Genomic DNA, 288,358 nt, shown 5'->3' with positions numbered 1-288,358 from the left:
TCATGTGTTGGCCAATTTCCGGGTGTTATTGAGTATTTGAAGCACAGGAATTCATTTGGAACCGGCGTTTGCCAACACATGATGTTTATCGACATTGTAAACACAAAAGTAAACCATAGGTTTTAATGTCTGCACTCATTGACATTGAGTACGGGTACAGCAGTGAAGTGTCATCAGCTGTCCGTTTCAGCTGGTTCCCATGGTAGCATCTGGAACTGCTCAATTGTGACGTCATTCCGACTTTATGTCACAATATGATTTGAAGGATGTCACCACTACTGACGACGCAACAATACAATTGTGTGTGACATTTGTACGTGTCAATACGCAGTGAATAGTCTTGCAATTTCCGGGAATTGAATACCATTCGATCATGTTTTTCAACCAATCAGATTAAAGAACACGATGGCTTTCGGCTTACAATTGGTATTCAGCAACATTGGTTGGGAATCACGTTGGGTGATCATGTTTGGCAGTTTGACTAATGAAAGTTTTTATGGTTGAGTCCTCCCCCAAACTGAAGCACATGTAGCACATTTGGTGTCTGAAGAGGCTAGCAGCTTTGTTAAAAAAATGCCTCTGTTCACCCAGCAGTCAATGGGTACCAGGTAGATTGAGATGGTGATGTTAGCCTTCTAGCACCTGACAAGCAGCTTGGGTTGTATACTCCCCAGGAAGCTGAGAATGGAAATTGAGAGCAAACTGCTTCCACAGCTGAGAAATTATCACAGCACTTTGAGTATAGTTATAGTTGAATTTGTTACTCCTCAAATTATCATCATCATCATTGGTTAGGACTGTAGTTTGTGTGTTTGTTTAGTGTACGTATGGTCTTTGGTTGATTCCTTGTGTAGGCCTGTTTTGTGGGAACTGCTGTTTTCTGCCACTGTCACTGTGATGCTTGATTTATAACATGTCAACCAATCTACAATGTTTTGGCCATCATGGGTAGCTCAGTGGAATGTGTGTTTGCTCAGCTTACTGTTGTTTACGGGATGGAGAGTTGATCATGTAGATGGATCTACAGCACAATCGAGTGACCCAAAACCTGTGGAGCGAGTGAAGGATGGCTGCTTTAATTTGCTGTGAGTAGTATCACTGTTGTCCTGGAATCAGGGAGACAACCTTGGTAAAGGGTAGACTAATACTTAGTCTCTGATTACTAGTATATATGATTTTGATTATAACCAAATAAACCCATTTAAATTTAAAAGGTGCCCAAGGGAGACCAGAGATTCAGGCACCCTGAACCTGAGGAAATATAGACTTGCTTCATTTAGGACATGCAGGGAGAGCTAGAGCTAGGGAAAATAATATGGTTCTGGGACTGTGAGACAGACTAGTTAAGCAGGTTCAGTAATCTTCCCTTGAATCCTTGGGTGGATATTCATGGGGTAGTTTGGGCCAGTTCTGCCTATGACCTCAACGTCAGATGGTCATCAAGATGTGGGACCTATACTTCCCTGGGAATTCCATGAGAAGACAGGCATGGGTTAGTGGGGAACTGTTATTTGAATTAATGTCTTTGCCTCTCCTGACCCATGATGTCCTCCCAGTGACTTGGAATATCAAAGTAGTCTCATCATGAAACAAAGGAATATTGTTAATCTATTTTCTGACAGTCTATTTTATTTATAACACTTCCCTGGCAGTGTAATGTTTTCAGGACACGCTCCCCACAGTCCTCTTGTCCCTTGGTGTTCCTTCCCCCATCTTCTGTTCTCCCACAGTAAATAATGTCTGGTTCTAATAGAGTCAGTGTCATCCATCTAACATCCATCTGTCTTTCAATCCATCTGTCTGTCCATATGTCTATTAAAAATATGGCATTGTAAATGTCATTTTTGTCTTCTCATAAGTCAATTTTCACAGGATGCGTATATTCTATTTAGCACAATGTCGTCTTCTTGGCTCTTTCCATTTCCGTGTTCGAAATAGACATAAATAGACCTAAAAATTGTTGTTTCTGCTGAACTGTAGGCTGGTTCGACAGACAGAAGACATGTTAGAAGTACTTACTGAACACATCCAGATAACACCAGTGCAGTTCCCTTAATCTGGATCATTTCAATCCAAAATTCTTCATTTCAAGGTTTATAATTAACGATTTTTTCCCTAGTTTCATACAGCCCCAAACCTTCCCATACAAATGATATGGACAGGACTGACACGTCCATAATAATCAGGTTCATCTGTACATGCTTGAGGAGTGCAACTCATCCGCACCTAGATCAATAGTGACCCAGACGAAGAAAAAGTATCCCTGACATAAATGCTCAGCCCCCAGTGGACATGGGAATTAAACTGATAACAGAAGACGGATAGGGTGAGAACAGCGTTACGTGTAATGTCTTAATGACGTGACCACAGGGACCAAATCTCGTCCAAGTCTTGGTCAAAACAAGCAAATGCTCTTGCATGAGCAAATTGCGTTTTCCTGTGTAGCTAAATTTCATGGAGCAAAAAGCGCCAAGAGAGGTCCTAGTAATTGAGTATGTGGCAAAGTTTGGGAAAAGGCGCTTAACTTGATTTTGTGTTCATATTTGGGCTCAGCTGGCATTGCGGGAGTGATGAATACTAATGAAGGCAAGGGATTGCGATGCCAGACCCTTGAAACATTTGTGTTAGAGAAAAGTGACAGGGTTTCAAGGGTTGAGGCAATTACTTTGCAAACACTGTATATCAATACTGGCTCAACTACCAGTAACAGGGACAATACTAAACTTGGACAATTTTACTTGACCTCAAATTTATCGGGGGGAAAAGTCATTGCTTGATAGTGGTTTCTAGGCAGAGTTCAAAGTCACATTTGTATGACATCAGGTTGTATTACTTAAAAACTGAGAACATGTGTCTTTGAAAAAGATGTCTTACTTATTAATTTCAACAATTATTTTCAACAGCAGTGGATTTCAACTGGCCTATGAATCTCTGAACCTTAAAAAAATATTTCGCAGTTGAAATTTGTATTATACTATTTTTTCAAAATTGAGTAAATTGCCGAATTCAGTAAATCTTTCACAATATTTAACAAGTAGAGTTGTTTGTAAGTTTTAAGTTATATCTACACACTTCGGGTTGAAAAGAGTAATTTTCACTGTATCTTATTTCTTTATTAAGCAATTGTATTACCTAGTTTTCATGGGCTTTTATGACAGTACATATACAATTAGCATAATGACCATTTTATATTCACTGGGATTAAAACTGAATGCATCTTCTTTAAAATCTTATTCTGCTCATTTGTTGAAATAATGTTTTAACTATACTCTGTCAGAGATCACCTTAAACAGGTTTCTGGTTTTGTGAAATACTTAACCATTCCCTGTCAGGGATCACCTTAAACTGGTTCCTGGTTTTGTTAAATACTTAACCATACCCTGTCAGAGATCACCTTCAACTGGTTCTTGGTTTTGTTAAATACTTACCGGTAACTATACTCTGTCAGAGATCACCTTAAACAGGTTTCTGGTTTTGTGAAATGCTTAACCATACCCTATAGAACAAACTTTATGGATAACAACTTCTTATATTTGTGAGTGTGACGTTTTGGTACAGATTCTTGTATCATTGTCAAGCAGGAATGTGAAGAGCCCCGTATCCATGTAGACGACAGATAACTTCTTTGAGTGGCAATTTAGCAGCTGTGAAGTGCAATATAGAACAAACTTTATGGATAACGACTTCTTTTATTCATGAGTGCAACATTTCGATACAGATTCTTGTACCATTGTCAAGCAGGAATGACTTCCCAACTTCTAAAATGCCACTCAAAAAAGTTAACCATACCCTGTCAGTGATCACATAAACTGGTTCCTGGTTTTGTGAAATACTTATCCATTTTCTGTCAGATATCACCCTAATTGATTCCTGCTTTTGTGAAATACAAAACGATTGTCTTCAAGGGGTAATTATAACTATACATGTTATAAACAGATCTTATCCCACTACCATCATTCATGTATTTTCATACTGAGAGCTGTTCTGTTTGACCAAAAGCATCTTCTTTAAGTACTGACTTTACAGTATGGCTTTACAATATTGCAATTTGATGTGGTGATAGATGTCACAATAGTTTGACCTTAATGATTCTATTCATGGAAGTATTTACATTGTCATCTTCACTGCAATATATCATGCAAGAAGATTAGTATTGAATAGCAGCTTTTAGATAAATGTCAAATAGCTTCTCCTTAAAAACCTTTGTATTAAAAAATCTAGAGCAATATATTTTTCTACCAATGTTATTGCAGTAGGGATCACCTCACTTTAACCTAACAATGATATAACACCTTATCAGTATATTTTTATACCAATGTTATTGCAGTAGGGATCACCTCACTTTAACCTAACAATGATATAACACCTTATCAGTATATTTTTATACCAATGTTATTGCAGTAGGGATCACCTCACTTTAACCTAACAATGATATAACACCTTATCAGTATATTTTTATACCAATGTTATTGCAGTAGGGATCACACTACTTTTACATAACAATGACATAACACCTTCACCACTTGTAGGACTAAATGACTAAATAATGTCGGGTAAATTGTAGAGATAGCCCGTGGCATCATGTAGAACCACACAGCTTGTACTGATGTAAACAAGATTTACATGTGCACTTACCCTGCCAATATCATATTTCCTGTATTCCTGGTAATTCTCAAGATTTATGAACTGGGTATAATTGTTTGCTCAAGTTGTTAGTCTGTCTTCCGCCATTACTTCTTCTTTATCGTGGTCGTAGATCATATCAAGAATATTAAGGAAACGTGCAGAAATCTTTTTCAAGCAATTGGCGTGATGATTTATGAGGAAATGGTTTTACGGAAGTCTTCAAGGTGAAGGCCCAGAATTGGTGAAGATTTTTAATTTAGCAAAATTATGGCTGAGCTAAAACATTCTAGAAGTTAATTTGATGTACTGTTTAACTGGCCACATGTTTAATTAAATCTAGTTTGTCTCATAAACAAGACTTTCTTAAAAAAGAAGGTAAAGCAGAAACATCTAAAGTTTTTGTTTAAGAGAATAAAAATCTAGCAGTTTGCTCAATTTGATCTGGATGTGATATGAAGAAATTCTTGAAGAAAACTAAATCAGTACTGTGGGATGATAGATGTAGCTCTTGAAAAATACTAAAGGAGCACTTGGTGACAGCTTACATAGTCTCTGAAGAAGACTAAGTAGCACTTGGTGACAGCTTACATAGTCCTTGATGAAAACTAAGTAGCACTTGCATGTTACATTGTGATTGAAGAAGACTAAGTAGCACTTGATGACAGCTTACATAGTCATTGATGAAAACTAAGTAGCATTTGCATGTTACATTGTGATTGAAGAAGACTAAGTAGCACTTGATGACAGCTTACATAGTCCTTGATGAAAACTAAGTAGCACTTGCATGTTACATTGTGATTGAAGAAGACTAAGTAGCACTTGATGACAGCTTACATAGTCATTGATGAAAACTAAGTAGCACTTGCATGTTACATTGTGATTGAAGAAGACTAAGTAGCACTTGATGACAGCTTACATAGTCATTGATGAAAACTAAGTAGCATTTGCATGTTACATTGTGATTGAAGAAGACTAAGTAGCACTTGATGACAGCTTACATAGTCATTGATGAAAACTAAGTAGCATTTGCATGTTACATTGTGATTGAAGAAGACTAAGTAGCACTTGGTGACAGCTTATATAGTCCTTGAAGAAGAGTAAGTAACACTTAGTGACAACTTATATAGTCCTTGAAGAAGACTAAAGTAGCACTTGGTGACAGCTTACATAGTCTCTGAAGAAGACTAAGTAGCACTTGGTGACAGCTTACATAGCCTTTAAAAAGACTAAGTAGTCATAGTGACAGCTTATACATCCCTTGATGAAAACTAAGTAGCACTTGGTGACAGCTTATATATTCCTTGATGAAAACTAAGTAGCACTTGTCGACAGCTTATATAGTCTTTGAATAGGACTAAGTGGTTCTTGGTGACAGCTTATATAGTCCTTGATGAAGACTAAGTAACACTTGATGACAGCTTGTATAGTCCTTGAAGAAGAGTAAAGTAGCGCTTGGTGACAGCTTATATAGTCCTTGATGAAATCCAAAGAAGCACTTGGTGACAGCTTACATAGTCTCTGAAGAAGACTAAGTAGCACTTGGCGACAGCTTACATAGCCTCTGAAGAAGAGTAAGTAAGACTTGGTGACAGCTAACATAGTCCTTGAAAAAGGCTAAGTAGCACTTGGTGATAGCTTATATTGTATTTGAAAAATACAAAGTGGCTCTTGGTGACAGCTTACATAGACTCTGAAGAAGACCAAGAAGCACTTGGTGACAGCTTATATAGTCCTTGAAGAAGACTAAGAAGTACTTGGTGACATCCATATTGTCCTTGAAGAAGACTAAGAAGCACTTGGTGACAACTTATATAGTTCCTGATGAAGACTAAATAGCACTTGGTGACAGCTTATATAGTCCTTGAAGAAGACCAAGAAGCACTTGGTGACATCCATATTGTCCTTGAAGAAGACTAAGAAGCACTTGGTGACAGCTGATATAGTCCTTGAAGAAACTTAAGAAGTACTTGGTGACAGCTTATATATTCCTTGAAGAAGACTAAGAAGTACTTGGTGACAGCCATATTGTCCTTGAAGAAGACTAAGAAGCACTTGGTGACAACTTATATAGTTCTTGATGAAGACTAAATAGCACTTGGTGACAACTTATATAGTCCTTGAAGAAGACTAAGAAGCATTTGGTGACAGCTTATATAGTCCTTGAAGAAGACTAAGAAGCATTTGGTGACAACTTATATAGTTCCTGATGAAGACTAAATAGCACTTGGTGACAACTTATATAGTCCTTGAAGAAGACTAAGAAGCACTTGGTGACAACTTATATAGTTCCTGATGAAGACTAAATAGCACTTGGTGACAACTTATATAGTCCTTGAAGAAGACTAAGAAGCATTTGGTGACAATTTATATAGTCCTTGAAGAAGACTAAGAAGCATTTGGTGACATCCATATTGTCCTTGAAGAAGACTAAGAAGCTCTTGGTGACAACTTATATAGTCTCTGAAGAAGACTAAATAGCACTTGGTGACATCTTATATAGTCCTTGAAGAAGACCAAGAAGCACTTGGTGACAACTTATATAGTTCCTCATGAAGACTAAATAGCACTTGGTGACATCTTACATAGCCTCTGAAGAAGAGTAAGTAAGACTTGGTGACAGCTAACATAGTCCTTGAAAAAGACTAAGTAGCACTTGGTGATAGCTTATATTGTATTTAAAAAATACTAAGTGGCTCTTGGTGACAGCTTACATAGTCTCTGAAGAAGACTAAGAAGCACTTGGTGACAGCTTACATAGTCTCTGAAGAAGACTAAGAAGTACTTGGTGACAGCTTATATAGTCCTTGAAGAAGACTAAGAAGCATTTGGTGACAGCTTATATAGTCCTTGAAGAAGACTAAGAAGTACTTGGTGACAGCTTATATAGTCCTTGAAGAAGACTAAGAAGTACTTGGTGACAGCTTATATATTCCTTGAAGAAGACTAAGAACTACTTGGTGACATCCATATTGTCCTTGAAGAAGACTAAGAAGCACTTGGTGACAACTTATATAGTTCCTGATGAAGACTAAATAGCACTTGGTGACAACTTATATAGTCCTTGAAGAAGACTAAGAAGCATTTGGTGACATCCATATTGTCCTTGAAGAAGACTAAGAAGCTCTTGGTGACAGCTTACATAGTCTCTGAAGAAGACTAAGAAGTACTTGGTGACAGCTTATATAGTCCTTGAAGAAGACTAAGAAGCATTTGGTGACAGCTTATATAGTCCTTGAAGAAGACTAAGAAGTACTTGGTGTCAGCTTATATGTTCCTTGAAGAAGACTTAGAAGTACTTGGTGACATCCATATTGTCCTTGAAGAAGACTAAGAAGCACTTGGTGACAACTTATATAGTTCCTGATGAAGACTAAATAGCACTTGGTGACAACTTATATAGTCCTTGAAGAAGACTAAGAAGCATTTGGTGACATCCATATTGTCCTTGAAGACTACTAAGAAGCTCTTGGTGACAACTTATATAGTCTCTGAAGAAGACTAAATAGCACTTGTTGACATCTTATATATTCCTTGAAGAAGACTAAGAAGTACTTGGTGACAGCTGATATAGTCCTTGAAGAAGACTAAGAAGTACTTGGTGACAGCTTATATAGTCCTTGAAGGAGACTAAGAAGTACTTGGTGACAGCTTTTATATTCCTTGAAGAAGACTAAGAAGTACTTGGTGACAGCTTATATAGTCCTTGAAGAAGACTAAGAAGTACTTGGTGACATCCATATTGTCCTTGAAGAAGACTAAGAAGCACTTGGTGACAACTTATATTGTTCCTGATGAAGACTAAATAGCACTTGGTGACATCTTATACAGTCCTTAAAGAAGACCAAGAAGCACTTGGTGACATCCATATTGTCCTTGAAGAAGACTAAGAAGCACTTGGTGACAGCTGATATAATCCTTGAAGAAGACTAAGAAGTACTTGGTGACAGCTTATATAGTCCTTGAAGAAGACTAAGAAGTACTTGGTGACAGCTTATATAGTCCTTGAAGAAGACTAAGAAGTACTTGGTGAGAACTGATATAGTCCTTGAAGAAGACTAAGAAGTACTTTGTGACAGCTTATATAGTCCTTGAAGAAGACTAAGAAATACTTGGTGACAGCTTATATAGTCCTTGAAGAAGACTAAGAAGTACTTGGTGACAGCTTATATAGTCCTTGAAGAAGACTAAGAAGTACTTGGTGACAGCTTATATAGTCCTTGAAGAAGACTAAGAAGTACTTGGTGACAGCTTATATATTCCTTGAAGAAGACTAAGAAGCACTTGGTGACAACTTATATAGTCCTTGAAGAAGACTAAGAAGTACTTGGTGACAGCTTATATAGTTCTTGATGAAAACTAAGGAGCACTTGGTGACATCCATATTGTCCTTGAAGAAGACTAAGAAGCACTTGGTGACAACTTATATAGTTCCTGATGAAGACTAAATAGCACTTGGTGACAACTTATATAGTCCTTGAAGAAGACTAAGAAGCATTTGGTGACATCCATATTGTCCTTGAAGAAGACTAAGAAGCTCTGGTGACAGCTTACATAGTCTCTGAAGAAGACTAAGAAGTACTTGGTGACAGCTTATATAGTCCTTGAAGAAGACTAAGAAGCATTTGATGACAGCTTATATAGTCCTTGAAGAAGACTAAGAAGCACTTGGTGACATCCATATTGTCCTTGAAGAAGACTAAGAAGCACTTGGTGACATCTTATATAGTCCTTGATGAAGACTAAGAAGCACTTGGTGTCAGCTTATGTGTTCCTTGAAGAAGACTAAGAAGCACTTGGTGACAACTTATATAATCCTTGAAGAAGACTAAGAAGTACTTGGTGACAGCTTATATAATCCCTTGAAGAAGACTAAGAAGCACTTGGTGACATCCATATTGTCCTTGAAGAAGACTAAGAAGCACTTGGTGACATCTTATATAGTCCTTGATGAAGACTAAGAAGCACTTGGGGACATCCATATTGTCCTTGAAGAAGACTAAGAAGCACTTGGTGACAACTTATATAGTCCTTGAAGAAGACTAAGAAGCACTTGGTGACAACTTATATAGTCCTTGAAGAAGACTAAGTATCATTTGGTGACAGCTTATATAGTTCTTGATGAAGACTAAGAAGCACTTGGTGACAGCTTATTTAGTCCTTGAAGAAGACTAAGAAGTACTTGGTGACAGCTTATATATTCCTTGAAGAAGACTAAGAAGTACTTGGTTACAGCTTATATAGTCCTTGAAGAAGACTAAGAAGCACTTTGTGACATCCATATTGTCCTTGAAGAAGACTAAGAAGCACTTGGTGACAGCTTATATAGTCCTTGATGAAGACTAAGAAGTACTTGGTGACAGCTTATATGTTCCTTGAAGAAGACTAAGAAGCACTTGGTGACAACTTATATAGTCCTTGAAGAAGACTAAGAAGCACTTGGTGACATCCATATTGTCCTTGAAGAAGACTAAGAAGCACTTGGTGACATCTTATATAGTCCTTGAAGAAGACTAAGAAGCACTTGGTGACATCCATATTGTCCTTGAAGAAGACTAAGAAGCACTTGGTGACAGCTTATATAGTCCTTGAAGAAGACTAAGAAGCACTTGGTGACAACTTATATAGTCCTTGAAGAAGACTAAGTATGAAGCTTATATAGACACTTGGTGACAGCTTATATAGTCCTTGAAGAAGACTAAGTATCATTTGGTGACAGCTTATATAGTTCTTGATGAAGACTAAGAAGCACTTGGTGACAGCTTATTTAGTCCTTGAAGAAGACTAAGAAGTAGTTGGTGACAGCTTATATATTCCTTGGAAAAGACTAAGAAGTACTTGGTTACAGCTTATATAGTCCTTGAAGAAGACTAAGAAGCACTTTGTGACATCCATATTGTCCTTGAAGAAGACTAAGAAGTACTTGGTGACAGCTTATATAGTCCTTGAAGAAGACTAAGAAGTACTTGGTGACAGCTTATATATTCCTTGAAGAAGACTAAGAAGTACTTGGTGACAGCTTATATAGTCCTTGAAGAAGACTAAGAAGTACTTGGTGACATCCATATTGTCCTTGAAGAAGACTAAGAAGTACTTGGTGACAACTTATATAGTCCTTGAAGAAGACTAAGAAGTACTTGGTGACAGCTTATATAGTCCTTGAAGAAGACCAAGAAGTACTTGGTGACAGCTTATATAGTCCTTGAAGAAGACTAAGAAGCACTTAGTGACAACTTATATAATCCTTGAAGAAGACTAAGTATCATTTGGTGACAGCTTATATAGTCCTTGAAGAAGACTAAGAAGCACTTGGTGACAGCTTATATAGTCCTTGAAGAAGACTAAGAAACACTTGGTGACATCCATATTGTCCTTGAAGAAGACTAAGAAGTACCTGGTGACAACTTATATAGTTCCTGATGAAGACTAAATAGCACTTGGTGACATCTTATATAGTCCTTGAAGAAGACTAAGAAGCACTTGGTGACATCCATATTGTCCTTGAAGAAGACTAAGAAGTACTTGGTGACAGCTTATATAGTCCTTGAAGAAGACTAAGAAGTACTTGGTGATAGCTTATATATTCCTTGAAGAAGACTAAGTATCATTTGGTGACAGCCATATTGTCCTTGAAGAAGACTAAAGTAGCACTGGTAGCAGCTGTTGTAATTCTTTAAGGAAACTAAATTTGGGGTATACATCATTTCATGGAAGTGTCATTGAAGACTGGCCAGACAATCACCTATCATCCTGTCTCAAACAAATAGTTAAAAACTCTGACTACAAACAGCTGACACCATGAGCGCAAGCTTTACCTCAAACTGAAACTAGTAAACATCCCTTGGTTGTAAACAGACTAGACTTTTCACCACTTATTAAATCTGACCGCACCACATTAGGCCATTATTGTATGTGCTTTGCACTTCCTCACTCCTGGGACGCATGTTGTTGTGTTATGTTTGTTTACATCAAAGCCAATGTTCCCATGTTGTGTCAACATGTAATTTAGCTATGAAATAATCCACTGCTACCCACATGCTTGCTGCAGTGAGTGGCCTCTGATCAGGGAAATCTCCATACCGTGGTGTGGTCCTCATTTGTCACCCAGAGCTGATAAATCCTCAACAAGGACTTATGGGAATTCTCAATATCAAATCTTCTAGAAATAAATATTCAGATTGCCTGGCCATGAATACTATGAAAGTTGATAAGTTGGCAGAACATGACTCATTTTGTGAGCAGTTTCACTCGTTTTCTTCTTATAAAGTACTTTCACTCAAAGACAGAGATGTCAGGGTCGTATTTCTTGCTAAATAACTAGTCTGTTCCTTATATCACATGTTGCTTTTTACTTCAGGTTTGAGTTTTTCAAAGTATTAGAATTTAGCATTTCTACATTTTTCTTGTATGAACACATCCTGATGATGTGGATCACACTGTCAGCACAGCCTGAATGTGTGGATCACATTGTCAACACACCCTGAATGTGTGGATCACATTGTCAACACACCCTGAATGTGTGGATGACAATGTCAACACACCCCGATGGTGTGGATCACATTGTCAACACGCCCTGAATGTGTGGATCACATTGTCAACACACCCTGAATGTGTGGATGACAATGTCAACACACCCCGATGGTGTGGATCACACTGTCAACACACCCTGGTGATGTGGATCACATTGTCAGCACATCCTGATGGTGTGGATCACAGTGTCAACACACCCTGATGGTGTGGATCACACTGTCAACACACCCTGATGTTGTTGATCACATTGTCAGCACATCCTGATGGTGTGGATCACAGTGTCAACACAGCACGTTGGTTGTGGATCACAGTCTCAACACAGCCTGATGGTGTGGATCACATTGTAAACACAGCCTGTTGGTGTTGATCACACTGTCAACACAGCCTGATGGTGTGGATCACATTGTCAACACACCCTGTTGGTGTTGATCACACTGTCTACACACCCTGATGTTGTTGATCACATTGTCAACACACCCTGATGGTGTGGATCATATTGTCAACACACCCTGATGTTGTGGATCACACTGTCAACACGGCCTGATGGTGTTGATCACACTGTCAACACACCCTGTTGGTGTTGATCACACTGTCAACACGGCCTGATGGTGTTGATCACACTGTCAACACACCCTGTTGGTGTAGATCACAGTGTCAACACACCCTGTTGGTGTAGATCACACTGTCAACACACCCTGTTGGTGTAGATCACAGTGTCAACACAGCCTGATGATGTAGATCACACTGTCAACACACCCTGTTGGTGTAGATCACACTGTCAACACAGCCTGGTGGTGTGGATCACACTGTCAACACAGCCTGATGGTGTGGATCACACTGTCAACACACCCTGTTGGTGTTGATCACACTGTCAACACGGCCTGTTGGTGCTGATCACACTGTCAACACACCATGTTGGTGTAGATCACAGTGTCAACACACCCTGATGGTGTGGATCACATTGTCAACACAGCCCGTTGGTGTGGATCACATTGTCAGCACAGCCTGGTGGTGTGGATCACAGTGTCAACACACCCTGATGGTGTGGATCACATTGTCAGCACAGCCTGGTGGTGTGGATCACAGTGTCAACACAGCCTGTTGGTGTGGATCACATTGTCAACACAGCCTGGTGGTGTGGATCACACTGTCAACACGGCCTGATGGTGTTGATCACACTGTCAACACACCCTGTTGGTGTTGATCACACTGTCAACACGGCCTGATGATGTTGATCACACTGTCAACACACCCTGTTGGTGTAGATCACAGTGTCAACACACCATGTTGGTGTAGATCACACTGTCAACACACCATGTTGGTGTAGATCACAGTGTCAACACACCCTGATGGTGTGGATCACACTGTCAACACACCCTGATGGTGTGGATCACATTGTCAACACAGCCTGTTGGTGTGGATCACACTGTCAACACAGCCTGGTGGTGTGGATCACAGTGTCAACACACCCTGATGGTGTGGATCACATTGTCAGCACAGCCTGGTGGTGTGGATCACAGTGTCAACACACCCTGGTGGTGTGGATCACAGTGTCAACACACCCTGATGGTGTGGATCACAGTGTCAACACAGCCCGTTGGTGTGGATCACAGTCACACACCCTGATGGTGTGGATCACATTGTCAGCACAGCCTGGTGGTGTGGATCACAGTGTCAACACACCCTGATGGTGTGGATCACATTGTCAGCACAGCCCGTTGGTGTGGATCACAGTGTCAACACATCCCTTTGAAATTATTACCTGCCACATGCTTTCATTGTATTTTCTGGCTGATATTTGAACATTGTTAATGAGTAAAAGAGAAGAAGAGCTTTATGCCAAGGTAAATATTAATGGGAACCTTAAACAAAGTCTATGAATACTATATAGTGCCTTTACCACTTGACAGTGTACATGGAAGAAAGTGTTATGTATCTCTGAGAAGTCTCAAATCCCTTTAAAGTTCATCAGTGCCACATACAAATAAACTTATACAATGGATTTCTGAAATAAGCATTGAAAGTGGGAAGGCAAGTATTAAGGCCAGTGCTGCGTGATTCGTGGATGCATCGCAATGTTCCTCATTCACTCCATCAACATGTCAGCAACATCTGCTGGTGACATATGTTGCAACCTGGCTCAACTCAATATTACTTAGCCAGACCCTGGCCCCTACTGATCAAACATGAGGCCGTAGTATGCTCAGCGTGCTGTCCTGTAGTTGTACACTGTCACACTCACAGACATTTACATCTCTACCAAAATGTCCTGAACATTTTGGTTTGAAATTATCTGTTGGTTTGGGAGATTATCGTAATGTAGGTGTGGAAGAATGGTGTTATTTGTAGGAAGTATTTTTTTTTTAAACATTCAGAGTGGTCTTAGAGTAGGTTGTGGAAACTGTGGTAATGATATAGTACAATTGTGTTAAAGCAGATAGAAACAGTAAAGAGATAGTAGAGTTGTGTTAAAGCACATGATAGTGGTAGAGAGATGGTAGAGTTTCGTTATAGCAGATGATATGGTAAAGAGATTGTAGAGTTGTGTTAAAGCAGATGGTAGTGGTAGAGAGATGGTATATTTGTGTTAAAGCAGATGACATGGTAGAGAGATGGTAGAGTTGTGTTAAAGCAGATGATATGGTAGATAGATGGTAGGGTTGTGTTAAAGCAGATGGTAGTGGTAGAGATGGTAGAGTTGTGTTAAAGCAGATGGTAGAGAGATGGTAGAGTTGTGTTAAAGTAGATGATATGGTAGAGAGATGGTAGATTTGTGTTAAAGCAGATGATATGGTAGAGAGATGGTAGGGTGTGTTAATACAGATGGTAGTGGTAGAGAGATGGTAGAGTTGTGTTAAAGCAGATAGTAGTGGTAGAGAGATGGTAGAAATGTAGAATCAGAGGTATAGTGGATGTAGAGTTGTTGGTAGAGGGTGGCAGAATCAGTGGTAGATATGATATAGAAATGTTGGTAGAATCAGTGGTAGATGTGATGTAGAATTGTTGTAGAGGATGGTAGAATTAGTCATATGATATATAAGATAAGTAGAATTGGTTTTAGATATGATGTAGAATTGTTGGTAGAGAACGGTAGAAACTGGTAGATATGATGTAGAATTGTTGGTAGAGAATGGTAGAAACAGTGGTAGATATGTAGAATTTTTGGTAGAGAACAGTAGAAACAGTGGTAGATATGTAGAATTGTTGGTAGAGAATGGTAGAAACAGAGGAAGATATAATGTAGAAATGGTAGAGTCAGTGGTCATATTTCCCATCAAACACTGGAATGTAGGATCAAGGGGTGTTAGTGGCCAGGGACTCCTTTCACTAAGCGCTAAGGTGATTGTAAGTCACTAAGGTAACCTTAGTGCAATGTTAAAGAATGGGAGTTAACTTTAGTAAAGGTTGCTTCGTGACAGGAGCCCCTGTTCTACCTTGTGCTCACCTCCGGCACCCAGTAGATCAGCAGGATAATCAGTGTTATCACCATTGTAATGCCTGTAAATATGGGTAATAAGACTTCTTTGATACTGTTTTTTTAATCAATATCTTGTTACTGGTCTGGAATTGATGATCAATTACTATCCCAATTTGAATTTTTTCACAATTTAAAATTTCACAGATTTGGTTAAATTTGAAATTTGGTTAAGCTCAAGTGACTTAGAAAGTGTCACTTGCTGCACCAAGAGAATCCATGAATAGTCATAGAGAAAAGAATCGCACGAAAAAATGGAGCATGAATTTAATTGAAAACCTGTTTCTCGCATATATGAATATGTTAAAATATTTTTTACTCTGCAGGAGGCTTACTCAAGAAGCGTTAGGTCAGAATGTAGATAAAATGTTTTAAGTCATGGCTGATGATTGCTTGCAAGTCACATAATGCAGGTATAATAGTTTATATTTTTATATTCAGATTGATGATTTGAGCCCTCCTACATGGAAGAGTTGTTACATGCAGGAGCAGGCTGAGAAGCAGTGACCAATGTAGTAGCGTTATGTATGATCATGCCATTGTAAAGTTTAGTAACGAGCTCGTTTGATAAATCGACATGGCCTGGAGAATGTACAATCGTTTTTCGTGTCTCTTGGGAAAAGCGTAAAACCAGATAGAAATGAAATTTACGATCACCATTGTTATCATTAGAATTTACAAACTCAATTTCCAAAATATGAATCAAATTTTGAAAATCATGTTATTATTGAGAGACGCCAGGTGCAGAATAATTCCCCATTGTTCCTGGGTGCTAGATTAAGCTGCGAGGAAAATGTCTGCTTGGCACAGATCTGTGCAGTGATCCCCATTCGCAGAAACAGCTGGGATGTGTGGCAGCATCAGAACTCTCACTCTGAAACTTTGGTTCATAGCCTAGTGTCATCAAATCTGGTGGATTAACTTTCCCATAGGCCCACTAGTGAAATGAAATTCGTAAAATAATTGTTTCAAAGAATTGTTTTCTGCAAATGATGATGGAAGTGTGAAGATTTTAGGGTCAAGCCCCTTTGGGAAGTAATTTATCACACAATCAAATATGCCAGAAGTCTTTCAATGGTTCTACTAATATTTCAGTATTACCAGTTTGAAGAAGTGCTTTGAAGTTACGAGAGGTAATCAGTTTCTTCAATTGGTTGCAAGAAATGAAGTTTTTGTACACTTAAAAGTAATATAAATCTTCTCACTATCATGTATTGTTATCTTAATATCAAAATAAATGTAGCTTTTAGAATGTTTGTTTGGATTCTTGTTTAACGTCACATCTCCAAATGTTGAAACTGAAGAGAGAATCTAAGATTTGAAATTCATTTTGTGATCCAAAATAATTTCCTGTTTTGTTATGTGCATGAACCACTTAGAAGATATTTACCAGCCCACAATGGCACCAATATGCAAATTTAGCTTCTAGTCCAAAACTGGAGTCTAGTAAAATTCTGTTTGGTCTAGGAAGCTCTGGTTATTATCTTAAGAGTAATTATATATTGATGCTTATAGCCAAGATTTGGGTTTGTAAACTCGAAGGTTTTTGTGACAGACCATGTAAGAGCCCTATATGTTTACCCCTTTGGTGAACCAAAAAGAGTTAGTGGTAACATGCCAAGACTTGAGTAAATCCATGATCTCTGGTTTGCATACTCCTGCTGATGCTCAGGGACACTACTCTGCACATTGAATTACATCTCTTTATGTTCCACAGTTGTCTTACAGGATTTGCAAGGACTGTGAATCAAAAGATTCCATGGTGATAAAACTGATATTGTGAAAACTTTAAACTGTTCATACAAATATCATTACAATATTTAAATTTGGTGTTATTCAACACAAATTCAAGAGTGTCTTACTCAAGATTTCAAATGAATAGATTATCGAACTGCCTAGAAATTGTCATGAAATTTCATTTTGTAATTCTAAGATATACAGCATATAAGTATATGTCTATTATGAATATTTTGATGTAATTATCTTAAATGGCAGTACTACAAATTGTCATGAAAGTTCATCTTGTGATTCTAAAATATACAACATATTATAAATATATGTCTGTTATGAATATTTTGATGTAATTATCTTAAGTGCCAGTACAAAAGTGTTTTGTAAATAATGATATCTCAAATAATATCTCATCAAACTGCCTACTTGCATGAGTTTATACTCTTTTATCTTCTGAAATATCATTTGCAATTCGGTATTTTAATGATACCAGTATTTTTATTAAATTATATATTGTATGTAAACTGCCTATAACCATGAGGTTACATCTTATTAACCCTAAGATTCTCTTTAGCTAAGATTGCTTTCAGCTGGAGGAGTTAAAATGTTCAATTCTGACAATAGCTCATCTTAAGCTGGACACCACGATCGCTGCCTAGTGCCTGTTCTTGGGAGTTTGAGAGGGGTGCTGTTGTGGAGATTATAATCAATTATCATGCGGTCGATAACACCTGGTGCCAGTGGGCCTTCCTCACACAACTGGAGGAAATAGGCACGTGTACATAGTCTGCTGCCAATTACTGCTGGCACAATTTGCCTTTGTAATTGTAGGATTAATATATAAACATTCATATGATTTATCTTTATCAGAAAACATACAACCAAATAATATTCACAAAGAATATACATTTGTCTTTGAGCTGTGCATTTGGGAGAGCTGTTGAGTGTAAACAGGTTTTTGTTTAGGTAATTGGATTTGTGACTGTTCTTTCGTTGGACTATTTATGGACCATCAAATGTCTTTGCTGGAATGTGCTTGTTGCTCCTGCTTTTGTAATGGAGGAAATTTTGTATATCTGGCTAACATTTAGTTATAAGCTTATGTTTGTTTGTTTTCTGGTTGTTTAACACTGCACTCAACAATATACCAGCTACATGGCAGCAGTCTGTAAATAATGGGGTCTGGACCAGACAATCCGGTGATCAACATCATGAGCATCGTCTGTGTGATTGGGATACAATGACATGTGTCAACCAAGTCAGCGAGCCTGACCACCCGATCTCATTAGTTGCCTCTCATGACAAGCATGGGTTACTGAAGACCAATTCTGACCCGGATCTTCATGGGTATGGTTATAAGTAGAATGCCTGAGAGCATTGGTATGTATGGAGGTGGAGAATATAGTATTGCAGTCCCAAGATTCTTATGGTTTTGGTTGAACTTTTAATTAAGTCTTAGTCCTGAGGACAAGGTGTTTACCTGATAGATTCATGGTTGAATGCCAGCATGGGACTGAGGTAAAGGTGTGTGTCTGACAGATTCATGGTTGAATCCCTCCATGGGACTGAGGACAAGGTGTTGGTTAGACTTATTCATTGTTGAATCCCAGCATGGGCCTGAGGACAAGGTGTTTTTTTTACTTATTTATTGTTGAATCCCAGCATGGGCCTGAGGACAATGTGTTTGTCTGATAGATTCATGGTTGAATCTGTATTGGACTGAGGACAATGTGTTTGACTGATAGATTCATGGTTGAATCTGTATTGGACTGAGGACAAGGTGTTTGACTGATATATTCATGGTTGAATCTGTATTGGACTGAGGACAATGTGTTTGACTGATATATTCATGGTTGAATCTGTATTGGACTGAGGACAATGTGTTTGACTGATAGATTCATGGTTGAATCTGTATTGGACTGAGGACAAGGTGTTTGACTGATAGATTCATGGTTGAATCTGTATTGGACTGAGGACAAGGTGTTTGACTGATAGATTCATGGTTGAATCCCGGCATGGGACTGAGGACAAGGTGTTCATCTCAAAGATTCATGGTTGAATTTTCATGGAACTGAGGACAAGGTATTTGACTGATAGATTCATGGTTAAATCCCTGACCAAGGACAAGGTATTTGAATGATTACACATCATTATCAGAGCACAACATTTGCCACATTTTAATGCACTAATTCCTTATCACCATATAGACAAATCACTTTGCAAATGTCCTTTGTCAGCCAAAACATAATCATCAAGGCATGGGGTCTCTACATACATGTAGTTGACAGCGTTCAACCAGAGGAAAACAGGTTTCTTCAGATTGTATAAAGACATTGTCACATTGTGACCTCCGCCACACTCAGAAATGACCTGTGGAATACAAGTATCATTAATGTATCAGTGTGTAATGGTCTCCTTGAGGCTAGTGTCAGGAGGTTATGCATGTGCTTCCATCTGACCCAGCATCACCGGGCAGGCACCTTTGGATTCAGCTGAGATCTCTCTCATTGGACAGACTATCACTGGGCTCTAGTACTTTTCACTGCTGAATCGAGATACTGTCTAGATGTCATGGATCATTGTGCCTTTGTGTGATGGAGGCAAGGAAAGATTTCAGTCATCCAGTGTCTCCAACATGACCACTTTGGAGTTGGCTTGATCCTGATTTGGAATGGGATCAGTAGAGCTGGAACAATGATATTTGTGCATGAACGGAATTACTTTCTGGATGAGGACATGAAACCTCTGATGCAGCAGGATTTGTCCTCATGGATGATAATGCATGACCTCATCATGCCAGGGTCACTGGTGCCTGCATAAAACAGGAGTACATTGTCAACATGGAGTGACCAGTGGTTCAACCGACCTCAACCCTATGGGACATGTATGGAATGAGCTGCCCACTGTCCTCCTGGCAACTTGGCAATGCTCTTATTGAAGAGTGGAACAGTCTGACCTTGGCAGCCATCCAGAAACATATATAGAGCATGAGATGATGGTAACTGACTCTGAGCACATCATATTGAACACATAGGAACTTTTGAACATTGAATTTTGTGGACAATAAGTGCATTTTTTTAATGTTTCAGGTTTGGTCAGATTGATTCAATTTGACAGGTGATCTGACTTATTATTGGTCCATGTTTGTTATCTTTTTTTACACATGATAATGGACTTTTTTTCAATCAATATGTCTTCATACAGTATTGTCTTCAGCTATTTATCTTTTAATAATTGTAATATCTTTTTCAGAGGTCATTCTCAACAAACTTTGAGTAAAATACTAAAAAGCCTGTGGTATCACAGGTAATTTATGTAAAGACAAATCCTGATATAACCATAGTACATTAACAATACAGAAATAGATCATATTAATACATTTCTGCAGTTAGGATGGCTTAACAGATTTCCTGGCTAAACAACACTTGACTTGTGTTAGATTTGGTCAGACCTCTGTCAGTATAAACCTCACTCTATGCAATCTGATAGCCCATAGTGCCAGGCCAGCAGCATCTCTTGGCTGCAGGAATGAGCCTGATTTATCTCTGAGTGGATAGCTTTTCTATATTTCCATTGTTTTGAGAAGGAAATGTTCAAAGAAACTGACTTTTTCAAAGATAACAGATATTATCCATATTATTGTTGATAATATGTGACTGAAACACCCTTGACAATAAAACATCATGTGATCCTGTGTTTTGAATTTTACCTTTTACAATTAATATAAGAGTTTACTTTTGCCAAATATTATTTATGTTTATGTAACTATGAACTTGAAAACTGTGTGCACACTTTGTAAACCTGTTTTTACATTTATATTATAAACTCTGTAAATGCTAAAACATTCAAATCAATCTTGTTAATACTCTCCACTAAAATAACTAAACAGCTTATATAACTATGAACACACAAGAAAGTGTTGGCATTAGCATCGTTGCACAATGACCTTGGTCAGAAACTCATGAAGACCGGATTAGAATTGGTCTTCGGCAACTCATGCTTGTCGTAAGAGGCGAGTAATGATATTGGGTGATGCCATTTATCTTTACATTTTGCTGATGTGTATCTTGTAAAAATAAAATTTTAAAAAATGCTAGAAGGCAGGCTAAAATGTTCAGTTTTGTTCTCTTCTTTACTAGTTTTGTTGATGTCATTTGGTTGGATCTGGTTGGAAAAATATCAAATCTAAAATAAATAATTGATATTCTGAATTTAACCCAAGGCTTCTTAAAGCCGGCTGAGAAAATGCCATCTATGCTCTACACAGTGGTGTTATGCAAAAATATATATGTTTACATGTCATAATGGATATCAACAAAGACAGATTTGTCATCATCTCTTGTGGTTCAATGAAGGATATCAGACTGATGAACAGATCCCCACAGAGGTTAGGATACACAAGGATACCAATGAAGTCTCTGGAAGATAGAGAGAATCTGTTAATTTTTAGTATGTCAAATGTTTTCAAATGTCATACATCAATAATTTGCCTAATTTGAACTTTTCATGAAATAATCATGAATGCTGTCAGCGTTCTAGGAGGAAAAATTCAAAACGTCCAGGAAGTGTTCACTTGGGATCACCAGTCACTGTTTCAATGAATAAATGTTTGGCTAATTACTCGCTGTATTCAAATAAAACATGCATACAAATTGAAGTTAAGCATGGTGTTATTTGTTAAATGCAATATTAATCTACTTTTCATGTTTCTGACATTTTGAAAGATGAGCTATGTTTACATTGGAGAATCTCTTTAGTCTTTAAGTAGTCACAGAATTTCTGCCAGGCTTATCTGGGGATAAAGTAGAGATTGTATTATGTTTATTTTCTACAAGAATGTTTGTTTGTTTATTTTTAATGGGACACTCCGCAATATCCCAGCTATATGGCAGTTTCTGTAAATAATTCAATCTGGACCTATCAAACAGATGATTGACATCATGAGCATGTTGATGAGATTGTTATTTTGACTAATTTATCCTGGAGCATCAGGTCGGATTTATCAACTAGATCAAGGGCTGTGTTTGTGTGAATGGTGAGTGAATGGTTTGTCTTGTTACATAAAGAATATACACCTGTATCCCATTAGACTAGTTTTATATCCTCTGACTTTGTAGTCCCCTGGGGGGCGGTAGGGTAGCCTGATGGTTAAAGCGTTCGCTCGTCACACCGAATGTACAATGTGTGAAGCTCATTTCTGGTGTCCCCTGCCGTGATATTGCTGGAATATTGCTAAAAGCTGCATAAAACCACACTCACTCACTCACTCACTGTAGTCCCCTGGCTGCTGAGTCATGTCTGTAACAGGGTTTCAGGAATACAATGTAAATCACAAAACCCTAGATGAAGGGCAGATGAAGAAATGATTCTTATTGAATTCATCAAAGTTAAATCCTGCAGCAGTTTATGTCCTTAATAAAGGCACTATATCACACGACACTTCTCTAAAAAAACCATAGAGTAATGTCCCTTGGAGCGCACTTTACGAATATATCACAACTTGTGATTGAAACCAGTAGGTTTCAAATGCTAAAATAATGACACCTGGCAATTTGAAAACACAGATTACATATTCGATTAAAAATATAGAAGTAATTCTACTTGTATTCTGTGACAGCTAGGAACATGAGAAGTCATTATAAGTGAACCAAATAGCTAACATGGCGAAAACAATAAAGTGAATATAACTTTGTCTATGAAATATTAACAATAACTGAATGCAATATTTGGAGAAAAAAAAATCAAATTAAAGTCTAGTTGAAAATGTTTATCCCAAAAAGGAAAAACTGTTCACACGTGGTGGAAAGTTCAATGGACTTCATATTTCTACTTAACAGTATTCAGCCAAAGGCACAGTGCTATCTTTTTATGGATGGTTAAGATCAAGCCTTGAAGTGCCCCGTTTACAAGTCTCAGATTGAAGAGTCCCACTGAAAATATGAATAAAATCGGTCCAATTAACCCAACATATTCTGTTAAAATGATGTGAGAATGATTTATTCAAAATGTTCTTCACATAAAACAATATGCATTATGATATGGTATAAATATACTATAATTAACTAGATTTCAAATCACAATATCCAACAAAGCTTGGAACATAAATTGAGAGCTCTGAAGCATAAATAAATGAGGAATAAAAAACAAAGGAGAATATTTATTAAGTCATTGAGGAAGCTGTCATGTTTTGAATTGGGATTCCAATACCACTCAACACGCATGTGAATCAAGACTGGTTACCAGGTGGCTGGCTAAGTATCCAGACTAGGCCACGATGCTGCCATCTGCTTGCCATTTGCGACACTACAGATATCCCATGATCCCAATGGGCTCGACATCTGGTAACAGATTGCCAATCAAATTAAGACCTTAGAAGATATCGGCCATGGACCCGAAGGTATCCTGCCGATTGGGGTCCCATAGGATCGGCCATCTGGGGTGAGGGTTTTATGGGGGACACTGCGCAGGTACTTTTAGCACCTCATGATCCTTTAGGATTAAAGCTATTACCAGGCAAAAGCTAATTGTAGGGATAATTACTGAAATCAAAGCTGTATTCGTCTTCAAAATTTCATTTCCTTGACAAATTGTATCTTTTTAGCATCTTTCTCCCATTTGGACACATTACCCTTTTTATAGTGTGAGTTGTCTTTTCACTAGAATGAAATGAAAGTCCTTCAAATTGTAATTTGTTAATTTTAAATCCATTGTTCTTCATTTTTATCAGTCTGAAGTAAGGGGGATTTTGAGGGCTCTTGAAATCAGAATTTGATTTGTGTCTTAATAACTGCTTTGTAAATAGTTCTTATGTCTTTGATGATGGTGAAATGAGGTGCCAGAGTGGCTTGGCCGACTGTCTGTCTGTACCCTGGTGACTTGGCCAACTGCCTGTACCCTGGTGACTTAGCCAACTGTCTGTCTGTACCCTGGTGACTTGGTCGACTGTCTGTCTGTACCCTGGTGACTTAGCCAACTGTCTGTCTGTACCCTGGTGACTTGGTCGACTGTCTGTCTGTACCCTGGGTGACTTGTCTGTACCCTAGTGACTGTCTGTCTGTACCCCAGTGACTGGGCCCACTGTCTGTCTGTCTGGTGACTACCTGTACCCTGGTGACTGGGCCCACTGTCTGTACCCTGGTACCCTGGTGACTGACTGGCCCACTGTCTGTCTGTCTGGTGTACCACTGTCTGTCTGTACCCTTGGTGACTAGGCCAACTGTCTGTCTGTACCCTGGTGACTGTCTGTACCTTGGTGACTGGGCCCACTGTCTGTACCTGTACTGGGCCCACTGGTGACTTGGGCCCACTGTCTGTCTGTACCCTGGTGACTGGGCCCACTGTCGACTGTCTGTTGGTGACTGGACCCACTGTCTGTCTGTACCTTGGTGACTGGGCCCACTGTCTGCCTGGTACTTGGGCCCCTGTCTGTGACTGGGCCCACTGTCTGTCTGTCTGTGGTGACTGGGCCCACTGTCTGTCCTTGGTGACTGGGCCCACTGTCTGTCTGTACCCTTGGTGACTGGGCCCACTGTCTGTCTGTACCCTGGTGACTGGACTGTCTGTCTGTACCCTGGTGACTGGTCCACTGTCTGTCTGTACCCTGGTGACTGGGCCCACTGTCTGTCTGTACCTTGGTGACTGGGCCCACTGTCTGTCTGTACCCTGGTGACTTGGCCCACTGTCTGTCTGTACCCTGGTGACTGGGCCCACTGTCTGTCTGTGACACCCTGGTGACTGGGCCCACTGTCTGTCTGTACCCTGACTGGGGCCCCTGTCTGTGACTGTCTGGCCCACTGTCTGTCTGTACCCTGGTGACTTGGCCCACTGTCTGTCTGTACCCTGGTGACTGGGCCCACTGTCTGTCTGTCCTGGTACCACTGTCTGTCTGTACCCCTGGTGACTTGGCCCACTGTCTGTCTGGCCCACTGTCTGTCTGTACCCTGGTGACTGGGCCCACTGTCTGTCTGTGCCCTGGTGACTGGGCCCACTGTCTGTCTGTACCCTGGTGACTGGGCCCACTGTCTGTCTGTACCTTGGTGACTGGGCCCACTGTCTGTCTGTACCCTGGTGACTGGGCCCACTGTCTGTCTGTCTGGTGACTACTGTCTGTCTACCTTGGTGACTGGGCCCACTGTCTGTCTGTACCCTGGTGACTTGGCCCACTGTCTGTCTGTACCCTGGTGACTTGGCCCAGTCTGTGTGTGTCCTGGTGACTGGGCCCACTGCCTGTCTGTACAATGGTGACTTGGCCCACTGTCTGTCTGTATCCTGGTGACTTGGCCCAGTATGTCTGTACCTTGGTGACTGGGCCCACTCTCTGTCTGTACCCTGGTGACTTGGCCCAGTCTGTCTGTACCTGGGCCCACTGGTGACCCTAGTGACTTGGCCCACTGTCTGTCTGTACCCTGTGTGTGACTGGGCCCACTGTCTGTGTCTTTACCATGGTGACTTGGCCCAGTCTGTCTGTACTGTACCTGGTGACTTGGCCCACTGTCTGTCTGTGACTTGGCCCTGGTGACTTGGGCCTGGGTCCTGTCTGTCTGTACCCCCTGGTGACTTGGCCCACTGTCTCTCTGTCTGTCTGTACCTGGTGACTTGGCCCACTGTCTGTCCAGTACCCTGGTCTGGTCAGTACTAGTGACTAGGCCCACTGTCTGTCTGTACCCTGGTGACTTGGCCCAGTCTGTCAGTATCCTAGTGACTGGACCCACTGTCTGTCTGTAACTTGGTGACTGGGCCAACTGTCTGTCTGTACCCTAGTGACTTGGCCCAGTCTGTCAGTATCCTAGTGACTGGACCCACTGTCTGTCTATATCCTGATGACTGGACCCACTGTCTACCCTAGTGACTTGGCCCACTGTCTGTCTGTACCCTAGTGACTTGGCCCAGTCTGTCAGTATCCTAGTTTTGGCCCACTGTCTGTCTGTACCCTAGTGACTTGGCCCACTGTCTGTCTGTACCCTAGTGACTTGGCCCACTGTCTGTCTGTATCCTGATGACTGGACCCACTGTCTGTCTGTACCCTAGTGACTTGGCCCACTGTCTGTCTGTACCCTAGTGACTTGGCCCACTGTCTGTCTGTACCTTGGTGACTTGGCCTACTCTCTGTCTGTACCCTAGTAACTTGGCCCACTGTCTGTCTGTACCTTGGTGACTTGGCCCACTGTCTGTCTGTACCCTGGTGACTGGACCCACTGTCTGTACCTTGGTGACTGGACCCACTGTCTGTACCTTGGTGACTTGGCCAACTGTCTGTCTGTACCCTGGTGACTGGACCCACTCTCTGTCTGTACCTTGGTGACTTGGCCCACTCTGACTCTGCCCAGTCTGTCCCTAGTGACTGGGCCCACTGTCTGTCTGTACCTTGGTGACTTGGCCCACTGTCTGTCTGTACCCTGGTGACTGGACCCACTGTCTGTCTGTACCCTGGTGACTGGACCCACTGTCTGTCTGTACCCTAGTGACTTGGCCCACTGTCTGTCTGTACCTTGGTGACTAGACCCACTGTCTGTCTGTACCGTAGTGACTTGGCCCAGTCTGTCTGTACCTGGTGACTTGGCCCACTGTCTGTCTGTACCTGGTGACTGGGCCCACTGTCTGTCTGTACCCTAGTGACTTGGCCCACTGTGTGTCTGTACCTTGGTGACTTGGCCCAGTCTGTACCTGGTGACTTGGCCCACTGTCTGTCTGTACCTGGTGACTGGGCCCACTGTCTGTCTGTACCTGGTGACTTGGCCCACTGTCTGCCTGTACCTGGTGACTGGGCCCACTGTCTGTCTGTACCTGGTGACTTGGCCCACTGTCTGTCTGTACCCTGGTGACTTGGCCCAGCCTGTCTGTACCCTGGTGACTTGGCCAACTGTCTGTCTGTACCTTGGTGACTTGGCCCACTGTCTGTCTGTACCTGGTGACTGGGCCCACTGTCTGTCTGTACCTGGTGACTTGGCCCACTGTCTGTCTGTACCCTGGTGACTTGGCCCAGCCTGTCTGTACCCTGGTGACTTGGCCCACTGTCTGTCTGTACCTTGGTGACTTGGCCCACTGTCTGTCTGTACCTGGTGACTGGGCCCACTGTCTGTCTGTACCTGGTGACTTGGCCCACTGTCTGTCTGTACCCTGGTGACTTGGCCCACTGTCTGTCTGTACCCTGGTGACTTGGCCCACTGTCTCTCTGTACCTGGTGACTGGGCCCACTGTCTGTCTGTACCTTGGTGACTTGGCCCACTGTCTGTCTGTACCTTTGGTCAGTTGGGAAGTATTGTGGTTAAAGCAGTCTCTAGTCATGCCGAACACCAAGGTTTGATTCCACACATGGGTACAATGTAAAAAGCTTATTGCTGGTGTTCCTCGTGTGATATTGCTGGAATATAACTCACTCACTCACTGCCTGTACCCTGGTGGCTTGGTTCATTGTCCTATAGCAGTGATAAGTCAGGTTCACCTTCTGTTGACAGTCCTCACTATTGCTTTAATATTGCTGATATTCAACATTCAACCACTAGAACTAGAACAACCAACACCTAAGGAGTTCTCTGCACTGGCATGACCTCATGAGTTATAGTTTGCATTTATCGAGAAAGATTACTCCAATATGTTGAGCTTTTTATGCTATGAATTGATGTGTGCTGTAATAAAACAACTTCGGCATCATTGTCCATCTAAATGTAAATATACCTGTATAAAGATATCTTCTCCATTTAAATTGAATAATCTCAAGCCCCTGTTTTCATGCAGGCACTTGAACCGTCACTTATACCAGAGCTTTGCTTGCAAGGTTTTCTTCTCATTCCACAGAGAATTCAATTTTGGCCACAAGTTTAGTAAAAACATTCCATGGTGTGCATATTAAAAATGTTATGATTGGTAAAAAGGCTGAATTTACTGAACTCTGTAAGAAAAGCTGGAAAGTTTGAGGACAACTTGTCAAATGTAGGCTCAACTTTGTCTGACTTTCAGGCCCGGAGATTTCCCCACGCAGCTGCTGGTTCCAGCAAATGTAATTACACCGCTGGTATCTCGGCCCAAATTGATGGCGTTTGACTCGGAACAGGATTTTAAATCCCCATATGGACAATCGGGATGGGGATGAGTTAATTACCTTATGCATGCTTCATTTAACTAGTTGTGTGGGACGTTCTGTGATCATCTTGGAGGCGATCTTTGCTTTCCTTGTGGGTACTGTCTTCAGGAAGATCAATGTAAGGCCTATAAAAATGATAGAATTCACATGATGTCAGTGGGTTTAGTCCAGACCAAGGAATTTCCTATAGTAGACTCACACTCTGAAAATTATCAAGTCGTAACTACCTTTCTGGCACTTTACCCACTATTCTTGTGGGAAACTTTCAACATGAATGTTGGGATGACAATTTCCAATGTGCAATTGAGGCCTTTATAATAAGTGGATGACAATTTACTTGCAATTTTGTGTTGGATGAATGCATTTTTAAGACCGTGATAATAAATTTATGACAACTTACTTGCATTTCTCTGTTGGGTAGACTCACCAATAAGGCGTTTAGGATAATTGCAAACAACTTTCTTGCAATTCCTGATGGATATATGTTTTTCTCCCTGATTTTCTTGATTAATGTGAGAAAATAGAGAAATATATATAATTTAATATGTTGAGTTGAAGTACTTTTTCAAAGCATTCTTGAAATTAGTTTTTGGAAATACAATCCAACTGATGATAAGAATAATATTTTCAATTAAACCCAGCATTTGTAGTATATTTGCCTACTTTCATAGAAATAATGTCGGGCTCATCCCTTAAACAAGCAACCAAATGTTTACTACCTTCACAAAAGGTTTCTATGTTGAAACTAAATTATAGAAGTAATTTGTTAAGTATGTTGATGCCATTGAACAAATCAAAAGTACTGTTCTAAAAGTATAAACCACCATGCCCTATGATGCCATTTTACACGTAAAAACCTTTTACAAAATGATAAACCACCCTATCCTGATAAGACCATCAATGAAAACACATGTTTTAAAAACTGTTTCACTTTCATTAACCTGTTATGAATTTCTTCCAGATGATAGTTTCTGTTGTTTTATAATGATGTCTTTAGCCCTTAACCTTCAGACAGTCTTAGAACTACAGATCAGTCCTATAAACTCAAATCATTAAAAAACATCGCATGCATACCATTAACGCCTTGAGCCAATAGTGCTCTGTTACATATTAAAAAATTGATGCTTGTGAGTTTCCATGTCAGAAATACTGCATATCACTGTCATATCACCTTGAAAATTACCAATTGATTCCAAATTTTGTGTAATTGGCTAGTTACTAAAAGATAAATATTTGGTTTCCCATTAATGAACAGTTTTCAATGTGTAAATTGGCAAGAACTGTTTGAAAAGAATTAAAAATAATTGGAAACTGCTGCACCTTGCTGTCTTAAGTATCAGTTACCATGAATATTTCAAAATGACTGTATGACTTACATACTTCCCTTTATGCTTTGAATGTTATTGGCCAATACAGAAGTGAAGCTGTCTTATCTGTTATCTAATTACCTACGTCAGCCATGTCAGTTTGGCATTTAGTTGACATTTTCTCATTTTATTGGCAGTGGTTGGTACTGTTAAAAACAAATCAGTTTTCTGAACTTTGTTGTGTATGTGTATCATATCTGATTGTGTAATATCATCGTCTCTTGACCGTTTTTATCATGTAGTTTTTTCATGTCACCAAGGGTCATGTGAACTTTAGTCATCAGATTGTCAGTTTTGTCCAGAAACTGTATTTCGCCAGCGGTTTCTTTGCAGTCAGTTTAGCAAAGATAATGAAATTGTATGATTGATCATACTAATTAGTCTGTGGAAAATTGGCTTGGTGAATTGAAGACTGGCTTTCAAGAAGGAAATTTCCAAATTTGATGCATCAGTGACAAAAATGATGTTGTCCGATGCAAATTCCTATTTTGACTTGTACCATACGGTAATGAATTATTTCAGGTGAACGAATGTCTCAACTTAGCATATGTTTATGACGGGTGCCACCGGTGGGGCAGGATATGCTCAACTTTTCGCAGACACCTGGCATCATCACTTTCATAAATACATGCTCTGTCATTATATCGCATGATGACAATCACTGGATTGTCTGGTTCAAACACGATTTGTCTACAAACAACAACATACAGCTGTAATACTGCTGAAACAAGTATCTGCTCATGATATAGTAGCAATCACTGGATTGTCTGGTTCAGACTCGATTTGTTTACAAACAACATACAGCTGTAATACTGTTGAAACAAATATCTGCTCATGATATAGTCACAATTGTACAATCGACTCTGCTTTTGGCAAAGATTTCTTATGAATGTGGAAAGGGTTTTGACCTTGAGTGAACTTTTACAAGGCTGTCGCCCGTGAAGATCTAGGTTAGAATTGATCTTCAGCAACCCATGCTTGTCATAAGAGGCGACTAACAAGATCGGATGGTCAGGCTTGTGAAGTCATCGTATCCCAATTGTGTGGATTGATGCTCATGATGTTGATCACTGGGTTGTCTGGTCACGACTCGATTATTTACAGACCACCGCCATATAGCTTGGATATTGATGAGTGCAGCATTATACAACAATTAAAACACAGGGCTGTCTAAATGAAGGATCGGTGGTGGTTTAGCCAATCAGATGTCAGCTTTCTAAAATGGATTACTTTTGACATTTTTGTCATAACAACTTAAAACAAACTCTGAACACAAATATATTCTTGAAAGTACAACCTTTTAGGTGGCTCTGAGACATATGAACTTTGTAAATGCAAAAACATACTCTATTCAGTCAATTTTGTTAATAAACACTACAAAAATAACTTAACAGACTACCTATATAATCATGAACACACACACAGACAGACAGCAGAAATATTACATTTTTAAGGCCTCAGGCCCATACAACATACATGGAAATTTGGCTATAGATTCATGCATGCATAATAGCAGGTACATTGAAAATATTAATAATGTGGAATTAATTACATAACTTTAAATCTTTCATGAGATATTATCCTATTTGTTTAATAGTCTTTATGTTTTCGGTAGACATGTTTTCAGGTTTATGAACTTGTTGAGAGTCGGTGGATAGCAGTTGTTATCAGGAAAGCACAGTTGTCGTTCTTGGCTGTACTTGTCACAAACCATCATTACATGATGTTCATCCTCTATGAACACAGAAGAAACTGTTGACATTAGCATCATTACACAATGACCTTGGTCAGAAACCCGTGAAGATCTAGGTTTGACACATGCCATCACATCCAAATTTCATAGATCAGTGCTCATCACTGGATTGTCTAGTCCAGACTCGGCTATTTACAGACTGCTGCCATATAGCTGGAATATTGCTGAGTGCGGTGTTAAACAAACAAACCAACTGAAAGGGGGACTTGGCTCTGATTTAAGTTGTTCAAACACCCCATTCTTCCTCTCTTTCCTTGTTATAGCAACTGTTATGATGCAAACAAATTGAACAGTTATTCATAGAAAGTTATTTGCCAAATATAACTCCATATCACTGACCCAATAGGTGTTCCAGGACAGCAAGTTCATATGAGGCAGCTTATGGATTAGGTATGGTGACATTATGTTTTGTTGCTCATTATATCGATCACAGGTTTGTTAGACCCAGAGTTACCATGATATAGCTGGAGTAAAACATCAAACAGAAACACATCTCTAGTTATTTGGCTATTCTATTGCTGCCAGTTTACAAGAAAAGTTGCATCAGTATTGCCACATCCAGATGACTCGCTGCACCACATTGCTGTGCTGGTTGACCTTTTAAGATGGTTTCAGAACTAGCAGCGGCCATGTTTGTTGATGCATGCTATAGAAGCAATGATGACTTTTACATGCTTCTATTTTACATTTTTAAGAGTTTAAGAAAAGATGTCTTGGCAAAGATAAAAGTTTAAACCTCTTGAACATAAATTTTGTTTTATTCAAGACCATATTCCATATTCATTGTCAGTATGTTTGCGAATGATATGTCAAATATTCTCAGGATTGTTTATTCAAATTCTTTCTTCGGAATATTTTCAGACATATTTACTCCAAAAGTTGTTTTTTCTGCTGTAATTCAGCAATAATGTGACACCAAATTTGCATTATGTAGTGAAAAACCTCAGTCCAAATGTCATATAGTAAGGCTAGGATTTAGACATGTCTAAATCCAAATCAAATTAAAGTTGATATTTCTTTGTTTGAAATGCACACCAGGTGAGGCACCTGTCTCAAAAGGCGGTTTTATCTGGTTTTAGCCAGTCGGATCCCGTCTGTGTGGAGCCGAGGGATATGATGGCACGACAGATCCAGCCAAGGAGCCCCAACACATGGCCGCTAATAACATAACGTCACAGTTTCCGTCCCTCTCTGTCTCTGCTTTGGCAAAAATCTTATCTTTTCTTCCTCGTACACAAGCCAGTTGCCTTCTGGGTAATATCACCTACACTGGTCCACGGTGTTTTTGAATTAATTTCTTCGAAATCTGCCCACTTACGCTTGTCACACATCAGATTAAAGGAAGAAATTATGGAAATCTCAAAATGTTTAGGTTTTTAAATTTGCAGGCTTTCTTTTGACATCTTCAGTCAAAATTGCTGCTTTATGGAAGCAAATTCTCTCAGGGATGTTTTTTTAGGGATGTTGATAAATAATGCAAACTCAGCACCAATTTAGTGCATGCATTTTTCATATTTGGTCTGTTTTGGGAGTAAATTGTGAGGACCCGCAAATTGTTGACATTAAGCATGTTGGCACCTTGATTTGACATGTGAAATATTGGTTAAGTGTGCAGGCTACGTTTAACTCCTTGCCATGTATACTAAAAAGAAGGCAACGGTTTATTTGACTGCTGGTGGTGAGCGGAGTTTCGCATCGCGAAAACATGGGATAGTTTCATTTTGTTGTTTTATGTTCTATATATCCATGATAATGTTTCACTTTTTATGTTTTCATATAATTATTATGACTTTTTAATGCTGTGAAAAGTTGCATCATCATCATCATCATCATCATCATTATCATCATCATCACAACATCACCACCACCATCATTGTCATTGTCATCATCATTGTCACCATCTCAAACATCAGTCGAAATCATCATCATCATCATCATCTCCATCACCACCATCATCATTGACATTGTTGTCATCATCAATGTCACCATCACAAACATAAGTCGAGATCATCATCATCATCATCATCATCATCATCATCAATTATCGCCCCTGTGCATTTACTATCCTGATTGCTAAAATAACAGCCATCACCATCATGGTCAGGTTAGAAATCAGGCTAGGCGTCATGATAAACATGGCTACGGACATCCAATCTTTTGATGTTTCTTCTTTGTGCCTGGCAATGAGCACATCATCAACAGACAGCGGCAAGATAAATGGTAGATGTCTTAACAAGTTCCATTCACATTTCCAGCAAATTATCCTAACAAGAAAAATGACACTTTGTTGGAGTCACTTTATTTCCCCGGTCCGTCCCCTAAACCAAACACTGCCATATTGACTTGGTGCCTATTACCCAGTCTTTTCCCCCTACCCTTACCCACAGGTCACCGGGGTTCACATTATAACGAGAGGAAACTATACGATGAGTTTACACACAGGTCCGTAGAGTCCACGGTACACACTGGAAACAAAACTACTGCGGATAAAAGTAATAAAACAGTGGACCTATGAATTTGGTTGAATTGTGTTAAACAGGTGATTGGCAGTGGTTTGTATGAAATAGACAAATTGAGAAATTCTTTGGTCAACGGATCAAGCGTGTTTGTGGTTTGACTTGGGTGTTGTTGTGGAATGGGGTAGGACACACACGTGAGTTGTCACATTCCCCTTTCATTCTTCTAATGATTATAGTGAGCTGGTCCAGTAGGAGTGGTGGTTACTTGAGGACCTCAGTACTGTGAGTTCAAATCTCTGTCTTGTCTGATTGGTCCATAAATGTTGATGTCATGGGGTTTTCTTTAAATTATCTTCTGTGATGCCACTGATCTTAAATCCATTTCTTGAATGATTATTAACTGAAATGTTGATTTTATGTTTTTGAAAGACTTCTGGTTATACACTTGAAATAAAATCTGAAACATGACTGATTATTTTTTAATTTTGGTGCATTGTGTTTAGCCGGTTGCATTATTTGTTATTTTTTAAAAAGATGTCAATCTTATTCTTGAGTTATGTCCAAGACTGAAATTAAAGCGCTTGTCTTGTTAAACTGCTACTTCCATGTATTTATATTGTTTAAAGGGGGCAGTGGGGTAGCCATGTAGTTAAAGCATTGGCTCGTCACACCGAAGACCCGGATTCAATTCCCCACATGGGTACAATGTGTGAAGCCCATTTCTGCTGTCACCCACCGTGATATTGCTGGAATATTGCTAAAAGCAGCATAAAACCAAACTCACTCACAACTGTTTAAAGCAGTGTTATTCTCAATTCACTGATTCACTCAAATGTAAAATCATATTGATTATCACTATAATGCATGATATAATACAATGAATGCATTCTCAAAAGTTGTGATGTAAAAAGATTTTCTACTGGAAGGTAAATTTTCACCTTCATTTCCACATGTCATCACCCTGCATGAATTTAGTTGCCCGATTTCTAATTTTACCCTTTTATATATTCGTAGATATTGAAATAGTGGTAAGAACGACATCATCATAAACAACGAACCAGCTGTTTTTTTTATGGCGAAACTGACCTGCAAAAGCCAGTATTATTAACTTGGCAGCATTATCAGTATGACAAGGTGAATTCTGGGACAGCTTGCAGCGTTCTGATTGGTTGGAAAGTTTGTAGTCTACAACAGCTGGTACAGAAAGTTCGACTGTTTGCACACATGTAGTTTCATATGTTTCAAAACATATTGATATGTAGACAGCTGTTAGGAAGCTATTATCCTGCTGACTCAGTATACTCCTTCTAACGCGGCATCTGACAGAGTGATAAGTACTCGCTGTTCGATGGTCGCAGGTGTCTGACCTATTTGGTCCACGATCAGTTTCAGATATTAATAATTGTAATAAGGTTTGAAATGTGAAAAGTGTCAATTAAAGCATGAAACGATAACTACTGACAGGCTGCAAGGAAGAGGTGTTCCACAACTGTTTATAATCAATAATGAAAATGAAAGAAAAATCAGAATGTTTTGTCAGTCATTTTGTTTGTGAAAAATGACCGTTATACCTATTAGGAAATAATGATTGATGAAATTATGGTAGATAGCTTTAGAGGTGAACAATATCTGAATGACTAGCCTGGGAATAAGCTGTTAGATGTTTGGCATAGAAGAGAATATTATGTTTTGCTTAACTATTCTTAGAACAGTTATGCTTGTTCTTTTATCAAATGCTCAAACATAATTTGCCTAACAACATTCCACAAATAGCATAATATTTGGAGCATTTGCATGAGAGTCTACTTTTTGAACATAAGAATAAGATATAAAAATACAGTTTTGACATATGTTATACTTAATGAACTATATTATTCAATGTATTTCTATTCATTAAGAGCTATAATTAGTTTAACAGTGAAACATCTTTATATGTTGGTATATTTTATCATTTTTATAATTGAATGGAACTCGAATATGATCCTCTTCCTTTTTTATGTGCCACCGAGTAGCCTGATTTTGGAACTTTGTATCACTCAAAGGTATGGCTTTCAATATTGCCACTATCCTGTATTGTTTTTGATTAGATAATTGCAAATGGAACCCAATAATTCAATATTAAGTGGATCTGGCATAGCTGAATTAGGGGGAAATCTGTCAAAACAAAAACTATTAGAAATATCGGGGCCATGTGGCCCCCCAACCTCTGTGATGAACCTTCTTCAGCTGGTGAACATTATTACTTCTACATGTGAAGCCTGTCCCTTGAGCCTTTGTATCATTGGTTTAGGCAAATCTGCAAATATTTAATTTACCTAATGGCAGTAGCAATCGGGCTTGTTCATCCCCAATGTTGTAATATGTTTGAGATGATGTGATTGATCAAGAAGCCGGCTCGGGAAGCGAGAGGAACTAATATAGCTCACCGAGCTGCTCGGTTGCACTTATTGGATTTACTGTGGCAGGTGGCTTCTCCTGATTATTTTGTGTTTTTCTTCCAAATTAATCTGATTAGCCAGTTGTGCCTGATGCGCCCTCTCTGGCTGATACATGGTGGTGGTCACTCCTCTGATTGATGACTTCCAGCATGGCCGATTAAGGACAAAAGCTGAGATGTATGTACTTATATTGCCTCCGTAATGATGGTGATTAATCAATGCTGTGTACTTAACATTAGCAAAATAATTAATTATTTGATTTCTGTGTTGTACAAAACCTTCCTGCTTGTTTAACCTCTGGCGCCAATATATTACTGCAGGATGTAGCCATAACATAGCCAGGATGGATTGGCCTTCTTATTGTAAATTGTTTTTTAGGGAACAGAGAACAAACCTGACAGATAAACAATAAGCAATGTGATATATTCATATATATCCTATGAATCCAAACCATTTAAACTGAAATTGTCAGGATTCCAGATTAATGAAGCATGGTGAAGAATTATGTCCCTTTGCATGTCATATACATGTATGTAGTAATTCCAAATATTGATCATCTCTGAGAGAATGTCTCTGAACTATTCATGTTTGCCTGATTTTCATTACTTTTCAAAGAATCTAGCTATCAGGCTGACCAGTTGCCATGGTGATAAACAGGTACAAACAGGCGCTACTGTACTACTGTCATGTCACATGTCACTGATCCTGAGGACACTTTGAGGTTCCATGTCTGATGGTGGTCACAAGATGTATGTAGTGAGTGAGTGAGTGAGTGATTTTGGTTTAATGCCGCTTTTGTAATATTCCAGCAATATCACGGCAGGGGACACGGAAATGGGCTTCACACATTGTACCCATGTGGGTAATCGAACATGGGTCTTCAGCATGATGAGCGAATGCCTTAACCACAAGGCTACCCCACCACCCAAAAGATGTATGCATAAACTGTCACACAAATATTTCAATGACGTTAAGTCAAGAAACTTGTGAACCATGACGATTTGCTTGTTACTGTGTCACCAGTGAGTTGTACAAGATGTTACTTACTGAAGTTCATCTCTGATGCTTCAGCCTCATTGTAAGCAACCCCATTCAGCTCCACTAGTGACACTGAAAGACACAAACAGAGTTTCATGTTAGATCTCCAGTACAAAATGCTTCTTCAAGAAAGAACTGATACAGGGACCAAGACCTTCATTGAGGAATGTATGTTATTCAAAGAACATGACCTTCATTGGTCACAGAGAGCTCTTGTCTGATCTGCAAAGAACATGAGGTTCATTGATCACAGACATATATGTCCTTCAAAGAACATGAATTTAATTGTTCACAGAAAGGTCTTGTGTTATTTGCAATAAATGTCATATGACCTTCACTGGTAACACAGAGGGCCTTGTGTGATCTTACAAGGAACATGACCTTTATTGGTCACATGCAGAGGGCCTTGTGTGATCTACAAGGAACATGACATTTATTGGTCACAGAGGGCCTTGTGTGATCTACAAGGAACATGACCTTTATTGGTCACAGAGGGCCTTGTTTGATCTACAAGGAACATGACCTTCATTGGTAACACAGTGTGATCTTACAAGAAACATGACCTTCATTGGTCACAGAGGTCCTTGTGTGATCTACAAGGAACATGACCTTCATTGGTCACAGAGGGCCTTGTGTGATCTACAAGGAACATGACATTTATTGGTCACAGAGGGCCTTGTATGATCTACAAGGAACATGACATTTATTGGTCACATGACCTTTATTGGTCACAGAGGGCCTTGTGTGATCTACAAGGAACATGACCTTTATTGGTCACTGAGGGCCTTGTGTGATCTACAAGGAAATGACTTTTATTGGTCACACAGGGCCTTGTGTGATCTACAGGGAACATGACCTTTATTGGTCACAGAGGGCCTTGTGTGATCTACAAGGAACATGACCTTTATTGGTCACATGCAGAGGTCCTTGCGTGATCTACAAGGAACATGACATTTATTGGTCACAGAGGGCCTTGTGTGATCTACAAGGAACATGACCTTTATTGGTCACAGAGGGCCTTGTGTGATCTACAAGGAACATGACATTTATTGGTCACATGCAGAGGTCCTTGTGTGATCTACAAGGAACATGACCTTCATTGATCACAGAGGGCCTTGTGTGATCTACAAGGAACATGACATTTATTGGTAATAGATTTGATTACATGGAACATGACCTTTATTGGTCATGCAGAGGGCCTTGTGTGATCTACAAGGAACATGACATTTATTGGTCACATGAGAGGGCCTTGTGTGATCTACAAGGAACATGACCTTTATTGGTCACAGAGGGCCTTGTGTGATCTACAAGGAACATGACATTTATTGGTCACATGCAGAGGTCCTTGTGTGATCTACAAGGAACATGACCTTCATTGGTCACTGAGGGCCTTGTGTGATCTACAAGGAACATGACCTTCATTGCAGGCACAGATGCTGCATGGATATGCTCTGATTGTCATGCAGATTAACATTTATCACAGTTTTGACAAACAAAACATTGGTATTAGCTTTAGAAATTCATATGTGAAATATATATGGATTGTTATCAATCACTGGGGACTGAAAAATCATTTCCATAGTCTCTGTATCTGTACACCTTCATCGATGAAAATCAACATTTGCGATGTTCTGTTATAAGAGGCAGTTTTAATTTTGTCAAAATCAATATTAGCAATTGTGAATTTTTGTGCATCTGCTGAATTGCAGACAAGCTGTTAGTATGCCAATATTACTTGTGTGACAGAAGGGTTATATTGTCAATTTAAATCGGCTGTTCCCTGAATGTCCTAGTGGCTGCATTGATATATCTGCATCTAAGGAAAGGATTGTTTTATTGTTAAAGTAATGTTTTGCACAGAAAAATGCAGTTTAACTTGAATAACTAAGTCATCTGATTGTGTTCAAACTTTGCCGTGTAGCCTTTTGTTGTGAATTAGAGATACTAAGGTACTATTACATTTTTATAGAAGTTTTAATAACTGCAGCTGAAAAATTTTGAGGTGTCAAGTTTTGGATGCAGGTGGACAATGGATGACTAGGGTGCAAGGTCCCTTTAAATTTGCAAGGTCAAATTTTTAGGAACATTAAAATATCATTTTGTATTTTCAACATACTAAATATGGTAGACAGTGCTGTGAAATGATATGAAGAAATTCCCCAAACAGGTATCACTTATAAATAGATCCATGGGAATATTCCCATCAAAGAAAACCCTGTCTCCATACATGTAATTTTTTACTGTGGGCTCTGAAGCAGGGTGCAGCACACCCACAATACTCTGAATAGGGAGCAAACTATGGCTGTGTGGAGCTTGGAGATAAAAACAATCAGTGGCACTCACTAATGAATGTGGGAGCTGATGACTTTTAAGGGCAAGTGTGCGCTAAAAATTCACTATTTGAAACACAAGTTAATTTGTAATAGAATTAGTTAATATAAATGTTTAGAAATATACATAGTCATTTTTTTTTCACATTGAAAATAGAGAAATCAGTATTAGTCTTGGAATGTTTTGCAATTATAAGGCTTAAGGTTTCCACATTGAAGTGGCCAGAGTGGCCCCTTTAGACAATGACATAACTGCCGCCAATTTACAATTGTCTCCTGTCTAGTCACAGTGCAAAACATGTCCATTGTGCGTAAAAATATAAGAAAGATGTGTAACAATTGTGTTATATTGAAAATGTAGCCCACTGGATAGAGTCATCATGTATGATATAAATCATAGACGTCAACACGAGGGAAAAAACTATGTACAACAGTGTCGACTCTCGACATTACTACCAGTGACCGACTTGCACAAAACAGCTGTTTACTCCCACTCCGGCACAGCGATGACTTAACATAACATCACTGCCACAGGCTAATTTGCATATCACGTGACCAGACTTTTCTCTTGTTTGTAATCAAACGCGCATATTCATAATAAGAAGAGACTGGACTCATGAAAGCTTTTTGGCACTCTCTTCATAATGTTTTACATTGTTACATATATATTCTTCCACAACTTCCACAATATACATTATATTGAATGGACATTGCAGGATGTGACGAATCGTCACATTTTTCTGGCCTGTGGCAGAGGTACTATGCTGGCTTGCCGCATGGAACTCTGGGTAGGAGAGTGCTGTTTACTGACATAAGTATGTCGGTCTCTATGTGCATAAATGTAATATGCAAGTTACCTGAAACAGTCAGACAATCTGCATGTTGTTATTTTCTCTCTTTAGTTTCCACAGTAACCATGTGAAACAGTCAGAAATGCCAATAAGTACCATTGTCATCGTGCATAAGTTTGCATCTATCGTTGCATCACGCTGGACGAAAACTGTGACAATTTCTTTGGAATTTACCAAACCATTCAGATATATCCATGTTTAATTTAATCATTTTTGCTAGGATTGTTTTCCCATACACATATTCTAAAAATGATGAGCTAGTCTCTGCAATGAGTTCATCAAAACAGAAGAAAATGATACTCAGAGTTTTTCTGAACACAGCGTTTGTACTCACACCTGATCTATTTCCCTTGATTTCACTTTGACAGTAGGTATTGGTGACAAGGACAATTTGTCATTTGACTGCAAAATGTACAAGGAATTCAGGGATTCATATATATCAAAGCTGTGTTTGAATAATATATCATGTAATAAGTGAAACATACCCGACATATGTGAAAGGTGATTTTAAAAAACAATGCAATATAACAGAAATTTCATTTCCGTGGTCGAGTTGGGGTATTTTCCAAAACATTCTTAGTGATTCAAGATTCATTGGTGATGTTTCAGAATGATGACTAGCGATTTGACAAAAAAGAGAAAACAATTTCTATGATCACTAAAAGATCTATGCTTTCTTTTTAAATTTCAAGTCTCAAAGTTAATATTTTATATTTTCTACATAATCCCGCAGTTACTGGTCAAAATATTATGAGATGCTTAATTACCTTCTGTTGTAAAAAGAACATTTCTGGTTAATTTGGTGTGGATATTTAGGTTCTTGAGAGGCATATATGTGGATATTTAGGTTCTTGAGAGGCATATATGTGGATATTTAGGTTCTTGAGAGGCATATATGTGGATATCTAGTTTTTAAAATAGCTTCTATGTGGGTTCCACTTCCAATCTCTGGTCACCCAAGAATGTTTTCTCATGCCTTGTTCAGATATGCTATTAAATATTTAGACAAGGGCACATACCTGAGGCATGATAGATTCATTGTCTGCCACAGTCACATTTAGGGCAGGTTTCCCTTGGGATCATTTTTTCTTTGTTCCCGATATTATTCTGACAAGTGTCATGAAACATGTCATGAATCATAAACAGTTTGATAATCATGAGATTCTCTAGCCACACTTACACTGCATTCCTGCACATCAGATACTCCACATTAGCTGCTACAAGGACTCCATTTTGTTAATGTATACTGCCCAGCAAAAGTTTAGACACACTTAAAGCACTCACTATATGTTACGAATATATATATGGTTACATCGAAGATAAATTTCTCCACTAACTTGGGGAAACCAACTGCAAATTTGATGCAGATGAATTTCACGAGTATCATGCATCAAATTGCTGAAAAGCATGTGCAAATATCGTGCATGTGAACAGCTGCATATTGGTGTAAAGTTTTGTTAAGAGTTCGCCAATTTTCACTGAGTTTCATCATTTATTGAACTCATGACAATAATCTTTTCAACGTTACGAATTTGTTTTACAATACACCAGTTCATGTGTAAACAGTGCCTTTAAACAGTATGGAATATTTTGCAAAATCTAGTTGAGAACAGTTGACTGAAGTCAGTGGCTACATTTACACTAGTGAGTCTAAACTTTTGAAGGGGTAGTATATATTAGGTTTTAACAAGGTGTGTGAGGTTGGCTAATGACTAAGGTGATTGGTTCTCAGATCAAGAGTTTGATTCATCACTCATCACAGGAATGGGTGCTGTCAAGGTTAATCCCCCTGCACTTCCTGCTGATATTGATACAAACATACTTGGAAGTGTTTGTGTGGTTGCACAACATCACAGCATTTAAACTAATAATGTATAACATACCCTGTTATACCAAGGAAAACCTTTGTTTTGAACTGTGTTCTGTTTACTTAAGTAGCTCAGATACTTATTACTACCATGGTATTTGGGTATCATCCATAACTGAGATACATTGTGGTACCAAGGTGTCATGCATCACCAAGATATGTAGTGGTACCAAGGTGTCATGCATAACCAGACATGTAGTGGTACCAAGGTGTCATGCATAACCAAAATATCAAGAAGAAATGGCTTTGGACAATGTATTAAAAAACACTTACATGTAATTACTATTTACTTAGTAACTTGCTGAAAGGATTTTTTAAATCAAATTCAATGTTTACTTTTAGGTCATTTCCCACTGATAATTATTTAAAGTCTTTCTGAATGATTTGATGTATCTACTGTCAAATGAAGTATAAAATGTGCATTTATAATTATTGTTATTAAATATGTGTCAGAGTGTATGCTTATAACACTTCTTTTTAAAATATGAAAATCACCTCTCATATTCATGGGGGTCTGAGTAGCCCAGTTGTCTAAGGTTCCGCAATTCCCAGGGTATTAAAATCTCATTAAATTATATGCTATCAAATAACTGGAATGTTGTGAAAAGCATTGTTAAACTCACTCACTCACGCATTTGTTCACTCACTAGTTCACTCAGTTTCTTTCATGGTATCCCAGTGTTTTCTGTTCTTGTTCATTATATATCAGCTGATGAATATTGGTTTTATGACAATAAAGTTTCGTTAGTCTCCTGGTTATCAATTAAAAAGTGTTTTTGTCTTGTAAAAGACATCAGTTAGTCTTTGACTTAAGATATCCATTTCACTTGCAGCTTAGATATTCCAACATATTGATGATTAGTGGTCTGTTTATTACTGTGTTTGTTCATAACACCAAAATCAAAAGACCCAAACTGCTGTTCATAATGTGTTTCAATCAATGCAGGAAATAGATCCACTATGTGAGTGAGTGAGTGAGTGAGTTAATATTTAACGTCACATCGGAATATCGCAGCCATATCGTGACGAAAACAATTTATACAATAAAAAGTGAAATGAGAACATTTGACATTGAAATGGAATATATGTACGTTATAAAAACTGTCGACGAAGGACAGTAAAACAACTAGAATATCACAATTACAAGTAAAACTAGTATAGGTCCACCATGTGACATCACTGACAGTGGAGTAGAAGTCAGCAAATGAAACTAGTACCATTTCATCCATTGACAAGATGTTCATTACATCAGTGACAGTAGACATTGTAATTGACAAGTCTTCTTTCATGTACATTTCATTGCCTGACATCATGTATTATCCTAAGCAGTTAGCTGTGTGTGTGCTGTAGATAATCTCAACACTACAAACCCCATGGGCCTCATTCAAGAAATTAACCAGTCTAGACTGTATTTTTTCCATTTTGACAAAGAGCCTGGTTATGTTAAATAAAGGCTGGTGTAGACTATGGCTGTGCAAATCAATGTTTCAACAAACAGGTGTGTGTACCCTGTACCAGCACACTGTTCAAGCGAGGCTCATTCTCATGACCTAATGGTCCTCAAACAAATTGTCTTGAGGAGACCTCGCCGCATTTGGGAGCATAAATTGCAATGGACAGTCTGTGTTGGGTATAGTGTAGATACTTTTGGCCATTCTGGTGTCTGGGTTTTGACAGATATTGTTTGATAAACCATGATAAATTCCCATTGCATTTTCCCTGTTGAATGGTATGGTCTTTATAAATGTTGCCATTGGCAATGAGGTATACTTTCCGTTACAAACATTCAGATATACTGTAGGGGTATATGCCTGTAAGTTATTATGTAGGGGTCATGGGTGGGCTAGTTGTCTCCGGTGCCACACTTCACTGTGCAGAGTTATGTCCCTTGGGCTTTCCAGGATCCTATGATTAATGGTTTGAATCCTGGCTTGCCTGTGATGTTGGTCGGTAAGCATTATACGCCTGCTTATTAGTTTCACTAAAATTGTACATTTCTGAGAGCTGCATAAGTTTGGGCTAGCTATATAGGCATGTTAAGCTACCATGCTGTATTATAAATGAATGAGTGAGTGAGTGAGTTTAGTTTTACGCTGCACTCAGCAATATTCCAGCTATATGGCGATGGTCTGTAAATAATTGAGTCTGGACTAGACAATCCAGTGATCAACAGCATGAGCATCCATCTTCGCAATTGGGATACGATGACATGTGTCAACCAAGCCAGCGAGCCTAACCACCCGATCCCGTTAGTTGCCTCTTACAACAAGCATGGGTTACTGAAGTTTCATTCTAACCCGGACCTTCACGGGTCGTATTATAAGTGGAATACTGTTCAAAGCAGCAGAATACTACCCTCGTTCATTCACTGTCTACCACTCTGATATTGCTTGAATATTGCTGAAAGCGGCTTAAAACTTATCTCCCTCATTCACACTCACTCATTCACTCACTGTTTGCTATGTAGCATTTGAAACTTGATGCAAATCATTTGTACGTTGTGAATAGATCTTGATTAATTTGGGTTTGAAAAAATGTCGAGTTGTGTCAGACTAAATGTTGAGTACATGAAAGAAGAATGCCTGCTGAATGGGAGAATGGTTGTATTATTCTATACGTGCTGAAGGACATCCCTTGTGGAGCGACATGCAGAGTAACATGACATCACAAGCTATTAATAGTTTGAAAGTGAATTTGGTTAATGTTGCTTTTATGATTATTTCAGTTCCATCCCAAATCCCCCAACCCATGCCAATATATGTCCAACTTGTAATTGTCACTTTATTATTAGTCTTGTTCAGTTGGAACCCTGGAGTTGGGGTAAAACAAATGGGGAAACAGATTGAATGCTTAATGTTGACCAGACAGAACATATTGTGTTCAACAGCCTCTTTTCTTCACAAAATATGAAATGGTTGAAGCTTCCAAACAGTCTGGAATATGTCATATAGGTGAGCTACAGGATTGTGGTAAATCTACTGCTGAACTGTTACCCAGGTGTTTTCTCATATAGGTGAGCTACATGACGATGGTAAATCTAGTGCTAGACTGTTACCAAGGTGTTTGGTCATATAGGTGAGCTACAGGATTGTGGTAAATCTAGTGCTGGACTGTTACCAAGGTGTTTGGTCATATAGGTGAGCTACAGGACGATGGTAAATCTAGTGCTGGACTGTTACCAAGGTGTTAAGTCATATAGGTGAGCTACAGGACGATGGTAAATCTAGTGCTGGACTGTTACCAAGGTGTTTGATCATATAGGTGAGCTACAGGACAATGGTAAATCTAGTGCTGGACTGTTACCAAGGTGTTTGGTCATATAGGTGAGCTACAGGACAATGGTAAATTTATTGCTGGACTGTTACCAAGGTGTTTGGTCATATAGGTGAGCTACAGGACGATGGTAAATCTAGTGCTGGACTGTTACCAAGGTGTTTGGTCATATAGGTGAGCTACAGGACGATGGTAAATCTAGTGCTGGACTGTTACCAAGGTGTTTGGTCATATAGGTGAGCTACAGGACGATAGTAAATCTAGTGCTGGACTGTTACCAAGGTGTTTAGTCATATAGGTGAGCTACAGGACAATGGTAAATCTAGTGCTGGACTGTTACCAATGTGTTTGGTCATATAGGTGAGCTACAGGACGATGGTAAATTTAGTGCTGGACTGTTACCAAGGTGTTTGGTCATATAGGTGAGCTACAGGACAATGGTAAATTTAGTGCTGGACTGTTACCAAGGTGTTTGGTCATATAGGTGAGCTACAGGACAATGGTAAATCTAGTGCTGGACTGTTACCAAGGTGTTTGATCATATAGGTGAGCTACAGGATGATGGTAAATCTAGTGCTGGACTGTTACCAAGGTGTTTGATCATATAGGTGAGCTACAGGACGATGGTAAATTTAGTGCTGGACTGTTACCAAGGTGTTTGGTCATATAGGTGAGCTACAGGATGATGGTAAATCTAGTGCTGGACTGTTACCAAGGTGTTTGGTCATATAGGTGAGCTACAGGATGATGGTAAATCTAGTGCTGGACTGTTACCAAGGTGTTTGGTCATATAGGTGAGCTACAGGATGATGGTAAATCTAGTGCTGGACTGTTACCAAGGTGTTTGATCATATAGGTGAGCTACAGGACAATGGTAAATCTAGTGCTGGACTGTTACCAAGGTGTTTAGTCATATAGGTGAGCTACAGGACAATGGTAAATCTAGTGCTGGACTGTTACCAATGTGTTTGGTCATATAGGTGAGCTACAGGACGATGGTAAATTTAGTGCTGGACTGTTACCAAGGTGTTTGGTCATATAGGTGAGCTACAGGACGATGGTAAATCTAGTGCTGGACTGTTACCAAGGTGTTTGGTCATATAGGTGAGCTACAGGATTGTGGTAAATTTAGTGCTGGACTGTTACCAAGGTGTTTGGTCATATAGGTGAGCTACAGGACGATGGTAAATCTAGTGCTGGACTGTTACCAAGGTGTTTGGTCATATAGGTGAGCTACAGGATGATGGTAAATCTAGTGCTGGACTGTTACCAAGGTGTTTGGTCATATAGGTGAGCTACAGGACAATGGTAAATCTAGTGCTGGACTGTTACCAATGTGTTTGATCATATAGGTGAGCTACAGGACAATGGTAAATCTAGTGCTGGACTGTTACCAAGGTGTTTGGTCATATAGGTGAGCTACAGGATGATGGTAAATCTAGTGCTGGAAAGTTACCAAGGTGTTTGATCATATAGGTGAGCTACAGGACGATGGTAAATCTAGTGCTGGACTGTTACCAAGGTGTTTGGTCATATAGGTGAGCTACAGGACAATGGTAAATCTAGTGCTGGACTGTTACCAATGTGTTTGATCATATAGGTGAGCTACAGGACAATGGTAAATCTAGTGCTGGACTGTTACCAAGGTGTTTGGTCATATAGGTGAGCTACAGGATGATGGTAAATCTAGTGCTGGAAAGTTACCAAGGTGTTTGATCATATAGGTGAGCTACAGGGATGATGGTAAATCTAGTGCTGGACTGTTACCAAGGTGTTTGATCATATAGGTGAGCTACAGGACAATGGTAAATCTAGTGCTGGACTGTTACCAAGGTGTTTGATCATATAGGTGAGCTACAGGATGATGGTAAATCTAGTGCTGGACTGTTACCAAGGTGTTTGGTCATATAGGTGAGCTACAGGATGATGGTAAATCTAGTGCTGGACTGTTACCAAGGTGTTTGGTCATATAGGTGAGCTACAGGATGATGGTAAATCAAGTGCTGGACTGTTACCAAGGTGTTTGGTCATATAGGTGAGCTACAGGATGGTGGTAAATCTAGTGCTGGACTGTTACCAATGTGTTTGGTCATATAGGTGAGCTACAGGATGGTGGTAAATCTAGTGCTGGACTGTTACCAAGGTGTTTGGTCATATAGGTGAGCTACAGGATGGTGGTAAATCTAGTGCTGGACTGTTACCAAGGTGTTTGGTCATATAGGTGAGCTACAGGATGGTGGTAAATCTAGTGCTGGACTGTTGCAGAGACTAACAAATGACATCAAAGGCCCTCAGACAGAAATCACAGCTTTTGAGAGATTACCATGTTTGTAATCTGACGTCTGCCAAAAGACGGATTTTACAGATGGGATTTCTTTACGGATCTTCCACATGCGACAGTAACGAACACAACATGAAAGTCGTCATTATCCCCGCATTACCAAACTAATTTGACCGCTCTATAAAGGGGAATTATGGGAATTAGCTTCTATTTGACGGAATGACAACTAACAAAATTAGACATTGGCCCTCTCCCCACCTGGGCTCGGATAGAAAATTAGGGCCTGCTGAATCCAGCAGCTAAATTGCAGACAAAAAGATATGGATGTTGATCCGTCCCTCGTCATCAGTGTGGCAGTACCACCACAATTGCTGTATGATTGTCTGAGACGGTTCCAGTTCCATATATACCATGGCTGCTACCTCCATATCATCTTCTGACCTTCAGATCAATGTTAGTGCAACAGCTCCAATTTCCTTTCCTCACAGTTGATGTTAGACAGAAACAGAAATTTCAAGTTATATTTTGGTGGTGAATGATTGTTTTATGAATATGTTTAAGCATACAAGGTTTGGAGCTGTATTTTTAAGCATTTAGTTTGAGCATACTAGATTTTTAAATGTTTATCAACATATTTCAGCATACAATATGTTTGTTTTAAGCATTATATTTGAGCATACAAGATATTGTAATGTTTGTTTTAAGTATTAAGGGATTTATTTGGACCGGCTAAGAGGTCGATATTCTGCAGGAAATTTCTTTACTAATCCTGAAATTCAAATCATCAATTTCCAATTCATATGGAGTACAGACTTTACAGCGGTAACCGATACTTTACTGACAAAACTACCGATAAAGAGGTAGAGGTTTTAATGCATAGTTTTCTGTTACTGCATCCAAAGAGAATCTTAAAATATATTGTTTAAACAGTTCTGAATTTAGAAAAAGATATTATTTAAAAAATAAAGATTGAATTAAACAATATCTTTTTTGGATTGCCGGCCAAGGGTTCTTAGTTTAGAGTCCTAAATAAGCCCCCAGCGTTGTAATTGAGCATATAATGATTTAAGATGTTTTGTCATTTTTTTTTTGTCATACTCGTAAGTGATGAATTTGTGACGAGTTTCTGTCGGCATGTTTTCAATGTGTTTGATTGACATCTGGCGTGTGTTTTAATTTTTATTATGTAGAAATGAGCTTTTGTTTGCTTTTTTGTAACATAATTGCATTCTTATTTTCTTATAAACAACGACCACTTTGGTAAGTACAAATTGGTATGCTGAGAGTGGCTTTTCTAAACTGATTGATGCAAATATCTCTCTGTCTTAAATGTAGTCTGTCAATGCAAATATTGTCAAACACCTCACCAAATAGCAATTTAAGGCAGGAGGGCAGTGTTTTAATATCCCTTAGCAGTGCAGCCCTTGTTGCTTTGTTTAGATCTTGTGTTAAGCAGCAATGGATCTGTTTTGGTGTTCCTAACTATAGTCTACCCTTTTTGAGTTTGAAAGCTATGTCAAACAAACAGTGTATGGAATGGGTGATGTTGTGATCGTTAGTTAAAAAAAGCAGTCCAGTATTGATTTATGGGATCCGGAATCAGGGATGAAATTAGAAAAATCATAACTTTGAAGCATTATGAAAAATTGTGTAAATAACAATTAACAGAAATGGTAAAAACTTGGAAACAGAGAAACCTTTTTGTTTAATTCATGTTTTCTCAATTTCTTATCAAATTCATTAAAATATATGCAGCAGGGATTATTTGATTTTATATTTCACGGTGGATTTCATCGCTGGAGACTGGAACCATCACTGAAGAACCTGATTAATTGTACATTCTATAAAAATTGAAAATTGTACAATCTATGCACCCATATTGTTATTATGGAATTAAATGCAAGACTGGACTTACACTTAGAACAAGGTTTAGTCTAATTCTAAACATGCTGGCCTTTATTGATCTGTGGAACAATTGTGATATTTCATTTTTATGTGCACTTAAAACTCCCAAAGCACCAGACAGTGAGTTATTATGTCCTAAAGAGATTGTAACAAATATACCAGGCACTGCAAGGAATACATTCTCAGTTGTGTTGAAACAGCTTAATCTCATATCAGGGGCAGTGGGGGAGCCTAGTATTTAAAGCGTTCGCTCGTCGTCCGCCAAAGGCCTGGGTTCTATTCCCCACATGGGTACAATGTGTGAAGCCCATTTCTGGTGTCCCTCGCCATTATATTGCTGGAATATTGCTAAAAGGGGCATACAACTAAACTTACTCATTCATTATCTAATGTCAAGACAGACTATTCCACAATCCTGTTGAATGGATATTGATGTAGCAGACACCCATGTTGGGAGTGCCCTTTTGTTTAACAACCAGTATGTTCACACAATGTAAGCAAATGAGTGATTTATATTTGAATTTCTTTTCCCATATCAAATAGAATGCAAGAAAAAACATCAAAGCATTTTCAACTCTTTAACCATCTGTGATCAATGAAAGAATTCCTGATATTAAACCAGATATGTGCAGAGTTGCCTGCCTTAGTTGTAGCAGAATCTGGTGTATAAGTCTCAGATTCACTTGGTTCATGATTCTTTACATGTCAGCAACAAATGCTTGAGTTTGTAAATATCTAAGAGTTTCATCACTTTGACTTGCACCTTCATCTTTTACACATGCTTCTGAAACATTACAACTAATTGTAAAAGCAACACTCTTTACTGCATAGGTATACTAATTTATACAGATGGTCTTCACTGAATGGAAATTAATAATAATAATAATATAATAATAATTAATTTCTATAGCGCCTAGTATCCATCTGACTAGTTGCTCACTGGACGCTGTAATCAGAATCTTATTATTATTACCCCGGATAACCAAAGCTGCCTGTGAGGAGCTAGAAGGTTATAGTCACATGACTTATCTCACCGGGTACCCATTTTCTCCTTTTAGAACAGAGGCAATTTTGAACAAACTCACTTGCCTAAGGTGAGACCACATATAGCACAAGTGCTACATTGTGTGGCAGGACAGGACTCTCAGGAGTCAAGCTGCCAAACCCATTCAAGGAATATTTGTATGATAAATCTTTAGCAGAATGGGATACTAGTATGTAGTTTCAGAAATTAAAATATGATTACAGAAAAGCTTAATAAAGTATGTAATAAAATAATGTTATTAGCCCCTCACTTTATTTTCATAAACTGCAGTATTCTAGACTTGCAAATGTTATAGACTTGCATGGTCAGTATTGATGTATTTGTTTTAAGGGTCTGTTTGACTGATGATGCAAACAGCTTTGATAAAGTATGCCAACAATGAGTACGTTAGCTGTGTCATGTATGTCTCATGTGACAGTTCACATAGAGAGACAGAGTTACAGAAAACTGCTGATGAATTGTAGTTTTACGTCAGCTTCCTAACTTATTCTTCCTTCAGGGACAAGTGATGAGTACCCTCTGTAGTGGACTGTATTGCTACATATCCCAAATGTATAAAATCTTGTAGGTCTCCGACTTTCATCTGAACATGCTCAGGTCAATATGTTTGCAGGTGATGACAGTACAAATTCCAAAAATTGAGCCAAAAATTTCAAGTTCAGTAATAACAGATGTAATGGCTCTGTACAGATGACATGTATTTCACTGATAGCAGAACTAACATGATCAAAGTGCCATGAATGCTCAGTTTTACAATATTCCACTGAACATATTGAATGGAAGTTTAAAAAATCTCCTGTTTTAAGAAAATAACTTCAACAAAACATTAAAACTTAAAATAAAATGATGATTTCCTCATCCTGTCAAGGGCACTTTGTTTAGAATCCTAGGTAAACCCTGAATTTACCCTGTTTGTTTCATTACCACCTGCTTGCTGAATTTACTTCAAGGTACAAGTTTGTTACCTTTCACTCACTCATTCACTATCTAGGGTTAGTGATTTTACTAGCATTACCAGCTTTACATTTGTCGAGATCTGAATAATTTATCAAAGAACTTATAGAATAATGAAAGGCCTGATTATGTATACAGAGCAGGTGTCGCATTTTGTTTAAAAAAAAATGCAACTTAGTTTATGGCGTGCATGCATGTTACCAGCTCCCCCTCAGTTCCGCTTTTGTCATATTTCATGATGATCCTATAACTGGGGTTATACACAACATGTACATTTCATAGGGAAACCAGTGCATTTAGAAGTGGGTTGAAACGAGCGATGTCTTTTTCGTGATTTCCTACAGAGACAATGGTGCCATGTCATGCAATGAGTGCATTTTCTGCGTTTCCCATGTGAGATGGATTGCAGATGGAGTGTCAGCTGTTTTATAATTACTCCTGACAAGAGGGTTTCAAACAGGCTGTCAAGCCACTCTTCATCTACTGCTTTCTTATAAAACAAGGAAATAAATTGGACAATTCACCATGGAGCATGAATGTATATTTTTTGTTGTCAATTGGCTGAAATTACTCAAGAAATGGATCTTTTGTTTGAAATGTGATTGGCTGCGAAATAAGTGAAAGGCATTATTTTAAAAAGGGAATTTTTCTGAAACAAGATGATCTGCGAAAACTTAAAGTAATTTCAAGTCCAAGTTAATGCCTAGCAATAAACAGAAGTCCAGTTTCATGCAAATTTGTGAATTCTAGATGTAATTTGTCACCACCCGCCTTTGAGGTGGATCTCGAAATAATTCTTTATCTCTTTATGAAAATTAAATGGTCCAACCACCTGCTCCAGTTCTCAAAGAAGGCCATATGAATAATATACTCGTAATCATATTTGCGCGGGGCCCAGGAGTCTAATTACTAGTGGACCGATGAGTCTCTGGGCATAGTTTGAGGACTGTGTGTTAGGAAATTACTTATTGCTTGCATAGTCCTGTTCACTTGCTGCACCTGGGTCCCAAGCTTAATGCTATTTGTGCATGCAGCTTGTAAAAGTGTGCGTCAGATTTTGTTGGCTGGCTAGGTTTGTGAGATTGAGCCCAACACGAAGGCCGATCCCTTGGGTTGCCAGTCTTGCTGTAGCCTTTGGCAGGCCCTGATTAATGAAAGTGAGGTCTTCCTCCTTCCCATGTTGTGATCTTCTGGAAATTCCTCTGTGGTTTTTGTCTTAATTCACTGTCAGAGCAAATCCTGTGAAAATTGATTAGAAATGTTTCCCTTGTCATTATATCATTGTCGGTTTCCAAAGCAGGTTTTCCTGTTGTGGAGCAACACAGATATATTTCCCGGATATTGTTTCTGTTTATTTGATCAAGATTAGTGTGGAATGACAAAGAAATGTCAAGGTTGGATATAATATAGACAGACGTGTGCTCTGAGTGTTGAGTTCACGCAGAGTGATGTTCGGCATTGTCCATATTGTTGCATAGTTGTTGGTATTCCATCCACTTATGTTCCAATAAGCACAATTTACATCACTCGATAATATCAAAGATAATCAGGATGGGTAATCATGAAATACATAATGATAATTAATTGTTTGCTTGAAGAAACATTTGGTCGACCTACACAAAAAAATTGAAGGAAATGCCTGTCTTCAATAATATTCTGCCATGAATATCATATGTTATATTTGGAATAACACTTTCTCAGTAACCCTTTATCTTGTAAAAATATTGCTGATGCAGCATAAAGTAATAATTATTAATTCATTATCTTGTAAAATGCTTGGTGAAAAAAATGAAGTAATAAAAAGTTGATGAAAACACCTTTCTGAAGGAACTAAATGCCAGACTCATATAATTTTATTTATTTAACAATCTTGATTTATATACCTTTCTGACTTCTGGCAATATTTGATGTAAAAAGTAAATGAAAACTACACAAAATGCAATACCAGGTGAAATGTATAGAACAGTCCCTGGTAACTCCCAACATGACTATCTCTGAGAGAAGTAGAACCTTTGGTTCATAAGTAGTTGATTGGTTGTTGTTTAACGCCGCACTCAGGAGTATTCCTGCAATATGGTGGCGGTCTGTAAATAATCGAATCTGGACCAGACGATCCAATGATCAACAGCATCAGCACCGATCTATGCAATTGGGATACGATGACATGTGTCAACCAAGCCAGCGGGCCTCACGACCCGATCCCGTTAGTCGTCTCTTGCGACGGTTGCTGAGGATCAATTCTAACCTGGATCTTCGCGGGTTGGGTCATTAGTAACATCGCACATGTTTAACAAAGTTGTTAGTTATTGGCCTGTTACAGTTGTTGCTCTATTTATCATACCTGATAAGCTGAACATTATTCTGAGCATGTATACTTGCTATACCATCAAGTTTTTCTACTTCCCCAGGCAGATATTTAGTTAAAAAGTTGTGAACAGTTTGATTGAGCTGCGTAAGACATGCAACAGTGCAAGCTAATGCAACCTGTTACTTACATGTACATGCACCAAGTGCATTTTAAAATGTATTTTTCTATGTGTATATTTTTAATCAGAATTATGTTACATTTATCTTTGAACATTTTCAATGTTCTCAGCACACTTCAGCACTAATTCCAGTGGAATGTTGAGTTTGTTTGTTTTTCTCAGGCTTATAATGTGTATTATGAAAGTATTGGCACATATGGCATGTTCACGTGAATGTATTACTTTTCTCGGCAATGAGTCAATACTTTTATGTAATAGAAACAACTGATTCAAGAACAGGACTCTATACAAGCTCATTTCCTCAGAACAGTTACGGCATCCTCATGCATTTAGAGCTGCACACAGTTTCTAGCTGGTGTTGCAAGCTTTGCACCAGAACATGCACTTTGTGCAAGCAGAGGCCATATATCAGAATATTAATGTTGTGGAAACAGATGCCATATATCAGAATGTGCTCTTTGTGCAAGCAGAGGCCATATATCAGATCGTTCATGTTGTGCAAGCAGGGGGTCTTATATAAGAACATGCACTTAGAGCAAGCATAGACTATATATCAGAAAGTGCACTTAGTGCAAGCACAGACCATATACTGATATATTGTCCCTGCTGCACTTGAATGTCTGTTTATTTAATCAAGCAAGCTGCCAAGCGAGAAACTGTAGCATTGCATATCAACAAACAGGATCAGTTTCCTATATATGTGTGATGAATATGAGATAAGTTTTGTAGGTAGGTGATAAGAGGCTGGAGAGATGCTAATTGCATGTCATGTGCCCAAGTGTGTGGAAGTCACGTGTGCTTGCTGGGAATGATGGTAACAGACTTCATCATCTGTTGTCCCATGGCCTTGTTTTCCATCATCGACTGTATGTTGATTTCACACAAATTGACCAACCGCTGGTCACGACTCTTGTCCGCACACCAAGTCACATGTTACCGCCAATATACCTACAGTCACAGCTGTTGATCATGACTGCGACAGACTTGTGCCGCTCGAAACTAGGACAAGCTGTCGGCTAGGCAAAACTTTTTAAGGAATTCTTAATTGTTTTGTACTAACATTCAACTGTAGTTAATGAAGTTTGATTTGCAGTGGCAGGATTAACAGTTTCAAGCTTTTTGGATGACTTTTCTATTAAGGCACATAAAACACATTGAATGTAATACATGACAATATCAAATTATGACTTAAGTGATTTTTTGGAAAAATGTGTGTTAGTGAGGTTTGTTATTACTTTAAAGATATCAAACTGTTCGCACCATTAAATGAGAAGACTGAAGTGATGAAGGTTTGAAGGTGTTTTGTTGTTTGTTTGCTTGTTAACGCCGCACTTATTCAAGCCATATGGCGGCAGTCTTTAAATAATCGAATCTGGACGAGACAATCCAGTAATCAACATCATGAGCATCAATCTACGCAGTCAGGATACAATGCGATTTTCGTCGAGGCAGTTAAGGGTGGGCATTTGCAGATGAAGTGAGGTCGAGGCAGTTAAGGGTGGGCATTTGCAGATGAAGTGAGGTCGAGGCAGTTAAAGGTGGGCATTTGCAGATGAAGTGAGGTCGAGGCAGTTAAGGGTGGGCATTTGCAGATGAAGTGAGGTCGAGGCAGTTAAAGGTGGGCATTTGCAGATGAAGTGAGGTCGAGGCAGTTAAGGGTGGGCATTTGCAGATGAAGTGAGGTCGAGGCAGTTAAGGGTGGGCATTTGCAGATGAAGTGAGGTCGAGGCAGTTAAGGGTGGGCATTTGCAGATGAAGTGAGGTCGAGGCAGTTAAAGGTGGGCATTTGCAGATGAAGTGAGGTCGAGGCAGTTAAAGGTGGGCATTTGCAGATGAAGTGAGGTCGAGGCAGTTAAGTGTGATGTGGATCTTTGCATATATTGTGTTTGTTTGTTGTTGTTTAATGCTGCACTCAGCAGTATTCCAGCTATATGGTGGCAGTTTGTAAATAATCGAGTCGGGACCAGACAATCCAGTGATCAACATCATGTGCATTTATCTGCGAAATCAGGATACAATGAAATTGTCAACCAAGCCAGCGGGCCTGACCACCTGATCCTGGTGAGTGAGTGAGTGAGTAAGTTCTAGCATAGGTATGGTGCTGAGAAACCTTATTTTAACAAGAGTGTGTTTTATAATATTAATGTAAAGTCAAACAGGGACAAGCATATCTGTCATATGGGGAACTAAAAATAGGCATTTGACGGATGAACTAAAATGGTCAAGCCTCATCATCAAGTTCATGAATTTGAGATTTAATAATTAACAAGAATGGAGAATTTTAAAACTAAAGTCATGAATATCATTTGAAGTTTTAATCCCAGACAGTTAAACAATCATGGATGTTCAGTGAATCAGTAGTTGACATTGCATTATGACTGGAACAAGTGTTGATGATAAATTCCCCTCATTGGGTAATTCCTAATCACTATTGGGAACACTGCATGCCAGCAGAGACACAGCCACCATTCCTGCACACTCATAACGCCAGACTAGCCATTATACTGAATGGGCTGACTGTCATAGCAAGAAGAATCTTGTAATTAATTCATAAATTGAAATGACAGGCGCTTGCCCTCTCCTGAACTAGCAACAGCCAGAGGTCAGAGTTTTCTCCCCTGAAGGGGATTTCCCTCAACGTGTGTCTTCTCCACTGTGGTTTCTTCTGGCTGGAACTGACGGAATAAATTTCCAGAAATTTGTGGGCAAATGTTGCAGACAGCAGTGTAAAACCGCCACAACCCTAGCACCTGTTTGTGATCGGTGGAGAATTCTTCACTCTGGCTATCCAAAATGTTCAATGGTCTGATACAACCGCAATAAAATTATGTTTTCTAACATGCCGTCTGCAGTGGACGTAACCCAGCAGGTTCCAGCTTGGAGGGAGCACGTGGAGCTTTCATAGACAGATTGTTGTGATGGGGAGGGGATAGGGCCCATAAAGGGGGAAGAATTCCACCTCCTCAAGTCTGGACTTGACTCGGCAAGGCATGTAGCTGATAGATATTGAATAAACTTCGGTCCCAGTGGTAGCAGCAATTTTGCTACATTTTATTACTGTCTCCAAGAGGTCTTGCAGACTGAGTTGAGTTTTTCCGTGCAGTGAGTACGTGGTTTAGGAGGTTAATGTGTTTCAGTTTTAGTACCTCAGTCTGGTTTGTGTGGGAGGGAGAGGATGCAGAATCAATGGACTGGCTTGAGAAAAGTGTGTCACATGTTCCTTGTGAAGGCAACAGTTGTTTCTTTAACTGGGTCAATATTAGTTGTTACATCATGCATACCAGTCTTGATCCATTGTTAGAAGAAGACAAAATACAGAACATAGAATTGGCATGTATGAATTTGGAGTGGATAATTTTGGAAGTCAGCATATTATTGTGTATGCGTTTTTCTTCTTGAGTTGGCTGGCTCTGTTCTATAACTGCTGGGTTGAAGGTAAAATAGATTTCCATATCTGATGATCACGGATGATGATGATGATGATCATCATCATCATATTGATAATAGGCAGTCTGTAAAAATGAAGTCTGGACCAGACAATCCAGTGATCCACAACATGAGCATTGATCCACGCAATTGGGATACGATGACATGTGTCAACCAAGTCTGACCACCCAAGCCTGACCACCCGATCCCATTAGTCGCACCTTACGACAAGCATGGGTTACTGAGGATCAGCTCTAACCCAGATCTTCACGGGTCGATGATGATGATGATGATGATGATTGTAGGTGGTGTTGAAGATAGGTGATAATGGTGATGATACTAGATGAAGTGTTTGATACTAATGTGGGAAAGACAGATGATTGTAGATTGAAGATGGTTGTGGCTATAAAAGAACATTAAGTTTACATATTTCCAAAATATTTCTCTTTTAAAGTGAGAATGATTACCTTCTCCAACACCCACTTTATCCTGAGCAATCCATTGTAAAGAAACAGATTTTCCCCCTGCATACACCACAGGAGTAGAGGGTTGTAACTGGGGGTGACTCAGCTGCCAGCGTCCATATGGGTCATCAGTCAGGGGGTGCGAACCAATCGCCAACCCTATGTCATTAGTGCCCATGAGGTTAGCCATCCATCATGGAATTATTCTAATCTCTCATTGCATTCCTTGTGCCTATTATTCTTGTTAGCCATGTAACACTTTGATCAAGTGTATCACTTGGTATCATCCTGTAGTTCGCATTCACAGGATCTCAGTGTGTACCATTATAAACAATAGGTGTGTATGTATACCATTCTGTAGTCCAAGGCCATAGGTGCTCAGTGTGTACCATAATAAACAGTAGGGGTGTACCATTCTGTAGTCAGTCCACAGCCCCTCAGTATGTACCATAATAAACAGTTGGGGTGTACCATTCTGTAGTCAGTCCACAGCCTCTCAGTATGTTCCATTATAAACAGTTGGGGTGTACCATTCTGTAGTCAGTCCACAGCCTCTCAGTATGTTCCATAATAAACAGTAGGGGTGTACCATTCTGTAGTCAGTCCACAGCCTCTCAGTATGTACCATAATAAACAGTTGGGGTGTACCATTCTGTAGTCAGTCCACAGCCTCTCAGTGTGTTCCATTATAAACAGTTGGGGTGTACCATTCTGTAGTCAGTCCACAGCCTCTCAGTATGTTCCATTATAAACAGTTGGGGTGTACCATTCTGTAGTCAGTCCACAGCCTCTCAGTATGTTCAATAATAAACAGTTGGGGTGTACCATTCTGTAGTCAGTCCACAGCCTCTCAGTGTGTAGTCCCACCATAATAAACAGTTGGGGTGTACCATTCTGTAGTCAGTCCACAGCCTCTCAGTATGTTCCATTATAAACAGTTGGGGTGTACCATTCTGTAGTCAGTCCACAGCCTCTCAGTATGTTCCATTATAAACAGTTGGGGTGTACCATTCTGTAGTCAGTCCACAGCCCTCTCAGTATGTTCCATTATAAACAGTCCACACCATGGGTGTACCATTCTGTAGTCAGTCCACAGCCTCTCAGTATGTTCCATTATAAACAGTTGGGGTGTACCATTCTGTAGTCAGTCCACAGCCTCTCAGTATGTTCCATAATAAACAGTTGGGGTGTACCATTCTGTAGTCAGTCCACAGCCTCTCAGTATGTTCCATTATAAACAGTTGGGGTGTACCATTCTGTAGTCAGTCCACAGCCTCTCAGTGTGTTCCATTATAAACAGTTGGGGTGTACCATTCTGTAGTCAGTCCACAGCCTCTCAGTATGTTCCATTATAAACAGTTGGGGTGTACCATTCTGTAGTCAGTCCACAGCCCTCAGTATGTTCCATTATAAACAGTTGGGGTGTACCATTCTGTAGTCAGTCCACAGCCTCTCAGTATGTTCCATTATAAACAGTAGGGGTGTACCATTCTGTAGTCAGTCCACAGCCTCTCAGTGTGTACCATTATAAACAGTTAGGGGTGTACCATTCTGTAGTCAGTCCACAGCCTCTCTCAGTATGTACCATTATAAACAGTTAGTATGTTCCATTATAAACAGGGTGTACCATTCTGTAGTCAGTCCACAGCCCCTCAGTGTGTACCATAATAAACAGTTGGGGTGTACCATTCTGTAGTCAGTCCACAGCCTCTCAGTATGTTCCATTATAAACAGTTGGGGTGTACCATTCTGTAGTCAGTCCACAGCCCCTCAGTATGTACCATAATAAACAGTAGGGGTGTACCATTCTGTAGTCAGTCCACAGCCTCTCAGTATGTTCCATTATAAACAGTTGGGGTGTACCATTCTGTAGTCAGTCCACAGCCTCTCAGTGTGTTCCATTATAAACAGTTGGGGTGTACCATTCTGTAGTCAGTCCACAGCCCCTCAGTATGTTCCATTATAAACAGTTGGGGTGTACCATTCTGTAGTCAGTCCACAGCCTCTCAGTATGTAACCTGTTCAATAAACAGTTGAGCAGTGTACCTGTAGTCAGTCCACAGCCTCTCAGTATGTTCCATTATAAACAGTTGGGGTGTAGGGTGTACCATATAAACTGTACCAGTCAGTCCACAGCCTCTCAGTATGTTCCATTATAAACAGTTGGGGTGTACCATTCTGTAGTCAGTCCACAGCCTCTCAGTATGTTCCATTATAAACAGTTGGGGTGTACCATTCTGTAGTCAGTCCACAGCCTCTCAGTATGTTCCATTATAAACAGTTGGGGTGTACCATTCTGTAGTCAGTCCACAGCCTCTCAGTATGTTCCATTATAAACAGTAGGGGTGTACCATTCTGTAGTCAGTCCACAGCCTCTCAGTATGTTCCATTATAAACAGTTTGGGGTGTACCATTCTGTAGTCAGTCCACAGCCTCTCAGTATGTTCCATTATAAACAGTTGGGGTGTACCATTCTGTAGTCAGTCCACAGCCTCTCAGTATGTTCCATTATAAACAGTTGGGGTGTACCATTCTGTAGTCAGTCCACAGCCTCTCAGTATGTTCCATTATAAACAGTTGGGGTGTACCATTCTGTAGTCAGTCCACAGCCCTCAGTATGTTCCATTATGTAGTCAGTCAGTCCACAGCCCTCAGTATGTTCCATTATAAACAGTTGGGGTGTACCATTCTGTAGTCAGTCCACAGCCTCTCAGTATGTTCCATTATAAACAGTTGGGGTGTACCATTCTGTAGTCAGTCCACAGCCTCTCAGTATGTTCCATTATAAACAGTTGGGGTGTACCATTCTGTAGTCAGTCCACAGCCTCTCAGTATGTTCCATTATAAACAGTTGGGGTGTACCATTCTGTAGTCAGTCCACAGCCCCTCAGTGTGTACCATTATAAACAGTTGGGGTGTACCATTCTGTAGTCAGTCCACAGCCTCTCAGTATGTTCCATTATAAACAGTTGGGGTGTACCATTCTGTAGTCAGTCCACAGCCTCTCAGTATGTTCCATTATAAACAGTTGGGGTGTACCATTCTGTAGTCAGTCCACAGCCTCTCAGTAGTGTTCCATTATAAACAGTTGGGGTGTACCATTCTGTAGTCAGTCCACAGCCCCTCAGTATGTTCCATTATAAACAGTTAGGGGTGTACCATTCTGTAGTCAGTCCACAGCCTCCTCAGTATGTTCCATTATAAACAGTTGGGGTGTACCATTCTGTAGTCAGTCCACAGCCTCTCAGTATGTTCCATTATAAACAGTTGGGGTGTACCATTCTGTAGTCAGTCCACAGCCTCTCAGTATGTTCCATTATAAACAGTTGGGGTGTACCATTCTGTAGTCAGTCCACAGCCCCTCAGTATGTTCCATTATAAACAGTTGGGGTGTACCATTCTGTAGTCAGTCCACAGCCTCTCAGTATGTTCCATTATAAACAGTTGGGGTGTACCATTCTGTAGTCAGTCCACAGCCTCTCAGTATGTTCCATTATAAACAGTTGGGGTGTACCATTCTGTAGTCAGTCCACAGCCTCTCAGTATGTTCCATTATAAACAGTTGGGGTGTACCATTCTGTAGTCAGTCCACAGCCTCTCAGTATGTTCCATAATAAACAGTTGGGGGTGTACCATTCTGTAGTCAGTCCACAGCCTCTCAGTATGTTCCATTATAAACAGTTGGGGTGTACCATTCTGTAGTCAGTCCACAGCCTCTCAGTATGTTCCATTATAAACAGTTGGGGTGTACCATTCTGTAGTCAGTCCACAGCCTCTCAGTGTGTACCATAATAAACAGTTGGGGTGTACCATTCTGTAGTCAGTCCACAGCCTCTCAGTATGTTCCATTATAAACAGTTGGGGTGTACCATTCTGTAGTCAGTCCACAGCCTCTCAGTATGTTCCATTATAAACAGTTGGGGTGTACCATTCTGTAGTCAGTCCACAGCCTCTCAGTATGTTCCATGTAGTATAAACAGTAGGGTGTACCATTCTGTAGTCAGTCCACAGCCTCTCAGTATGTTCCATTATAAACAGTTGGGGTGTACCATTCTGTAGTCAGTCCACAGCCCCTCAGTGTGTACCATAATAAACAGTTGGGGTGTACCATTCTGTAGTCAGTCCACAGCCTCTCAGTATGTTCCATTATAAACAGTTGGGGTGTACCATTCTGTAGTCAGTCCACAGCCTCTCAGTGTGTTCCATTATAAACAGTTGGGGTGTACCATTCTGTAGTCAGTCCACAGCCTCTCAGTGTATGTTCCATTATATAAACAGTTGGGGTGTACCATTCTGTAGTCAGTCCACAGCCTCTCAGTATGTTCCATTATAAACAGTTGGGGTGTACCATTCTGTAGTCAGTCCACAGCCTCTCAGTATGTTCCATTATAAACAGTTGGGGTGTACCATTCTGTAGTCAGTCCACAGCCTCTCAGTATGTTCCATTATAAACAGTAGGGGTGTACCATTCTGTAGTCAGTCCACAGCCTCTCAGTATGTTCCATTATAAACAGTAGGGGTGTACCATTCTGTAGTCAGTCCACAGCCTCTCAGTATGTTCCATTATAAACAGTAGGGGTGTACCATTCTGTAGTCAGTCCACAGCCCTCTCAGTATGTTCCATTATAAACAGTTGGGTGTACCATTCTGTAGTCAGTCCACAGCCTCTCAGTATGTTCCATTATAAACAGTAGGGGGTGTACCATTCTGTAGTCAGTCCACAGCCTCTCAGTATGTTCCATTATAAACAGTTGGGGTGTACCATTCTGTAGTCAGTCCACAGCCTCTCAGTATGTTCCATTATAAACAGTTGGGGTGTACCATTCTGTAGTCAGTCCACAGCCTCTCAGTATGTTCCATTATAAACAGTTGGGGTGTACCATTCTGTAGTCAGTCCACAGCCTCTCAGTATGTTCCATTATAAACAGTTGGGGTGTACCATTCTGTAGTCAGTCCACAGCCTCTCAGTATGTTCAATAATAAACAGTTGGGGTGTACCATTCTGTAGTCAGTCCACAGCCTCTCAGTATGTTCACCATAATAAACAGTTGGGGTGTACCATTCTGTAGTCAGTCCACAGCCTCTCAGTATGTTCCATTATAAACAGTTAATAAACCATTCTGGGGTGTCCACAGCCCCTCTCAGTGTGTACCATAATAAACAGTAGGGGTGTACCATTCTGTAGTCAGTCCACAGCCTCTCAGTATGTTCCATTATAAACAGTTGGGGTGTACCATTCTGTAGTCAGTCCACAGCCTCTCAGTATGTTCCATAATAAACAGTTGGGGTGTACCATTCTGTAGTCAGTCCACAGCCTCTCAGTATGTTCCATTATAAACAGTTGGGGTGTACCATTCTGTAGTCAGTCCACAGCCCTCAGTGTGTACCATAATAAACAGTTGGGGTGTGTACCATTCTGTAGTCAGTCCACAGCCTCTCAGTATGTTCCATTATAAACAGTTGGGGTGTACCATTCTGTAGTCAGTCCACAGCCTCTCAGTGTGTACCATAATAAACAGTTGGGGTGTACCATTCTGTAGTCAGTCCACAGCCTCTCAGTATGTTCCATTATAAACAGTTGGGGTGTACCATTCTGTAGTCAGTCCACAGCCTCTCAGTGTGTTCCATTATAAACAGTTGGGGTGTACCATTCTGTAGTCAGTCCACAGCCTCTCAGTGTGTACCATAATAAACAGTTGGGGTGTACCATTCTGTAGTCAGTCCACAGCCTCTCAGTATGTTCCATTATAAACAGTTGGGGTGTACCATTCTGTAGTCAGTCCACAGCCTCTCAGTGTGTTCCATTATAAACAGTTGGGGTGTACCATTCTGTAGTCAGTCCACAGCCTCTCAGTATGTTCCATTATAAACAGTTGGGGTGTACCATTCTGTAGTCAGTCCACAGCCTCTCAGTATGTTCCATTATAAACAGTAGGGGTGTACCATTCTGTAGTCAGTCCACAGCCTCTCAGTAGTGTGTACCATAATAAACAGTTGGGGTGTACCATTCTGTAGTCAGTCCACAGCCTCTCAGTATGTTCCATTATAAACAGTAGGGGTGTACCATTCTGTAGTCAGTCCACAGCCTCTCAGTATGTTCCATTATAAACAGTTGGGGTGTACCATTCTGTAGTCAGTCCACAGCCTCTCAGTGTGTACCATAATAAACAGTTGGGGTGTACCATTCTGTAGTCAGTCCACAGCCTCTCAGTATGTTCCATTATAAACAGTTAGGGTGTACCATTCTGTAGTCAGTCACAGAGCTCTCAGTATGTTCCATTATAAACAGTTGGGGTGTACCATTCTGTAGTCAGTCCACAGCCTCTCAGTATGTTCCATTATAAACAGTTGGGGTGTACCATTCTGTAGTCAGTCCACAGCCTCTCAGTATGTTCCATTATAAACAGTTGGGGTGTACCATTCTGTAGTCAGTCCACAGCCTCTCAGTATGTTCCATTATAAACAGTTGGGGTGTACCATTCTGTAGTCCAAGCCACAGGCAAACAGTATGTACCATTGTAAACAGAAGGAATGTACCATTCTATTGTCAAAGCCCACAGACACTTAGTATGTACCATTCTGTAGTCACAGCCCACAGGTGCCCAGTGTGTACCATTGTAAACTATAGGGTGTACCATTGTAAACTATAGGGTGTACCATTGTAAACTATAGGGTGTACCATTGTAAACTATAGGGTGTACCATTGTAAACTATAGGGTGTACCATTGTAAACTACAGGGTGTACCATTGTAAACTATAGGGTGTACCATTGTAAACTATAGGGTGTACCATTGTAAACTATAGGGTGTACCATTGTAAACTATAGGGTATACCATTGTAAACTATAGGGTGTACCATTGTAAACTACAGGGTGTACCATTGTAAACTATAGGGTGTACCATTGTAAACTACAGGGTGTACCATTGTAAACTATAGGGTGTACCATTGTAAACTATAGGGTGTACCATTGTAAACTATAGGGTGTACCATTGTAAACTACAGGGTGTACCATTGTAAACTACAGGGTATACCATTCTGTAGTCACAGTCCACAGGTACTCAGTATATATCATTGTAAACTATGTAAAGGTACTATTCAGGGTGTATCATTGTAAACTATATTCTACAGTCACAGCCCACTGGAGGGTGTACCATTCTGTGTCACATTCCATAGTCAGGCCACAGGCACTGAGTATTTAGTACTATCATTCTATAGTCAGGCCACAGGCACTGAGAGTATTTAGTAACTATCATTCTATAGTCAGGGCACAGGCACTTAGTACTATCATTTGTACCAGTGTTTAGTGGTAATTATTCAATAGTCAAGCCACAGGCACTGAGTATTTAGTACTATCATTCTATAGTCAGGGCACAGGCACTGACCATTTAGTGCTATCATTCTATAGTCAGGCCACAGACACTAAGTATTAGTAGTACTATCATTCTAGGCCACAGGCACTGAGTATTTAGTACTATCATTCTATAGTAGGTTAGGCCATTTAGTACCATATAGTCAGGCCACAGGCACTGAGTATTTAGTACTATCATTCTGTAGTCAGGCCACAGGCACTGAGTATTTAGTACTATCATTCTATAGTCAGGACCACATACACTGAGTATTCAGGCCCCAGGCACTACTATCATTCATAGTCAGGGCACAGGCACTGAGTAGGTACTATCATTCATAGTCAGGCCACAGGCACTGAGTATTTAGTACTATCATTCTAGTCAGGTCCAGGCAGTATTTAGTACTATCATTCAGGCACTGAGTATTTAGTACTATCATTCTATAGTCAGGCCACAGGCACTGAGTATTTAGTACTATCATTCTATAGTCAGGCCACAGGCACTGAGTATTTAGTACTATCATTCTATAGTCAGACAACAGGCACTTAGTTTTTAGTACTATCATTCTATAGTCAGGCCACATGGCACTGAGTATTTAGTACTATCATTCTATAGTCAGGCCACAGGCACTGAGTATTTAGTACTATCATTCTATAGTCAGGCCACATGCACTGAGTATTTAGTACTATCATTCTATAGTCAGGGCACAGGCACTGAGTATTTAGTACTATCATTCTATAGTCAGGGCACAGGCACTGAGTATTTAGTACTATCATTCTATAGTCAGGCCACAGGCACTGAGTATTTAGTACTATCATTCTGTAGTCAGGCCACAGGCATTAACCATTATACTCAGTTCAAGATTTTTCATCCCTTTATGTTTTTGTTCGATCATACTATCTAAAATTATTCGTGAAACAAGATATTATTTGGTCTGACCTTACAGTGTACAAACTGATCAATTGCAAGCTGAGCATGTAACAAGGTGTTGTATGTCAATATTCCATGGCCAGTATTTGGTATTTTTTTACACAAAGCATAGCTCGTAGTGTATGAAACTGTTAGGGGTATGTCTGCTGTGTTGAAACATGTGTTTCTAATCAATTTACCTGAAGTTACAGCACAATTAAAAATGTAAATTTGAAAAAGTTGACATGTTATTGTTGATAGAAAAATTATGTTTTTTCTGTCATGATGCATAGTTTGGACAAGGTACATATGAACTCTGATACAATCTGGACAATCTGAACTTTTGTAGAACTAATTTTAAAAGAAACATTAAAATCATGGCTATAGTGAAATGAAAATCGTTTTGTAAAAAAACTACTGTACTTTTTCAGATCTTGGATCCATTGACAAGCAATCAGAACGAAAACATACAGATAATCTTCTCAAGGTAAGATACATTTCATGAATACAAAAGACTGAAATAATATGTCATGAAATTTCATCCTGTTTAAAAATCTAATCTGTCAATACCATTTGATCTGAGGATTGGTTTATTTCTTATCATTCATTGCCAATGATGCCAAGTATTTCAGTGACACCTAACAAGGTATAATACTGGCTGCAATAAATTCTCTGCCGTCGTCATCAAGACATGAGGCCTGAAGTGATTGATGGCCAGGCTGTAGTATAGGCTATATCAGTAGTGCACACGTGTGGTAGCAATGTGGCAGCAACGGCAGGATATAGACCTCTGCTGGCGCCATCGGTCTCTGCAACCAGCTGTACAAACCATGTCGAGAAACACAGCACCGGCTTAATTGATCCAAGACCTAAGCGGTTAACATGTACACTGTTACATTGGGGACAGGTTTCTCTTCCAGGCTTGTTGGCATGAAAGGGGATGACATGGTTGTAGTGGTGGGTGGAGAAGGAAGGAGGTGAAAATGTTACCAACTCTAGAAGCAAACGTCTCCACTATATTAGTTTTTGTAATATTTAGCAGTGGTTAGCATTGCTGTTGATGCAAGGTTGATGAGCCGTTAAGCAATGATCACTCACTCACTCACTCACTCACTCACTCACTCACTCACTCACTCACTCACTCACTCACTCACTCACTCACTCACCTACTCACTCACTCATGTCCACGTCTGTCTGTTTTAGTATCTAGGTGTCATTTCTTTGTAAATTTGACTTAAAGACAAAATAATCTGCAAGAAAAAGAAATGCGAAAGTATAACAAAATTGAACTAACTGGTGTAGTTTTGCTGATATTCATTCAAAATCAATGCCATAGGAGTGATTTGTGCGGGTAGAATAAAGTATGGACAATAACTAGTGAAAAAGGGAGAAATGCACTAAAACGCAACAAGCACTTGGGAGCATGGCAGCCAAACATGCCAATATGACATGAATGTGCAACATGAATTGTTGGGCTATGAAAACATTGGGTTTTTATTACTTTACAATTGTACAGCAAGTGAAATAATGCCACTATTGACAGAAGCTCAACACAACAAGGTCATCAGCCAAGTGCAGGCAGGCAACTTGGCTTGACCGTGGCCAGGTTTTATAGGTATCGCTGAGCCCCATTACAAGACGATTGAATCATTAACAGACACAGGGGTCAGAACGTGACCTACCCAGATCCAGTCAACCATGTGTCACCGCAGGACAGGTTCATACCAGGTTGTCACTTACGAGATAAACTCACTATGGTCACTCATACGTACAGATGCAGCAATACCTGTACTTAAGATAAACTCATTATGGTGACTGCAGCAATACCTGGACTTATGAGATGGTCACGGTACAGCTGCAGCAATACCTGTACTTACGAGATAAACTCATTATGGTCACCCGTACAGCTGCAGCAATACCTGGACTTACGAGATAAACTCACTATGGTCACCCGTACAGCTGCAGCAATACCTGGACTTATGAGATAAACTCACTATGGTCACCCGTACAGCTGCAGCAATACCTGGACTTATGAGATAAACTCATTATGGTCACCTGTACAGCTGCAGCAATACCTGGACTTACGAGAAAAACTCACTATGGTCACCCGTACAGCTGCAGCAATACCTGGATGGATAAACTCATTATGGTCACCCGTACAGCTGCAGCAATACCTGGACTTACGAGATAAACTCATTATGGTCACCCGTACAGCTGCAGCAATACCTGGACTTATGAGATAAACTCACTATGGTCACCCGTACAGCTGCAGCAATACCTGGACTTATGAGATAAACTCACTATGGTCACCTCTACAGCTGCAGCAATACCTGGACTGTGTAGGGTTTAAGGACAGACACTGAGGAACTGTGTATGACCAGTTTCTGGCCTTTATGCCATTATATCAATGGTTTCAGGGACACAGAATATGGCCAAAACTGAGATGGAGGCATGTTTGGTTTAGTGTCAGGTCATGTTGTTTAATCTCCATACAGATAGAAGATGTCATGTCACAATGCTACACAGATGAAATTCGTCAGGCACATATCCTTCAAATATGCAAAAAGCAAACATAATTTTTCAACACATCAACACTTTGAGATTACAGACTGCAATACTGATTATGTCTCCCCCCGAAGGGTCAGGAGACATATTGTCTTTGGTTGAGTTTCAGTCGGCGTTGGAGTTGGCGTCTGTGTTCCCATTGTTTCTCGAGCAATATTCTGAAACTATTTGACCCATCTTCACCAAATTTGCTATACTGCCCCTCCATATCATGTAGATGTGCCTTTTGGGGGTTGGCTCTCTTTTTTTTCGGTTTCAGTGGCAACAAATTTGGACTTTGTGTTCAGAGCATAACTCTAAAACCACTTCACCCATCTTCACCAAATTTTGTATGCTTAATGCCAATACCAATTATTAGTAAGCTTAGAAGCATCAACAATATACATGTACTACTATAAAACATGTATAATATGTATTTTCATACTTAAAGATTTTGAAATTGAAGGAATCAAATGAATTGTTTGAGGTCTCAACGTTGAATTGGGGGAGCGGGGAGACATCTGTTTTTACAAGTAAAAACACTTTCTAGTTCTTTTGAGGAACCACTACATCCAAGTATTGCCATGGCCCTCAAAGTCTCCAAATCTAAACCTCATTGAACATTTATGAGATGCTCTCAATTCAACGGCAACAGCCACTGAACCTTTAACCATTGGCACAAGCACTGCAGGAAGAGGGGTGAAACTTGCCCAGGCCACAATATTCATAATCTGGTTGGTTCCATGTGGTGACCATGTCATGCAGTTCTGGACTGGCCTTCACCTTGGCATTCAATTGTTTCATGTTGCCATGATGAACCTCAGCCAGTGACAATGACTAGTGCCAAGTTCCACAAATGTATTATGCCCTGTTGATTATTTAAATAATGCATAAAGTATACAACCGGAAACCACTTTTGCATTCTTTTTGTATTTGTAGAGTATATATGTATCTTTCTTTCCATTTTGTCTTGGTCAGTTTGCGAAGATGAATGAGGTGAGAACCAAATTCAAAGTATGATTTGAGCTTCATTAACGATTATCAGTTTGGAAATAATATATTTTTAAAAAGTATGTTTTTAATCAAAATTTATTTTGCTAAGCATGTTGACTTGGCTACTGGAATAAGATGATCTATGAAGATTTATCTGTTCATAACTAGTATTATAGTGCTTGGTAATGTCTGCGTGTAAGTTTCCTAAGTTTAAAAACAGACCTATTCCATAACCGTTACTCATTGTGTAATGTTTACTCAATATCTCATGCATTTCAAAGAAATGTCAGGTTAATTCCCTAGTTGATCCCAAGATGGTCCTAAAGTCAGTTTGGTGTCCCTTTTGCTGGAATCTGATCATGCAAGTGACTGCATCAGCCATGTATTGTCTTTCTTCAAAGATCTTTAAATACTTTAGTTTAACGGTATAAGGATGAGGCCTCCACTGACGCTTTTGTAAGACATAATGGTCCTCTTGTCTGGGGAGAAGATTCCTCTGGGAATTATCTGCAGAAAGTTCCTCAATATATAGCATCTTGGCATGAAATCAAAATTTACTGCAGCATAAAGTAACACTAAACAGGTAATGTATTTTTAAATAAATCCTGACTGCTATCAAAGAGTTTTCAATATTGTAGTCAAGTCTTGGGCAAGATGGCACTCTAATCAATGTCTCTCAGATTGACATGTTGGCTGTTGATGCAAGTAGTTAAAATGTATCAAACATTTTGATGAAATCATCTGAGGCAAGGGTACAATACATCTCACCCATGTTATGTCACACACATCTCATCCATATTACATCACACACATCTTCTCATCCATGTTACATCACACACATCTTCTCATCCATGTTATATCACACACATCTCATCCAGATTACTTTAGACACATCTTCTCATCCATATTACATCACACGCATCTTCTCATCCGTGTTATATCATGCACAATGTTCACCCATGTTATATCACACATCTTCTCATCCATGTTATATCACACACATCTTCTCGTTCATGTTATATCACACACATCTTCTCGTTCATGTTATATCACACGCATCTTCTCGTTCATGTTATATCACACGATCTTCTCATCCATGTTATATCACACATCTTCTCATCCATGTTACATCACACTCATCTCATCCATGTTATATCACACACTAGTGCATATGTTATATCACACTTATCTTCTCGCTCATGTTATATCACACACATCTTCTCGTTCATGTTATATCACACACATCTTCTCATCCATGTTATATCACACACATCTTCTCATCCATGTTACGTCACACACATCTCATCCATGTTATATCACACACATCTTCTCGTTCATGTTATATCACACGCATCTTCTCGTTCATGTTATATCACACACATCTCATCCATGTTATATCACACACATCTCATCCAGATTACTTTAGACACATCTTCTCATCCATATTACATCACACGCATCTTCTCATCTATGTTATATCACACACATCTTCTCATCCATGTTATATCACACACATCTACTCATCCATGTTATATAACACACATCTTCTCATCCATGTTACATCACACACATCTTCTCATCCATGTTATATCATGCTCATTGTTCACCCATGTTATATCACACATCTCATCCATGTTATATCATGCACATTGTTCACCCATGTTATATCACACACATCTACTCATCCATGTTATATAACACACATCTTCTCATCCATATTACATCACACGCATCTTCTCATCCATGTTATATCACACACATCTCTTCCATGTTATATCACACACATCTACTCATCCATGTTATATAACACAAATCTTCTCATCCATGTTACATCTCACACATCTTCTCATCCATGTTATATCATGCACATTGTTCACCCATGTTATATCACACATCTCATCCATGTTATATCACACACATCTTCTCGTTCATGTTATATCACACGCATCTTCTCGTTCATGTTATATCACACACATCTTCTCGTTCATGTTATATCACACGCATCTTCTCATCCATGTTATATCACACACATCTTCTCATCCATGTTACATCACACACATCTCATCCATGTTATATCACACATCTCATCCATGTTATATCATGCTCTTCTTCTCATCCATGTTATATCACACACATCTTCTCATCCATGTTATATCATGCACATTGTTCACCCATGTTATATCACACACATCTTCTCGTTCATGTTATATCACACACATCTTCTCGTTCATGTTATATCACATGCATCTTCTCGTCCATGTTATATCACACACATCTTCTCATCCATGTTACATCACACACATCTCATCCATGTTATATCACATCTCATCCATGTTATATCATGCACGTCTTCTCATCCATGTTATATCACACACATCTCTTCCATGTTATATCACACATATCTTCTCATCCATGTTATATCACACACATCTTCTCATCCATGTTACATCACACACATCTCATCCATGTTATATCATGCACATTGTTCAGCCATGTTATATCACACATCTCATCCATGTTATATCACACACATCTTCTCGTTCATGTTATATCACACGCATCTTCTCGTTCATGTTATATCACACACATCTTCTCGTTCATGTTATATCACATGCATCTTCTCATCCATGTTATATCACACACATCTTTCTCATCCATGTTACATCACACACACATCTCATCCATGTTATATCAACACATCTCATCCATGTTATATCATGCACATCTTCTCATCCATGTTATATCACACACATCTCATCCATGTTATATCACACATATCTTCTCATCCATGTTATATCACACACATCTTCTCGTTCATGTTATATCACACACATCTTCTCGTTCATGTTATATCACACGCATCTTCTCATCCATGTTATATCACACACATCTTCTCATCCATGTTACATCACACACATCTCATCCATGTTATATCACACACATCTTCTCGTTCATGTTAATTCACACGCATCTTCTCGTTCATGTTATATCACACACATCTTCTCATCATGTTATATCACACACATCTTCTCATCCATGTTATATCACACACATCTTCTCATCCATGTTACATCACACACATCTCATCCATGTTATATCATGCACATTGTTCACCCATGTTATATCACACATCTCATCCATGTTATATCACATCTCATCCATGTTATATCATGCACGTCTTCTCATCCATGTTATATCACACACATCTCATCCATGTTATATCACACATATCTTCTCATCCATGTTATGTCATCACACATCTTCTCATCCATGTTATGTCATCACACATCTTCTCATCCATATTACATCACACACATCTTCTCACCCATGTTATATCACACACATCTTCTCATCCATGTTATGTCATCACACTTCATCTCACAAAATTATTTCATCTGTAACACAGATATCTCTCACATATCTATATGCCTCCACCCCACTTCATGAGCAAACATCTACCTTTACCTGCCTCCACCCCACTTTGTTTGAAAATATCCACCCTTAACTGCTTCCACCTCACTTTGTTTGGAAACATCCACCCTTTACTGCCTCCATCTCACCTTTTTTTACAAGCATCCACCCTTAACTGCTTCTTCCCCTACTTCATTTGCAAACACCCACCCTTTACTGCCTCCACCCCAATTTGTTTGCGAGCATAATTTACTGCTGCTTTCCCCATTTCATTTGCAACCATCCACCCTTTGTTGCCTCCACCCCACTTCATCTGCAAACATCCACCCCTAACTCCCTCCACCTCGCTTTGTGTGCAAGCATCCACCCTGAACTACTTCTTCCCCACTTCATTTGCAAACATCCACCCTTTGTTGCCTCCACCCCACTTTGTTTACAAACACGCACCCTTAACTGTCTCCACCTCACTTCATTTGCAGTTGCCCACCCTAATTGCCTCCACCACACTTTTATATACAAACATCCACCCTTAACTGTCTCCACCTCACTTCATTTGCAGTTGTCCACCCTTAACTTCCTCCACCCCACTTTGTTTGCAAATACCCACCCTAATTGCCTACACCACACTTTATATACAAACGTCCACTCTTAATTGCCTATTTCCCCACTTTGTTTGCAAAAGTCCACCCTTTATTGCCTCCACCCCACTTTGTTTGCAAACATCCAACCTTAACTGCCTCTTCCCCCATTTCATTTGCAACCATTCATCCTCTACTTGAACCACCCCACTTCATCTGCAAACATCTACCCTTAATTGCTTCCACTTCACTCTAACTGCAAACATCCACCCTTTGTTTGCAAGCATTCACCCTTTGCTGCAACCACCCCAATTCATCTGTAAACATCCACCCTTAACTGCCTCCACCCTACTTCATTTGCAAACATCCACCCTTAACTGCCTCTACCCCATTTTGTTTGCCAACATCAAACCATAACTGCATCCACTCCTCTTTATCTGTAAACATCCATCCTTAACTGCCTCCACCACACTGTATATACAAACATCCACCCTTAACTGCCTCCACTCCACTTTATGTGCAAACATCCACCCTTAAATGCCTCTACTCTTCTTCATCTGCAAACATCCACCCTCAGTTGCCTCCACCACACTTTACATGCAAACATCTACCCTTTACTGCCTCCACCCCACTTTGTTTATATGCAATCACCCACCCTTCAACTGCCTCTACCTCACTTCATGTACAAACATCCACCCTATCCTGCCTGACTGATTGTGTATCAGCGTGCACATGGATTGTTTTTATGATACCAACCACAGACTTGCCGACATTCACTCAGTCCATGTACAGTGACTGATCCCTCCATGTATCCCTGTATCCAGCAGAGCCACCCTAACTCTCTGATGATTGTGTCTCTCCGTCACTCACACTGCATTCTCTCCCCTTCCCCACACCAGCAGCGAGTACTGGCTGCAACGTACGCACTCTGCTATCTGCGCCTGGTCCAACTATTGATGTAGCAGGTTTCCCTTCCTCGTCAGCTGGATGCTGTAATCATACTTCTACTCCACACACAACAACCAGGAGATGCTGTAACATGTGTTCCCGCAGATCACGTGTCAATCATCCAGGTGGGCGGGGTCAGGAACGAGTGAAGGACACAGTGTACACCTGGTGAATTGATCGAGAGATGGACTAAGTGGAGTACTATACTCCCCATGCCATCAGCACTCAATGAATACTCATGACCATAAATCAACGATACTTGCTATGTTGTCTTCTTACTGTTTAAATGGATCATATGTGAAATCAACCAGTGTGAAATATACATGACATTAAACAGCAATTATAAAAGCATTCCTATGGATTCTGTTATTGACCAGTTCCATGGAGGATATAAGAGGGCTTGTGATGCAGCATAACAGAACAGGTGTTATTTGCCCTGAAATGTATTTAATCTGAAAAGTTGATGGATATATCTGAAATTGATGATGAAATATATTTGAAAGATATTTTACTGCTTAAACCACGGAACTGGTAAATATAATCTGTCTCGTGATATGACTGGAAAGGAAGGATCTGATGCAACAGGAAATAGGTTGCCTAGAACAATGGACTTAAGCGTCACTGTCTTATAGTAAAGGATGCATGTGACCCCATGATATTGACATGATATGTACGAGTATATATACAATGGTGGAGGGATGTATACGGAGTCCTATATACACTCAGTAGATATATACATGTGATAGACAGATGGAAACAACATGTCAATCATGTGCTGACAGCCTATCACAAGACAGTTAATACTGGAATTAAAATTGATTTATCCAATCAGTTTGTAACAATTGGGAAGTGATTACATATGAAAAATGGATGGGCAGCTGGACAAACTGTGAAAGTGACGTGACCAATAAGGAAAAAAACACCTGTACATAAATCTGTCCTATCTAATGACACTAATTTCAAGTGAAAAATGTTTTATGGCGTTCTATGATACGTATGTATGTCATTTAGACCCACAGACCCTCCTCGCAGACCCTCTGTTCGGTTTGTCCCTGCGATGGCCAATGAAAGTGATGTATTCCAAGACACCAGTCATGAGACAGACACAAACAACCCACCTTTTTTGGTGTCAAATATAGATGACTTTTTTCAAATATTGATCAGGTGCACAGAGCTAGGCTTCACATGTGCATCTTATCTTTTGTGAGATGTATATAAATGTATTAGTAAAATGTAGTTAATTCAGTTTTTCACCCTGATGTGCTTGTGACAATTGTAGAGCTTCCTTGTTGAGCTTCAGGAAATCAGTTTAACTCACAAGCACAGTTTGTATCGTCGGTTTCATTGGAGAATCGTTGACAGTGTTAGACTGACTGAAATGGGTGAGAGATTGAAACCCATAAGCTTGATGAATCTGGTTAAATCCAACCCCCAGCGATACAACCGGATTACCCCGACGAGGCATCCCAACCAAAGAAGTAGGTGAATTTATAATTTGTCACACTGATTTTTTGTTGTTGTTTCTTCCAAATTAAGGCTGAATGGTAGCATTGCTACAAGGTGAAGAGGTAGCTGCTGATGGTGATGATGATTGTTGATTGTGGTGTGATGTAATGTGATGGTGTTTACCTTGATTGTGATGGTGATGCTGATTACAATGTGATGTGTTGAAGTGATTTAATGCCACACTCCAGCCGTATGCCAGCAGCCTCTAACTAGTCTGGACCATACCATCCTTTGATTGGTGTTGGATGGGATGATGGTAGTGAGTGAGTATGGTATTACGCCGCTTTTAGCAATATCCCAGCAATATCACGGCGGGGGACACCAGAAATGGGCTTCACACATTATACCCAGATGGTGGTGGTGATGATGATGATGATGATGATGATGATGATGATGATGATGATGATGATGATGATGATGATGATGATGATGCATCAAAATAGCATTTGATAGCAAAATATTGAATGGCGTTAAAATGTCAGTAGTTATCATTGATGCCTCAGTACAATGATGAAAGTATCATTTGTATATTTATATATGACAAATATCAGATTTACCTCTCTTAACTCCTTAATACCAAGTCTTGTAAAAGATTGGCAAAGTCAGGTTCTGTCAGTGCAGTGAGGTTGACCGCGGATGGTAGGGATGGTAAAAGAAGCACTAAAACATGTTTCATGCACTCCAAAAACATCCATTACGTAGAGGCAATTACAAGTGCAGTTGTGAGGTTTACAATAGTGTTTCGTGGGATGGCAATAGTATTACAATGGTGTTTCAGTTGTCTCAATACTCATTAAAGATGCAATAGTATTACCAGCACTCAAAATTACATAGTTGTACCTGTAGATGCAATAGTATTACAATGGTGTTTCAGTTGTCTCAATACTATTACATAGTTGTACCTGTAGATGCAATAGTATTACAATGGTGTTTCAGTTGTCTCAAATACTATTACATAGTTGTACCTGTAGATGCAATAGTATTACAATGGTGTTTCAGTTGTCTCAATACTATTACATAGATTGCAATATTACAATGGTGTTTGTTGTCTCCAATTGTCCTGCAATACTATTACAGTTGTCTCCAATACTACCTGTAGATGCAATAGTATTACAATGGTGTTTCAGTTGTCTCAATACTATTACATAGTTGTACCTGTAGATGCAATAGTATTACAATGGTGTTTCAGTTGTCTCAATACTATTACATAGTTGTACCTGTAGATGCAATAGTATTACAATGGTGTTTCAGTGTTTCAGTTGTCTCAATGCACTATTACATGGTGTTTAGTTGTCTGTACATAGTTTGTAGATGCAATAGTATTACAATGGTGTTTCAGTTGTCTCAATACTATTACATAGTTGTACCTGTAGATGCAATAGTATTACAATGGTGTTTCAGTTGTCTCAATACTATTACATAGTTGTACCTGTAGATGCAATAGTATTACAATGGTGTTTCAGTTGTCTCAATACTATTACATAGTTGTACCTGTAGATGCAATAGTATTACAATGGTGTTTCAGTTGTCTCAATACTATTACATAGTTGTACCTGTAGATGCAATAGTATTACAATGGTGTTTCAATTGTCTCAATACTATTACATAGTTGTACCTGTAGATGCAATAGTATTACAATGGTGTTTCAATTGTCTCAATACTATTACAATAGTTCCCGTAGTGCGATAGAATGGCCATGCCCATAGAGCAACAGTCACCTTGGCTTTGCACAAATGTCACATCTGATCAGTATGACTTGTAACATTTCATGTTTATGGATGTTTTGGAGACATATTATCCAGCATCATCCCATAATTCTTGTGAACACAAAACCTAGATTTTATCAGTGACTTAATTATTGTATTTTGTCTGTAATCACGCTATATAATCCACAGTTTTCCAAATAGAAGTCCATTTCACTGTGAGGTAGTAGCTCCTGGGTCTAGATTTTTTAAGCTTTCTTAGGCTAAGATAGTCGTAAGTGCCATACATTAACATTAACTTACGGCTATCTTAGCGTTAAGAGAGCTTCAAAAATCTAGGCCCTGATAGTTAAAGCATCCGCTCGTCACGCTGTAGACGTCCATTTCTGGTGTCCCCCCACTGTGATATTGCTGGGATATCACTAAAAGCGGTGTAAAACCACACTCGCACTCCTTCACCATTTCACTGTTAAATATCCATAACTGGTTAAGATACCAGTACTATTTTCCCACCTGAACTTTGTTCATACAGATACCTCACATCTTCATTGTATGTTCTCTTGTGAGCAGCTCAAAAAGATTAATATGGAAAAACATTTCTGAGTTTGCAAAGATAACTGGTTTGGTCATATGTCATGCTGTACAGAGATTAGATTGTCAAATTACGTTGGTCACCTGGATCATTCTCCAGTTCTATGTTTGCTAATGTAGTTCAAAGATATATATACAGTTTTGGCCGTAACAGCTAATTTATGGTAGTGTTGTGTTACGCAAGATGACTGCACATAGCCTGCTCTAGGTGTTATGGAAACTTCAAGATGTCTGGTAATCCTCACACCTCTTGTTTGAATTGAATTCAAGGATGAGTCCCTATGTTCTGAGTGCTCACCTGTTCTTTACTTTGAGAAGAGAAGTCTTGGCTTGGAGAAAGGAGACAGCTGAGGAGAAAGTGTCCAGTCTGTCACCTGAGATAAGGAGCTGACAGGGAAGGGGAAGAGTTCCAATATTCTGTATCTGACACTCCATCCCAGATTACTTTGCAGATTTCCTTGCCTGAATGAAGCATCAACTGAAGGGGATGACACAATGCTGAAAAAGCGCTTCCAGGTATTCTCAACAGATTATGATTCAAGCAGTGGGTGCCACCCTGGTAGGCAGACGTAGCCACCCCACCCTCATGCTCTGTACTTCTCTGCCAGATGAGTGGGATCTGTCTGCCTGGACTGTGGATTGTGGATGGCTAAGAACCATCACACCATGTGATGTCATCACTGGATTAGGTCACAGACGGTCACGGAACATCTGAACTTGGGATGGAAGTAATAGATCTGAAGATCAAGGACAACTGTCAGCCAATGGACTGTTAGAGGTCAGATTCCACCATAGTGTCTTGGGCAGCAATACTGGTCACTTCAGATGTGGATCCAGACTTTCAACCAACCCAAGACTTGAACCATCTCTTTGATCAAGCTGTTGTTTCATATCAGCTTCCAAGGCAGAACTTAAACCAGTACGGGAGATTGCATACACCAGTGGTAGATTCATACATCACACAGGTTCCATACTGTGGACTGTCAAAGTGGCTTGGAAACTCTACTTATTCCCGTCATCTGTCTTGTTATCAATGAACAACACCAGTATTTCATTATCCTGTTCTATCCCAGGTTTACAGATGTATTGGACATACAGTATTCCATTATACTGTTCTATCCCAGGTTTACAGATGTATTGGACATACAGTATTTCATTATCCTGTTCTACCTCAGGCTTACAGAGAGACAATATTTTGTTGGCAATATCCTAATTCCCCATATTTACAGATGTATTGGAGATACAGTAATTTATATTCCTGTAATAAACCAGGTTTACAGGTGTATTGTACACACAGTATTTCATGAACATCAGACTGGGGCATTAGATGCTGGGCTTCCTATGTTTTTAGGGCGATATCAGGCAGTTTGCAAGACATGTTCCAAGAAATATTTCATGATCTTTATAAAATCTTTAAGGTGAAAGCCATGGAGGTCTAAAAACACTAAGAGATATACTATCATCCAAATCATTTTTGAAAGAATACATTCAGTTTTACACTGTAATATTGATGTGCTGTGAATATTGTGCTAAATGTCAGATGAGTACATGTTTTAGTTTCATATAGTTATTTTATTTTGCAGAAGATAAAGAAATGTAGTATTACTTTACATCTATTATTGCTGAAGAACTAATGACGTGAAGTTGTTTAATTAGTTAAAAAATTGAATGAAGTGTATATATGACATTAACTTTTTAGATTAAATGGGACAAAATATCCAACCTTTGATTATATATCAAGAAGGAATTATTTTGCTGAATGGTCTGTGAACCTGTGATGTTTAACATATCTGATTTACAGTGAATCTGTTTCCTGCACCATTTCATGCTTTCTGCTTACATCAAGCTGGGGTACATTCATGCAGCTAGCTCACTCACTCACTCACTCCATTGAAGTTATGAAAAAGAAATGTACTGATTTGTCATCTCATCTTTGGAATTTCTTCTTTATGTCAGCTGGGGCATACAGTTGGGAAACACACTCCCTCCCTCCCTCCCTCCCTCCCTCCCCCTCCCTCCCTCCCTCACTCACTCACTCACTCCACTGAAGTTATGAAAAGAAATGTACTGATTTGTCATCTCATCTTTGAATTTCTTCTTTATGTCAGCTGGGGCATACATACAGTTCCCTCCCTCACTCACACTGAAGTTATGAAAAAGAAATGTAAATTGATTTGTCATCTCATCTTTGGAATTTCTTCTTTATGTCAGCCTGGGAAACACACTCCCTCCCTCCCCCTCCCTCCCTCACTCACTCACTCACTCCACTGGAAGTTAATGGAAAAGAAATGTACTGATTTGTCATCTCTCTTTGAATTTCTTCTCAGCTGGGGCATACAGTTCACCTCCTCCCTCCCTCCCTCCCTCCTCCCTCACTCACTCACTCACTCACTCTCCACTGAAGTTATGAAAAAGAAATGTACTGATTTGTCATCTCATCTTTGGAATTTCTTCTTTATGTCAGCTGGGGCATACAGTTACTCACACTCCCTCCCTCCCTCACTCACCCACTCACTCACTCACTCACCCTCACTCACTCTCCACTCACTCACTCACTCTCCACTGAAGTTATGAAAAAGAAATGTACTGATTTGTCATCTCATCTTTGGAATTTCAGCTTCAGTTTCCCTCCCTCCTCCTCACTCAGCTCACTGGGCACTCACTCAGTTGGGAAACACATGTACTGATTTGTCATCTCATCCTCTTTATGTCCTCATACAGTTCCTCCCTCACTTCCTCACTCCCTCACTCACTCACTCATCCATTTGTGCTCAAGAACACCTTGCAGTTGTGATCAAGAACACCATGTCTAGGATACGTGTGATCTTTGGAAAAGGAAGTGTGCAGTCACCATCAGCTGTAATGAAACCCTTCTATTTCTGATGTAAAAACACATTCTGACACTTGAGTAGCACACTTTTCCACACTAAGAAATTTTAGAGCCGAATCACTTTTTTATCCCTGTATTGTTGGTAATTTTATATAAACTGAGTTCTATTCATACTTTTTAAATACCAAATGATTACTGGCGTCTTGGTATAGTATGTCAAACCCACAATGTATAGTTTGTTGTATATTATCCTCGGATTCTTTTTTAATGCCATGACCGTGCACAAGTGCATGGACACATGTTCATTGGAGATGTCCTTTATTATTATGTTTTACAGATTAAAATATTTTATGCAGCACAGAGGGTTTGGGTGATCCTGGCACAGTCAGGCTGGTAAGGCTCATCATCAGCTCAGGACCCTTGCCCCCTCTACACCCAGCCCAGACAGCAAATGGGAATTTTTCCCAGGAAACGCTGCCTAGTCGAACCCACCAAGAACCTTCCGGAGAATATGTAGACTCCCCAACACTGCAGCCTTCTGCATTACCCAGAGTGTCAGAAGGGCTGTGCTCCTGGTGGAGAACCAGGGCACTCTCCTGATCTACGCCAAGAGATCAGGAGGAACCAAACCAAGGGCACCAAGAACAATGGGGAGCCTGACCACAGTGTACTTGGGATGCAAGCGAAACATTTCAAATGCGAGGTCCGCATATTTAAAATGCTTTTCCTGAATCTTGCCAATGTCATTGCTGTCATAAGGGACAGAGGATTCAATGATATAAATAAACAGTCTATTATTATTGTTATAATTATTTATGGTCAGATTTAAATTGAGATGTTTGTCAGCTTCTGAGGCTATGAGAGTGACAGTGAGATATTGAGACTTGCTGACTTAGATGATTGCCTGTCCTTTACTGAGTTGACAGGTCATGACATTGGTCACTAGCTTGTCAGGATCAGGCTGGAATATTTACAGGCTGATTGTTCAAAGCTGTTGTCTGACAGATTTAAGATAACATTATGAGTGTCCTCTATGTCTGATAGTCCTGGAAGATGGATGACCCATAGCTTTGACCTGTGTGATTGTGCGCCCCTATACACAGATGACATGGTGAGTGGTCATACTATCAACCACTGGTATATCTGTGTACACAGCTGGCAGGTGCCCCTCCCCCCCACACACACTCACACCTCACACGCAATGCAAATTGATATACCCCATTTGTAAAGCAATGACATTTGTACTATGTTGAAGTTCGGTGATCCAACGAAAGGAGCAAAAGGAGAGGTAATAAGAAGGTAGAGTGAATGAGTGAGTTTAGTTTTACGCCGCTTTTAGCAGCATTTCAACAATATCACGACAGGGAATACACATTGTAGCCATGTGGGGAATTGAACCCGGGTCTTCGGCGTGACGAGCGATCATTTTAACCACTAGGCTACCCCACCGTCCTAACAGGTAAAGAGTGAGTCATGGCATGAGTGAGTGAGGGACCGTGGGTGGTGGTCACATTCAGTCAGACCAAGGCATGTTAACTCCATATGGAAATACTGAAGATATATATATGTTATTGATGACTGAAACCCACAACCAAGGACCTGAACTCTTAATATGAAGATACTGTCAAAGCTAAGGGAAGCAACTCCTGTTTTCTCCAAAGCTAGTGCAGGATATGCCATTGAATTGCACTGATGGACAGAAGAAATGAGATAGACAGACAGGATAAGTGACAGGTGGGAGGACAAGAGCAAAGCAAGAAGTACACAAATATAATTCATTGTTTGTAAAAACTATGTGATTGGCAGGCTTGGAATCAGCTGCTCACTGCTGATTAAGTGATATCCAAGAAATGTGACATTTCTGCTCGCTTAATCCATTTCTTCCACCTTGTAACATAGAAAACAATTATGAATGGTTTGGGAGAGCGGCAGTGGGCTTGCCAGGAAGCATCCAGTACATCAGGCCTTACAGTAGACTAACATCTAGTCTCTCAAATGAACATATTTTACAGCCAAAAAACTGTTCATAAAAAATAATCATAAAATATAATTAAAAGGAACCCAGAGACTTTCTTCATTTTTCCTGAAACTGTGGCAATCTAGACTTACCTCATATTCTAGACTTGCATGGGCTTTCTTGGATATATTTGTTTCAGGGCTGAATGACAGACTAGTCATACAAGATGCAGCTCCAGCCATGGATTTCCATCCTTGAAACTTACAGAATCTCTGTTGTATATTGAGATGATCTTTAACCATGGTGATGAAGATAGGTCTGGATGATAGACTTGCACAAGTCGCCAAAGCAATAACTATTAGTTTAAATACTAATTTCTAGAGTATATAAATATAGAGAAACAGGTTGTCCCTATAGAAAACAAACATCTTCAGTTTTATCCTCTTATGTCAATTATTTTTGTTGGTCTGGTGAATAAATCAGTATTACATATACAAGATATATGGACCTGTATGATATAGACTCTTCTAACATGTCTAAGGGTGGTGGGGTAACCTGGTGAATAAATCAATATTACATATACAAGATATATGGACCTGTATGATATAGACTCTTCTAACATGTCTAAGGGTGGTGGGGTAACCTGGTGAATAAATCAATATTACATATACAGTCAGACCTCGTTAATACGAACACTTTGGTTTTTAAAAAAAACCGTTCGGATAGTGAAACGTTCGTACTGCTGAAACCACAGTATATCCACCGAGTTACTTCCCCTTGATACAACTACAACTTAAATAACATTATTTTTCAATGAAAATGCAAGCTTACATTTATAATGCCCAGATAAACCACGAAAGAAGCAAAAACTGTGGCGATTTTTTTTCCATTTGTGACATGTCATAACATGCCTGTGCCTTTTTCTTTTATATTTTCATTTTACGCCTTCAGAAAATTATTATAAAAAAGATTTCTTTAAATAATATGTATGGTCAGCCTATTTCCCGATATCTGTGGCTTTCCGCTCGTAACATGACATAACAATGGAAAATACCTGCATGGCTGAAGCATCGTATGAGGCTTAATCGCTTGATGTCGGTATCGTCAAAGCTCTGCACATCAACAACATCACTGAACCCTTGCCGAGTATTTTCACAGTTGTAAGAAGCGATTTTATTGGATACAAATTGGTTTCTAATGACGCTTTTTCGCTACAGTCTGCTATAAGGGTCGATTGGTCAAAATCAGACACATTGACCTAAGGCAGCCAATCATATTACCGCGCAATGGATACCATCCTCGTGAAACGAAAACTTTTAGATTTAGACGAAAGTTTTGGGTAAAATAATGCTATTTTGAACATATTAAGCAAGAAATCGCTACCTATACGTAAATTATTGAACTTATTGGACGATCGTGCTAGGTTATGACCTGTGACAAAAATGCTTCATGTATATATTTTGTTGATTTTATTCATTAGTTTATTCAATTTATTTAATGAATTCCTCGAAACAACATTACTTTGCTCTTTGACAATGTTATTGTGGACCCGCTGTCAAGCATGTGTCCGAAGTCGCTAAGTCGCTAAACAAACAACGTGTCACTTTGGGTGGACCAGTCAGCAGCGTGGTCAACTTCAATCGTTCGGATTAACGCAGCTGTTTATAACATAATTAGTCCGATCCGTTCCGACTGACCAGCGTTCGGAGGCGGAAACTGAATCATCGGATTAACGAGGTGTCAATAATATACAATATATAGGGAGATGATTTGGTGCCCAGTGAGTAGCGTTCGGAAGTCGGGGGATTCAGATTAACGAGGACCGGATTACCGCGGCCTGACTGTACAAGATATATGGACCTGTATGATATAGACTCTTCTAACATGTCTAAGGGTGGTGGGGTAACCTGGTGAATAAATCAGTATTACCTATACAAGATATATAGACCTGTATGATATAGACTCTTCTAACATGTCTAAGGGTGGTTGGGTAACCTGGTGAATAAATCAGTATTACATATACAAGATATATAGACCTGTATGATATAGACTCTTCTAACATGTCTAAGGGTGGTGGGGTAACCTGGTGAGTAAATCGTTCCCTCATCATGTTGTAGACCTGGGTTAGATTCCCCACATAGGTACAATGTGTGAAACCCATTTGTGGTGTCCCCCGCTGTGATATTGCTGGTATATAAAAACTAAAACTCAACTCACTCACTTACTGATTCAGTACAGCCTTGGAGCAAGGCTAGCTTTGTGAGTCTTCTTAAAAAATGCTTGGAAATAGTTTGTACTGGTTATGTGATCTTCATATTGATGTTTTGTTCAAAAGAAAAGTATACTCTGGATGATTTTAAAAGAGTAGGTCATCAATGTTCCATCTGTATGGTGAAAAGCAGTCATTGATAGTTGAAGGATTATCCCATGATATAGGGATACAATGCCATACTGCCCAGTCCAGTCAGGTGCTAGGACCCTTAGGGTACTAACACTGGTCCACTATAGGTGACAGTAGTTATATTGCTGTCTTGGTTGAAGTGCTTGTATTGAATATAGATGACAGCAGGAATCATTGGATGCAGATGGAGTGGATCAAAGATAACTCGGGGTATATTTGTATATAGACATTGGTCACATAATTTGTATATGAAACAGTGGTTGGATTTTTATGTAGATGATAGGGATTATTATTTATACAGATGAAAATGGTTACATGGTTACACAGAGAAAAGTGATGATAATTGTATATAGATGAAACATAGTTACAATTATTAAGTATATGATTATATTCTATACAGATAGCTCTGGATATATTGATATGCAGATGAAAGTGGTTATATTTTTGTGTAGAATACATTGGATGTAGTATATATGTGTAGAACACATTGGTTATGTTGAATATATGTAGAAGACAGTGGTTGTGTTTTGGTGTAGTAAACAGTAATTATATTTTTTGTGTCGAATACATGTATTACCGGTATGTTTAATACATGTAGAAGACAGTGGATGTTTTTTTGTGTTGAAAACATTTGTTAGCATACATGTAGTTTACAGTAGTTATATTTTTGTGTTGAACTCATTGGTTATATTGAATACGTATAGAAGACAGTGGATATATTTTTGTGTCAAGCTCATTGGTTAGAATACATGTAGAAGACAGTGTTCATATTTTTGTGTCGAGCTCATTGGTTATATTTTATGTGCATAGAAGATGGTGGATATATTTTTGTGTCAATGGCTCAAACACATTGGTTACCGGTATATTGACTACGTAGTGAAGACAGCATTTATATTTTGTGTCAAACACATTGGTTATATTGAATACGTAGTGAAGACAGCGATTATATTTTGTGTCAAACACATTGGTTATATTGAAAACGTACTGAAGACAGCATTTATATTTTGTGTCAAACACATTGGTTATATTGAATATGTACTGAAGACAGCATTTATATTTTGTGTCAAACACATTGGTTACATTGAATATGTACTGAGGACAGCATTTATATTTTGTGTCGGGTTACATTGAATATGTAATGAAGACAGCGATTATATTTTGTGTCAAACACATTGGTTATATTGAATACGTACTGAAGACAGCATTTATATTTTGTGTCAAACACATTGGTTGCATTGAATACGTACTGAAGACCGTGTTTATATTTTGTGTCAAACACATTGGTTACATTGAATACGTAGTGAAGACAGCTTTTATATTTTGTGTCAAACATATTGGTTATATTGAATACGTACTGAAGACCGCGTTTATATTTTGTGTCAAACACATTGGTTACATTGAATGCTTATAGAAGACAGCGTTTATATGTTGTGTCAATTCATTGGTTCTATTGAATACATTCTGAAGACCGCGTTTATATTTTGTGTCAAACACATTGGTTATATTATATGTGCTTAGAAGACAGTGGATATGTTTTGGTGTCGTATACAGTAATTGTAATTTTGAACACATTGGTTATATTTGTGTAAGAGTTGTAATGGTTCTATATGGGTGGCAGTGTGTAGACAGTGAATACATGGATACTGTTTTGCTTTTGGCACCGTCTGATGTATGTTTCTTTTTCCTCATCAGTAGAACAGCTTCTTATGAGTTAGTATCATTTCCATGATTACAATTCTATAACAGATAGGAAGTGGTATGGATTTCAGTGGTTGTGAAATGTACAGCCCAACAACAGCTGTCAAGTGTTTATTTTGTAAAGTGAAATTGATTTATTATGGCTATGATGGAAGAGTAGCCATGTTGCTGGTAATATGGAGACAAATGGATTCAAGAGCAGTTTAATTCATTTTCACTTGATAATTCATTTAAGATTTCTTCTGTTGAATTGTCTTTTAATATATAATAGCCCAGAGGGTCTTTCTCAGGAACTGAACAAGAAACTGAAGAACTCAAGACTTGCTTGGGAGTTTTGGTTTTCAAGGACTGTGCTATTGATACTTCATATTTACGTAACTTTCTATGGCTCCTAAGATCACATTTTTTGCTTACCAGTGACCATTTTGCAAAGGTATTTTAGGTTTAACTGAAAAACATTTGTCTTGATCAATATAGTTTGATATAGAAAAACTTTATGGATAACAACCGTTGTCAATGGTACAAGAATTTGTTTGTTGGTTTAGTGCAAAAATATATGATGATTCTGTCTTTTAGGATGTTTTACAGTTGCCAGAGAAGATATTACAAGGCTTCTGATTAAATATTTCTTCAAACGTTTACATTTACTTTCCTCATTGATTAAAAAGCAAGCAACCCAATAAAATTAACATTTTTAAAAACAAAAGTGAAATATGTTTGTTTTATATTTTCTAATTCTGGTCTTTGACGAAATAATAATAAATCATTAACTGCAGAAAGGACGTATTCTACAACTCTTGTGAAAACCACTTTATTAGCACTTTAATCAAATAAAGACAATATTGTATAGATATGTATGTGGAGAAGCAATGTTCCACATAGCCTTGCCCCAAGGCTGCACTGAGTGCTAAGCCCATGTATGTATGGTCATTGTATCTTTTAAAGAGGCAAGTTTAGAAAAGGACCCCAGTCTGTCATTTATATTCTTATTAGACATTATCATTTAAACTATTAGTTATCACCTTAGAGACTTGTACAAGTCTATGTTCCACACTATTGCAGGTAGTCCATGGTTAAGAATGCACATAGGAACCATCTTATTGATAATTCTTCAGAATGGAACCGTGCTCTAGCTATTATTAAGCAGAAATTATCATTTTGGTGATATATCTTATTATTACTTCTTATTAACACTTTTTTTTTTCTGTAAAATATTTTTCTGTTCACTTCAGAAACTAGATGTTAGTCTACCATGATGACAGCATCTGCAGATAAAACTCCCAATTTTAAATGTTAATTATTTACAGGAAACTATGCTTGTAACAAACAGAAAGGGACCACTATTTTTAGTTCATAATTACTGTAATTAGTTATATGAATTTTTACTAAAATAAACAGAAAGTGATTTGAACCTAAAAAACATACTGTGTCAGCTCATAATTTGCATTACTTTATTAAAATAGTTTATCATATATATTTGAAAATACAGTCATCATAATTAAACTAAATTATATCTCATGCTGATGCTGAAAGCAAAATATACCATATCCACTCATGTGGACATCACTTTGGCACGTCCAGATTCCTTTGTTCTGATCTCTTTAATGTTTAAACACACAAGTGTTGGGGAATCAGCTTGTTTGGTAAGAGGTTGACAATAGCAACCCACACACAACACCTGAGAAAATAAACGAACAGTTTATTACACAGTCACGGAATGATTTACATTATGGTCAATGATAGAAACGTTTACAATTAATTATTAGAACATGTTAACAATGCAGTCAGCTATCGAAGTATATAAACATCAAATATAGAGTTGTTACATACGAATCATACTACATTAATCACAATGCACATTCCAATGTACACAAGAATAGTTCAATACTCTACACATCACCCCAGTGGGCGTTCTTACATTCTACATTCTATAACAGTCAAAAACAGCGTAGTGTTCAAAGTGTAATACCCGACACACTCTATACATTCTATAACAGTCAAAAACAGCGTAGTGTTCAAAGTGTAATACCCGACACACTCTATTCATTCTATAACAGTCAAAAACAGCGTAGTGTTCAAAGTGTAATACCCGACACACTCTATTCATTCTATAACAGTCAAAAAGCAGTAGTGTTCAAAGTGTAATACCGACACACTCTCCATCATTCTATAGCAGTCAAAAACAGCCGTAGTGTTCAAAGTGTAATAACCCACATTCATTCTATCAAAAAACAGTCAAAAAACACTCTATTCGAACAGTTCAAAGTGTAGTGTTCAAAGTGTAATACACACTCTATTCATTCTATAACAGTCAAAAAACAGCTAGTGTTCAAAGTGTAATAAACACACTCTATTCATTCTATAGCAGTCAAAACAGCGTAGTGTTCAAAGTGTAATACCGACACACTCTATACATTCTATAACAGTCAAAAACAGCAGCGAGTGTTCAAAGTGTAATAACCGACACACTCTATACATTCTATAACAGTCAAAAACAGCGTAGTGTTCAAAGTGTAATACCCGGACACACTCTATACATTCTATAACAGTCAAAAACAGCGAGTGTTCAAAGTGTAATACCCGACACACTCTATACATTCTATAACAGTCAAAAACAGCGTAGTGTTCAAAGTGTAATACCCGACACACTCTATACATTCTATAACAGTCAAAAAAACAGCTGAGTGTTCAAAGTGTAATAATATACCGACACACTCTATACATTCTATAACAGTCAAAAACAGCGAGTGTTCAAAGTGTAATAATCTCGACACACTCTATACATTCTATAACAGTCAAAAACAGCGTAGTGTTCAAAGTGTAATAACCGACACACTCTATACATTCTATAACAGTCCAAAACAGCGTAGTGTTCAAAGTGTAATAACCGACACACTCTATACATTCTATAACAGTCAAAACAGCGTAGTGTTCAAAGTGTAATACCGACACACTCTATACATTCTATAACAGTCAAAAACAGCGTAGTGTTCAAAGTGTAATACCGACACACTCTATTCATTCTATAACAGTCAAAAACAGCGTGAGTGTTCAAAGTGTAATAATCCGACACACTCTATACATTCTATAACAGTCCAAAACAGCGTGAGTGTTCAAAGTGTAATACCCGACACACTCTATACATTCTATAACAGTCAAAAACAGCCGTAGTGTTCAAAGTGTAATACCCGACACACTCTATACATTCTATAACAGTCACAAACAGCGAAGCGTAGTGTTCAAAGTGTAATACCGACACACTCTATACATTCTATAACAGTCAAAAACAGCGTAGTGTTCAAAGTGTAATACCCGACACACTCTATACATTCTATAACAGTCAAAAACAGTGAGTGTTCAAAGTGTAATACTCGACACACTCTATACATTCTATAACAGTCAAAACAGCCGAGTGTTAGTGTTCAAAGTGTAATAATCCGACACACTCTATACATTCTATAACAGTCAAAACAGCGTAGTGTTCAAAGTGTAATACCCGACACACTCTATACATTCTATAACAGTCAAAAACAGCGTAGTGTTCAAAGTGTAATACCCGACACACTCTATACATTCTATAACAGTCAAAAACAGCGTAGTGTTCAAAGTGTAATACCCGACACACTCTATACATTCTATAACAGTCAAAAACAGCGTAGTGTTCAAAGTGTAATACCCGACACACTCTATACATTCTATAACAGTCAAAAACAGCGTAGTGTTCAAAGTGTAATACCCGACACACTCTATACATTCTATAACAGTCAAAAACAGCGTAGTGTTCAAAGTGTAATACCCGACACACTCTATACATTCTATAACAGTGAAAAAAACAGCGTAGTGTTCAAAGTGTAATACCCGACACACTCTATACATTCTATAACAGTCAAAAACAGCGTAGTGTTCAAAAGTGTAATACCCGACACACTCTATACATTCTATAACAGTCAAAAACAGCGTAGTGTTCAAAGTGTAATACCCGACACACTCTATACATTCTATAACAGTCAAAAACAGCATAGTGTTCAAAGTGTAATACCCGACACACTCCATACATTCTATAGCAGTCAAAAACAGTAGTGTTCAAAGTGTAATACCGACACACTCTATACATTCTATAGCAGTCAAAAACAGCGTAGTGTTCAAAGTGTAATACCCGACACACTCTATACATTCTATAACAGTCAAAAACAGCGTAGTGTTCAAAGTGTAATACCCGACACACTCTATACATTCTATAACAGTCAAAAACAGCGTAGTGTTCAAAGTGTAATACCCGACACACTCTATACATTCTATAACAGTCAAAAACAGCGTAGTGTTCAAAGTGTAATACCCGACACACTCCATACATTCTATAACAGTCAAAAACAGTGTAGTGTTCAAAGTGTAATACCCGACACACTCTATACATTCTATAACAGTCAAAAACAGCGTAGTGTTCAAAGTGTAATACCCGACACACTCTATACATTCTATAACAGTCACAAAACAGTATAGTGTTAAATATACGATCCTAAACAGTAATACAGAATGTATGAGACATATAATAAAGGATGTCTCGTACCACATCAACCTGAAGGTCATGCCAAGGGTAACAAGTAGTAAAGAGATGTCCAATAGATTAAAGTTAATATAGAATAGCAATGGTAAAGATTTATTGAACTAGAAGAAAGTAAAGTTACATACCTGGGTGAATTTATTAGTCAGACGTATTATATACCTATTCTAGCTATCACAGATAATCACGTTTACAGATAAAACTCAAGATAACGCTGTTATTGTGGACTTGAGATTTTGTCATTTAGTTTGATCAAAGCATTGATTGCCAGTCGCGAGTATGCCACAAAGGTATATGTGGCAAGTGTGTGAATTGACCATGTGATATAAACATGCAATACAGACACATGTATGGCACCTTGATTCTATTAGCTTTAGAGATACTGGTCTTGGATTATGTGTGATGCTTGTTATCAATGTGACCTTTAAGATATTGGAATGTGGTCACTAGTCTGTGTTATTTCCAGTTTTCAATAACATATCATGTCATTAGATATTGGTAAAACTTTGTCCAGTTTTCCAGTGTTAATAGTTATTAGTTAATTATATACTGAAAGACAGATGAAAGAAAAATTATAATAAAACATTTTCATTTCTGTGACTAAGTGATAGTATTTAAACCTAGGTTACAAACACAGACTGACCAAAATGGCATCACCGTTCCTTGTTCCTCCAAGACTTCTCCATGCAGAGCAGAGCCACCTTGATATTCACTTACTGGCGCTGCAACCTGCTGTGTACATCACAGAGACTTAATGGCCAGATTATGAGGCTCAACACTCTCGAGTGTTTAAACAAGAGGTATTTACTCAACTGACCAAATGCTGGATGTGAAGTGCATATGTTACAGCTGACCACTGATTGAGTTTCAAAGAGGAAGTTTTGTTAAACAGGCTTCATGAAGCTCGACAGGAATTAGGATTCAGGAGACAGACCAGCTGAACTCCTCTTGGGAAAAATGTGTGTTCCCTCAACAAAATAATTCCAATGGGAAACAAATTTCACTTTTACCTACAATTGTTATGATTTTATATGATTAGATTTTAGAAAAGCATTTTCCTTTTTTGTAAGATATATATATATTTTTTCATTTTTCTGTTCCATGATAATATCTATTGTGGTTTATTGTTCAGTTTCATGTCATTGTGTGAGGTGAGGGAGTGAGTTTAGTTTGATGCCACACTTGGTAATATTCCAGCACTCAGTAATTTATGGCGATGGTCTGTAAATAATCGAGTCTGGACCGGAGAATCCAGTGATCAAAAGCATGGGCATCAATCTTCGCTATTGGGATATGATGACATGTGTCAACCAAGTCAGCGAGCCTGACCACCCGATCTCGCCTCTTACAATTAGCATGGGTTACTGAAGATCAGTTCTAACCGGAGCTTCACAGGTCCATTGTGTGAGGATTTGTGGAGATTCTGGGTTCGGTCCTCAACAGCCTGTGCTTGTTGTAAGAGGCAACAAGATGGATCTGTGGTCGGACTTGGTGGTTCGGTTTAATGTGTGTCATTGTACCAACACAACCTGAATTGGTGCTCACAATATCAATCCCTGGTTTCTCGAGACTTTATTTTTACCGACCACAATCATATAGTTTGAATATTTAGACCTGGCAGATTTATGAATACATAGTGCTTATGGACGTCGTGGTGGCTGAGCAGGTTAGGTGGCTCACTTTGTGTGCTGGCGATTAGGTACCTGACTCTGAGGGTGTGGGTTCGAATACCGAATAGGACTCAACCCAAAACAAGTACTAAAGCCTGTACTTTAGTAACAGATTTTCCTCTGAGGCCACTTACCAGTAGCCAGGGGTTTGTTTGCTCCAGGCTTGAACTCTAATACTGGCATGTACTGGTACTGAAGTAAATATCTTGTATCTCAGAAATGATCAGACACAACAGTCATCCTAGTCTGACTCACAGTCCCTGAACCACATTTCCCCTACTGCCTAGCCTTCCCTGCAATGCTAAAGCCTTAAATGAAGCAAGTCTAGATTTCTTCAGGTTCAATCTCCCATCCCACTGAGGCTCCTTTTCAGTCTAAATGGGTTTATTTGTTACTATCAAAATTATATATTCAGAGACTAAGTGTTAGTCTACAGTCATCCTTGTAGCAGAAAAACACATGGATGATGATGTATAGAGTCATCAACAGTTGGGAGAAGGTGAACATGTCATAAATGTCTAGATCAGCTCCTAAATGTAGTGTTTACAATTTGTAATGTTAAATAGGTTTGTTTCTGAAGCTAGTGAAAACAATGCAAACAGTGGTAATGATGATAATGTGATGTTTGCAAGCTTGATGCTGAATTGTCTCAGAGTTAGATCACAGAACGTGAACAATTCGGGTTTTCCCCCCTTTTGTCTCCCCACCCATTCCTTTATTATCTGCCACAGGAAGAAAGGTGGTGGAGTGGGCAGTGGTCTTGATAGTTAGTAAAGTTTGAAGTTCGAGGATTAGCATCTTTTCTTGAATATTTTCAGGCTCTTGAAAACTGTATGATCAGACTTTTTTTTTTTTGACAATTATAACACAACCTTCAATTATTTTGAAATCTCTCCAACTTTATGAAAGAATGTAGCTATGCTTCTCAGTCGAACAGAATTAAATTACTCAAAATTGAATTTATGAAATGGTAAATTGTAGAACTTGCAGATATGTTTTAAAAACAATCCCTGAAGTTTGTGATACGTTCAGTGCCAAAACAGTATGATAGTTTGGCGCCCCTTTAAGTCGCCCATCTAGGCGGCACCAGGGCTGCAGGCTGTCTGACTCTGTGTTACAAGTGTATGTATGTGTGTATCGCTGATGGAAGGCAGAAGGATTGGAGGCCCATGTGTTAAGCAGACTGGCAGAGTTTGGTTTCGCAAGCTGTTTGCCACAATCAAAGCCACATGTTAGGCTTGTACACACTGGCGCCAGCCAGTCGCAGACAAATCTGGAGAATCACTCCTCCTGACCTCAGTCAAAACAAAAATTCTAACCATATGAGTTGGCCATGCCTTTCTAATGGTTAAATACTATACGAGTAATTGGAAAGCCACATGGCTTCCTCTATCTGTTCTCAAGTACAGCACTTGTGCCCCACTCACTGCCGTTCACTATACCCAAACCAACCTCCGAGGTGCACATTCATCGAATTCTACCTCAATATTGCTTGTTGGCATGTTTTTTAGGTTCTGGGTATTTGGTGGGGAGGGAGGAGGGTGTTTTTGTGGTATTTGTGTCCTCATTGGCGCCAAGAAGAGGAATATCAGCATGCTTCCTATCAGATTTTTCACAAAATCTGTAGATATGCTGACATTTCTGTCTGTTAGGAAAATCCAAATGATATGATTGAAATGCATTTGTAAATGATAACTGTGTGTCTGGACCCCACCTCTGGAGTGTCATTCATCTACATTTGTCACTCAGGATAACAGCAAAACAATGTGTGTAATTCACAGCTTTTTCATTCATGGTATTCTGTATGGGTTTCCAGACTTTATATAAACATATCCCTTGTACTTACTCTGTAATGCCATCACAAAAACTGTATATCAATTTTCTGTTCTGTCATCCCAACACTGTTATTGAGCAACTTATTTATCATATTGTCACTATGTCGAGGAAGCTGATCTGATGGATCTCTTGGTGAATGAATGTCAGGTGGAACCTATTAGTGTCCTGTTCCAGAGACTGCATTCAGAAACGGAGGACTGGATTCACTAGCAGCAAGTGTCCACAGAGAAACACCCAATCAACCACTGCAGCCATGTGGCCCCGCCAGCGGCACCTCCAGTTGCCCCTCCCCCTTCTTTGCCTGTCCTGGAATGTCCTGTGGGGAGTGTGTGTTGTGGTGAATTACCCCATCTTGTTTGACAGGCCACAGCTCAACATGTTTATGGCAGTGGTTGCTGGTGTGTCTGCTCTTGAGGTCACTGCGTCTGTCTCTAGTCAACATTCTGTAGTCTTGAGGTCTCAGGGCAGCTGCCTGTGTTGTCTTGATGGAGGTCTTGGTTCTGGTAACTGTCATATCTTCTGTTTCGGTGGGTCATAAAGGCCTCTGTTCTCAGTTAGGTGGAACATTGCAATTGGAGGGCAGCTGTCATCAGGACGGAGTTACATAGCTGATGCCTATCTCAAGGTCATTGTATTTGTATGTCTCTGATCAGTGGTTGACATTTTTGTCTAGACTAATGCTTAGTCTCTGTATCTATACACAAAGAACTTAGTTAAGCGCCCTCTTACATATCTCACGATTGAATGAGCCCCGATCTTAACCCTTTGTACCACATCTGGAACATGATTGGTCGTTGTGTGCTGCAAGGGGTCCTCCTGTACAGAACTTGGCCCAGTTGGAAGCTGCTTTAAATGAGGAATGGCATAAACTGCCCCTTTAGAGGATCAGGAGGGTGACGGGGTATGAGGAGGAGGGTGCTGGCTGTCATACAGTCACATGAAGGGTACACTCGGTATTGACCTCGAATCGTGTAAGACATGCAAAATGACATTTGAATGTTCACATTCACCAATAAATTCAGTATTAAGCATTCCAGGGCCATACCTGAACAGACATGGTTCAAAGGATCAAACAGGTCAGAAAATCCAATCTGACCAATCATTGCAAAATACAGGGGGGGCCTAATTAATTTTTGTGTGTATATATAATTTTCACTGTGGCAATTTATTACTTTAATTGAAAAAGAGTGCCAGTTCGATGGCAGATTCTGAGCCTAGACTTGCTTCATAAAGCTTTAGTATTGCAGAATGGGTTTGGCGGAAGGGAAAATAATGTTGTTCAGGGACTTTGAGACCAACTAATGTTTCTCCAACTTGGGGAAATGATATGGTCACAGCAGGCCATGGATCATGGATCACAGAGTCACAAAGGTGCAAACAGAGTGCCAGAACATCATCAGGATCACAAGTTGGCTTGTAACATACAACAAGAACAGTTTTCTATTTGGTTGTAATATATGTCTGCTTTAGATTATTAGAGCTTTAGGTCTGTTCTGAGGTTACAATAATGCATGAAATCATTTGTTGCACACAAAATTTAAGTTAAAATGATTTCAGGATTTGAAGTCTGTAGTTGATTTGTTGTCAGGGCTCTGTTCCAAAAAGCAATCATAGAACTACAACAATCATAGATCTGTGTTAAAGGAGAGGGGTTATGATCAGCTTAACTCAAGATCACTTGGTAGAATGGACCCAGGGATTATAGGAAGTTCTCATGAGGTCACAAGAGGTCTTTCTTACTGTACGCCAGGCACAGAAGGAATTGTCAGGAGTGGACAGTCACAGAGTGCACTCTAGTGTTCATTACAGCTTGGTGGGTCAGTGGGGTGGCCTAGTGGTTAAAGCAGTCGCCCATCACACTGAAACCCCAGGTTCAATGTGCCCACATGGGGAAAATATGTGGAGAACATTTCTGGTGCAGTGATATTACTGGAATATTGCTAAAAGTGGTGTAAAACCTGACTCGGGCATTATTAGTTAACGGTTTGGTTGGAGGTGACATATGTTCATGACAGATCACTTGGTGGTTTGCTGACACATCAGTCATCAAGGACCGATAGTATCTGATCTAACCATCTGGTGAGTTTTAGATGTGTATTAAATAGTGGTGGTCCGATTAATTGAAATAATTGAAGATTGGTTGCAGTGACTAAACGACCAAGCAATCAATAATGTTTGCTCATAATCGAACACAAACAATTCTGGAACACTTGTTTTCATTAACAATATTTTTCACAAGGTTGGTTTTGTCTGTTACATTTCATAAGCACTACAAGCTCGTTCCAGAGTGATGATTGAATTTATCTTAAAAACTGCAAGAAATTTATGGTCCTAACATACTAGTCATCCTTTGAAAATGTAAAATTTTGCTAAAAAAAACCCCAAAGAACTACCGGTACATGTTTTTTCCTTATTTTTTGTGCATTAACAATTTTATTATTGACACTAACCAATTATTTTCGATGATTGATTGATTGTAATGAACCAATCATCAATTATGAGATTTTAACCAATTCCCAACACTAGTATTAAATAACACTACGTCTGGGCAGAGCAGAATCAGAACACGTGCATATGGGAACACGGTAACAATGTGTCGTGTGTTTTAAGGCAGCCAAAGCCTCTGCTTGTCACGCTGAAGACCTGGGTTTGATTCCCCACATGGGTACAATGCGTGAAGCCCGTTTCTGGTATCCCCCGCCGTGATATTGCTGGAATATTGCTAAAAGCGGTGTAAAATCATACTCACTCACTATAAGGCAGCTGCTTCCAGATGTCAACTTTTTGTGACACATACATGAATCACCTGTAATGGGGGACCAACTCTAAGTCCTTGAACACGTTTCTCTTCAGTGAGTGAGTGGGTGTTTGGTATGATGACAATCATTAGGCTACCCTACTGCCTCATTTGTTTTATAATAATCACTTGTTTTAGTACAACTGTTCCTCCAATGCTCAAATCTGCACTATTATTTTGATCATGATGTGTATAGGCTTTTAGTGAAAAACAATATAATATGTCTGAAATCTAACAAAGGACACAGAAAGGGAGTGAATATTTTCTTGATTATATGCTCTTGGGTCTGTAGAATTGTGAGTGAGTTTAGTTTTACACCACTTTTAGACATATTCCAGCAATATCACGGCGGGGACACCAGAAATGGACTTCACACATTGTGCCCATGTGGGGAATCGAACCTGGGGTCTTCAGCATGATGAGTGAAGGCCTCAACCACTAGGCTACCCCACCGCCCCCATGTAAAACAGACTAGTCAGCTAGTCAGTTTCTTCACCGAGTAAGTGAGTGAGTTGCTGCTTCAGTTATATTCATGGATAAAATGAGTCATCCCGACTTCTACAGGTGTGTTTGAGTGCACAGCCTGGCCACTATCAGATATTCACAAGCTTGGTAACAGGTGTTTCTGTATAAATGTTGGACACAGCTGAACCTGATGTCATATCTAATGCCGCAAACAACATTTTGACAGCAGGAGGAGGATTTACAAGACTATAAAGCTTGCTTTGGAAAATCGTGTATTTCATGCCTTTGTTTAATTTATGAATCATGTTTCAGTTAGGCAATAATGTATAGATACAAAGACTTACAGATTGAAAATCTTTGTGAAATGGTGTAAAAAATCCCTTGCAAAATGTGACAAAATATGAAAACATCAACCTGGGCACTGGTGATCCACGATCTCTAGTGCCACAATTTGTGCAGAGTAGTGCCCCTTTGTTTGCCAAGGAGGTGTCATGAGTTTGAATCCCAGTTCCTGTGATTATGTTTCTTGGTGTGTCAGCCCCATACCCATGGTTTTCCTTCCACATGAATCTGATATGCTGTGATGTAACTGAAATACGATTGATGTTTAGCCAAATTCACTCCTGTTGGTTGAACATACAAATGGTCAGAAATACCAAAGGTTGGAGATTCAAATAGACAGAGATACCAAGGGTTGGAGATTCAAATAGACAGAGATACCAAGGGTTGGAGATTCAAATAGACAGAGATACCAAGGGTTGGAGATTCAAATAGTCAGAGATACCAAGGGTTGGAGATTCAAATAGACAGAGATACCAAGGGTTGGAGATTCAAATAGACAGAGATACCAAGGGTTGGAGATTCAAATAGACAGAGATACCAAGGGTTGGAGATTCAGATAGTCAGAGATACCAAGGGTTGGAGATTCAAATAGTCAGAGATACCAAGGGTTGGAGATTCAAATAGTCAGAGATACCAAGGGTTGGAGATTCAAATAGACAGAGATACCAAGGGTTGGAGATTCAGATAGTCAGAGATACCAAGGGTTGGAGATTCAAATAGTCAGAGATACCAAGGGTTGGAGATTCAAATAGTCAGAGATACCAGGAGTTGGAGATTCAGATAGTCAGAGATACCAAGGGTTGGGATTCAGATAGACAGAGATACCAAGGGTTGGAGATTCAAATAGACAGAGATACCAAGGGTTGGAGATTCAGATAGTCAGAGATACCAAGGGTTGGAGATTCAAATAGTCAGAGATACCAGGAGTTGTTCTTACTGTGGGTTGAACATACAAATAGTCAAAGATACCTAGGGTTGGACATACATATGGTCAGAGATACTACCAGTTGGAGAAACTAAGAGATGACCATGGTCTGGCCAGCATGCTGCAATATGATGATGATATATGTTGAGGACCTTCCACACCAGCAGGAGGACGCCTTCCACACCAGCAGGAGGACGCCTTCCACACCAGCAGGACGACGCCTTCCACGCCTTCCACACCAGCAGGAGGACGCCTTCCACACCAGCAGGAGGACGCCTTCCACACTCCACACCAGCAGGATGCCACCTTCCACACCAGCAGGAGGACGCCTTCCACACTCCCACCAGCAGGAGGATGCCTTCCACACTCCACACCAGCAGGAGGATGCCTTCCACACTCCACACCAGCAGGAGGATGCCTTCCACACTCCACACCAGCAGGAGGACGCCTTCCACACCAGCAGGAGGACGCCTTCCACACCAGCAGGAGGACGCCTTCCACACTCCACACCAGCAGGAGGATGCCTTCCACACTCCACACCAGCAGGAGGACACCTTCCATACACCAGCAGGAGGATGCCTTCCACACTCCACACCAGCAGGAGGATGCCTTCCACACTCCACACCAGCAGGAGGATGCCTTCCACACTCCACACCAGCAGGAGGATGCCTTCCACACTCCACACCAGCAGGAGGATGCCTTCCACACTCCACACCAGCAGGAGGATGCCTTCCACACTCCACACCAGCAGGAGGATGCCTTCCACACCAGCAGGAGGACGCCTTCCACACCAGCAGGAGGATGCCTTCCACACACACCAGCACACCAGCAGGAGGATGCCTTCCACACTTCCACACCAGCAGGAGGATGCCTTCCACACTCCACACCAGCAGGAGGATGCCTTCCACACTCCACACCAGCAGGAGGATGCCTTCCACACTCCCACACCAGCAGGAGGATGCCTTCCACACTCCACACCAGCAGGAGGATGCCTTCCACTCCACACCAGCTCCACACCAGCAGGAGGATGCCTTCCACACTCCACACCAGCAGGAGGATGCCTTCCATACTCCACCACCAGCAGGAGGATGCCTTCCACACTCCCACACCAGCAGGAGGATGCCTTCCACACTCCCACACCAGCAGGAGGATGCCTTCCACACTCCACACCAGCAGGAGGATGCCTTCCACACTCCACACCAGCAGGAGGATGCCTTCCACACTCCCACACCAGCAGGAGGATGCCTTCCACACTCCACACCAGCAGGAGGACGCCTTCCACACCAGCAGGAGGATGCCTTCCACACCAGCAGGAGGATGCCTTCCAGCAGGAGGACGCCTTCCACACTCCACACCAGCAGGAGAGGATGCCTTTCCACACCAGCAGGAGGATGCCTTCCACACTCCACCAGCAGCAGGGAGGATGCCTTCCACACCAGCAGGAGGATGCCTTCCACACTCCACACCAGCAGGAGGATGCCTTCCACACTCCACACCAGCAGGAGGATGCCTTCCACACTCCACACCAGCAGGAGGACGCCTTCCACACTCCACACCAGCAGGAGGACGCCTTCCACACCAGCAGGAGGACGCCTTCCACACCAGCAGGAGGACGCCTTCCACACCAAGGCAACAGTTGTTGTTGAGTGTGTGAACCTCAGAGGGGACTCAGTTGAAAAATAATAAGCAATTTAACGAAGTCCATCATTACAGTCATAGTGTGGCACTGTGCGTTTCAGTCAGCTCTCGTATCAAGCATGAGAGATACCATGGATCAGCAATACCATGGGTCGGAGATACACAGGGTTGGAGGTACCTCTTTCAATTAAGATACGGAACGTTAGGGTTAATGTTTGCTTGTCAGGCTTAAAGGTGTATGTAACATAGGCCTAGTGGATGGCTATACTTGTTGGTGAACCTTGCAAGCTGTGATATGACTGCAATGCTGCTATCAGTACGGGAAACATGCATGGAGCCTCTCCAGCAGATATACACTGTTATTATGATGGGCATTTGATATGTGATAAATTGGCAAGTGCAGTTAGGCCATAGCGAAGTCACTTTTTGTTCATCTTCTTCTCATTTAATTTATACAAAACAAGTTGGACAAGCATTGGCATTGGTCATGAGAACATGTCTTGATTTAAGTTCCCATGCTTGTAAAAGAATCCTCAAACAAAGATCTTGTTGTTACATGTGTGACCTAAGTGACAGAGCATCATTGTGCCCAAGTTGTTACATGTATGACCTAAGTGACAGAGTGTCATTGTGCCCCAGTTGTTACATGTGTGACCTAAGTGACAGAGTGTAATTGTGCCCCAGTTGTTGCATGTGTGACCTAAGTGACTGAGTGTCATTGTACTCAAGTTGTTACATGTGTGACCTAAGTGACTGAGTGTCATTGTGCCCAAGTTGTTACGTGTGTGACCTAAGTGACAGAGTGTCATTGTGCCCCAGTTGTTACGTGTGTGACCTAAGTGACAGAGTGTAATTGTGACCCAGTTGTTACATATGTGACCTAAGTGACTGAGTGTAATTGTCCCCAAGTTGTTACATGTGTGACCTAAGTGACTGAGTGTAATTGTCCCCAAGTTGTTACGTGTGTGACCTAAGTTACTGAGTGTCATTGTGCCCCAGTTGTTACATGTGTGACCTAAGTGACAGAGTGTCATTGTGCCCCAGTTGTTACGTGTGTGACCTAAGTGACTGAGTGTAATTGTCCCCCAGTTGTTACGTGTGTGACCTAAGTGACAGAGTGTCATTGTGCCCCAGTTGTGACGTGTGTGACCTAAGTGACAGAGTGTAATTGTCCCCAAGTTGTTACATGTGTGACCTAAGTGACAGAGTGTCATTGTGCCCAAGTTGTTACGTGTGTGACCTAAGTGACTGAGTGTCATTGTGCCCCAGTTGTTACATGTGTGACCTAAGTGACTGAGTGTCATTGTGCCCCAGTTGTTACGTGTGTGACCTAAGTGACTGAGTGTAATTGTCCCCAAGTTCTTATGTGTGTGACCTAAGTGACAGAGTGTAATTGTGCCCGTTGTTACATATGTGACCTAAGTGACAGAGTGTCATTGTGCCCCAGTTGTTACGTGTGTGACCTAAGTGACAGAGTGTAATTGTGACCCAGTTGTTACATATGTGACCTAAGTGACTGAGTGTAATTGTCCCCAAGTTGTTACATGTGTGACCTAAGTGACTGAGTGTCATTGTGCCCCAGTTGTTACGTGTGTGACCTAAGTGACTGAGTGTAATTGTCCCCCAGTTGTTACGTGTGTGACCTAAGTGACAGAGTGTCATTGTGCCCCAGTTGTTACATGTGTGACCTAAGTGACTGAGTGTAATTGTCCCCAAGTTGTTACGTGTGTGACCTAAGTTACTGAGTGTCATTGTGCCCCAGTTGTTACATGTGTGACCTAAGTGACAGAGTGTCATTGTGCCCCAGTTGTTACGTGTGACCTAAGTGACTGAGTGTAATTGTCCCCCAGTTGTTACGTGTGTGACCTAAGTGACAGAGTGTCATTGTGCCCCAGTTGTGACGTGTGTGACCTAAGTGACAGAGTGTAATTGTCCCCAAGTTGTTACATGTGTGACCTAAGTGACAGAGTGTAATTGTGCCCAAGTTGTTACGTGTGTGACCTAAGTGACTGAGTGTCATTGTGCCCCAGTTGTTACATGTGTGACCTAAGTGACTGAGTGTCATTGTGCCCCAGTTGTTACGCATGTGACCTAAGTGACTGAGTGTAATTGTCCCCAAGTTCTTATGTGTGTGACCTAAGTGACAGAGTGTAATTGTGCCCGTTGTTACATATGTGACCTAAGTGACTGAGTGTAATTGTCCCCAAGTTGTTACGTGTGTGACCTAAGTGACTGAGTGTCATTGTGCCCCAGTTGTTACATGTGTGACCTAAGTGACAGAGTGTCATTGTGCCCCAGTTGTTACGTGTGTGACCTAAGTGACTGAGTGTAATTGTCCCCCAGTTGTTACGTGTGTGACCTAAGTGACAGAGTGTCATTGTGCCCCAGTTGTGACGTGTGTGACCTAAGTGACAGAGTGTAATTGTCCCCAAGTTGTTACATGTGTGACCTAAGTGACAGAGTGTAATTGTCCCCAAGTTGTTACGTGTGTGACCTAAGTAACAGAGTGTCATTGTGCCCAAGTTGTTAGATGTGTGACTTAAGTGACAGAGTGTTATTGTCCCCAAGTTGTAACATGTGTGCCCTGAGTGACAAAGTGTAATTGTCCCCAAGTTGTTACGTGTGTGACCTCAGTGACTGAGTGTCATTGTGCCCCAGTTGTTACATGTGTGACCTAAGTGACAGAGTGTAATTGTCCCCAAGTTGTTACATGTGTGACCTAAGTGACAGAGTGTAATTGTGCCCAAGTTGTTACGTGTGTGACCTAAGTGACTGAGTGTCATTGTGCCCCAGTTGTTACATGTGTGACCTAAGTGACTGAGTGTAATTGTGCCCCAGTTGTTACGTATGTGACCTAAGTGACTGAGCGTAATTGTCCCCAAGTTGTTACATATGTGACCTAAGTGACAGAGTGTCATTGTGCCCAAGTTGTTACATATGTGACCTAAGTGACAGAGTGTCATTGTGCCCCAGTTGTTACATGTGTGACCTAAGTGACAAAGTGTCATTGTGCCCCAGTTGTTACATGTGTGACCTAAGTGACTGAGTGTAATTGTCCCCAAGTTGTTACATGTGTGACCTAAGTGACAGAGTGTCATTGTGCCCCAGTTGTTACATGTGTGACCTAAGTGACAGAGTGTCATTGTGCCCCAGTTGTTACGTGTGTGACCTAAGTGACTGAGCGTGATTGTCCCCAAGTTGTTACATATGTGACCTAAGTGACAAAGTGTCATTGTGCCCCAGTTGTTACGTGTGTGACCTAAGTGACAAAGTGTCATTGTGCCCCAGTTGTTACATGTGTGACCTAAGTGACTGAGTGTAATTGTCCCCAAGTTGTTACATGTGTGACCTAAGTGACAGAGTGTCATTGTGCCCCAGTTGTTACATGTGTGACCTAAGTGACTGAGTGTCATTATGCCCCAGTTGTTACGTGTGTGACCTAAGTGACAGAGTGTCATTGTGCCCCAGTTGTTACGTGTGTGACCTAAGTGACAGAGTGTCATTGTGCCCCAGTTGTTACGTGTGTGACCTAAGTGACAGAGTGTAATTGTGCCCCAGTTGTTACATATGTGACCTAAGTGACTGAGTGTAATTGTCCCCAAGTTGTTACGTGTGTGACCTAAGTGACTGAGTGTAATTGTCCCCAAGTTGTTACATGTGTGACCTAAGTGACAGAGTGTCATTGTGCCCAAGTTGTTACGTGTGTGACCTAAGTGTCTGAGCATCATTGTGTCCCAGTTGTTACGTGTGTGACCTATGTGACCGAGCATCATTTTGCCCCAGTTGTTATGTGTGTGACCTAAGTGACAGAGTGTAATTGTCCCCAAGTTGTTACATGTGTGACCTAAGTGACAGAGTGTAATTGTGCCCAAATTGTTACGTGTGTGACCTAAGTGACAGAGTGTCATTGTGCCCCAGTTGTTACATGTGTGACCTAAGTGTCTGAGCATCATTGTGCCCCAGTTGTTACGTGTGTGACCTATGTGACCGAGCATCATTGTGCCCCAGTTGTTATGTGTGTGACCTAAGTGACAGAGTGTAATTGTCCCCAAGTTGTTACATGTGTGACCTAAGTGACAGAGTGTAATTGTGCCCAAATTGTTACGTGTGTGACCTAAGTGACAGAGTGTAATTGTGCCCCAGTTGTTACGTGTGACCCAAGTGACTGAGCATCATTGTACTCAAGTTGTTACATGTGTGACCTAAGTGACTGAGTGTCATTGGGCCCCAGTTGTTACGTTGTGACCTAAGTGACTGAGCATCATTGTACTCAAGTTGTTACATGTGTGACCTAAGTGACTGAGTGCCATTGTGCCCCAGTTGTTACGTGTGTGACCTAAGTGACTGAGTGTCATTGTGCCCCAGTTGTTACATGTGTGACCTAAGTGACTGAGTGTCATTGTGCCCAAGTTGTTACATGTGTGACCTAAGTGACAGAGTGTCATTGTGCCCCAGTTGTTACGTGTGTGACCTAAGTGACTGAGTGTCATTGTGCCCCAGTTGTTACATGTGTGACCTAAGTGACAGTGCCATTGTGCCCCAGTTGTTACATGTGTGACCTAAGTGACTGAGTGTCATTGGGCCCCAGTTGTTACGTCTGACCTAAGTGACTGAGCATCATTGTACTCAAGTTGTTACATGTGTGACCTAAGTGACTGAGTGCCATTGTGCCCCAGTTGTTACGTGTGTGACCTAAGTGACTGAGTGTCATTGTGCCCCAGTTGTTACATGTGTGACCTAAGTGACTGAGTGCCATTGTGCCCCAGTTGTTACATGTGTGACCTAAGTGACTGAGTGTCATTGTGCCCCAGTTGTTACATGTGTGACCTAAGTGACTGAGCATCATTTTGCCCCAGTTGTTACACGTGTGATCTAGGGGACTGAGTGTCATTATGCACTGGTTGTATCATGCAACCCAGCTGATAGAGTGACATCGTGCTCCAAACTTATTAATAGCTAGCTATGTAGTATATAAGACAAATCTTACTTTATCTTTCACAACATTTCTATATTCTGTGAGCGATACTCTCTTATGCTGATACTTACACAATCATTGTGGATCATCTGAGATGCAGAAAATATGGATATGAAGAGCAGGGATGTTTTTGACATAATGTGTCCAATACGTTACACTGAGATCATAAATCTGAGTTAATTCCATTCATAAGGATGCAACTTCAGTACACTCAGTAATAACATGTGTGCAGGATGTGAAAACTATGATCGGCCTGGCATACATTCGCGGCACATATTTCGTAAATCCCTGTGAATTATATCTAGAAGATAAATGTTAGGATGCGGAGGATGTATTTCATGTCTCTCCAGAATGAAGAAAATGAAAAGTGCACAAGGCCTTGATGCCTGTCATGGTGGAGTTGTAACAGGGAAATCAGCCACTCAGCAGATCCACACAAGTTACCAGGCAATAAATATGTTCTTGTGCGCGTGTGAGTTGCACAATTGGTTGTATCTGGTGACGTGAATTACACACCTGTTTAGCCGCCACCTTTTAAAGCCTGTTAGTGGCAACCACTAGATTGGTTACAGTCCTTAATCATGGTCTGGTTAATTCCCAAACACCTGGTGTCATCAATGATTTTCAATGATCCCTTTATACAATTTTCACAGCTATTTTGCTAGTTATACTCAATGGAATCGGTTTCAGCAGATAATTAAGACTCTAGAACTGATCTATATTTAGGGATGCCTGTTACTGGTCACACATATTTTTGGAGGCCCTGTACATTACGAAGAAAAAAATGACAATTTTGTTCAGTATGAGCTGTTTTGGTGAATGTTTAAAAAGTGAAAGTAATGGCCGAGGAATGTATCAAGGAGAAATCAATATTCTATATTTATATTATTCTAATATCTGAATCCTAATATATCGCTTTTAGTGGTACTAATTAATAATGAATTTTTGTATAATTATTACTCCATGATACCAGACTACTGGTTTTTCTGCAAGCATTTCTCAGTGATATTAAAGCTATACAAACCAGTGGTTGATATCAGTGACATCACCAGGATTCGAGGACATGCTATCAACCAATCCACTGAGTCTGTAGAATGTTGTAGAATGTTGAAGATGTATTCCAACCAGGGTTCCCATGGGGGCATACAATTTGAATTGGCTGACAAACTGGTTTTGATTCTTGCATGAACTGCCAATTAGACTGAGCAAGGTTCCCCTTTAAGGGAGTTCAGTAGTAAATTGATCTGGTAGATTTTCATGTGGTCTTAGAAAGGCTTTTGAAAAAGACTCAGAGAGATGGTTTGTTAAACGTCCCACTCACGTGAGCCAGGATCTTCTCTTTCCACTAATTTAATGAGAATGTGCAATTAAGAAGCCTCATTATGATTTCAACTGGACCATTTGCAGAGATGATTACCTTTACCTACATAACAATTTCATAATTGTAAGTTATGGATATGGAAGTTCATGTATAATGACCGACATTGGTTGAGGGCCATTTTGCTATGATGATTTCCTCTGATATTTTAGGCCATAATCAGCCTGGCAAGTTAGGTGAGTGGATTAGGTTTTAATATGCTTTTAGCACTGTTGGAGCAATATGACACTGGAGAACACCAAGAATGGGCTTCAGACATAGTATCTTTCAAGGGACTTGAGACTAGCGTTTTCAGTGAGACGTGCTGTATCTAAAGTATATCTAAATATTATTACATATGTAGATGTCAAACCTCATTTCTAAATGACTTCAATATTTGGTTCATGTTAAGGGTTGAAACCTTTAATGCCAAATGTCATCATTTGTCAGTCCAAGAAAGGAAATCTGTTTTCATGACAATGACGGAAAAATAGCCTGTCTCCCAGATTATAGAGCTAAATTAAGAAAGGAGTCAAACACAAGACTGTAATTGAGTGAGTGAGTCAGCAAGCAAGTGAGCAAGTGAGTGAGTGAATGGGTATAGTTTTACCCCCACCTTTTACAATATTTCAGCAATGTCGCGGTGGGGGACACCAGAAATGGACTTCACCCATTGTACTTCTGGTGAATCAAACACAGGTCTTTGACATGATCAGTGAAAACTTTAACCTCTAGGCTACACCAACACCCCTACTGAAATTCAGAATTGAAAAACTAGAAAGAATCTGCATGACTAAACAAATCAGCAAAACATTCAGAAATTAAATTTCTCCTATGTGTTCTGATGAATGACAATTAGACATGTTCAATACAACACTTATGGGGCAGTGCGTTAACCTAGTGGTTAAAGTGTCTGAACACCCATTTTCAATTCTCCAGATGGGTACACATGTGAAGCCTGTTTCTAGTGCCCCACACTATGATATTGCTGGAATATTGCTGAAAGTGGCATTAAACAGAGGACATAAAACCTCACTCACTCACTCACTCATTCACTCTCTCTCACTCACTCACATATGTTTATCACAATAAATCATTCAGGTTAACATTTCCCCAAAGTTTGAAAGTAAGGTTATCTGGAAGCAGTTTCCTTATATTTGAAAATAAGTAAGTTTTTTACTTCGTTTTATTTGACAAATAGATGTAGGTAAAGTCAGTATAAATAAGTTGTGACAAAAATCGTCTTTGATCAAGGACTAGGGCATAGTTCAGTTCAATGCATTAAGATTTAGAGACAACTTTTTTCATGCACTTGATCACGTCAAATGTAGAAGTTTAAGAAATATATTGTTTCGAAATATGTGATAATTTACATACAAACAGTTCAAAGTTTTCCCTGAATAAATTTTTTCACATTTTCTGTGAGCCAGACACCCTATGTGTCCCCTTACAATTACAAGTGGACTAGGAGACAATGAAACTTATTTGTTCTGGTTACTGGCCATGGTTGTACACAGCAGTTCAGTAGTCTAGTGGTTAAAGCGTTTGCTCATCATGCTGCAGACCTTAGTTCGAATCCCCACATGGGTACTATGTGTGAAGCCCATTCTGGTGTCCCTTGCCATAATATTGCAGGAATTGTGATAAAAGCAGCTTAAAACCTTGTTCACTCACTCACTCATACACAAAAGTGCCACTGAGAGGTGGTGTTGTATGACGAGAAGACATGTGCTTGTCTATATTAGAGTATGTACCACTCAGACTCCGATCATGACACTCGGAAGTGTAGCATCATCAGCATGGTTTCTGAATGTATGGACATATCTTCCAGCCGCTACAGCAGGTGAAAACGTTTTTCTGTCTCGAGAACTGAGCTGAACTTTCTTGTAAGAAATGATATCCTTTCTGCAAAGGAAGAAGTGAATCACATTTATTGAAGTGGGCATGCCGCTCAAGCCAGAGCCAGACATGAATCATATGCCTTTTTGTTGCTCCTTGGTCGCTTAGTCCGGCATTGTTAAGCTGTTTCCCAATTACACAACAAATCTGTTGGTGGCTTTTCGTCAGTTGTTACTTTTAACCCCATGTCGGAGGGGTCGGACTGGAGAATGGCAGGAGACGAGGGAAGAATTAAGAACAGTTCCTGTAATATTTGCACATTGAAACAAAATTGACTTTGCAAGAACTCCTACAACAGAACCATATGGTGTCGGCATGGTATCACGACTTGTCCTACAGACCACTCTCAGAACAGTTGTCAGGCCATATTGCCCAGCTCCAGTCCTACAATGCAGATTGGCGTTTTTCTAACGGAAAGCCTCTTGAATATGTTTGTTAGTGTGGGCATACCTCCTTGATGGTGTTCTAGATAATGGTTGATATAACAGTTTTCAAAACAGCAAGGGGGCACTCAAGGCTCTGGAAGTCAGTGACAGCACAGATGGTCGCCCATCTGGGAAACCCTTTACCCTTAACGGGGGGGGGGGGAATACTATATTTCATAATGTGAGAAATTAATAATTCTGTCCTGTCACATAATTTTTGTATTCTGAGTTTGTTTTTCCCAATTTTTCTTGTAATGAAATCATATAACTTTATGTAATTCATTTATCTTTTTTTTTTTCAATAATTATTGAGTAATTAATTTAGTGAAGGGAATTGAGGGTCAAGTTCATCTGATCATCTCATTTGGTTTGAAAGACAAGATCAGTATTCTGATGAATGTTTTTCTGTGAATTTAGTTTGCAAAGGGGAATAAAAATCGCACAGTGGATCTTTTATAAAACGTTTATTAAATATTCATAAATGTTAATGTATTTATTTTTTAGCGATTTTCTATTTATGATACTTTTATTATAATACTGAGTAACCATCAGGTATGCAGTTTAATTTGTTTAAAAATCACATCATTTGTGCATGTCGAAAGAGAATGAGTGATTATTTGATATATGCAAATGAATTTTTCAAGGTCTTTGTTGTCAGTGTGTACTTTAATAATCCTTATTGATGACTTGGCTTAATTTAGAAAATTAAATTAAACCCATCAGCTGCTGGTTTTAAGCCCACCATCCAGCCTGTGAAACCTAATGCTAAAAACTTTGAAAAAAGTGTCGCAAAATTCTCATCAAAGACTTAATTTTACTGCAGACTTTCGTAGGTAGAGGCAGTCAGTTTAACGGAAATAACTTGGTTGAAAAAAAATTTGTCGCTCTTTTCAGCGAGAGGACAGAAAAGTGTCTTCATTAGTTCTGTACCAGCTGATCCCAGTTAAATATTTTTCGAATGAACCTTGTCGCATTTAAACACCTGGGTCCCATTCCTCCAAGTAATCCAAGAGCTGCAACCACGGTGACTCTGTAAGTTAACATGGTCTTGAACTGCTTGTAGCATGATATCGAGGGATATCATTTTGTGAAACTGGGAGCTGGCCTTTCATACTGTGCACACATATGTGTGACTCAGGCTTCAGAACTGGAGTAGGGTATCATTGTTGTCAAGAAATGAAAATGACACATGCACATTTCATATTGAAATTGACAAGGGTCTCAACCGAAATATTCACATGACACCTAGAAGACACATGTGTGGTGTGATATTAGAAATATTCTTTTGTTTATTGTCAGACTTTTGCTGCTTTGTTCAAAATCTTTAAAAAAAAAAAATTGTTTAAAAATTGAAGGTTATTTTGGAATAGATAGGTCTGACAAAAGTGCAGGAAAAGTTTTACCACTGGACTACCCCACCACCAGTAGTGTTCTTGAAATAACGAGTGACATTACAGTATCAAGACACGTATGTGCTTAGTTGTCCATGTTAATTGGTATTTGATTCTGCAGAAATTCATTTAGAACGAAGTTTAGTCAAAGGTTATAATTTTCTATGCATCAGATACTGATTAAATTTAGAAACATATAATATTTACTTCTTTAATTACTTACTAAATTTGTCATAAAGTCAGTGTGCCCTTCATTCTTGAAATCGGTTTGCCTACACCAAGACTAGATCCAAACAAGCACAATATCTCTTTTTGTACTGAGCCATAAGTCCTCATTAACTGTCAATCTGCATGTTACTTGTTGACTTTCCGATCCGTACAAGAAAAACTTTGTCCCAACTTCAAGGCATTTGGTGCATGCATCTTAATTTCCCATCACATTTTTTATGAAAGAAGTGAAAATGTTTTATTACAGATCATAAAATATTAACTTTGCAATAAACGAGAGTTAAGTACTTCTACGTTCAAACAGGGAAATATTCAATATAATCAGCTTCTAAACAGACGTATCTGTTTACAGCAACATGAGTCAAATGGCTGTGAAACAACATTGCATGAGAAGTAGCTAAGCTGTACAGATTTATTAATGGCTCAGTCGATGTTATACAAACAATGTCAGCAATTAGAATCACAGCTTCAATCTGTCTACTTGAGATAACAAGGAAAAACCTTCTATATCAGAGTATCCCATGCATGGAGGTGACATAACTCGGCTAACGGAAATTGACAAGTACTTATGAGGAACCCTTGGTGTTTATCTACATTTATATGCACTTCCCCCTTTTGTTGGCTGACTGGACCAGGGTAAGCCACAGTCGGATGACTGGCAGGATATCGCAGCTTTCCGTTGGTACATCAGCTCTCTGCAGATAACAATACTGGATTACTGAAGCTGGGTGTACTGTAATTGTTCTGTTATATCAACACAGAAAATACTTCCACATAGCTGTTCATGTCAAGAATATTTTAGATGATATTTAACTTTGAAATGAATTGAGTTCTTTAAGGTGAATGTCTGTTTTGAAGATATTTCCCCAAACATTCGAAAATTATACACCCTATTAATGTAAATGTTGTTTGATTGGAAATACACTTTCCATGTAATGCATTTTTTAAATTGTAGTTTTAATTCTGTAATATTCTTGTTAGGCAATTAATCTCAAATCAACACTGTACTCATTAATTATTTATTCTTGCCTCTACCTTTTGATGTATTGACCACAAAAAGATATGAAACAAGAAATTATTTTTGTTGGTCTGGCGAATAAATCAAAATTACATAAACAAGATATATAGACCTGTATGATATAGACTCTTCTAACATGTCTAAGGGTGGTGGGGTAGCCTAGTGGTTAAAGTGTTGACTCATCACGCCAAAGGCCTGGGTTCAATTCCCCACATGGGTACAATGTGTGAAGCCCATTTCTGGTGTTCCCTGCTGTGATATTGCTGGAATATTGCTAAAAGTGGTGTAAAACCATACTCACTCACGCAACATGTCTATATGATTATTGATCTGTCATTCAAACAGAAAATCATCCATGGTTGTAAACACATTGAAATACAATGAAAAACAAAAACCTCCAGGGTTGAGGCTATAACAAGGTCCTTTTAATATGTTCATATAGTAATACACTTGTGAAGATCCAGATTAGAATTGGTCTTCAGTAACCCATGCTTGTCATAAGAGGCGACTGACGGCATCGGGTGGTCAGGCTTGCTGACTTGGTTGACACATGTCATCGTATCCAAATTGCGTAAATTGATGCTCATGTTGTTGATCACTGGATATGTCTGGTCCAGACTCAATTATTTACAGACCGCCGCCATATAGCTGAAATATGCTGAGAGTGGTATAAAAGTAAACTCACTCACTCACTCACTCATTTGCTAATAGTTCCATGTTAGAACAAAAAAATACAAAATTTGTAACTAATGGTGAAAATTAGTATGAGTGTTCTTCACTTCTCGGGGACAAAACTCTCAGAAGGAGAGTCCTGTTGTGTCTTCATGTTGTCCGAGTGATTACTGGTTAATTGTAGGCGCTGCCAGAAAGGAGATTATGTAGCTATCCTGAGCTTCCAATTATCCTCTTGGGTGTAGATGGTATCTGAATATATGCCATAATAATGTGTTTTTGTCACGTTTGTTTAATTCATGATCTGTTTGATTGTGAAAATTGCTGCATTAATGAATATTAGAATAAATAACACCTGGCACACCACAGTGCTATATGTTACAGTTGTTCGAAACTGGATTTATCAATGTAATATTAATCTCAGAATATTTATAGGTCTCGAAAATACTGTTGCATTGGGTCAGTTTGGTATGGATGTCACCTTTGGTTTTGTCTAGAATCATAGTCTAACATCTGTATTCAGAGCTAAACTTGGGAATATTTGTATAGAGAAATTTAAAAAATATATTCCGTTTCAATTATCCACTTCATCACTTGCTTGCTCTCTTGCTCGTTCGCTCGCTCACTCACTCACTCAAAACCAACACACCCACCCACTCACTCACCAAATATACAGTACTATATTCATTTTAGCAATTTGTAATAAACTGCATCATCATAAACTTTTAGATTCACAGTAAGTCCAGTGAGGGCAGCAATAGTTTGTTTTCTGACAATTTCTTTCACCAAACTATAACCCTTTAGGCAATGTTGCAAGAAAAATGTTTGCTTCAATGAATATTGCCAGGAATGGAAGATTCCTGGATATCTGAAGTCTGAGTAAGTGGATCTGTACTGTTCCTGTGTTGTAGAGAGACTATTCTTATGCTAATGTACAGACAATCTAATCCTGAGAGGAACACGGCTGCCCTTTCCCCAAGGCCAGCTGAGGTCTGCTCATCTGAGGGTTACAGAAAACAGCTGCAGATGCCACTATGCTAAATAGGTAGCCTCCTTCTCTGCTGTACCTTGGGGACCATCTGATGAATCCTTTTATCGGGGCACTATTTTTGTCTATGGGCCCTACCTTATGATGGACTTGCTTTGGCTATATATAGAGGTCACTTTTGTCCTCAGTGACACACTGCTGCCCCTGACCTGGTCAAGTGTGACCTCAGTGACCTTTGACCTGAGCCCTAGGGACCCAGCTGTCCTGGTATGACGGGAGTTAGTTTTATGAGACTGTATTATAATTATTTGGAGTGTCCTTTTTCTGGTTGATTAGATCTGAATTCTGTTGGAGAGGACACAGAGGTCATCATGATGGTGGTGATGGTGATGGAAACAGTGGGGAGTAATGTTTAGGAGGTAGGGTAGCCGAGTGGTTAAAGTACTCACTGATGTTGGTCAAATGAGTGAGTTTAGTTTTGTGCCGCATACGATGACATGTGTCAACCAAGTCAGCGAGCCTGACCACCCAATCCCATTAGTCACCACTTACGACAAGCATCGGTTACTGAAGATCAGTTCTATCTTGGATCTTCACGGGACTGTTGGTCAAAGAATAGTTTTGATGCCGTAGATGAGTATGATGTGTGAACTCCGTATCTCCTCAGCTGTAATATTGATGGAATATTGCTAAAAGCCATGTGTCAATGAGTTCTGTCAGTGCAGTTGCTGAAGTGATTGTGTGGATACACTTGTGGAGATGCTAAAGACTGTTCTGAGTCAGGGAACAGAATATTTTGTCATTCATAATGAAGTGTATTATTTCCATTCATTGGTATTCACTCTTGGGGATAGTTTCTCTTGGACTCCATTTGTCACATAGTGTCACTCCTGAAACAGAAGACACTTCAGAATGGACAGTATAGTAGTCGGCTTGAGGAAATGGTTCATGAACCTTCACTTACTGCCGTCTGCTTACAATATGGACTGGTTTTCCTTTCCTTCCAAATGTGATTGTCATACTAAAGATCTGGTGAAATATGTGGTTAGTTCCCTCACTCATTCAAAATCTCCTATTCAGATCATGTTACCTATCCCACCCCCACCATCACCAGCCTTCTGCCCTATGTAAACATCTGATTGGTGCCTCCCCAGTACACCCTTTTGTAGACTTGCACAAGTCTCTAAGGTAATAATTAATAGTTAAAATGATCATTTCTGAGAAAAATAACCATCTTGGTTCTTTAGGTCACTAATCTAGACTTGCCGCTTTAAAAGATAGAATTACTATATATCCTTGAGCTTAGCATTCAGTACAGCCTTGGAGCAAGGTTAACCCCATTGTACAATCCAGCAGTCTGACTAGTGCCCGATCCTCCAACTCCCCCTCTGTCCAACCAGCCCCCTGACCAGTGCCCCATGCTCCCCCTCTCCTCCACCAGCCCTCTGACCAGTGCCCAATCCTCCAACCCCCTCTCCCCACCCAGCCCCTGACCAGTGCCCCATGCTCTCCCTCTCCCCACCAGCCCTCTGACCAGTGCCCCATCCTCCAACTCCCCCACCAGCCCCCTGACCAGTGCCCCATGCTCTCCCTCTCCCCACCAGCCCCTGACCAGTGCCCCATCCTCCAACTCCCCTCTCCCCACCAGCCCCCTGACCAGTGCCTCATGCTCCCCCTCTCCCCACCAGCCCCTGACCAATGCCCCATGCTCCAACTCCCCTCTGTCCAACCCAGCCCCTGACCAGTGCCCCCATCCTCCCCCTCCCCACCAGCCCCCTGACCAGTGCTCCATGTTCTCCCTCTCCCCCATCAGCCCCTGACCAGTGCCCCATGCTCCCCTCTCCCCCCACCAGCCCCTCTGACCAGTGCCCCATCCTCCAACCCCCTCTGTCCAACCAGCCCCTGACCAGTGCCCCATGCTCTCCTCTCTCCCCACCAGCCCTCTGACCAGTGCCCCATCCTCCAACTCCCCCACCAGCCCCCTGACCAGTGCCCCATGCTCTCCCTCTCCCCCACCAGCCCCTGACCAGTGCCCCATCCTCCAACTCCCCCTCTCCCCCACCAGCCCCTGACCAGTGCCTCATGCTCCCCCTCTCCCCACCAGCCCCTGACCAATGCCCCATGCTCCAACTCCCCTCTGTCCAACCAGTGCCCCATGCTCCCCCTTTCCCCACCAGCCCCTGACCAGTGCCCCATGCTCTCCCCTCCCCCATCAGCCCCTGACCAGTGCCCCATGCTCCCCTCTCCGCCACCAGCCCTCTGACCAGTGCCCCATCCTCCAACTCCCCTCTGTCCAACCAGCCCCTGACCAGTGCCCCATGCTCTCCCCACCACCAGCCCCCTGACTAGTGCCCCATCCTCCTCCAACTCCCTCTCCCAAATCAGCCCTCTGACCAGTGCCTCATGCTCTCCCTCTGCCAAACCAGCCCACTGTCCAGTGCCTCATACTCTCCTTCAGTCAAACCAGCCCTCTGACTAGTGCCTCATGCTCCCCCTCTCCCCCACCAGCCCTCTGACTAGTGCCCCATGCTCTCCCTCTCTCCCCACCAGCCCTCTGACTAGTGCCCATGCCCTCCTCAGCCCAATCAGCCCCTGACCAGTGCCCCCATGCTCCCCTTCTCCCCAATCAGCCCTCTGACCAGTGCCCCATCCTCCAACTCCCCCTCTCCCCAACCAGCCCTCTGACCAGTGCCTCTCGCTCTCCCTCTCACCCACCAGCCTTCTGATCAGTGTCTCATGTTCCCCCTCTCCCCCACCAGCCCCCTGACCAGTGCCTGATCCTCCAATTCCTCCTCTCCCCCACGAGCCCTCTGACCAGTGCCCCATCCACCCCCACCAGCTGTTGAGGCAGATGGGGGGTTGCTCCAGTTCATTATCGTCATCATGTCATCAATGACTGCGGTCACTCTTGTTGGCCTCCAGAGGATCTAATCTGGACATGGGTCAATCACAATCAACCTCTTGTGTCACCACTGGACAGTCAGTCACTGGTTGTCATAATTGCAACTTTTCAAGTCAACTAATACAATCTTTACGGCTAATTGACTCCATTTATGGGACCGGATAATGAGCAACTGTCAGGATTTAACAACAGCTAAATATTTGTAATGGCCTTCAGTTGTGGAATTACTAACAAAGCTTTATTTTCCATATATAGCAGAAAATATTTTCATTAATATAAACTTACATTTCAAGTAGTATGTAGTTACTGTTGTAGAGGTCTGACCTATTCATACAGGTCTCATGAAATTTATTCAATATGTCAGTTTTTTTAAATGTAGACAAATTTGTCTGAAAAACAAAGGGCCAAATTCTGTTTAGAGAAGGGAAGCAGATAAGCTCTACATAACACAAGCATGCAAGATTTAAATACTCAAATATAAAACACAAACTGATTGTTTGTTCAAGTTCTGGACAACCATCAGTGGATGTAAGCTGGAGGATCAAGATCAAGTCGCATGTATTTCTGTGAAAATGGTGCCTTTCAGTGGTTTATGTGTTTGTTGGCTCAACAAACCTAATGAATTGTGTTCCAATACAAGTGGGGCGGTGGGGTAGCCTGGTGGTTAAAGCGTCAGCTCGTCACACCGAAGACCCAGGTTTGAATGCCCACATGGGCACAATGTGTGAAGCCCATTTCTGCTGTCCCCTGCCGTGATATTGCTGGAATATTGACAAAAGCGGCGTAAAACCATACTCACTCACTCCAATACAAGTACAGAAAAAAAATTGTTTTAGGTCAGCTAGTCCATGGTTCAGTTCTCAAGAGAAGATTCAGAAAAAGTATTACTCCTACTTTGGCATCAGGCATTTGATGGAGGTGTATGAATGTACATGATTGATGGCTTTTTTATTTTTCATGGTTAGGAGGGACTTGAACCCATCTGTGGTGCATCTTATCCAAAGACATGGAACTTCTTGCTGCCCTACTGGTAGAATAATGCTTGTAATAGTGATATTTTATTCAACTGGTCTACTTCTACCCGTTGGGAACAAACTGTAATGTAGGAGTTATCTGTCTTGGCTGGCTGTAGTGGACATACATTGGAACTCTTTCTATACTTCATTCATTTATAACTATTGTATATTCAGAGCTGTGATTTCAACTCTAGCTATGAAAAAGCAGTTATGACATTATTTTTGCTAAAACTGAAAGTAGATAGCTGCAGTGAAACTAATTGTACAGTGTCTCTCTCTGCTGATTAAAAAAGGGCACCTTACCCGTTAAAATCCCAAGCACAAACTATGGTTTCTCAAGTTACAATCAAACAGTGCCCTGTCTGTGACAGGTGAAAGTGTCACTATTCTATAGTGTTGTCATCACAAAGTTTACCGAGTTTACTAACTCCACAAGGGTTTCAGACCTAGAATAATGTAATTGGATCCAAATAAGCCCTGATTGGACAATACACCTCAAGTGTCGACACACACACACATTGAAATCCTTGGTCTAACTTAGCTTCGTAACTGGGTAGGCGGGTACGCTACTTAATCCACCCCGCGCTGGTGAAGAGGGGTGTAGGGAAGCCTCGTGTGACAAGATAAGGAGGGGGGAAAAACCGCGAGTGTCTATACTGATCTCCGTTGCCATTGGTGTTTGTTTTACAACATCTCACAGACAGATGTGAGAGGGCCTCAGCGAATTTTAATGTTATTTTGATAATCTCAAGCTGTTCTGTACCTCACACCTTTAACAATACACGCCGTGTCTGGCTACTCAGAGCTTTGACTTGCCCCTCACAAAAAGAGTCCGTTTTCTCAAGAAGATGGATGTTTTTATAATGAAGATTTAATGGCAGCTGTGGTTAAAAATTACATTTTTACTTCAGCACAGAATAGTAACAATTTATTGTTGTTTTGATGAAGATGATTTTGAAGTGATTTGAGTGATGATTTGGCAATATTCCAGTCACACGAGCAAAATCTTTACACATTGTTGCACTAATGTGGATAACCAATCCTGGGTCTTCCATGTGATCATGTACTATTTACCTCTACATACATAATATTAAATAAATAAAATGTATTATGATTCTCAAGGAATTTTAAGTGATTATTTTTTTTGTAATTAATGTATCATAAATATTAAGGATATATCTTTATAATTAGACTAATTCTACAGCAAATTTGATATTTTTATATAAATAATATTTCATTGAATACCGGGGTAGACATTTTTCTCATCTGTATATACAAAATGTCAATATCATTTATTGGAATTTCCAGATCAGGATCCATTAAACAAATACGATTTCAGGTTGTTGTTTTCTGTAACACTGAACTCGACCATGACAGGGTGAAATGTCTGTATCAATCGTTACAACACAATTAACAATCATTACAACACAATTAACAATCATTACAACACAATTAACAATCGTTATAACACAAAGACGACACAGCAGTGTAAGTCAGCTCAGTCATTGCAGGACACCAACATCTGCCGTAAACTCTAAGACATTTTCAGATGGCACCATGTAAATAATTGACAGATTCCACACAATGGCCATGGTCAGGTCAATAATTAGAGACATCATTATCAGGAACAGTTATTGATAATCAATTTACTTTTTTGAAAGACATATCTTTAAAAGAAGTCCAAACAACAAATAACGAGAAACATCTTGAACATTTTCACAATGATGAGATTCTAGAGCTGTGTCGAAAGAAGAAAACAGTTCTTGTGGGGTTTAAATATTTTATAACGCCAACTCTCAATGGTGCCTCGATTGGCTAATTTTTCCTGTAATGGTTATAAGTTACAACAATGGGTGATGCCTCTAATTCTTGGGGACAAATTGCAAATAATTACTGTGTCATGTATATTTCAACACTTGTCATTCATGGTCTTATTAGGATGTAGTATTATCACATTTGCTAATTAAAATAATTAACGATTTCTGTGTTTAACTATTGTTTGCTTATAATTGATCAAACATAACTGCATCTGTTTGTAAGGAAAGATTAATGAGTACATTTTCGTTAAAGTATTTTCCCAAGATGATTGGATAAGTAACAAAATACATCCATGTTACTAAACTGTATGTTGCTGAAAATAATCATGTGCACTTCAAAATTGAATTAAGCCCCCGAAATACAAACATTGTCAGAATGGTACCTGGCAGAAAATAGTCGGAGAATCACATCTATGGTACCAGCTTCAAATACATCAGTATTGATTAACCAGGTCTTGTCTTTTTTGTTTAATTTTTAGCCACCATCAAACCTTGTACATTGTACATTATTTTTTTCCAGCAGTTTAGATAAGCAAATCTATATGAATTTGTACTGTGTACATTGTTTTGTCAAGCATTTTAGATAAGCAAATCTATATGAATTTATGTTTTCATGTTGCATGCATGTTTTCTCACTATAAACCAATATATATGTTTGACAGTGTCTGAGATACAGATACATGACACAGGGTACCACGAATACTAAATCATGTGTGTGTGTGTGTGTGTGTGTGTGTGTGTGTGTGTGTGTGTGTGTGTGTGTGTGTGTGTGTGTGTGTGTGTGTGTGTGTGTGTGTGTGTGTGTGTGTGTGTGTGTGTGTGTGTGTGTGTGACTGACTGACAGAGTGTTACTAACATTAAACTTATATTAGTGTATTACACAGAGCATCACGAACATTAAACCATACATATGAGTATGACAGAGCATCACAAACTTTAAACCATACATTTGAGTATGACAGAGCATCACGAACTTTAAACCATACATTTGAGTATGACAGAGCATCACGCACATTAAACCATACATTTGAGTATGACAGAGCATCACGCACATTAAACCATACATTTGAGTATGACAGAGCATCACGCACATTAAACCATACATTTGAGTATGACAGAGCATCTCAAATATTGATCCACTTATATTTGAAAATACCAGACATCCATATCCTCTATTTGTTTTAAAAATAGGCTTGTTCTCAACCTTGTGAACATCTTTGATAATTTTATACCAATATTTCAATGTTTATTCAAACTAATTAATAGTATATGAGAAGAATATATACCGGTAATGTGATATATACTGTTAGAAAAAAGTAATAATATTTTCTAATGTTATTGTTCTGTTTTAGAAATCATCTTACCATCAGCAGTGGGAGTAAGAATCTCCTACATTATTGAGTTTATAAACTAAGTTCAAAACAGCAAAATAAAAATATTAATGTTCACAGCAGTTTGTGGGTATTCGCGTGAGCTGCATGTTTAAAGTGTGTTTTGATGCAGATCAAGGAGAGAGAGCAAGTGTTATAGAGACATAAACTAAGTGATGTGAATAAGTGCCTGCCTTTCAAGCAAACAATACTGCTCTCGCTATCAAGCTGATCGCAATAGAAACAGCACAATGGAGTTGGACCATGAATCTTGTGCCACCTCAGTATTTCACAACAGGGTCATTGTGTGCTGACGTGAGGCACGTGTCGACGTTTCACCCAGGGTCAGCTGGGGAGAGGATCCATGATGACAATTATGTTTCCTGATCAATTGAATCGCCAGCGTTTTTCGCAACAGACTAGCGAGGGCTGGTTGAAACAGCTGGTCCGTCTTTGAGTCGGCCATCATTAACACCTGGTGGTCTGTAGGTTACAAGAGCGCTCTAGACCCATGGATGGAGGCTGGTTTTGTTTTAACAGCTCTGCAAATCACGGAGGAACATCTCTGAATTGGTGTATTTAGCTAAATCTGTCCTTAATCCAGATTTGTTTGTTCATATAGGCTGTTGATCATTGATTAGTGCTTAATTTAGGAGGATTTGATAGCTTAAATGTGCTGGGTATTTTTTCTTGGGGATTGAAGTGGGAGAATAATAGCTGAAACAAAAATGGTTGGTTAAAAATTGAATTAAAAACATGTTTTCTGAGACTGTAGTACATGGTGCTATTCATTTCAGGGTTGGGTTTGTTTAGTTGTAATAGATAAGAATGTGGACATATAGCTGCAACAAATTACCTGCATTAATATATTCAGATACCTACTTTTCCAAATGATATAAAAACAAGGTGTGCTGTTTTTTTATTTGATAATGTGTATTAAATCCAAAGGTCTCTCTTACAGATCCTTGGCATATACCTAATATAAAAATCAAACCATCCAATACTCTCAGCTGCCTATACTCATCACCTTCTCAGCTCCAGATGCCTATACTCATCACCTTCTCACCTCCAGATGCCTATACTCATCACCATCTCACATCCAGCAGCCTACACTCATCACCCTCTCAGCTCCAGCAGCCTATACTCATCACCTTCTCACCTCCAGATGCCTATACTCATCACATTCTCACCTCCAGATACCTATACTCATCACCTTTTATCAGCTCCAGCAGCCTATACTCATCCCTCTCCCAGCTCCAGCTGCCTATACCCATCCCCTTCTCACCTCCAGCAGCCTATACTCATCACCCTCTCAGCTCCAGCAGCCTATACTCATCCCCTTCTCAGCTCCAGCAGCCTATACTCATCACCTTCTCACCTCCAGCAGCCTATACCCATCACCTTCTCACCTCCAGATACCTATACTCATCACCTTCTCACCTCCAGCAGCCTATACTCATCCCCTTCTCAGCTCCAGCAGCCTATACTCATCCCCTTCTCAGCTCCAGCAGCCTATACTCATCCCCTTCTCAGCTCCAGCAGCCTATACTCATCCCCTTCTCAGCTCCAGCAGCCTATACTCATCCCCTTCACCTCCAGAAGCCTATACTCATCATTTTCTCAGCTCCAGCAGCCTATACTCATCATCTTCTCACCTACAGCAGCCTATACTCATCACCTTCTCACCTCCAGCTACCTATACTCATCACCTTCTCAGCTCCAGATGCCTATACTCAGCCTATACCTCATCTGCCTACTCTCACCCTCTCTCACTCCAGATGCCTATACTCATCACCTTCTCACCTCCAGCTGCCTATACTCATCACCTTCTCACCTCCAGAAGCCTATACTCATCACCTTCTCACCTCCAGCAGCCTATACTCATCACTTTTCATCAGCCTATACTCATCACCTTCTCACCTCCAGCTGCCTATACTCATCACCTTCTCACCTCCAGATGCCTATACTCATCACCTTCTCACCTCCAGCAGCCTATACTCATCACCTTCTCACATCCAGATGCCTATACTCATCACCTTCTCACCTCCAGCAGCCTATACTCATCACCCTCTCACCTCCAGATGCCTATACTCATCACCTTCTCACCTCCAGCTGCCTATACTCATCACCTTCTCACCTCCAGATGCCTATACTCATCACCTTCTCACCTCCAGCAGCCTATACTCATCACCTTCTCACCTCCAGATGCCTATACTCATCACCTTCTCACCTCCAGCTGCCTATACTCATCACCTTCTCTCACCTCCAGCAGCCTATACTCATCACCTCTCTCACCTCCTATACTCATGCCTATACTCCAGATCACCTTCTCACCTCCAGCAGCCTATACTCATCACCTTCTCACCTCCCAGCCTATACCTATACTCATCACCTTCTCACCTCCAGCAGCCTATACTCATCACCTTCTCACCTCCAGATGCCTATACTCATCACCTTCTCACCTCCAGCAGCCTATACTCATCACCTTCTCACCTCCAGATGCCTATACTCATCACCTTCTCACCTCCAGATGCCTATACTCATCACCTTCTCACCTCCAGCAGCCTATACTCATCACCTTCTCACCTCCAGCATGCCTATACTCATCACCTTCTCACCTCCAGCAGCCTATACTCATCACCTTCTCTCCAGATGCCTCCAGCATCACCTCTCACCTCCAGCATCACCATCACCTTCTCACCTCCAGCTGCCTATACTATCACCTTTCCAGCTCCAGCCTATACATACTCACCACCTTCTCACCTCCAGCAGCCTATACTCATCACCTTCTCAGCTCCAGCAGCCTATACTCATCACCTTCTCACCTCCAGCAGCCTATACTCATCACCTTCTCACCTCCAGCAGCCTATACTCATCACCTCTCACCTCCAGCAGCCTATACTCATCACCTTCTCACCTCCAGCAGCCTATACTCATCACCTTCTCACCTCCAGCAGCCTATACTCATCACCTTCTCACCTCCAGCAGCCTACACTCATCACCTTCTCACCTCCAGCAGCCTATACTCATCACCTTCTCACCTCCAGATGCCTATACTCATCACCTTCTCACCTCCAGCAGCCTATACTCATCACCTTCTCACCTCCAGCAGCCTATACTCATCACCTTCTCACCTCCAGCAGCCTATACTCATCACCTTCTCACCTCCAGCAGCCTATACTCATCACCTTCTCACCTCCAGCAGCCTTATACTCATCACCTATTTCTCTCACCCTCCAGCTACCTATACTCATCACCTTCTCACCTCCAGCAGCCTATACTCATCACCTTCTCAGTTCCAGCAGCCTATACTCATCACCTTCTCAGCTCCAGATGCCTATACTCATCATTTTCTCACATCCAGCAGCCTATACTCATCCCCCTCTCAGCTCCAGCTGCCTATACTCATCACCTTCTCACCTCCAGCAGCCTATACTCATCACCTTCTCACCTCCAGCAGCCTATACTCATCACCTTCTCACCTCCAGATACCTATACTCATCACCTTCTCAGTTCCAGCAGCCTATACTCATCACCTTCTCACCTCCAGCAGCCTATACTCATCACCTTCTCAGCTCCAGCAGCCTATACTCATCACCTTCTCACCTCCAGCAGCCTATACTCATCACCTTCTCAGCTCCAGATGCCTATACTCATCATTTTCTCACATCCAGCAGCCTATACTCATCCCCTCTCAGCTCCAGCTGCCTATACTCATCACCTTCTCACCTCCAGCAGCCTATACTCATCACCTTCTCACCTCCAGCAGCCTATACTCATCACCTTCTCACCTCCAGCTACCTATACTCATCACCTTCTCACCTCCAGCAGCCTATACTCATCCCTTCTCACCTCCAGCAGCCTATACTCATCACCTTCTCACCTCCAGCAGCCTATACTCATCACCTTCTCACCTCCAGCTACCTATACTCATCACCTTCTCAACTCCAGCAGCCTATACTCATCACCTTCTCACCTCCTAGCAGCCTATACTCATCACCTTCTCACCTCCAGCAGCCTATACTCATCACCTTCTCACCTCCAGCTGCCTATACTCATCACCTTCTCACCTCCAGCAGCCGATACTCATCACCTTCTCATCTCTGAAATTATGAGATTTGAGGGGTCTGAATACTTGAGGTATCCTTTATAGAATTATTTTTATGTGACTTTGATTTTCGGTAACTCTATTTCAGGGATGTAAAGTTAGCCAGTAAATCAAACAGTGCTCAATATTTAATTTACTGATTGTCTTTACTTGAGATATGTTATGGGATACTTCTGTGGTGTGAAGCTATTTCACAGTGTAGAGTTGATGATGCCATCTTCCTGATACTGATGAACATTGGTCCCTCAGCGCTATTCCCTTGATTGATGCTCTGCATCATTTTGTTTTCTTTTAGACACTATGATATGATTGAATAGAAATACTGTTCAAATCTCTGCTTAAACAAACTCACTTGCCTCAAGCTACAATATGCAAAGGTTAGCAATGGGTGTTGATGAAATATGTACATGAAGATATAGGGCTGCCGAGAAAAATATGTATTTTGAAACCTAATTCAAAGTAGGGTCTTCCTGTATGTTAAATATATTTATAGGTCACCTGTTGTTGGAAAAGCCTGTGTGGGTTATTAAGATCATTTTAAAAATTGAAATAAGACCATGGTTTAATTGGTTTCAGTGCTACTGATCTTATTTCCCCATTTTGTTCTTGGCACTGGATCTCACAGGTCCACAACTAGTTTATCCAGCAAAACAAAGAAAGCCAATTATTCCTTGTTCATTTCACACTAGGGCAATGTACCAATACCGGGTATTAGTCTCTCCCTTACAACTCGGATCCAGAGAACCACAATCTAAGCAACATGCAAATTTGGTATTCTGATAAGATTTAAACCTGATAATATACTACTCCAGATTTAAAGGCAAGAATTTTATGGATGTCAACTTCTTTATTTTGATGGACACAACGTTTCCGAGTATATTCACCTGATGAAGGAGTAAGAATATGCTCGGAAACGTTGTGTCCATCAAAATAAAGAAGTTGACATCCATAAAATTCTCGCCTCTATATGTATCACTTCTCAAGGCTCTTCAAAGACTCTATACTACAGTTTTGATAGGGAAATCAAATGTGTCATTCTATGTACATAGATCTGGCATAATATGAGAATCTGTTCAGCGTATTATGGAAGTTATCCCTGTCAAACATTGAGTGGTATATGATGGATAGATTTCACCATATGTAGTGTTTCCGTTGCCGATACCATATCAAACAAAATTTTACATTACAGTAGTTGATCAATGAAATGCATTTCACCAGGTCAGAAAGACAGAATTTGTAAACGACCATTCTTCACGTAGATAGCTGAACGTGATGAGCATTTATGAGCTTGTACGACATCACAAATTCACAACACATTTTGAAATGCCCAGCCGGCGTGTTTAGTGGTATTTAATTGACACCTATTGTCATGTGACTCCGTGTTCAGGTGTCGCAGCGATGCATCAACGTGGATTAATCACTCGCGTTTTCATACCATGACATGAATGCTCTCCAGGGGGCACTGTATTGCTATCCATCACTGTTACTTTCGTGGTCATCATTTTGACTGTGAAATCCATCCCAACTCCTGGTGTCCCTCATGAAACATGCAGCATGTATATATACATGTGTGATGCTTTCATATGTCAATAAATATTGAAATTGACAATTTTCTGGAATGTACATGGTTTCAAATGACAGAGGAATTTGTTGTCCTGAGTGACTGCACTGAGGAAATGGAACCTTTTGGATGAACTGATGTATTTTTGTATGTTAGGACTGTTTTATTTCTTGGTTTCTTAATTAAAGATATTTTGGTCAATTTGCTCACTGGAATCACAGGATAAAAGTTAAGTAGTAAAGTGGTAGACGTTTAATGGATTTGTGCACTTGATAGGCTCAAGATAGCTTCAGCTTTGTCCCACTCTGAAACATGCATGTTATGCCTTGTACGCCATGGCTTTCAAAAGGATTGTCAATGACAAGTAAACAGGTACCTGGTAAGAAGAGGTGGAACATGAGCACATGCATTACACACGTCTATCATCATCAGCAGCAGCATCATCATCATCATCATCATCATCATCATCATCATCATCATCATCATCATCATCTTCGCTATCATTGTCATACTCTTCATTGTCATTATAATGATGCAGACAGACATATATGAAATTGTAACCAACTGTAATCACCAAAATCTTGACACACAACACTTGACTTAGCAAATGGCATTAATAAGATAAATCCTTTCTGTCAAGCGTTTTTCAACAAACATCAGTGTGAGATCAGTTTCCAGAAAAATAAACCTTGTAAAGACACTTCCTACCTTTGTGGAAAGTTAAATGATCTGAGGAATAATGTTTACCAACTATTCTTGAAAATAGCTAACTCTCCTGTGGTTTAGTATTGATTTCAGTGCTCAAGGTATCATTCATTCTAAGATGAAATGATATATCTGAGTATTTATCTAAAAGCTGTTTTCAATTTGGGAATCATTTAAAAGTCTTGGTATTCACTGAAGAAGAGTAGAATCCTTACTTCGTTGTTTCACATTTAAATGTTAGGATGTCGAAATAATACTTCAGTGCAGTATGATCATTCTAAATTCAAGCTCCCATACCCTCTCATCTTGATACTATCTAGTTTGATTTGATATGAAAATGTTCCCCATCAAAAGGTCTTAAAGTGACCTATAGAATGAATGAAATCCAGATTTAAATAACTTCATAGATTAATTTTTTAATACTGGAACAAGTAAGAGATAAAAAAGTGTCTCTCATTAGTAAAGTTAGTAAAGCTTCTGAATCCTGTGTTTCATAGTGTAATATAATTGCAAGTCTGCTCTTGCCTAATGAAAAGGGACTAAATGAAAAGACTTGAAAATCAGTCACCCGTGACAATACCCTTTCATTAGTTTCACTTTATACTGCAGTCAGGATTTCACAGTTGGTCGCACACTAACAGCAGATATCCGATCACAGGGGCAAATCTTTTGACGATAACCCGGTGTTCACAAAAAGCCGTCTCCAGTGTTTTATACTATTATGAGTATTATCTGTGGGATCATTTGTGTTTTCTAACCTTCATCTGTCATTGAGTCGACACTTTGAATAATTTACGACTTTGACTGTTTCAGTTTGGTTGAACTACGCTGACCAGCCGGGACAGAGCAGATATCCACTGTTCCGAGGACAAACAGCAGGTCCGACAGCCGGACGGCCAGATTGTAGGTGCTCCTGCTTCATTATTGATGTGATTACGTTTGATTAGTTATTCATAGGCTCGCGACCAACAGATAACATTTGGCTGCAGGCACGGTGGGGCTGGCATCGGGTGGGGTGCTTTCAAGGGGCGATGGAACGTGACCAATCAGCTCTCAGCTGACATCTGGCTAGCAGAAGTGTGTCTGTTTGTCATTACAAGGTTATACATTGGTTATTGTTATCGTAGTTATCGTTGGTAAATATAATTTTCCCGAACACTGTTTGGGACAAGGTTTACTTAGTGATGAGGCTGAAAAATTGGAATAGGTTTTAAATCAGCCGTGTTCACGATGCCTTGTCTGAAGGATGATGGGACATAAAGATGTCATTTAGTAATCCTTGTGTAGCGATGGTTGTCTTTTGATGTAGACTGTTTGATGATGTCATGGCTCTATTTTGAAGGATTTTTGATGATTATGATCACTTGGGATTTCAATTTAGTCATACATATTTTTTTTAAATTTTAATCCCTGAATGAAATTTTACTGTGTTTTGGTATGATTACATCATGTGTGAATGACAATTGGTTTTAGGCCACTATGAATCATTGTATGCCAAGGGCCTGGTGGTTGATGAGTTTATTCAGCCCCACAGAGGTACAAAGTGTGAAGCAGGTACCCTTCATATTGCTTTTGTAGCATATAACCCAACTCACCAACTGTGCACAGTGGTTCACCTTAGCTGTTTGAATCATAGACACTAAACAATGAGTGAGTGAGTTTAGTTTTATGTCGCTTTTAGCAATATTTCAGCAATATCAGAGTGGGGGACACCAGAAATGGGCTTCATGCATTATACCCATGTGGGGAATAGAACCCGGGTCTTTGGCATGATAAGCGAACGCTTTAACCACTAGGCTACCCCAGCATCCCGTCCCATCAGTCATGCTTGTTAACATCAAAAGCACTGACGTCTGTGATTTGCTTTCTCTGGTTTCTCATCACGTCATCATCAGGACAAAATTGGACATAACTGAAATATAAGATTTCAAAGTAAGTCAATAAATTGATCATAGCTGGTTTGAGATGTTTTACGATCTTTTAATCTCTAATTAGTGAATTGCGAATGTTTATTCTTTTGTATTTGGAATGGTTCATACAAAAGGCTCCTATCAGAGACATTTTGTGCCGAATGTAATACAGAAACAATTTAAAGGCACAATATATCATTTTTGTTATTTCATTTTTTGTGTCAAACACTTGCATGGCTTACCTCATTACAGATAACCACCATCTGTGTCTGCGTATATTAATGTGATGCAATACACAAAAACACATACTAGTGACATCCACTCTTCTACCCAGAGTTCCATGCGGCAAGCTAGCATAGTATCTCTGCCACAGGCCAGAAAAATGTGACAATTCGTCACATCTTGCACCGTCCATTCAATATAATTTACATATTTCTCAACTCGTTTATTTTTGACGAGTCTACACAACTAATTAAACATCTTTGATAGAATGGTTTAGTTTCATTGAGAAAATATCCTAAAACATGTAACACTATTTCGGTTTGCGTAGCGATCCTTTGTTTACATAGGTTGTAAGGTTCCACGTGCTGTCATCGAAGCTGATGCAAACGATGCAGCCAGTTTTATATCTAAATATGTACTGTCATAGACCTCACTGTCGCAGTTGTGGAAGAATATATATGTAACAATGTAAAACATTATGAAGAGAGCGCCAAAAAGCTTTCATGAGTCCAGTCTCTTCTTATTATGAATATGCGTGTTTGATTACAAACAAGAGAAAAGTCCGGTCACGTGACATGCAAATTAGCCTGTGGCAGTGATGTTATGTTAAGTCATCGCTGTGCCGGAGTGTGAGTGACATCATGTTGCATGTACACATAAACCAGTGACATGATGCTGTATGTACACACAAACCAGTGACATCTTGTCTGAATGTACACACAAACCAATGACATCATGTCATATTACACCCAAAACAGTGCAAACAGGATCTTAGGTAGGACTGGTATGTGAAGCTTTAAATTAAAAACTGCCAATGCATGAATTTATCACTGATCTCTCTCTCTCTCTCTCTCTCTCTCTCTCTCTCTCTCTCTCTCTCTCTCTCTCTCTCTCTCTCTCTCTCTCTCTCTCTCTCTCTCTCTCTCTCTCTCTCTCTCTCTCTCTCTCTCTCTCTCTCTCCTCTCTCTCTCTCCTCCCTCCTTCCATCCTGCTATAGAATACGATTTTTTTTTAATTTCAACAACAAAAAATGTTTTACTGCTGAAATATTAGAACCTCCAATATTTGTCTGTTAGTAAGAAAATTTAAACTCAAAATCTAATTAAGTTTAAAAAAGGAAGTTGCATGGGTAACAAAAAAAAACAAAGTTGGACTAGTTTGGTTTGTAATGATGTTTGGTTGTTTCAGAGTATGGAAATAATAATATGAATGTATCAAAATTATCTGCTCTGAAGTAAAAGAACTCTCAATAACAAGTAGTGTCATTATATTGATTTAGGGAAACAAAGATCGACCAATGATGTGCACAGAAGCATTGACCAATGTCATCCACAGAACACACCAAACTCTCAATTCATGTCTATTGCCCAGGTTGGTTTTAAGCGAGAACACAGCTTTTTGTAGAAGTTGGGTGCACTTCAACATAAAACATGCATGATGAATCCAAATAATTAATGAAATATTGCATGTTTTGTAGTCGTGTTTTTTTTGTCCAACACTTAAGATCAAATGATTTTGTTATCTTTCATGTCTCTTTTGTATGTTTGAATGATATAATTAAAGGGGGAGTGTAAGCCCTTCCACTGGGTTTGTCTATGTGAGTGTATGTCTCCTTTTTTGTAGGGTTGCATGATATAATTAAAGGGGAAGTGTAAGCCCTTCCACTGGACTTGTGTATGTGTGTATCAGAAAGGAGCTATTTGTTTCTTGTCTTTGTTTGGTTTTCAGATTAGTTATTTGATACCGTCAATCAAATTACAAATGGAGATAATTTAATTTCTTTTTTCATTTGATGATTAAACCAGTGTAGAAGGGATTAAAAAATGTACACAACTTCAGATGGAACAAAACAACTGTCAGGAATTATAAAAATGTGTTTATTTGAATTTATCGAATGATTGGTGTTTCCTTTGGCACTTAAAAAAAATATCAGAGAACTAACCACTTTTTGACAGAAGTAAAATTGTTTTTGTATAGTAAAATAGGTAGGAAACCATTACTTTTGCTGTCTTCTTCTGTGATACTGAGACGATTGGAACTCCTAACTGTAACGTAACTGTATCAGTGGAAGTCGCAGTAGCTGAGGGGGTTAGACTGCTGATTTTGTGTGCTGGCGATTGCGAGCCTGACTCTGTGGGTGTGGGTTCGAATCCCGGATGGACGCAACCTTACATAAAGTACTAGAATTTCTACCTTACTGAAAAAGTGTAATCCCAAATATTACATATGTTATAACTGTAACATAGATTTTCAGTAGTCATGGTACTACGATGGCTTTGTGCAGGATACATGGACTTGCATTTTGATAAATCTAGCGCCATGCTTGTGAGTTTCAGGATCTGATATTGTAGGACTTTGAATTTTATTGAACAATTTGATTTGCTACACAGTTACAAACCAACCACAACATTGTCACCTGTCCAATTTATAACAATTTTTGAGAAATTAGAATATTCATTGAAAAACTCACTGACACACACAAGAAAGTTCTCCTGGTTCACCTCCTTTACCCAATTTCTTTTTCATTATCTCCATGAGTGATTGGTCAGTAAAATGTGCATGAAAATCAAGGGCGGGTATTTCGAGATCCTGAAAACCACCGGAATAGATCCAGGGGTTGTAAGTTGACTGAAATCCCTGCCTCGGAGAGATGGATGATGCTACACCTAACAATTCAACACAACATCAAATATTCTACACATAATTCAATTTACTGTTAATTTGGAACAAATCTGTATTACATAGAATCACAATGTATGGCCACATATATAGAGCACTGGTTGTATTCCATGTATAATATAACCCATAAACCTGATATACTACTGTCCTAAAGACTGACTCTGTACTGGGGGATAAATATACAAACAGTTTCCTTCATATTGTAGTCATGGTAACAATAAACTTTCGTAGGGGTCAAATTAAAAACATGATTGAAATAAATGCAGCATGATACTTTTTGAAACCATTTTCTGCTGCCAATTAAGTGTTCTACTTGCATTATGTGTACATGTGGTGTTATGACACTGTTAAGTATGTAATATATGTTTTCAAGCAACAGCTTGTCTGCAGTGCGTATGCAAGGCCACAACATAATGATGTATAGTTAGATGATGTTCATATGCAAATGGGCATGGACACATATGTTCCTTAACTGAACAAAAACTTTGGAAGCGATGAGTATGTGGTGGTGAATTTTACGTAGGATTTTAATATATGTGTGTATGTGATAATATTGGTATCCACAGGCTGTGAGACTTAATTCAGACATGATTAAAGTACAGTGTTTATTTGGGATTGCAGTGTCGACAGGTGGGCCTGCTGTATGAGAATGGACAGGTGAAATTTGCATTATATTAATGTGGCATTCTGTACATTGATATCAGTGTCTCCACACAGCTGGCTTACTTACCAGAGGATATGCATTGTCATCTTGACATGAGCTGCATATTGCTCTTGTATAGGGATTGGTTTGCTGGTTCCTGTTGGTGTTACCTGCTATTTTGGTTTTTGTAATAAATCAGCAGAGGTATGCGTATCGTCCAAACCCTGGTCGACCCTGGTTCAAAAATAATGTTTGACCAGAATACATCAGGGGCTGCCACATGACCCATGTTGGTGACCATACCATGTGTTGTAGATACATGGACAGCATTTGGAAATGTGAAATTGATCCGAACCACCAAAATAATGACTTTGTAGACATTTGGAGTCAGCTGTCTATAATCCCTAAAACTCAAACACCAATGTTAAGAAACTAACAAACGTTACAGTATTTGTGGAAAGAGCAGAGCCCTTATTCTCAGAACATTCATAGCCCTATGAATTCTTAATTTTGATCATAGAAAATGTGTTCAGAATGGGCTTAAGAAGTTTGTAGGGCTACGAACGTTTCGAGAATAGCTGCCCAGGTCCTGTGCAGTTATCTTACTACTGACAAATAAGTCCATGGGCACTCACTCACTCACTCACTCACCAAAACCCCACCCACTCACCTACTCACTCACCACCACTCACTCACTCACTCACTCACTCACTCACTCACTCACTCACTCACTCACTCACTCACTCACTCACTCACTCACTCACTCACTCACTCACTGTTGGAGTAGCTACAGTATCAGGATGTTTTTCCCTTTATGACCTGTTTCCAGACAATGAGATATGTATCTGAAATAGTGCCTGTCCTCGTCTTGCATACCAGTTACATCACATTAACCACTTATCTTACATAGGTACAATATTGTCTGGTGAATCAATCAAGAAAACTCTTCTTCAGTGTTATGACATCACATGAATTGCCGTTATTTATGTAAACCATTTTGTCAGTTCCATACTGTCTCATATATTTATTTTCTTTAAGGTATCATTTATCAGACACTTCAGTGTCATCATTATATGGCCTTGTCGTTTTTGTAATACTTTAAGGCTGTAGGTAGCCAAGTGGTTCAGGTGTTTGCTCCTCACACTGAAGACTTTGGTCTGGTTCTGTACATTGGTAAAAAGTTGTATGACTCTTCTGGTATCACCAACTATGATACTGTTTGAATATTGCTAAGCTAATACTCACTCATAATATTCATCACTATATTTGTATGGGAAAAATATTGCTGATGCGGCGATGTATATTACCTCACTCATGCACTCATCTTAATAATCATTAGATTTACTTCTGCTCTTACATAGTTTTTATCAATGTATAGAGGCAGGTTTGAATAAGTTCGTTTCCACGACAATTTTTGTGTTTTTTGCAACCTTTTACTGTAACTCGCTATGAAGGCTCGTCAGGAAGATGGCAGCCGTGTCAGTGTTTGAATGTGGAACTGTAGTGCGAACTTGATGAGGGGCGCTCAGGATCGGAGTGGTTAATTTTGCTATTCAATTCATGTCACGCTCATTACAGAGCAGGGAAATCAGCGGCAATTCTTTCAGCAAGATAGGTATCGACGTGGACCTAGCTTGATGGTGATTTCAATGCCAGTGGAATTATTTTGCCTAAATGAGAAAGGGGATTTTTTTCGTCTTTTGAGATTGATCCCAAATGACGAGTGAGATCGTCAGATGTTTCTGTCCCCTTTTGCGAGTCATGTCCGGCCCAGCGTTGGTTGAGAACACTGATTGCGTAGTCCGGGCAGAACACTTGTATTTCCTATGGGAGAATACAACAGCTGTGGTCCGATGGATTTCTTCCTCTGCTTCTAATAGGAGCCCAAAGATTGAACTCACCACTCCAAAACTGTTTATTTGGGGCATGTCAGGTGCAAGAAAGAAGAATTTTCTAAGCTTCTAATCAGAAACTCCGCTAATAAATAATAAATTCTCTGACATTTAATTTTGTTATCAAGGAAGCTTGTTGTGGTTGGTTTTCAACTTGCATGGTGGATGTACGTTACTTCAGTGAGTCTAGCTCAGCTGTCCTCGCCAGCACATCTGCAACAAAAAGAATATTTCCTCCCTATTCCATGTGCTCCTTGCAGCATTCTGATTGGCTGAAGGGCTTTGGGAAGAAAACTGACATTAACGATGGGAGATGGTTGCTGTAAAAAGTAAAACAGGGTGCGAAATTGGAAACTGCTTATGAAATGGCCACACAAAGACTTACAGTACATCTCATGTCATAATACAACTGGATAGTTATATCTGGTCCATTTGGTCTGGATAGTTTTATCTGATTAAAATATATTCCAAACATGGTTAGTTTGTTCAAATATGTTAAATATTCTTGAAAATTCTTAAAATTTTACTGTTAAGTTTAGTAAAAGTCTTGATTGTTCTGCTTTTGTCCATGACACATGCATTATTTTGTGTTCATTACCTGGCTTGTCTCCCTTTCAGAATGTTCCCATTTTGATTTTTTACATACATGCACCCTATTTGGTTTGTCTGCTGTTTTACTGGACTGTTGTTTTACTTGCACCCTATTTTGCTTAGCTGTTGTTTTACTAGACTGTTGTTTTGCCTGCACCCTATTTGGTTTGCCGTTTTTTTTGCCTGCAAACATTTTGCTTGTCTATCATTTTGCCTGTATGCTTTTTTGCTTGTCTCTTGTTTTGCCTGCACCCTATTTTGCTTGTCTATTGTTTTGCCTGCATGTGTTTTTGCTTGTCTATTGTTTTGCCAGCACCCTTTTTATGCTTGTCTCTTGTTTTGCCAGCACCCTTTTTTGCTTGTCTTTTGTTTTGCCTGCATGCGGTTTTGCTTCTCTGTTGTTTTGCCTGCACCCTATTTTGCTTGTCTATTGTTTTGCCTGCATGTGTTTTTGCTTGTCTATTGTTTTGCCAGCACCCTTTTTATGCTTGTCTATTGTTTTGCCAGCACCCTTTTTTGCTTGTCTTTTGTTTTGCCTGCATGTGTTTTTGCTTGTCTATTGTTTTGCCAGCACCCTTTTTATGCTTGTCTCTTGTTTTGCCAGCACCCTTTTTTGCTTGTCTTTTCCTTTGCCTGCATGCTTTTTTGCTTCTCTATTGTTTTGCCAGCACCCTTTTTTGCTTGTCTGTTGTTTTGCCAGCATGCTTTTTGCTTGTCTATTGTTTTGCTTGTACCCACTGAGGGGGGTCTATGTTACCATTCTCAGCTGTGTATATTTGTAGATATTACAAAGGGATCCATACACTCGCAGAGTGCATTGATCAATTGATGTGCTATTGATTCATTGATTGGCTCCTCTTGTGTTGTACTCAACAGCAGTCTTGCATTCTAAGAATATTTGCTGTTGGCAAATGAATCTATTGAGTGGCAAGAATTAGACTTCATTACACAAATGTACAATATTTCATATGTACTTTAATGTCATATTTAGCTGTACATGACATGCAGTGGTGAATTGAGGATAATTACATTCATACTGACATATAAGATAACCTTTGTTTTGTGGAAAATGATGAAGATGGTTTAGTTTTCAACCAGAAAGTACATTGTCAGTGTTTTATAGATATGAAAGTGGATACATTAATTGATAGTTTGTAAGAACAATATGATAATCCATGTGGGTCTTTTTTGTTTGAAATAATTGGTTCCTGAATGTCCAAAACAAAATTTCAAGTTTTACATGTAACAAATCAATCATTTGCAGGAAATGCAGACTTGCAGAAAGATGATATATTTTGAATAAGAATTGTATCCCTGTTTAATCCTATCCATTGTGTAGCATTGAAAGAAGAAACATTCTTTATCGAAAACACCCTTGACCACAACCAAGAATATTAGACACATTTTCCTTTACATGCACTTAAGTGGAAGCTGCGGTGGCTGAGCGGGTTAGGCATCTGACTTTGTGTGCTGATGATTAGGTGCCTGACTATGAGGGTGTGGGTTCGAATCCCAACAAAAAGTACTAGACAAAAGTACTAGAATCTATACTTTACTAAGAAAGTGTAACTCCAAATATAACACATGTTACATTTGACCACTTTCTAAATGACATTGTGAATTCATTTATATGTTGTTTAGCTCTGATTAGAGGGTCAGTCTGTTGCTGGTTACACAATGTGTGACATATATATGACATGTGGTTGTGATTAGAGGGTCAGTCTGTTGCTGGTTACACAATGTGTGACATATAGATGCCATGTAGCTCTGATTAGAGGGTCAGTCTGTTGCTGGTTATACAATGTGTGACATATATATGTTGTTTAGCTCTGATTAGAGGGTCAGTCTGTTGCTGGTTACACAATGTGTGACATATATATGTTGTTTAGCTCTGATTAGAGGGTCAGTCTGTTGCTGGTTACACAATGTGTGACATATATATGTTGTGTAGCTCTGATTAGAAGGTTAATCTGTTGCTGGTTGCACAATGTGTGACATATATATGTTGTGTAGCTCTGATTAGAAGGTTAATCTGTTGCTGGTTACACAATGTGTGACATATAGATGACATGTAGCTCTGATTAGAGGGTCAGTCTGTTGCTGGTTACACAATGTGTGACATATATATGTTGTTTAGCTATGATTAGAGAGTTAGTCTGTTCTTGGTTACACAATGTGTGACATATATATGTTGTTTAGCTCTGATTAGAGGGTCAGTCTGTTGCTGGTTACACAATGTGTGACATATATATGTTGTGTAGCTCTGATTAGAGGGTCAGTCTGTTGCTGGTTACACAATGTGTGACATATATATGTTGTGTAGCTCTGATTAGAGGGTCAGTCTGTTGCTGGTTACACAATGTGTGACATATATATGACATGTAGCTCTGATTAGAGGGTCAGTCTGTTGCTGGTTACACAATGTGTGACATATATATGTTGTGTAGCTCTGATTAGAGGGTCAGTCTGTTGCTGGTTACACAATGTGTGACATATATATGTTGTGTAGCTCTGAGTAGAGGGTCAGTCTGTTGCTGGTTACACAATGTGTGACATATATATGACATGTGGTTCTGATTAGAGGGTCAGTCTGTTGCTAGTTACACAATGTGTGACATATATATGTTGTGTAGCTCTGATTAGAGGGTCAGTTTGTTGCTGGTTACACAATGTGTGACATATATATGTTGTGTAGCTCTGATTAGAGGGTCAGTCTGTTGCTGGTTACACAATGTGTGACATATATATGACATGTGGTTCTGATTAGAGGGTCAGTCTGTTGCTGGTTACACAATGTGTGACATATATATGTTGTGTAGCTCTGATTAGAGGGTCAGTCTGTTGCTGGTTACACAATGTGTGACATATAGATGACATGTAGCTCTGATTAGAGGGTCAGTCTGTTGCTGGTTACACAATGTGTGACATATAGATGACATGTAGCTCTGATTAGAGGGTCAGTCTGTTGCTGGTTACGCAATTCATGACATATATATGTTGTTTAGCTATGATTAGAGGGTTAGTCTGTTGCTGGTTGCACAATGTGTGACATATATATGTTGTTTAGCTCTGATTAGAGGGTCAGTCTGTTGCTGGTTACACAATGTGTGACATATATATGACATGTGGTTCTGATTAGAGGGTCAGTCTGTTGCTGGTTACACAATGTGTGACATATATATGTTGTGTAGCTCTGATTAGAGGGTCAGTCTGTTGCTGGTTACACAATGTGTGACATATATATGTTGTGTAGCTCTGATTAGAGGGTCAGTCTGTTGCTGGTTACACAATGTGTGACATATATATGACATGTGGTTCTGATAAGAGGGTCAGTCTGTTGCTGGTTACACAATGTGTGACATATATATGTTGTGTAGCTCTGATTAGAGGGTCAGTCTGTTGCTGGTTACACAATGTGTGACATATATATGTTGTGTAGCTCTGATTAGAGGGTCAGTCTGTTGCACGCATAGTGTGTAATTATTTGTGCCTACCTGACAGTGAGGAGTTGTTTCTGTTTTGGCAAAGTTTTGGTTTGAATGTTGAGAGATAGACATGGTGAGTATTTGATAACATTCAGTTTTTCTGGCATCGAAGTCATCCGTAAATATCAGTAGAAACCTCAGCTCACTGTGGGGCGGACATTGACATCGCATGATGCTATCAAACTTTGTATGACATATGATTCCATGATAGCATTTCTACCTAGACAAGAGTTATTCTGATTATAACTCAATAGTTGCCAAGTATTTGCCAAAATAGCTCTTTCCACAGAGGATGTTCAGTGAGTTCAAAACACAATCATGTATTGGAACCATGGCGACAAGCACAAATGCATTGTTCTGTTGGAACAAGCAGATTAGAATATTATTGGCCATCAATGTTCTGACCTTTAGGGAAGTAGTCCACAAGTTAGATTCTTATAGAATCCCTGAAAAGTGAAGCATTCACCTCAGCAGATTGATGGATAGACTTTGTCTTCTTTGGAAGAAGAGATGTAAGATGTTACCACAGTCTCGGACTGAGTGTGGTGAGCCGTTGATCATCCATGATAAGATTAGGTACTTTTATCCTTAAAGGGCTTTCAAACCTTGGATCATCTTTGAGCCTCTTTTCTTCCCGTCTTGAACTCAGGTGGCCACCCCTTAACAGTGGCGGAGGAAGGAGCATCATCAGCTCCTAAAGTTGACACCAGCCCTAGATGACTGGCTGTTGGAGCGAGCCCTTTCAGCTGGTGACACTTGATGACAGCGTTATTGCCAATATTGTCTATTTTGTCAACAGCGATAACCTAGTCACTTTGATGTGTGAAATATGCTGCTGACTTTGTATTTGGCTCAAATGCAGCCAGAAAGCGTGGAAACTATTCAATCTCATTATAACCAGATCTTAGTTCTCACTAGCCTAAACAAAGATCTGAGGACATCCCATTACAGGTCGCGGCAGAATTACCTTTCATCCATCCAGTCAGATTGCAAATGTGCTTCCTAATCATGCAAGCTTGTTACAGGCTGTACAGATGATTCCGAATGCTAGACATTGTCTATCTCTCCCTTCAACAGGATAAACATTTGAAACCAAAGAAACTTTCCGTAGCACGTGGGAAGTACTACCATACAGTCTTGGCCATCAACAGAACTCTCTTTCGCTCACTTGAAAATTTTAATTTGCGAAATTTGTAAAACTATATTTATCAGAGGGTAGCCATAATGGAGGTCTTCATTTCAAAACAAGTGACATACTCTTAAAAAAGCTGTTTCTTCATTGACTTAGGTCAACTTCCTGTTTGTCACTGGTCGGTCAAAATCCCCAGGTCAGTCCGACATCACCTGTAATGGGATGTCCGTTGAACTTTGGTGTGGGGACAGCAAGTGAACAGATCTGATTTTAATGAGACTGGGGACGTACTGTACTTGATGTATACAAACACTTCTCATCCTTCATGTTTAAACTTGAGGTGGGGTAGCCTAGTGGTTAAAGTATTCACTCATCATGCCGAAGGCCTGGGTTTGATTCCCCACATGGTACAATGTATGAAGCCTGTTTCTGGTGACCCCTGCCATGATATAGCTGGAATATTGCTGAAAGTGGCGTAAAACACAACTCACTCACTCATATTTAAACTGGGAACTTTGTAACCACCTCTTTTATTTATACACCGTTAATAGTACTTAAAATTTGCAGTAAAATCACGATACAACCTGTTCTTTCTTTTTCAGTTGCTAGTTTACAATATCTTACGTTATTTATTTTAAATATGTCTTTTACTTTTGTATTATGTAATCTCTTCAGGTAGGTTGTCACATATGTCAGATTGACATAGAGGGACCCTGCAACATTGATATAGATATATGATGATATAAATACACAGTGGTATATATCTTCAATGATATAATACAGTGATATGTATACCCTGATGTAAATACAGAGTGATATTTCTACAGCGATGTAGTACAGTGACATATATACCCAGCTGTAAATACAGAGTGATATATCTACAGTGATATACTATAGTGCTATATATGTTACAGGGAATATGTATAATCAGGGAATATGCATAATCCCTGAAAATTTCTGGTAATATGTGTAATGTCTGATTCACTAAGGGAATGTACATAATACCTAAAATTTTCAGGAATTATACATATTCCCTGGTTTTAGGAGAGGTTTTTTAGACATATTCCCTGAAACTGTTTGAAAGTTTAAATGCTTAACTTATTGACCATTCTCTCAGCCTCCTGGATCTGTGCTTCATTGGCTTGCTTTCTCTTAAGATGGATATCTTCCTGTCCAGTCTCAATTGTAGATTCAGATGGCGACTCACTTGATGCTGGTGTGGCAAAGTCGGTTTTAACACTTAAATCTTTAAAACTACACGCGCTACCCTTGTTGGAATTCATCCGAGATGTTGTTACTACAATCATTAAGTTGTTTTATCTTAACAAGCTAAAAGTTATATTTTTACATCAAAGGTGTCACACACAAAAACAAAAACATCTAAACTTTCAAACAGTTTCAGGAAATATGTCTAAAACACCTCTCCTAAAACCAGGGAATATTTAAAATTCCTGAAAATTTTAGGTATTATGTACATTCTCTGAGTGAATCAGATATTATACATATTCCCTGTAACATATGTACCCTGATGTAAATGCAGAGTGATATATGTACAGTGATATAGTACAGTGATATATATACCCAGCTGTAAATACAGAGTGATATATCTACAATGATATACTATAGTGATATATATACCCTGATATAAATGCAGAGTGATATATGTACAGTGATATATATACCCGGCTGTAAATACAGAGTGATATATCTACAATGATATACTATAGTGATATATATACCCTGATATAAATGCAGAGTCATATATGTACAGTGATATATATACCCGGCTGTAAATACAGAGTGATATATCTACAATGATATACTATAGTGATATATATACCCTGATATAAATGCAGTCATATATGTACAGTGATATAGTACAGTGATATATATACCCGGCTGTAAATACAGAGTGATATATCTACAATGATATACTATAGTGATATATATACCCTGATATAAATGCAGAGTGATATATGTACAGTGATATATATACCCGGCTGTAAATACAGAGTGATATATCTACAATGATATACTATAGTGATATATATACCCTGATATAAATGCAGAGTGATATATGTACAGTGATATAGTACAGTGATATATATACCCGGCTGTAAATACAGAGTGATATATCTACAATGATATATTATAGTGATATATATACCCTGATATAAATGCAGAGTGATATATGTACAGTGATATAGTACAGTGATATATATACCCGGCTGTAAATACAGAGTGATATATCTACAATGATATATTATAGTGATATATATACCCTGATATAAATGCAGAGTGATATATGTACAGTGATATATATACCCGGCTGTAAATACAGAGTGATATATCTACAATGATATATTATAGTGATATATATACCCTGATATAAATGCAGAGTGATATATGTACAGTGATATAGTACAGTGATATATATACCCGGCTGTAAATACAGAGTGATATATCTACAATGATATATTATAGTGATATATATACCCTGATATAAATGCAGAGTGATATATGTACACTGATATATCACTGGTACAAATATATGGCTGAGATGACAGTAAATGACGTTATCAAATTGTATTTGAACACTGGAACTGAACTCCACAAACAGATGTGAAATAATACAAGCCTTTTAATGATTGTCTGATGTTTGCCGATAAAGAAGACCATGTCTAACCAATAACCAGTATATGGAATACAGATCAAGTATACACACAAAAACATGCATGGAACCTGTTAAGTCTGTGTGTTTTAAGTTTTAGTTCAGAAACATTTGGGTCTTAATCAATAACGTTTTCAATAATTATAAGACTATTTGTGTAGCTAGCAATTTCCCTACTGTCGCATGAAGGGCCATGGTCCTCGCAATACAGGGAAATCCATCAAAAGGGTCGGCAAGATTCGGAGCATATGTTTGGCCCCCACGGAAATCGGCAGATAGGAGACACAGGCAAGGAGTGATGCCAATAATCTTCCACTATCAAGACAGATCAATTTATGCAAAATTAATAGTGTGCTATTGCATGGGCCACCTTTGTATAGCGTGTGTTTGCTGTTGGCCTGGTAGGGCGATAGAGCTGTGAATAATTAACAGAACACCTGGTGAATGCCACCAGTTTTTTCTGCAAATAGTTTTGAGAATGCAAGGTTCCCAACCTATTGTGAAATATGCCAATAATGTAATGAGTTCAATAAAACAAAATTCTCGGATTGATCAATCGCGAGTCTTCAAGGTGAAAAATTTTATAATTGATTTTTTATCAATATTTTACTACGGACGAAGCTGACCGTACTACAGCATGTAATATCAATTGTTTGTTTCACGATTCTTGCACTAACGAACACAAATAATTAATGTTTGATAATTCTTTTCTTCTTTGTTTTTGAAACAATTGATGACATATGGATGATGGGCCTTGTAACGGAACTTGTTCAAAGACACCCATTACCTTCCTTGTCTGTCATCTAGTATAAACACATTGCAATCAGTTGTCGTTCATAGCCTGTACATTGCACAGCAGTGTGTTTGTTACAGGTAGCTATTTCACAGATGCTGTTGTATGTTTCCTTTGATTGGTTTATTTGCCATGTGCTTGACTCTGGTCATGCAGGTGCCCCTTGAGGGCCAGCTAGCACTGCGGAATTGATTACAAGGCTCATAGTTTGGGATGCCAGATAATTGGTCACAAAACACTAGAAAGGTCCACTTGCACAAAAACATCTGGGAATCAATCATAAAACTAAAAGCTCTCCTTTGGAGACTAAACTATCATATGTATTTTTATGTTAAGTTTTTGTACATAAATGTTTGTAAATCAATGTAAACTATTTCTGCTAAATAGTCAGAAAAGCATAGTTGAACCCTAATCGAAATAAATTGTTTCTATTAACGGAACAAAATAATATAAAAAAATTTGTCATATTTTTTTTCTGTTTGTACTTTGTATGGAAGAGTATAAATGATATTTCTACCTCTTTTTATCAAAGCAAATTCCCCAAACAAGCATCTGAACATTCCAAGAGAGTAGATTGTTTGAGGGTAAAGGTCTTTCTTCATCTTCTTTATCCAGTGTATCATATCTCCATTTAGTTAGGATATGTATCCTGGATGCTGGAAATAGACAGCCAATCAAATTACTCTGTGCTTTCATGGATGAAACAAGAAGCAGTATTACTAGTAATAAATTTGACTTTTGCGTGTTGTCTTGTAGCATAAGGATCCCCCTCTCACAGTCTAATGTACTCAAGAAAACATATTTTCTAGCCAAATGTTCATAAATAACAATCTTGTGATCTGATTGAATACATCAGGGCCTGCTCAGCCAAGGTCATGACTGTCGATGTGGATCTACGCGGTATATCAGCATTCATCATAAGCAAGAAGCAGTACTGATTTAGTGGTAAGAGTGGAAGAGTGGAACTCACTTCCAAAAAATTGGTATTGTAGCACATGAGCTCCAAGGAGTGTCATAACAATACAGTGAGTGAGTGAGTGAGTTGAGTTTTACGCCACTTATAGTAATATTCCAGCAATATCATGACGAGGGACCAGAAACGGGTTTCACCCATGTGGGGAATCGAACCTGAGTCTTCGGTGTGATGAGCGAATGCTTTAACCACTGGGCTACCCCACCGCCCCAATAGCAATACAGATACTGGATAATTGAGGATGAGCTTTCTCAAGGTTGCTGTGTGATCAAGGTTACAACATTCAAAGCCTCAGTAAAGCTTCTATAAGATTTTACAAAGATATATGAGAGATATTTCCAAATATATCATACTCCATCCTTTCCTCTCTTCTTCTACCTTTCACTCACTCACTCACAGCCTGAAGTTGCAGCTCATGATTATAGATCCCCCCACTCCCTCAAATGGTATTTTACTGGTATATTGACTGAGAGTTTGCAACTCATGATTATAAATCCCCCCACTCCCTCCAATGGTATTTTACTGGTATATTGACTGAGAGTTTGCAACTCATGATTATAAATCCCCACTCCCTCAAATGGTATTTTACTGGTATATTGACTGAGAGTTTGCAACTCATGATTATAAATCCCCCCACTCCCTCCAATGGTATTTTACTGGTATATTGACTGAGAGTTTGCAACTCATGATTATAAATCCCCCCACTCCCTCAAATGGTATTTTACTGGTATATTGACTGAGAGTTTGCAACTCATGATTATAAATCCCCCCACTCCCTCAAATGGTATTTTACTGGTATATTGACTGAGAGTTTGCAACTCATGATTATAAATCCCCCACTCCCTCAAATGGTATTTTACTGGTATATTGACTGAGAGTTTGCAACTCATGATTATAAATCCCCCCACTCCCTCCAATGGTATTTTACTGGTATATTGACTGAGAGTTTGCAACTCATGATTATAAATCCCCCACTCCCTCAATGGTATTTTACTGGTATATTGACTGAGAGTTTGCAACTCATGATTATAAATCCCCCCACTCCCTCCAATGGTATTTTACTGGTATATTGACTGAGAGTTTGCAACTCATGATTATAAATCCCCCCACTCCCTCCAATGGTATTTTACTGGTATATTGACTGAGAGTTTGCAACTCATGATTATAAATCCCCCCACTCCCTCCAATGGTATTTTACTGGTATATTGACTGAGAGTTTGCAACTCATGATTATAAGATCCCCGACTCCCTCAAATGGTATTTTACTGGTATATTGACTGAGAGTTTGCAACTCATGATTATAAATCCCCCACTCCCTCAAATGGTATTTTACTGGTATATTGACTGAGAGTTTGCAACTCATGATTATAAATCCCCCACTCCCTCAAATGGTATTTTACTGGTATATTGACTGAGAGTTTGCAACTCATGATTGTAAATCCCCCCACTCCCTCAAATGGTATTTTACTGGTATATTGACTGAGAGTTTGCAACTCATGATTATAAATCCCCCACTCCCTCAAATGGTATTTTACTGGTATATTGACTGAGAGTTTGCAACTCATGATTATAAATCCCCCACTCCCTCAAATGGTATTTTACTGGTATATTGACTGAGAGTTTGCAACTCATGATTATAAATCCCCCACTCCCTCAAATGGTATTTTACTGGTATATTGACTGAGAGTTTGCAACTCATGATTATAAATCCCCACTCCCTCAAATGGTATTTTACTGGTATATTGACTGAGAGTTTGCAACTCATGATTATAGATCCCCCACTCCCTCAAATGGTATTTTACTGGTATATTGACTGAGAGTTTGCAACTCATGATTATAAATCCCCCACTCCCTCAAATGGTATTTTACTGGTATATTGACTGAGAGTTTGCAACTCATGATTATAAATCCCCCACTCCCTCAAATGGTATTTTACTGGTATATTGACTGAGAGTTTGCAACTCATGATTATAAATCCCCCACTCCCTCAAATGGTATTTTACTGGTATATTGACTGAGAGTTTGCAACTCATGATTATAAATCCCCACTCCCTCAAATGGTATTTTACTGGTATATTGACTGAGAGTTTGCAACTCATGATTATAAATCCCCACTCCCTCAAATGGTATTTTACTGGTATATTGACTGAGAGTTTGCAACTCATGATTATAAATCCCCCCACTCCCTCCAATGGTATTTTACTGGTATATTGACTGAGAGTTTGCAACTCATGATTATAGATCCCCACTCCCTCCAATGGTATTTTACTGGTATATTGACTGAGAGTTTGCAACTCATGATTATAGATCCCCCACTCAAATGGTATTTTACTGGTATATTGACTGAGAGTTTGCAACTCATGATTATAAATCCCCCACTCCCTCAAATGGTATTTTACTGGTATATTGACTGAGAGTTTGCAACTCATGATTATAAATCCCCACTCCCCCCCTCAAATGGTATTTTACTGGTATATTGACTGAGAGTTTGCAACTCATGATTATAAATCCCCCACTCCTCCAATGGTATTTTACTGGTATATTGACTGAGAGTTTGCAACTCATGATTATAAATCCCCACTCCCTCCAATGGTATTTTACTGGTATATTGACTGAGAGTTTGCAACTCATGATTATAGATCCCCCCACTCCCTCCAATGGTATTTTACTGGTATATTGACTGAGAGTTTGCAACTCATGATTATAAATCCCCACTCCCTCAAATGGTATTTTACTGGTATATTGACTGAGAGTTTGCAACTCATGATTATAAATCCCCCACTCCCTCAAATGGTATTTTACTGGTATATTGACTGAGAGTTTGCAACTCATGATTATAAATCCCCCCACTCCCTCCAATGGTATTTTACTGGTATATTGACTGAGAGTTTGCAACTCATGATTATAGATCCCCCACTCCCTCAATGGTATTTTACTGGTATATTGACTGAGAGTTTGCAACTCATGATTATAAATCCCCACTCCCTCCAATGGTATTTTACTGGTATATTGACTGAGAGTTTGCAACTCATGATTATAAATCCCCCACTCCTCTCAAATGGTATTTTACTGGTATATTGACTGAGAGTTTGCAACTCATGATTATAGATCCCCACTCCCTCCAATGGTATTTTACTGGTATATTGACTGAGAGTTTGCAACTCATGATTATAGATCCCCCCACTCCCTCCAATGGTATTTTACTGGTATATTGACTGAGAGTTTGCAACTCATGATTATAGATCCCCCGACTCCCTCAAATGGTATTTTACTGGTATATTGACTGAGAGTTTGCAACTCATGATTATAGATCCCCCACTCCCTCAATGGTATTTTACTGGTATATTGACTGAGAGTTTGCAACTCATGATTATAGATCCCCCCACTCCCTCAAATGGTATTTTACTGGTATATTGACTGAGAGTTTGCAACTCATGATTATAAATCCCCACTCCCTCAAATGGTATTTTACTGGTATATTGACTGAGAGTTTGCAACTCATGATTATAGATCCCCACTCCCTCCAATGGTATTTTACTGGTATATTGACTGAGAGTTTGCAACTCATGATTATAGATCCCCACTCCCTCCAATGGTATTTTACTGGTATATTGACTGAGAGTTTGCAACTCATGATTATAAATCCCCCCACTCCCTCCAATGGTATTTTACTGGTATATTGACTGAGAGTTTGCAACTCATGATTATAGATCCCCCCACTCCCTCCAATGGTATTTTACTGGTATATTGACTGAGAGTTTGCAACTCATGATTATAGATCCCCCCACTCCCTCCAATGGTATTTTACTGGTATATTGACTGAGAGTTTGCAACTCATGATTATAGATCCCCCCACTCCCTCAAATGGTATTTTACTGGTATATTGACTGAGAGTTTGCAACTCATGATTATAAATCCCCCCACTCCCTCCAATGGTATTTTACTGGTATATTGACTGAGAGTTTGCAACTCATTAGCTTCAGTATTTTCGCCTTAAAGCAATGTGTCATCAATTTTTCATTTTCTCTGTACAAAGTAGAATTGATTTTCTAAAGTGGAGACCTATAATGTTTGTTTCTTGTAGGTAGAGTCCTGATAAGTGGTTGCTGAAGAAATTGTCCACCAAAACAATTCCTGCTAAATATGACCCCACTTTATTCTTTGCCAGTGCGGCCAATTGATAGCAAAAGATTAAGTCTGGTCAAGGGGCGGTGGGGTAGCCTAGTGGGTAAAGTGTTCACTCGTCATGCCGAAGGCCCGGGTTCTATTACCCACATGGGTTAAAGGTGTGAAGCCCATTTCTGGTGTCCCCTGCCGTGATATTGCTGAATTATTGCTAAAAGCGGCGTAAAATCAAAACTCACTCACTCAGTCTGGTCAAAAACTCCCTGTGTTCCATTTAAGATGAAGTTGATCATTTTACCAATTTATATATAAATCATAAAAAAGAAGAATGAGGCTAACAAAACATAGCTTTCCATATTATATCTGTAATAAATTTAGTATTCTTATCAAATGCACTAAATCTTATAGCATTCTATGTCAAGTGATTTTGCTATTTCATTGCTCAAACAGCACTAAATATAAATATTTTAGTATGTCATGAATACACTAAGAAGGATGTTTTAGAACACCCAACTGTTATATAATTAATTTGTCATGGAATTCTTTCACATTACTACAGTTTCTGTGTCATGTCATGGCTAATTAGCTATGTAATATGAAAGAATTGATAACTCTTTTTGAGTAGTATAAAATAATGCAACTTATCTTTTAGAACTAACATTTATTTTCAAGTGATTTATAATCTGTGCTAAACCTAGGCCATTCACTAGGCCCTGTTCTGTTATAAATAGCAGTAAATGCTATTTGGAATACCTTTAGACATTTGAAACAAACATGGGGAAAACAAACTCACACAAGCCATTAGAAACACAGCAGACCGTAGTAGTAGAACTAGAGTAATGCTTAGTCATGGAAAATAATATTTGGATAAAAATTAATAGCTCCATTTAATTTGAAAAGGCGCCCTGGTGAGATAGGAGATTCAGACAATGTAGACATGCTTCCAATATTTGGGACTTTGGCATTACAGAAAAGGCATGGTGGAAAGGAAAACAGTACCTTTCAAGGACTGTTGGACAGACTCCAGTAGGCTTTTTTTCAGAAAATACAGTGTTGAGGAGAAACAAAGACTGGCACCAGTCTAGTGAAAGACCTGACCCATGTTGTAATGGTGAGAACGACCAGTAGGACGGACAAGCTAATGAAAGTTTTCAAGACATACTTCTGCTATCTAATCAATGGGTCCATACCACCGCATGTTCGAGTCCGGCTAATTGATTATCTCGTCTGCGAGAACACTCCACCTGCTGACAACCTCTAATCAGTATATATTGATTAGAAATCAATGATGATCAATTTCTTGTAAGATGCGATAAATGCTACGTGCCCTGTGCGCCTGAGTATTGATGGAGTAAAACGTAAAAACGCCTTGGAGGATTCTGCTCACAGAACAGGTGTGTGGAGGGTAGTATACTAACAGGTGTGCGCCGCCCACGGAATAGGCTGTGGATCTAATTGCAAGTGGTGTCATGTCTTCTAGTTGGAACCTTGCAGGTGGCACCTAAGTCATTACTGTACCGAGTTGCCAGCACGGTGTAATTGTGAATTGTATTGGAATAAGAAAAACCATTGAAGGTAGTTGGTACTCTGAAGGCAGTGAATTAAGAAGGGAAGGAATCGCAGCCGTGGGTATTTGCCATTGCTGTCATTAATTTCCTGACAGTGAAACATGTTTACAGGTTGGTTATTAGTTTTATTGCTGAAATAAACATAATTAATTTCCATGAATATTGAAGTTTGTATGTATTTTTCTGGGATATCAGGGGATGTTAGTAACTACATGCAATTTATGCATATATTTATTTAAAAAATATAATTATTGATCTTAGAAAATTCATATTTTATATGCATATATTTGTATTTAAGTTCAATTCATACATTAATATATGAATGCGATATTAGGGTAGTCGTTTATTTTGTATAATGTGTGTATTGCCTAAGGGCTGTAGGATCAAATACCTTGACAAATATGCTGGACAGATTAATTTTGTATAATATTTAGTTAAGTGTTTTATTTCATATTTGGTTTATATATGTATTCTATTATATGTGGTAGTTACAGATGCAGATCGGAGGCATATGGTGCCATTTCTTTTCACATTCTGTTATTAACAAATGTATATTTCACTTTTGTATACAGCACAACAGGTGTGTGGTATTCACGTAAATAAGTACTGTGGTGTTCATTTCACCAATGACAACTTTAATTATAGACACTCGATGTAACACCTGAAACAGACATGCAAAACATAATATATATCAACCATAAATTTCCATTTCAATTGTTTCGTGCCTATTATAATTTCGGAAAAAGTTTGGATTCTGAACAAGACTGTGGAGTGTAGCAGCTTGCGCTTGCCACAGATGTGCAATGGTAGAGATAACCATTGTTTAAATTAAACTTTCCCTTAGTTATGGCCGGCTGGATGTATATCAGAAACTGGCAACATATGTAATGGTAATTAAAAGCGTTGTCGCTTCATATAGACCATAATAACCCAGCATCACATGACTGCTTCTGTGAGCCAGCTGTTGCATATGTGGTGATCATCATCATATCATTGGAGTGGCTGCTGGCGACAATTAGACAACACCAAGCTGATATTAACAGTAGCATAAACACCTTTTTGCATTGCTGATCTAGCTAGTAGTTGAGGCGGTTTTGGACAAGGTGTATCACCGTAGCGACATGCTGTTTTTGATTTCAGTTATTTCCTTACAGACAAGATGTTCTACATCTCTTTTGTGTCACAAAAGATTTTTCCGGTTTAGGGGTTTTAAATGCTAATCGTCTGTTTGTATGATGTGATTTGAATCAGTTGATAGTGTTTGCTCTATCATAACCCTGCACCATGGCTTGAGACCTGTTTGCTGGTTATAGAGAGAGGTAAATTGTTAGATATATCTGTCAGCTGTTGCACTATGGATATTTCACAAGACAATACTCGATTTACAATGGACCTGCAACAGTTGGATCTTGAAAACAAAAAATAGTACACTCAAGCTGCATTAATTCCAATACAATTTGAAATTGGAAAAATTTAATCTTTGAAATAAAAGTATATTTGAGTTTCAGTAGGACTTCACAGAAAAAATATACATTTATATTCATAGATTTGTTTATTTTGTTTAATGAAACTTTGTTTAATCACAACTTGATGAATGGATAGTATTGTATCTACCTCTAAAGTATGGTCACTTGCCAGGATAATGGTAAGTGTATAGGTCACTCTAGTCTGTCTCACAGTCCCTGAACCACACTAGTTTCCCTACTGCCTAACCCTCCCTGCAATGCTAAAGTACTAAATGAAGCAAGTCTAGATTTCCTCAGGTTTGAATCTCTGGTCTCCCTGGGTCTCCTTTTCAATTTAAATGGTTTTTTGTTACTCTCAAACATATATGTTCAGAGACTAAGCATTAGTCTAAGGTCCCTAACACAACTATGTGTAGGAGACATGTAATGGATCAGGTAATGGCTGGGTGACAAGGCAGATATTCTTTAATTGTACCAAAATAGCATAAATGTTCTTATTTTTAAATGCGTGAAAAATAATACTAACTTGTTGAGGAAAGGATAGGTATTACAAAAATAAAAACAATGGAGAAAAGGTTCGAAAAACAATTTAATTTCTTTGATTCTTTCAAACAAATTCCTCTGTAGACAGAAAAGCCCAGTGTACACTTGACTAGTTTTAGCCATAGATACACTGGTAATTAACAATACATTTTCAGTGTTTATCTTCAACATTTGTAAATTTTGTTCATATCATTTTCACTAGTTCTCTGAATTATTAATGAATTCATTTTGACGATAATGATTATCTAAGTGAAAACATATGCTTGAGCCATTGGAGATGAATATTGTATTTACAAGTTACTGAATTACTGAGATTGTTCAAGGAAGATTTTTTATTTTCCTTTTAAAGCATTTTCATTTTTTGGTCATTACATATGAAATGTCAAAGCTAGAGAATAACTGGTCCTGATTAATCAGTCAAACCAATCATATTAGGCATAATAGGCAGTGTAGCTGTGAAATTTATTTGAAAATTTGATTGAGTGAGCGAATTTAGTTTTACACCGCATTTAGCAATATTTCAGCAATATCACGGTGGGGGAAAACCACAAATGGGCTTCACACATTCTACCTATGTGGGGAATTGAACCCGGGTCTTCGGCGTGACGAGTGAATGCTATAACCACAAGAGTACCCCACCGGCCCTTGAAAATAAGTGATGACACTAGAGATATAAGCCAAATCAGAAGCATAAAATTTAATCAATCTTGAAACAGCATCTAGGTAAAATATACATGAGCACTTTGTTGACCAATATTATAATAATGGTTTATGTATAATTTTGATCATGCTATTGTTTTTGTACGTAGATATTTTAATTCTTTTTTCTTAGAAAGTCTTTGTTAGGTTTAGCGACATAATTTAATTGCACTAATGATTAAAAGATTGCCAGATCCGACCATAAACATAGTCTGAGTAAGATATACACAGGGCTCTCTGTAGACTGAATGTTGTGTATAAATGACATTAACATGCTTCACATACAGTGGGTTTACCAACATCATTAAAAGGCATCCATCCGTAGGGGCCACCTGCAATAACGGCCGTATTGTTCCAAGGTGATAAAAGGATGATATGGTGTGCTCACACAATTTGACATTGATCCTAAAATTATTCTCTTGTATCAGCTCATGATAAAAAATCATTTTGGGCCACCTTTTCGGACGTACACATTGTTTTAATTCCTGGCTCATAACTGTTTTGTTGATGTTAGTGATTTTCCGAAAGCCCTTTCACAACTAATAGCCAATTTTTCCTCATTATATCAGATTTAAATGAATTTTTAAGGATAAGTTCTTTTATGAGGCTTCCCTGAATCCTTTAAGGACTGAAACAACAGAAATATGTTGAGTAATAGCATTAGCGCAATAAACCACAGGCTTTGTCTTTATTCACATCGGATCACCTTCGCCTCTCTTCTGGCAACACGTACATGTTGACGACCTCGTTTTTATCAGCGCTGTCCACACTGCTGCGAGATGTGTGGAAATTACTTGCTTCTCGCCAGCTGCACAAGTATCAATTAGAAAATGTGTTAATTTTGGGTTGCACATTTCTCTACTTAGCTTATCAATGAGAGACAGTGCACATTTCCGTCCAGATCGACGGCTGCTGCAGATCGTCCTGGTGTTAGCTTGAGCTTTGACATGAAACATTTCACTTTCATACCCCTAGGATGCTCAATTTTGAAATCATTTTGGAAGCTGTGCATGTTTAGTCCTCATTGTTTTCAGTATGAAAAGTGATTACTTATTGATTTAATATTCTATGGCTCTCTGGAATCTTTTGAGAACGTCACTTCTTTGGTCTCAGGTTGGGATTCAGTGGTTGTTGTTGTTGTTGATGATGATGAAGGTGGTAGATGTTGCATTCCTGCAAACAGCAGGTGGATGCTGCCATATGAAGAAGCCAGGAACTTTCTGTTTCATTCCATTTGAAACTATTTGTTTGAACCTTGAGGCTGTTTCATAAATGACTCTGCTTGAAAAACTCATGTTGTTTTCCACAAAAGTGTGAGATATTTTTATGAATTTAGTTCTTTATGTTAAGTTGTAATTGAATTTCATGATAAGAAGACAGAAAAGGTGTTCACACAACAAACTTTTTACTTTGATGCAAAATAGATCGGGGAGCAGCAGGTCAAAATGGCCGAACAAAGTGGTTAAGACTTTGAAAGCTAATCTAGAGAACTCCTGTAAACTTGTCAATATGTTTTACATTTGCCACCATAACAGGTGGAAGACTAAATGATTTTAAGAAAGTGTCCAGGACTGCGCATCTTGTAAAGTCCTTCACATCACAGAAAGTGTCCAGGACTGCGCATCTTGTAAAGTCCTTCACAGAAAGTATCCAGGACTGCGCATCTTGTAAAGTCCTTCACATCACAGAAAGTATCCAGGGATCACAGAAAGTGTCAGGATCTGAAAGTCCTTCACAGAAAGTATCCAGGACTGCGCATCTTGTAAAGTCCTTCACAGAAAGTGTCCAGGACTGCGCATCTTGTAAAGTCCTTCACAGAAAGTGTCCAGGACTGCGCATCTTGTAAAGTCCTTCACAGAAAGTATCCAGGACTGCGCATCTTGTAAAGTCCTTCACAGAAAGTATCCAGGACTGCGCATCTTGTAAAGTCCTTCACATCACAGAAAGTATCCAGGACTGCGCATCTTGTAAAGTCCTTCACAGAAAGTATCCAGGACTGCGCATCTTGTAAAGTCCTTCACAGAAAGTGTCCAGGACTGCGCATCTTGTAAAGTCCTTCACAGAAAGTATCCAGGACTGCGCATCTTGTAAAGTCCTTCACAGGGATCATCTAGCCTTGCTTCATTAGGACATTTTCATTACAGTAATATGGTTCAGGGAATGTCTAGACTTGCTTCATTAGGACTTTTGCAGTAATATTGTTCAGGGAACGCCTAGACTTGCTTCGTTTAGGACTTTTGCAGTAATATTGTTCAGGGAACGTCTGGACTTGCTTCGTTTAGGACTTTTGCAGTAATATTGTTCAGGGAACATCTAGACTTGTTTCGTTTAGGACTTTTGCAGTAATATTGTTCAGGGATGGTGCGACACACTAGGATTCGACCACCATTGATTGTGCTTGTTTCTGTTATCACTGTGTGACATTCTGAGCACTTGATGTAAAAGGGGTGTTTCATGCTGATAAGGCATTATAAGCCCAAACATACTTCAAAGGGCTTTCAATGAAAGCAACTGATTGTGATTATGGGTTCAGATTCTGATTCACTCTGATTATCTTTCTAGAATTTTGACAACACCATACCTGTGCTTGTAGACATCACCAAATCTTTTTCCACACATTTAACAGCCACTTACTCACTTAAATCTTCATGCACTATTTCAGACGATATTGAACCAAGATCATGTATCTATTAAAAATGCATTTGAATTTTGCATCATTGGTTTCAGTGTTGTTGAACCAAAATAAGACAAAATCAGTATCAGTTTTGTGTCTTCACCACACTGGTTTTCCTGTCTTGAATGTTGTTGTTTACAGCTAGGTTGGTCTAATTAAACTGGACAACAGCTGACAGGGACATAAATAGACATGATTACCTTTTTGTGTTTCTGTGTCGTAAATATTGTATATTAGGAGCTTTGGTGAATATAATACATATTTTTTTCATAGTGACATAAAATATTTACAGTACAGAAAAAGAGAGAATGGGAATGTGTGAGCAAATGTCATGTCCACATCTGAGGTTACGAAAAGAAAAAAACCTCATAAATTCTCTTCTTAATTCTTTAATGCAATGGGTCTCCTGGCACCCTGGGCAGGAATCCCTATATGTGACAAGGATTTCTGTAATACAAAGATAATTAAATACAGGGTTTTACATAGCTCTTCGAAACCGGAAGTCCTGGGGACTCAGGGCATATGTATTCTGAGAGTCCATTTCGAAAATTTGGAGTCCATCAATTTGCATGCAAACATTGATCATGGATGCTTCCCATTTGATAATGATTATGTTATAATATGTGTTACTATCAATGTCATTAGAATACTGATTGTAAACAGAATGTTTATATTTTAATATGGGATATCATTACAAACTCAGAAAGTTCTTTGCCAGAAAAAAGTTATATTGTGTCCACAAGGACGACAGGATTTTAGTTTGGGGGTACTTCATAAAATTTCTGCGTCCAATACGCAGGAATCACGCGTTCCGTAAAACCCTGTTAAATAAAAGAAAAAGACGAGTACCGGTAATAAGCTGATTATAATGTCATTCATTTGGCCTGCCTTGTGTTTGTTTGTGGATGGCGCAAGTTTTTGAGTGAGTGAGTTTTAGTGTTACACTGCTTTTAGCAATATTCCAGCAATATCTCTTTTTTACAACAGAAGTTGGGCTTCACACATTATGCCCATGTCGGGAATCAAACCCGGGTCTGCGGTGTGACAAGTGAACGCTTTAACCACTAGGCTACCCCAGGGCCCCCGCAAGTTTCCTTGAACACCTGGTGTCATCGCTGTTTCATGGTTATTTGTGATCACTAGCTTTTTTATACAGCGAGAATTGTACAGTTGACTCTGTTGTCAGCAGACGTTTGGTTAATATGGAAGTGGTTTTGATTTGGGTTTTTTTCTATAGAATATTCAAGATTTAAGTCTGTATTATTCTGAATGGATGAGCTTTAGAATCCATGAATGAATCCAAGGTTATCATATAGTGCTAAATGTGGTATAGCCATGTTTGTCTGTATGATCACCTGCACCTCTGAGACCCATGTTTTTGCTTGTTGGGGACACTAGTTAATAGACAAACAGGCAGACACTGAACTGATGTATGGAGATTTAAAAGTGCAAACAGCATTTGGTGTCATTATTGCTCTTGTCTCTAAGTAGAAGCTAAATCTTTGTGTATTTTAATGTGTAATCATTTTGTGGTTGTGTCAAACGTCAGATAACTTGAAGTATTTACACGGGTTGCTTCAAATCAACTTCACAGTTTCAAACCATCTTTGTGTCATTTTAACCCAACATATCTAACCTTTTTTCTGCAGTTACTAAAAACTTTTTTTTTCAGGTCTGTTTTTCCTTTGAATTAATATGTAAATGTTGATGAGTACTCAAACGGACTTGTAAATTCAAATCTGTATCTGATGACATACATGTATTATACCTGTGTACCCTAGTATGATACTGTAACCAGAAACTAACAGTAAGAAAAATAATTTTTGTCATGATAGTTTTTTTTAACAATTTTCTTTGTCATATAAATACAAAGATTTATTACTCTTAAAAATAAAAGATGCATAAGCCACCAAAATGAGAAAACAAGAATACAATTTTAAAGTAAGCCTCGATATTACCCCAAGGTTATGCATGTGAAAATGTTATAGTTTGGTGATCTTTCAATGTTAAGACTTTCGTTTGTTATATGTTTACTGGTAGTTAGAAAGCACTTGTAAATACTACCGTGTAACTCTCAAGTTAATGAGTGGAACTTTATACCGTTATTGTTTGTTTGTTTGTTGTTTGACGCCGCACTCAGCAATATTCCAGCTATATAGCAGCGGTCTGTAAATAATCGAGTCTGGACCAGACAATCCAGTGATCAACAACATGAGCATCGATCTATGCAATTAGGATATTATGACATGTGTCAACCAAGCCAACTGTACTGTTAGGGGAATATCTGAATAATTCAAACCTTGATAAGTTTTTCATGGTTGTCATGTTTTATATTAGTTGTTATCTTTTCTGAAGAATTTATGCAGTTTTTGCATAAAATGACAGCTTGACTAAGGCCTAACTGAAAAACTGATAACTGATGTATGCTTTTCACATTATTCATTTTTTTCAGCTTCTGTATACATAGGAATGTCAATAATATTAAGTATTCCTAAAGTTGAAAATGACTCATTTGTTGATAAGCTTTATGAGTTCTAATGAATATTCCGATAGGTAAATTGGGCTTTAATCATTTATGACAAGTACTGTTGTAATAATGTATCTATGTCATTAGTTGGTGCCAGTGCACATCCAGATATAGATGTGACAAACTTTCTGGGGGAGAACTACAGCGAGTCCTCATACTAGCAGGTTTTGGAACAAGCTCATGTACGCGAAACTGCGCATATGCGATTTGCTGTAGGCTCTTTTAATTAAACCACTGTGGTCCTCAGGTGCTCATATGTTGGAGAACGCTAATTCCAGTCTGATGTTGTTCCCTGCTCCCGGACCAGCTGATTCTAGTGTCTATTTCAATACCATAAAAAGCTTCCACAGCAGAAAAAACACAGTGTACAATGGAGAGAAAAAACTGCATGTTACTCTCAGACTTTGCGATAGACTGACAGATTTTGAAATAATGAATTCGGGTTTGTTTGAATAGTTTATCCTGTGTAGTTTTTTCAGAATTGCCAGACTTAAAAGTTGCATTTGAAAATGTACATCCTGAAATTTGTTGGGATGTTTGGACAGTGAAGTTGTTTCACATTTGGTAAAGATGTAGGTGGAAATTTAATGTTTGGATTGTGGTCACTCACAGATGTAATGGTTGACAAGATTGTCCATGCAATGCAATTTTCACTGACCGGATGGGGATACAGCAGTAAGAAATAGAATATCAAAGGAAACAAAGATATCATGTTAGAGTATCGAAAGTTTGATTCACAAAATACAGTGATATCTATATATACTTGTAATCATAACCTCTTGTAAATGCCTTGATGTTTGTTTGTTTTTTAATGCCACTCTAAGCATGGGTTGCTGAAGACCAATTCTAACTCATATCTTTACGGGTCACATTTCCTCATGTTAATATACTTTACATTTTATCATGTCCATAGATACTCCTCATATCCTCATATCCATATACTTCACATTTAATCACGTCCTTACAATCCACATTTCATCATCTCCATGTATCCCACATTTTCTCATGTCCATATAATCCACATTATGTCCATATAATCCACATTATGTCCATATAATCCACATTTTCTCATGTCCATATAATCCACATTATGTCCATATAATCCACATTTCCTCATGTCCATATAATCCACATTATGTCCATATTAATCCACATATTCCACATTATGTCCATATAATCCACATTTCCTATGTCCATATAATCCACATGTCCATATTTTCTCATGTCCATATAATCCACTTTATGTCCATATAATCCACATTTCCTCATGTCCATATAATCCACATTATGTCCATATAATCCACATTTTCTCATGTCCATATAATCCACTTTATGTCCATATAATCCTCATTTCCCCATGTCCATATAATCCACATTATGTCCATATAATCCACATTTCCTCATGGCCATATAATCCACATTATGTCCATTTAATCCACATTATGTCCATTTAATCCACATTATGTCCATATAATCCACATTTCCTCATGTCCATGTACTTCATATATAACCCTCCTTGCTTTTTCATCTCCACTTATTTCTTGTTTCCTCATCAAGCAGTCAACATCTAATCCTGAATGTAAATACAAGTCAGTAACTTTTGGAATGCTTTTTAGCAAAATGTATTGTCATATTTACAAATGCATCTTCCTAATTATTTATGATATTTGTTTAATTTTCTCAGTTGATACACTATTTATGTTTACAAAGATTGCCATTGTTCTTGCATTCTGTTGTTCTCTCATTGTGTTGTAGTTAAACCACAGTTGGGGGTGAGACGATGGGTGAAGTAGTCAGTGTGTGATTTAACACTGCCGGAGTATGTTGAAGTCTCTACAGCTATGTTATCAGCTGATCTCACCTTGACGGAATTCCATTTTGTACACTACCACTGACACTTCCATATTACAATATTTTTCTTCCGGTGAAATATGTTTTCTTCCCAAAAATGAAAACACTGGGTACAGCTTAATCAGGCTTTTGTGAATTGTCACAAGGAAATGTTGGTTTTCTTTCTTTTATTCTAATAGGAAACCAGGAAAATCTAATAGTTTGAAGGATTTTTGCCCTACCACAACAAATGAGTTTGAAAACTCATTGAAAACTGCAGCTATGCTAGTCGTTATCCGCTAGTCTCCTGCTTCAGGAAAACTGGCTTAAGTATCTTAGTAGAAGACACCTGGAATGTAAGGAATCAACACAAGCTCATAGCTTGTCATCTTATTGTATATAAGTGTTCTGTTATAAGTGGTGGTTATCCATCATACCAGGTAATCCTTTCTTTCTGCATGGAATATCAGTTTAATGTTAGGTATAAAATACTTGGTGACTTGGTCTTAAAAGGTCTTTAGGTCCATAACTATGAGAGTGAGGAAGTGAGGAACCCCAGATTTTTAGAAATACAGAAATCCACCCTAAACAAAGTCAAAATACAGAAACATACCCGCTACCCTAAACAGGGGACGAGTCCATATTCCGTGATCCAAAACTGAAACTGTATGTAGCTGTTCCCGTTCAACCAATTGCGAGTGGTATTGTGCATCGCAAAATATTTGTTAGTATGTATGTTCGTTTCTTATATTACACAATCAAATGCATCCAATACAACAGTATGGCAGTTCCGATCAAGAAAATGGCACCATGCGGAATGGACTCATCCCGTGGTATGTTTCTATATTCTAATTTTGGCTAGGCTATGTTTCTGTATACAGAACAAGGACCCCTTGAGCGAGTGTGAGTGGCAATATTCAGGCAAAATCATGGTGAATGAATATCATGAGTATATGGTATAACAACTAGCGTCATAAGTATTGTGATGTCAGCGTGTGGTAAACTACAATTGTCAGGGCTATCACAAGTCTTTATGAAAGTTTGGCACTTAACAGTCACAGAGGCCTCGGTGAAAACAATTGCCTGTGACTCATCTTCTAATGTTGATTATTACATAATTCTAAATATTATATTGTCTAGCCAAACATTTGAAAACAGTCCCGATATCTGGCTTCTAATAATCTGCATAAACAAGTGCATGTGTATTCCTTCATCCCATATATACAGGCGAGAGTAGTGTTTACCTTGTAGACGGAACCACCTGTTTGAGTTGGGCTCCATCTGGTGTGGTTTACATGTAAACCCCTAACACATGACACTTCTCACAGTAACTGGACTACATGAATGAGAAGGGACACAAACCATGGGGAGACAAATGGTGTTTACAATATTGGAACCTATGTTGCCATTTTCACTTTGAAATGCTTTGTAAATAAAATAAAAATTTTGATTTAGGAATTTGCCATTCTTGGACATTGTTGGTTTTGATGTAAAAGCTAGTCTCTTATGGTCAAGTGGTCTGGTGTAATTTACATATTGTGCCAGGTTATCTGGTTCTCATGTGAGTCATCTGTGATCACATCTATATATGTGTTAGGTCCAGCAAATAGGTTAAAGTTTATACAAGTGAGATAGGATTGGTACAGTTTTCATGTTAACAGAACCAGCTGTAATGTTTGCATGTGTTGAAGAGGAAGAAACGAAAAGTTCACATTTTAAAGTAATTTTAATCAATTATCGATGGATGATTAACATATTGCAATGTTTGGTTGAATTGTTCATTGTTGATTGAGGAGAAGAATAGTTCTGAATATTTCTCATAACCATTATTCAATCTGTAAATAATTATACTTGAATGCTCTCATACGTGGTATGGTATTAGATTTTCATTGAAGGAATTACATTTTCTGTCACTTGAAACATATGTTTTGAACTTTATATATTATTTCACAAAAATGTTTGAAACTGTATTGGTAAATAGGTAAAGACATATGAATACTGAACCCATATGTTGGACAATGTCATGAGTTATAATTATGTACAGTCAAGGGTAAATAGTAATAATATAATGATAATAATAATTCATTTTTATGGAGCCTAGTATCCATCTGTCTAGTTCCTCGCTGGACGCTAATTATCATTACCCTGGATAACCCAAGCTGCCTAGGTACTAGAGGGTATGTTGATAGTCACATGACTTATCCCATACATATATTATAATAATAGGTTATAATAAGGTGTATGACATTTATGAATATGTTTTTTTAAATATGATATTTTAAAGTAGGTATTTTGAGATGCAGTGTCTGGAAATGCAGAACATATTTGTAAATGGGAATAATCAATTAGTAATATTCAAACTGACTGTCTGGACCGAGATCTAAAAATTATGTGAATTACTATTTTACCAGCAAATAACATTAACAGGAAGGTTTGAGCAAAACAAAACATGTTTTCTTATTGATTTGTAAGTGGTTTCTACTTGGCTTCTTTTTGTTTCTTTCTAGTTAGTATCTAACTGGTGTCTAGTTTACTTCCAATTGGTTTCTTGTGTTTTGTTTCACTTCTTTCTGGCTGATCTCCAGATGGTTTCTAGTTGGTGTCTAACTGGTTCCTAGATGATTTCCAATTGGTTTCTAGTTGATCAAATGTAACATATGTTATATTTGGGATTACACTTTTGTAGTAAAGTACAGATTCTAGTACTTTTGTTGGGTTGAGTCCCATCTGGGATTCGAAACCACACCCTCAGAGTCAGGCAACTAATCGCCAGCACACAAAGTCAGCCGCCTAACCCGGTCAGCCACCACGACTTCCACCAATGTGTAACTGCTTTCTAGATGATTTCAAATTGGTTTCTAGTTGATGTCCAACTGCTTTCTAGTTGATTTCCATTTGGTTTCTAGTTAATGTGTAACTGGTTTCTATGTGATTTCCAATTGGTTTCTAGATGATTTCCAAATGGTTTCTAGTTGGTGTCTAACTAGTTTCTAGTTGATTTCCAAATGGTTTCTAGATGATTTCCAACTGGTTTCTAGTTGGTGTCTAAATGGTTTGTGATTGGTGTTGAACTGGTTCATAGATGATTTCCAATTGGCTTTTTGTTATGTAATCATTATGAATAAAAGCCTGGACAAGTCTAGATCACATCAAGGCTCTTTTCATTCCGCCATGGAAACATCAAAGGATGAAAAATAAAATTACAATTTTAATAAAGTAATGTTTTTATATATTCAGTTTATATGTTGATAATACTTCTATCATGTTATAAGTAACACACTACCTTGACCTGTTGCATCCTTTGTAAAATGTCAACACAATCTATGTTATTTTGTCCAAAATGAATAGATGTGAAAGAACAGACTGTTGTTGCCCTTACATATTACAGTAAATGAACGTTTGAAGTTGGAAAACTATAGGAGAGATCTAATGCTTCCATTATGCTGATAGTTAATAGCAAACTCAGTGTCTGATTATTCATGAGTGTGCAAGTGAAACTAATTAACATCTGTGCACATATCACTGTGCATTTGCCATGTATTTCAGTTTTTAATGTGCATGCATATTCATGCATTTTGCAGATGTTGCACCAATTTCATCACAGAACATAATCCAAAAGCTAGTTCAAAACATTTCAAATTAATTATAGTAGAACTTTAAATGACGTCTTTTTTGTTAATGTTAGTGTTTAGTTATCCAGACATTTTCCATTGTTTCATATAAAAATATAAAAATTCTATAAACTGTTTTTTTAAAACAATATTTAAAACAAATATAATTATTCACATTATTAAAACTTCTCATAGACACCTGGTATCATTTCTGTTTGTTAGAGATGCATAAACATATGGTTATGATATAGTCAAAATCACACAATGTACTTTAAGCAGGGTTTTTTATGATTCAGGAAATGTTTAGTTGATTTTAATTTAAAGACAGTTGAAAACCTTTTATGTAGTAAATCATTTTGAAATTTTTCGAAATGAAAAATGGTTTGTCAAATTTTGAGCTTTCATTTTATAACTAAACATGTAAGTGGGCTAATTAATTTTTAATTAAAACAATATGAGTGATGATGCAAATTCAATCATGATCACCAATCATCAATATATGCATCATGATTCATTGAGCCAAACATATGTAACAACTGAAGTCTTCCTGGAAAGCTGTAAATCTTGCAGTGTGGCATGCCTGACCATATGGCACAAGCTGGTGAAATTTGTTTGAGAACTTGAAAAGGAATTTCACAACATCCAGCGGCAAAGTCTTTGAAATTTTTGCAAGCACCTGCACCTGTATGGCATGTTCAAAGATGACCAGTATTGCTGTACTTTAGATAAAACATCTGCGGTGGCCTTCTACATGGTACATCCATTATCTTGCCTTATCATGGGCAGATAACTCTAATTGACAAAAGTAGAACATGCGGAGACATTATCACATGGTGTGTCTTCATGTGTTAGATTAGCAGAGCAGGAGGGGAATTAGTGCTCCGTGTGCAGCCAGCTTGACTTGGGGGTTAATTGTATTATCAATAAATACAAGTCTTCTGGTGTGTTTTGGAAACAGAGGCTAGAAGTCGCATTGTATATTTGATGTGTTAATCAGTGGGATCATGTTTTAAGTGCATGTTGCCATCGTTCTGAGAAAATAGCCGCACTTGAGCACACTGTCATCAGAGAAATGGAAAAAACATGTCTGATTTTGTGGTAATCTTCGTGTAAAATGCTTGACATGATGACATCCTGTCTCCATGTTTCTCTGTGCAAACTGCTCTCTTGTGTTGTTCATTAGATTCGGCTTAAAGTCAATTATTAGATTTTCACATGTGTCAAATCGAAATTTATTTCTGTGTTTTCAATGCTGGTGCAAATTTTGCACATGTAGGCAGCTGAGAAATCTACTAAACTGTATGTCTGGTAAAGGAACTGTTTGGGTTCTTTACATTATACAGATGTACTGGTCCATCATGATTATTGATAACTAAACATTTCTATGTTCAATCAGTTTCTTTCAGTTAAGCTTTGACATATTATGTTTAATATGTTTATTTAAAAAAAATATTATGAAGACATGAAGAGAGAAATTATAATGACTATAAAATTATAAGCAATATTTCAATTTTTTTTTTTTTAAATATCAAATATTTCAAAATAACATTTTATTATAATGTTTCAATATGTCATGTATATTTCTTTAGTTGACTTTGATTAATAATGAGTGGGCCACTATAGGTAAGATAGTAAACACCACACATGACAAGTATCACGTCTTTACCGATTCCAGTGAAGCAGCTCAGCTGTTGTCGTGGCGATCAACAGGAGGTGTAAAAGTGTTGTGTTTCCGTCACACCTACAGCGGCACGGAGAACGAAGGGTTAACACAAGCTTATCTCACTCCAGCATTTCCAGAAAATTATATCATAACTTGCTCTATCAGTTTAATACACACCAATCTACTGTGGAAAAACAGGTGGATTTGGCACCCAAGGGGAATGAAATTAAAAATGTTTGTAGGTAGGTTGTTATTTTATATTATCTACATGAAATTGAGTGGAATTGGTAAACAGGGGTGTCATTGTTTCAGTTATCGGCTGTTCAAGATTTGAAGAAAACTTGGATATGTATAAACCTGAAACTAGAAAACATGAGCTTTTATAAACCAAACTGAGTTCCACTCAGAAGAGATTGGCTACATTGGACAAAGCAGCCATTGTCTCCAGGTATCATATTTTTCTGTGAGAACATTTTTGGAATTGTTCTATTTTTCAAGCACCATGTTTAATACTGCTGCTGTTTGCTCCTATTTTGAAATCGACGACTAAGATGATTCTTCCATCAAGGTAGGTGGATGATATGATTTCTTGTTCTGTAATTGGGAGTCGCTATTTAAATGTATATTCCATATTTATGACTCAAATGAATATTTAGTTCTGATGATGTATGTCTGCCTGTATTTGAGTTTCTCTATTTTCAAGTCAACACCATGTGTTGAGACATGGCTTCTAGCTGCATCATGTTTGAGGAAAAAATAATCTTTGTTTGTTGTAAAAAGAGATTTAATGTTATGTGTGCAGCAACTTGTAAAATGATTAAATACATGACGAACGCAGGAAAGGTCTGTGTCATTCAAGTCGGAACTGAGATTAAATCGAAGTCGAAATGTTTCCAACATATGCAGTCTGTGAAAGCCATTGCATTTAATGATTGACGTTTAAGCTGTTGTCAACAAAATATAACTGAAATAAATTCTGTCTCCATACTGCCACCATTTCCCCTTCCACTCGAAGAAAAGGTTTAAAGAAAACGTTTGAGTGGTTGGAATAAAACAGAAGAGTCAAAGCGCTTTTCTCTGAAACCTTTTTTACACTCTCCTTTCCACCATTCTAGCATATGTTTCAGGTTAACATTTTCTAGCAAATAGCTTTTATTAGAATCAGCCTGAAGGAAGGAACATATTTATGTATTGAAAAACATCAAGTTTTGTCAATAATCATTTGCAAGGCATAGGGCCCCCCAACCTATGTGGTTCTAACCAAGAAGAAATGGATTTCAGGTGTTGTGGTGCCAGTATGTCTAGCGAAAATCTGGTCGTCAGATTGACTTTCAGCCGCCTGCTCTGCGTTAGAGAGATTAGAGCTGATGAAGGAATCCTACGGTTATTATAGTGCCAGTCAGCGAAGAGAAACACACACCCGTCCATTTTACAAACATACATGTACATTTCAGATGTGCTGATTTCAACATAAAAAACAGGTTCTGTTAAGCATGCTACTTATCATTTGCAGAATACACTTGAATTTGTTTTTTCAGGGCCCACTTTTAACCATGGAGAGATTGGAGTTTTAATTTTGAATCAATAATGTTTATTGTTCTAGTTTTAGTAATTTATTTCAATCAGTTTGGGTCACTGCAAGGAGGTTTCGACCAAGAAAGGATGCGTATGTGTTTGTAAAACAATTGGGGGTGAATGTAACATATATTTTCAGTAAGTGTTTGGTCAGTGTAGGTCTTTGGTATTGTTCTTAATCAAGTTTGGTTCTGGATCTTAGCAGGCATATTTGGCAATATATTCTACTTGTTCCTACTTAAGTCTTAAGTTTAATTTCAGTGAAATTGCACTCCTCTCTGTTGCCTTAATGCTCTGTAAGGTTGATGACACTTCACTTCTGAGTAACGGGTGACGCTCTGGCAATACATAAACATCTAATTAGTTTCATGCTAACTGGATGATTTTTCAGTAGATGCGTCCTGAAATGTTCTGGAAATAGATACTAATATTCGCAGAATGAAATGTAAACCATGAAAATAATGGTACATGAAATCACAATATTTTAAAGCATTATTGCATGTTTCCATCAAGTTAGGAGGTGAATCTTTGTGATGAAGTCCATTATTGGTTTAAACTAAACCACATTTTTGAATTGTTTTTAAATAGCAATCACTCCATTACTACATCAAGTCCATAATTAAAACTTCTTTGAGAACACAAAATACTTAGGACAGCATTACACTTGGCACTGGAATGTTGTACTGTTTATTTTCAGAAGTTTAATTGAAATGTACAGTCTGATCCTCATTCCTGGGGTTATGGTAATTATTTTTTTTTTCAGCCCCTCAAATAAGATTTCAACCTGACACTATTGTCCATGTGACAAATCAGAGTTAATCTGGAAAATCCCTTTCATGTAGTGATAGATTGTTACTGCGCCAATTATTGCCTTTAGCATTGTTTTGTTATTTTCAATACCACTAAAAATATTTTCTTCAGTGTCAACTTTGATATTTATTTTCCATCAAAATGTTTACCATCAAGATAAATATTTAGTAGCATTGTCCCAAAATCCATTTTCTCATCAGAATCATGAATGACTGGCTGAGAACTCATTGTTGTGACATGACCTGTGTAAATGGGCAGTCTTAATGACAGGAGCTGTCATCATCAATAGCTCCTGTCTATGCAGAGTCAGGCCAACAGTGTTGGTATTTCTCAGGAGTAGTTTGTTCAGCACTGACCCTGTTGACTCCAACACGCTCCTGAGACTGGGATCTGACCGGCAGACCTGGTCAGCCACTGAATGGATGATGGCCATTCTCTTGACAACATTGTCTGTGGCCAGTCTTGCAGTTGACTAGCTGGTGGTGTCTTGATTGCACTTTGGACATCTTGTCTGGCGTGATGAAAGCTGGGTAGCTAGCAAATCAAATAGGTCTATTTTTGCATTAATTGGCTAATTGTAGGCAGTGAAGTGTGGCCATTTTGCCTGGTGGGAATAGTAGTATAGCTATGTGCATCGTTTGTGTCATTTAATTTTGATGCTGATAATTTATTCAAGCAGAAGACATTTCTTTGAAATACTGTATGTCAATCCTTTACTTATAGAGACAGAGAAGAAGATCTTGTAATTAAAAACTCATTCTTTTGTTTGATGGCTTAAATTTTTTTCAGGAATGGACAGTTGGTTGTCAATACTTCGTTACCATAGACTGACAGTACAATTAATTACACTTTGGACAGAACAAAATATTTTTTATATGATAAGTGAATGATCTCTAATTTTGTCAGGAAAACCTGTTCAGATGGTCTGAAGCCACCTTGTATGATTTGAGGACATATGAGAATCGAACACAGCAACAGCTACACAGGACAGCACAGTATGAATAGCTATTCATATTTTGAAATACTTGCATAATCCTTAAATGCTCAGAAAAATTATATCTATGTTGTTTCACAGAATTCTTCTATAGTGCATCTTGCTGTTATGTCCTTTATGCTGTATCTTGCTGCTGGGCCCATTCCTTCATGGTACATTTTGATGCCAGTTTTATGTTGAATTTAGGCAGTGTTACCCAGACACATGTCTGGCCTATCTGACTGTGCTGCGTCTACCATCTTGATGACAATGATTCAGGTAACAGTCTGCAGGTGGGAAGAAGTGGCTAACACTGTCCCTTATAATCAATAATCACAGGTGTCATCATATAGAGCATCTGCTTCATTACGGAATACCATTTCATCGGTCACACATCACAGATGTTGTCACACGTCACAGATTCAGGACACAAATGCTTAAGGATTGCAGTGTTGTAGATACTAGTTTTTCAATAAGTTCACAAGATCAGAGTCAAGACTTATGAGTGAAGTTTCTAGTATTCCAGGCTATGGTCACCAGATCTAGGAGCCCTGAAGGTCTGTGTGATGTTTCTGGTGTTCCAGTATGGTTACCAGATCTAGGTGCCCTGAAGGTCTGTGTGATGTTTCTGGTGTTCCGTTATGGTCACCAGATCTAGGTGCCCTGAAGGTCTATGTGATGTTTCTGGTGTTCCAGTAAGGTCACCAGATCTAGGTGTCCTGAAGGTCTGTGTGATGTTTCTGGTGTTCCAGTAAGGTCACCAGATCTAGGTGCCCTGAAGGTCTATGTGATGTTTCTGGTGTTCCGTTATGGTCACCAGATCTAGGTGCCCTGAAGGTCTGTGTGATGTTTCTGGTGTTCCGTTATGGTCACCAGATCTAGGTGCAGTGAAGGTCTGTGTGATGTTTCTGGTGTTCCGTTATGGTCACCAGATCTAGGTGCAGTGGAGGTCTATGTGATGTTTCTGGTGTTCCGTTATGGTCACCAGATCTAGGTGCCCTGAAGGTCTGTGTGATGTTTCTGGTGTTCCAGGCTAAGGCCACCAGATCTAGGTGCCCTGAAGGTCTATGTGATGTTTCTGGTGTTCCGTTATGGTCACCAGATCTAGGTGCAGTGGAGGTCTATGTGATGTTTCTGGTGTTCCGTTATGGTCACCAGATCTAGGTGCAGTGAAGGTATATGTGATGTTTCTGGTGTTCCGTTATGGTCACCAGATCTAGGTGCCCTGAAGGTCTGTGTGATGTTTCTGGTGTTCCAGTAAGGTAACCAGATCTAGGTGCCCTGAAGGTCTATGTGATGTTTCTGGTGTTCCAGTAAGGTCACCAGATCTAGGTGTCCTGAAGGTCTGTGTGATGTTTCTGGTGTTCCAGTAAGGTCACCAGAACTAGGTGCCCTGAAGGTCTATGTGATGTTTCTGGTGTTCCAGTAAGGTCACCAGATCTAGGTGTCCTGAAGGTCTGTGTGATGTTTCTGGTGTTCCAGTAAGGTCACCAGAAGGTGCAGTGCCCTCTATGTGAAGGTCTATGTGATGTTTCTGGTGTTCCAGTAAGGTCACCAGATCTAGGTGTCCTGAAGGTCTGTGTGATGTTTCTGGTGTTCCAGTAAGGTTACCAGATCTAGGTGCCCTGAAGGTCTATGTGATGTTTCTGGTGTTCCGTTATGGTCACCAGATCTAGGTGCAGTGGAGGTCTATGTGATGTTTCTGGTGTTCCGTTATGGTCACCAGATCTAGGTGCCCTGAAGGTCTATGTGATGTTTCTGGTGTTCCGTTACGGTCACCAGATCTAGGTACCATGAAGGTCTATGTGATCCTTACAGTGTCATCGCACCTCCTGTGTGCCACTATAGTGGAAGTAGATATGGTTCTATGAAAGCTTAATTAATTCTTAGATAGAACAAACTGATGATGTTATGGTAATAATAACATCAAGTCTAATCACGTTCACTTGTATTGAGTGAAAACCACACATTCTTTATAAACCGGTGTTGCTAGTAGATCTTATTTCAACGGTGTTTCAGTGCATTTGTGTCTATTTCTTGCAACTGGAGTGTACAGGGCTATCTGGGTTTTCTTCTGACTTCCCGACAGCCACTTGAATTTGATTAGCAAAATCCTCACATTAGTCCAGATCATGTTCAAACAGTAAGCTAGCTTTCAGTGCTTAGCTAATGTACTGAAAGTGCTTTATCAGTGCATTCCTTAGCCTTGCTCCAAGGCTGTACTAAATGCTGAGCCCATGGATGTATAGTAGTTCAATCCTTCAGAGAGGCAAGTCTAGGTAAGCGGAAGGATGACAGTCTGTTTAAGGAATATTTATATTTTGTAGAAATTATCATTTAAACTATTAATTATTATCTTAGAGACTTGTGCAAGTCTATGTATAACTGTATGTTTCAAGAATACCTCTGGCAGGACTGTTGCTTGAGTGGTTGAAGGACCATGGTAACTGCTCAACACTGATCCTAGTCTATGATTTATAGGGAAACTTAAGTATCACCTGTCCTGGACGGCCCTTGTACTTAACTTTCTATCTGCAACCTTGTTACCTTCTCACCTTTGTATAAGTGCAAATGACCATTGAGCTACTCACCAAAATTCCACTTCATTTTCAGACCAACAGGCCTACTTGTATCATCTCAATACACATGGGCATACCAATCATGCTGTGGACCATCGCTTTTCAGATCAGCTCTGCCAGTTTATCCCTTCATATCTAGGGCAACCTCCTACACCAGTGCACCATCTCCCTGATCTGATCCACCTTTCCCCACTTAGGGCAACCTCCTACACCAGTGCACCATCTCCCTGCTCTGATCCACCTCCTCCCACCTAGGCCAGCCTCCTACACCAGTGCACCATCTCTATGATCTGATCCACCTCCCCCCACTTACGGCAGCCTGCTGTATCAGTGCACCATCTTTATGATCTGATCCACCCCCCAACCCCCACTTAGGGCAGCCAGCTGTATCAGTGCACCATCTCTATGATCTGATCCACCTCCCCCCACTTAGGGCAGCCAGCTGTATCAGTGCACCACCTCTATGATCTGATCCACCTCCCCCCAACTTAGGGCAGCCGGCTGTATCAGTGCACCATCTCTATGATCAAATCCCCCTCCCACCACTTAGGCAGCCAGCTGTATCAGTGCACCATCTCTATGATCTGATCCACCCCCACCCCCACTTAGGGCAGCCAGCTGTATCAGTGCACCATCTCTATGATCTGATCCACCTCCCCCCACTTAGGGCAACCAGCTGTATCAGTGCATCATCTCTATGATCTGATCCACCTCCCCCCACTTAGGGCAGCCAGCTGTGTCAGTGCATCATCTCTATGATCTGATCCACCTCCCCCCACTTATGGCAGCCAGCTGTATCAGTGCACCATCTCTATGATCTGATCCACCTCCCACCACTTAGGGCAGCCAGCTGTATCAGTGCACCATCTTTATGGTCTGATCCACCTCCCCCCACTGAGGGCAGCCAGCTGTATCAGTGCACCATCTTTATGATCTGATCCACCTCCCCCAACTTAGTTCAGCCAGCTGTATCAGTGCACCATCTCTATGATCTGATCCACCTCCCCCCACTTAGGGCAGCCAGCTGTATCAGTGCATCATCTCTATGATCTGATCCACCTCCCCCCACTTAGGGCAGCCAGCTGTATCAGTGCATCATCTTTATGGTCTGATCCACCTCCCCCCTACTTAGGGCAGCCAGCTGTATCAGTGCACCACCTCTATGATCTGATCCACCTCCCCCCACTTAGGGCAGCCAGCTGTATCAGTGCACCATCTCTATGATCTGATCCATCTCCCACCACTTAGGGCAGCCAGCTGTATCAGTGCACCATCTTTATGGTCTGATCCACCTCCCACCACTTAGGGCAGCCAGCTGTATCAGTGCACCATTTTTATGGTCTGATCCAAAACACACACACACACACCCCCACCCCCACACATGGTCCCCCACACACACACACACTTAGGGCAGCCAGCTGTATCAGTGCACCATCTTTATGGTCTGATCCACCTCCAACAACTTAGGGCAACCAGCTGTATCAGTGCACCATCTTTATGGTCTGATCCAACTCCCCCCTCCCCCACCCACTTAGGGCAGCCAGCTGTATCAGTGCACCATCTTTATGGTCTGATCCACCTCCCCCCACTTAGGGCAGCCTGCTGGACCAGTGCACCATCTTTATGATCTGATCCACCTCCCCCCACTTAGGGCAGCCTGCTGGACCAGTGCACCATCTTTATGGTCTGATCCATCTCCCCCCACTTAGGGCAGCCAGCTGTATCAGTGCACCACCTCTATGGTCTGATCCACCTCATCCCACTTAGGGCAGCCAGCTGTATCAGTGCACCATCTCAATGATCTGATGCACCTCCCACCACTTAGGGCAACCACGTGCACCATCTCTATGATCTGATCCACCTCCCACCACTTAGGGCAACCACCTGCACCAGTGCACCATCTCCCTGGCCCTGAATCAACCACTCTCAGCTGGATTACAGATTCTAGTACTTTATTTAGGTTGCATCCCATCTGGGATTCAAAAGCCAAACTGATCTGTCTCAACCCTTTAAAAGGGTTTACTTTATCGAGTAAGTGAAATCCGAATTATATCACAAGTTACATTTTACCACTTTCTAAAACATATCGTGTATTTACAAGCCCACTCACTTAGGGCAACCACCTGCACCAAAGAACCATCTCCTGGCTCTGATCCACCATCTTTTTTACCCAAAATGCCCACCTGACTCGGGCATCAGACCCAGTTTACTGACCAACAAGTCCCCTCAACAACCCCACTCTCAACACAAGCAGCAGGAACTGTAACAATACAACCGCCATGAACTATCAAACCCTCAACACATGTCCAAGTATATCAGCAGCCTGTCGGAGGGGTCCATCTGACTACCCCTCCCTCTGTCCCAACCCCTCCTTCTGCTCCCACCCCTCCCTCTGCCCCCACCCCTACCATACTGGTTTCCCTCCTGACTGACTACCCAACACTTACCTATGTCCATGTATATCATCAGCCTGTCTGACGTCCATCTGACCACCCTCCCTCTGTCCCCACCCCTCCTCTGTCTCCACCCCTGCTCAACTGGTTTCCCCTGACTGACCACCCAACACTTACCTATGTCTATGTATATCAGCAGCCTGTCAGAACATTAGGACTCTGATAATGCAGAAAGCCCCTTGCACCTGGCATTGTCACTCCATGTACACTTACAGGGAGCATCTTTAGGTGTGCCGACTGCAGGAGATTCATTAGGGATATATAGGGAGGTATGGTTCCTCGGAGGGGGGAGTTTTCATTTTTCAAATAGATCTCTTAGTTACATGTGCCTCAAGCAATTGTCATTCTTGTCAGGTACCTGATAGTTTACGGAAATGATATAATTGCAGATTCATTATCAAACTCATTTCATCATGAATCTTCATTCAGACTCCTTTCCTTATAATTCAAACTGTCTCCTCCGAGACTGTTTCTGTCAGTTGTATTGGAGTGCATCTTTGGCTAATGTTTCTACATGGAGACGTTGGGTTCATCACTTGCAGGTATATCATATCTTGTTTTGTATGATCTTTTAAAGGCACCATCCACTGTTGTCCATCCCCAACAGCCTGGTGCTGTTCCACCCAGCTCTCTAACCACACCCCTTTGTTGACTCACAGGCACCATCCACTGTTGTCCATCATCCCCCAACAGCCTGGTGCTGTTCCACCCAGCTCCCTAACCACACCCCTTTGTTGACTCACAGGCACCATCCACTGTTGTCCATCCCCAACAGCCTGGTGCTGTTCCACCCAGCTCTCTAACCACACCCCTTTGTTGACTCACGGGCACCATCCACTGTTGTCCATCCCCAACAGCCTGGTGCTGTTCCACCCTCAGGCACCCAGCTCTCCTAAACACACCCTTTGTTGACTCACAGGCACCATCCACTGTTGTCCATCCCCAACAGCCTGGTGCTGTTCCACCCAGCTCTCTAACCACACCCCTTCTGACTCACAGGCACCATCCACTGTTGTCCATCCCATCCCCAACAGCCTGGTGCTGTTCCACCCAGCTCTCTAACCACACCCCTTTGTTGACTCACAGGCACCATCCACTGTTGTCCATCCCCAACAGCCTGGTGCTGTTCCACCCAGCTCTCCTAACCACACCCCTTTGTTGACTCACAGGCACCATCCACTGTTGTCCATCCCCAACACCCCCTTGTGCTGTTCCACCCAGTTGTCCATCTAACCACCTACCCCTTTGTTGACTCACAGGCACCATCCACTGTTGTCCATCCCCAACAGCCTGGTGCTGTTCCACCCAGCTCCCTAACCACACCCCTTTGTTGACTCACAGGCACCATCCACTGTTGTCCATCCCCAACAGCCTGGTGCTGTTCCACCCAGCTCTCTAACCACACCCACCCCTTTGTTGACTCACAGGCACCATCCACTGTTGTCCATCCCCAACAGCCTGGTGCTGTTCCACCCAGCTCCCTAACCACACCCACCCCTTTGTTGACTCACAGGCACCATCCACTGTTGTCCATCCCCAACAGCCTGGTGCTGTTCCACCCAGCTCCCTAACCACACCCACCCCTTTGTTGACTCACAGGCACCATCCACTGTTGTCCATCCCCAACAGCCTGGTGCTGTTCCACCCAGCTCCCTAACCACACACCTTTGTTGACTCACGGGCACCATCCACTGTCATACCTGTATGGATCATTCTACATGACCCAACCCGGATTCATACCACACCAGGCACACTATTGTCAGCCTACCCATCTTTACCTCGTATTCTTTGTAGGCCCTTGGGTGGTTTAGTGGATAGAGTGATGGTTTATCATGACCAACAACCTGCTTTTGATTCTCCACACGTTTCATTCATGGAGAAGCCTTCATGAAATATCTGCAGTTTTGCCTAAAGTGTCATAGATGCAAACTCACTCACTGACACTGTCCAGTGCTACAGTATATCCTTCAAAGTGGGGCGGTGGGGTAGCCTAATGGTTAAAGCGTTGGCTTGTCTCGCCGAAGACCCGGGTTTGAATCTCCACATGGGTACAATGTGTGAAGTCCATTTCTGGTGTCCCCGGCCGTGATGTTGTTGGAATATTGCTAAAGGCGGCGTAAAACCAAACTCAATCAGTCAGTCAGGCCTTCAAAGTGGTCAATTTATGATCCCTTCTCCCAGTCCAAAGGCTTCTATCCCCTGTCCATAAGCATTTACTTATCACACCGAAAACCCAGGTTTGATTCCCCACATGGGTACAATGTGTGAAGCTCATTTTTTTTGTGTCCCCAGCTGTGATATTGCTGGAATATTGCTAAAAGCGGCGCAAACTAAACACACTCACTTACTGTCCATAATTGGGGTGGTGGGGTAGCCTAGTGGTTAAAGTGTTTGCTCGTCACGCCAAGGACCTGGGTTCTATTCCCCACATGGGTAAAATGTGTGAAGCCCATTTCTGTTATTCCCCGCCATGATATTGCTGTAATATTGCTAAAAGCGGCATAAAACCATACTCAGTCACTACTGTCCGTAAGTCGTCAATAATTGTCTCCACACCTCCTGGACCTCTCCTCCCCTGTCCCCAGCAATGGTCAATGCATGTCTACCCATTTCCCACTATATCACTGGCCTCTCCAGGGTCCAAATCCCCCTCTCTGTTGTAGCCTGCAGCACGTGTGGAATCAATTACGCGTATGCTACAAGGTGTGGTATTCTGTGGAGCCACCATGTCTGAGGCAGGTCTGGGGGAACACATCGCCTCGCCTCTGCTACATACATCAGAAGGGCTTGATGCACACTGACAGATACAACACTGCTGATAGCTGACTGCCATGTTATCCATGCCTGTCTATTTCCTCCGATTAGTTACACACACATCCAGGCAGAGACACACCAGTAAAAGCACTAGGCAACACCACTGTCAAAATATGTCCCACTCTTGAAATCTGCTTGATGCCCTATCACTGTCACAGTGTGTACCAGTCAGAGCATTGTTAACATCTGTATTGGTCGTAGGATCTTTACCTGACCAATTCATCACTAAAATATGGCTGAAGGGGTCGTTGTCGGCATGGGTACTACAGATGTGTACCCCAAGTACATTATTTCTGTATGCAGAAATGTACCCTAGCCAAAATCAGAATACAGAAACGTACCCTTGGGACGATTCCATTCTGCATTGTGGAGTTTTCTTGATTGGAACTGTCATACTGTTGTATTAGATGCATTTGATTGCGTTACATAAGAGCATACACAGTAACGAATATTTCATGGTGCAATCAGCTGAACGGGAACAACTACATACGCTTTCGGTTTTGGGTTGCAGAATATGGACTTGTCCGTGTTTAGGGTACCGGGTACGTTTCTGTAGTTTGTCTTTGTTTAGGGTACATGTCTGTATACCTGAGGTATATATCTGTAGTACCTGTGCCGACAACAACCCCTTCAGCTAAAATATGTATGTTGTCCAAATCAGGAACATGGCCCTGAGTCAGTAACACGTAACCATTTGTCTCTTTGAAACAATGGGTTTGATGAAACATCAACATTTGTAACAATTATTTGACTTGTGGATGCATGCATTGTTTGGCCTTCAATGAACCATATAGTTCTGTTATTCCATATCAAATAGTTGATAAGATCTTATGACAATTTGTTCCTTCATCCCATGCCAAATAGTTCATAGGATAGTGTGACAAGTAGTTTCTTTTTCCGATGCCAAATAGTTACCAAGATCCTGAGACAAATAGGTCCATTATCCCATGCCAAATGGTTCATAAAATCATATGCCAAATAGTTTAACTATCCCATGCCAAATAGTTTTTAAGATCCTATGAAAGATTCTTCCTTTATCTCATACCAAATAATTCACAAGATTCGTTTCAAAATAGTTAATAAAATCCAATGACAAATAGTTCATAAGATCCTATGGCAAATAGTTCCTTTATCCATTGCCAAATACTTAATAAAATCCTGTGACAAATAGTTCATTTCCTGTCATCAACCAATTAACATATCACTTGAAAATCAATTAATAAAACCCTATCATAAAACAGATCCAATGCCTAACAATTCAGATATACCCCAATAAACAATTTACATTTTGCATGAAAATCGGCCAGATAGCCCTAGCTAAACAATTAATATATCCCAATTTAAACATTTCATATACCCAACGCCAATGATTTTTGATACTGAAATTTCCCTCTGTGCAAAAACAGTGCCGCTGAAGTAGCCCTGAGCTGTTACAAGTGTTCCTCCAACTTCCATATGTCTATCAAAGACTTCCCTTGTCATATATCTGTCTGTTGCCTTCGTAATGAATTCCTCATGTCCTCAGTGGGCAGTTAGTTATCACAGCCTGACTATATCATCGTGTTTGGTCGGGTACTCTACTGATGGAGGTGACCAGTGTCCCCATGTGCCATGCCATCAGGCAGCCTCCCAGATAACACTAGGTTAACTTACACTGACACCGATACCCCTTACAGAGCATCTCTGCTTCCTATTAGTGATGTAACGATTCAGTTAACACCCTACTGATGATAATCTGAAGAACCTGGGCTTTATGGCTGGGAAGCAACCCATATGGGCCTGATCAGCCTCCATAGCTGACTTCCCAGGCCGTAAAACAAAGCATTGGAATAATTAAGGTAGTATCACATTTGTAGTGTAAACAGTTAGACAGGGTGGAGGAGGAAGGTTCAGGTTACACAAACAGTGATGTAACCCTCTCCCACACAAAGCCTCATCAACACCCCTCATTAGCAAGTAATGGTTCATGTGGTCACCCATGGTGTCCTCTCACCAGTTAGCCCCTGACCACTGTGGAAGTACCACCAGACACTGATCATTTGGTCTTCCCATAGCTGTAAGTCTCTCTCTCAGTCATGCATTAAGCAATAAGATTTGATAAGCATGTTTTAGGGACATCAATTAATTGTCTCTTCAAGCTTTTGTTTGGTTGTGATTGTCTCCATGAACAAGTTACTAATTTTATGTTTTTTTAATTAACTGCCTTTGCCAAATATCTGAAAATGGCATGTCTTATGCTTAAAAATTGTCCACAAAATCAGTGATGTATCATATTTGGTATTCTAATATTTTAATATATTTCAGGGGAGATAGTGTATCAAAACATTACACTAAGACTGTCATTATGTTTTAACAAAATTGTAATAAGAGTTTTACAAAGATTTTGATATTGACAATGTGTAATGTGTATGGAAAATCTTGGATATATTAGTTTGTTCAAAGTGGAAAAAAACCCCACAAAGCTGTTAGCAATTGATGAAAGTTACATGGGTTGGGACAGTTATTTCAGGTAGTAATAATCCAGTCATGAATACGAAGTTCTTGTACAAGTGTTTATTTAATATGAAAGTATTTTTTGTATTTGTGCATCTTAGAATTTTCAAGAAAAATATCTTTCAAACAGTCGTTAAAAACATTGAATAATTTGTTTTATGTAAGTGCTGAAAAGGAAAGAATGAAATTAGCATATAATTAATTCATTGATGCAATTTAAGATAGTTCATAGCATTTAATGGCAGTTGATTTTGATCTTAATTTAGAACATACATGAAAAAAGCAGTGAATCATCATGACAAAATTATTTTAATGTTTTATATATGAAACAAATCTTTCCATGAGATTATAATCATTTTCAAGCATAGATGAGATTGCCTTCATTTATTGATGATAAAGTTTCACCGATATTCCTAGCCTTCAAGAAAATATTTTTCACATATCAATTATGAAACATGAAATTTATAGCATATCCATGTCATCTGAGCTCACCTTTGTATATACATGTTGCAGTGACCTTCTTATTTCTCTGACTCGTTTATCCATAATTTATGAATATTTAATGAGGAAACAGACATGAGCATTCTCGAAACCCAGAAGAAAAATGTGTTTCTCATATTTAAATGATGAGACATTTTACAATGTGGTTTCAAATAAACATTAACTGTGTTGTGGCACCACAAGAAAGCTCATTTAGAGAAAATTATATGGTCTTGTTCTTCTTTCACATGGCATTTTAAGTTTCAGTTTTTTGGTTTGTGTATGCATACGTGGTTGTTTTGTAATCATTTGTAATAATACATGTATGTTTCCTGTAGGAAGTATGATTGATATAAGAAAGACATAAGGTGGATAATTGTAGGTCCAGCATACAAATACTGATAAGTTAAGTGAAGGTTTCTTCTAGCCTTGCTCCAAGGCTGTACTGAATGCTAACCCATGGATGTATAGTAAGTCTATCCTTTAGAGAGGCAAGTCTAGATAAGCAGACAGTACACCAGTCTGTTAGAAGGGCAGTTTGATCATTTGATTTATATGTTTTAGAAATTACCATGTAAATGAATAATTATTACCTTAGAAATTTGTGCAAGTCTAGGTTTTCTCTTGTAGTTGGAGAACTTAAGATACCAGTAGCTGTAGATTTAGCTCTGAGCTCAGTAGTTGTAAGTCATAACAGCTGTAAGAGCTGTTGATGTAGCTTAAGAGCACTTGAGATGTAGTTGTATCAGTAGTTGTAGCTGCAGCAGTTGATGTAGCTTTAGAGCTCTTAGTTTATGTATATATATATATTTGAAGTTGTGTTAGTTGTGTCGGTAGTTGTAGCTGCAGCAGTTGATGTAGCTTTAGAGCTCTTAGTTTATATATATATATATGAAGTTGTGTTAGTTGTGTCAGTAGTTGTAGCTGTAGAGTTCCATAGTGGCATATGTACTTATAACTATATAATTACCAGCTTGCCGACAGAATGCAGCAGAAACTTCTATATTATATATGATGCGTCTTTTCAGTATAGATTCTTATACCATTGTCAAGCTCTTATCAACAGTATAAGAAGCTATACCGAAACGCTGCATCATATATAATATAGAAGTTGTTCTCCATAAAGTATCATACTTTCTTATTACTCACCAACTTCTAAAATGCCAATCAAACAGATCATGGAAACAGTCCTAGCAACAACAATATTTAATTGTTTTCTAGAATTGCCTCCTACGCAGGTCAAAAATTGTTGTTGATTGGATGGTTCAACTTGTTTGATAATGTAATTGTTGCTCGTGATGTCAATCATTGGATTTCCCTGTCCATTCTTGATGAGTTACAGGCTCATGACATAGGGAATACTGCACAGGACAATCGTAAACAGCAGACTCACACACTCACACCTCTCTTCATTTCAGACTCTGCAATAAAAGAAAATCCAGTAGTTATTTGGATGAGTTAACTCCCCTTTTCTTAGCTCCCAACTGTATCAGGTGCAGGCAAACAGACCCAGTCGGTGGTTTGTAAAGTGTCTTCGTCTGTTCTTTGTAATGCAGATACAAGGAGACAGCAGAGATATCGAGGGTCAGAGTAATATTGTCCAGATACAAACAAAAAGTGGCCCATTCTTCACCATTGTTAGCTAAGGAAGTTGTACATAGCACAGAATGTGTCTGTTTCGACCCAGAAGAAGTAGTGCCAAGAATTCCCATAGTGGAACTATTACCTTGAGACTTCTGTTTCATGGTATCTGTCTTGCGACTAACCTTTAATTGGAAACTGGAGTTGATGAATTTTGCATTTTCAAACTTATAAATATATTTTTGTTAAAGTTCAATGTACACAAAAACAGGCTGCTTTACAATGCGTTAGTTAGACAGTTCACTTTTACTGAAAATTGTGGAATTGTAAAATGAAACTGTTTTGACAGTTATGAAGAAGTATATGAAAATAATTAATTGAAAGTGGATCGCGGACAGAAACAAGAAACCCTGCAGGACTGATGTGAGGTGAATAATGGATGATAAAAAAATGTGTAGAAATCCTTGGATGGACATTCTTGTGTGACCTTTATTGTAATGGATATACACATTGCCATAGAGAGACAGCTCATTCTGGTTTTATTATCCGTGAAATGAGAAGGAGGAAAGTACATACGTATAACATGATGATTCCTTGACAGGAACTAGTGGTGGTAGCAGGTCGTCAGGTTTTATGGACTGTGGATTTTGTCCCAAGTTATATGGCGATCAGTTTACAAATTCATAATCAAATATTTTTACAGTTCAGTTTCAGGATCTTTGATTTTAGCTTGTGATTGGTGCTGGGGTTGCATGAAGGTGTTAATGAAGCACTTAATCAAAATATCTCGAAATGTTATTTTCTGCAAATAGGTAATGTATGACATATATAGTTATAACCAACTCAAGGGACCATTATCTTTTTCATTTCAACTAGAATATACATTAAGTTGTTAGGATTAAGAAAATTCTGTCTGTTATAAACCTTTTCTATTTTAATGTAGTTAAGTGTAATTGACTCAATGGCAATTAGATACAGATGTATAAGGAATATACAAGCAGTCTAACCAGTAATATATGTCAACGTTAGAAAGACGTTGATTTCTGATGTTCATCGTACCAGGATTATGGGTGACATTGTGTATTCAATTTTTTATGACTTGACGCCCGTGAGTTGGCGTTAATCCAAGTAGAACTCCTTATATACCGAAAGTGGAGATGCAGTTTTGAGATGGATAAAAGTAGAAATAAGCCTGCTGTCAACTCTGAGAGATATTCAGAGCTTGGACATTTTCTTTTATGTTTTGTCATCAAAATTATTCCAATTGTTCAATGGACATGTCGGTTGTCCTAAAAATATATGTGGTCAGGTCTTCCTTTCACTGAATATATCGGTGAGTGTTTGTGGAGGTTTTCTGCCACGTACATCCTGGCCCCCTCCTCTAGTACATTAAATGGGATGTCTTACATCTGACAAACATTGGACTTTCCTTCAAGGGAGCAAGAAGTAAATTTTGCCAAAGTTGGAAATGAAATATGTATCTCAATACAATCTCTAAATAGAAATACATACCCGCCTGTCAATACCAAGCAATATCGATCATATGGCCTAGCTGTTGTCATAGTAACCAAATGCTGCTGTTATAAACCACTGGTTTGTCCAATTTCCAGACTGGTGGGTAACACCTTTCTTTCTTACTGTGATAACATGGATGTGCCAGAAAGGACAATGAATTCAATTTTTACATGCTTTTTTTCTTCATTATATCACAAACTCAACATATGAAGACATTTCCCATGATACACTGCATAGGTATATAAACAAGGTAATTGCAGCCAAAGCCTAGAAAATTAAAACGAAGGTATTTTCTTGGAAATATGTTTCAAATATCATTACCATGACGATGTTTATTCTTTATGCCTGTGCTGTTTACTTACTTGGTACAGACGCAGGATATCTCTGTGTACATCTAGGAATGTATACTTTATGTTCAGTTCATGTGTACATTATTTAGGTAGATTCATCTTCCAGGAACTGTTACCAAATCTCGTCTTGGAAAAGCATGTACAAAAGAAGCTGTTACCTGTATGAATATGAATACCTGAACTCTCTATTGAGACACATAAATAACGGGGCTGCAGTTGAAACTGCAAACTATGGTAAAATTGTGGAATCTTCTTCATTTCCCAGAAGTCTTGGTACAATGTTTTCTCCAAGCTTCAGTTGGGTCTTCACAGACAAGCGCAACCACATCATGGCTCCATTGTTCTGAGAGATGTGAACATGATAATATGTTTTACACTCCATTTTGTTGGCAATCTCACACTCCACTATTTATGTATACAAAGCTAAATTCCATACAGTGTTCTTGGAGAACTCTGATCCCTGCAATTGCTCATATATGGCATCTGTAGAGATATGTATCTCGGTTGTCTTGGCGGGTGTTTGCCCAGTAACACTATCAGCGTAGGAGATCAATTAGTTTCCAAGAAACCCATGTCTTGGATGTTTATATATTCTGTTGCTTCTTGTCTCTGTATTGTCACGGGAGCACGGGTGGCCTGGACTAGATTTTCAAAGCTCTCCTATTGTTAAGATGGTCATAAGTGCCATACATTAACTTGCGACTATCTTAGCTCTAAGAGAGCCTCGGAAATCTTGGCCCTGGTTCTCTAAGGTGTAGCATCTTGTTGTGCAGAATTATCTCCCTTAAGTGTGCCAGGATCTTTCCTTTGAATTCACATTTGCCCCGATTATGTTTTTAGATTTGCCAGTACCATACCCATGGTTATGGCTTTCTGGAAAGTTTAGGAACTTTGTTATTTCGTCCTTTCAACTAACACTAAGCCAACATATCATTAGAAATGGCAATACTGGTCGAAGTGGATTGATAGGCAGATCACTCACTAACCCTAGTCTGTCTCACAGTCCCTGAACCACATTATTTTCCCTACTGCCAAGCCCTCTCTGCAATGCTAAAGCTCTAAATGAAGCAAGTCTAGATTTCCTCAGGTTCTGAATCTCTGGTCTCCCAAGGGCTCCTTTTCAATTTAAATGGGCTTGTTTGTTACTATCAAAATTATATATATTCAGAGACTAAACGTTAGTCTGTCACTAACCCATGAAGCACATTATTTGTTTTGATTATTATCACCCTGTAACTGAAGAATTTGATGTGAAACACTTTATACAACGTTTTGGTCATTATCATTCAGTACATGCCTGAAGTGTTTGTGGGTAGTTGTGAATAGATTGGCTGTTTCAAACATTTCTCAGGCTGCTGTCAGCATAGCTGTCCACTATACTTGTCAAGTAAGGGCTATATTCTCAGGAAGTGTCTGACATGGGGTATGCTTAGGGCTAATCCATTTTACCACTTGGGTAACAAGCATTAGATAGCAGGAGAATCACAATATCAACCATGACATTTGGGATTTCTGACAAATGGGGTGTGCTTTGGACGAATCCATTCCACCACCTTGGTAGACTAACAACTAGTCTCTGAAATGAAAATATTTAATTAAACAAATAAAATATCATGATAAGGAGCCCTGAGACTTTCTTCATTTTCAGACTGAAGCTGTGGAAATTGCCACATTTTCAAGACTTGCATGGGCTATCTGGGATATATTTGCTTCAGGGTCTGTATGACAGACTACCACCTTGGTAACAAGCACTGAATAGCAGAACTCAACCATAGAGTGTGTGATTTTAAGGTATATTACAGATGAGGTGAGGCCAGTGTAGCAAAGTGGTTAAGGTGTTAGTCATAACACTGAAGTCTGGGTTTGATTCCCGACATGGGTATGATAGTGAAGTTCTTTATCACACCACCCTGATAGGACTTGGCTACATAACAACACAACTTATGGCTCTTGAGAAAACTTAATCATCCTTTGAAACTAAGATGTTTTTGCAAGTTTCGTTTCATTTTTCATACAGTTTTGTGTAGAATAAAGAGAGAAGATGTTTAACAGGATTTGTCTAACTATTTCTGATAATGTGAGATCCTGTATATGCTTTCATTCTTGTAATGCCATAGATGGCACCGGAATAATGGTGAAGAATCTTTTCATGACACCTTAGTGTTACATCCACTCAGTATCAAACACCAAACATTGCTAATTTGGTGGCTTTATTATCAGTCAATTTCCAATGTTCATCAGAAAAATCAATCAAATTATTAAACAAGGCCTGATTCCTCATTAAAGGTTTGTTTACCAGTTCCGCAGGTATCATGGCTGTCATCTGTACACATGTAGAATCCAGCTCCACTTCCCCATGCGCTGGCGGAGAGGGGAGCATATCTGCTCCACAGCTGAGCATCATCAAGCGTGTAGCACACTGCCAAATGTCAGATCGTAGCCAGAAAAGACCAGCCATATGTTGAAAAGCTACAAACTCCAGACTACTGGGCGCCAGTCGACTTGAAAAACGATTTGAGAAATCGTAGAGAGTTTACGCAGATGTTGGAATGGAAACGCTGGTAGGCAGTCATATTGCCTTCCCCCCTTTAACGCTGGGTCTTTTTAACAGATTGATAGTTTGTTGTTGTTTTCACTACTTCACGTGTCTTGACTTGTGGCCAGCTAGGTTGCGCCATTCTACTGTTAGTGGGTTGGTGCTGACAACATTGCTTGTAATGGAGAAGGACAAATTGTACAAGAATGTTGATATCTATTTTAATTGTTTTTCATATATTTATGAAAAAATAGCAGTTCATTAAGTTTCATTTTGGGTTTATCGATTTATTGTGTTTTTAAAAATATTAATTATGCTGTTTTATGTTGTTAGTTTTTCAACAGTTGTTGCTAATTGGATTAGAGTGTAGTGTTGAGGAATATAGTATTTGTTTCAACATACTGTCATGGTTATCAAAATGGTAATTGGATGTAAACGTTTCTGATTAAGTTGTTTCTATGTGAACTTTATGGAATTTACTCCTGTTTTGAAGAACCGATATGTTTCTATCTGTTGCAAATTATGCATATGGTGATAAATATGGTTTCATTTACATTATTTGAAGATGTTTTGAATGTTGTGGATTATTTTGCCATCAGCTATCAAGTCAATCTTAATGGTTTGTATGCTTCACAGTGAAGTGATGAAACTGAGAGTTACTAGGAGAAAACATGAAACCATCTCCCATACAGAGTTATTATAATCTTGAGGTTTACTAATAATATCATATAAAAACATTAATTGAAAAATCATGCTGTTCCTTTGATAACAGAACATATGCCTGATAGTGTTCTTGGAGAAGATTATTCAGAATGTTCATCCATGTAACATGAATAAATTATTCCAGAATCAAATATACACTTTTTTCTTAATCAAAAATAGATATGTTGCAAATATGAATTTTTGGGATCTGGATGAAATTTTAATTATATACGTAATAAGAACATGTATTAATGTGCACAGCTCACAAAAACTGAAAAGTAAATTAATAAATATGTCTCCAATATTTCTATCTTGATATGAAACCATGAAATACTCCTGTATCTGGTTTTTGTAAGGAATACCATTGGTTATGCATGTGATATCATTTGTTGCAATCTTGTGAGTGACTTAGTTATGGTATTGGTTATGAGTATTGGTCACTACTGACACAATGTATTTATACTGGTTATGTTATATTAATGACTAACTACATCATCATATTTGTCACTTATATACTGAGGGAAGAAAATAAGGGATCACATGCAAGGACAAATGTTCATTTATTTGTTTCCAAGGATTCTTCACAAGTTTTGTATCGCACAGCTTGTGAAGAAACATGGACAAAATAAGGGAACACTTGTGCTTTCATGTGATCCCTTATTTTTTTACCTCAGTATATTTATCATGATATTGTTGTCTCTGTTTATAGTGATATTGGTCACATCATGAGTGAGTAATTTTGGTTTGCCATCAAGTCAGTTCATGTGGACGAAAGGTGTTGCTATTCTTTAACATTTTCCACTTACGAGCAGGTGTATGAAATAGCTTCATGATATTTGTCACTAGTGATGAGAAGATACAAATCATAATGTAGTGACAAATTGGTATAATCGTAAGTGACAAATTGGTATCATGATACTTTTTACTAGTGATGAGAAGATACAAAACAGAATATAGTGGTAATCACAAGTGACAAATTGGTATCATGATATTTGTCACTAGTGATGAGAAGATACAAATCACAATATAGTGGTAATCACAAGTGACAAATTAGAATCATGATATTTGTCACTGGTGAATGAGAAGATACAAATCACAATATAGTGGTAATCACAAGTGACAAATTAACATCATGATATTTGTCACTGGTGAATGAAAATATACAAATGACATATTATAGTGGTAAACACGAGTGACAAATTAGCATCATGATATTTATCACTAGTGACCAAGAATAGATGACAATGTCAATTGAAAATACATCTCATAAATAATTATAGTGACTTTAGAATTGTCTAGGCTTTCAATGTATTTAAATTCAGATAGCTGTAATAATAATATAATTCTTCCTTGTTTTCTGTGACAGTCTTTCCAAGAACTTGCATAACGGTGGTTTTAGAAACGTAAATAACACTTCTTAAAAATTATTCTGGAGAGAAGTATTTTATGAAATGCCAATGATATTTAAAGAAAGATGAGATCCAGCAGTAGCTACTTAAGGCTTGGCAACTTATGATGGCATGTTAAATATTCATTATTATTTTCAAGTCCCTGCTGGAATCTCCATCTGCATGTTTTATGGCACCAACTTCTACATTTAAAGCCTTCAGTGGCTGAGTCTTATTTTGTCAATCATCATAATAGCAATCAGGAATTCAAGATTTGCAGTTACCATAACGATAATATCAGTAGATTTCGATTTATCCTGATTGGTTAAGTGAAGAATTTGTATAGCTTCTGATTCCTGTTCTGAGAATATTGGCTGTTTTATGACTTACATTCAGGAATAATCATTGAGTATGAATTATATAACAGGCATGCAGGAACTATTCTAATTGTCAAGTTGAGCAAATGTCACATATGTTTCTGAATTCTGTTGTTGATCAAGTCTAAAATGTTTCTATATGTTTTTAATAATATCATAATTTTCTTTCCAAGTTTGATTTGTCACAGCGACAATGACAAATGTACCATTTGGGACTTTTTATGAAACAACATGCAATCGGAATTTGTAGCCAATGCTAACCAGCCTGTCCTTCGTCTTCGAGTGCAGTCGTATAAATCTTTCTCACTTCCAAATGGGAGAAAAAGTAGCCAGAATGAAGATTTGTGGTTGCTTGTGTTTTGGCCATGTGCTGGAACCATGTGGATGTTCCTGGCAGAGGTATGCAGGCTAGTTGGTGTATAAAACAGTCTCGTAACAGCCCAGCACAACAGGTCCCTCTGGCACTAAGTGTCCTTTCGGGGCCCAGGCTTAAACTGGTCATCACTGGGTAATAATCAGGCTATTTAAGCTGTGCTGGTTTAAATATAATGTATCGGTAATTACTCTTGCGAGGTCATTATACACAAAATATGGATAGATGACCCATCCCGTGAGGTCAGCTGACATGATTGTTGGTAAATGCTGCACTCAGCAATAATCAGGGAACCGATGCAGCAATAAGAAGAGGAGGATAATGACAATCTTGATGATTGGGATGATTTTTGGGAAGGTGATGATGATGATGATGATGATGGTGATGATGAAGAGGGTGTAAAGATGGTTTTGATGATGATGGTGATGATGAAGAGGGTAAAAAGATGGTTGTGATGATGATGGTGATGATGAAGAGGGTAAAAAGATGGTTGTGATGATGATGGTGATGATGAAGAGGGTAAAAAGATGGTTGTGATGATGATGGTGATGATGAAGAGGGTAAAAAGATGGTTGTGATGATGATTGTGATGATGAAGAGGGTAAAAAGATGGTTGTGATGATGATGATGGCAATGACGATGGTGATGATGATGATGGCAATGATGATTGTGATGATGAAGAGGGTAAAAAGATGGTTGTGATGATGATGGTGATGATGAAGAGGGTAAAAAGATAGGTTGTGATGATGATGATGATGATGGCAATGATGATGGTGGTGATGATGATGATGGCGATGATGATGGTGATGATGAAGAGGGTAAAAAGATGGTTGTGATGATGATGGTGATGATGAAGAGGGTAGAAAGATGGTTGTGATGATGATGATGATGATGATAGTTGCACACCACTTTGTGTAATGTTCCATTAATGTCAAAGATGATATTCTACTATTTAGATCCAGTGATGAACAGTGACAGCAGTGACAGAACCTTTGGATGGTACAAATAATGAATTGTGAGAGTAATATATATGATACAATGTGGTGCTTGTGCATTCCTTTGTGACATTAACCTGTCATACCAGCAATCAGTCACGGTGTTCAGGGTCATTTACATGATGTAGCATACTGATATTGCATGGCATCAACATACATATTTTGAAAAATGTGTCTTTTCATTTATTCATTTTAATTCACATTCTTGAGATACCAAATACACATAGAATGTTGAATGTGAGAAATTAAAAAGGCACGTTATGGTTTTATTGTTATCTTTCTACTGGCATGATGAAGTAGATTACAGGATATAGGATCATGTTTAAACATCTCTCATCGACATCAGCTTCATTATGTATTATGTTAGTTATAGGTAGGTAAGCACATCACCTGTTACACAGGACTCAAAGGGTAGTCCTGGTTTGAAACAATGCTGCCTTGTACAGAAGATCCCAGATGGGTTTGTATTGTGAATCCTGTCCTTGGTGCCCCTATAGTACTGGTATGAATCCAACCCTTGGTGCCCCTACAGTACTGGTATGAATCCATCCCTTGGTGCCCCTATAGTACTGGTATGAATCCAACCCTTGGTGCCCTATAGTACTGGTATGAATCCTGTCCTTGGTGCCCCTACAGTACTGGTATGAATCCAACCCTTGGTGCCCCTACAGTACTGGTATGAATCCATCCCTTGGTGCCCCTATAGTACTGGTATGAATCCAACCCTTGGTGCCCCTATAGTACTGGTATGAATCCAAACCCTTGTGCCCCTACAGTACTTGTATGAATCCATCCCTTGGTGCCCCTATAGTCCTGGTGTGAATCCAACCCTTGGTGCCCCTATAGTACTGTTATGAATCAAACCCTTGGTGCCCCTATAGTACTCAGGTATGAATCCAACCCTTGGTGCCCCTATAGTACTCAGGTATGAATCCAACCCTTGGTGCCCCTATAGTACTGGTATGAATCCAACCCTTGGTGCCCCTATAGTACTGGTATGAATCAAACCCTTGGTGTCCCTATAGTACTTTTATGAATCAAACCCTTGGTGCCCCTGTAGTACTCTTAAGAATCCAACCCTCAGTGCCCCTATAGTACTCAGGTATGAATCCAACCCTTGGTGCCCCTATAGTACTCAGGTATGAATCCAACCCTTGGTGCCCCTATAGTACTGGTATGAATCCAACCCTTGGTGCCCCTATAGTACTGGTATGAATCAAACCCTTGGTGTCCCTATAGTACTGGTATGAATCCAACCCTTGTGCCCCTACAGTACTTGTATGAATCCATCCCTTGGTGCCCCTATAGTCCTGGTATGAATCCATCCCTTGGTGCCCCTATAGTCCTGGTGTGAATCCAACCCTTGGTGCCCCTATAGTACTGTTATGAATCAAACCCTTGGTGTCCCTATAGTACTCAGGTATGAATCCAACCCTTGGTGCCCCTATAGTACTCAGGTATGAATCCAACCCTTGGTGCCCCTATAGTACTGGTATGAATCCAACCCTTGGTGCCCCTATAGTACTGGTATGAATCAAACCCTTGGTGTCCCTACAGTACTGGTATGAATCCATCCCTTGGTGCCCCTATAGTCCTGGTGTGAATCCAACCCTTGGTGCCCCTATAGTACTGGTATGAATCAAACCCTTGTGCCCCTACAGTACTTGTATGAATCCATCCCTTGGTGCCCCTATAGTCCTGGTGTGAATCCAACCCTTGGTGCCCCTATAGTCCTGGTGTGAATCCAACCCTTGGTGCCCCTATAGTACTGTTATGAATCCAACCCTTGGTGCCCCTATAGTACTGGTATGAATCCAACCCCTTGGTGTCCCTATAGTACTCTTATGAATCCAACCCTTGGTGCCCCTGTAGTACTCTTAAGAATCCAACCCCGGTGCCCCTATAGTACTCAGGTATGAATCCCAACCTTTTGTGCCCCTATAGTACTGGTATGAATCCATCCCTTGGTGCCCCCTACAGTACTTGTATGAATCCATCCCTTGGTGCCCCTATAGTCCTGGTGTGAATCCAACCCCTGGTGCCCCCCTATAGTACTGGTATGAATCCAGCTCCTTGGTGCCCCTATAGTACTTGTATTAATCCAACCCTTGGTGCCCCTATAGTACTGGTATGAATCCAACCCTTGCTGCCCTATAGTACTTGTATGAATCCAACCCTTGGTGCCCCTATAGTACTTGTATTAATCCAACCCTTGCTGCCCCTATAGTACTTGTATGAATCCATCCCTTGGTGCCCCTATAATCCTGGTGTGAATCCAACCCTTGGTGCCCCTATAGTACTGGTATGAATCCAACCCTTGGTGCCCCTATAGTACTGGTATGAATCCAACCCTTGGTGCCCCTACAGTACTGGTATGAATCCATCCCTTGGTGCCCCTATAGTCCTGGTGTGAATCCAACCCTTGGTGCCCCTATAGTACTGGTATGAATCAAACCCTTGTGCCCCTACAGTACTTGTATGAATCCATCCCTTGGTGCCCCTATAGTCCTGGTGTGAATCCAACCCTTGGTGCCCCTATAGTCCTGGTGTGAATCCAACCCTTGGTGCCCCTATAGTACTGTTATGAATCCAACCCTTGGTGCCCCTATAGTACTGGTATGAATCCAACCCTTGGTGTCCCTATAGTACTCTTATGAATCCAACCCTTGGTGCCCCTGTAGTACTCTTAAGAATCCAACCCTCGGTGCCCCTATAGTACTCAGGTATGAATCGAACCTTTTGTGCCCCTATAGTACTGGTATGAATCCATCCCTTGGTGCCCCTACAGTACTTGTATGAATCCATCCCTTGGTGCCCCTATAGTCCTGGTGTGAATCCAACCCTTGGTGCCCCTATAGTACTGGTATGAATCCAGCTCTTAGTGCCCCTATAGTACTTGTATTAATCCAACCCTTGGTGCCCCTATAGTACTGGTATGAATCCAACCCTTGCTGCCCCTATAGTACTTGTATGAATCCAACCCTTGGTGCCCCTATAGTACTTGTATTAATCCAACCCTTGCTGCCCCTATAGTACTTGTATGAATCCATCCCTTGGTGCCCCTATAATCCTGGTGTGAATCCAACCCTTGGTGCCCCTATAGTACTGGTATGAATCCAACCCTTGGTGCCCCTATAGTACTCAGGTATGAATCCAACCCTTGGTGCCCCTATAGTACTCAGGTATGAATCCAACCCTTGGTGCCCCTATAGTACTGGTATGAATCCAACCCTTGGTGCCCTATAGTACTGGTATGAATCAAACCCTTGGTGTCCCTACAGTACTGGTATGAATCCATCCCTTGGTGCCCCTATAGTCCTGGTGTGAATCCAACCCTTGGTGCCCCTATAGTACTGGTATGAATCAAACCCTTGTGCCCCTACAGTACTTGTATGAATCCATCCCTTGGTGCCCCTATAGTCCTGGTGTGAATCCAACCCTTGGTGCCCCTATAGTACTGTTATGAATCAAACCCTTGGTGTCCCTATAGTACTCAGGTATGAATCCAACCCTTGGTGCCCCTATAGTACTGGTATGAATCCAACCCTTGGTGTCCCTATAGTACTCTTATGAATCCAACCCTTGGTGCCCCTGTAGTACTCTTAAGAATCCAACCCTCGGTGCCCCTATAGTACTCAGGTATGAATCGAACCCTTTGTGCCCCTATAGTACTGGTATGAATCCATCCCTTGGTGCCCCTACAGTACTTGTATGAATCCATCCCTTGGTGCCCCTATAGTCCTGGTGTGAATCCAACCCTTGGTGCCCCTATAGTACTGGTATGAATCCAGCTCTTAGTGCCCCTATAGTACTTGTATTAATCCAACCCTTGGTGCCCCTATAGTACTGGTATGAATCCAACCCTTGGTGCCCCTATAGTACTTGTATGAATCCAACCCTTGGTGCCCCTATAGTACTTGTATTAATCCAACCCTTGCTGCCCCTATAGTACTTGTATGAATCCATCCCTTGGTGCCCCTATAGTCCTGGTGTGAATCCAACCCTTGGTGCCCCTATAGTACTGGTATGAATCCAACCCTTGGTGCCCCTATAGTACTCAGGTATGAATCCAACCCTTGCTGCCCCTATAGTACTGGTATGAATCCAACCCTTGGTGCCCCTATAGTACTGGTATGAATCCATCTCTTGGTGCCCCTATCGTACTGGTATGAATCCAACCCTTGGTGCCCCTATAGTACTCAGGTATGAATCCTACCCTTGCTGCCCCTATAGTACTGGTATGAATCCAACCCTTGGTGCCCCTATAGTACTGGTATGAATCCATCTCTTGGTGCCCCTATCGTACTGGTATGAATCCAACCCTTGGTGCCCCTATAGTACTCAGGTATGAATCCAACCCTTGCTGCCCCTATAGTACTTGTATGAATCCATCCCTTGGTGCCCCTATAGTCCTGGTGTGAATCCAACCCTTGGTGCCCCTATAGTACTGGTATGAATCCAACCCTTGGTGCCCCTATAGTACTGGTATGAATCCAACCCTTGCTGCCCCTATAGTACTGGTATGAATCCAACCCTTGGTGCCCCTATAGTACTGGTATGAATCCATCTCTTGGTGCCCCTATCGTACTGGTATGAATCCAACCCTTGGTGCCCCTATAGTACTCAGGTATGAATCAACCCTTGCTGCCCTATAGTACTGGTATGAATCCAACCCTTGGTGCCCCTATAGTACTGGTATGAATCCATCTCTTGGTGCCCCTATCGTACTGGTATGAATCCAACCCTTGGTGCCCCTATAGTACTCAGGTATGAATCCAACCCTTGCTGCCCCTATAGTCCTGGTATGAATCCAACCCTTGGTGCCCCTGTAGTACTCTTATGAATCCAACCCTCGGTGCCCCTATAGTACTGGTATGAATCCAACCCTTGCTGCCCCTATAGTACTTGTATTAATCCAACCCTTTGCTTAAATATTAACCTAGCAGAGACTGCTGGACTAGGATGAGAAGCAGCCTACAATGGACACATGTGTTTAGTGTTGACCATTGCCCCTTTCAAGCCTTCTACAGTAACAGGTACTGAATTCTCATTGGGAGTTCTTTATCATAAATACAGGATCTCTTTGAAGGCTAAAAAAGACTTCAAGAATAACACTTGGTATGTCCATTTTCCCTTTGTCTGAAGATTTTGCCCATGGTAGTTTAGGGCAGTGTACTACAGGGTATCTGATCTTTCCCAACCAACCATACAAGCTGCGTCTTGGTTCGGTTTCAAGGATGGGAAAGATGGGAAATAACAAATGACCTTGGCAGAGGGTCTAAGATCTGCAGTGAAGATGAATATAAATCTATGATGGTTTGTAAAACTCATTCCAGGTTTTGGATTTGCAAAGATTTAATATCAGTGTAAAATGATTGCATTAACAGCATATCTTGTTGCATTTCTCATACAACATAATAGGTTTGTCTTTGTAAAATGTGGAGAGCAGTTAATTAAAACAAAGTTAATTCATGCTTTTTCATGATTTGGTTTGCATTGTTGTTTGCAGTGCAATCAGCAATGTTCAGCTATATAAGATACAAAGTATCTATTGAGCAAACATTCCATGTAGAAACAGTGACAATATTCTATAAACTACATAAGCGAGATATATAATAAGTCGGAGTAACAATACATTTATTACATTCATACAATAATAACATTTCATGATCTATATGTATAAGCTATAGGCTTTCATATGAAATCAACTGTTTCAGATCTTTAACTGACAAGTAATCTTTAATTTCCCAATTTTTCCAGCTACAAGGTATAAATCACATGAGTGTCAGATGATAACTGCATGTTAACAAGAACTGGCCAGTGGAGGACCAATAGCTACTTGGAACCCTGGAGATGGGGCATTCAGACAGCTGTCCAGTAGGCAGCTATCACTTCTGGTGTTGCTATATGAGAGGCAGGTGCCCCCTACTGACCAATGGTCAGCATTTACTTCTGGTGTTGCCAGATAACAAGCAGGTGCCCCCTGATGGGAGTTGAGCTTGACCAGGGCCTAGTTAGCACTACTGGTGTTGGTATATGGCAAAACCAGGTGCTCGTTGCTGGTGGGCAGACTTGACCACTGGGCATTTACAGGTCAGGTCTTTGATGTGATCTGACTCTGCCATTGGCGCCAACAAATGGTAAAACATTCTGAAACCACTTCCAGATGGTTTCTTAGAGTTTAGGGACTTGTTGCTGGTCAGTTGGAATGGTCAGTGTATTTGGGCTGTGAATAGTTCAAACATACTTTGGACCATTTAACCATTAGTGTTCAAGTAGTTAAATATCAAAGAATATGTGTGATGAACATTGCAGGGGATCTCCCCATTGAGGAAGGAGTTTACCCTGTGGGTGATTTATCACCATACCTTCAGCAGGTACAAAGTGTTCTTGTCAGAAAAAGTAGTTACTTGCTCTCTTTGCTTTAAATGCTCCTGTAGACTATATAACCTGATGGGTTTTATTTCCTAAGACATGCTATTAAGGGGAAGGCTGTTTTGTAAGTGTTAAATCTGCAGTCGTATCTATGCAATTTTATCTATGCTTAAACCTGCTGTTGTATATAGGATGTCTGTGTCAAACCTGCAGCTGTATCTAGGCAGTTTTGTCTATGTTAAGACCTGCAGCTGTATCTAGGCTGTTTTGTCTATGTCAAGACCTGCAGCTGTATCTAGGCTGTTTTGTTGTATGTTAAGACATGCAGCTGTATCTGGGCTGTTTTGTCTATGTCAAGACATGCAGCTGTATCTGGGCTGTTTTGTCTTTGTCAAGACCTGCAGCTGTATCTAGGCTGTTTTGTCTATGTCAAGACCTGCTGCTGTATCTAGGCAGTTTTGTCTATGTCAAGACCTGCAGCTGTATCTAGGCTGTTTTGTCAATGTTAAGACCTGCAGCTGTATCTAGGCTGTTTTGTCTATGCTAAGCCTGCAGCTGTATCTGGGCTGTTTCGTCTATGTCAAGACCTGCAGTTGTCTCTAAGCTGTTTTGTCTATGCTAAACCTGCTGTTGTCTCTAGGCTGTTTTGTCTAGGTTAAGACCTGCAGCTGTATCTAGGCAGATTTGTCTATGCTTAAAAGTGCTGTTGTATGTAAGGCTGTTTTCTCCATATTTAAACCTGCTGTTGTATCCATGGGCTGTTTGCCTATGCCAAAACTTGTTGTACGCTGTTTTGTCTAATCTTAAACCTCTTGCATGTTCCTACACTGTTTTGTAGACTCTAAACCTGCTGTTGTATACCACGAGAGTTCCTGGTTGTATGGTACATATGTCTAGACTAAATCTGTTCTTCAGCATAGACTGTTGCTGAGTCTGTAGGACTCTCCCTAATAATGGCGACTAAAGAAGCACGGCTGAAAACATGGCTGGGGATAATAACTGGTTTGTGACAACATTCAGAGTGGAATTCCTGATAACACTTGAAATGTGCGTAACGTCAGCTGATACTATTTGTGGGTAAACATTTGTGTTCAGTTTGTGTTTGTAAACACTCTCATGTTTGGTCTACAGAAAGTGCGAACCTAACCCAATGTTTAACTAACAAATAGATAAGCACATTATTAAAGAGGCAAGTGTTGGGGGCTGGTGAAGACAATCTTTGCAGATGACATGTTAAGGTTTTAACTTGACAGTTATGCTCTGTGTGTTTAAATGCCAGTTTCCTTGAGACTCTACATGCCTGGCAGAAATAATACTTTATATATTTATGTAATTATAAGAAGTTCTGAGGTAATCATGAAAAGTAAAATATAATTCAGTAAAAAAATACAATTCTTGTCTTTTCAAATAAATGTAAATAAAAAATACTGTTAGTCTCATATCTGACAGGTGGAACTGGTCTTTTATGTGCATTGTGAGAATTATACGATAGCTAGTGCTGTCAACCATTTTCTGTCTGGCCAGACTCAACTGCAGACAATCCTGATGTATATATGACCAAACAAGCTTTAAGGATCACATGATTCTTTCTTAAATCAGCTCCTACTTTGTCTTGGTTGGAGAAGGTTACAAAAAATATTATTGACTGCAGCAAAAACCATTATTCCCTCACTCACTTTAATTATGTGAGTGCATGTTGTTTTACACAGAGTTCTATGTCCCATTCCCTAGTTTGTCTCACAGTCCCTGAACCAGGTGGATTTTGTCCGGTCACCTATTTTTCCTACTGCCTTGCCCTCCCTGCAATGCTAAAGCCCTAAATGAAGCAAGTCTAGATTTCCTCAGGTTCTGAATTTTCCATCTCACTGGGGCTCCTTTTCAATTAAATGGGTTTATTTGTTACTATCAAAATTATATATATTGAGAGACTGAGGTTGAGTCTATCCAGTCAAAAATACAGTCCTATTATAGTCAGAACACTTTATGAGACTAACATGTGGCCTTGGAAATATAGCTATTTCTGCAACCATTGAGTATTGAGGAGGCCTCTTAATTGCCGGAGCTGAAAGGGATGAAAAGGGGTTTGAGTATAGGCTGCTGGAGCTGAGGTCAGGATGATAGTGGACTTGGGTATATGTTTCATTGAATCTATGATCTGGAGACTCCCTCCCTACCTACCCTTTACTGTTATGACATGCCAGGAATAGAGCTGAACTTATTCTGCCTGTTTTCCCCCAAGGGTTCCTTAGTCTAAGTATTAGTGGTGTAGGTAAATATTTTATAACTTAAGAGTGCTCCCCACCTTTTAACACATGTAAGGATAATGAGCTACGGTAGCATGAAGAACAGTTAGACTTAGCTGTGTCGAAGAATCAATGGTAACATTGATTTCTGGACCTGTCGAAGGTTGTGTCTATAATAATTATTATATGGCCTCTGATGTGTGTTAGTGTGCAGTTGCACATGTATTTTCATTCTGCATATTCATCAATAACTTTTCCTCCTTAACATGCTGAAGAGCTAGATTCTGATTGGTGGTACTATTGACTTCACAACTAGTTGAGTGTAGTTGACAGTGAAGAAAATGTCTTTTGAAAATTCTGAAGATTAGTTCTATGTCATCGTGGCCAAGATGTAGGCTTTATGGCAGTGATACCAAAGGTGAAAGAGTTTCTAGAATTGTAAGGAGGTGAAAACTGTCCGATTTCTTGCCCACCAGATCTCAGCAACTGCTGCATCAGTATGGCAGTCAAAACAAGCAGATTGTCACCTGGTAATGGTAACTGTTAAATACAAACTGATGTAGTTTAAGTCACAATCAGCCACATTGCCTGCTGTTGACATTAACTGGGTTTATTACCAGCATTGTCATATCAAGGATTATTGGGCAAATACTAGATCTAGCTCTAAGATGTAAGCAGTGGGTGATATTATAGGTGAAATCATCTATCTAGCTATTTGACTGATAACTTTTCCATGACTCCCATCAAAATGCATCAATAATGCATACAAAATACATATTTGCTGGAGGTGGGTAATCTTTATTATGATAATTTTCCTTGTGTTAATGCATTAACCTTTTAATTAGACTTATATTCTCTGGAGACAGGTTTTGTTGTAGGCTCTTACCTGCATATCTTCTCTGTTAGTGTCAGCCATTTTTTCACTTGCTGTTATGAAGTGTTGGAGAATTAATGGAGATGGCTAAATATTTTGGTTGCCAATGCCTTTGGTTCCAGTTGCAGTTGTTTGGGAATTCCAATGTAAAACCACTGTATTGATGGTTCATTCATTTTCTATTTTAAACTGTTCCTTCACAGTTAGCTATACCCAAACCTGTGAAGATCCGGGTTAGAATTGGTCTTCAATAACCCATGCTTGTTGTAAGAGGTGCAAGTAACAGGATCAGGTGAGTGAGTGAGTTTTATGCCGCACTCAGCAATATTCCAGCTATATGGTGGCGGTCTGTAAATAATCGAGTCTGGACCAGACAATCCAGGGATCAACAGCATGAACAACGATCTACACAATTTGGATACGCTGACATGTGTCAACCCAGTCAGCGAGCCTGACCACCCGATCCCGTTAGTCGCCTCTTACGACAAGCATGGGTTACTGAAGATCAATTCTAACCCGGACGGGTCAACAGGATCAGGAGGTCAGACTTTCTGACTTGGTTGACACATGTCATCGTATCCCAGTTGCATAGATCGATGCTCATGCTGTTGATCACTGGATTGTCTGGTCCAGACCGCTGCCATATTGCTTAAATATTGCTGAATGCGGTGTTGAACAACAATGCTATACAAAAAATTAATTTTGATATTATTTTTTTTATTCATATAGATAGGAAAGTCTGAAGGTGTACACAAGGCTATGACTGACATAAGCCAATAACATATACCCAGTAGACAATGATCATGTGATTGTCTTGTGACACAGGATCAGTAGCAATGTGATCGACAATCCCAAGAAATGAGATTTTTGGTGACAATTTTCAATTTAATAAAAAATTCATTGAAATGCCCATTGATTTTTTTATACTGCTTTTTTTCCCCACATCATATGAATGAGTTAAACTGCAATATTTCCAACCCAAATTTCAACTATCTTCAGCTGAAATGTTTGAGAGTTGAGAGACCCTCTTTGTTACTGGTGCTATCTGAATCTGTCTTTGATAACAGTGCTATGTCTAGGGGCGATGAGGGAGGGGGAGGGGAGTTCGGGAGGGGGAAGGGTTCCAGGACTGATGCTGAACAGGTGGGGGCTATTATGTTCTGTCCATGAGACAGACCAGACCCCCAGCACAGATAAGCCCTAATTGACTTCCAACACTGAATAATCTAATTAATATAGCCTAGGTGGCAATGGGAAAATCTTTCTTAAATTTTGAAAATGATGATTAAAATTATTTTTGGAGTCTCCTATGATTCAAATGTATTTGGACCGATTTTGTTTGGTAAAAATGTTTTAAAGGGGATGAATGGTTATGATGAGTTTATGGATGTATAGAAACAGAAAAACATAAAAAAAATCCTAAAATTGATTACTCATACTGAAGTATTTATTCAGAAAAGTTTGTGTTGTCAAAGTTTGGGATTTTAACATGTGCATTATATAACCATTCCTCAATGACAGTGCATATGGAATAATTTGAGAGCTGCCATCAAGATTGTAATCTTGACATTGAGAAGTATTTGTTTCCTTCAATAAATGTTTAGTATCAATGTTCGAAATGATGTGAATTGGTGTAAATTACGCTGAAAAATATTTAGTTCTTTCCTTGCAATGGCATGTTTTGTTAAATTCAAGTCTGTAAAATGTCATATGTGTTATAACATAGTAGTTATATTGACAACTTGGAGCAGTTGCCATTAGGTGTGCGTAAGTTTTGTGTATACAATTTATTTCCTGTTGTCTGTTTGCAATTATGTTGCTTTTGCCCTTCTCAAAGAATGGGATGAAGGGTGCCAGAAGCAAATGGGATTGCAAAATGGATACATGTATTTTTTGGCCTGAACAATGCAATTGTACTTTGGATTGTACTGCAATGTATCGTACTGGTTACACTTGATTGTACTTATTAGTGGTACTGTTGTCCATTTCGCCCATTGTAACACATGCTGCATACATGTCACTGGGTGGAGTCTCGCTTTAGAACAGGTATGGGACTTTGACGCCAGTTTCTCACCCAAACCCCCCACTTGGCGCCATCGGTCTCTATTTTGTTCACACCTGAAAAACATTATGCATTTTCATCACCAGTTTTTAGCAAGCTTGTCGGACAGGTCCCAGATTTTTGTCATTTAGCTATTACTTTTTACACACGATCTGTGTTTCGTATTTGTCGGATGTGATCAGCTGTGGTCTGTTGCAGTGTGTGTATATCGTGTGTATATCGCCCTGTCAGCAGCCGTGTTTTCTCTTGGTATACTCTATCCCTCAACCGCCAGACCAGCATACTGACTTAATGACCAACTGGCGCCACTCGTGTTTTCTCTCCTAATCGCTACACATGTGCTGCCTGTATTGTATTTATCTTGCTTTGCCGCTGCCTGCATTTTTGCAGTAGCTCTGGCGGTAAGTAAGTGGGCACATTCGGAACACGTGTTGGGGAAGGGGTATTGCAATACTTTCCCCACTATTTATTTTCCCTCTGCCGGCAGTTTTGACATACTGGCTCACAGTTTGCATTCTTCCATTTCCTTCTGATACCAATCAGCATCTGCAAGAGCTGTTTGGATTGGATGTTTTTTTTTGTGTCAGGGACTGTGATTGGTTGGAATTAGATCAGTGACAAATGTGCATCCGAATGTCACCAGCTTTATCTGTAGAGATCTGCAGCTGCTTGTTCCTGTAAGAAAGATCCAAGAGGAGATAGACTTGTGGGGGTGAGGGAAAGGGGGGTCGGAACAGGGAGGGTGCCACACGTGTTTCTGGTCAGCTGATCTTCAGGCCAACAACCAGATATCAATCTGTACAAATTGCTGGAATATCTCTTCTATGCTGCTGTGAAATGGAGCTGGTCCTTGATAGGCTTCTCACATCACAGACAAAATGTCTATCTGTGTGATTTATTTGAATGATGTGATATGGGAATTTGTTCTGTGTGTACAAAAACTCATTTGAGTGTTTATTTTTTCTTTACAGTACCATCATATTTCGAAATTATAATAAATGGGGTGATAAAAGTTTCGACTGGTGAAATTACATTTTTGTAATTGCTGCTGCGGACAACTTATAATTTTTAGTGGGTGGGAGGCTAAGTGGATGGGTATGAGGTGGGTATTATAGGAATCTGTACACTAACAACTAGTCTCTCAAATTAACATATTTTACAGAAAAAAAGCTCATAGTGAAAAAAATAAAATATAATGAAAAGGATCCCTGAGACTTTCTTCATTTTCAGAAGCTGTGGAAATCTAGACTTGCCACATTTTCTAGACTTGCATGGGATTTCTTGGATATATTTGCTTCAGGGTCTGTATGACAGACTAAGGAATCTGTTGATAATGGGTTTTTTCATTTTGGATTATAACTGCTTATGAGATAGATATGGACAAAACACTTAATACAAGAGTAACTGATAAAGTTTTTTTGAACAAGAATATTTGAAATAGAACATCTGTCCATTGTTGAAAAGTGTTCATTTTCAGTGAGAGTGTGACATGTTAAGAACATATGGTGGAACCTAATTAATTAGCTGAGAGCACAATTAAGGATATCTGATAAATTAGGGTTCTCAGAAGGCATTGTCATAAATTTGTTTTCTTCATAACAGTGATGGAAGTAAAAATGGAATTTGTGGAACTAATGTACTTATTCAGTGTTTGAGTTAAAATTCATAATATCCCTCCCAAACTGGTAAGGAGATTTCCTGTAATTCCTGTCTGAAGTTACACTATTTGTACACTGAATCGGATTTGACAGAATTAATGTAGTTTTGTATAACCCATACGACCAACGGAATTAGTGATTTTAATCTTAATTGATTGTATTGCTGTTGCGGATAATCCCCAGCCTAGGTGTAAAGCTGCCATCATGGAATTAAATTGGGGGTCATTTTAGAATGAGTAATACTGTCCCCCTGGATCTTCCATCATAGGGAACTAATTTTGTTCAACACATAGAGTCCGGAGGTCACGCCACTCTCATCCTAAGTGTATTACTTGAAAGGAATCTCAGACCGGGTATTATTTTAATGAAAAAAACTATTCCGTGAAACTCTGGTCTGATGGGACTAATTTTGTAGCGGACATATGTTCGGTGACTGCCCCAGCTGCCTGAGAAACATCTTTCACAATATTGAACATTTCAATCAGCGATGGTCGTGCACCTGCCATAGTGACTGAGCCCTGAATTACAATTAATTATCTCCATTGATCCTTCATTGCATGCCGTTTGTCTCTGGTATCTGGGCAAGTGTTGCAGATACTTACACATGGCTCAGATTGGTGGAGCTTGTCTACTTCACACGTGTCTTTGTCAATATCGTGTCAGTGTCAGCGAGAGGTCTAGTCATCCGGCAGAAGGTGGAACATCCTAAAGTGTCTCTAACATGTATCATGCTGATTGCAACCATACATTTCGAGTCATTTTTTAGTTTCTTGTTTTACATTTTAAATGAATGTCAGGCCGTTTGTTGGGATAAGCCTACCACAAAATGTTTAAAAGTTATAAAAGTGTGCACAACTTAGTTATACATGTTTGGAGTGTGCTATGATATTTTCCCCAAGTTTTTACATTAATTGTTTAAGAAAAAAACACAAAATAACGTTTTACGGAGGAGGAACAATGTCACCTTTTATGTTTTTGGGGTATTTTAGGACATATTGGCCAAGTCAATCCACAAAATAAGAAAATAATTCAGTTAAAATGTTAGTAACTTAAGACATGGTACATAAATCTATTTCATTACATATTGGTGAATTGTGACCTTCACACGAATTCTATCCATCTATTCTATTCGAAGTCTATAAAGACATTCTGAAGCTCTTATTGGTACCACCCACTGTTGTAAAGATGCTGTCTCTTACTGCCTTGAAGGGAGGCATCACAGTGATCAAACTAGATTTGATCGGAGGTGTATCAGTACCAGTACAGTGTGTGTTGTTTTCACCAAATAGTAACGAGTATATTCTGTCCTAGACTTATCATTTTGTTTTTCCTGTCCTAATCAGAGAAAACAGCAGTATGTGATTTATGTGAATACCATCTTGGTTAGTCATATGTTTGTTGGTAATAGGACTAGCAAAGGTTGAATGGTCTTGAAAGTTGAAATTTCATCCTTAACTGTTTTAAAACAGTTTTGACTATGAGACTTAAAACTTGCAAGCATTTTCCTCCCAGTGACCTCCTGAAGTGAATGTCAGCAGATAAAGGCCTATCTATATATTTCACTTTTGTTCAATCCACCATACATTAGGTGGGATCGAGTGTACCACATTTTCATATTGTGTTTTCTGCGAAGCTCTAAATTCACTCTCACTCACTCACTCACTCACTCACTCACTCACTCACTCACATTTTATTTAGGTCGTGCTGTAAAGGCCTAGAATTGTGTGTCTGAAATTGGTATGGATGAAGATTATGACTGTTCTTAATGAACGATTATTCAGATGTGACAAAGAGTTAATCCGCTTGTCAGCTCCACGAGTTGTAACCCAGTGCGACTGGAGGGTCAGCTGATTTGTTTAATGAAATCGCTGACCCCGTCTTAAAGAGACAGTTCGCAGTTGCGAGGGGAATTGCCCAGAAATGACTGCTCCCTATGCGCCATCATGAATCAGAGAATTAAACCTAACCCTGGAGCTGCACGCAATGATCGGTCCCTCCAGACTTCTGCTGGAGTAATTATAGAGGAACAGAGCCTCTGCAAGAGTTATTACATCTGATTTGTTGTCTTTTGTCAAAACAGTATGAATGGTATCCATGATGGCGGCATCCTTTTGTATTTAGCGGAAACTGTAACAAAACTAGAGCAGGGGGCAGCAACAGAAAGACGATTCCGCTTTGGGAAAAACTAAACTTGTTTGTAATTTGACTTTGCAGTTTAATTTGTTTCAGTTGATATTGGCTTAAAGGTGTCATAGTTTCGAAATATAAGCCACTGGCAAACATAAATCAAGAGTATTATCCTGGAATTGGTTTTGAGGATAAGAAATTTGTAATTTCGTTTCTGCGATTGAGCTTGATTTGATTGATGCCCTAAAACATGCCAGGAAAGAATCCAGTATTTCTGTTGGGATATGCCCTATTTTTATCAATACTTGCAGCGTTATCATCTAAGTGATCCTAAAATTTGGAACCAACAGGTCCGTGATATCCTGAACTGAAATAAATGATATCATTCATATTGGAGGCCATGATGAGATTATGATGTATAGTAAACCACAGTTAGAATCAACTTGAAGGAACCAGTAATGTTTGTTTGTTATAACTGTAGTGAGTGTGTTAAGTTCTACGCCGCTTTTTGCAATATTCCAGCAATATCATGACGGAGACACCAGAAATGAGCTTCACACATTGTGCCCATGTGGGAAATTGAACTTGGTCTTCGGCGTGACGAGCAAACACCTTAACCACTAGTCTACCCCACTGCCCCTTTAACTGTTCATTCTACGCTTTTGGACTAAAACATACAGCAAGTGGTTGGGATGTAACAGAACAGTTTGTTATATCCATCAGTTCGTTATGAGCGTAATCTACTGTACTTCAGAGAAGGAGATAATCAGGTATTTTCTAGTTAAAAAAAGGCTATTCTTTCAAACCTATAATAGTCAGAAAAGGGGATGGGGAGGGGTGGTCACGGGGAGGGGTGCCTTAGTTATGTGCATTACACCCTGTTAGTGATTATGTAATAAACTTATCATTTCATTTCATCACCTGATGAAGGGATCTGTAATGGTCCTGAAAAGTTGTGAGGGAAATATAAAAGAAGTTTAGTCCATAAAAAATATCTTGATCATTATAGGTTCACAATTATCAATTTATTATATCTGTCTAATGACAAGCATCAGATATAACTGGACGTGAGAAAAGGTTCAGTCATGATGTGAACAACTAGCATCACTGCAGACATCTTTATTTCATGTTGGCTTTACCTTTAGTGTGGGTTTCAGAAGAGGCAACTGACCAATCAGAGAGGAGATTCTTTACCACAGATGACATCTTGACATGATTACCTCCATTGTGCCATCAGTAATAACCATTATATCGCCTGCCATAGGCACCATTTGATAATGGCTGAAATTGCTTAAATACAGACCCACTGGAATCTCAGGGCAAAACAGGCCATTATGTCTGTCACAGCATGCGAAAACTGGTCATTGGGCAGTAACCTTCCTAACCGACCCGTGAACATTCGGGTTGGAATTGGTCTTCAGCAAGCCATGCTTGTCGTAAGAGGCGACTAACAGGATCAGGTGGTCAGACTCGCAGACTTGGTTGACACTTGTCATGTATCTCATATGTGTAGATCAATGCTCATGCTGTTGATCACTGGAATGTCTGGTCCAGACTTGATTATCTACAGACCACCACCATAGAGCTGGGATATTGCTGATTGTGGCATTAAATGACCAACCAACCTTCCTAAACTCTCATTGGGCAGTACCCTTCCTAAACTCATCGCTTTGTGGTTAAAGTGGCTGCTGAGAATGGATGCTATTTGGATGATGGAAATTGTCACATTTAACTGTTGACCCAAGATACTACAGATACTGCTGCCTGGCAGCGTTACACCCCAGGCACAAACTCAGTGGTTTCACAAACAAATATCTACTCAACCATTCTGACTCATCATGAACAATTACAGAAATTATTTTGATGCATCTACATAGGATGTAACAGATGCAAGCAGGTTTAGCCAAGCATATTTTCAGTTCAGTATTTGCATGTAGGAATAATGCACATGCGTCTATTTCACATTCCGTCAAATGTCAGAACTGAGATACCAGTAACAAAAAGTGGAGTACAATTTTTGCTGATTTCTACCCCATGGATACAGAGAGGTATAGATTTCTCAATGTTGATCAGTTGGTGGCTTTACCATCACTGCCTGTACTCTGCTGGCTGTGGGATGGGAGAGAGGCCAATCTGTGAACATACGGAGGCCATCACTGGCAGCACTGCTATCGTGTTCTCCCAGCATTCCACAGTGGTACCAGACTGTCTGGCCCATTCTAACAACTTCCAGATGTCTTTGAGACAGGTGGTAAGGCGGGCAGCTGTCGAAAAAACGTAGAACAGACGTACCCGCGCCAGCCTGCCGCCTCCCCTGCTTTTTTAGCTGTCAAAGATTGACGGTTTTCCTTTTAATAGTATCTTTTTGCAGGCATAACTTGGAATGGGTTTTTCAGTTATTGAAATATGTGCACTATGGTACACTAAATACGAGTTGGTGTTGTAAATTAAAATGAATAAAAACAGCTCTTGGCAATCAGTTATGGCCAGTTGAACATAACTGGTGAATATTTGCAAATTGACAGTCGGAGTTGTGTTTGATATTTACTTTGAAAAGTTGTGAAACATGTAAATGGTGGTTGTACATGTAACAGACATTTGTGAGCATTTACAATTTGACAACTTCCGTATCTTGGCTTTCAAGTCCATGGCATTCACTTCCCTTCCAAAGCTGCGTTAAAAGTTCTTTATTAAAGTTGTATATTTTAGAACAAGCCATATATGTTTACAGCAAACATTTAATATTTTATTGTTAGGATAAGAATTATTTGACATAAAATCAAAGCATTTCAAGGTATAGCAAAGAGGTTCCTTAAAACCAGGGCAATCAATTTTGGTCACTCGAAAGGTCTCCTATATTTTCTTTGTTAACATTTGAATCCTTATATTTCCTCTGCAGACATGATGTTTAAATTAGAGCAATCATGCTTCTTCAGTGTTCTGAGTTCTGATGAAGAAAATGACGTCCTTTTGTCTTGAGCGTCCATGAAATATGACCAAACTTAATGAGAAAATTAATGAATTCTCCATAAAGACAGCTGTGTCTTTAAGAAACATATGATAAATTGCTGTGGTACTCTTAATTGTGCCTGTTTACATTAACACCGATGAGGGCACATCGTAAAGTCTCCTTTATTGCTGGAATGCCAAGAGCCAGTGGTCTGTATTGGAAAAACCTAGAGCGGGCAGCTGAACCCTGTTTGTGACGATTGTGTGCAGGATGGGGGTCAGATTTAAGGGCGGGAACAGTCTTGTCCAAAATATTACAGAAATTGAACATTTCGTTGAGTGATTGTTTTTCAAATTTTGCTATCCTGATTTCTACTAGTTAATCCTTAACTTACTTTGAGTAATATAGCGATGTTGAAAGAGTGAAGGAAAATTCAAAGAGAGTTGTTTCTCAGTATTTGTTCATACTTTTTAGCATTCATTCTTCTAGGCAAATTCAAATAAATGCATAGATATGCTTTCAAGTTTTTGGCCTCCACGATATGGTATTTTTATTTAGTATTATTTCGTTTTCTTGATAACGTGTACACACAAGCATAATTAGCTCCCCGGGTTCAGTATTTAAGGAAAAAAACATTTGAGTATTATGCCAAGGAGAAATCTAATCAATTCCCTTCAGGAAATTCATGTATCAACAAACACCTATACGTATAAACTTGGTCATTGGAAATATAAATTTGAGGTACAAAATCACTAGACATAATGATTTACTATTTAAGTTGTCCTGTTCTGCAAATCATTGTTTCATATGCAGACATTAAGATTATGTAGATATGTTATATGAACAAAGCAGGATGATTACAATTTATTTACTTAAATTATTTTCATTATTAAATTGCATATTTAATTTTGGATTTGTTGACATAATATTTCCAATGTTAAGTGCTTATGGTAATGGCTGAGCATTATGTTAAAAACATAAAACTTCATTCCAGCCTGTATTATGCAAATAACACTCAGATCTGCAGTGTCTATTCTTAAAAAAGTAGGTCTTTATTCAAGAAGGAAACATACAACATCATGGATGACAACATCTTGTGTATTGCATAGAACAACGTTTCGATGTAGGTTCTTACACTGTTATTCGAGAAAATACAGTATATAAATCATGCTTCCTCAGCCATTGGTGCAAGTCAGTTTATAAAAAACTGATATTTATTCCATTAAATAAATAAGATTTGTTTACCTACACAATGGGCGATACTAAACAAAACGATTTCAATGACTTTCACCTTTGCCATTGATCAAGTTATTTCCAGTTTTCGTACATAAAGCGTTTCTTACACTTCTGTAATGTCAAACAACTAACTGGGAGAGGTGTTTGGTGTCAAGTCTTACTTATTAAAAACATTTCTATAAATGATGTAAGTTAATATGTGTGTGGTAGCACAATAGCTGGTACTGTTTCATACATTCCAATCCAGGAACCCTGAATTAATGATGCGATGGATTCTTCTTGTTTAAAAGTCAGAATTCTGTAGTAAGCGTTAACAAATGCTTCTTACCAGTAACAGCTCAATAGTAATCGATCACATTTAAATGCTTCAGTATGTAAAAAACAGATAAACTGTTTTGTCAACAAATATTTCCTGTGCTTTGTGAATTGAGATCATGTAATTCTTTCTTATTGAAAAAAACCCAGTTTATGAAGATGATATCACAGGGTATTTGGTAATTCTTATATTATTTCATATCGTGATCTTCAGCGCTTCATTAAAGTTGCTCTATCTTCAGATTCAAAATGCTTACATTTATTTTTCCAATAAACAGTAATATTCTTTCTTCAACTTTCGGATAATGTTCAAACTTCAATATATGCTTTGATATGAGCAACATATTGCAAGCGAAAATCCTTCTAATCTAGATCATGTATTTCCCTATTGCCAGACCATGGGGTATAAGCTTAGATGGTTTTGAATTGTGAAATATGGTGTTGTGGATTAGACAGGTATTGTGGATTAGACAGGTATTGTTGTGCCAAATACTTTATTTCATTTCTCCTAATGGGTAAAATGTGTGAAGTTCATTATTGAATATACCTTGTGAAATGGCTGGAATATTGGAAAAATATCCCAACTCACTTACTGTTGTTGATTTAATACCTCCTCGATTCTTTTCCAATTGAATGCTGTAGGATTAAGTTGTAAATGTCTTCTTTGGAAAGCATACTTTGGAAATAAGAAAAATATTAATTATCAGGGTTATGGCTCTGGCAGATAGATATAGACCTTGTAACAAATCGCATTTGGATGTCTCTTCGGGTGCTGGCATTTGTGAAAGCTGTAAAGATCGTGGAACATATTCCAAGATGCTTATTTTTTTCATATACAAATGATTTGTTGAATTGTGTAAGCCATAAAATATGTTCTTAATGCTACAACAAGATTTGTATCTTAAAAGCATTTCAACTGTTACAAGGGCCATTAATATCACCATTAACAGCTCGGTTTGGTACTCACACGGTGCGCACAATATGTCTAACGATATATCAGGTCTGGTATCAGTGGTATTTCATCAGTTTTTGAATATTTTTGTAAATCCGTTAAAGCTAACCATGTGATGAGTCCATGCCCCTCTCTACCTGCGGTTTCCCTCTGCCACCCCAAAGTTTGCCCCGCCCCCTAACCATACTCAGCTGGGGAAGATAATGTCTGCCAGCCGTTCCCCGCCAGGTTCCATGGAGCCCAACAGGTGGTAGTGGTTTTCGGCACCTCTCCTGATGCCTTGTGGGAATGCCCCACACGCCAGTAATATTCACTGGTTTTACCAGACGAGTTGACAACCTCGAAGAGAGCAGACATATATAGTTGAGGTCTGTACCAGCATTGTGAATATTGGCGCCTCTGCTGGTGTGATAAGATCGTGTGATAAGCGCATGTTCGCTACGGGATCTTCCTGCGGAAACACTTGTGTTGTCTTGGAACACTTTCTGAATCTTAAAGAAACTTTTATTCTTTGAGTAAAGTTTGGCAGTTTTCTGCTTTGTGTTGGATGGTTTTGGAGTTTACCAATCTTGGAGTTTTTTGAAAATCAACATCTTGGAACTTGGGACTGTCTTTTATAAGACTGTTGGAAGATTTGAGTTTTGTGTGGATGTTACCATTTTTGCAATTCTTGCTATTGGATATATGCGGACGTGAAGATGTTGCAGTTTGACACCCCGCCGGCTCTTGTGTGTCCCAACTGGCTCATCTCAGGGAAAGGTAGGAAGGAAGTAATCAGCTCAATCTCAACTGGAAACAAAGTTGAAATCCAAATGAACATTATTTTTCTTTCTCCAATATTGGTCCTCAGATAATCTTTAACGAAATACATTTCAATAAGATTTCTTTTTAAATTGGTGATTAAAATGGCTCAGATTTGTGAACTTTTTTCATTAAGACAAAGGGGATGTTTTAATTGTTTTTATAACGAAAAGAAATACACAATTTATTATGTTTGTTTAAGTGTGTTGGCAGTACAAAGTTGGGTACTTTGTTTTACAGATTTTTGCTTTGTGTTTCGGGTCTTTTTGGAGATTTAATTTATTATTAAAATCAGGCATTATTATACTTGATTTTTTAAATATTTGAATACATTTTGATGTAAAGTTTTGAAATTGATAATTTCATTGTGAATACTGCATGCTGGCGCACGAGTCGATGGGTGGAGATCCTATTTTATTGATATACAACAGCATGTGCGGAAACCTGCCGCTGCCATTATACTCAAGTATTTACCTGCTAGGGTCAGTTGTATCCCCATCTCTCACTCTCTTTATGATGTGTGCAAACCAACAACATGTCACACACCTTGACACAGTTTCACACTGGTTTTCTGTCAAAAATGTAAATTTTCCCAAAATCAGACTCTACTGCAACCTGCTTCCTAAACCCTTGCCATAAAAACAAACAAAAAATGTACAATTTGTGTAGAGATCGGCGTGTGCTGAGGCAATCTCGTTGGCCACATCTGCGATGGAGATTTCCTCCCATGTAACACATTGCCTTGGTACAAGACCCCACCTGCACTGCCACTAAGTATGAGCAAGCCGGGCTGGCCGTCAGCCTTTTGTTAAAGGGCCCGCTTCGATCCTGGATAGAGTCTTCAACGTACTGCAGTCTTGGCAACTGCGTCCTATTGTAACTGGCCTCTGATCGGAGAAATCACCCAATTAACTTGAAAAGATACTGGTAGTGATAAATGCTGTCTGTAATTCAGCCAAATCGGGGGTGTCGACAAGAAGTGTGTTGCCAATGCTATGTTTTCGCCGATGCTGGTATGACGGGATGCTTACGAGGATGAGGGAGACACCAGAGTGAGGCTGTGTCAGTCAATCAGCTGTTGTTGGGCTGTGTCAGAGCCAGCACTTACATTGTGCTGTAGCTATCGGTCGCATGTCCGTCTGTGTGTCTGTGTCACGCTTCGTCGCTCCAATCCTCCACACCTGACCAGCACTGCTTAGTGAGGAGTCCCAGCTGATGCTGGTGCGAGCCTACTTGCCAGGTTGGTACAGGCAATCTGTGATTGTTCCAGTGAGGCCTGGTAGCAAGGCTGGAATGAGGAAGTGATTGGCTGCCTCTGGGTCATTCAGTCACCGTTCGCCTCGGCAGTCACATCTTTATCGCAAGCACTCCCATCTTTATCACCTAGTTGAAGCTCCAGTATTTCCCAGTAACCAGGCTACAGCAGGATTGCCATCCAACCTTCATATTCCATTGAATTTGGATCATCCTCATAGTGTTTGTAACATTTGTACAGTAGCAGACGCACAATAGCAGACGCAAATAGCAGACGCACACAAGCAGATGTATTGTACTGCTGCTGGCTGCTTGGCTCTTCCACGACACAATTGCTGGATATTTATTATACAAACAGATTAGTGAAATCAGCTATCTATTCCGGAGACAGTCGCCAGAGGATGCTATTCAGTCTGTTCCATTAATGAAAAGATTCGCTGGTGGAAGTGATGATTCTATGATTGAAATGTTGTGTGTCTGACGCAAAGCATCTGTCTCAGACTGGACTGTGTGCATCATTGTTGGGACACTAGTAACGTACTGGGATAGCCGTACAGGCTACTTGACTACTTGAATGATTATTTTTGGGATGCGAAAAGGTGAGACTTGGTCCTTTTTAAAATAATATTTGTAAACAACTAAGCTGAAGTGATTCTGAAACATTTTGTAATACATTAAATTATTGTCAGTGAGAATTACATTGAGTTGAAATCTCTTGTTGACAAAAATGATACATGGCTTAGGTTGAGGGTTAAGGGGCCCATCTGCCAAAGAACATAATGATTTAGTGAACCAGTTGTCAGATTGATTTAGCAACAACATAATACAATCCAGCTACCTCAGACCTGTTACTTGTAATTAACATGCAGTCGTGGTTTATGTTCAGAAATCATGTTTTACAGGCAGAATATTTCCTCTAAACAAGAGCATGTGGTTTCTGGCATCAATTTGCTCAGTGTCAGAGGGATCTAGTTCACCCAGAAAGAAATAACAAATATACATACCAGTGTCAGAAAATATTAGTGGGATAATGTGTGAGCTGGTTTCACTGCCAAACCTAGCAGAGCCTGCATATGTATGTACTACCTCTACCCCCTACCTTCTACCCACTACCCTCTACCCACTACCACATGTCCGCTGTGGGCGTGTTCACCTCCCTTCCTGGTGTGGGTGGAGGAGCTTTTTGTATCCCCATACTGTCAGTGTGGGTTGCCTTAACATTTAGAGAAAGGTCTTTTATGGGAGCTTCATTCAATTTGGTCAGGTTTTTGTTTTGAGAATTGTAATGTGTTGTTTCTGTTGTTTGTTTTGTTTAGTAAACTATTTATGGTAAACTGTATTTTAGTAATTGGGATATTATTCTTACAATTGATCTTGTTATCAATCTTTCATAATATTTTCCTGTCAACATTTATTGATCATATTATTTTAACAACTATTCTAGTGATTGGAAATCCGAATTTGAAACAAATCTAACTTAGTTTTATATAACTACATTGCACATGGGTGCCAGAATCCTTTGAATATGTAAAATATATATTTTACCTCTAGATATAGCTGTAGTAAAGAAACAGATATATAGTCCACTACATGTCAAGCGAAAACACTCACAAATATACTCATTACAAATATGAAGTTCTACCAAACAGGGGTGTAAAGCTGTTTTTAGATCTGATGTTTTTTCAGTTTGAACTGACATGTTACAGCAAGATCCAGTATGATAACAGTTTATGTAAAATGAAGAAAATATTTACAATTCATCTAATCACCAAGTAAGGGTTTAGAATAATATCCCCAAATCGTTGACACTATGGCCTGGCCATTAGTACTTCTGTTCCAATGTGTTCGGTGGCAAGCAAATCTGTTCAAATTAATGCCCTCATGCAAGGATTATGTCTGCTACATCAAAGCAACATTTGGGCTAATTATTGTCTCCAGAAGGTTATACTGAAAAAGGTTAAGTCTACGGGATAGGGGTATATAATGGCAGGAGCATGGCCCTTATAAAAGACAAATGTGCCCTAGGGCTGAGCTGGTTCTGTGGTAATTGATGTGATAATTAACAGGGAAGGAGGTGTGTCGTTTATAGCAATCTGCTGCATGTTTGCTCTGTTTCACAAGCAAGATCTACACCTTAATCTGGTTCTTATTATGTCTATAGCTCAACACTCAAATATAAGATTTAACACTGAGTTGTTAAAAGGATTTCAGGTTTCATTACAAATGAATTTAATCCTATAGTAGGTGTAACAGATTTTTGTTCAAATGTAAGAATTCAGGTTTCATTTGAAATGCTGAATATAATCCTATAGTAGGTGTAACAGATTTTTTTTCAAATGTACATGTAAATTGAATCTGGGTTAGTGTTTGAAATAGATGTTTTGTGATGTTGCACAGCATGTTCTTTAATAGTGGTGTGAAAGGTTTGGGAATTCAGAAGGTAGAACCTGGTAACTGTAACATGTTGACTGACTGAAATACAACACAGCAGGAATGCAACTGACATTTGTTATAAAAGTTCAAATATTGATTATTGTAGTCGACAATTTGGCCATTAACATGACTTTTATCACCGAGCCCAGTTGATATTCAGGGAATGCAACAAGGCGTAACAAGGCGTATTGTGTTCATTCAAGCACAATTACAATTGGCCCCACTTGTTTTACAAAGGGAAGTGTTTTAGGGCACTTAGCATTATAATGAGGTAGGAGCTCTATAACGAGGCTGGCTGGTGGGAGACTGGAGGCCAGCTGGCGATGGGCAGTGGTGGTCATCTGGTGGCTTAACAACAGACCCGTAACACATGTTCAGCTGTTAGTGCTGCTACATCATAACAAAGACCGGCAGCCACTGGTAGGCATTTCAGAGACAGCTCGCCATGGGAGTGGATGAACAGACTCAGAGTAGGAACATTTTCATGTACATTTCGGCAATTGTGATGTCAATTTCAAATTTATATCCAGCATCTTTTTATGGATATCTGACATTCATCGTTTGGGTTTATGATTTAGTTTAATTATTTTTTCAAATGATTTTGATGTACTGTCAGGAGTGGTGATGTATTTTATTGACTAGTGATTCCATCTATCTTTGCCTGGCAGTTTCAGTTTTACATTTGTTATTTGGTGCACAGAGCTTGATTCTTCAGAGTTTGATGTTTAATGTCCATAGCAGTTTTTTTAATTTGTGGTCTTGGTTGATGAATTTCTAGCATTCAAAATTTTCAGTGTTGAAGATTTGTGCGTTTGATTTTTTACATCAGTTTTAAAATTGGCCTCTTTCATCATGGCGTGTGTCAGTTTCGGATCTAAAGAATTTTTGACACTGGTAGTCGGTGTTAGACCTGCCAATCATTCATCATTTGAAATGGAATATTTTTTAGAATTCAGTGTTCTTTCATGTCATTTTGGGGAAATAGTTGGATTTTAAAAATTAATTTTATCAGATAATCTTTATTTGACTTTTTAATTACATTTTTGTCCTGTTCAGTTAGTGATGTACAATCATTGGGAATATGTTTCATCTATAGTGGAAAAGTTCTTCAGCTGTCTGTTGTACTTTCATCAAACGGTTCTAATTCAGGCTGTCAGTTCAAGTCCGTTTAATATCACTGGAATCGGTTTCAATTTCGAAAAGAATTGTTTGGGAAACATTTTCTGTTTTCCCACGGCAGCAAAGACTAATTAATATTTTATAGATGTAATTCATGACCTTTTGTCGTCAATGTTTTTTTAATATGTGACATTACCGGGAGTTATGTGGCTAAGATTTCCGTCTACACATTCATCACATCAATATTTCAGCGTTGCAACAGAGTCACCTCATCACCATTAGTACTGCACTGCTAGGGGTCGATTTATGGCACAATCCAGGTAGACTCATGCTTCACAGGGCCATTTCATGTCCATTTCATGTTGATTTCATTGCTGTATCAAGTGTAAGTCACAGTGAGTTTCTTTATTCTACACTTGTAAAACATACTTGCAAAGGAGAAACAGAATCTTCATCCAGATGGACCGAAGCTCTTCATCTACCACATCATACGATGCTGAGATTATTCTAAAAATGAAGAACATTTTCATTCATTTCAGCTGCTGAAATCTATGGTTTTTGTGATGGTAATATGCTGGGTTTTCTTTTTTCAAAAATATTCATGTGCGGTTTTTGGTTTCAGATTATAGAGATAGTATCATGCCTGACTCTCCGGAATCAAAAGGTGTGACGCAAACAACAAGTTCACCAGCCGTCAGCTCCATGGCATCCATTCCGCCAATCACAAGGCCAATATCTAGTGGTAGCACCGCATCAGGTATGTTGATAACATGTTGATATCACCCAACTGACTGTATTGTGCCGTGGTATAAATTGTTAATTACATGTTCATATCACCCAGCTGACGTTGTCCTGCAGTGCCACACACACATTGTATATATAACATACCCAGCTGAAAGCGGCATGCTTTATCACACATTGTTCATAACATGTTCATTCACATTCAGTGTATCACACGTTGTTCATAACATGTTCATTTCACAATCATTATGTCACACATTGTTCATTTCACGATCATTGTATCATTTTGTATCACATATAGTTCATAACATGTTCCATTCACTCTGGTATCATGTTGTGTCACACATATTACTTGTTGTAGTTAGCAACTATGCCACATTCACTGCTTACATGATTTTCTTGTGTGGCCAAAAAGTCATGCAGCTGTTTAGACATTCCTGCAGAAGTTTATTGTCAACCCGTATTGTTTAAAGGCAAACATCGATAGTTTGTTCATGACATATGGTTGGGAGTATCATGTTCATAGCACCGTTGTTTATGGCATTAAATGTGACAGCTGTCAACTGTTCCATACATCAATAGCCTGTCCATATGACATAGCTAGCAGTATCGAGCCTCAGTCTCCCAAACAGTACTGTGTCAGTTATATACAACATACAAAATTGTCTCACAGTATTTTATCATATTTAAATTTCATATTTATTAATGTTCATAACGTCAGAAACGACAATATCACAAATTGATCACAGTGTTACTATGTTGTTTTTAACATTTTTATAACGCACAGACAAATGTCGTCCAGTTGTTGTCCAAGTCACATGTGGTCAGTGTATGGAAAGGTCAGAAGATGGCACACAAACAGGTGTTTCATGTTTAAAGATTGCAGATACTGGCCTCGTCCCAGGAAATTAGTTTGCACACCTTGACAATGCAGATTAGAATAAAACCTGCTGCTGAGTAAATAACACGATATGGCTTGGGATTACATGAAACTTTCATGGCGTAGCTAAACATTTCCATAGAACACAGGACTTGCTTCCCTTCAATCATGGAAGCACACTCTGTTTTACGTCACAGATAAACCACAATGACGCTATCACTTATGATGCCTTATTACAATTATTAGCTCATTTGTCCTGAAATATATATCTTATGAATAATTCATTATGGGAAGAATGATCTCTTTTCCCAAATAGAATTGATGTGTTCACTCATTATAGTTTGAGAACAAAATATGATCAAATATTAAACTGTTTAAAGCTAAATTAAAAAAGAAGTTAATTTGAAATCCGGCTCATTTACAGGAGCCTAATTTTTGGCATGAATATTTTAGAAGATATAACTGTATAACATCATACATTTTACAAATCTAAATGGGCTCTTGATATAGATGTGGAGTACATTATTACCCTAAGTTCATAAAAAACACATTCATTGCATATAAATGAAACAAATTTCTTCAAAATGGACAGATTTGTTACAGTTTATATGTGATGTATTTTGACAGATATAGGCTTGTATTTTACAGGCTTGAACGGTTCTCATTCACCCCTGAGTAGCATCAACGGTCGCACACCATCGCCACCATCGATGACCAATTCCTCCATGTGCCAGCAGCTCCCCCCTGCCTGCGGTGCCAGACAGCTCAGCAAGTTGAAGCGGTTCCTCACAACACTGCAGCAGTTTGGTTCCGATATCTCCCCAGAGATTGGCGAGAGAGTGCGCATGTTGGTCCTTGGACTTGTGGTGAGTTGGACACAGATTGAAATAACTTCATTTGTGAAGTTGACATGAACTTTGGCCTTTGCTTTCTTGCCAGCTTAAATGTTGACTTTAAATTCTGTCTGTGGGATTTTGGTAAAATTGTTTAGTATGCCTTTGATTTGCAAGTCAATATATCGTTAAGATGATCATAAGGCTGCTTTGTGAAGTTGTCAGGCCAGGGAGTGCACTCAAGATTTAAATCTGATTTTGAAAAAAAAAATGTTTTATGTCTTCTATTATCAGTTAATTTGATTTTGAAATGTAAAATGAGCTTCTTTGAGGGGCATTTAGAAGTGATACACATAAAGGCAATAGTTTTATGGATGTTAACTTCTCTATTGTGATTGGTCACGACGTCTCGAAGTATATTCTTACACCTTCATCAGGTGAATGATGAAGGAGTAAGGATATACTCAAAAACGTCGTGACCAATCACAATAGAGAAGTTAACATCCATAAAATTCTTGCCTTTAAAATGAGCTTCATGTTTGTATCACTGCTTGTGGATTTGTTTTTCAGATGTAATCATTTGTACTCATTCTTTTCAGAACTCCCATCTTTCCATTGAAGAATTCCATGCGAAATTGCAGGAAGCGACAAACTTTCCCCTCAGACCCTTCGTTATTCCATTTCTCAAGGTAAGGAACGACATGGAAGAAATGGATTTCTAACTATCGATACACGTGTAGAGAGCCTGTAATATGCTGAAGAATGAACTGTTAGTGTTAAGTTAAGACCATGTTGAAACTGTGAGCTGTGTGTTGTCAACAGTGTTGTAATAGAGTTATCTTCCTTGCAGGCTAACCTGCCTCTCCTCCAGAGGGAGCTGCTCCACTGTGCACGGATGGCAAAGACCACACCTCAACAATATCTCGCTCAGAATGAACACATTGTGTTTGATCCAGCTCACTCCCCTCTAGAATCCACAGACTCCATCGCCTCCGACATGAATGAAAATGGCAAACGCAGATCACCAGACAGGTAATTACTTCTCTTGCAACAGTTCAAAGAATTTCCCTGCCACTCTAAGCTAATATTGACCGTTTTGGAAAGCTTTGCTTTTCTTCCTTGCTAAAGGACTTAATATCTGTTTGCTCCCTGAACAAAAAGAAAGAAAACCAGGCTGTAATGACAAGTAAAGGAATAAGCCTTGCTCCTAACTCCCCAGAGTGAGTGAGTGAGTATGGTTCTATGCCACTTTTAGCAATATTCCAGCAACATCACGGCAGGGGACACCAGAAATGTGCTCCACACATTACCCATGTGGGGAATTGAACCTGGGCCTTTCGGCGTGACGAGGGAAATCTTTAACCACTAGGCTACGCCACCGACCCTAACTCCCTGAAGCGATCAAAGATTCTCCTAGAATCTCTGAAGCATATAAAGAATATTTTTTTATTGGAAACCTTTTGTGTTACAGACCCAAAGAAAATGGTGTGGATGCATCTCACATGGACTCAATGCACCCAGCCAAGAGACACCACCCCATGAGTCCCATGGGGGGTAGTCGGATCAGCCCCAACGGGTCCCTCAACCTCAACACAGGGGGACCAATCAGGCTGGAGGACATCAGCATATCACGGGAAATTCGCGAGCGAGAACGCATTGAGAGGGAACGCATGGACAGAGAACGCATGGAGCGAGAGAGGGAAAGAGACAGACACTACACAGGATATGGTAAGTGAAATTAAATCAAAGCTAATATTTTGGGTAATATTAAATTTTGGATCGAAAATACTAATAAAAATCATAAAGTTTGTCTTTAAGAAAATGTGTATCAGGGTACCTTTCTGATTTATGTAACATAGTTAATATTTTAGTTTTTAAGTATAATTTATATTTTTCAGCTGGTTACCAAAGAAACGAGCCATTTGACCCATTGGAACGTCTTGATGATGACTGGAGACATGTAGAAACTGTAAGTAGAAATTGCATATTGACAATAAAATAATTAATTAATGAACTTAATACTGGCGGTATAAAAGTATTTAACAGAGATGATATTTAATATTGATAACTTACTGATGAGTGGAGATATACAGAAACTGTAAGTAGAAATTGCATATTGAGATTAAATACTTAATTAATGAACTTAATACTGAAAGTATATAGATAACTTGCTGATGATAGTGTTTTGTGCTGTGCAGATGCTCAACTGTATCATTGGGATGGTGGATAAGACGAAGAGGGCGCGCTGTCAGTGCTTCAGGAGAGGAGTTTGCGCGACCGCGAGGAACTCTCTGTGTGGATGCGGCGCCATGCAGAGGGTATGGACCAGGATGTGAAGAAACGTACAAGTGACATGATGGCATACACAATGAGGCAGACAGAGGACCGGGTCACTGAGGTCAGGCGTAGGGCAGGTATGTTTCACATCTTATGTTTCAAAATATACATAGAACCTTTCCTGTGTGGCTACGTTACAGGGAGAATAGAGCCTTTCAAAAATCAGAAAATATGGTTTGGTGGATATATTAATAGCAATGGTTAAAATATGAACATTTATGTTTCTAACATTATGTTGAAATGTGAGAGAGTATTAATGGATACCGTTTTGTGTTTTATCTTTCTTCAGTCACATGAAAGTCATGAAGTAGAAAAACATGTTTTTCATGATGATACTGTCAACACAGTTTCATTTCATCAAGTAATTATTTTTTTGCGTCACCGGTAAATGTGAAATAATGTCTTGACAATCCAAATTTGATAATTTTTGTTTGGTCCTCATATTGTGTATGATAGAGAGTTGTCTCCCCTTGACTTATTGGCTTCATACCTATGATTGCTTCAGAAGAAGCTGTGAATGAGGTCAAGAGACAAGCAATGCTGGAACTGCAAAAAGCTGTGACAACAGCTGAACAAAAGGCCACTGAGATGGTTACTATTGAACGAACCAAGATGGATCGTCAGTTGTCAGATGTTAAAAAAAAGACCCAAGAGGAAGTTGCAGCCACCATCAACCACCAGGAGGAGAGCAGCGAGGTTAGTAAAGGGAGAATGTCGACTCTTATTTACTAAAAAGAAAATTTTGTGTCACTACTGTGTTAAAAATGAGTGTCGTTCACTTTTATGAACATCACAACCAGTAACTGAAATGTGGGGATATGGATAATTTTCATAGGTTTATTACTACTGCCCAATTCAATTCTGTTGAAAATCATCATCCATGGTTAGAGTTAGTGAGTGAGTTTAGTTTTACGCTGTTTTAAGCAATATCACGGGAGGGGACACCAGAATTGGGTGTCACATCTTGTAAACATGTGAGGAATCAACCTTGAGTCTATGGCGTGACAAGAGACGCTTTAACCACTAGGCCACCCGACTGCCCCTCATCCTGTACTAGAACTCAGTGAGTGCATTATGTATATATGTTAGATGTTTATGGTGATTTTCTTTCCTTTACAGAGTTGCTGGAACTGTGGTCGTAAGGCCAGCGAAACATGCAGCGGCTGCAACATCGCCCGCTACTGCGGCTCATTCTGTCAGCACAAAGATTGGGAGAGTCATCATCATGTCTGTGGAAAAAGCCCAAGTGGTCAGCATTGCTGAAGCCCGCGACCAGAGGAAGGCGAGTAATCGAGAACGGGGCGACGGCCCACCTGGCAAGATCCCAGACATGGAATCAACACCCACACCTAAGAGCCCTCAACAGCCCGAACCCAGCCCAACTGCATCTGTGACGTCTGTTGCATCAGCAGCTTCGGCAGCTAACTCTCTGTCAGGGTCAAGATCAAGCACGCCGGCAGAAAACCGCTCATCGGACGCAACCCGATAGATTGCTCACTATTGTTGGTTGGACTAAGATATTGTGTATTATCTGTCGTGTGACGACCGCCTTCAGTACCACATTGTTGTTCCTGTGCGTGTTGGCGTCGGTTTCACGCCAGCGTTCCCTGTGTACTGGAGACTGACGTTACGTACTATCAGCTATGTATTATCGGACAGTATGACTGTGAATGCAATGTGTGTATTGTTCACGCTTCACGTGACCTGTCTGTGCACGAAGAAGGGACTTCACAACTCACCTGACAGCCATCAGGAGAAATCCCCATTCTGTGGCCAAGGATACACTGACATTACTTCCTAGACTTCAGGGTAACATATTGATCTCAAAGTGAAACGAGACGGTATCGTGCTATGTCTGTCTCAACGTGAAGTGTACGAGATGGATCGGAGGGCTGTTCTCAAGTTTCTCTAGTCAGAATGGGAGAGGGAAAGGATGGTGCTGCCAATGTCTATTCGAATGTACATTTTCATGATTATGTTGATTACCATGATAAGTAATCAGTAATCACAAGTAATGACATATAATCAGTATATACATTTCCCGTTAGAAAGGAAATGTGGAGATTGACTCTGAGGCATTACAGATACTGTGAGGTTGAGGCACATCCCATAATTCCCTGTCCCACCACAGCCTACTCCTGAGATTATCGTTATGGTAACAGAATCTCGTTTCCTCTAGTCCCTGTCTCCGATAACCGTCATTCCCAGACGTGTATATCGCCCAATGTGCAATCATTCAATCCCATGAGATTTAAGGCTTTAATTTTCATAACCCACAGGTGATATTGTATTATTTTTTTGTGCATTTGTTAAATGGTATTTTGGGAAAAAAGACTGACCTTATCTTTTCCTGTTTTTTTTTTCTACCCAGGAACTAACCACAGGTGTTTGCAGATAGAGCATCTACTGCATCAGATAATCTGATGATTTCTAATACTTCCTGGGGGATTCTCAGGATACTAGGTTCACCTGTCTGTGTTTATGTACATTGCTTCTCAACCTCAAAGATGTGTAAAATATGACATAGTAATATATATGTATATTTGGCAACGCTGTCATGTAACTATGAGTAATCCGTTATGTATGTATGGTGGACGAGTGTCTGCGCATGTCAGTTGTCTCCCTTTGTCATTCTCGGAAACTGACATGTTGTTACCATGGAGACAAGTCACTTTAGAATGTATTTTGCCATGGCAACAGAATACACACTGAAATTCTCCTGTAATTCCAGGTTTCTTTTTTGTGCCAAAGTTAGTATAGATTTTCAATTCTGATTAAAATAACATTTTACTTTAGGTGTTTTGGGGAGAAATATTGCAAATTATTCACAATTATTTCAAGTCAAACTTGAAAATTTGTGTTATAATGCGTAAAACCTACAGGTATGAAATACCTTATTAATTATGTCATAAGTTACTGATAGTTAAAATATTAAAGTTTTGTTTAATTCTTTGCTTAGTATCCACACGCACTAAGTTGATTTAACCCTCACATTTGTTGGATTAAAGTCCTGTATTTGGTCTGGTTCAAAGTATCTGTAAACTCCAATGTTACCATTCAACCACATTCAGAAATATTTGATGCAAAATGGTATCGTGTTACACTGAATTTATCATTCTTTCCGAAAAAATTAATATTTTTATGGATTTTAAGTGCATCTTTTATGTAACTTGAATTGCAAGTCCTGGAGTGTTGGTAGAATGGTAACAGATTGACTGTAGTGCTCTGTTGTTCCCTCACGGTGTCCGTCTGTCTGTGATGTGGTGTAGCAGTGACGGACGCCGTTACTGTCCCTGTTCCCAGGTGTCTGGATGTTGGTGGCATATATTGTACTCTACATGGAACTCATAATAAATACTCAATATGAAAACAATATTCAGCTTGTGTGTTTTGTTAGACTGAGCATACGTCAGTGGTGTGGATGACCGTGTTTTACATGCAAATGTAGCACAAAGATGACCTCAACAAACACAATGCTTTAACACACATGTGGCAACCTGTTAGCCCAAGCAAGTTTGAAGCAACTCCATGAAACACTTTTGATCACATTGCCGACTCACAACATTGGGTGTATAGTTGATGTTAGCCTTGCTTCAAGGCTGTACTGAATGCTAAGCCCATGGATGAAAAGTAATTGTACCCTTTGAAGACAAGTGGACAGTCTAAGGATGCCAGTCTGTTACTTATATATGATTCACATGCTAGGACAAGCATGTGGCTGATGACCAATTCTAACCAATTCTTCAAGGTGCAAAACACTGTAGGAAAACATGACAGTAATTACAGACCATTTGAGACAAAATGATACTGATGAATTGCAGTCTAACACAAAAACAAATAGACACACAAGAATCAAACCAACGTGGAGTGCAATAAAAACAACAAACCAACTCTAGAAAAAAATTGCATAATTTTTGTCACAAAAATAAAAAAGTTGTTTAAGAAACTGTCATCATTTATTTGTGTGTTTTCCAAGTTTGTTACAAGGGCGCATTGGCAACTAAAGGAATTGCACTCCGCATGTCTGTGCTATTAGTTAATGGCTGACCAACCTGGTCAGCTCACCTTGTGGATTAGTGAAGATCAGTTGAAACAGATCACTAACTCTGACTTGATAGCTGATAGGCACTGACGACACTTTGTTTGCTAGTGAACGCTGGAAGTGATACCTGCCTGACCTTGAATTGTTTTCATTCTTATTCACAAAAGATCCCAAAGGATACTGTTAGATTTATCCTCCTGAGAAACCAAACCAATGTATGACAGATATGTCACATGAGGACATAGTTTCACAAGTGTAGAATCCCATTCCGCTCAAAAACCCATACACCATACTTTGTTTAAATGTCACACTCAGCAATATTCCATATGGTGTCGGTTTGTGAATAATGAAATCTGGACCAGACAATCCAGTGATCAACAGCATGAGCATTGATCTATGCAATTGGGATACGATGACATGTCAACCAAGTCAGAGATCCTGACAACTTGGTCCCGTTAGTCGCCTCTTTACGGTAAGCTTGCTGGAGACAAATTCTAACCTGGATCTTCATGAGTGTCACCCTGCTGCTGACACATAGCCAGCATTTACCAGTTACACATTAACATTCAAGAGAAATTTGAAAAATATAATTTTTATGATAAAATTGATATTCTATACTTATCCTGATTCATGCTATATGCTTATCGCCCTTTTCCTTCGAACAGTACGTGGAAATTTGAATCCCTTTGCTCCCTGAAGCAAACGTAAAATCACTCACCCATTCGGGTTGCCTCCCGTTACCTTTCCCGCCACTGTGTCCCACGTGACCAGCACACTGCCATGCTCTTGTCACTCTCTCCTGAATCGCCCTAGCGGACGGTTGGATGGTTACTTCGGGTCCTTTTTACAGCTCATATCCTTTTATATTTAGACTTTTATAGAAATTTATGCTGTAGATTGTATATTTATACATTCTACTATACATGACATATTTATTCATGTAAATTACTAGTTACACTTAACATTCAAGAGAGATTTGAAAAATTTAATGTATCAGGGTTAGTTGTGCCATACAGGGTTAGTTGTAGCCATACAGGGTTAGTTGTACCATACAGAGTTAGTTGTACCATACAGGGTTAGTTGTCCCATACAGGGTTAGTTGTGCCATACAAGGTTAGTTGTGCCATACAGGGTTAGTTGTGCCATACAGGGTTAGGGTTAGTTGTACCATACAGGGTTAGTTGTGCCATACAGGGTTAGTTGTACCATACAGGGTTAGTTGTGCCATACAGGGTTAGTTGTGCCATACAGGGTTAGTTGTGCCATACAGGGTTAGTTGTGCCATACAGGGTTAGTTGTACCATACAGGGTTAGTTGTGCCATACAGGGTTAGTTGTGCCATACAGGGTTAGTTGTACCATACAGGGTTAGTTGTGCCATACAGGGTTAGTTGTGCCATACAGGGTTAGTTGTGCCATACAGGGTTAGTTGTGCCATACAGGGTTAGTTGTACCATACAGGGTTAGTTGTACCATACAGGGTTAGTTGTACCATACATTGTGCCATACAGGGTTAGTTGTACCATACAGGGTTAGTTGTACCATACAGGGTTAGTTGTGCCATACAGGGTTAGTTGTACCATACAGGGTTAGTTAGTGCCATACAGGGTTAGTTGTACCATACAGGGTTAGTTTGTGCCATACAGGGTTAGTTGTACCCATACAGGGTTAGTTGTACCATACAGGGTTAGTTGTACCATACAGGGTTAGTTGTACCATACAGGGTTAGTTGTGCCATACAGGGTTAGTTGTACCATACAGGGTTAGTTGTGCCATACAGGGTTAGTTGTGCCATACAGGGTTAGTTGTGCCATACAGGGTTAGTTGTACCATACAGGGTTAGTTGTACCATACAGGGTTAGTTGTGCCATACAGGGTTAGTTGTGCCATACAGGGTTAGTTTGTGCCATACAGGGTTAGTTGTGCCATACAGGGTTAGTTGTGCCATACAGGGTTAGTTGTACCATACAGGGTTAGTTGTGCCATACAGGGTTAGTTGTACCATACATTGTGCCATACAGGGTTAGTTGTGCCATACAGGGTTAGTTGTACCATACAGGGTTAGTTGTGCCATACAGGGTTAGTTGTACCATACAGGGTTAGTTGTACCATACAGGGTTAGTTGTGCCATACAGGGTTAGTTGTGCCATACAGGGTTAGTTGTACCATACAGGGTTAGTTGTGCCATACAGGGTTAGTTGTACCAATACAGGGTTAGTTGTGCCATACAGGGTTAGTTGTACCATACATTGTGGTTAGTTGTACCATACAGGGTTAGTTGTACCATACAGGGTTAGTTGTACCATACAGGGTTAGTTGTACCATACAGGGTTAGTTGTGCCATACAGTTGGCCATACAGGGTTAGTTGTGCCATAAACGGTTAGTTGTGCCATACAGGGTTAGTTGTGCCATACAGGGTTAGTTGTGCCATACAGGGTTAGTTGTGCCATACAGGGTTAGTTGTACCATACAGGGTTAGTTGTGCCATACAGGGTTAGTTGTACCATACATTTGTGCCATACAGGGTTATTTGTGCCATACAGGGTTAGTTGTGCCATACAGGGTTAGTTGTACCATACAGGGTTAGTTGTACCATACAGGGTTAGTTGTACCATACAGGGTTAGTTGTACCATACAGGGTTAGTTGTGCCATACAGGGTTAGTTGTGCCATACAGGGTTAGTTGTACCATACAGGGTTAGTTGTACCATACAGGGTTAGTTGTACCATACAGCGACATGACATGTTAGAGGTGAGGTGAAATAGGGGTTTAACGTTGCACTTAAGATTATTTCGCTCATGTGACGATTTGCATTCATGTGTATGTGTGGCTGCTTGTACTACCCCAGACTTAAGCTGGTATTATAGTGCTAGCCCACTGAGATACCATGCCGCAGTGAAGCATGAATACTCCACTCAGACACATTATACTGACTCCGAGCCGACCAGTCCTTGTTGTACCCATTAATGTCAAGCGCCAGGCAGGGACCAACAAGTACCATATTTTAATGTCTTTTGGTATGACGCAACCGGGGACTGAACCCGTGACCTTCCGCTCTCCAAGACATGTTAGAGAACCATCACAGCAGTGAATTTGGAATTATCACCCACATCCAGCAAATCATCGCTGTGACGCATCTTGATATGTGTGATGTTAGTGAATGTCAGTCAGCAATATACCAGCAGCCATTATAAACAACTGAGAGACTTCACTGATTCAACGCTCATCTGAATTATTCACAAACACACGAGGGTCCATGTTATTTATTTATTCTTGTTCCACAATGTGCCATCATGTGTTTGTACAAAAGATAAACTAATGAATAACAATACCAACAAACATGTCCATCCCAAACTGATAGTTCTCTCCATAAAAACAAATAGTTTGTGTTCCAGGGAATAACATAAGAAGATAATGACAGCAATGCTGTAATTCATCAGCACATCAGATGGTCAAGGGGAGGTCACTTTTGAAATGTATTGTAATTATCCCCCTTTCCACAACTCGTGAAGCTATCCATGAGCATTTGACTGAATGAGTTTTACGCCGCTTTTAGCTATATTCAAACAATATAATGGCGGGGGATACCAGAAATGGGCTTTACACATTGAACCCAAGTGAGGAATCGAACCCGTGTCATTGGTGTGATGAGTGACCGCTTTAACCACTAGGCTACCCCACCATCCATCCCCATGAAAGAACTCAGTCCCTGTTACAACATAATGGAGCATATGGTGTATTGCTAAACACGATAAATACATCATGAAATGAAGATTTGCCAACTAATCCCAATATGTGTGCGACAGCGAGCTCAGAGGTCTATGTTCCTCATGGAGCTGATAGCGCGGGCAATCCGCTGAGGCATCTGCTCTGCAGCTTCAGCGAAGGTGTCCATGGATGCCTTCAACAGGATGTCAATGTTCCGAAGAATGTCAGAGGACTGCAAACCCAGATCGTCCAGCACATTCGTCAGGTAGTCTGTACATGAACATACACATCAGGTTACAACAAAACTGTCCAAGCATGATGCAGCAATTATGTTGTGTAGCTATTTGTGAAGATTTCTACTTCACTACATCACTCAGATATTGCATCAGCAGATACAGTAACTAGGCATCCGCACATATCAAGGATTACATTGCTAATATTGCAGCAGATGAGTGAATCAAGACTTAAATTCATGTGCCTACCAGTAGGTGATGTTTTTAACAACAGAAGAAAAGTAATCAATGATATAAGGAATGCATCATGTGTAGTGAACCTCTGGTGAACAGGTCACCTGTTTTCAGACACTCAATTGGTTTGGTACATTAGCAGTGTTTTATTATGAATGATCAGCCATTCTGAGACTTAGGACAGTTCTCACAGGTGTTTACATTTGAATTCAATGTTTACAGGCAGAATGTGTGCACTGTTAAATCAACAGATTTGACGATACACACCTCTTGCTATACCATGCCATCAATATGGCTGTTCGAAACACTTGTCATTTTGAAATCTGGGAACTGGATGATATTTTAAATGACAAACAACTTGGATGAGGCGGTGTCTTCAAGAGTGACTGACCTATATCTGTGATGAGCTGCTTTGTGGCATGTGGAGTCAGCTCATGAATCTTGAGAACTTCCTCTGTAAACTCATGCATGGTTCCCTTGGCAACAGACTCCAGCCAGAGGTCTGCTAGGTGCTCTGGTGATTCTGAAATGAATTTTATCATGTCTATCATAAATGTCAGTCATAACGATAAAGCAATGACATTCCAATCCATCAAATCTACAGATGGAGACAGAGGATTTAATTGAACAGTATGTCTCATTCTTCATCTGTGTGAAGCAGTTTCCTGTGTGATGACCGCCTCCGTGGTGTAGTGGTTAGAGCGTCCGCCCGGAGAGCGGAAGGTCGCGGGTGCGATCCCCGACCGCGTCATACCAAAACACGTTAAAATATGGTACTTGTTGGTCCCTGCCTGGCGCTCGGCATTAATGGGTACAACAAGGACTGGTCGGCTCGGAGTCAGTATAATGTGTCTGAGGGGGGTAGTCATGCTTCACTGCGGCATGGTATCTCAGTGGGCTAGCACTATAAAACCAGCTTCAGTCTGGGCTGAAGCAGCCGCACACACACATACACATGCATGCACGTCGTCATATGAGCGAAATATTCTCAAGCACGACGTTAAACCCAATTTCACCTCACCTCACTTACCTTGTTCATCTGTGAAGGGCAGCTTGCCGTGTTTGAGGGCGATGGTGAGGGTAGAGCTGTCCTGCAAGGTGAAAGGGTCCAGATGCTGGGGCAGTGTCATCAGGTACTGCCCTATCTGGAACACAGAACCAGCACATAGGACATCAACATGGTGTGGACTGACTAAGAATGGCCTAGAAACTTCATGTCCAACATGTCTTTTGGTTCTGACAACAGAGTAGAGAACATTTCAGCAATATCCACATTCCTTTCATAGACAGAGACAGTGATTTGAATCACTCCCCATGTGTCTACCAAATGAATCAGGTTGTCAAGAATGATGACAAATTTTATGGATATACGACTTCTATTCTTCTATTCTATTCAGTTTTGCACACATATCGCTTCTATCGAGGATGGAGTAGTGAGTGAGTGAGTTTAGTTTTACGCCGCACTCAGCAATATTCCAGCTATATGGCAGTGGTCTGTAAATAATCGAGTCTGGACCAGACAATCCAGTGAACAACAGCATGAGCATCGATCTGTGCAATTGGGAACCGATGACATGTGTCAACCAAGTCAGCGAGCCTGACCACCCGATTCCACATAGATTCTAATGTCATTGTCAAGCAAGTGTTACATGAGAAACATAGAAAGAGACTATATACATGACTTGTTATTACAGTAGATTGGGGATGAGTTGTTTGTACAATAAATCAGGTTGATCTACAACACATGTATAGGAGATTGAGATGTATATCCATAAAAATTGTCATCATTCCTCATCAGCTCAACTTCTAAAATGCCCATCCAAGAAGTCAGGTTGTGAAGCTTGGAGACTTGGTCAATAACCTATGTTTGTGTTGCTATGGATGAGGCCATGGCCAGACAGGAGTATTTACAAGCTATGCCCATATATACCTGAATGTGGTGTTTATCAAAGGACACATGCTATGCCCATATATACCTGAATGTGGTGTTTATCAAAGGACACACGCTATGCCCATATATACCTGAATGTGGTGTTTATCAAAGGACACATGCTATGCCCATATATACCTGAATGTGGTGTTTATCAAAGGACACACGCTATGCCCATATATACCTGAATGTGGTGTTTATCCAAGGACACACGCTATGCCCATATATACCTGAATGTGGTGTTTATCAAAGGACACACGCTATGCCCATATATACCTGAATGTGGTGTTTATCAAAGGACACATGCTATGCCCATATATACCTGAATGTGGTGTTTATCAAAGGACACACGCTATGCCCATATATACCTGAATGTGGTGTTTATCAAAGGACACACGCTATGCCCATATATACCTGATTGTGGTGTTTATCAAAGGTGCCTATGCCCATTATATCAAAGGACACACGCTATGCCCATATATACCTCAATGTGGTGTTTATCAAAAGACAAATAAGGGTTAGGAGGTGAAACCAAACTTAACTTTGGATTCTCTTCAGATAACAAATGTGTGAATACCCTGACAGGCTTGAACAAGACCAGTAAAGGGTTCAATGGGATCTGATGGCAGTGTGGGACACACATCCTTCTATAACTGATATATCTTCCCAACTGTAATTATGTGGGTGTTTGGCTGTAAGGAAACCTAGTTGTGGACTAGCAGAACCAGTCTCTGCAGTAGCAGCAGTGCTGACCTTTGTGATGTACTCCTGGGGTGAAAGGCTGAAGGTCGGGAGGTCAGAGGTCATGGCCCCACCAGCAGACCGGGAAGTCCATATCTGTAACATCAAGATGATCGTCTGATCCCTCAGAAATTTGTTTAACAGAAACACAGATGACAGGATAGCATATAAGGAAACGCTAAGACTGTTGTAATATTGGCCATATGGCCAGAACATTTTGTCTACATACAAGGATACAGACTTATTTATTTATCCTACTTAAATGAATCTGACTTAACACCAAGCCATGGTAGTGAATGACTCCAGGGCATCAACCAAGCTATAATGATGATGTAATACACGGTGAGGCACGGTGAGGTGAGGCATGGTGAGGTGAGGTGAGGCAAGGTGAGGTGAGGCAAGGTGAGGTGAGGTGAGGTGAGGTGAGGTGACATTTATCAAGGCTGGGGAAACTGAACAAAATGTTTTACCTCCATGTTGGACAGGTTGCCGAGATATCTCTTCAGCTGGGCAAACACGATGTCAAATCCAAACTTGTGCACCGCTTCACTCAGTTTGCTCATGTCAGACATTATTTCTGTCAGCACTGATGGAGTGTCTCCTGTAGGGTGTTGGATACAGTCAATCATTATTCACACCTCAACAGACTGGGAACCCCTCGAGTACCCCCTGACCCACCTTCCTCAAGACCAGTTTCCCCTTGAGTATACCCTCTGCCACCCATCCTTCCCTATAGAGGCATCCCTCAGAGTACATCCTGTGCTACCGACCTTTCTCCAGTCAGGTGACCCCTCGAGAACACCCTGACCCACCTTCCTCCAGACCAGTTACACCTATACACCCTGTGCCACTCACCCTTCCCTAGACAGGCAACCCTTAGAGTACACCCTGACCAATCCCTAGACAGGCATCCCTTAGAGTACACCCTGACCAATCCCTAGACAGGCATCCCTTAGAGTACACCCTGACCAATCCCAAGACAGGCATCCCTTAGAGTACACCCTGACCAATTCAAAGACAGGCAACCCTTAGAGTACACCCTGACCAATCCCAAGACAGGCATCCCTTAGAGTACACCCTGACCAATCCCAAGACAGACATCCCTTAGAGTGCACCCTGACCAATCCCAAGACAGACATCCCTTAGAGTACACCCTGACCAATCCCAAGACAGGCAACCCTTAGAGTACACCCTGACCAATCCCAAGACAGGCATCCCTTAGAGTACACCCTGACCCACCTTCCTCAAAGCTGGTGACCCCTAGTGTACACCTGACATACCTGCCTGCCCCTAGACCAGTAAGCCCTAATGTACATCCAAACCCACCCATCTTCCTCCAGACTGGTGACCCCTAGTGTACACCTGACATACCTGCCTGCCCCTAGACCAGTAAGCCCTAATGTACATCCAAACCCACCCACCTTCCTCCAGACTGGTGATCCCTAGTGTACACCTGACATACCTGCCTGCCCCTAGACCAGTAAGCCCTAATGTACATCCAAACCCACCCACCTTCCTCCAAACTGGTGATCCCTAGTGTACACCTGACATACCTGCCTGCCCCTAGACCAGCAAACCCACCCACCTTCCTCCAGACTGGTGACCCCTAGTGTACACCTGACATACCTGCCTGCCCCTAGACCAGCAAACCCACCCACCTTCCTCCAGACTGGTGACCCCTAGTGTACACCTGACATACCTGCCTGCCCCTAGACCAGCAAACCCACCCACCTTCCTCCAGACTGGTGACCAGCTGCACCAGGGCAGCCACCTCCTCCTCACTGGACAGGAACAGTGCAGCCTGGAATGTCAGGGTGTGTCGGCGCTGGCTCAGTCTGGGAAACAAACAGTGAATAGCTTGAGAACAAGCTGCCATGGAGACCATACAGTCATTCCATTACACACTCTTTTACCAATACAGAAGTTTCAGGGCATCAACGTCTCCAGGATGCAGTTTTGACAATATAGCCTCCATGGGTCTTCCCAGGAGAGTTTCAGGTAAAAGAGATGAGCTTATTCTTCAAATTACAATTTCACAGCTTAAGCTACATCTGTACTTAACTTGAGATTGAATTGATAGTTTGTACAGCTGTTATCAGGGTTCTAGAGCATTAATCTAGAGATTAAAGAGTGCTACTGCACCTCTTGTCAGCATCTTTGCTTGGTGAGGATGTCCCAACAGTTTTGCCGACCGTGTGTAGGATACAGCTGATGATGTGCTGGTCCAGCTCCTCCACATGCTGTATCAGATCACCTTGAACACAGGGGCAGACTGGGGTCAGTGGGGGAGACAGGGGTGAGAGGGGCAGACTGGGGTCAGTGGGGGAGACAGGGAGACAATTGGGTCAGTGGGGTGAGAGGGACACAAATTTGGGGTCAGTGGGTGAGAGAGCGATGACAGGGGTGAGATTGGGGGTCAGTGGGGAGACAGGGGTGAGAGGGGGAGATTGGGGTCAGCGGGACACAAATTGGGAGTCAGTAGGGGAGACAAGGGTGAGAAGGCGACACAAATTAGGGGTCAGTGGGAGAGACAGGGGTGAGAGGGGACACAAATTGGGAGTCAGTGGGGGAGACAGTGGTGAGATTGAGGTCAGTGAGGGAGACAGGGGTGAGAAGGGGAGATTGGGGGTCAGTGGGGGTGACAGGGGACACAAATTGGGGGTAAGTGGGGGAGACAGGGGTGAGAAGGAGACACAAATTGGGGGTCAGTGGGAGAGACAGGGGTGAGAGGGGGACACAAATTGGGAGTCAGTGGGGGAGACAGTGGTGAGAGGGGGACACAAATTGGGAGTCAGTGGGGAGACACTGGTGAGAGGGGGACACAAATTGGAGGTCAGTGGGGGAGACAGGGTGAGAGGGTGACACAAATTGGGAGTCAGAGGGAGAGACAGGGGTCATCATTTGGAGAAAACATCAGGGAAAGACAGGGGTCAGCAATATGTATTTGTGTTGATTTAGGGTGAACGTCCATAGACTATAACACCAGGTATTACCTTGACCTACAAAACATCAACATGTCATAGATTCTCTCACTGGCTAAGCTGGCATCATCACTACATCAATATGTGGGCAGTGGTGAGACAGGCCTGTGGCCTGGCTGATGCAGTGAGAGACTGACAAATCAGTATGTGAGCGCAGTGAGACTAACCTGTTGTCTGGATGATACGGAGCGAGTGCTGGAAGTGAGACCAGTCCTCCCAGTCAGGGTCGTCACTGGGGCTAGTGTGACACTTCTCACGTATATTGATGAGGACACGACGGAACTCTCGGCAATAGCTTGTGAAATATGTCTGGAGAACAGAATCAAAACACTTTAATTAAAACAGAACATGTTTTTAATGGAGACAAGCGACATTATGACATTTTCATATTTACTATCAACTTTGAAAGGACATTCTTAATTATCATTAACAGATTTGTCCTAAAATATGAAGTAATAAGAAACCCCTACAAAAGCATTAAGTCTGCAAACAGCAGGAATCTCTCCATATTTTAAAATACTGTCTATCACCGCATATAAAGTGATTCCACATATAAAGCAACCCCTTTGTACAAACCTTCAAAATCAATGCTAATTTACATACCCTGTCCATAACGTGACACTGAACAAAACACATCATCAGTGCATACACAATCTATATATTTGTAATTAAAACATGTTTGTGCACAAAATATGTATGTGCCAGTAATTCATATCAAAGCTACATCACAGTGGGCTTAAACAACAGAATCTGGACAGGTGAAATCATTTAATTCTAACTGAAAACATTTTACTAAACAAACCAAGAGTGACCTTGACCTCATATCTGTCAGATCACTGTGACCTTGTTCACAGGTCAATGACTCTCACCTTGTGTGCCTCCAGTAGGCTGACGTAACCATAACCATTTGTGAGTTTCTGACATCTGTCATTTGCCTGAAGCACAAGAAAACATATGCCATTCAGACACTCACAATTACACGTGCAAGTACACACCTTTCTATAGAAAACATAACCTTGCTACAAAATTAAAGACCTACAAACCTTACAAATAACTTTCAGTATCCAGATGCTTTAAATGCAGTCACGCCAAAAAAAACCCAACTAACAAAATACACCCCAGGTGATGTATTATTTTTTACTACATCAATCTGGTTGGTTGAACAGAAAATATAAAAACAAAAACATACAAAAGAAAGTACAACAGTTTTTCTAAATTAAAACAATGTAAATATTTTCAAAAGTGTTTTGATTGTGACTTTCTACAGCTCACATAATAAAAAGGCCCATTGTATTTACAGATATTGAGAAACAGTGCTTTTCAACCTCAAAATACTGACAATGTACATAAACATGCATCACTATGTCTCACCTCGTTGGCTGAATGGAAGAGTTTGTTGACCGATTCCCCAAGAAGCTGGACTGTGTCCAACACCTCCTCATGGTCCTGCAATATAGCAACAGCATTTCTTTGTATGTCATGGAGAAAGTTTTTAACACAAGCGTGAGACTTATCAAAATTGTACTTGATTTTCTAACATGATGCAGAAACGAGGCTAATCAACCTTTAATTACCAGTGTGTACCATGGTGTGGAGTCATAACCTCTTTGGCCATGTGGACAAGGTGTCCGACGACAGATGAGAAGGTCTCCATATTCCTGAGGCAAGGTTGATAACTGACCACTAAAGTCCAGATTCTGCTCTTGCTGAACTATGACAGAATTTTATGACTCAGTTGTAGTGCCAACAGTGACTGAAATATGTCCCATATTAAAAACATCTTTCCACTCAATGAGCATTAAATCACTTGTTGATTAAAAACAAGAGAAGATGTGGGCAATATCTGTCAGTGCCCAGTTTCTGGTCAGAATGCTTTGCAAATCCTACAACTGACCAAACACTGCATGGCATTCACCATGATACATGTATTTACGACGTTGTTTCTGTGACATGAGTTTTGCTAGGACTATGCAAAGACTCATTTGGGCAGCCAAAACAACTGAGAAATTCCTGCCTAGTTTGGCAAGGGTGAAAACTGGTTCTTTATAGCCAGGCAACTACCTTGCCTCAGGAGGAAGGAAAGTCTCTGGTGCAAATCCCATTGTGGGACTACAAGTACTTTGTCAAGTAACATTTGTTTTTGTTACAAACCAGCCTTATGTTGTTGAGATCGTTGCTTAGTTGAACCTCCTCAAAGGTCTTGTACTTCATGAGATAAGGCCGGTAGGGGGCATACACAGTCTGTAGTAGTCTCTCCAGGCTTGATACATGGGGGAGGGAGTCTACAAGGCAAAGGGAGATAATTAGTACATCTGTAGATACAGATAGTAGGGGGCATTCCCTGTCTGTACTAGTCACTCCAGGCTTGATACATGGGGGAGGGAGTCTAACAAGACAAAGGGAGATAATCAGCATATCAGTAGATCCTGACACTAGGGGGCATACACTGTCTGTAGTAATCTCTCCAGGCTTGATACATGGGGAAGGAGTCTACAAGACAAAGGGAGATAATCAGTACATCTGTAGATCCTGACACTAAGGGACATACACTGTCTGTAGCAGTCTCTCCAGGCTTGATACATGGGGGAGGGAGTCTTCAAGACAAGGGAGATAATCAGTATATCTGTAGATCCTGACACTAAGGGACATACACTGTCTGTAGCAGTCTCTCAAGGCTTGATACATGGGGAGGGAGTCTACAAGACAAGGGAGATAATCAGCACATCAGTAGATACAGACGGTAGGGGACAATGAATGACAACTTGTTTCACTCGTTGGATCATATGAATCTAAATGAACATCACTATTGATCAGATCCCCAAATATGGCCACATCGACAGTGATTAAGTTGAGATTGGCTGTGGGCTGGTCTGGTGTCCACCACGTCTACCCAGGTACAAGTGATGTAAAGTTCCATTTAGTACTGAATCACCAACTGTAAATATACTGTTCTCCAGTAAACAAACTAAAAGGGACCACTAATTTTGGTTTGTTATAAAAGATTTATGCATTTCAATCCAAAGAGAGAGCAAGTGTTGGGGACTGAAAAACAGTTTGTTATATCCGGTATTTTGTTATAATCATGTTCCTTGAACGTAGTTTACTGTGTATTCAATGTCTGTCTCACCTGTCATATGCACTTCAACTGCACTCTCAATACTCTTGGCAAATCTCTCAGATATCTGCAACAGATCACATGAACTCTTGACTGTATAGCTGCTGGTATCACTTATGAACTGATCAGGAAGTACTTTGTTGTAGAGGTGACAGTATTGTCAACCAGGGCCTTAATGACAAGATACGGTTCTTATAGGATAAAATCAAAGTAGTTTTCATTTCACCCTTACCAATACTGAAAACAAAAATGTCCCTATTTTTTTAATTGTTGTGTCTGCATTGACAGTGCCATACTTCCTCTTCAAAAGTATTTACCTGTGTAATCATGGTACTGTTGTTTACTGTTTCTAAGGTTGTTACCCTGTCAGTTGTTGCTTACTTGTGTAGATGCCAATAGTCTCCCACCTGTCCACTGCTGGTAGACAAGGATATTGCTAACTAATGAAGTGCTAGACTAATGCTTACCTGTTTAAGTTCAGTGAGAGTTGCGAGTGTCTCCCCTCTCTGAGACAGCAGGTTGGCGAAGCATGTGGACAGACCAGGATCAAGACTTGCCAGTGACTCAGTGATCAGGTCACACACAATCGGAACAGGGTCGCTGAACACCTGGCCACACCATTTTACCTGAGTTACAGAAAATAACATGGCAATGATAGTGTATTATCTACATTCCCAAATGTGCAGGAACCAAATTTTAAGGCAGAAGAAACATTACTATGAGCCATTGAGTATTTACTATCAGAGGCAGTGGGGTAGCCCAGTGGGTAAGGTGTCTGCCCCTCACATTGAATGCCCAGGTTTGATTCCCCATATGGGTACAATGTGGGAAGTCTATTTCTGGTGTCCCCCAGTGTGATAATGCAGGAATATTGCAAAAAAAACACCCACTCACTCACTACTTACTCCCACTAATATCTACAGTTGTCTGTGGGTGTACCCTTGGGTCAAGACTAATTCCAAATGAGGACCTCAAAATTGGAAATTTTGATATAAATTGTATATTTATATACTTATCCTATCTCACGACTTGCACCTCTCTCTCGCTCCGATTTTTAGTGGAACGACTAAACTTTTTTCCATAGGCCTCCTTGTCCATTCGTCCGTGCACTCCATGCTGCTCTCCTTAATTAGCTTCCTAGTTCCTAATGAAGCTTGCAGCATGCTCCACTAATTGCCCACATGACTAACTTGAATGATCATTCTCATTTTGGAGACAACGTTGTAATCTGAGTAGTGGGGTGGCCGGGCGGGCATCCATCGTGTGAGATAAGTACAACTTATATTAAAATGTCCAAATTTTAAACTTATCCTATCTCACGGCTTGCACTTATCCCACGGTTGGACGTCGGGCCGCAGATTACCCTTCTGTCTGGACAGTGCGAACAGTTGGTCTTGGAGCTGTGTGGACTGATGACAACCGTAGATAGCAATGTACAAGGGAGGCCTGTTACGCATGCACGCAACTCCTATGCTTGTAGTGGGTTCTCCGGAACCCCTTGGCTTACTAAGCACAACAACTCCCAGGGAGATGGGTGCTCCTGAGCGATCTGGTGTTCGGTCGCAACCTTGTACAAGACAAGGGACACAACTTGGCAAGTAGGCCTCGCCTCGCCATGATTTACAAGGTACCCCTGTAATTAAAGTCTTGTGACTAGAATCGGGCCAGCCCCTGCTTCAAGAAGGCCCCCCAGACACCGACCGAGGCGGGTGAAAGAGAAACACAACACGGCATCTCCAAGGTTTAACGTTCAGTTCCGGGCAGCATCAAATTTACCCTCACTCCTTTGCCTAAGCTTAGTCAAAGGATGTGCCCGGCAACTCCGGAGGCAGAACGCAACAAAATCCACTGGAATTCGTGAGTGTCACACTTCACTGACGTAATTGCTCCTTGGAGTAGAGGTCAGTAAGCGTGAATGTCGAACACCTCTGCATGATCATACTGATTGTGCCTCAGGTCCGTACGGCCACGCTAGGTGGCCATATTCCGATGCCTTGATATGGAGGCAAAGTGAAGTAGTTCTTAAACCCATATAATGAGAACAAAAGGTTGAGATCCAGTTCAACTTTTATTCATATTCAGTATATACAAGGAAGCAGTAACGCGAATGCAGAACCGTCCCTCATCTGCGTTGTTGGGCTGATGTAAGCTGCTGAGCCAGTACAAGAGGTCCGAACTGGTGTAGTCCCTGGACATCCGTGACAGACAGGTCTCGCAGGTAATGTGAAGAGAAGACTACATCAGAACGCCAGAAGCAACCTTCCATGATAGCGGTCAAGGAGCAGTTGCTATATGGAGGGCCATCGTCGAGGCTAGTGCACAAGTCTCATGGGGATTGGAAGCGGCTGGAGGAGGCAACCCTGCAATGGTGCAGGCTCGCAGGATCGTGGCACGCATCCAGAAGGCCAATGTGGTCCGGGAAACCTCAGTTCTTGAAGCGGTCGACAAGGGTATGAAGAAGCGCTTCCGTAGCCGTCGACGATCCTTGGAGGCAGCAAGGTAAACGTGTAGAGCCCTAACAGGGCAGAGTGTCAAATCTTCATTATCATCAGGGCCAGTCCGGTTGCCCTGGCAGTTGGTTTTTCGCAATGAAGTCCCAGCGGAGACCCAAGCCTTGCCATGCTTCTTCCGCTCGAACCGCACCCGATTGACATCAAGCGCATGCAGTTCAGATATAAGAGCAGCGGTAGCCAAAGCTACCAGGAAGAATGTCTTGAATGTCACTTGTTCGAAGTCCTTGTCCTCTAAAGGTTCATAGTCTGTAGAAATCATATGCCGAAGGACGACAGACAGATCCCAGGCCAGAGGTCTGAACTTCCTGGACTGGTCAGAGAGTCTATAGGAGCGTAATAGACTCTGCAACTCGGGAACAGTGTAAATCTTCGTGCCCGTGGTGGTAAGCTTAGTAGTGCGGAGATGCTGGAGAAACTCAGCAACGACCTGAGCTGGGGGATGCAATTTCCCTAACCTTGCAATAGTCTTCAAACTTCTTCCACTTGTTGTCGTACAAGGAACAGGTCGAAGTACGATGCGCTGAAGTGATAGCTGTGGCTACTTGGCGAGAGTAGCCCTTAGCTATGAGAGACCTCTGAAGATGCGCCAAACGTGTAGATTGAGGGTCTGATGTGACCCGTGGCGCAGTTCCGAGTGAGGGTGAAGAAGTAGGTCGTCCCGGTTGGAAAGTGGTACTGGGTTTGGCTCTGCCAGGCTTCTCAGGTTGACAAACCAACTTCTTGCTGGCCAGAAGGGTGCGACCAAAAGCAGTAGTATGTTGCTGGTTGCCAATAGTTCCTGTATTACTTTTGGCAGCAGAGCTGGAGGAGGGAACGTGTACGCATTGAGACCCTCCCATGATATTGCTAATCGCTCGAGGTCCCAAGCCAAGGAGTCTGGGATTGGTGATACGAACTTTGGAAGTTGGTTGTTGAACCTTGTGGCGAACTGATCTATTTGAGGCCGTGATAACGGGTAGATCATCGACTGAAAGATCTGGGGCAGTAACTTCCACTCTGTCACGGACGGTCGGTTGGATCGGGACAAGGCATCGGCGATCACATTTTTTACCCCAGGAATGTGTCTGGCTCTGGCTACGATGTTGACTGAGTCGATGAGATGGAAGAACCTGATTGCCCATTGTAGCAGATTCGCCAAGCCTGTCGAGCCTAGATGATTTATATACCAAACCACTGTCGAATTGTCTGATTGGATCAACAGACTGGTTGATTGAAGCTCTGTTGCCCAATGTGAGATGGCTTGAATTATCGCCTTGAATTCCAGCTCGTTTATATGCTCGAGGAAGTGAGCTCCCCAACCCATGTGGGATGCATCGACGAATAGGTGATGAGTCTGTGCAAAGGGCATCATAGAGATTCTGGCGCAAACATTCCGTTTGTCGAGCCACCATTGAAGGAATGGACGAAGCAGTTCTGGAAGGCAAATCAGTTCCTTGGGGTTGTCGGCCTGAAGGTACGGGCGTAGAAATCACTGTATCGGCCGAAGAATGGAGCTGGCCTCTGTACGTTAAGGCTTGAGGTGACGTCAGAAGGCCCAGTAGCTCCTGCCACTGACGAAGGTTCTTGCCTGAGACAGTGCTGGAGGAATGCATCGCTGAATCTTTATCCACATGTGTCGTGAGGGACGAACATCATCCCCTGATGAGTGTCGAACAGTGCTCCGATGAATTGGAGTCTCTGAGTCGGTATTAGTTCCGATTTTGCGATGTTCAACAGCAAACAACTGTTTGGGCAGCGTGGTGGTGAACTGTAGCTGGCGAAGCAATACGATCGGATCCTGTTGAGCCTGGATGCAATCATCTATGTAGCTTTTGAAGGTGATCCCGTGAAAGTGGAGGAAGCTTGTTATGGGCTTGGTAATTTGGGTAAAAAGCCATGGGGCCCCGGAAATTCCAAATGGTAGGACTTTCCATTGGTAGTGATTCCCCTTGAACACGAAGCGAAGGTACTTCTGGTGTTCTGGATGTATCGGAACGTGAAGATAAGCATCCTGAAGATACAGGCTGATGAGGAAGTCTCCCTTCTTCAGGATGGTGCATAAAAGGTTGATCGACACCATCCTGAAGTGAGGCGGTGGAAACAGGAATCGGGCTTTGAACAACTTCATATTGAAGATGAGCCGGAGTTTTGGAATTTTTCTTAGGAACCATGCGATGGGAGGAACCACCACGGCCAGATCTGTTTCCTCTGCCACGGCCTTGAGTGGATGCTCCCTGAAATAGATTGCGTAAAATCCGGATTGGTAGGGGTGTACTGTGTAGTTCGACACTGAGTCCTGGAGCTGTGACTTCTGTATCTTTAACATTTCAATCGAGACTTGAAAGTGGGTTTCTTTATCAACTTTAGTAGATACTTCTTGGATGCTGTCATTGAAGAGGGAGTCAGTAAACCATGGCTGGCGAAACAGTTCTGTTTTAAATTGCTCCTCCCATGAAGAGAACAGCAACGCCGGCGAAAGGCAAGAGTGTAGCCCCAAAAATGAGACAACTGATCCAGGATAATTTGGAACTGGTCCAGAGCTAAAGTCTCCTCGGATGTAAGCGTCTTGATCAGAGTAAGTATGCTCCAGAGCAGAGTTAACAGCGTCGACTGCTGCAATCACGCAACTAATAGATGGCAACGGCTGAATCCATGTGAGCCAACTCTCGGTCCTCAATAAGGTAAGGCGAAGCAGCTCGTTTGCCACACAGGGTTCCAATATCCTCATCAACTGTTGGAGCCGTAGAGATTTTTGTTAGGCCGTGGACATGAGAGGTAGAAGGATTATATCTGGGAGCAGAAAATCCGTCCTTAATTCGTTTCAGGCTCTTGAAACCATCATTTAGTGTACTGGATAATTTCAGAATACAAGGTCGAGGTGGAAGGGTAATGGTAGACCAATCCCGGTTCCTAAGAGTATAAGACTGATCCAGGTCATCTGCTGAAGTACTCAAGGGAAGTTGGAGCTTCTCAACAATCCAAAGGAGTACCTGAGGTGTCTCAACTGCTGCAAAAGCTACCCCCCTGGGGTAGATAACTCAGAGTGAGCGGGAGATGCAAGCATGGCTATTTGGACTGGATCAATCTCAGGAGGTGGACCAGATGAAGAGCCAGGTGCTACCGAAGCTGGATGGGCTGGAGTAGAAGGCTGTATTTGGTTCCAGGCTGAGGTTATGGCCCTGATCATCATATTTAGATCCTGTAGGAGTGGGATTGTTATCAGGTTCCCATGACTCAGTGATGATCCTAGAGTGAGTCGAAGGATTCTCAGAGAGTGAAGTTGGAACATTGTAAGAGACTGTAGGCCTATTAGTGGTATCAGAGCAATGATGACCCGAACGTCGGTCATTTAGGAACTGTATCGAGATCCCGACGTGGTAAGTACCGAAGTAGGTTGGTAAGCCGGTGATCTGGATTCCCTAGTATGGCTAGGTGATCCGGTATGATATGAAGAACTAGTCCCGGTCTGATCTGGTTCTGATTGGAGTTCTGGTTCGACCATCTGAATAGGATCGGCCATAAGATGTGGATCTGTACTGTGATCCCGATTGGTCAATGGCTCTGAAAGGTGATCTAGATCGTATAGGTGACCTGGGTTGGTAAGATGATCTGGATTGATTCAATGCACTAACTGGAAACTGTGATCGTGATCTGGAACGAGCAGGTGATCTGGTTTGCAGTTGCGATCTGGCTTGATTTGGTGATCTGGATGGGTTAGGTGATCTACTTTGATGTTGTGATCTGGATCGGTCTGGCGATCTACTTCGATGTTGTGATCTGGATCGGTTAGGTGATCTAGATCAGTCTGGTGATCTGATTCGAAGTTGTGATCTGGATCCATTCGGTGATCTGGATCAGTCCGGTGATCTGATTCGAAGTTTTGATCTGGATCCATTCGGTGATCTGGATCGATTAGGTGATCTGGATCAGTCCAATGATCTACTTCGATGTTGTGATCTGGATCGGTTCGGTGATATGGATCGGCTAGGTGATCTGGATCGGTCCGGTTATCTGGTTTGAAGTTGTGATCTGGATCCGTTTGGTGATCTGGATCGGTTAGGTGATCTGGATTGATCAAGTGATGTGGATCGTAGTTGTGCTCTGGATCGTGACTGTGATCTGGATCGATCTGGTGATCTAGATCGGGTTTGTGATGTTGATCTGGATCGTGAAGGTGATCTAGATCGTTGTGGTGATCTAGAATAATGTGGTGATCTGGATCGGCCATTAGGTGACGAAACCCGAAGTGTTGATTCATGATGAACGTCCCCCGGCGATGCTGTTGTAGCCAGCTCCGTCTGGTTCAATGAACTGTGGGGGGACAGTTGGCTGGTTGAACATGGTTGGCCAGGCTCCAAACAAACTGAGACAGTCGAGGGGATATGTACCGACGATCTGGATGATGATAGTGTCGATCTAAGGTCCCCTGGTAGTGTAGATGGGACAGGCAACAATGAATTATCGATCACAACCACCCGTGAGTGATCTGACACTATGGAAGGAGGTGATTGATGCGTACGTAATAGGTGCTGAATGTCCTCAGATAAGTAAGAATCTGATGAAGCATCCATAAAATCCACTTGAACCACAGACGTCGCTCTCTTGCGTGAAGGTCCGATTTTCTGTCGCTCTAACTTGATACACTTGACGGGAGTGGGATCAGATTCTGTTGATTTCCTGTCCCTATCGGCGATTCTCTGGGAGCAAACACGAAGGTAGGCCTTAAAATCCTCATATTTTAGTGAATTACACTTGCCACATCATTTGTTCCAGTTACATTGTCCAATACAGTCACTGAAAGACGAATGAGGGTCGAGTGACAAATAATTCGTCTTGCATTGAGGACAAACTTTCCTTTTCCTTGACTGATTATCTGTTTTCCCTATGATGTTAGGGTGAACTAATGTCCCTAATATACAGCACGTCCACACAGTCGTGCGTCAAGAAAGAGAATGATCATTCAAGGTAGTCACGTGGGCAATTAGTGGAGCATGCTGCAAGCTTTATTAGGAACTAGGAAGCTAATTAAGGAGAGCAGCATGGAGTGCACGGGCGAATGGACAAGGAGGCCTATGGGAAAAAGTTTACAGTCATTCCACTAAAAGTCGAAGCAAGCGAGAGAGAGGTGCAAGTCGTGAGATGGGATAAGTTTAAAAATTAATTTTTCTAGAGACTTCAAGATGCCTCTATTCAATCAACACCAATACACAGGTCACTGTTATATTTCAGCACTCAGCAGATCGCAGACCTGTAGTCCAGCGTATACACAACCGTGAGTTAGCCACTGCCTTGGGGTACACATATCTGCATATCATCCTACTTCAACTGAAAGCTCATGGGAGGAACACAAACATTTTGACACACCAAAAGAAAATATTTGTTCTCCACATATTTTGTTTTAAATATTTTCTAAAGGGTAATAAAATGAAAAGACAACAATGTCATGCCTAGTTCCTTCCATAATCATGAAAACAGCCATAACCAAATTTAGATGATAGTTTGCATACATTAGACATCTTGTGCTCTCAGAAGGTAAAGAAACAGTAGCATTTCATACCATTTCAAACACACTTCCACTACTCACTATCTTAAATCTCTAACACAGTCAAACACGATAACAAAATGAGTTGAACCTGTGAGGGAATCTTTGATTGTAACTGACATTATCTCCACCATATAACTAGAACATGTGAGAACTGTGAACATGACACCCAAGAAATTCATGGTGCTTCATCTAAGGTGCTGTTGGGGCGGTGGGGTAGCCGGGTGGATATAGCGTTCACTTGTCACGCCGAAGACCTGGGTCAGATTCCCCACATGGGTACAATGTGTGAAGCCCATTTCCGGTGTCCCCTGCCATGATATTGCTGGAATATTGCTAAAAGCGGCATAAAACTAAACTCACTCACTGAGGTGCTGTTTATACGATGTACCACTGGGAAGTTATTCAAGCTTATGTTATAAAGTTACTGCCAGAGCCTGTGTGGTACCTGTGAGTGCCAGGTGGAGGTGAGATGGTCGTAGAAGTCCGTCATCCACACCAGCGCAGTGTCGTCTTGCTTTGTCTCCAGGATGTCCTTCCAAGCTTGTAGCAGCTGTTGCTGTTGCCAAGATACAACGACGATCAATGATGAGGTCAAGAAAATTCTTGGTTCTCTTAAATTCAAGAAATTCAGACGAAACACAATGAATGAAAGTTACTTCCTGTTTTATCCCATGGTAGTTTATTGGATCATGCCTTACTTCATATCAATTTAAGTGCATAGGCAGGAAAAAACAGCTCTCCTTGCCACAGGGCTGACTTCCATAATCAATTCTGCATAAATTCAAAAACATAATTTGTTCAAAATTTTGATATTTGCATTGTGACCTTGTCAGACACTGGTGAACTTGACCTACCTTGTGACACTTGTGGTAGTATTTGTACAGCTGGGGCAGACGGTCAATGTTCTCGAACATCTTCGTGTACATCTGGGCAGATTCTGCAGCAGCAAAGCATCATCTTTCAAACACTCAACACACACGATCACAGATTTAACCTAAGAACCAGCTGCCACCAGCTGAGAGTAGGTCATTACAAGACTAACTTAAGGCTGCCACCAGGTGGGAGTAGGTCATTACAAGACTAACTTAAGGCTGCCACCAGGTGGGAGTAGGTCATTACAAGACTAACTTAAGGCTGCCACCAGGTGGGAGTAGGTCATTACAAGACTAACCTAAGGCTGCCACCAGCTGAGAGTAGGTCATTACAAGACTAACCTAAGGCTCCCACCAGGCGGGAGTAAGTCATTACAAGACTAACCTAAGGCTGCCACCAGGCAGGAGTAGGTCATTACAAGACTAACCTAAGGCTGCCACCAGCTGAGAGTAGGTCATTACAAGACTAACCTAAGGCTGCCACCAGCTGAGAGTAGGTCATTACAAGACTAAGGCTGCCACCTAAGGTCTGCCACCAGGCTGAGAGTAGGTCATTACAAGACTAAACCTAAGGCTGCCACCAGGTGGGAGTAGGTCATTACAAGACTAACTTAAAGGCTGCCACCAGGTGGGAGTAGGTCATTACAAGACTAACTAAGGCTGCCACCAGGTGGGAGTAGGTCATTACAAGACTAACCTAAGGCTGCCACCAGCTGGGAGTAGGTCATTACAAGACTAACCTAAGGCTGCCACCAGGAGGGAGTAGGTCATTACAAGACCTTAAGGTGGGGTAGGTAGGCTGCCAACTGAGGCTGCCACCAGGAGGGAGTAGGTCATTACAAGACTAACCTAAGTAGAGTAGGTCATTACAAGACTAACCTAAGGCTGCCACCAGGCCGGAGTAGGTCATTACAAGACTAACTTAAGGCTGCCACCAGCTGAGAGTAGGTCATTACAAGACTAACCTAAGGCTGCCACCAGGCGGGAGTAGGTCATTACAAGACTAACCTAAGGCTGCCACCAGGTGGGAGTAGGTCATTACAAGACTAACCTAAGGCTGCCACCAGGTGGGAGTAGGTCATTACAAGACTAACTTAAGGCTGCCACCAGGTGGGAGTAGGTCATTACAAGACTAACCTAAGGCTGCCACCAGGCGGAGTAGGGAGAGTAGGTCATTACAAGACTAACCTAAGGCTGCCACCCAGGTAGGGAGGCTGCCACCAAGCGGGAGTAGGTCATTACAAGACTAACTTAAGGCTGCCACCAGGAGGGAGTAGGTCATTACAAGACTAACTTAAGGCTGCCACCAGGTGGGAGTAGGTCATTACAAGACTAACCTAAGGCTGCCACCAGGTGGGAGTAGGTCATTACAAGACTAACCTAAGGCTGCCACCAGGTGGGAGTAGGTCATTACAAAACTAACCTGAGGCTGCCACCAGAGTAGGTCATTACAAGACTAACCTAAGGCTGCCACCAGGTCATTAACAAGGACTAATGCTGCCACCTTGAGGCTGCCACCAGGCGTCATTACAAAACTAACCTAAGGACTGGCTGTTGCCAATGAGTAAGGTCCACCTTAAGGCTGACCCAGGAGGGTAGGTCATTACAAGACTAACCTAAGGCTGCCACCAGGTGGGAGTAGGTCATTACAAGACTAACCTAAGGCTGCCACCAGGTGGGACTGGTCATTACAAGACTATGCTGCCACCAGGTGGGAGTAGGTCATTACAAGATTAACTAAGCTGTCACCAGGAGGGAGTAGGTCATTACAAGACTAAGGCTGCCACCAGGCGGAGTAGGTCATTACAAGACTAACCTTAAGGCTGCCACCAGGTGGGAGTAGGTCATTACAAGACTAACCTAAGGCTGCCACCAGGTGGGAGTAGGTCATTACAAGACTAACCTAAGGCTGCCACCAGGTGGGAGTAGGTCATTACAAGACTAACTTGAGGCTGTCACCAGGACGGGAGTAGGTCATTACAAGACTAACTTGAGGCTGTCACCAGGAGGGAGTAGGTCATTACAAGAATAACCTAAGTTTGCCACCAGGTGGGAGTAGGTCATTACAAGACTAACCTAAGGACTGGCTGTTGAATGCTGCCACCAGCTGAGGACTCAATAGGGCTTCCAGACGGTTTTTGAGTTTCTCGAGGTGCTGACATCGTGAGGCATAATCAGGGGTGTCCACCAACATTTGCTGTGAACAGAAGAATAAGTGAGTTAGATGGGTGTTGATAAAGACACCCACCCACCAAAGTGAACGTAGTAAATGTATGAGCAAATGAGGAAATATGGATGAAACTCACAGACAAATAATGTTAGATGGGTGGTGACACATAACCACCACATAACCACCATCTAAGCAGAAAGACAATTTGACATATTATTGCTTAAAGTGTTCATCCTTAGCTAACTTTGAGCAGTATGATCAAGTTACCCTGATTACTATGACTTTATTTGGAGAACTCTAACTGTCACATCATGTCTTGAAGATAGCCACCAGAAGAGATACTCACCAAGCTTTGCTGCATGCCACTCAGTTTGGAAGTGATCTGCAATGATAAGCAAATTTGACAGTTTAGATTGGTCGAATTAGGCATTTAGTTTATCCAATATAACCACTTCTGCACATAAGTAAATAGATGATTTGACATTGTTTTATCTTATAAAAATAAACAAAAACACAAAAGATCTAACAAAGGGAGAATATGGAATGTTAGCAAACTAACTAGTTTACTACTGCTGACTACTGTTCACTACTGCTACAGGAGATGAACTGACCGTCTGTATGTCCTGGGACTGGAAGACGTCCTCCACATCGGCGCTCAGTGTTGTCCAGTTGTCTGCCTCCTGCAACACAGCATCAGTGTGATGTAATACTACAGAAATAAGAATGATACTGAACATGTGACAACAAACATTACAATACCATCCAGGACTTTCACAGAGATTGCTGAACAGATGACACAGTAGTGCATACCTTGAGAGCATCTGCTGTAGTCTTCATCCGGGACTTGATGGAGTCCAGCTTCAGCAGGGTCTGCATGGACTGGGCAGTGTTCTGTTCCACCTGCAACACATCAATCATATGGTTCCTATCAACTTATCTCTTGATCATTTTTCTCATTATCTAATTCTATTCATTACTAGGTTTTCACATCATTTTTAATGGCATTCTTTAAATGTTCCTACAAATATTACAGATTATACCCCGTATATCAAGGACTTAAAGTTTTTGGATGGATTGATTTGACAGCACCTTCTGGATGTCCTGTTTGACTGTTCTACACTGGACACTCACCTTCTGGATGTCCTGTTTGACTGTTCTACACTGGACACTCACCTTCTGGATGTCCTGTTTGACTGTTCTACACTGGACACTCACCTTCTGGATGTCCTGTTTGACTGTTCTGCAATAGACACCTACCTTCTGGATGTCCTGTTTGACTGTTCTGCAATAGACACCTACCTTCTGGATGTCCTGTTTGACCTTCTGATTCTGTTTGACTGCAATAGACACCTACCTTCTGATGTCCTGTTTGACTGTTCTGCAATAGACACCTACCTTCTGGATGTCCTGTTTGACTGTTCTGCAATAGACACTCTACCTTCTGGATGTCCTGTTTGACTGCAATAGACATCTACCTTCTGGATGTCCTGTTTGACTTCTGGATGTCCTGTTTGACTGTTCTGCAATAGACACCTACCTTCTGGATGTCCTGTTTGACTGTTCTGCAATAGACACCTACCTTCTGGATGTCCTGTTTGACTGTTCTGCAATAGACACCTACCTTCTGGATGTCCTGTTTGACTGTTCTGCAATAGACACCTACCTTCTGGATGTCCTGTTTGACTGTTCTGCAATAGACACCTACCTTCTGGATGTCCTGTTTGACTGTTCTGCAATAGACACCTACCTTCTGGATGTCCTGTTTGACTGTTCTACACTGGACACCTACCTTCTGGATGTCCTGTTTGACTGTTCTCATCTGGTCCTGCAGCAGGGAAGCCTCTTGTCTCACTGCGTCCACTTCACGCATAACTCTGAATGTCCAAAACTTTGTATTAACCCAATCATTTTGGTACATTTTTGTGCAATTAAAAAGCATATATACTAGGAAAACAATATAAAATCATGAACCTTATACGACTTTCAGATAAACATTACTTAACAACTTCCCTCATCAATGAAAGCTATGGGTTAGTTAGGTCATCTTGGGTCATCTTGGTGATGAGCAAGTTTGTATCACAAAATGTCTTGCCAATAATGTTTACAGCTGAGTTACAGTTTCTAGAGTGAGTGATGCACTGAACAACATCCCAGTTAATACTATTAAAACTCGCCTAACCTTGATTCATGGATATAAGGGAAGTGCGGCGGAATTCATATTTTAAATGCATGATTTCATTTTGTATACGCACTGATTATTTTATGCAAAGATTCAGCAAATTGAAAATGCCTACCCCTAATATTCCACTCGTGAATGAAAGGTTTGTTTACGGAAGCAATTTGCAATCATCACCCATCCATGTGCCCACAAAATGTGATGTCACCTTGTTTCGTGGATTACGTAGTCGGTTACTTTATACCACTGTGTACGACATCCCACTGCAGTAAGTATTGACACCAAGGAAAGCAGAATATGAGAAGTGAGAAGGTTGGAGCAAACGATATCTTTTTTACTTGACATTTTGTACAAATAAAATTTGGCAATGGTGGTATTAGTGATCTGGGGCTATTTATCTCAATGCTGGACAATTACATTTAGTGTACTTGCGTGTAATGCAGAAATTCGGAACTTTTTGTCAGCGAGGTGTGGCATTGTATGTACATCAAAAGTACCGCTTTGTGGCGTCAGTCGAGACTTAATTTACAAGCTAGCATAATAATTTCCGCGATCCACGAATCAAGGTTATCCACGAATTTAGGTTACGGTTCTGTATCATCCTGTACATACTGGAGGCCCAGACTGGCAAACCAATGACTGAAATCATGAGCAATTATTTACAATATGGGCTACAATGACACTCAAACAACCAGGCCACAGAGTCTGAACACTACGTTATTTAGGTCTGATGATAAACAAGGGATACTGTGGACCCATTCTGACCCAGACACCCTCATGTATGTTTATTTGATGTGTGTAAGTATTGCATGGTTCATGTCATCACCTTGGCAGATTCTGCAGTGCCTGTTGACCAGCCTCTTCCAGAATGTTGTTCACCTCCTGCAAAATCATATACACGTTAAGTCAGGTGAGCCAAAACAGAGACAAATGGTTTGGGGTTGGGGGCAGAGGATTACAGTCAACCACGAAACCAGCAACAATCTTCCCACAAATGTACAAGTGATGGCCACAGCCAGTTTAATTCTAGCCACATCAAGGCTGACCGTGAGCAAGTGAGTGAGTGCGTTGGGTTTTACACCACTTTTAGCAATATTCCAGCTATATCACGATGGGAGACACCAGAAATGGGCTTCACACATTGTACCCATGTGGGGAATCGAACCCAAACACGTGTGACAAGCAAACACTTAAACTACTGGGCTACCCCGCTGCCCCATGGGGGCTGTGGAAGCATTACAGGGCACATCAGAGAGGGGGAAAGTTTGAGACTTACTTGTATAAACATCTGTAGCTTCATCACCAGGGTTGTGGCATACTGCTGTAAGTTGGAACAGGGAATGGTTAGCACTGTCAGATATACTCACACATTACATATTTCTATAGCTGAACTTCCACAAATGTTAAGGACATCTTTTACTTTAATATTATTACTGATTAAGGCATGTCTGAGGCACTGCATACTTGACTGGCATAACTTTAGATCTAAGATATCTAAATTAAGATAATCCTGCCTATCATGATAACAAAATTGACAACAAATCATATCATCAGACACATCAAATGACCTCTGCTTTTAGAAGATGCATAATTGGTATGTTTTGCCTGCAAATACCCTTTCCGAATCCTTCTTCAACATATATACACAAATACACTGTCTGACACTCAGCTATGTATGTAATGTTACCTTTTCATTTTAACTCATTCAACAATTCACATATTCTACTTAAAGTAACCATTAATGAATAATTTCTGTTTTAACAGGATTGGTAATTTGTAAACATCAAGAGACCTTGCATTAGTCTGGACTTACGCCTTTTTTATAGTCACAGTCCACTGAGATACCCTTCCGCAGTTCAACATGAATTCCCCACTCAAATACAGTATACTGACTCTGAGCCCACTTGTCGTTGTTTCATCCCCTTAATTCCAAGTGCCAGACATTGTATCAACAAGAACCCTCTATCTACATTTTCTAGTATGATGTGGAAGACAAACAAAATCCAGATGTTCAACTTTGAGCGGATGAAACTGACCTGAATGAAACTAGTAGAATGAAATGACCTGGAACCGTCAAGACCACAGAAGCAGTCAAATTTCTCATTGAGCAAATAGATGTAAGTTTGAATATTTAATTTCATGTGTGAGAGACATGTGGTATTAACCTAAGTTGCTGTGGCGATCTAATTGGTATAATATCTAACAGACATAACGACAGGTTTAAAATAGCTGTATTAACTATCTGCACAATAAACATTCCAAAACCCATAATCATTGTTTCACACACAAACTCAGTTGAACTATCAAGGTTACTCACATCTTTGGGTGTGCCAGGATCTCTATGAGTCTGAAAGGCTTGGTTGACCCATTCTTTGGCATCAAAATTATCATCCATAAACTTTGAGTAATCCTGAAAGAAGCACCAAATATCACTGTTTATAGCAGCACACATATGGCAATATAAAAGGTACAACACAGAGATGGTTCATGAGAAGTGATTAGTGTCACACTAGGGTGACAAATTGAATTTACATTACATGAATTGAGACAAGAGGTTAATATAATCACTATGATTCACACACAAATGTAATAATCTCTTCAATATCAACACTTTTACAAGGTTGTAACACTTCTTCAATATCAACACTTTTGACTTAAGACCACAGGTTGTTGACACTTATTCATAAGTGAAAGCAAAATTCCTGGATTAACATGAAATTAACAATGTAATTTCTCTGATGATATCATTACACAGGACTGTTCACATCGGTAAAGTGACAACATTTCTGCAATACACCTACAACACTGTATGTAGTGTAGGAAACTACTGCCCGTCCGAACGCTCGAGACGGGTTAATTCTGGCAAAAAATAAATCTTACCAGCTTGACAGTCGGGCTCATATTTTATGTGTAATCATGAGAATCTTATTTGTGAGACTGCTTTTGTAACAATAACACTTGAGATGTATTAGTTGAGATTCCTGTGATATTACACATTTTGCAACAATAAGACTTAGTGTGTTAGTGATAGTGCTGAGCATTAATTTTGACTGAAGTTTGTCATTGTTCATATTTAACAGTTTCACAGCACTGTGAATGTGACAGTTCTTATAACTTATAGCATTTTAGAAGTTGTGAAGATGAAGGAAAACTAAGTTCTATGGATAGTCAACTTCTTTATTGCAATGAGTGCGACGTTTCGGTGTATGTACTAACACCGTTATCAAGCAAGTGATACAACAATTTGAAACAAGGAGAATATATACACTGCTGCATAGTGAGTATATACAATTAACAAGGTTGATAATTTAATTTCACATTTCAGCTCTGCAATAATAAATTAAACGAATCAAAGAACTTATTTGGTCTGTCAACTTTTGGGAAGGGCTGGTAAGTTTTCAGAGTTACCAGTTCTGGTGTCTGGTAGAATTTTCTGTTAAAGGTCACATGCAACGTAAAACACAACTTTGCAGATTCTGATACCTTTCGGTATGGACTTACAGATACAAATCATCAAAAATGCAATTCAACTTATAAAGTTGAAAAATAACGCGATGAAACCCCCCCTGCAAAATCGGTGTTCAAACGATTCACTAAATTCACCCCAGCGTTTGGGGTGAAAAGTGGTTTCAACAGCTGGGCTGCGCTCATAGCGCATGCGCAGTGAAATAGGTTTGCGCAGCTTGGAAGCGGGATGTCCGGATTTAATATAAGGTCGTGAGCAGGAGTAATCAAAACAAATAGCAAATAGTCTACTCATGACATAAAAGAACCTTGTTAGGATCTAGATCTACTCAGCTATGTGTCAAACAGTGAGGCGTTTGACATTTCAAGATGGAAAATCTTCGCTGGAGGTGAATACTCGGTGAAGCTGAAGGCTTTGATGTGAGTGTTGTGATCACGTGGCTTCCTAGTTATATACTGCCTGTCACAAGCAGACGACTGATCTTACTGAATTTTCGCTTTCTATTTCTTGTTCTATAGGCAGTTGATTTTGCATCTGAAGTGATATTACCGATCACGGGTAAATAAGTTTCATGTTTGTTTGCTTTATATATAACTTAACTTCCGGATTTCAATCGTCAATAAAAGTTCTCAAGACTGACACTGGTCATCCGGCCTGCCGATGAAATTGCTTGTGCACTCCGATCGCGCATGTACTCCCCCGATATAGAGCGAGCAATGCAATTGTCGAAATCACCAGAACGTCGAATTCAGCTTATTTTGGGATACTCTTAGATATACATGTATAGCAGACTCATGAAGATCTGGGTTAGAATCGGTCTCCAGCAATCCATGCTTGGCGTAAGAGGCAACTAACAGGATCGGGTGGTCAGACTCGCTGACTTGGTTGACACATGTCATTGTATCCCAATTGCACAGATCAATGCTCATGATGTTGAGCACTGGATTGGCTGATCAGGATTCGATTATGTACAGACAGCTACCATACAGCTGGACTATTAATGAGTGTGGCGTTCAACAAGAAACAAACAAAACTAAGAGCATGCAGAGACAATATACCGTATATGGTCTCTGGAGCATGTAAGCTGGTGAATGAATGTTGTGTTACGCTCATCAGTAAAATTTGAATTCAGCAGCATATAGAGCTTCTGGCTCTGCTACAGGCTGTGGCTCTCATTTCCCAGATCTCACTGCTCCTTCAAGTTCAACACATAGGTTCAGTGTACAGTCTGTAGGTGGTAACCCCCAACTTAATACTAAGGGTGTGTCCTTAGCCCTCTGATCCACTTTCAGATCACGCCTTCCTTTAAAATCCTAAGAGTTGTGCATTCAATCACTTAGCGCCGCGACAGGTAAACTGCAACTTTGAAGTCAGAAGTGATTTCACATTGACAAAATGCAGTGACAGATATTTGTAACATCCCTGTGCAGTGGAGAGATTGCAGTGAGGACAGGCTAAGCGCTAGTAGTTGAGGTGGCAGTAATAACTTATGTTAGTGATCAGCTTTGTTATACAATACCATAGTAGTCTGGTTTATTCGACTGACGATTCACGGAAGATACAATCAGTTTGACCAATGTTCAGCAGCACACGTCGACAGTGTTTACATCGGCCATGATGCCGTCCAAGGGAGGTAATTCACTTCCTGAAGGTAAGCGGTGTCTCTTTCAATGTACGTTGTACTGGATTCTAGGTCTCAACATGAGCAGGTTGATCATAATGCAGTAAATATATAGTATTGGAAACCATCAAGGGGAAACGTGTTTTTATTCAAAAGGAGAAAAATACGATGATAAATTAATATGATAATAAGATCATATACCAGACCTAAAGAACAATTTAAAAGTCAGCAGAAGATGGCAAATCCCCGGACCCCACAAATTTGAAAGAACAAATCATATGACAGTTACATAAAGTCCAACTTGATTTTTTGGACTAAGTCCAATTCAATTGCATGGAAATCATGAAAAATATAAATGCCAAAAATCTGCAAATAGCAAAAGGCACCACTTTACTTTCTTAAGTGGCATTTAGAAGCTGGTATGATGAAGTGGAGCACTATTGATGGATAGACAACTTCTTTGTTGCAGTAGTTGTGACGTTTCGGTGTAGATCCTAACACCGTTATCAAGCACCACTTTAGGTTCTGTTTCATATATCTACCAAGTTTTGTTGAAAGATATTGAACGGTTTTCGAGGTGTGCTCCGGAAACGAAGCCCACTTCTCCCTTTTGAGACTAAGTCAAAACGTTTCCATGGAAACCAAGAAAAATAAAAATGACAAAAATCTGTAAATAGCAAAAGGTACTACTTTAGGTTCTGTTTGTTATATCTACCAAGTTTTGTTGGAAGATATTGAATGTTTTTTTAGTTATGCTCCGGAAGCAAAATGATTACAGACGGCCAGACAGACGAGGCGTCGACTAATAAAACGTGTACAATGTACGTTTACTCACTGTTTACTGGTATTTTCGACGGTCGGTGGTGTGTTGAGAGAAAAATAAAGGGACTGAACTCTTTGTCCCAACGATGACCCATGGGCCATGATTTGCGAAGCTTTTGTAGTCTCCCGTTGTACTATAGGGCCCGTAAGTAGGTCACGGCACTTCGCGAGAGATTACGTTGTTTAGTTCTTCCGGTGACAAACAACGTTTTTCGGCAATGGCGATAACACTGTTACATTGGGTATGCCGTGGATAATCATACTCGACACTGGCTGTGTGAATCATAAACCTATGCCATGTAACAGACTATGGACTGCTAAAGCACTAAGGCAATGTTGCATGAACAGCACGTGAATATTTGCCAAACAGATGCAGAGTTGTCACAGCGTCGTCTTCAGGCTGGCCCATTCATTAGTCGAGGTAAGTTTGTTACATGGATTTCTTTGTTTTCATTTAAAGGCTGGTATTGTTTAAGCATGGCACGCACAGTAAGGGTGGAGTTGACATGTGTGCAGATTAGTTAATCGTTTGATTGCATTTGATATCTTTCAGTGGGATTTTATTGTCCCCCGGAGAGGGGACCTAATAAAATATGACAGGCATGTATCCGGTATAATGCATGTGTACCCAAAAAACTGTGTTAATAAATAAAGTATCTTGCAGTTGGAATTATCCAGAAGATAACTTAATGTGCAATGAAAATCCAGGTGTAATTCTAAAAAAATAAATGTAATGAATTAAATAATAATTTAATAGTGCGTAAACAATGATGATTATATCCACACTTTGATTGATACCAATAGCTCTGAATAGGTGTCTCTCACAAATGTATTCTGTAATATGAGCTTGATTAATATATTATTACAACCCCATTTAGCATTTGGTTATGGTGCAGCATGTTCAGTTAAACATAACATCCACATGCTTAATTTATCAATAATATCTTGATGTCAACATTGTAAGGAACTGTTTTAGTGTTTACATTTTATTAAGTATATCATACTTGGTCTAACGTGTGTTATGTATTTTTTTCAGTTGGAACAGATGCACATCTTTAAGAGGAGAAAGAAGGAGGAATAGATTTCTTTATCACCACAATTACCATTGACATCAAGAGCAACACAAACTGAAACAGATCTTCAGATTTCTTTTAACATCTGGTGGTCAAGCAATATACATTGCAATGAAGAAACAGCAAGTCATTGAAATGTTGTATGTACAGTTATAAAACATATTAAAGCCCTACGCATCATCATCCTTTGGAAACTTGCTGGAACAGGAAATGCTTGTAACCAGCAAGGTGTTTTGGAAAGTCTTGTGACATCTTGGGACTCTCAGATAATTCAGTGAGAATTTAGATGAGTGACCATGAAAGAACATTTGTATTCCAGATGATACTGTTACAGTATTTTTTTCAGGTTTAGCATCTGGGAAATGCAAAGAATGTTTGATATGTTATGAGTAATTATGTCTTTGGAATAAACTTGCAGAATAGTTCTAAAACTTGTTTATTGTTTTTTAAGTGTGGATAAAGCAAGCACAAATTGAATGGTTTGGAAGATTTCTGCTTTTAGCCATGATATTGATTTGACAGTAAATATACAACGATGGATGTAGGAGATTAGATTTTCAGTGTATATAGCAAAGGTTTCCAAGTGAGAGAGTTGGGTTTTACACTACTTTTAGCAATATTCCAGCAACATAATGCTTGGGAGAGCAGCAATGGGCTTCACACTTTTTGCACACATGTGGGGAATCAAACCCGGGCCTTCAGTGTGACGAGTGTCAACAGTTTAACCACTAGGTTACCCTACTACTCCAGTTTCCATGAAAAAACATGCTTTCAAATGAAAAGTTAAACTTAATCAATGGCATAGGCATGTGATTCTACATGACATGGAATTTTGTTGAAATATGAAATTCTTTGTTTTTATTTGCTGTAAGATTACAACACTGGTTCATAGCACAATAACCAGTACACATTATTCTTTTCCATTATTTTAAAACATATTGGTCTAACTGTATAGTGGAAAATATGGAATGCCAGTTACCAACCTTGGCCTCATTGGCAGAATATTTGGAATATGTAAGTTACTAAATATGGGTGAAAAACACTATATTACATGACAAGTAGTCATACTCATGCTGCTATCAGCCAGTGTCTGCAGAATCTACAGTCATGACATAGTATATATGCACATTTAGTTTCCCCATGTATTGATCAGTATATTTTACAATACAGGAAATGTCTTTGAGTGATTACTCCAAATTTTGAGTGTATTTGGTCTTGCATTTTTTGCCAATTGTGACTTGAAGGTGCTGTGTGCTGCTTCATATTTTGCTTACAGCATAGCAGAACCTCACCCCTGCATAACCAAGAACTAAGTAACACTCATGTACTTTAGATCATAGTACATTGTACACTCACTCCAAGACATCCAGTACAAAGTGTAATAAATATTGTGCAACAACCAGTTTTTATAAATCACTTCTATAATAATGTTTACATAATTTGATAAATAATTGCTTCATGATGAATATTCATATGCCTGAGGGTTTTCACATTTTTCTTTTGAATATCTGACAGTAGTAACCGAAATAATTGTAACCATGCCATCAAGGTTATTTTGTCGAGCTGTTGATTGATTTGTGACACTATGACTTCTTGTGTGAATCAAAACGTCACCATAAATGGGAAAGTTCATATAAAAAAAATTATAATGTTACAAGAACTGCTATTTATACCAGGCATTGGGAAAGACAGTGGCCATTTTGAACATTAGAATAAAAATGCCCCATTAAAATTTTGAAGTTTACTATTGATACAAGGGCAGTGGCCCATTCTAAATTCAGAAAATGGCTAATAATCCTGAAAATGTCGAAGGTCTCCATCCCAATCCCTGTATTCAATATATCATTATCAGTATATTTACAGCATGGCAAAGAAACAATTTGACACATGCAGATCCCTGTCATCTATCCAAAGTATAATTTATAATGCATTTTCTTTCACATTTGCAAAACAACAAACAATTTATTTCATGTATCTTTGAGTCATTCTGTCACCTGAACTGGCATAAAGTCATCCCTTGGACTTGGAAAGAGTAAAATTATTAAGCCTACCAACTAGTTTACAAAGTATTTATATTAGTACCTCAAGTATTTATACACATGCATTTTACATTGCATAAAGCCAATTGTCGCTATTGAATATTTTGTAACTATTCCAAATTAAAAACTATTTTGTACATATCAATATTGATATTTGTTAGAAACTATTTCCTAACAAATATAAATATATTGAATATGTACAAAATAGTATTTAATTTGGAGTAGTAACAAAATAGTGCTGAAGCAGAACAAATGTATTTAGAAAATAAATAACAAATTAAACAAACAAAAATATTCTAATTTGGAATTACATACTTTTATTGAAAAGGGAAATGACAGAGTCAATGTGGCCAAATATGAATAGAACATCAACTTGATAAAGTTGGTAACACATGGCTGTTTTATGAATTGCAGTATATTAATTAATAGTTTTATTAATTCAATATAAATACATATTACTCAAATGCATTTTACGTTAACCATGTCATTGATTCCCGAAATATGTTTTGTGACAAACACTGTCCGCGATACTGAAAAGAAACACGTTTAGCGATAGAACTGCACTGGTTGTCAAAAAAATATATTATAGCTAAAGAAAGGTACTCATATGGTTTCGAATTGACTCATGGTTGTCGGTTGTCAGTAAGGAACCGATAATCCTTGAAGGAATAATAATTTTCGATCTTATCGTCCCCAAATGATCCAATTATCACGACTGTCACCAGCTGTGACAGCCAAGTCATAGGCGGTCGCGTAGTACACTTGGTCCGGTCTAGTAAGGTCATCATTAGGCGGTCGCGCAAAATTTGGCACCACAACTGGTTCTTGCGTATTCGCTTGTCACCGGAAATCTAGTAGCAGCCTAGCTGCCTTTAACAATACATGTGTGTTACCACCCTGGACTGGGACAACACCAAATTCTAAGAACCACAAATCACAATGTGCAGCCGTGTTCACTCGTATAAACATTTTATATTTTGCAAAACGCGTGGATAGGGCATTAGTTATAAAACTTATAGTATACACTGATACAAATATGCACTCTTGTCAATGCATAATTTCAACATTATCAAATGTTAATATCTATTGGTTTGAAACTGTTACATTTATTTCAGTTACGTAAAATATTATCACTGCTTAGTATATATCAGAATGAAGAGTAAACTTAATTAAGTAGCACCTTATTGAGCGTCGCAAAAAAGGTAAAACCTAACTCGAAACGGGAGGTACTTAAATAAACGATCCCGTATGAGATCCGGGTTAAATATGTCTTCAGTAACCAATGTTTGTGGTAAGAGCCGACTATGGGATCGGGTGGTTAGGCAAGCTGACTTGGCTGAAACATGTCATCGTATCCCAATTGCGTAGATCGATATTCACGATGTGAATCACTAGATTGTCTGGTCCAGATTTGATGATGTACAGACCGTCGTAAGAAAGCTAGCATATTGCTGGGTGCTGCGTTAAAAAACAAATAAAACGTATTTTATCATGAATGGGTCTCTCTGTATTGTCAGGGGCGATGGGGTAGCCTAATGGTTAAAGCGTCCGCTAGTCACGCTGAAGACCTGGGTTCGATTCCCCACATGGGTACAATGTGTGAAGCCCATTTCTGGTGTCCCCCGCCGTGATAGTGAGTGAGATTAGTTTTACGCCGCACCGCACTACAATTCAGCAAATAAATTCTGTTGTCGAGGTACTTTCTGAAGTCCAAATGACGACATGTTTTACTATCACGTAGCTGTGATTGCTTTAAGTACATGAGTTTACGTTATCAAAATACTTATATCCTCACACTCTAATTTGTTTGTTGTAATTTCACACATGCCACTGCATGGGCGATTGTGTGTACAGGGTTGTGTGGTGACGAATGACGATCGTTGCTCGGATTTGTTTCAAATAAAGAAATAGATCAATAGAGGATAGCACTTAAAATATTGAACACATCGTTCTTATTTTTCAAATGAAACTGTCTATGAATCAAGTTAATGTTTTTATATTGATTATTTGTAAACCGAAGCGCTGGAAGTATATCGGGTCGATGTTGTATGTCCACATTAATATTTGTAAGGTCTAGAGACGGAGCACAGCCGATTACCAAAACACCGACGAATGTCGGATATACTATGACTGGTTCTCGTCTGGTCCGCCATCTACACCTATCTCTGACGTACTCCAAAGAGCATCTGATGATCAAGCTTATGTTTATACCGAGTGATCGTGTCCTGATATCATGCTGCAGTCGGTTTATGTCGCCCGTAATGTATAACGCGTATCCGTGGAGGGTGGCTCTATTTAAAAATGTCCATCTGTCTACCCCAGTTACATTTAATTACAGGTATTGCTACTCACACCTGTCACATGTGGCTAGTTCATTGTACGGGCAGCATTAACTAGATCTCCAGGTGATCAGCCATCCTGTTATCAAAAGTCGGGTGTTGTCTAACAATTAACCCAGCGTAATCATCTTTAGGATCACAAGGATGACGGCGTGTTTTGATATGTAATAGCTGGCACGTGTGAGCGTCTCTGGATCACAACTACATCAGCAGCATTGTAGCCATATACCGTAGACTGCTGGGCTGTTTTATCGGGGTCTTCCCACTTACCCAACTCCTATTGTTTCAGTAGAAGAAATCACTGGGTGTGATAATCCCCTTTAATCCCTTATTTTGTTCCCTGTGAAATAGTATCCGGGACCAAATGGGATAAAATACTACTACTTTTGACTCAATGTTTGGCTATATTTATTAATTATATACACAAGTTATCCAGTTATACAACTTAATACAACATCAACATCATATCACATATTACATCTATATTTCACAGCACAGCTTTCACACTTAATATACAGTTAAATGTGATACTGAGTCAATGTATGACATGACAGTTCTGGCACCAGTTGTTAGTTCGCTCTTGTACATTTCCAAGGCATGGTTCAGTTCAACATATCTCCTCTTCCTAGGTGAAGGTCTGGCACCGTTTCTTTGCTGTAGAACATATGCCTCTACCCAGGCTTGCTCCTTCTTAAAAAAAGTTGGAGTGACTTTCGGCAAACACATCACTCACCTTCCATTCTGAAATGGTTCCACATTTCACGGCCATGATCACTTTCCACCCTCCTGTTCTTGATACTAAACTTACAGTCCCTGTAGACCAAGTACTGACTGCCACGTCCATTGGGAATGAAACGAGTGTTTACTTAAACGTTTGCCATAGTGCAATGGAGAAACAAGGAAATCTCTATACTTTATAATACTTGTCATTGGCATAGTTCACTCAATTAAAATTCAATTTGTAACAAATGGTATGAATATAGTTCACTTAGTTTATCTTGTGAACTATGTTCACCGGTGGTCATGAGATTGCTCTTCTTGGCCCTGATTGGAGTGCTGGGTGAACTTATGTCACAACCAAAGCAGAGGTAACAAATTCACCATGCACAATCACTGGCCCGTAACTGTTAATCTCTTTTGGGTAAGTGGGAATGAGCCGTTTTATCACCTGTTGGTGCCGAGTACAACCCGTGAAGATCCGGGTTAGAATCGGTCTGCAGCAACCCATGCTTGTCGTAAGAGACGACTAACTGGATCGGGTGGTCAGGCACGTCGCCCTGATTGACTCATGTCATCGTATCCCTGGTCCAGACTCGATTATTTACAGACCGCCGCCATATAGCTGGGATATTGCTGAGTGCGGCGTAAAACACCACCACCCAACAACAATAACAGCAACAAAAACAAAGCTGAGTGAATATCCCCAGTCACTATAGTGCTGGAGCACAGGCAAACTGTAGTGCATGTTGGGTTGCGCAACAGAGAGAAAAATCACCAGTCTTTCTATATTTTTCATTTTTCTCTCTGTTGCGTATATAAAATCTGTGACAAACAAACAATGAAATATCTCAGTTTATTAAGTTTAAAGTTTGTAGTGATGTTGAAATGTCTTCAGGGATTACATTTATAATAAGGTTTAACATCGCTAGTATCCCCATTACACTCTGGGTACTTGACAGTTTTGTTTCCACGAAGCAGTTCTTGTGCTAATTAAGATGACCCAGACTTGTACATAGACCTACAATAGTGCGGAGATTGTTTTGTGAAACGAGTCTCTGCTCCTTGTATGGAGACATACGAAATCCCAATGGTGCCACTTTCATTGGCATATATATAATTTTTAGAACCCAAATTACGCATTCTTAAAAGTATTATTTTTCTTTGAAATTTCGAGTTTGTTGTTACCTGTTAGAGTATGACTGGTATTACCGGAGAAGATTATATTACCGTACAAAATTAAATTGCCGTATTTATTTCCTTACTTGCTGGTCGTGGCAGCGTAGAGCTTTAGACCTTCCTCTTCCAGTAAAACTGCCCTTTAACCAGAGACCTGGTTTAACATATAGATTATAAGTCGAAACACCAAAAAACAAAAGTGAGAAAAAAGGTAAAAAGACAAAGAATGACCATCACATCGTACACGACATGGGCGATAAGAGGGCTAAGCCAACAGGTCTGTCCAAAACTGGGATACCTACCGTATTACCTCTAATAAGTGCTCGGGCGCTTACTAATTCAGCAAACTCTCAGACCCGGCGCTTAATATAGGGCCGAGGCTTATTTCAGACCCGGCGCTTAAAGTTTCAACGGAAATAAATATAGATTCTCCATTGGTATTTTATCTTAAAATTCCATTGTAAACATGTGGCACACCCGGAGCTTATTAGAGACCCGACGCTTATTTCTTGAACAGTTGCTTAACACCCTGCACTTATTGGAGGTCGCCGCTTATTGGAGTCCGCGGCTTATTGGAGACCCAAAGGAAATACGGTATTTCTAAAAATAACATCATGTGTCTTTTCGTATATCACATACTTCTAGACCATATTATTTTCGACCATATGGTCTAGAAGCCAGACCCCCCAAATGGTGAAAATGTGGTGCAGTTCTGGCGACCAAACGGGATGTGATTTTTCACAATCAGGAATGATTTAGCTTTGATTTAAAGCCGGGTGTCATCAGCTACCGTGCGTGACTACCGTACAGAGGCCCTTTTAAGGTGCAACATGTCATGTCAGTTATGGCAATATTTTAACCGATAACTGGGTGGTTTAATTTAATAACTCTGGTTTGGAGTGACCGATTTTCATCAAAATAGTAGTTTTTGAATGCTCAGATCATGATTTAAAATTGTGGACAATAATATTACATATATGCTCATCGCAAAAATATTTTGGTAAGGTCAAAGGTCAATTTTTATAGAAAGGGCATTTGATGAGAAAATATGAGTTGAACTTTACAAATCAAAGGTAATTGTTTCCAAAATTATGTTTTTCTAATTCAGCTATATCATTTGAAGATCACATATACCTTTGGTTTGCACTGTATGCATGAAAAAAACATTACAAGGAAACAAAAGTTGGTACTTTGTTTTGAGATCAGCAAAATATTATATAATGTCTGTTCAACAGTAACAGCTCCATGCTTTACATAGTCAACGATACCATGTATGTCGATGATACTGTTGGACTATCATTAAAATCACACAACATAACAGAAAGCTCTTAAATGTAAAATTCTATTATTCCAGATGTCTTTCTTTGCTCATCAAAGAATGATGAGTCAGTCATGTCATCATAACGCAAGCAACATTTCCTTCATATCAATTCGTGTCTATTGTTCCTAATAGTCATAGTGTATTCCTAGTTGACATGTTAGCAAATGTCAACAATGTCAAGCTCACGGGAACATGTTTCAAGTCCACATCCACGTCACATGCCGAAGTAAACAACAGGTTCAACCTCTTTGACACCTTCCTGTACATTGACTTTTACATGCACAGTTATGAAGTTGAAGAAGGTCCACGGAAACCATTTAGTCTTAACTTATTTGCAACTTTATCAATTTTACAAATTAAGGTAATTTTACCAAAATTATGTTTTTATAATTCAGCTATATCATTTGAAGATCATACATATCTTTGGTTGGCACTGCATGCATGAAACACAACAATTCAACTGATGTCAGAAGGAGATATGTTTTGATAAGGTCAATATTGTTTATATATGTGTCACTTCACGCTCCAGCTGCAATGACATGCTGTGAAACCCTTAAAGCTGATGGATAATAATATGACATCCTAATGAAAGGTTTACAAGTGACATTATGGAGTTCCATTTTTTCTGTTTACAATGTGAAATATTACGACTTTGGTTTTATTTATTCATTTTACACCGGCAATCATTGATACATTGTAAAAGATATGACACACTGATGAGAAAGGCGTTATGGTATCTTACCACCAAATATACACACCCGTCATATACCTCTGAAATACACAGTATTCCCAATACATTCCTTTTGATTGTAATATAGGTGATGTAATTTCCGACTCTTTTCTAAGTTTACTTGGGTTCGAAATATGAATATTTCCTTAGGTGGGAAAACATTTGTAAATTTGCAAGTTTTCAAATGTTTTCATGGCTTAAAACCTTGTGCATCATTCCGGATATCAAGGGTATGTATTTGAACACTTTTTATATGCTCATGTTACCAGTACTAAAACAAAATGGTCACAGAAAATCTGGGTTCATATTACGTTATTCACATTGAGGTTTGATAGTTGTTTAGGCTATGCAATATGTTATTACTATCTCCTGGTTTATTGGGAGTTCACTGACAACAACATTACAGTTTGCAACATGTTTCGCATCCATGCATTACACAGCGCAGTTCTTGATTCATGATTCATGCATTCAATCAAAAACAAAACATCTGTAAAAATACTTGTGATCGGAACCTGCTTAAAACTGCATTGCTCACAGGTACTTTCACACAGTGTTGTTTTACTTTTCAAAGTTCTTTTAGGTAAGCTTGTTTTCAAATGTATTGATTTAGTATTTCAAGCAACGCAGCAGGTTATCTGGATGTCTGGATGTATCAACGTATTAACGCCTTGAACATATACCTCCCATCTTTCCTCTATTTCCACTACCCCATGGATAATTGAAGAAAATAATCATCCTGATTAAGAGATCGCACAAGCAATCGTACATACAATGTACTTGGATTAACCTTTCCATATTCCATAAAATATCAAGCAAATATTCATTATCATAAATACACAAAGTTTCTCGGCTACTAAGAAGCAGCCTAGAAACGTTGTGTTGTAAATAATAAAGAAGTTGTAAATCCATACCATACGTTGTTATGTTATCTTCCAACTTCTAAATGCCCATCAAGCATCCACATGTTGATCAGTTTACAGTGCCAACATTATGAAAAGTTACCCATGAATAAATATAGTGGTTACGATGTAGTTGTGTGGCATTTCACCAATCAGGACACACACACACACACACACACACACACACACACACACACACACACACACACACACACACACACACACACACACACACACACACACACACTCTCTCTCTCTCTCTCTCTCTCTCTCTCTCTCTCTCTGTCTGACGTAACCAGGAAAAAACGGGAGCTTATGGTACAAACAAAAAGTAGGTGTCTTCATTCGCTACTTACTGTGTTAGTGAGAAAATAATCAATTAATTCTGCTTATGTGGATTTCATCTTGAATAGCCCCAGCCCATACAAATGCAACAAAGAAAATAATAAACAAACGCACGCACAAAGCCCAATGCCATAAAAAAGGCTACACAGCGTGCAAGTTTAATGTTGGATCTAACAACATTTGTTTAATGTCGGAGAAATTCAGAAACATAGATATGGTCTTGAAAAAACAATAAGCATATCCGGAGCATGTTTGGGTCCATAATTACAGGATCCTGGCACGTTATACCAAGCGGAAGCCTCTGAAAATAGGAAATTTTGATAGCAATATATAACTCCGTATATACTGAATTAGCCCCAGTGAGTTCGAGATTCAGAACTAGACTGGCTTCATTTTGGACTATTGCATTACAGAAGGGGTTGGGCGGAAAGTTTGAAGTATGAGACAGACTACTGGCATGTGTAAGGTCCCAGCGATACAGAGCGAATGTGGTTCTTACAAGGAGGGAAACGCATTTAAAAACCTTAATCCCAGAAATATTAGCATACGTATTTCGGAAACTAAATATATAGATCTGGGCAAGCAGGAGATGTCCTTCATTTGAAACACACTCTGCTGATCACAGCTGGTGGCTTCGTTATATCTGTTGGAACAATGCAGTTGACTACAGCTGACTTGGTAATGTTCATCTAGGTGAGGTCTGTCAATATGTTAAAGCTGACGTTGTACTGTCGACGTGCATCAGCTGATGAAGATAGTGATTCACGTGAGCCAATTCCATGATGCGATAACTATTGTCAGTTCATTCACTCTCTGCTTGAAGGACAACGTAGTCATGCGACATACTGAAATCGGGAATGGAACGACAGTTGGTCTTTTAGTATCCATCTAGACGAGGTCACTCAATATTGTCAATATGTATACACGATTCAAGGTTTTCCGCGAAAAATATAATTCTAAAGCGTCTGTCAACGTATATACCAACTTCTGTGCGTGTACGGAATAGCTGATATTAATTAAATGCAGCTTGACAATTGGCTCTCTGAGGTACGACTTATGCAGCGACCAGAAAAGATATTGGCGACATACATTCTGTTGTCAGTAATAGCATTTGGAATGATCTACAATAGATATCATGATACTGACTATGCATTTATTCATTAACCATTCTGGCAGCTTCACAAATATGTTAATTGGGTCAAAATTGATCTTCAGCAACCCATGTTGTAAGTGCGAACAAATGTGATCGGGTGATCGTTCTCACTTACTTGTTTGATGCATGCCATCGTATCCCACTTGTGAAGATCGATGATCATAGTGTCATGATCATGCTATGTGTAACTCTTTTGTGTATATCATTACATATTACTAAAACCGAGGTTTGCATATTTTTATGAACGTTACAGTAGAAGCAAGATGTTTATATGAATATTGTCTAGGAATTTCTTTTTGAGTTGTCCACAAAACTAGGCACTTAATGTTTTGTATTTAAAGCAGTACGTTTTTTCGTAATATATCTTCATCAAATATTCCTCTGTTCCTCTGTGATAAGGTTGCAAATAAGTTAAGACTAAATCGTTTCCGTGGACCTTCTTCAACATATCTGTGCATGTAAACGCCAATGTACAGGAAGGTGTAACTGCAAGAGGTTGAACTTGTGGTGTGCTTCGGCATGTGGATGTGGACATAAAACATGTTCCCGTGATCTTGACAATGTTGACATTGACTAACATGTCAACTGGGAATACACTATGACTATTAAGAACAATAAATACTAATTGATATGAAGGCAATGTTGCTTGTGTTATGATGACATGACTGTGTGTATATTTGGTGGTAAGATACCATAACGCCTTTTTCTGATCAGTGTGTCATATCTTTTACAATGTATCAATGATTGCCGGTGTAAAATAAATAAATAAAACCAAAGTCACATTGTATTTCATATTTCACATTGTAAACAGAAAAAATGAAACACCATAATGCCAATTGTAAACCTTCCATTAGGATGTCATATTATTATCCATCAGCTTTAAGGGTTTCACAGCATGTCAGAGCAATATCTCCTTCTGACATCAGCTGAATTGTTGTTTCTGCTAGAATGTCAATAAACGAAAATTTGTATGCTAGTAAACAGTATCTTCGACATATTTAGTATTGTTGATACTTTGTAAAGCATAGAGCTGAAATTATCTTATGTTTTGCTGATCTGAATACAAAGTACCAACCTTTATTTCCTTGTAATGGTTTTTCATGAATACAATGCCAACCAAAGGTATATATGATCTTCAAATGATATAGCTGAATCAGAAACACATAATTTTGGAAAAATTGCCTTTAATTTGTAAAGTTCAACTCACATTATCTCATCAAATGCCCATTCTATTAAAACTGACCTTTGACCTTACCAAAATATTTTTGCGATGAGCATATATGTAAGATCATTGTCCACAATTTTAAATCATGATCTGAGCATTCAAAAACTATTTTTGTTATGATAATCGGTCACTCCAAACCAGAGTTATTAAATGAAACCATCCAGTTATCGGTTAAAATATTGCCATAACTGACATGACATGTTGCACCTTAAAAGGGCCTCTGTACGGTAGTCACGCACGGTAGCTGATGACACCCGGCTTTAAATCAAAGCTAAATCATTCCTGATTCGGTCGCCAGAACTGCACCACATTTTCACCATTTGGGGGGTCTGGCTTCTAGACCAATAATGCCAGGTTTTCATTGGCGTCTAATCACGAATGTAAAGATACACTAAACACGATAAGGGTACCTCCGACCGAAATACCTAGCATGTCATGTATCAGCCACGATAAAGTTATTTTAATGTATACATTTCGGTTACGTAGGTCGATGTTAGCCGATACTCGAAGTACCACGGAAGGCCAAATGTTTGTTTGCATTTTATGCTCGTGTTTGTTGGGTCTTATTAGAATATGATATTTTTACACGACAGGTGTTCGGTTATTATCACTAATGTCCATGTTGAAATAAGTAATTCCGTGAGTAATTAATACCTCACCCACAAAAAGATAATATATTCCTCTCCACGCTTCATCAAAATGCGACCCGTGAAGGTCCGGGTTACAATATTAATCTTCAAGCAACCCATGCTTGTCGTAAGAGGCGACTAACGGCATCGGATGGTCAGGCTCGCTGACTTGCATTGGTTGACACATGTCATCGATTCCAAATTGCGCAGATCGATGCTCATGCTGTTGATAACTGGATTGTCTGGTCCAGACTCGATTATTTACAGGCCGCTGCTGAGTGCGGCGTAAAGCTAAACTCACTCACTCATCAAAATGCATACATGTCAGTTATATGATTGACCCCATCATAAGTACTGAAGATATCACAGGACCAAAAGCCGGATAGTACACCATTGAAATACACGTAAATACAATAGGAAATACATGCTATGACCAAATTTACGTATGTTTCCAGATATTTCCTAACTTCGGGCATATTTTTCATACAAATCTATACCTTTGAAACATATGCTCATCGTACATTTTCGCATGCACAAGTACCTCGTTCATACAGCCCTGACCGGATTGTCAGGTATTTCCAAACATGAATTGCAAAACAGATACCCCAGTAAATACATGACCATACAGTATTTCCGATGATTTCCATTGAATTTAAATGGGTGCTGAACTTTCCGATTTCGTTCTGAGTTTACTCGGGTTGGAAACATGTAAATTTACATAGGTGGGGAAACACATGTAAAATTTCATATTTGCAAATGTTCACACACCTTAGACATTATTTATGTATCATACCGGATTTCAGGGTATATGTTTACACATGAACAGTTCATCATGTTACCTGTGCTCAAGCAAGATGATCATATGTTTCCATCATGTGAATTACTTGGTTCATGTAATTTCATTTTCACACATTTTAGTACGTTTGAAATCAACGTTCAAATGACCTCATTATTCTTATCACCAAAAGAGCCTGACAAAGAAAGCAGTATTACGCAAGCTAACACGCCTTATTAAACTGCACTCGCTCTTGCTACCTGTATCAGTTATGCTTTGTCTGCAGGGTTGGCAAATCTTGAGAGGTGCTTGTTTCGAGGGATTGAAAGGTTCAGTGGTGAACAAAAGGCGATGAGCTGCCCCTTCGTCGTCGCAAGTGTCCCTAGCTGTCCCAATAGAACAGCACTTTATCTCTCTTGGAGCACAGCCAAATACGCTACACGAACCAACTCGTAATTTCTCAAGTCTGCTCAGTTCGCGCATCACTACTGTAAAATATTTTTTGGCTGTACATAATTGGAACATTATTGCACTGCATGTGACCTTTCTTAATAGTCTTACAGTGCCTGAACCATGTTATTTCTCCTTCCGCTCAACCTTTGCTGTAATAACGCCATACATGAACTTAAGGTTGTCCACATTTGTTTCACTAACGCAAAAGTATACGATAACAAACTGACATATCAAATTATATATTCTGTGAGACATGAAATGAAAACTGGTTTTATCGTGTAGCAATTATGACCGGATAGCACAGGCAGGTGCGTTCTCTGAGTATACCATAGGCATCGTGGACCTCCGTGCCTTTTGTGAAATTCGCCTTGATTGTCCTGTTTAAATTGACGATCCATAAACTCATATTGCGAAAGCAAATGTTACACAAGTAAATGTGATGTTGCACTGCTGTAATTTTCCCCGTCGGGGAAGTCCTACTCACAAGATATATATTCCGTTGTTTGGAGCAGGCCTAAGACTATTACGCCACAGTGTTGCTAAATATCTTCTAGACCTTTAGCCTGACATTGACGCAGACCTCGCTTGTTCAAGTTCAGATCTGATAGGTGCCGAAAATATTGATTCCGACATGAATGCAATATCTCAGTGGGTTATTGTAAATGCTTTCTACAACATTGGAGATAATTGTATCGTTGTTCATCTGACGTCTGAAGCTCTACCCATTTAGTGTACAATGTGTTTGTTACAGAATTATAGGGAATAGACTTTTCTACTCTGACCAGGATTCTTCGAACTTGTAACAGTCCTTTGAGAAGATCAAGAGAGAAATGGGTAGTGCACGATGTATCTGACGGAGGTATATGGAGAAAGTTCGAAGAATGTTACTGTGTAAATACAATAATAGCAATACCGGTTATGTTTAAAAAGTACCCCCAGTCTGATAGCCAGAGAGATAATTGTGAAAGATCACAATATGTATCATCATAAACGGGAAAAGATAAAAGTACATGTCATTCATCCCTACATTAAATCCCCTTTATAGACACGGGACATCGTTGTTACAGGTAGGGCAAACACTTTCTTCCGTAGGCATCTGCCGGTTTCACGCTACATACATGCTTTCTCATTATTGAGGAAATCACACATCACACATATAATGTTATGGATACCCAGTGATTAGTATTAGCGTTGCAGCAGTTTATTAAAATTTACGACATACACTATTCTGCAGTAGTACTGCCATACCTAGCATCGTATTTATTACTCTCTTACCAAAGGTGAAATATCACACGGTTGTCATGGTAACGATAATTTGGCATACTATTTATTGTCTGATTCTTTAATCTGCGATTAGAATTTAAATCAGTTTTGACGTGAGCATGTTAAGAGAAAAGAAGCAGTAAAACGAAAAGTATTGTGATTGAACCTATATGGTCTAGAAGCCAGACCCCCAAATGATGAAAATGTGGTGGAGTTCTGGCGACCAAACGGGATGTAATTTTTACAATCAGGAATGGTTTAGCTTTGATTTAATGCTGGTTTTCATCAGCTACCGTGCGTGACTATCGTGCAGGGGCCCTTTTAAGGTGCAACATGTCATGTCAGTATTTTAACCGATAACTGGATGGTTTAATTTAATAACTCTGGTTTGGTTTGACCGATTTTCATAAACAAATACAATGTAGTAGTTTTGGAATGCTCAGACCATGATTTAAAACTGTGGACATTAATATTACATATATGCTCATCGCAAAACATTTTGGCAAGGTCAAAGGTCAATTTAAATAGAAAGGGCATTTGATGAGAAAATATGAGTTGAACTTTACAAATTAAAGGAAATTGTTTCCAAAATTATGTTTTTCTAATTCAGCTATATCATTTGAAGATCATATATACCTTTGGTTGGCACTGTATGCATGAATAAAAAACCATTACAAGGAAACAAAAGTTGGTACATTGTATCTAGATCAGCATAATATTATATAATGTCTGTTCAACAGTAACAGCTCCATGCTTTGCATAGTCAACGATACCAAGTATGTCGATGATACTGTTGGACTGTCATTAAAATCACACAACATAACAGAAAGGTCTCCAATGTATAATTCTATTATTCCAGATGTCTTTCTTTGCTCATCAAAGGATGATGAGTCAGTCATGTCATCATAACGCAAGCAACATTTCCTTCATATCAATTCGTGTCTATTGTTCCTAATAGTCATAGTGTATTCCTAGTTGACATGTTAGTCAATGTCAACAATGTCCAGCTCACGGGAACATGTTTCAAGTACACATCCACATGCTGAAGTACACAACAGGTTCAACCTCTTCCTGTACCTTCCTGTACATTGACTTTTACATGCACAGTTATGAAGTTGAAGAAGGTCCACGGAAACCATTTAGTCTTAACTTATTTGCAACTTTATCAATTTTACAAATTAAGGTAATTTTACCAAAATTATGTTTTTATAATTCAGCTATATCATTTGAAGATCATACATATCTTTGGTTGGCACTGCATGCATGAAACACAACAATTCAGCTGACGTCAGAAGGAGATATGTTTTGATAAGGTCAATATTGTTTATATTTGTGTCACTTCACGCTCTAGCTGCACTGACATGCCGTGAAACCCTTAAAGCTGATGGATAATAATATGACATCCTAACGGAAGGTTTACAAGTAACATTATGGTGTGCCATTTCTTCTGTTTACAATGTGAAATATTACGACTTTGGTTTTCTTGATTTATGCATTGTTAAAATTATGACACACTGATCAGAAAGGGGTTATGGTATGTTACCACCAAACATACCTCCGAAATCCACAGTATTTCCATTACATTCATTTTGATTGTTATAGGTGATGTAATTTCCGACTCTTTTCTAAGTTTACTTGGGTTCGGCTGATTGACTGACTGACTGAGTTTGGTTTTACGCCGATTTTAGCAATATTCCAGCAACATCACGGCGGGGGACACCAGAAATGGGCTTCACACATTGTACCCATGTGGAGATTCGAACCCGGGTCTTCGGCGTGACGAGCCAACGCTTTAACAACTAAGCCACCACACCGCCCCTACTTGTGTTTGAAATATGAATATTTCCTTTGGTGGGGAAACATTTGTAAATTTGTAAATTTTCAAATGTTTTCATGTCTTCAAACCTTGTGCATCATTCCGGATATCATTCCGGTATGTATTTGAACACTTTTTATATGCTCATGTTACCAGTACTAAAACAAAATGGTCACAGAAAAACTGGCTTCAAATTGTGTTATTCACATATGCTGAAGCCTTTGAAATCAAGGCCATGCCGAGGGACTGGCTAAGCAAAACATTGTTATGCAAGCAGACATTTTTCCATTGATTCTACCGGACTGATCCATCATAAGAAATAGGTATCAGCTTGAGGATTAGTTGTGGACTGAACCAGAAATGTTGTTGTTTTAAACTGTCTAAGATATGGCTGTCTAAGTTTTGGGAGGTTACCGTTTCGATTAGGTCACCAGCTTAATCACTTCGTTTCAACCCATTGTCAGTTCTTTAGACAAATGTGAGTGGGAGAAAAGGCCTACAGATGTTACAGACTTAAATGTTGTCATTCACATTGAGGTTTGATACTTGTTTAGGCTATGCAATATATTGTTATTACGCTCTCCTGGTTTATTGGGTGTTAACTGACAACAACATTACATTTTGCAACATGTTTCGCACCCATGCATTATACAGTGCAGTTCTTGATTCATGATTCATACATTCAATCAATATCAAAACATCTGTAAAAATACTTGTGATCGGAACCTGCTTAAAACTGCATTACTAACAGGTACTTTCACACAGTGTTGTTTCACTTTTCAAATTTTTTTTAGGTAACCTTGTTTTCAAATGTTATGCTGGTGGCTTCATAATATCAGTTGGAACAATGAAGTTGACTACAGCTGACTAGGTAATGTTCATCTAGGTGAGGTCTGTCAATATGTTAGAGCTGACGTTGTACTGTCGACGTTCATCAGCTGATGAAGATAATGATTCACGTGAGCCAATTCCATGATGCGATAACTATTGTTAATTCATTCACTCTCTGCATGAAGGGCAACGTAGTCATGCGACATACTGAAATCGGAAAAGGAAAGACAGTTGGTCTTTTAGTATTCATCTAGACGAGGTCACTCACTATTGTCAACATGTAGGGACGATTCAAGGTTGTCCGCGTAAAATATAATTCTAAAGCGTCTGTCAACGTATATACCAACTTCTGTGCGTGTGTGGAATAGCTGATATTAATTAAATGCAATCTGACAATTGGCTCTCTGAGGTACGCCTTATGCAGAGACCAGTTGATATTGGCGACAAACATTGTGTTGTCTATAACAGCATTTGAAATGATAGATAGATATCATGAGACTGACTATGCATTTAATCATTAACCATTCTCACAGGTTCACATATATGTTGGGTCAAAATTGATATTCACCAACCCATGTTGTAAGAGCGAACTAATGTGATCGGGTGGTCGTTCTCACTTACTTGTTTGATGCATGCCATCGTATCCCACTTACGAAGATCGATGCTCATCGTGACATGACCATGTTATGTGCTACTCTTTGTGTATATCATTACATATTACTAAAACCGAGGTATGCATATTTGTTATGAACGTTACAGTAGAAGCATGTTTAAATGAATATTGTCTAGAAATTTCTTTGAGTTGTCCATAAAAGTAGGCACTTAATGTTTTGTATTTAAAGCAGTACGTTTCTGTCGCAATAGATCTTCATCAAATATTCCTCTGTTCCTCAGTGATAAAGTTGCAAATAAGTTAAGACTAAATCGTTTCCATGGACCTTCTTCAACATATCTGTGCATGTAAACGCCAATGTACAGGAAGGTGTAGCTGTAAGAGGTTGAACCTGTTGTGTACTTCAGCATGTGGATGTGGACTTGAAACATGTTCCCGTGATCTTGACAATGTTGACATTGACTAACATGTCAACTGGGAATACACTATGACTATTAAGGACAATAAATACAAATTGATATGAAGGCAATGTTGCTTGCGTTATGATGACATGACTGTGTGTATATTTGGTGGTAACATACCATTACCTTTCTGATCCGTGTGTCACATATTTTACAATGCATTAATGATTGCCGGTGTAAAATAAATCAAGAAAACCAAAGTTGTAATATTTCACATTGTAAACAGAAAAGAATGGCACACCACTTGTAAACCTTCCATTAGGATGTCATATTATTATCCATCAGCTTTAAGGGTTTCACGGTATGTCAGTGCAATACTGACACTTATCAAAACATATATCTCCTTCTGACATCAGCTGAGTTATTGTTTCTGCCAGAATGTCAATAAACGACATATTTCGACATATTTAGTATTGTTGATACTTTGTAAAGCATGGAGCTGAAATTATCTTATATTTTGCTGATCTAAATACAAAGTACCAACCTTTATTTCCTGATAGATGTTTTTCATGAATACAATGCCAACCAAAGGTTTATATGATCTTGAAATGATATAGCTGAATCAGAAAAACATAATTTGGGAAACAATTACCTTTAATTTGTAAAGTTCAACTCATATTTTCTCATCAAATGCCCTTTCTATTGAAATTGACCTTTGACCTTACCAAAATATTTTTGCAATGAGCATATATGTAATATTATTGTCCACAATTTTAAATCATGGTCTGAGCATTCAAAAACTATTTGCTTATGAAAATCGGTCAAACCAAACCAGAGTTATTAAATTAAACCATCCAGTTATCGGTTAAAATATTGCCATAACTGACATGTTGCACCTTAAAAGGGCCTCTGCACGGTAGTCACGCACGGTAGCTGATGATAACCGGTATTAAATCAAAGTTTAATCATTTGTGATTGTGAAAAATCACATCCCATTCGGTCGCCCGAACTGCACCACATTTTCATCATTTTGGGGGTCTGGCTTCTAGACCAATAGGCATTTGTAAAAGCGAGTTTCAAGCCACTTACATAAAAACCGGTTTTGATGATAAATATCTGCTAATCCCTAGTACGATTCCGACCATATCATGAGCACGTGTTTGTGAATCATAATCAAATAGTGATGTTACAAGGCGTCCATGCCGCGTCAACAACACATGCTAACGCACGAGAATTGCAATACGGGTCCCTAAACCACTGATTCTTCGTGACCTGGAAACACCTGTGATTGAGCGTATGTAGGGATAGGTAGAAGACAAAAGACAAAATGGATACTGGTGCTGTTATACCTTTGAATTATAAGTAAACTTTCGCTCTTGTCTCGGGATAAATGTATACAGTATTTGCCAGCTTCAACCAAATGTACATTCGAAGGATATCGAAATCTAAGTTAAGTTTTTTTAATCATATTTACAATTAAAAACCCAAACAATGGTCTGTTGTCCATTTTTTTTGGTTTTCCATGTCTTGTCCCAGTCTGTATCACAGTCACAGAACGATATCGATACTATTTCCCCTCCCGTCCAGCCTTTACTGTAATGCTTACGCCCTAAATAAAGTATGTCTAGATATTCCCAGGTTCAGCATCTGTTATAAGCTGCAGGAAAACTCACTGCAGGGTTTGGGTTACAGAGTAAACATACCAAACACCCATGGCTTGCGGGACCAACATCTTCAGTAACATTTACATCTGCCAACGCTTAATTCGCAAGTGGTGAGGCAATAAGCTAATGAGGTTATAATTTAATTTTTATGTTCGTGACATTATCTGCACACTGATAATTTAAAACAGGTTTATAAATAATAATTGTTTGCAACTTAACCCAGTTTAGGTTTCCATTTATTTAGCAATTTTCAGTTTCTACTTCCTGGAAATTCTGTACGAAGGTACATTTAATAGTTTCACCCAATAACAGTAAAGCATACAGATAATACGTTTTGGTACTTTGACAGCTTAATAAGTACACATTATATTCCATAATATTGGGATGCCAAAATGATTAACAGAATTATATAATGTATAACAAATCAGACAGCAAAGAGTAAAAATGAAAAGGCATGAGCAGCATAAATGCTGTTAGGTAGTAAGCTTTCAATAATTATCGAAACCGCTTAGTTATCTAAGTTTATGAACTAATTGCAATCACTAGAATTTTCTTTCATCTACCCAAGAGATGGAATCAAAATAGGTGTACAGTATGTTCCGTCGGGTAACTGAAATTTGACAAAACGTCCGTATGGGATAATGTCTGTATTCCGAATAAAAAAGAGGTCATACCAAGTATGTGCATGTTCACACATTTACAACAGTATATTACATCGGGGATCATTAATACATTGTAATCATCTTTTTTTGAAAGTATAGACAATGAAATTTGTGCAGCTATGATCAGTCGGATAACTCATACAAGTGTGCACTAAAATTAGGGACCTACCGGTTCATGTCTGTGTGAACACATCTGTCTGTGTTTTATTGTAATAAGCAGTGTCTCCTTGTATGTCATCTATTAGAAGTTTACCTAAGGTCAGTTATCTAAACTGTAATGTATATTTCAATTACAAAAAGAATAAACGATATTACCTGCTGATCAGAAAGGCTTATCAGTACCCCACCGCCGCCACCCTATCCTAGGCTTACCCCATCCCACACCCTCACACCCTCCATTATTGTGTGGTCGGGCGCGCTAACGAATCCGGTGTGACAATTATATTACAGAACTATTGAAATACATGTTAAAATAGTGTCAATCTTGTAACACTCTATTTACCCATTACCAAACATTTACGCGTGTACTAAATATATGACAAACCTAACCCTGGTCATACGAGATTTCAAAGGTATTGAAATGAATATCCTACAATCACAGCATTTACATATATTACACATGCTAGAAAACACATGAAAACAATGGCCAGATTTACACGCCTGTGGAATACATGTAAATGCAGAGTTGAGTGTTCGTTTATTTTAACATCCCTCTAAACGTGTGTAAATCTGACAGCCAGATCATACGTAGATTTCAAACGTTGTTTATATGGCCGCCGGATGAAACGAATATTTCCTAACGTTAGTAAATTTGGGTAATACAATCATTTTGTGTGGTGTATGCAATTTGTGCAGAACATGGACGATATTAGGTTGGGCTGGATATTGCCCTGATTTTCATATTGCGATATATTGCAATAATTCAAGAGAGATTGCAATACATATTGCGATATATTGCAATAATTCAAGAGATATTGCAATACATATTGCGATATATTGCAATAATTCAAGCGATATTGCAATACATATTGTGATATATTGCAATAATTCAAGAGATATTGCAATACATATTGCGATATATTGCAATAATTCAAGAGATATTGCAATACATATTGCGATATATTGCAATAATTCAAGATATATTGTAATACATATTGCGATATATTGCAATAATTCAAGAGATATTGCAATACATATTATGATATATTGCAATAATTCAAGAGATATTGCAATACATATTATGATATATTGCAATAATTCAAGAGATATTGCAATACATATTATGATATATTGACTGGAAAGTTTCTGTCCTTGTGTGTACATCATAAATTCATAATAGCTCTCTGTGTGCGGCATCATCTTCTTAGTTGCTGTTACACCATACTTTCAGCTCCCCGTCCCCATCGTGTATTGGTGTATGCCATTCGTTTACACATAAATAAAATGATATAGAGTCTTAACGTGGAATGTTTAACTGAAGTATTGCAACAGAGCTTTGCGAACATAATGATAAAGGTAATAGTATAACATGATTCATGGTCAGTGTTATTTGCTTCAACAGAATGCACTTCAATGCAGTAAGTATTTATTGTTACTGTATGTCAGTGATTCGTTCAGATTCAACTCCAGTATACACATGTGTTAACATGAACTATTGCAAAATGAAACAAAAAAATGATATAATTGAACTACTTGAACATAAAACATGTGACCTCCAATTACTAAGATCCTTGACTAGAATGTCGTTATACAGTTCTACAAAATTTATAAGACTTAGACCTTTATGATAAATTAATGTCATATGTCCCATTATGAAAAAACCAAAAATAACAAAATACTGTGAATTGTGATATGGCCACTCAGAGCCAGAGGCTCTACTAAGAAGTCCAAATAAAAAGATGGTCCATTTGAGGCCACTTAACTCCTCCAAATGAAACCATTGAAACCCACAAAACGTAAAACATTTGGTAGTATATTTGGCACTTTTGGAGCCACTTATAATGACACTTCCACTTATAATATGTTACATGAAACCAACCGAAATAAAAATATATTTGGCACTTTTAGATCACATTTTTGCTATGGAAATCAAGGGCAGATGATTCAAAGGGAGCTAACTCTGGATGACCCAATATATTGCAGAATCTGAACCATATCGCGATTATCGCATCGCGAGATACTGTACCGGTATATACCGGTTTACCGGTAATATTGCACAGCCCTAATATTAGGAAAGTGTAGGAAAAGGGTAATCTTTCAAACCCAAACAAACGAATCGTGAAAACGCTTGCTTTACCATCAATCGATAAATTTGACTGAGAATGTTAATAATTTTGCACCAATGTATGTTTTTCATCTTTTGAAAAGCTGACAATTTTTAGTTTCAAACGAATGACGAGAATCGATAGAACGGTCGTTCGTAATATAATGCTGTAAATCATGAAATATATTTATCAAATATTCTGGCAAGAATAATCGTACGTGGTATTTTTTCAAAACAAATTTACATGTTTTGTTATACATGTATTTTCACAAACTACTGAGGTATAACAGTTGTAACAAATGTGACCTTGTTGACTTATTTACAATTGGAGGCTGTTACGTCAATTCGTTCTTTACAAATACTTGCTGATATTGTTAGCATATACAGACACATTACCGCCATATACGGTGCAAATAATGGCCATCGATCCAGGAACTTTCCTCCTCCGAACTTTGTATCATTTGCAAATTCCAGTAACAGGAACGAGGAAAGAATTTCAAGTTAGTGTTCGGGTGAGTCGGTAAGAGTAAGATAGCTAGATAGCTAGCTAGATACGTAGGTAGGTAGGTAGATGTAAACAGCGATAGTATATGTCTTACCTATATCTTTAGACGAGACCTGGCATTGGTATGTTTTCCTGTAATCTGAAAAGGATCTTTATCCCTCCGTATTCTTAATAATTCTTCATAATCTTTAGGTTGTGTCGAAACTCGGTTAACTCGAAATATTTGCATAGGTCCTTTTACTTCGACACATTCCAGGTAGGAACCGCATTTTCGTAAGATCGCGCTCTGTGATTCATTGTTTACGTCCATCATACTATGTACCAAAGATTGCCTGGCTCTGAACCAAAGAACCAAAGATTGACTATGGCTATTAAACTGTAAATGGTAACATTCCTGGCAGCTGAGAACTAGTTCTAGAACGGGAAAGTATAGCAGTTCCATTTCCTAGCCCATGACTCCATGTTATCATACAGTAAACATTGTATCGTTGCTTATCATACAAGGAAAAAGGGAAAAACGATGGGTTTTTAAAAAAAAATAATGCATGGCGAACATTTATTCTAAAAATTTCGCGTATTTCTTAGGATAGTTGCATTCAAATCAGATACATGTCCTCCTGTTTGTATCCCGGGTTTACACGTACATTAACGACATAAGACAACACGCACCAGCTGTGTGGAATACACTGATGTGAACTATATTATCGCCGCGCTCGGCAGTGTTCAAGTGGTATTTTGTGTGGTCTGTAGATGATTGAGTCTGAACTAGACAAACCATGTTATGAGCAACAACCCACGATGTGAGTTAGTTTAGTTTTACGACGCACTCAGCAATATTCCAGCTATATGGCGGCGGTCCAGAAATACAGTGATCAACAGCGTGGGATACGATGAAATCTGTCAACCAAGTCGGCGAGCTTGTTCGTAACTCTTATGCCAAGCATGGGTTGGTGAAGAGCAATTCTCGGGTACCTCGTTAGGATGAGAAAGCCACAATAACTCGGTGCGCCTAGTGGCTGCAAGAGTTGTATACTCCGGAGGGAGTTGAGATTGATAATGCGATGTGCTGTTGAGATTGACATCCAATGATCGAGGGAAAAATACCAGCGCCTTGAGCATGCACCAGTGCGTGGATATGTGCGCTATATAAATATCCTATAATAACCCGGATCTTCACATGTATAACAACCCACGGAGTACTATTATACACAATATACCAAATTGCCACGACTGACCACCGGATCCACTACGTGGTCGCCGAATTGATTCTCCGGAACCCACTGTCCCATGTCCAAAATGTATTCATATGCAGACAAAACAAGTAAATCAACACAATCCAACACGTTGTTGATAACGTCGGAGTAGTTGTTGTCTTCGTCTATAAGCGAAGCGTTTAATTATTACTTTGTTAAGCGCCCAGTGAGGTTATGTCATATCGGTAAACAATTGTCTTCATCCTCTGGTTTAATGTACCAAATTTTGTTCGGTGTACCGATAACCATGACAACAAGCATCACCTGTATGAGGGATATCTGTTGGCATCACCAGGTCATTCAAAATGGGGAGTCCGTAGAACTGTGCAACTGTACACAGATAACATAAGCCCTAAACAGAGAATAATCAACGCCAGTGTGTAACCATTCTCGCGTGTAACCAGTGATCACCAGGACCATCACACTAGTCCTTACACAACTGCACTGGCTATCTGTTGAGCACAAGATAATGTTCAAGACGTTGGCTCTCACATACGGAGCAGTGAATGACCCCCCTGTGTACCTTAGGAACTTGATCAGTCTCTACACACCTGCACGGAGTCTACAGTCGGAGAACACAATTGTCATCCCAAATACCAGGACAAAACAAGCCAGTCATGCCTTTTCTGCCTCTGGAACTCCATCCCCCTGAAGATAAGATGTGCAGAAACAATTGACTATTTCCGCAGACTGCTGAAAACCTTTCTCTTCACAGAAGCCTATCCCTCCAAACTTTGTGATGCGCCGTTGAACAGCTTCGAGTTGGATACCAGGCGCCTTAGAAATCCATTATTATTATGTTTTACAGATTAAAAATAGTATGTAGCAGAGAAGGTTCGGGTGATCCTGGCACAGTCAGGCTGGTAAGGCCCATCATCAGCTCAGGGCCCTTGCCCCCTCTACACGCATGCCAGACAGCGAATGGGACTTCTCCCAGGAAACCCTGCCTAGTCGAACCCACCAAGAACTTTTCGGAGAATATGTAGACTCCCCAACACTGCAGCCTTCTGCATTACCCAGAGTGTCAGAAGGGCTGTGCTCCCGGTGGAGAACCAGGGCACTCTCCTGATCTGCGCCAAGAGATCAGGAGGTACCAAACCAAGGGCACCGAGAACAATGTGGAGCCTGACGACAGTGTACTTGGGATGCAAGCGAGACATTTCAAAGGCGAGGTCCGCATATTTAGCATGCTTTTCCTGAATCTTGCCAATCACATTACTCTCAAAAGGGACAGAAAATTCAATGATAAAAATGTATTCATTGACTTTATCAAGAAGGACAAGATCGGGTGCGTTGGCTGGAATTCTTCTAAGGCTGTACATTTGCCTATTCCACAGAAGTTTGAAAGCAGCATTTTCCATGACGCCCTGGACATGTTCAGGGTCGTACCATGGATGGACCTCGGAGTCAAAGCCACAGGCATGACGGAGACGATAGTAAAAGCAGTGAGCCATGCCATCATGTTGTTTAAGATAATTATGCTGTTTGTGCCAAGGAAGGGCATCCAGGGTGTTGGACAGTCTCTGTAAATTCATTTCATGCAAATATTTTCTTAAGGATCACATTTTGGCGATTGCGAATGGGAAGTGACTGGTCCTGAGCAGCAAAAAGTGGATAATCAAGTGTCCTTCTTTTGATGTTTTACCGTTACTAATTGACAGTTAACGCACAGCCTAGCTCCCTGTCAGAAATCGTGCGCAAATCATAACAGTCATGTCTACCGGAAAAAAGTAGGAACGAAAACCATCAATTTGTCCCTTTTCTATGGAATCCTAGAAGGGACATGTCGTGTTGTCGCCCTTACAAAAACAAGCATAATGTGTCAAAATTAACCAAAGAGTGACCATGCGACAACGCGACATGTGGAACATGTGTCGCACTTTGGTTAATTTTGACACTTTTGCCTTGTTTTTGTAAGGACGACAGCCTAACAAAACGAAACTGTCCCTTCTAGGATTCCATACTTTTCAGTAGTGTGGGAATAAAGTCCGATACAGGCTGTGGACGTGTTTCCATGTGAACGCCTCAAGCGCAATAATGCCATATTTATTGGAGAACGACAATCTGTACATCGCACTCGGAAAAATATAATAAGTTGTTATCCAAAATATTGTCACTAGTGAACTTCCACACTTCTATAATGCCACTCAAAGAAGCCTGAAGCGAATACTGGATTAGAATCAAAGCTCATAGAAATCGACTGGACACTTTTCATTGATTACTACTCCGTCGGGGATATTCCTAAACGGGCTGTCATTATGTCTGAGTTTGCATAAGGTTTGTTTTTGTTTATCTATAATTGCTGCGTTATGATGTACAGTGAATGCTTCTCATGAATTGTCAGAAGTAGGTACGTCCCGATCCACAAAGCGTTCGTAACGTTACGACATGTCGTAATTCTATAGTTTACTATAGGCTAACGAATGTCCTAGCGCTACGAACGCTTTGTGGGTCGGGACCGTGTTAAAGTAAGAACCCGTCTGGGTTAGGACTGGTCTTCAGCAACCATGCTTGTCCCCCGTGAATGTCCACCCTTCTTTGTTTCTCGTAAAGATCCTAGTTAGAATTTGTCAGTTAGAGTTAGAATAGTCTATTCTTGTCGTGAGAGGTGATTAATCGTGGTCAGGCCAGATGACTGCGTGCACGTTGATGCTCATGATGTCAGTCACTGGAAATGAACAGACTGGTTAAAAAAGATAAGAAAGCAACCCAAAATCACAAACAGGAACTATATAGACGAAGTTGTGTTTGGTGTGTAAAGTGATGGTTCTGACCACCATATCCAAGAACGTTACGAAATGACCACCTGACCCACACATTGCCCGGGGCGTGGGGTAGCCTAGTGGTTGAAGCTTTCGCTCGTCACGCCGAACACCCGGGTTCGATTCCCCACATGAGTACAATGTGTGAAGCCCATTTCTGATATCCCCCGTCGTGATATTGCTGGAATATCGCTTAAAGCGTCGTAGAACTAAACTCCCTCACTCATAATGCCCAAGCTGGAATCTCCTAGCGTCTTAAGCATCTGTATCGAATCTAACAATTAATTACAAGATCAGATTTTCTTCATTAACCTTAGGTTGTTGTGAAAATCCTGAAACAGATTTAAAGACTTCAGGATTAGGTCAACTGTTTTATGAACCAGTTAATGCTTTTATTTGTAGGAACCGATTACTTTGCTAATCAGCCTTGCATTGTGCAATTATGACCTTTGGACGCCATTTTATGTCATGCGCAGTTGCACAAAGCGTAGGTGAATATTTCCTTAAACGGATTAAATTAATTACCGTTAATCCGCTTCACGAGCACTTTTCACCGTGTTTAACTGACCTCATTGTTTGGAGATTAACAACCGGACCGATTGCAATACATGAATAGAAATATATATCACGAGAAAAGAATGATATGTTATATGTATGACTCCCAGTTTGTTCGTGTGGAATGTCACTATTTATCAGTTGCAGTTCACCTGTAACCTTATAGGGGTTGTATGAAGCACTTACAGCAATGTAGTAGTGCAGCTTTAGTTGCACCTTTGTTCTTTTACAGACTTTTACAGTTCTTTTACTACTACCTTTAAGTTTCACCTTGGGAATCAACACCTAACAATGTATACAATCAATCCCCATCAGTTACGGAAGACTCTGAAATCCATAATCTAGTGTCAGTGGGCACTGAACCCTACTCGTTGCATAAATGAACACCGTGCCATGCATGTGGTCCCGCGCTATTGATTCCGTGACGCAATCCAACATGGACTCGTTCTTGTCAGAGTTCTTACAAGGAAGTGGGAGACAAGGCTTCAAGCAAGGCATTCCATTTACTATAAATCAGGATTACCGGGCACCAACCCTGATACACACACGTATGAATAATATATGAACTAATTGTTTACCTGACTCAACCTGCACCAAATGACCCGCTACGTTCTATGTCTATCTTTCCCTGTACTCGTTACATTGTTTGATGGTTCTGCCCCATTTAACAGATATAAACAATAGAAAACAATGAATTATCATATGACGTACTTTCTGTCCCCCTTGTACAAGAGTTTACACATAATGCTCAACTCTAGATTTGGGGAAGGGTTATATCAGTGGCCGTATATCCATCCGTCTGACACGTTCACACCACCCATGGTATCCTTTGTTTGTTTGTCATTCAACGCCACACCTAGCAATATTCAAGCTATATGGCGGCGGTCTGTAAAAAATCGAGTCTGGATCTGACAATCCAGTGATCAACAGCATGAGCATCGATCTACGCAACTGGGATACGATGTCAACCAAGTCAGCGAGCCTGACCATCTGATCCCGTTAGTCGCATCCTACGACAAGCATGGTTTGCTGCAGAAGCCGGATCTTCAAGGGTCTGGCATCCTTTAAACCCAAAGAGAAATCAGGTTTTTCAGTTTTGACTGTCTGTACTCACATAAGAAAGTGTTTTTTAGTTTGTAGGGTGAATTTGTGTCATCACATTATTGCAATCTTTGACACGTGTTGTTTTTGATAGAATACCCCAGATTCAACAGCTCAAAAGACATACTTTCACTAATTTACAAGTTCAGCACATGTTCTAGATGCAGTGAACCATGCATAAAAGTTCCAGATTCTCCTTGGGAGTTCCAGGTGAGACAGGGTCCTAAGACTCTGGTGGTCTGGCTCAGTGACATGGTCTAGAAGCCAGACCCCCCAAATTGTGAAAATGTGACAGCTCTAAATCAG

The 288,358-nt window shown here is 39.8% G+C and overlaps 2 protein-coding genes and 1 long non-coding RNA gene across 3 annotated transcripts; 1 reads left to right on the top strand and 2 right to left on the bottom strand.

Moving 5' to 3' along the window:
* The first annotated feature begins 75,236 nt into the window (after positions 1–75,236).
* On the top strand, positions 75,237–224,711 carry LOC124262907 (protein CBFA2T1-like). Its single transcript, XM_046697504.1, is given in 12 exon segments — positions 75,237–76,583; positions 129,271–129,360; positions 217,170–217,304; positions 218,817–219,034; positions 219,601–219,690; positions 219,852–220,033; positions 220,473–220,729; positions 220,900–220,970; positions 221,200–221,241; positions 221,244–221,415; positions 221,844–222,034; positions 222,458–224,711. Coding segments are annotated over 12 exon segments (1,692 nt in total). The 5' UTR covers positions 75,237–76,483; the 3' UTR covers positions 222,602–224,711.
* On the bottom strand, positions 139,041–157,143 carry LOC124262915. Its single transcript, XR_006894724.1, has 4 exons — positions 156,996–157,143; positions 145,846–145,848; positions 140,933–140,937; positions 139,041–139,052 (listed from the first exon to the last, which is right to left on the bottom strand). It is a non-coding gene; the product is annotated as an uncharacterized LOC124262915 (long non-coding RNA).
* Positions 224,712–229,048: 4,337 nt separating the features above from the next.
* On the bottom strand, positions 229,049–256,664 carry LOC124262897 (conserved oligomeric Golgi complex subunit 7-like). Its single transcript, XM_046697494.1, has 24 exons — positions 256,563–256,664; positions 253,895–253,987; positions 252,854–252,898; positions 252,404–252,459; positions 251,191–251,275; positions 250,212–250,301; positions 250,013–250,081; positions 249,748–249,783; positions 249,308–249,428; positions 247,214–247,296; positions 246,805–246,915; positions 238,790–238,948; positions 238,335–238,389; positions 237,359–237,489; positions 236,579–236,653; positions 236,077–236,142; positions 235,375–235,516; positions 234,369–234,480; positions 233,958–234,061; positions 232,697–232,827; positions 232,239–232,322; positions 230,586–230,700; positions 229,947–230,078; positions 229,049–229,358 (listed from the first exon to the last, which is right to left on the bottom strand). The coding sequence occupies exons 1-24, from the start codon at positions 256,563–256,565 to the stop codon at positions 229,192–229,194; spliced, it is 2,265 nt and encodes a 754-aa protein (XP_046553450.1). The 5' UTR covers positions 256,566–256,664; the 3' UTR covers positions 229,049–229,191.
* Between the last annotated feature and the right edge of the window lie 31,694 nt (positions 256,665–288,358).

The sequence above is a fragment of the Haliotis rubra genome, unplaced genomic scaffold (assembly GCF_003918875.1).
Source record: "Haliotis rubra isolate DU_JTF1 unplaced genomic scaffold, ASM391887v1 Scf12, whole genome shotgun sequence".
In the NCBI taxonomy this organism is placed as follows: domain Eukaryota; kingdom Metazoa; phylum Mollusca; class Gastropoda; order Lepetellida; family Haliotidae; genus Haliotis; species Haliotis rubra.
Note: the sequence above shows the minus strand (reverse complement) of the source record. Positions and strands in the feature narration are given on the sequence as shown.

Excerpts from the sequence above, each read along its gene's own strand:
- LOC124262897 (XM_046697494.1), bottom strand. Across the intron at positions 252,460-252,853 it reads AGCTACAGATGTTTATACAA|GAGGTGAACAACATTCTGGA; the intron begins GTAAGTCTCAAA and ends ATGATTTTGCAG. Across the intron at positions 249,784-250,012 it reads AGTCCCAGGACATACAGACG|ATCACTTCCAAACTGAGTGG; the intron begins GTCAGTTCATCT and ends TTATCATTGCAG.